We start from the raw sequence: 288358 nt of genomic DNA, 5'->3' as shown, positions 1-288358 counted from the left end.
TGAAATTACAAAGGAGATTCTGCCAAATGTAGCTCATGACCCTGGTCCACAGTGCTTAGAAAAACTTACTACAGGGAGCTGCTATCACATTGTGAATCTTCCTGCAGTCTCAGGATAAGAACTTGAAATGGATTCTATATGTTACATGCTGGATGGGGCTCATTCTTCATGAAGAGGTTGTTTGGGGTGACAGCCTCATGGCAATTGCTGCTGATGCTCTGCCTCTCAGACTGAAACAATCAGTACATTGAGGTGGGAAGATCTTAGCACAAAGAAAACTAGTTCTAGCCTAGCCTTCTTCCTGATGTGCCAGTTTCCTGTGTGAATGCTTTTTGTTTTTTTAAATGGAGAATATTGGGATTGAGATGAGCCCCCATCTCACTCACAACATTGAGATAAGCCCCCAACTGTAGGCTGAAGTGGTGCAGTTCAGACACAGATTTATCATTTCCCGGAGAACTAGGCCTAAGAAACACCACAGAACTCAGCCTGTTTTATTTATTGCATCACTGCTCACATTTGGATTCATTTTATTCAAACAAACTGGAATGCCAACAGTAAAAAGAGGTGGCTCAGCAATAAAGGCCAACTGCAAATTGTTTCAATTTGGTTGACTGAAATCAGCAAGTACAACTTGGCATGGATGTGTAATTGAAAACAATTGTGAGAGGGTTTGCTCTGGAAAGCCATGCCATCCTTGATTAAGCATTGCAACACATTTTGGGGGTATGTACTGCATATAAGCAGTGGAAACAATAGCTGGCTCAAAGACGTGTGTGAACTGTTGGATTGCCACAGTGCATGTAATTGTGTGGTTATGCTTTTGTGTTTTTCAATGCTGAGCTAATCCCTGAAAATGAGAGAAAGAGGCCAAGCAAAGTGGTGGGTCAACTTCTATTGACAAGAGACTGGGTGTAAGCTATCTTATTTCACAAAGCTCTTTTTATTGGTGTAGTCCAGTGTTTTTCATACTTTTCACCTTCAGGGGACACTTTCCAAATTATCTTGCCTACTGAGGAACCCCTGCAAATTTGCTATGGAACCTCCACACTGCAGATAATTGTGAGGCATGTTCTAGACTCTGCACAGTCTCATTTCACATGGGACATTGGCCAGGCCTTTTGGACTTCACAATTGGCCAGTTGAAAACATTCTGTGCTCCCTGCATCTGTACATTGCAAGGAACAGTTGGTGGTGAGGGCTGTCTTTCAGAGTAGCTTGTTTGCCATTACTGATCTCCTAATTCGACAACTCCTAAATGCTTTTAAGGAATTCAGGGGCTCCCTGCAAAAAAATTGTTTAAAACTACTGGCATAGGCATCTGTAAGTCTGAATACCTCATCAATGTAGTCAGTCCAATGAAACATGCCATCCTCCTTATTTCACTTTGCATATGATCAGTGGCATTCTCCTAGCCTACTAGTAGTAGAAACCTCATTAGAGCAATCCACGCATAGACCTAAAATATTTCCATATTTTACCAGTTATAAATTTGTACTGAGCTTGGCTGGAATTCAACCAGTCTTAGGGGAAAATGTTCATGACTCCTTCCACTCAGGATGGCCAGGCTACATCAGTGTTTCCCAGTATTCTGGTAGCTGGCAGAGTTTTTATCTGACTTAAAATTGGAGGCACACACACTTCACTGTTACATACATTTTAGAATATGTATGGATAAGAATGCTAAATCAATTTCTGGAGATAAATGACCTTGACACAGATGCATATGGTAACATCCAGATTTGACTATTGCAATGCACTCTACATTGGGCTGCCTTTGTATGTAGTCCAGAAACTGCAGCTGATACAGAATGCAGCAGCCAGGTTGGACTCTGGTGTTACCCAGTCATTTTACACCCATTTTGAAAGAACTACACTGCCTGCCTCTATTTTTCCAGGCAAAATACAAAGTGCTGGTTATTACCTATAAAGCCCTGAATGGCTTGGGTCTGAAGTATTTAAGAGAATGTCTTCTTCTTCTTCATGAACCCTGCCGCCTATTAAGACCATCAGATCCAGTTGCAGTTTCCACCAGCTCTGTTGGTGGCAGCTCAAAACAGTGCCTTTTTTAGGGTTGCTCTAGGACTTTGGAGTGTGCTTCCTAATGGAATTAGAGCCTCCTCCTTCTCTGGATGTTTTTAAGAAGGTTCTGAAGATATACCTGTGTAGTCAGTCTTTTAATTTATAGTTTTCAAGTTCTTAGAGTTTTTATCTGTGTTTTAATTTGTTTTAATTGTGTTAATGTTTTAAATGTATTTTTAGATTGTGAACCTCCAGAGACTTACATATGGGGTAGTGTAAAAATTTGCTGTCTAAATCAATAAAGACTCAGTTTCTCATCTGGTTATTGCCTAGTTTCTCATCTGGGCAATAGCACCCCATCAATGGGATCATACAGAGATTAAGGGGAGCAAGCAAGTGGATGCTGACCCTCCTGATCACTATCCTAGAAATTGTGCCACTCAGGGAGTTTGTAGAATTGAGGGACACAACACCTCTTGATTGGTTGTACACACAGCTCCAGACCCTTCTCAATTCAGCCTTCAGCAGTGGATCCAAAACTGAATCCCAGACTAGAAGATGAAGTTCCGATCTCATAGCATTTGGCTTGTTGGCACTGCTGAGTCCTACTTAGAAGCAGGAATAATGAACTGCTGCATGCACTGATTCAAACCCTGCTGGTACTCCAGGAAAGTATAGAGCAGCAGGGCCTGCTATAAAACAGCCCAGTTGTTGTCTAGCTGTTGCTAGTGCAACACCACGTCCTTTAAAGCTCCTGGTTTAGTGTAACTGCTTCGCTGGACAGCTCTCCTGCTTGCCCATAGACTAACTCCTTGACCTGCTGGACAGCTCCCTGGTCTTGTCAGGCATCAATGACACACTGCAGTAGTAGTGGACACAGGATAACAGACTGTTTTCAGGCCTTAGGAATCAGGAACTCGTCAAGTTAGCTGGCCAAACTTTTACAATCCAGGTAATTTCTGACACAATTATCCAGTCACACTCAATACAGAGACACTAGCAGAACTGGAAGGAGGCAAGACTAGAGAAGTCAATTGTGTTGAGACACAGTGGGCAAACTCCTCTGTAGGTAGGTACTTTTTGCTTACTAACTATTTAATTTAATCTATTTGCTGCAGAGTCCTAGCTCTATCTTGTAAACCGCCCAGAGGTGTATGTTTTGGGTGGTATAAAAATATCTTAAATAAATAAAGGAAGGAAGGAAGGAAGGAAGGCCAGGGCCTCCACAACCCCTGCCCTCCCCAATCCTCTTTGGTCTGTTCCTGGTGGTGTGATTGCCCAGCCAAGCTTAATTTGCAGGGGAGTGGAGCCTCCAAAAGCCTTTAGGTCCAGGTTCCAAAATTATCTAGGTGCACCTCTGTGCTCAGGAACACCCTTTGGGGACTCCTGGTTTGTTCTTTCCGCACAATAACCATGAGTCTCCAGGGGGTGAGGGAGGGAACTCTACTAGGATAGTGGTGGGCCCTTATGGGGTGAGGAAGGAAGAACTCCATGCCCCTTGTTGGGGTGGAGAGAGCCCCCCAAATCCTGCTGGGAAGGTCAGAGCCATAGGAGCCTGACTGGGATGGCATCTAGGGATGTGCGTTTTGTTTCGGATACAAAACATTTTGTGCACAAAACAGGCCGTTTCAGCTGTTTTGTAGCCAAAACAAAACACCCAATGCTTAAAACAGAAAATTTTGTGGCCAAAACAAAACGTCCCTGTTTCGGATACAAAACGTTTTGTTGTTTAGGCTGTTTTGGAACTCCATTTTGCAATCACAAAAAATCTTTCTCCAGTCTCCATTTTGAGTTTTGACATCTGTTTGAATTTCCGGCCCTTCCAGCCTGCAGATTGGCCAGCAGGGGAGCACGGGGTCTTGGGCTGGGGAGCGCAGCACGGGGTCTTGGGTTGGGGAGCACAGCGTGGGGTCTGGGGTGGCAGCAGGGGAGCGTGGGGCTTTGGGGTTGCAGCAGGGGAGCGTGGGGCTTTGGGGTTGCAGCAGTGGAGCACAGGGTCTGGGGTTACAGCAGTGGAGCATGGGCTTTGGGGTTGCAGCAGTGGAGCATGGGCTTTGGGGTTGCAACAATTGAATTTAAAAATTTATGTCTGGTGTTTTTTGTTGTTGTTTCACACTCTTGTGTGTGGATAAATTGCATTTCGGGGGGGGGGGAATGTGAATGTGCATGACCAAAACTTGTTCTTTGCAAAGCTCTGCGGGTATTGTAGATGTGTGATGTTGATGTTATTTTGGAGGGGGAAGAGTGGGTTGGGTGGTAGTGCCCCAATGGGTGCCTGCTACCACCTAGGTTTCAGAGTGATTGGGCAAAGGGCTCAATATTATTTGATTTTTGAAGTGAAGTTTACTCTTTTCCCCCATAGTGAAGAATGGAGGTTTCAGCAGCCCCAGAATTGCACATCTGGGGCACTTGGTTGGCCTAGAGAGAGTGGTGGCATAGTGAACATAGGGTGCCAACCACCCCCATGGCTTGATAACCCATGGTGTACTGGGTTCTGTTGTTTTGGAAGTGTTCTGAGTGTAGATTCTCTGGTTGCATATGAGATTTTCAATGAGAAACCATGAATCCACTCTCATTTGCTACTGCTAATAGCAAAAAATAAAATAAAATATTAAAGACACATAAACTTAAAAAAAAATTTAAATCAACCCTTTGCCCACTTTTTTTTTTGGAAATTGGGGTGGTAGCCTCCACCCATTAGGCACTACCACCCCACCCCACTCTTTTGACCCCATGACCCATTTTACGATCCAAATCGATTCGGATTCGGATTTGGATAAATTTGGATCCAAATCGAATCTGGGCTGATTTGGATGGGTCAGATTTGGACACAAATCGAAACGGGGGTGTTTCAATTTGGGTACAAATCGAATCACAAAAAATCATTTCGTGCACACCCCTAATGGCATCTCTTGGGGAGGAGGTCCTGGGGAGAAAAGTGAGGGTGGATGGGAGTGGGAAAAGTAGTGTACTTTCCACACCTCTGAGAGCACAAGCAGTGAAACTGGTCAGAGTCACATGGGAGCATTTTGTGTACTCCATTTAGAAAATGCATGCCATAGAATACATCTAAGATCATTGGCCAGGCCACATGGAGTGTGATGATTCATGTGCCCAGCCAAATATTAAATATAAAAGACATCAAATGATTGCAGCAAATAGCATTTTTAGGTTAGTCCTACCAAGCTGTTATGTTTACATTCACGTAATATTCAGTTCTGGCATATAGCTGATTTCCTTTTCCTTAGCCATTTCTTCATATCCTCCAGTATAAAGTTCCCATTCAGATTTCTAAGAAACTGAAGAATATAATGTTATGTGTCCACTCACCATTCCACTAAATGAGAACAAGTTTCAAGAGTGCAGTGCTTCTCAATTTCTGGGTTCCTTTGGAGGAGAGAAAACTACCCTACAAGACCCTTGGTGACTTTCCTTATCAAGTCACTTGAAAGCCATTAACACCCAATTCAGAACATCTTCTGGCTAATCTAATTAGTCTAATCACCAGCAATTTACTTAAGAAAAGAGTTGGCCGGCTAGTAGCAATCATCACAGCCACAAATTTATTACAAGAGGTACACATCATTGGTCTGTCTCCCCATCCCATCCCTTGACCTGTCCCTTGGCATTTCTTTAAAACAAATGTTATTATGAGATTTGCAAGGCATTCTGTGCCTCTTCCTCGGCACCAAATTGCTATGACAGTCGGGGACTCAAAGGTTTGTGTGTGCAAGAAGGTGGGGTATTCGGAGGCACATCCGCTGTAACATGGATAGTCCCTTCTTTAAAATGTTTAGATTTGATCATGTGTGGTTTATGGGTTGGCTCTATCTGCACTAGCCTGAAGCCACACTCCTGCTTAAATAATCTTGCAACCCTATTCTGCCATGCCTATCCGCTCTGTATATTTCCACAGCTCAAACAGAGTATTTATTATTTCTTTGAATGGTGAATAGCTGTGTCAGGTTTTCCTTTGTCCCTGTAGAACTGGGCATATCAGCTCATTCCCTTTTAAAAAGAGAAGCTTCAGCCACTAAATGGAATTTATTTTCTCCAGAAGCTGAAAATCAGGATTTTAGACACAACTGTACCAACAGTGTAAATTAACACTTGCCTGGAACAGAGTATCTATGAGACTCAACTCATTTGTGCTGAACACATCTGTGAATAAACAGTTATCAGAAAGACAATGTAAATTATGACTGAAGACTGAAAAAAATACAGGATGTTCATGTTCATAATGCTCCACATGTCTTCTTGCCTTGTACTGAACCACTTTGCTGCTTTATTATATTATATATAGTGATACTCAAAGCAACTTACAATACAATAAAATAGTATAATACAAATAATAATAATAAAACCATTTATACAATAAAACAACAGCAAATATGGTAGGAGACTGATGCAGACTGGAGAGGGACCCCCAGGATATTGAGAGGGAGGGGCAAGTAACAGATTTTATTTAAGGAACCTGTGACCTTTCATGTGAGAGAAAGACTACAAGTGCTCCTTCCCCCTAGGTAGTGGGATAGGCAGTCTTTGGCACTCCGGCTGTTGCTGACCTACAGCTCCCATCATTCCCAGCCATAGGAAATTGTGGCTGGAGCAATGGGAGTTGTAGTTTAACAGCAACTGGAGTGCCAAAGGTTGCCTATCTCGGACACAGGCCTTTCTGACAGAGCAGGATCCCATAGCAAAGACTGATGCAACACCTAAAAACAAGGTGCCGTTCTGCCTGCAAACTTAAAATCTAAATACCTGTACCTGTCTATTTGCTGCTGATTGTCCTATGCTCCAGCTTGGTCTTCCTCAGACCTTGCCTAGCATCCTGTGGGGTTTCAGTTGGAACAGGACAATATCATAAGATTTAGTTAGTATCAACGGTTTGAAGCAAACACAGAGAAAAGCACCCCACCAAAAGTAAAGATAAAGTAGTTGATGGGATAGCAGGAAGCTTTTCATCTAAGCTCTAAACTTGTGGGATAGCATGAAGCTTTTCATCTTTTCAACTAAAACTAAATTTTAACCAAAAATAGAATTTGAACAAGTTCTGTGACTCAAATGGCCCTAAAAGAACATCCCACTATACTTACAATGTGGAAGTGCTGCTCTATTAGGTATCTTCTGGTAAAAGGCACCTTTTGATGAGGCACCTTTTAATGTGGTGATTCTCTTTATTTAGGAGGGGGAGAGTAACTGGCCCAATCCACCTCCAGCACAGTACCTCCAGTGACTGTTGCTGGTGTGTATCTTATGTTTCTTTTTAGATTGTGAGCCCTTTGGGGACAGGGTTCCATCTTATGTATTTGTTTGTTATTTCTCTGTGTAAACCGCCCTGAGCCATTTTTGGAAGGGTGGTCTAGAAATTGAATTATTATTATTATTATTATTATTATTATTATTATTATTATTAATAATAACAATAATAATAATAATAATAATAATAATAATAATAATAATAATAATAATAATAATAATAATAAAAAAATAGGTCTCAACATGAATTAGGCCTCAACATGTTGCTGCTCTATAATGTTTCTCTACTCAAACACACAAGAGAACTTCCATTGTGAGAACAGCAAAGCTATAAGTGAGGAAGAGAGAGAAAAAGAAGTGAATGTGAGTGTGTATGTGTTGAAGAATCTTTTTTACAGTTGGAATTTCCTCATGTAAATGTTGATGCGCTTAAATGATGGAAATGGTGTGTGATTTCAGTGCTGTTCAAAAATCCTTTTCCAAGTGGTTGGCTGTGATCTTTCTGCAGATGACTGAAACACTTTCATAGCTATGAATCTGGAAACGAACCATGCAAAAAGAGATTACTGCTTCAGGATTCATCACATATGATGGATGAAAAATGAGACGACTGTGCATGTTAGAATTAAGCAAGAAAGGGGGAAACTAGGAACCATAGATTGGGGAAGCCGCAGTTTGGCTGGAGGGAGAAGATGCCATATCCAGATGCCAGCCCAGGATGCTGGGTAGAGTTACCAAACATTTAAAGTGAGAAGGCTCTCGAGTTTAATAGCCCTTAGTCACAGTCTTTCCCCTGCCTATGACCATATCATTTTCTCTACATTGATCTTGCTGGTTAAAGTTTTATATTTGTGTAAAAGATCTCTAAAGTCAGTCACTTTCTCAAATCTTAGCATTGACATCAATGGATTTTAGAACAAACAGTTTACTCTTTGCATTGAACGCTGCTCCCAGTCTTAAACCATTGTAAATCCCCAGTTCTAATCAGATTGGGCTGTTGTTGTGTATTATGAGCTGCCTCTTTAAGAAGCAAACCTAGAAGTCCTCAGGATGAGACAGTACACAACAGCTGTGTTTGTGTCTGACACTTTGGACTAACATCAATATATCTTCAATACCTTTTTGTGTTAATTTGTCATTGTAACTAAGCCGCCACCGCCACCGCATGCCGGAATTTACAGTCTTAACGGCTCCTGTTCTTATTAATTTCTGGCTGGTAGCCATATTAGTTCCAGTTTTGCTATATCTTCCCTTGGAACCAACGTGAGCTTTCCTCCCAGGAGGATATCAGCCTCATGGGCCCAATCCGCTGCTATCCCAGAGCTTTGGAATACGTTCCCTGGTGAAGTAAGAACCTCCCCATCTCTGATAGTTTTGAAGATGCTTAAAGCACATCTGTTCACCCTAGCTTTTACCTAGATTACAATGTGAATTTGTTTTATACTGTGTTCATGTTTTGTTGTTTTCATTATAATATGTTGTAAAAACAAAAACAAAAAAAACCTCCAGAGAAGCAAGTTTGGGATGGTATACAAATATACTAAATAAATAAATAATACAGAAATAAATAAATCTGGAACACGATTGTAGCAGCAGGAAAGTGTGGTCCCAATCTGATCTGGGCCCCCACAGCTGAAACATAACAAAAAAGAAAGCAAGCATGCAAGAGACATAATTATGTGTTTGATATAACATGCAGTTTCCTGCTTGCTACCTTGTTAGAATGGATCCATATTATAAGAGGAAACATTGCTTTACGTTCAGAAAAGAACTCTTTGTTTACAACGGCCAACATCTTGGTAAATGATGCACTTGCAGAAGGACGTTGCATTCACGCAAGGCTCCTGGGTGAGCTTCTTGCACTATGTCTGGAGCTTGCGTTCCAGACTAGTGTTACACTAGTCTCGTGTCACACTAGATGCTCAAGTGCAAGTGCTATGGCTGGTGTTACACTAGTGATAATGTTACAAAGTGGACTAGTCCAGTGTTACCCTGGGGTTCAAACTGTGGCACATCTCATATGTTTGAAGGGAATGTTTACACAAGAGCACAAGACCAGCATTTTAAAAAATCCCTGGGCCTTTGCCCAGTGGCATATTTTTTTCCTCTGCGAGCACAACTTGGCTTAATGAGCAATCATGGCAAGAGTTAGGATGTCAGACAACACCTTTATCCTACCCTCAAGGAAGTATACATGGTTCCTCACTTTAGAATATCTTTACTGCTTCACCTAAATGATCTCAGAAATATTTTCAACACGCCTGTGACTGTTTGGTATGATTAACTTGTAATGCAAATTGAGTGTGCAGGAGAGAGCCGAGGCCCCGAGAGGATGACTTGCCGAAGACCATCTTTGTGAGTTTCTGGCAGAGCCATGATTTTGACAGAGGACTTCTTGGTTTACCACTCAAGTCCCATAGCCATTAAGCTGCACCAGGTCTCCTGTGTATCAGCAGAAAAATATGTACAGTTATGTGGTCTTTCTTACAATATTTTCTACATATATATGAGAATTTCTTGTATACAAGATAACTGACAATTGGCTCTAAGATGCACTTAAACTTTATTCAGCTCTTAACATGCTGAGTCTAATCTCTAAAGGGGACTGATTACCTATACCAATTAATTCTCTTGGGAGACACACTCATATCTAAAGAGTCATAAAAAATGTAATGTAAGTATACTGCATACATCTGTCCCAGAAAATGGATATAGAGCAAACATCTAAAAAATGGCTTCTGAGGTAGCAGTGTCTCTGGAATGGATGTTGTAGTATTATAGCTTTGAAATTACATCTCCATAACAGCTTCGTTTGGGAAAGAGTGCCACTCTGGGGGATACTCTCATATTTCCCCAATGTAATGTGAAAGAAAGCTCTTTGAGATTTCATCTCCCCACAGCACATTATGGGCACGATCCATCTTTAGATAGGCCAAGCTTGCAACTCACAGTTTGCAAGTCACTCGACACTGTTCTCACTGGCTGACTTCCAGGAAACCACACACATAACCTATCTTTTTAGATGGGTCCATGAACTTGTGTAGGAGTTAGATTCCTGTGGTTTTAACTATTTGAGGTTTTAGTCTTCCCTTTCATTCTCTATTTGTGTTAATCATTTGCTTTAAAAAAATGATTTACATATATCCAAAGCTAAGCACTATGCACATTTTTAGAAATAATAAAATGCGCCTCCCTGTCATCTCTGATGTCGTGCAGAAATGACATAGGGATATGTATTATCCATATTTATACTGCAATAATGAATTGTTAGAATCAGCATGAACTGCTGTGGAAGATTCAAAAAGAATGGTTATATAACAAGGGAAAGTGTTGCACCTTCCAGTGCCAGATACACCTGATTTAGCTTTTGAGAGGAGAAGAAAAATACGCCAGACATTAAACCTCTTATCATCCTCCTGATAGAGAAATATTGGAAAAACCTGTTATTTGGCAGCAAATGGGTTTATTAACTTCTAAAGGGGACCGTGTGTTTGAATGTGATAGGGAAAGGAGCATTCGTCAGAGTGCTCATTGGATCAAAAGATGAATTAATCCTTTGAAGAAACCTAGCATTTCAAATCTGCAACTTTAAACAATCTACCAGGCTACAGACAGAGCCACGGAAATGCTGCCTAATCCCTTTCATCACACTGAAAGTTGATCTGCTGCTTTCGGTTCCAGGCCCAGAAAGTCGATCTGCCCCTTCTGTCTTGGGGAAATAAGTGCAATCCAGGACTCTTTGTAGATGGAGAATAGCTCTGTTGAAGATAGCAGAAATGTCTACAGCTGGCTGTGTGTGTAACAATGAAGAAGCGGCATGTTGCGATAGAATCAATCACAACACAAGTGTCATTAGACCTCACATTTCGAGGTTTGGGACTGTCTATAAAGTGTTATTATTTGAAACCCCTATAGCTTATCCACTTTTCTCCTTGTCTCAGTTTGAAACTGGAATATATTCAGACTCCCCACACACACTGAAAGGAACCACACACATACAAACACACAGCACAGCACACTTTTTGAATTTCTGTAATGTATAACGTTGTTTATTTTACATATGTCAAACAGGAGGTCATGTGAAAAGAGGAAGGACTGAAGTCTCCTCAGATGTCTCACTGATTTAAATAGGTCTTGCAAGCAAGCATTCATAGAATGGTGTTAGCCAACATGAACCTATTGGTGAATGCCACTACAAAATGGTATTGCTCAACTATATGACTATGTTGGGAAAGCCAGTTTTCCGTATGGCATCACTTTTCAACCAATACCACCTCCCCGCTTGTCACAGCTTCTGCTAGCACCCTTGATGTGAGATACATTTTATTAATGACTCCCATCATATCTCACATTTACCACATTGTTATCTGCTTCATAGGAATAGTTCAAGGTGTGAAGTTCAAGGGTATTAAATAAGTGCTTAAAATAATTTTCCCCCTTTTATTTAAATATTTCATTGCCAGTTAAACACACATTGCTATAAAGCAAGGAATGTCATCAAAATTCATATTCCTATAATTTACAAATATAAAATCCATTGTTACACAAAGTTCCACCTTCTCATTTATTTCAGAAAGTCTAAAATAAGTTAATTTTGTAAGTAAAATAATATCCCAAATATGTTTAAATCAATCTATTAACAAAGGGACATGAGGATAAATCAAGAAAATCAACTAAATATCATTTGTTAACAGCACACCTTTCACCTAATTAGCTTTGGGCTATATGGTAAAAATATAACCTGTAATTTCCTTTATATTATGCAGAACTTTAAACAAGAATCCCTTTAACATGGGACACAACCAAAATCAATAGTAAATCTCACACCTAAGGCTATAACATTTGCAACACTTTTCTAGACCATGTGATATGATACAGCTTAACAAGGGTTAAATACCAGCAGTATTATAATTTTTAGAAAACATTCCTTAATAACAACATTGCCTAAATATACCATGTCACATCCCTCCATAACGAGGAGCCGATTCATGCAATACATTACCAATCCACATGATGAGAAAGAGGGTGCTCTGAGACCCATCATGAAATCTTCTTTTTTTAAATAAAATATATTTTTTCCAATACAAAAATACTCAATACAAAATACCAAAAAAATTGATACAGCATATTTTCTGAACATGTTTTCTAAACAAACATATCCATATGAAAATTAGCACATTCATAATACCGGCTCAGTATAAACATTAAAATCTATAGAAAATTTTATCTTTCAAAATTTCAAAAGTGGACTCTACTGATTAGAAAAAGATGATCTTATTTGTTTTCCTTCTTTCAGTCTTATGAATTCTGATACTTTCATCATTTGAACCACCTCCTAAACCTTTTACCACCATTCAGTTACAGAGAGAGATTCAGGGTCCTTCCAGTGTCTTGCAATTATCATATGAGCAGCAGTCAAAAGGCCTGAAGTTAGAGTTTTCAATTTACAGGGGATATTTACAAAACATTTCAACAGAACCACTCAATTATTATTTTTGTTATTATTTCTAAATTATCTAATACCTCCTTCCAAAATTTCTGCACCATAAGGCAACAGCAACTCTGTAACATATGGAGAATGTCCGCATTTAAACCCCCACACTTATTAATTATTATTATTATTATTACGTTTATATACCGCTCTTCCTCCTAGCAGCCCAGAGCGGTGTACTACATACTTAAGTTTCTCTTTCACAACAACCATGTGAAGTATGTTAGGCTGAGAGAGAAGTGACTGGCCCAGAGTCACCCAGCTAGTATCATGGCTGAATGGGGATTTGAACTCGGGTCTCCCCGGTCCTAGTCCAGCACTCTAACCACTACACCACGCTGGCTCACTTCCAACACTTCCACTTCCAACACCTCACAGAGATCTTGTATACCTTACTAAGTTTTTAGGTGTTATCATGTACCATTGATAACAATACTTTCAGAATAATTTCTTTCATAGTAATACTTTCATATTAATGCTTTCATTGCTTGGCCACTGAAGAAATTGAGGTCATTCACACAATCAAAAGTTGTGTTCTACCTGGGTTTGGGAGCTGTGTGTGCTCCCAATTTTCAGTTGTGTGGAAGCAAGGTACGAGGAAAAGCTACCCAGGTTTCCCTCCTACCTTGCTTCCACACTACTGAAAATTGGGAGCATATACAGCTCCCAAATCCAGGTAGAATACAATGAATAGAATTTACATGCCTGTGCAAAACTGGGCTAAGGAAGCCCAGCCCAGTTTTGCACGCATCGTGTGTACCGCCAGAATCAGGTCTGATTCCGGTGGCACCATGGTGGCAAACCCGCCTATGGAGCCTCCCTTTAAAATGAGGTTAAGGGAGCAAGTGCTCCCTTAACCTCGTTTTTCGGATCATCTGTCCGCTGTGGCTGCAAACAGCCATGGCTAGCAGATTCGGGGAGGGGAGGGGATGGAGGATCCATGCTCATGCAGTGCATTAGTGGAGCTCCATGGGGGTGGGGAGATGTGGGGTGATGCGGGGCAATGCGTTCCTGCACCCAACCCTTGTAGCTATCAGCAATGCTTGTCAGGGCGGGTGATCCGCCCGGCCAAGGAGAGGGAACTGCTTGTATGCGGGGAGGTAAGCTCTTTGTGGCTTCCTTCCTGCTAGCCCTATTGCCTTTTCTCACTGGTCATGAGAAAGCGCTCAGTGTTTGATTGTGTGAATGACCTCATTATTTCACTCTTGTTCCATTATCTCTACTCCTAATAAGTTGACCCATCTAGTTTTGTAGAACTCACTGAGCCGGGTCTCACCATCAGTGAGACCCGGTTCTTGAGAGTGCGTGGGGAGAGCGAGCTAAGCTCGCTCTCCCCGCATACGAGCAGTATGTGCAGGGCATACTGGGGAGACCCCCGGAGCCGGGAGGCAGCTTTTTGCCTCCCCTCCTGGGGTCTACTCATGAGTAGCTATGGTGTGGAGCCACGCCACAGCTACTCACGATCGGAAGCCCGCTCGCTGTGCAAACCCGGGCTTTGGGGAGGGCTACAAAAGCAGCCTATCCGCTTGTAAGCCACCGGGCTCGCCTGCGAGCCCGGTGGTTTACACGATCAGCAAAGATCGGGCTAGGCCGATTTTTGCTGATTGTGAGAATAGCCCCACTATGTTGCATTTCATGGTCTTTTCAACCAGTACCACCTCCCCCACTCGTCACAGCTTTTACTAGCACCCTTGATGTGAGATACATTTTATGAATGACCCCATCATATCTCACATTTATCACACTGTTATCTGACTCACAGGAACAGTTTGAGTTATGAAGTTCAAGAGTATTGGATGACTGATCAAAATGAATACTAATTCTTGTGGGGTGACCTTTGGTTCTAGCATTAGTAATATAGTACCAAAAATGTATCCCCTATACTTTCCTTCCTAACTGTCAGTAATTTTATATATGGTCATATCCCCTCTTTATCACCAGAGATCAATATGGTGATGGTATAGTGATTGAAGTGTTGGACTAGGAGACCCAGGTTCAAATCCGCACTTGGCCATGAAGCTCATTGGTGACCTACCTTGAGTTACTCACTGAGGCTGTTCTCATGCCCTAGCAAAACTGGGCTAATGAAGCCAAGCCTGGTCTTGCCCATGCATGAGAACTGCTGGGATTGTGCCTGATTCTGGAGGCACATAAGAAGAGCCCCGCTGGATCAGGCCCAAGGCCCATCTAGTCCAGCATCCTGTTTCATACAGTGGCCCACCAGATGCCGCTGGAAGCGACAGGCAGGAGTTGAGGGCATGCCCTGTCTCCTGCTGTTACTCCCCTGCAACTGGTACTCAGAGGCATCCTGCCTTGGAGGCTGGAGGTGTCCCACAGCCCTCTGACTAGTAGCCATTGATAGACCTCTCCTCCATGAAGTCATCCAAACCCTTCTTAAGCCTTCCGGTTGTTGGCTGTCACCACCCTGTTTTGCTGATTGTCTGCCAGCCCTGGGAGACTGCAGGGCTCCTGGACAGCACTGGGAGGCTCCCCATAATGCACTGCACACTTGTGTGGTGCATTATGGGAATTCTGGGGGCATCCCGGCCCCCAAACCTTCAGGCAGCCAGTAGCAGCCAGCAGACATCTAGGCAAAGGATCCATTTGCCCAGCAAGGAGACCAGGATCATCTGTGGGGGGGACAGGTAAGCATTTTAAGGCTTCCTTCTCTGCAGCATGGAGCCCTTTCTCCGTGATTGTTGATCTCATAGCCTAACCTGCCTCATGATCATGATCTCATAGACTAACCTGCCTTACAGGGTTCTTGTGAGTATAAGATTAAGTGGGGGAGAAAGAACCCTGTGCACTGCTCTGAACCCCTAGGGGAGGGGGGCAGAGACAGGATAAGACTATAACTAACTAATAGTCATCTCCTTAAAGGAGAGGTGTTTGAATACTGTCGTCTTGTTTGTGCAAGCATTGTTGCTGTTATTAACTAATGCATACTGGCTTTCACACACACAAAGATGTCAAGGTTGTCTGGAGAGCAATACATACATCAAAACAATAATTCTGAACAGTTCGAACAAAAATCAAAATGGCTATGAAGACCATGTTGCCATCTAGTGACTGTAGATGCGGGTTGGATTTCTAGATGAATTCTCAGGTCTTCCAGACCATTCGCTGGATGGATGCCCTTTGCAAGTGTGCATGCAGGATTGGGGATTGTTTTCTTTCAGCCTAATTTTAACGTATGCTGTTTTTCAGCATGTTCTCAATGAAAAGGCCATTGGACCAGCAGCATTCAGGTAGGCAGCAATAGGGACTCTGCCAATCCCTTTTCTCCTCTCCCAATTCGCATCCAAGGGCTGTAATGGCACAGAGTAGCCTCATCATGAGCCACACTGTAGACTCCCTTAATGCAGTCCACTGTTTTGTCCCCAGAGGATGACACTGAGCGGACTGCAGGGACTGAGGGGCCCAGATACCCCCACATCATTTTCTGGAGGGCAGATTAGATGCTCTCCAAAGGTAGCAGCTAAAAATGATTTGTGATCTCGCCTGGATCAATGCTGCTGTTTTTAGCCTGCAGGCAGTCAATCCGCTTAAGTCTTTGATCCCCATGGCTTCATGTCATTGCACTTGCCCGGAGAAGAGGCTGTAGGAAACATAACCTTCCTGCCTCCCAGACAGACAGCTGTCACTCTGCTCAGCCAAGACTGCAGGACTCTGCAGAGGAGGATTTCCACTGAGGTTACAGGCATGATGAGTTGGCCAAAACCAACTGCATATCTTTAAGCCTAGAAAGAAAAGGAATTCTTCATTTTTGAGATGGCTATTTTGAGACCAAAGACGCCACCATGTCACTTTTTGCTATCCCAGCTTTTCACTTTGCATTCGGAGTACTTGTATGGGTCACAACAGGGCTTCTCTTAGGCTGGCTCTACACTTGCAGCAAAACGAGGCAGTAGAATGTACTGCCACTGTATCATTTCAGAGTGCAGAAAACCAGCACAACAGGCAATGAAATGGGACTTTTCTTCCTGCAGTACTAGTTTTTGGTTTGCAGGGATAGTTTTACAGGGAGGAACATTCAGGTCCAGAATCTCCCATCTGCAGTCCAGAGTATTTCAGCATATTTTACAACCTCAAGATGCAACAGCCTCATTTTCTTGCATGTGGAAACCAGCTCTTAAGAGGGAACAGGAGAGGGCATCATGCACCAGATTTGGGAACCGGGAAGGTGGATTTTGAGTCCCATGCACATTTTTGTTGCATGGGGAGGTGATGTTAGAGCAGGCTTGCACAACATCCAGAGGGCAGATCTGGCTAGTAGGGACTTCTTTTGCTGGCCTGCAGATAGGAATATCCTACAGCAACAGCACCCCAGAAAGGCAGAGGACCACTCTTTGGGTCAGTTCAAGGGGGTCATATTCTGCCCTCTGAAACTGCCCTACAGCACCATGCTATGCATGTTTACTCGGAAATAGTTCTACAGTGTTCCCAGTGAAGCTTACTTCTAAGTAAGTATACCTAGGATTGCAACCAGAATGCAACAGCGATTTAGGGAGAGGAGAGGACTTGACATTTGTTTGGAGCTGGCATGCACTAGGGATGTGCACAGAACCACACCGAGTAACTCGATGGTGGGGAGGAGTTGCATTTTAGGGGTAGGGGAGGGTGTACTTACCCCTTCCTCCACTTTTCCCCAGCCGGCGCCCGGTACTTCCCAAATCTGACGGGGTGGCAGCATACTTCCCTGCTGCCCGGTTAGCTCTTTGGCTGGAAGTGGCTGGAAGTAGCTGGTGTGTGTGTGACCAGTGGGCGCAAGCACATTACAAGTGCCCACGCACACACCCAATGTGCATGCTGGTGTTCATGACCTGTGCGCGCTCACAACTGCTGGGCACACATGCACCAGCTGCTTCCGGCCACTTCTGGCTGAAGAGCAAACAGGGCAGCAGGGAAGTACGCTGCTGCCCCGTCAGACTTGGGAAATACCGGGTGCCGGCGGGGGGGAAGCAGAGGGAGGGGTAAGTGCACTCTCCCCAGCCCTTAAAGTGCGACTCCCTCCTCCACCTTCGAACTTCAAACTGCCCGGTTCTCAAACCTGTTTGGAGGCCCATAAAGGGGCCTCTGAACAGGTTTGTGCACATCCCTAGCATGCACTTCAGGTGCCCCACTGACTGAGCAGGGACAGGGCCTGTTTTCTGACTGCTATTTTTGGTTAAAACTGTGGCTCCTTGGATGGGGGGTGGAATATCCACAAGTAGCTAATAATTGCTTTCATTAATATTAATTACTCCTAATGTAACAAAGTGCTGAAGATTGACCTTGGCCCCCAAACATGTTGTGGCTGGTTTTGGCCCCTTGGGGTCTTTGAGTTGTGTGGCCCTGCTTTAGAGCCTTTGGCCTAATCCTGGGCATATGTTTTATTTCCCCCACAAGCAGAAGGCCTCACAACATGCTCTCAATCCCCAGTCAGTATAGCTGGGGTCCTCTGTTCTGCTCAAGAACACAGATATGGGAATTCTAGAAGTCCTCAGATATGTTGACATGGCAAAGAAAGCAGACCAGAGATCAATGCTATGTGCCAAGAGAAAATCATGCAAGTACCACTCCTGCCAATCATCAATATTCAAGTAGCCTAAACAAGGTGCTCAAAAGAAACAAAACAAAAAGACAATCACTGTAGACTGAATCCATAAGGAATGAAACAGCTATATTGAAGAAAATGTACATTCTGTTCTTTATTGATCAGAATCTGTAAACGTTCTTCTCTGTACACTTTGTGATTTGCCCACTTTCCCCCACAAGGCAGAGGCCACACTCAAAGGTTCTTTGCATTTCAGGAGTGGCTTGTCAGGTGGTGTGTGAATTTGCATCTCAAGGGAGGAGCCAGATATCCAGTTTTGGACGTGAAGCTCTTTACACAATCCTTTGGCTCTGCATCCTTAGGATGTGAAGATATAAAGAGACCATACAATCCCAATCAAATTGGGAAAATCCTGAAATCCAGTGTGGAACAAATATTGGGAAAATTGGTAGCCTTTTTCAAAATTAAACCAGGACCTCCAACCAAGAGTCACAAAATTATCAAGTTTGGAATGTTAGCTCATAGAGGTTCTGATTTTTATTTGGTGCAGACCTTACTCTAACTGTCATGGCCTATTTGAATGAGTTTTCTAGTTAGACCACATCTGAAATAGGTTTAATCCTGCTCAAGAAGCAAGCTGGGGTTGAATATGATAACTAGTTTGCACAGGAGGCATGTTGGCCTTCTCCAGATTCTAATGGCTAGAAGGATTAAGCCACCCTGCTATTATAGTTCTATAAATGAATCATCTTCAGAAAGCTCATGGGAGAGATATACCCAGTAGACCAACAGCATTGCCTCTGTATCTCCCATGCAAAAACATGACAAAGATGAGTGTCCTAGCCCTGTCAAACCCTGTTTTGCAAATCCTTCTACCCCCAGAGATGCCTTTGATGCTCAGCAATTTGTTCCAACTTTTCAAGTCAGCACAGGATGGCTCTCTAATTAAATGTGACATCTCCCCCATTTTGCTTGGGCACGGGAGCTTTTAATTAATCATGTTCCACAGTTTGTATAATGATACAGTGTGGTGCATCTGTGATGGAATTCTCGCTGTAATGAACTTCCTTTTGTGTACCAAACATATTCAAGTACGAGTGGCTTATCTGCAATTGCCGCCTTATCAGTGCTCAAAGGAGTGCCTAGCAAGAGAATGGCATTGGTTTGGGTTAATTAGTGTTTGACAGGAGAGACAACTCACCAGGCAAAGCAGAAGTCGGAGGTTTCTGAGCTGTCTAGTATGAGGAATGGATCATTCTTAACTTCTAGTCAGCGAAAAAGCAAAAAGCTGCCACAATGGGTAGGCCATTTCCCCCACTGTGAGGTAACTTTGCACAGTCACTTCATGGTGGGGAGCCATGTGGAAGTGGCATCTAGTCTTGCAAGTTCAATATAGGTTTGATAGCCTTTTGACCAGCAGGAAGCACCTCAGCGAGAATGAGCCTTTCTCAAGGTAGGATTCTGCCTCAATTTCTAATTGCTCGCAAGTTACTATCCCATGGGAACCCTAGGCCTGGTTGGTAGAAACAGCAGATGAACTGGTAGAACTATTCCCGAATTGTCCCACTATAAGTAGGGGAATCCAATATTACATTATTGAAGGTTCCCAAAGACCCACGTGATGTTTTGTTTTGTTTTAAAATCCAATGGAAGTAGCACTGCACGACTGCTTGGAAGCTGTTTTACCTGCAAGAAGCTGCCTCATTGCACAACACACTGGGGCTGCCTGGGATTGCACAACACACAACACACTGGGGCTGCCTTTCCTATTGGGCAGCAACCCCAGCGGGTTCCTAATGCCAATGTTCCACCGCATGGAATGCTGGCCAGTATTTTTAAAATCCAAAGGTGACAACCACTTTGCCCCTCTGAAATGATAATGGCTCGACAGTTATACTGCTGTAAAATATAATTGTAAAACTAGCTTTACAAACGTACGATTGTAAGATTTGCTCTGTAGTTATTAAGTTGTACATATTAGGTAGGGCTGGAGACATAGTTCAAATCTTGTATTGTCCAGGATAAGGAGGACATTGAACTCTCTCTCCAGCCCTTCCTCACGTGTGTAATGCACAATTATAGGAGGTTGGAAGGTATGAGAGTTACCACCTCACTAGAAAATAGGACAGAGAGTAAAGGAAGAGTGCAAGTTTCCTTATGGAAGATCTGCAAGGCTCATTCACACAAACATCAGATCAAGTGATAAAACTCTTACTGGGCTCTGCTATTTCAGACACGTATGAGTATATGTAAGATCCAGAGGCACCATTAGGCCCAGATCTGGGGGCCCAGATTTGTGTGCCCACTCTCCTAGAAGACCCCATGATTCTCCCCAAGGAAAGAGGGTCCCTTTTATATTTCTGGAATGGCTTGGCCTAGAACTCTGAAATTTGGCAGAGATGTAGGAGGGGTTATCAGGACTCTTTGAGCTCTTTCTCAGGACCAATGAGTAAGGGCAATCGGGTTAGTGGAGAGGAAGCCCTGAAGAGCTTACCTACCTGCAAATGAGCAGTTTCCTTTCTTTGGTGGGCGGATCACCCACCCACACAAGCACTGGCTGCTGCTGGTAGTTCCAAGGGTTGGGGTGCTGGGATGCATTGACCAGCATCACCCCACTCCCCAGAGTTCCAATAATGCACCGTGCAAGTGTGTGGTGCATTTTGGTGATGCCCCCTCCTTGCGAGTGCCACAGTCTGCTAGCAACGGTTGCTTGCAGCTGCAGCTGAAAGATGATTTTTTTTTTAAGTTTAAGGGAGCACTTGTTCCCTTAACCCTGTTTTAGAGGCTCCAAAGGGGGGGGGGTTGCCACCATGGTGCTGCCAGGATCGGGCCCAATCCCAACAGTACACACACGTGTGCAAAACCAGGCTGGGCTTCCTTAGCCCGGTTTTGCTTGCTCATGTGAATAGCCTCGGTGTATTGATTTTGAAGCAAATCAGTCAATTTGTTGATTTTTAATTCTTTTTTTGAATTTTAAAAAAAACTTCAAAAAAGCCATATGTGGCTTGTTTCATGGCAGAAAATTACAAAAACGTCTGCAACTGAAGTTTGGTCTATGATTCCAGCCCCATGTGGAGGAATCTGCCCATTGCCTTCATCAAAAGCAATTAGAAAGGCATTAAAGGCAATGGAGAGCCAGCAAGGTGTAGTGGTTAGAGTGCTGGACTAGGATCGGGGAGACCCAAGTTCAAACCCCCATTCAGCCATGATACTTGCTGGGTGACTCTGGGCCAGTCACATCTCTCTCAGCCTAACCTACTTCACAGGGTTGCTGTGAGGAGAAACTTAAGTACACTGCTTAAGTACACTGCTCTGAGCTCCTTGGAGGAAGAGCAGGATATAAAATGTAAATAAATAAATAATAATAATAATTAAAGAGGGTAAACCTCCCACCCCCTTTTTAAATTTCCAGAATAGCTTGTCCTAGAGGTCTGAAATTAGGCTCAGATTTAAAATAGGTTATCAGGACTCTGTGCATTGATTTTGAAATTGATCAGTTAATCTTGATTTAAAATGATAATAAATAAAAGTAAATGAAAAGTCAAAGTCCTGTAAGTGGCTTGTTTCATGGCAGAAATTTACAAACATGTCTGGAATGGAAGCTCCCTCTAAGACAATCATACCACCCCCATGTGGAAGAATCTGCCCTTTGCCTTCCTAAAAAAGTGCAACATCCCAACCACCCACCACCTTTTGCCCAACCTTTTATGTTGCCAGAATGGCTGGGCTTAGAGTTCTGAAACTGGACACACCCACGTGTAGTCTAAGATAGCAGGACTCTGTGTATTTTTAATTCAAGGAAATTGGTCAATCCTGTAAATTTAATGAATTTTTCCCTACTGCAGTAAAACTGCCAGAAAGAGTTATCTCTATCCACAGAATACTTCACATCTAGTGAAAGTGGGACTACCTGTTGCATCTGAATAAACAATTTTTTTAAACAGATGCATAGTGGTCAAGTTGGTTTGTGATCCAAAAGGTCTGTATGAGAACTGTGAAGCAAGGGGCATGTGTTGTGGTTTTATTTTTTCCTTATGAATGCACTATATGTCCAAGCTGGTTTTGTGTTTGAACTGTGGAGCAAGGTACACTTGTTGTGTCCCAGTTAGTTTGTGAATGGTCAAGAAGCTATGTGAACCCATTAGGACTTATGTAGACTTTGGCGGGGTGGGGAATGCATCCTGACCCAGATCTGTAAGTTTGTGGAGAATGATCAAGAAGATGTATTGATGCTTTGGGGCTTGTGTAGTCCTGCACTCTGGTCCAGTCCTGTGGGTTTGTGGTGAAACGTATATATACACGGAGAGGATGCTTATTTTGGAGCGGGGGTGGGGTAGGTGGGGCGTTACCTCATTCAGTCCAGAGTCTAAAATTACCTAGCTGCACCTCTGGTAAGATCCTTACATACAGAGCATTAGCATAGCAGGGACAAGACTAGACTAAATGCTTTCTTTTGTTGTCTAGTTCTCTATGTTTGCTTCCATGCTATGCCTTTTTTTTCTGCAAAAAACCCCCAAAACTATTCTTTGTTCATTCACCTTTTACAGAGATCTTATACAACAATGTTGTCAAACGGTTGTAGTCCCATGTTTTGTGTGTTGTCCTCCCATATTTTTTCAGACCAGGTATGACAATTTTTAGTAGCAGAATGCAATTGCAACACCAGCCTGTCCAGTGTGGAAAGGCAAAGCTCTGTTAAAGCTTTTCATGGACCGTCCATCTTTACAAAACATAAGAACATAAGAGTAGTCCTGCTGGATCAGGTCCAAGACCTATCTTTTCCAGCATCCTGTTTCACACAGTGGCCCATCAGATGCCTCTGGAAAAGCCCACAGGTAAGAGGTGAGGGCATGCCTTCTTTCTTGCTGTTGCTCCCCTGCAACTGGTATTGAGAGGCATTTTGCCTCTGAGGCTGGAGGTGGCCTAGAACCACCAGACTAGTAGCCATTGATAGACCTGTCCTCCATGAATTTGTCTAAGCTGCTTTTAAAGCCATCCAAATTAGTGGCCATCACCACATCCCATGGCAAAGAATTCCATAGATTAAGAATTCCATAGATTAATTATGTGCTGTGTGAAAAAGTATTTCCTCTTGTCAGGCCTACATTTCCCGACCTTCAGTTTCAAGGAATGACCCTTGGTTCTAGAGTTGTGAGAGAGGGAGAAAAATTTCTGTCCACTTTCTCCACTCCATCCATAATTTTATGCACCTCAATCGTGTCTCCCCTTAGTCACCTCTTTTCCAAACTAATGAGCCCCAGATGCTGTAGCCTTGCCTCATAAGGAAGGTGCTCCAGGCTCGTCTTGGTTTCCCTCTTAGCACCATTTCCAGCTCTACAATATCTTTCTTAAGATACAGTGACCAGGACTGTATGCAGAACTCAAATGTGGTTGCACCATAGATTTGTATAAGGGCATTATCTATCTATCTATCTATCTATCTATTTGAAACATCTAATATACCGCCCACTCCGAAGACTCTGGGCAGTGTACAAAAACATGCAAAGCAAGACAGAATTAAAATTACATTCTAAATTAAAAACTAAAGTAACTATTATAATATTAGCATTTCCCCCTAATCCCTAATTTGCCTTTTTTTAAACTGCTGCTGCACACTGAGTCAACACTTTCAATGAGCTGTGCAACACAACCCCAAGATCTCTCTCCTGGCCAATCCCTGACAGCTCAGATCCCGTCAATGTGCATGTGATCTTTAGTTACATCTTTAACTCTCAACATATGCATATGAGAAAAAAGCACAAAGGCAAAATAGTGCCTACTAAAACATCTATTTGGGGGATTGAAAGGAATTTGCAAAAAAAAAGGAAAATAAAGGAAGCATTATTTATAGAGAAATTGAGAATAGACATTAATGTTCAGGAGGCACTGGCTGATGCTATTACGCTCATTATCCTTAGAGAAGAATCAGTTGATTCCCACCCACCCCATTATCTCTCCACCAGTCACGGAACAGATCGTTATCAGGTCTATGGAATTTAAAAGCTGGGGAATGGACGAGGGTTTTTATCTGTGTGCACCTGTTTATTTAACTGATGATGGCATGTTACACGAAAACATCTTTTTTTATATACCATCTTTAATTTCTTTTTGCGTAATAAAGGTATTTTGTTGAGAGTTATTATGCATATTGTATCACCAACATATCAATTTACATCTTTAATTAAAGATGTAAAACAAATTAACTTGTTTTTGCAAGTTCAGCCCATTTGATTGCTTCCAGTTGATCCTGATTGGATTAATGACCAAGAGCCTATTAATTACCCTCTGGATAGCCTCTCTTAATTGCCCCAATGTCAGTTTCTGTTTTCATGAGGGTTATGTATTTATTTACTGGTGTCTGAATCATCAATTATTTATTTATTTTGTATAGTGAACTAGCACTATTTCAAACTAAGAAATGAAAACTGAAAAACATCAAAAGGAAATCCTAGGCTGTTAAATGGGCAATCACTCACTAATCTCCAAGCCAGAATCAACACTAAGCAATACAATTGGCCGAACCTACATGTAATAAATGTTTTATTGAAATCCCAAGGACTAACCTCTGAGTAAACATTATAGGAGGCTTTTGGCCATGGAGAAGGGTATCAACAAAAATACAGGGCTTCATTAAAATGCTATGTATGTGGAACCTTTATTTAAATTTCGCTTGCAACCGATTTCAGAAAAGTCATGTTGCACCAGAAATAAAGGACTCCAGTGTGGAACCAATCTACAAGTTCAAGGAGAGAGGGTTTTTCCCTGTGTGAGGCCATACAATTATACAATTTCCTATCTTCAGACTGAAGTATATAGTCCAGGAATGTGTTGACCACAGAATATGCTGTTTGTGTAGACTACCCATAAAGTAAGGTAGTTTAGAACTCTTATCGTTATTTTCTATTATCCAGAATTATACATTACAGGCACACTTTGAAGTGTATCGTTTTTAGTTCTGCAATATTTTTCAACCCAGAGCCAGTGTTTCGAAGAAAACTACCTTAAAATAAACTCTGAATGGTTATAGATAGAAAATGAACATTTGATTTAAAATGAGATTATGTTTTGGTTACTGACTTTAATCCTGTTGACCTAATCCACTGTTGTGGCGAGGAAGAGATTCTACAAGGAAGGCCAGTTGCTTCTCTATCAGAAGCTAAATTGATCAAGGGAAATATTTCCACCTTTTTTCTTTTCATATAAAAATCTCAAGAGAGAGAGAGACAGAGAGTGAGCATGCCTGGATGGGAAATACACCCTAACAGATGTGTAATATCATTAAAGCTGGCTCTAATATAATCTAAGCCACAGTTTGGTGTATTAATGCTTTGTTTATCTTGAAGCACAGATGGATATTTTTATTAGCATTACTCTGTTGATGCAGCTTCAGGAAAGGTTAGTCCAGAGGGCAGATGTCTATGTTATGAGAGAACATTCACTCTGAAGCTGACTAGTAGGAAAGGTGAAGCCTTTCCATGAAATGTCAATTAGAGAATTAAACCTTGTAGACATTGGGGGCCAGGAATTGCAATGCAGACCTTAGAAGCAATTAAAACCAGCTAGTCTTTCTTAAAAACAAAACAAATCCTCTCTCTAATCACCCCCACCTCAGGAAATAGCAAAAAAAAAAAAAAAAAATCTGGAGGTTTTTCTGTTCTTTTCTGAGGTGATAATCTAAGACATATCTTTCTCTAAGAATAATTGGTACAGTAATTTATATCCCACTGAAGGGTCTACAGAAAATAGCTCCCTTAACTGGGATGCTATGGAATGGCAGGAATGTGTGTGTTGAATTTAGGATTACCATTAAAGCCCATTGTCAGTGGAAAGGGCACTTTTGTACAGCTTTTCTCATTCCTGACTTAGGGATAAGCACTGAGCCCATTGTTTAATACAGGAGAAGAAGTGTATTCGGGGAGTGGCAATCCACTGGGCTTAAGGTTTTTATGAAATTATTAGCATAGGAAAGAGTGAGTCAATCCATGCCTATGGCCAAATCTGATCTCTGAGGATGTGTCCAGTGCTGGTTTAAATATTCTGCCAGTGATTGGCAGTCTTTTCTTCACGTTCAGATTTGGATCCCTGTAATCAGTTACACTGAAATGTTTTCATAGGATCCGGTCCAGGTCCTTTGAATCATATGAGCAATATAAGCTTGAAAGTATCAAAAGGAATCGCAGCAAGTAGGCAATCTCACAGTCTCGTGTATTTTTGAATTCTTTGCATTTGTTAAATGATTTACAAGGAGCAGTAGTAGCATTGTCAAGAATTTGATTCCACTAATACAGAACAGATTTGACTGAAGGGTGACTACACATGTAGTTGTCAAATTCAGACTGTTCATTTTCAACATGTGTCTGATTTTTTCAAGTTACCTGAAACAAGGAGGCATGCATTTTTAAAAGGCATGCTTTTTGGTGGTAGTGGTGGGGGGAACTGTGTTGTTGAAATACTATTGGTCTGTTGTGTGGGACATGTGTCTCCTCCACGGGTCATTTTGTAAAAGAAATGTGTGATGTGACATGTTCAGCATTTCCTTGCCAGCACACCAAATCTTTGGCAGGGAAAATGCTGCAAAACATTGAAAGTCATCATGTAATTGCACATGTTCCTTTGAGTAGACATTACTGGGGGAGCAGCATGTGGCTGAGACGTGGGCTGCTGATAGCAACTCTCCACCATTCTGTGGCCCCCATAATGTCTAGCTAGACTGTATGAAAGATAGTTAATAGGTGTATTTTTTAATGTTCCAGAGTGCTGTCCCTGTCCCTAGCCACTAGGTATGTGATCATTTTAAGATTTGAAAAGTAATAGCTTAAACATGGATTCAGAATTTCATTTCCATTAAGGATGTGCATTTTGTTTTGGATACAAAACGTTTTGTGCACAAAACAGGCTATTTCAGCTGTTTTTTTGCCAAAACAAAACACCCAATGCTCAAAACAGAAAATTTTGTAGCCAAAACAAAACTTCCCTGTTTCGGATACAAAACGTTTTGTTGTTCCAGCTGTTTTGGAACTCCATTTTGCAATCGCGAAAAGTCTTTCTCCTTCAGTCTCTATTTTGAGTTTTGACATCTGTTTGAATTTCCAGCCCTTCCAGCCTGCAGATTGATCAGCGAAAGCATGGGCTGATCTGCTGCCAATTGCCTCCTTATTCCTTTTCAGGAATAAGATTTTCTACAACAAAGAATGTTTGTTTCTACAACAGATTTTCTACAACAAACCATGAATCCACTGTCATATGCTACCAGAGAATCTGCACTCAAAACATCTCAGAAACAACAGAACCCAGTACCCCATGGGTTAGCAACCCATGGGGGTGGTTGGCACTCTATGTGCTCTACACCACCACTCGCTCTGGGCCACCCCGGTGCCCCCCCAGTGCAGTTATGTGACTGCTGAAAGTTCCATCATTCCCTATGGGGAAGAACTTTAAAGACACGTAAACTCCATTAAATCTTTAAAAATCAGCCCTCTGCCCAATTCCTTTGAAATAATTCTGGCAGCTTCCTTGTCTCCACTTGGCACTACCACCCACCCAACTCTCCTCTGGGCCACCCCTTTCCTCCTGACATGAAGCTATACTTTTGCTGAAACCTTCATTCTTCCCTATGGGGAAAACCTTAAATCTCAAAAATTCACCAAAAATCAGCCCGTTGCCCAATTCCTCTGAAATGTGGGTGGTAGTTTCCACCCATTGGGCACTACCACCCCCACCCACTAGTTTTGCCCAGGGGCCATTTTTTAAAATCCAAAACGTTTCGGATTCGGATTTTGCAATTTTGAACAAAGAACAAAATTGGGGTGTTTCGGATTGGCTGATTTCAAACAAAGAACAAAATGTGGGTGTTTCGGATTCGGGCCAAAAACAAAACAGAAAAAAAAACCAAAATGCACAACCCTAATTTCCATTATTGACTTACATCTAGAGCAATGAACTACTAGTGGGGTGAGCATATTGGCAGTAGTGCAAAAGGTTAGCTTTGTTGCACTACAGAAACAGTGGTTTGCAGAACTGCTCTACAGCATTCCTGTGCAAATGTCCCCATTAAAACAATAGGGCATGCCACAGTTGTGCAACTAATGCACAAAAGCAAGCATGCTTGCAATAGCATAACACTATTTGGGAGTGCAGGCTCCACACTTGGTGTGACTAGCTAGCACAAGAGTGCTAACACAGTCTTGTGCTAGCATAATGTCCTTCCAGAAGTGATTGTGCTAGCACAATGTCAGGAATTGTGTAGAATTTTATGTTTCAGAACATTTAGGAAGCATACTCAGGGGTGTGCACAAAACTGGAAAACCGGGTTTGGCTCAAATTGAACCGGACTCCAAATGAGCTAGGTCTGGTCTGGTTTTGTGCACACTGGAACCAGGCCCAGTTTGGTTCAAACCAAGCCCAGTTTGAGAGGTGGGGTTCAAAGCTATCCGGTAAGGATTCCTTTATCAGTAGAGGGGAAGAGGGGACCACGGGGCTTAGCTAAAGAGATTTGAGGTGGGAGGCAAGTTAAATTTTACCTTAAAGTTGCCAGTGCCGTGGCTATGGCAGCCTAGGAGTGGGTGAGGGCAGTTCCAGGGACCCATCCTCACCCCTGCTGGAGCAGGCGGGCCCAGTTCGGGCTTCTGCATGTGTGTGGCAGTCAATAAAATGGCAATTGCATGGTCACGCAAATGGCCTCTGTGCAAATGGGGAGGCGATTTTATTGACCTCCACGCATGGGCAGAAGCCCAACCCAGGCCTGCCTGCTCCAGCGGGGCTGGGAAGGAATCCCCGCCGCCACCCCCAACCACCCCCATCACTGCTGCAGCTGCCACCAGCAGCAATTTTAAGGTAAAATTGAACTCCCCTCCCACCTCAACTCTCTTTAGCTAAGTCCTCTGGGGACCCCTTTACCAGTATCTTTACCAGATTTCCCTTTACCAGGATGTTCCTAGCCAGTTTGAGCCAAACTGGGCCTGGTTTAACATGAATTCAGGCCAAACTGGGACAGGTTTGGCTCAACCCAAACCCTGTTGAGCCGTTCACACATCCCTAAAGCAAATTTTCCTTGTGGCCCTAGCAGGAACATTTCCTTGTGGCTCTTGCAAGCCCTAGCCACTGTCCAAATAAATAAATAAATAAATAAATAAATAAATAAATAAATAAATAAATAAATAAATGAAGTCAAATAAATTGTCCCATTTCTCCAACAAACTGATATCAATGGGATGTTTTCAGTAGATGATGAATGTGATTCAGGGCTAAATTTTCTGACAGGTCCTGTGATATCCAAATACACAGGTTAACATAGGTCCAAACTGGTGGAAGAGGTCCAGCTTTGTATTAATTACTCGGGGGGGGGGGAATAATACAAAAGATGAATTCCCACTGCTATCTTTATGTACTATCAGACTGAATTGAAATGTTGTTAGTAATGGGGTTCAGATATGTAAGAAACATTGGTTGTGTGTTGTTTAAAATGGCATATATTGGTCCATATTTGTTGATTTTCCATAAAAAATATGATTTGATTTTAGTGTTCAGTATAGTGGCCAACATCTTGACTAATGCAGTGCTCATCCAGCAAAGGAAGTATGAGTGCGGGTGCTCCATTCTAGAGTAAAACAGCACAGTTGCTTGGATGTGGAAGGTGGCATGTTACAAAAACCAAAACCCAAAACCCAAAACCCTTCCCTTTGAAGCACTGTGTGTGATCCAAAAAATATCTTTATGAGGGCCGTGCACCCTGCATGATTGGCCACTTTGCTTTAGTATAGAATGCACTTCTGCTTTCTTATGCTACGCGTGTATCATCCTGCACTGCATCAGTCAGCCAGTAATTCTGTCACTTTGATCTGCCATGTCCTATGGTAAGTACAATAAAGTTCTGTCTGTCTATCACTTTGACATCAGTTGAGAGTCATTCACACAATCAAATAAGATATTTCACCATGTGACTGAAACTGGTTTTCAAGTACAGAAGCAATGAACAACCTAACTGACTGAATTATTGAATACCAAATGAACAACTGCTGAAATATTACACTAGAAAATACTGAGTTGAAAATAAAACTAAGCAAGGTCACTCTTGAACTTTATAATGGGATGAAGATGTAAATCAGATTATCCAATGCAATGTCAGGAAATGTATAAAAGAGAGAGCCTGTGTTGTCATTGGACGAGGGAGGCCCAGATTCAAATCCTCTCTCAGCCATTATGCTCAGTTGATGAACCTGGGCCAGTCACTCCCTCTCAGCCTAAATTACTTCACAAAGTTGTTATGAAGCTAAAATGAGGGGAGATAAGCTTGTATACTGCCCTAAAATTGTTAGTGGAAGGGTGAGATAAACATGTAATGAAAATATATTGAATCATGTGAAAAATAAGGCAAATGTCAACAGTACTAATGTCCTAAGAAACTGAAACAGTAACTCTGATAATTGAGAAGAAATGCCCCATCATTAATTTCACTTGGGCTGCTGACACAAAAACTTAAAAATGGCGATTCTGGATAGCAGAGTGCAATGTGGGTCAATTGATGCGACAATAAAATTGTGTTCCTGCAGTGCAGCATCAATTTTTATTTCATGGCTTTTCATTTGGATATGCTAGAGGAATGCCAGCTCCATTTATTTGTTCAAAACCAAAAGGTCATAGCGCTATAGAAAGAGCAACCTTCAGCACCAGGTTGTTCCAGGATGGATTCCTTTTATTCTGTCCTCACAGCTCACACCTCCATCCATGGCTATTTTTATTAATAGGTGGAGATTAGAGTTAGTTTTACTCATATGCTTTGGATCAATTTGGATCATCTACTTCAAAGCTATTACAAATGAATGTGCCATCCTTTGGTGACACTTTTCGTAATTAATAGCATAAATGGGAGGCAGCAGATTCCTTAATCTGAATAATGTGTTTGCAAACATCTGTTATGCTGGGAGGAGAAATGAGGGCGGGGGGAGGAAACCTCAGCAATGGAACAATCCCAGAAGTTTTTGGAAAGTCATTGAGGAACAGAAGGATGAGGGGGAGTTGTTTCGTAAAATACTCCTGGAGTATTCAACAAGATAAAACATTCTTCATACTTTCCCTTCATTATTCACATCAGGTGACTGCTAATTATATTTATGCCCTGATACAATTTGCTAGTTTTGTATGGATAGGTGAAGTCTGTGCTCTGTCATCTTGGCATTTTTTTTAAAGAAACGAATGAAAAATCATCAGGAGCATGGAGCCAGGAGCGAGAAAGATAAATAACGCCAGGAAGCTGATCGCTGCCCGTCTGTCATAAAATTTCATTAGTTCTGACAGCCTGTACAACATAAGCAATGAATGAATACTAACTATACTTCCTCCCTGTCTGCTTCCATATTTCACTCGTATCGCTTAGCCCACAGAAAGCACCAAGCTAGGCCGGCCTGGGAGGAAAGAGCTGCCAGAGCATTCACACACTAAATTACAGTCAACCCCATCAGAATTATCTAGGAAGAAGAAGGAAAATGGCTGGTGGAGCTTAGATTTAATATACAGACTTTCTCAAGCCTATGCTTTATGCACTGTGCAGCCAGAAACAAGAGGGGGTCCTGAAATATTATAAGGAGATAATCTGTCTGTCTGCATCTCTACAGAAATGTTTGCAATCATGTGGGAAATCGGAACAACAGTTGTACTCTTAACTATGGTAAGGCCTTTGATTTAGGTGTCTCACTGTCAGAAAACAATTAATAGTCGTTCCATCATGCTGCAAAAACCGTGGTTCTCTGAATTCAAGATGGGAGACCATTTTGTAGTACTTCAAAAAAACTTGTATGGCATGCCTCTGAAATTCCATCAGAGGGAAAAGAGGCTTCCAGGGAGTTGCAGTGGAAAAGCTGCAGAGAGAAGGATTGATACATACATGCATGATCGGCTGCGTGCGCGCGCACACACACACACACACACATACACACACACACACACTTCTCTATCTCTCGCAACACTAGAACCAGGGGTTATCCAATGAGATTGACTGAGCTTCAGGATGGACAAAAGGAAGTATTTCTGCTTACAGCACATACAGAACTTGCTGCCACAAGATGCGATGATGGCCACCAGCTAAGATGGCTTTAAAAGAGGCTTAGACACATTTGCAAAGGTCAAAACTATCAATAGCTACCAGTCATACAGTATATGCTACCATGAAGTTAAATCAGAGGCAGTATGTCTCTGAATACCAGTTGGAGGGGGAACAACATTGGGAGAGGAGACAGACCTCATCCCCTGTTTCTGGGCTTCCCAGAGGCATCTAGTTGACTCCTGTGGGAAAGAGAAATCTGGACAAGAGAAGAGCCTTGGTCTGATCCAGCCAGACTCTTGTTATTTATTTATTTCAAATTTTTAACAGTTTATTTATTTATTTACTTAATTTATATACTGCCTGATTCCAAAGGCTCTAGGCAGTTTACAAAAAATACAATAAAAACAGAATAAAACCAATTATTAAACAATTAACATTTAAAACATTCAAAGATTACCAAAATTGAACAGCAATTAAAAATTTAAAACATGCAGAAATTATTAAAAGCTTGGCTGGAAAAGTGTGTCTTAAGGGCTCTTCTAAAGGCTGGTAAAGATGTGTGGTCGCCAGGAGTCGATGCCAACTCAATGGCACCTTTTACCTTTAAAGATGTTAAGCTACAAATGTCTATAGGGACCGCATTCCACAGCCCAGGAGTGACGATAGAGAAGGCCCGCTCCCGAGTCACTGCCAGATGAGCTGGTGGTATACGGAGATGAACCTTTCTTGATGATCTTAATGTGTGGTGGGGATCATGCACAAGAAGGCACTCACTCGCCCAGGTAACACGGTCCTAAGCCGTTAATGCTGTTTGTTCCAAACTGTCCCTTCCTAAATCTGCTTTCCCCTAAAAGAAGCCCCCATTGTGCTTTGAATTTATTTCCCTGAAACATTTTGTTTTTCTCTTTTATTGCTTCTCTTTTTTAGAAGAGAGACTGAAACCCACTGGGGTCCCTGAATCACATTTTGATGTAGATCCTCTGGTGCTGCTCACCACCCCCACCATTTTCAGATTTAAGTAATGAGGATGAATGGCATGAAGTCTGTAATCACCACATAGGATGCGATGTTGTACGATTGTATTAATTGCTCAAGCTGCTGCTGCTGCAGTGGATCACAAATCAGCGTTTTCCCAAGACAGACTTTGCATTCCTCCCTTACACTTAGACATGTGACCTTCATAAGCATAGGAAACAAGGCCTGCAAGACAAATGAATGTGCTACAGTAGATGACAAGAAACTATTCATGTGTGAAAGGAAGTCTCTATTTCTCTCGTTTGTTCTTCTTCAGAAGTGACTCACTTGCATGTGGGATCTGGGAGTTTACTTCCAGTGTCATGGAGTGAGTGGCAAAAGGGGTCTCCACAATTGATTAGCAAAAAGAAACATCCTATGGGTGTCTGTGCTAAAAGAGGATATGAAACTTTTGTGTATCACTTAGCTCCGACTAGTAGATCAGCCTAAAACCGTGGATAATGAAACCACAAATAATGGGGATTAGTCCAGGAAAATGACCAAAACATCACTGAAAAGACAGGGTAAAAGCAGAAATAAGCATGGAGCACAGCACTGTGCCTTGGCCACCTCAGATCTTCCACTCTCTAGCTCCTCTCTAGCTCCTCCCGCAATGCATAAGCATGAGGTTTCCTCACCACACAGTTGAAGTCTAGCACTGAGCAGCACAAGCCCCTAGGCCTGACTGGTTGGTAGGCTGGCCAGAGGCGGCACAAAATTAAATCCTTTTCAAGTAAACACACACAGAGGAGTGTGTGAGAATCAAGGGGTGGGAGGAGAATCAATTTTCAGTGGGTAATTAAAATCAAATTTCAATTTCAATTTCAATTGAATTTTAATTATAATTTAAATTAAACACAGTACTGTATTTATCAAAATTTAAAAAATAGTTAAATTAAAAATAAAATTTCATCAAAATTAAATTTATCCAAGTGATAACTAGCATCTTACAAGGGCAGCCAATGCTGCAAGAAGCTCCAGAAAATGGTTCCAAGAAGCTCCACAGGAATGACTCAAAAAAGGCTCCCAATGGCTCCCTAAGGATACCCAAGGCTGCCAAATGCTACTGAAAATGGCTTTTAGAAGCACAAAAAACTCTAAACATGAAGACCCAGGCACCCCACCATCCTCCTCCAAGCATCTTCCTCCTCCTCCCCTCACCACCCATGAAAGGACAGAATCTGCCGAAAAGAGCAGATATATGAAACCACGTACCACAGATAACAAGGTCAGGTTTATATTGCCCAACTGCAGATATGTGAAACTGCAAGTGCTGAAACCATGGATAAGGAAGGCCACCTGTACAGATATAAATATCAGTTGGATCACAGTTTTCATGTTCAACAAGCTTCCTCAACAACCTTGCCTTATTTGCACACACAATGGTACACTTAGCAATATGGGACTCTCTCCTCTGTGGTGCAGTCAGACAACATCAGGGAGTGTCTATGAATTCCAACAGCTGCATGGAAGGGGCCAAGCATCATGTGCTTTTCCCCCAGCCAGGATCTACTGTGACAGCCATTATGGTTTTACATGGTCTATGGATACTGAAGTTCAGATGTTTGCTCATCCATGAAATTAACTGGATGAGCTTAGGCTAATTTAGCCTAACCTGCATCACAAGACTGTTGTGAGAAAAATGGGGAAAGCTCATGCACACCACCCTGCATTTTCTGCAGAAGGAAGGACACAATTGTAATAAATAAATACACTCTGTGAGGTGTGTCACCACTATTCCCATCTTACAGAAGAGAGACTGGGATGACACAATAGTATAGATAGATCCAGGATTTTCCAATTTCAGCTCCAAAGACCAAGGCCAATACTGCTATCCATGGGGATAACACTGGGTCTTACATAATACCACACTGAATACCACAAACACCACAACCAAACAGGCATGTGAGATATCCAGTGTTATAGTCTGGAAAAGTAGATACTTGGAGAGTTGTCTTATCAAAATAAAAGATGTATTGTACATCCACACAATTTTAGAAGCACAATAAACATACACACACACCCATATTGTTTAACATCTACATGAAACAACTGGGAGAGGTCATCCAGGGATTTGGACAGAGTTGTCAGCAATATGCAAATGACACTCAGCTCTATTTCTCCTTGTCACCTGATCCTAGGGAAGCGGTGAATGTCCTGAATTGGGAGTTGGAAGCCGTGATGGGTTGGACGTGGGATAATAAATGGAGATTGAATCTGGACAAGACGGAGGTAATGTTGGTCAGTAGAAGAGCCGATTGGATTGAGGAGACTCTATCAGCTCTGGATGGGGTTGCACTCCTCTTAAAGAGCAAGTACAGAGCTTGGGGGTATTGTTGGACCCGGCTCTCCTTTTGTAAGCTCAGGTGGAGGCGGTGGCCAGGGGTGCCTTTGCACGGCTCCGGCTAATTTGCTAGCTACACCCCTTTCTCAAAAGAGCAGATCTGGCCACAGTTACCCATGCCTTAGTCACGGCACAGCTGGATTACTGTAACATGCTCTATGTGGGAATGCCCTTGAAGAATATTCAGAAACTGCAGCTAATGCAAAATGTGGCAGTTAGGATTTTATCTAGAGCTCCCCGCTGGGATCACATCACACCCATTTTGAAAGAGCTGCACTGGCTGCCAATCTGTTTCTGGGTCCAATTCAAGGTGCTGGTTTTGACCTTTAAAGCCAGTTAAGGGTTTGGGCCCTGGATTCCTGAGGGACCACTTGCTCCCAAAGCTTGCTGCCACTTCTCTTTGTTGTATCCATCAATTTACTGTATCCACTGAACGCAGTGGATTCATGTAATGGATTGTTGCCAGTTCTACCTCTGTGAATGGGAGAAAGTAGCACAGGGGCCTTTTTTGTGTCAGCAACTGAGTGGGGTGGAATGCTGTTCCTAGTGAGTGGAAGCCCCATTTAAGATCAAAGTAATCTCTGGCTTTAACAACAAGAAGAAGAAAAGTATGATAAAGTTCCAGTCCCAAAATAGAAAGCTTAAGGAACCAACACTTCCACACTCTGCAGGCTTGTTCACGTGACCATTTGTGGGGTGGCTTGGAGAGCTCCTCCTCCATTTGCAGTACACAACCAAAACATCTGTTTGGGTCAGCAAACCCAGGAAACACATGATTAAGCTAGGCGCAGCATCCATTGTTGAAACTGGAAGCTGAAAGCACTGCCCGCCATTTTCATGACTTCCCAGCATGCTTTGCACTGCCAGCAGACTAGAAAGCTTCATGATATAACTGGTTGCCCTCTGACTGGCCACAAAGGAAAAGGAGGCAGAAGGAGCAGGAGGCTGAAGCAGCTCCAGCTTCAGGACCATAGAGTGTGCTTTGCAGAGTGTCACATCCATGGATGGCAGCCCTTGTAGCCCCAGCTATCTATTCTTTCCATTTAAGAGAGGGCTTGCTTGGTCCTGGTAGAAGAAGCAAGTGGATTCACTTATTCTGCTTTGAGCAACCTGAGCTGGAAATATTTTTGTGAGTTCACATGATCATGCAAGCAAATGTGGCTAGCCCAGCTTCTACTCTGATTTTGGTGATGGTATGAACCAGACCTGTTCCTATCCTACTTACCTTGACTGGAGTAAGGTTGATAGTCAGTGAATAAGGTTGATAGCCAGAGCTCTGGGTGGGTTGGAGGCAGCCATTACTATCTTTTTATATCCCCATTCCTGGCTGAGCTAGATGCGAGAGAAAGCTTGAGAGGAAATGGAATGCTTTCATCCCAGGAGTTCTGAGCTTCACAGCAAGCTTCCACTCTCTCTAGATGACAATAGGTAACTTGTCTATCAAATAACCCTGAAGTTTTCTCACATCTCTTCCCTCCTTCTTTGCCAGTGCTTCCCCATGATCCTATTCTGTTTGTTGCTGGACTGATTTTTGCTTGTGTAAGTTAGTATGAGGCCACCTAATGGCGCAGTGGGGAAGTAACTTGGCTAGGGAGCAAGAGGTTGTTGGTTCAAATCGCCCCGATATGTTTCCCAGACTACATATGGGCAGCAGTGATATAGGAAGATGCTGAAAGGCATAATCTCATACTGCGCAGGAGATGGCCATGGTAAACCGCTCCTGTGTTCTACCAAAGAAAACCACAGGGCTCTGTGGTTGCCAGGAGTCGACACTGACTTGTTGGCACAACTATAAGTTAGTATGAAGCGCATACTGACTCTCTCCTGCAAGAGTTGTAAGAGACAGAGGAAGTTGGGGTTGAGCAGAGCAGCTCTTGTGAGGAGCTACTGCACCCAACAGGATTTTTAGGGGCAGGATATAGTAATGGCTGCCACATCAACTAAAGTTAGCTGTGATTAAATTGGACTTAAGTTAGCTGCAATTATGTTGTTCCGTTGGTTTCTGTTGGGCTTAATCGTGGCTAACTTTACTTGGATGTGGGGTCTGTGTTTTAAGATGCAGATTGTATCTTAAAACTGATATTTCAAAGTGAAACTAAGGACCAAACTAGTGCATAATTAGAACAAATGTGCTCCCCGCCCCTAAACAAGACCCATGGCTGTCCCAGTCCAGATTGAAATGATGACATGGAGAGAGGGGGTCTTCTTTAACCATTTGCCCCGATGTGGTCCCAATCCAAACTGCCATCCAACCCCATGGCTGCTCTTTGCCTGGGATAAGAGCTCCTATGAGCATCAGTAAGAGGCAAATAACAGCCATAGGCGGATCAGACTGGGACCATAGAAGGCACAAAGGTGAAAAGACTCCTCTCCTCATAAGGTGGTATCAGTCTTGGCTGAGGTTTCCACAGGACCTATTTCTATATTTTAAAATGCACACCAGCGGTAATAACATGCTTAACATAATGTGTTGCTTGGCCCTCAAATGACACATATAGGAAAACAGCCATGCAGCTTTGAGCAGATACAATGGAATTTATGATCCTGAAAATATTACCGGTAAGTTATTAATAGGAATAGATTGGATATGGGCTTTCGGTCTTGCTATAAAAGCCCCCATTCAAGATGGACATATGTTTTAATTAATAAAATTCATATTTACCTGTCTTTCAGTCTGGTCCCAGCTCTGTGTTAGTTCAAACAATTCCTTCTGTTTTATTATTTTCATTAAGTACATGGAGTTTATTAACACAGTTATTAGATATGTTTCTGCAGCATTTCACTGGGATTTGCATTTGCTTGAAACAGAGATAGCTCTTGTGTGTCCCATACCGTGAGGTTGCTTGAGCGAAGGAATCTTGACACAACAAATCCATCCTTTGCAACACATACTGATCCAAAGCAAACCTTGGAGGCACACTCCCCCTCCAGGGTTTCTGGCCAACCAGCCAGGAATCTCACAAATAAATAGAATTGTGGCTCCATGGGTGAACTGAGAATAAATCTGTTTCATCCGAAATGAGATGGAAAGTAGAGGTCAAGCTTGCTTAGTAAATTGGTGGCCAAATGCCAAAACCAGTCACCCAAGGGCAGCATAAAATGATTCATTTGTTAGCCTGACCCAACAAATCTTGTAAAATAAGGTGGTACACCTCTCTCTTTGGAACCTCTGCTGAAGAAGTCAATTGCACCAATCTTTCTGAATGCATGCACGTGACCTTCAAATGATTAACATTAGCATTATTCATTTTATACCACTTTTAGCATGCAAAACATTTTTCAATGTGGACTTATTTATCCTTGGGACAACAGTTAGGTCATTATCAAAGTCATCTATATCTGTACAACCTAAATATTCTGACAGAGAATTTAACTTCAAAGAAACATCAAGTTTCCACTTGAAAACATGGTGCCATTAGGTGGCCTCATACTAACTTACATTTTCTAGCCCTCATGGTTGCTGACAGAAGTTTGGAAACATGTTAGGGATATCCGATGTTCTGAATTCACCTTTTCCATGGCACCTTCCAGTTTTAGGAAATCTATAACCTGTTCATTCTTTCTTACTAGACAGTCTGCAAATGTGTTCCAAATTATACAGAATCTGAAACAATAAAATCAGAATATAAAATTCTGGCACGGTTACCCATTCCTTAGTCACGCCACGGCTGAATTGCTGTAACACGCTCTACGTGGGGCTGCCCTTGAAGAATATTTGGAAACTGCAGCTAGTGCAAAATGCAGCAGCTAGGATTTTATCTGGAGCTGCCCGCTGGGATCACATCACACCCATTTTGAAAGAGCTGTACTGGCTGCCAGTTTGTTTCTGGGTTCAATTCAAGGTGTTGGTGTTGACCTTTAAAGCCCTTAACTGTTTGGGCCCTGTATACTTGAGGGACCACCTGCTCCCAAGGGTTGCTGCCCCCTTGATGAGGTCATCTGAGGGGGCTCTGCTACGGGTGCTCTCAATGAGGGTGGCTCAGTTGTTGTGAACTCAGGACAGGGCCTTCTCTGTTGCTGCCCCTAGACTCTCGAATGCTCTCCTAGTGGCTATTCTCTCCTCAGTCTTCATCACAGTTTTTAGAAAGCATGTTAAATTTTGGCTTTTTACCCAGGCTTTTATATGATTGTCTCCACTGCTGCTTCTTTGTATATGGTATTTTGTATGGTTATTTTATGCTTGTATTTTAAATCTTTTTAGTCAGATTCATGTTTTTATATTTTGGCTTAATATTTTAATTGTGTATTTTTATAGTCTTGTTTTACTTTTTCTCTGTGAACCACCTTGGGAATGTTTTAATGAAAGGCTGTATATACATTTAACAATTTAATTAATTAATTAATGCCAATTAAATAAAGCTATACAAAACTATTTAATTATGCTATACATTTTTGTGCTCTAGAATTTGAATGTACTTACTTATTCATTTAGTTTGTGTCCATTTTTAAACTGGATATAGAATACCCTGAACATCAGTACTAGATCATGTTCATCTAAATCTACTAACAGGTGTGGGAAATCTCCCCCCCCCCCTTTCCAGCAAGTCTCTGGACAAACTCCCCCATAACTCTAACTAACTTGGTCCCACCATGTTTTGGTCAGGTTGCATTTTCTGTCTATGGGCAGTGGTCTATGGATCCCTGGACCCTGCTAACAGGGTGACCTTTTAAAGTGATGGCTCTCTTTATCTTTCATAGTGGGAAATCAATTGTCCTTATTCATCTCAGTGTAGAATCCCTCCCAGTGGCTCTTGCTTGTGTTTCTGTTTAGACCAGGCCTGTTCAACTCCCCCCCCAGCTGTTTTTGAACTACAACTCCCATAATCCACAGGCACTGTGGCCAATAGAAAGGGATTATGGGAGTTGTAGGCCAACATCTGCAAAAGGGCCAAAGCTGAGCAGCCCTGATGTAGACTGAGCCCTCTGGGGACAGGAGACAGTTTTCTTATTCCTTTGACAGCTTTTCCGGTTTTGGTTTTTGAAAGAGAGTATATTACTAGAGGAGTAGGAGTAGGAAGAAGAAGGGTCCAGAGTAGGTTGAGTATGTTTCCTGTAGGACAGGAAAATAGTGTTGGAAACACAGATAAGTGCACCTCCTCTTTTCCATTTCCAATGGCTTTCTAATATGCATGGGTTCCAACTATGTTGGGAGTCACAGACAATGTGAGAAAAGGTGGCTTTGCATATTTCTGTGGGCTGGTTCAGATGAACAATGGCCACTTTAGCCCTGCAAGTGATAATGTCAGGGCTACTGGTACAAACGTGCCTGCCCCGATATAACTCAAGAATGTACCAACACTATCGTGGCACATCCTTTACTCATGTGAGGGGGTGATCATCTGAATTGCCTCCTCTACATGCACTACAAAACCCTGTTTAAACAGTATGGTTGGGTTCAGTGGTCACTCATTGGGATCCCATGCAATTGTCCACAAGAGGACACAGAGCCATCACAAGATTCACAACCCAACAAGAATTGAATGGTAGGTTCTCAACTAACCAGAATTTTATTAAGTTACCAAGTGTATGAACGTGTGTCTGCCACCGTATGGAAGATGAATTTTCAGAATCACTGTGATTCTTTGTTGAGCTGCTGCAAACATACAAATCTTGATAGCCATGCTTCCATCAAATATCTTATGTAAAGTTTCAGTAGGGGTCTGCACGGAACCAATTCAGGCAGTTTGGTTCAATTTCAAGCCAGATTTGAACTGGACCACCAGACTGCAAGCTGGTTCAAGTTGAACCAGTCCCTGATTTGTGCTTCCATATACAGTAATTCTGGCTGGTACTCATGCTTCCATATGATTCTGGCTGGTAGGGGTGTGCAGAAGCAGTTCTATTCAAAACTGGTTCAAATAGAACCACCCCAGTTCTACCGGTTTGGACTCGAACTGAACCCCCCCCAAAAGGGGTGCCATTCCAAGTTTGAGCCGAACCAGTACGGCAGTTTGAGGGGGCATGCTTGTAAAGAGGAATCCGGTGGAGCAAAGGGGGAGCCCTGCCTACTTAAAAGAAAAACCCTAATGGGGTGGGGAGAAGGCACCTGTACTCTGAGCTGACAGTGTGGTGGCAGCATCAGTGCAGCTCCTCTGGATTCTCCAGACGAGGCCCAGCACTCCCATGCGACCAAGTTCCAGCCTCACATATGTGCATGGAGACCGGAGCTGGGCTGTGCTGGAGTGCCGGACCCAGTCTAGAATTTGGAGGAGCTGCATCGCCAGCTCTGAGTACAGGTGCCCTCTTGCCACCCCTATTAGGGCTAGGCAGCCCCCCCCCAGCTTGTAAATGGGAATCCTTACCGGATTGTCATTTACAAGTATGCCCCCTCAAACTGCCAAACCATTTTGACACAGAACAAATCAGGGACTGGTTCAACTTGAACCAGCTTGCAGTCTGGTGGTCCAGTTCGAATCTGGCTTGAAATCGAACCAAACTGCCTGAATTGGTTCCCTGCAGACCCCTACTGGCTGGTCATAAGCTTTCCAGAAGCCTTGTGCACTTCTAGGAGTAACATACAGGGCCCCATGAACATCTGAGTGACACATACTAGGAAAAAATAACTTACAACCCGATTCTGTGCAGGTTTACTTGGAAGTAAGTCCCACTGAGTTCAGTACAACTTGTTTTCAAGAAAGTGTGCATTTGACAGCACACTTATTAGCCCTAATTATACTCACACAAGGTTGAGATCTAAATTGGCTACCACACAAGAGAGGTGTTGGAGTTGTCAATAGCTCCCTGAAAGCAGCAGCTCAATGTACTGCAACAGGTTTTTTTTAAATAAAGGGGGGAATGGTAAATGGTATGTAAATAAATGGTGTTATCCGCAACTCACATACTATCTACAGATTTGGTAATCCTGTCTCAGAAAGGGTAGAGTAATACTGGAAAAATACAGTGTATAGCAAGTAAAATAATCAGAGGTACAGAGTGTCTTCCATAGAAAGGGGGAAGAAACAGCAGGGAATGTGATCAAGGTAAACAGAAGTATGGATAGATATCTAAAAAGAGCTGTTTATCTCTTCAACTAGTTCTACAATTAGAGGGCCCTCCATAGTGGTGCCATGCAGCAAGTTTAAAATAAAACATTTTGCCCAGTTGCATTTTGAAGTTTTCTTCTATTAGAGGTTGTAAATGGTAATAGTATAATTGACTTACAAAATCAAGCGAATGTATAGAACATCAGCAGTTGAGCAGAATATTCAGGACATGCCACATTATCCATAGGACTTCCTCAAAATGCTAGAGGCTGGATGCAAATCACAAGGAATGGACAGAAAATTCACAAACACAAAAATCCAGATTAGCTCACCAAACCTTTTAAAAACAGTAACTGGGTGGCTGTCTCAAGGAACTCAGTCTGCCTCTGCACATGCCCCACCCCTGGTAATTTATGCAATGAATTTACCCAAGCTAACATCATGGTGCACATACAGCCACATGGGGAAGCTGTTGCCTGTAATGTCTGCCCACATGGCGGGGTGCCTTTTCCCACATCTCTGCTACTAACAATAATGCAGGAAAGTGGTGAGTGTGGTTAAATTCTTACCATGTGGGCAGATCTCCAGATGACTGGCTCCCTGTGTTCAACCGTTTACTGGTTAAACAGGAATTTCTATTCACTTGGGAACAGAATACCAGTTTGGATTAGTCACTGGAGGTTCTTTTCAGATGTATAATAAAGTGTAGCAAATCCATGGCTGATCTTACCATTTGCACCCCAGGCTCATTAACCCTGTGCAGACATTCTGAAACTGAGGTACCATCAAAACATGGGGAAGAGAACGAAATTGTTTCTACCTCCATATGTTGATAGAACCAAAGGCATGGAACCGATGGTGTGGAGAAAGCCCATGTGCAAACTTTCTGTACACAGATCCAATTGATATATGAAGTGGGGTGGGCCCTGCCGCCATGTTCCCAATGTCCCCTCAACACATTGATCGTACCTGGTTTCAGAACATCTGTACATTGTAGAGGACTAGAGTTTCCATTTTGATATTTTACCCACTAGATTGCACATTTAATAGCAATAGCAATAGCACTTACATTTATATACCGCTCTATAGCCGCAGCTCTCTAAGCGGTTTACAATGATTTTTAGCATATTGCCCCCAACATTCTGGGTACTCATTTTACCGACCTCGGAAGGATGGAAGGCTGAGTCAACCTTGAGCCCCTGGTCAGGATCGAACTTGTAACGTTCTGGTTACAGAAGGCAGCAGTTTTACCACTGTGCCACCAGGGGCTTTAATGCTGGTTACAAGCCAGCCTTTGTGTTTCCCAAGTGCTGACAGGACTGAGGCTGGGATCTTCACACCCACTGTATCTGCACATGCCTATTCATTTATGGTTTGTCAGACTTTCCGCCCATTATTTATGAACCTTTCATATTTGCATATTTTCATTTTCAGCACAACTAACATGCTGGCTGCCTCTTTCTCTCCTGCATTCAAGGTCCCATTATTAAGGTGTATCTGGAGTAGCATACCAGCCCCCACAGGAACAGAGGGACTATTAACTGCTGCTCACAAACAGCAAATGGACTGTCATAAAGCAAGCACTGAGAGGAAATTGCTTACAGAATCTCATGCCAAAATATTTCAGATCCAGTGCTTGAAAAAACACGCACATACACAAACACCAGGATGCCATCTCTGCCTGTAATTACTCTTTTACCATTGTCCTTGGGAGGGAACATCTGTTGCCTCTTTGCCAACAGTCTTCTCAGAGCTCTTACTTTTCTCCTGCGTGCCTTCGTTCGTTCTGCAGCAGCTGCTTTTGGTGCCTGCTGTGACTTGTGTGGCTAATAGTTGGGGTCTGCCATACTGGGATGAAGTCCTTTGCACTCTAAGCCATGGCCTTCAGCCATTACAGTCCTTTGCTGCTCAAATAACTCTTTGGTAAGGATTAGTAAGGATCCCAAGGAAGGTAGGAACATGACATCTTCACAGACCCCGTCTGTGAACTGAAATATCAGTTCAGAGTAAACTGAAACATCAGTTCAAATACCCCTACCTGGTAGACAACCTTTTTTATCCTTGCTTGGATAACAAAGATAAATCACAAAGAAGAATGATGCAATGCATGGATATGTTACAGAGTATAGTCTTTCAGAGACATGAAGCAGTATGACAATCATCCCTGTCTGTGGGTGCATTTTTTCTGACCCTTTGTGCTCTCTGTTCAGACATGGTTAGTAGTACTTCAAGTAGCTGTTGCACCTTCTTGACCAGAAATGAGAGGAACACAAGTATATATACATCTACAGGTGAAACTCGGAAAATTAGAATATCGTGCAAAAGTCCATTAATTTCAGTAATGCAAATTAAAAGGTGAAACTGATATATGAGACAGACGCATTACATGCAAAGCGAGATAAGTCAAGCCTTAATTTGTTATAATTGTGATGATCATGGTGTACAGCTCATGAAAACCCCAAATCCACAATCCAGAAAATTAGAATATTACATGGAACCAAGAAGACAAGGATTGTAGAATAGAACAATATCGGACCTCTGAAAAGTATACAGTGTACTGTGCTTGATTGGCCAGCAAACTCGCCTGACCTGACCCCATAGAGAATCTATGGGGCATTGCCAAGAGAAGGATGAGAGACATGAGACCAAACAATGCAGAATTGCTGAAGGCCGCTAATGAAGCATCCTGGTCTTCCATAACACCTCATCAGTGCCACAGGCTGATAGCATCCATGCCACGCCGCATTGAGGCAGTAATTGCTGCAAAAGGGGCCCAAACCAAGTACTGAATACATATGCATGCTTATACTTTTCACTTGGGAGAAGATCTGTGTTCCATGCTTAGGTCTCAATCCCTCAGGACTCCAATAAGATGGGATGTACTAAATGAGGGTGTTTCAAAACACCCCGTTGGAGCTGCACAGGAATTTTCTGTTTGGATGCTTTATCGGGTGACTAAAACTGTGGGAGAAGTTCTCCCCCTTAAGAAGAAGCTAAGTATGATAAGGCACAAGAGAACCTCACACTGGCATTACAAACTGGATTCTGCAGAGAGCAAGGCATATGCTGTTCCTGCTGTCAGGGAGATGAGGGATCAATGTAGTCTTTCTGTCTATATGTGTGTTTGTAGCTTGTCAAGATCAGATGAATGAAATAAGTGAGTAAATCTAATGCCTGTGCTACAGAGGTGTCCAACAGCAGTGACGGTATTTTCATAGTTTGTGCAAATGCATATAAGCTGCTGGTGCAAAAATTGAGCTATTTATCATTGCTACTCTTTTTTTAAAAATGCTATCGTTTCAGGAAGATTGCAAACATCTGGTGGAAGTTGGTGGCAAAAGGTATCAGACTTTGAAGTGCTTAAAAGCCCCAACAGTTTAGGTCCATGATAGATAGAACTATTTAAATACAGGTTGCCTTTCTACCTAGCGTCATTCTTTGTCAGTCTCCTTTTCCTGCTGGTGAATTTAACTTGTGCAGTGCTCGTGAGAAAAGATACTTCAGAAAGGAATACTATTGTATTGGTCAGGGTTGCTATTAATGACACATTGTTTTTGTTGTTCGCCATCTCATTCTCCATCTGTCTTTATAAGATTTCCAAGATGTCCTTTGCAAATATTTACTTGGAATCCAAGGGTTCATCTGTATGTCAGTTAACAACCATAGAAGTGACTGTTATACTACTTTATACATCAAAAGCCTGTTACAACCTGTTCATTTTATCACTTTCTCAAAACAAGACAGTAAAGTCTTTTGATTATGATTGGTACAATGTTTCAGATCAGGCAGATCTGAAATGCCAGTTGGGGGATGCTGGATATGTGGTATTTGGAATAATCCTCTTTGCGTGGGAGCTTCTACCCACTTCCTTAGTTGTAATCTTCTTCCGTGTTCGGGATCCTACAAAAGATCTAAGAAACCCAGGAATAGGACCAACTCGCGCATTCAGTCCAAGATCTTGTTTTTTGGACAGTCCTCACAGATATGATAGTGATGATGACTTGGCATGGAGCATTTCACCACACAGCATACATGGCAGTTTTTCTCCAGACTACAAGGCACACTAAGTTGTACTGTATATACTGAATATCTGAATCCTGGCTGACATGCTGCGGAATCCAACACTGGGGTTTCTGACCCTCTGGGGCTGCTGTGCACGAGAAGGGCAGTCTTTGTGGTGTTGCAGAGGCTCCGGTGGGCACAGTTGTAAAACAACCTGAAACATGGTGCAGGCACGTCTGCAGCCTTACTTCCATTGTTTCCCATGCAAGTACCATGATGCAGCTGAACTGCCCATGGGCTGCTTTAGGTCATTGCGCAGCTGCCCATCTCTGCAACACTGCTGGGGCTACCTTTCACACGTGTAGCAGCCCTGGTGGGCTGGAAACACCAGAGTTGGATTGAGCAGCATGTTGGCCACTGGGTGTTAAATTGTTCTTCAAAGCATTCTACAGCGGCTTCCATACTGCACAGTGTGCCCCCCAAGGAAGGGGGAAGCATGCACATGGTTGGTTTCTGCAGCAGCTGAGGGCCTCTACCTACTGCTAGCGGTGATAGGGCTGTTGCGTGTGCAGTAAGCCATGTGGCTTTGCTCTTACACTGCTCCTGTGATTATCTCCAATGGCAGGAGTGGCACAAGAGCAAAGATACACAGTTAATGCGCACACAGCAGCCTCCATCCCTGCAAGTAGTGGGGATGGGTTATTAGGTGCTGGTGCTACTACTACTAGATATTTATATACTGCTTTTCAACAGGTGCTGCAGAAACCATGTCCATGCATTCTCCTTCCATGGATGGCATGCTGTGTGCTATATGAACAGTAACTTCAAACTTGGTCAATACAACATGGAAACAATAAGGAAGTTCCTTGTGAAGGAAGATGATGACCAGTTTATGCATTTCCTGGATGGGAACATTTCAGGCTACAAGTGGAGGGATGGATGTTCAAATGCACCTCCATGAAAAACACTTCCTGCACATTTGAGATTAGTACATCAGATTCAGGGGAGAAGTGTTCAACATCTCTTTTTCCGTAACATGCTGTTTGCAATGTTCAGGAAGTTCCTTACAGGGGAGCGGAGCATTCAGACATGCAGCCCCTCTTATCTACAGCTAGAAGTGGCCCAGGAAGACATAACCCAGGAAAATCTTTAACTCTTGATTGTATTAACTGACCCCAACATCACTATCATGAGGGAAGATGTGGTAATGTTGAAAGCAGCCTGGGAAAGACTAATAGCAGGACTAGACTCAAGACACCGGCTAGACTCTAACATGGCTAGGCATTTACAGCATAGCTCAGTAACATCCCAGTATCTAGTGGGGCATTATTATCCACGGGCCACCAACATGGGATGAGAAAACTTCAGCCAGGACTTGCATGCCAGTGCAATGCTCAGGCTGTATCTGCACTGCTGCAGTTCTCTTTGGGGGGCAGAAGAGCTTCAGGTGGCTCTTTAGGGCCCACCATATTACAGGCTCTGCCAATATCTTCCCATGGAAGGAGACGCAGGGCTCAGTGGCAGGAAGCCTCCCCTCCCTCTGTTCAAATGAATATCCCACCCTACACCAGGCTTTCCTTTGCACTATGTTGCAGGTTTCCCTCTCAGACATAAATTATCTGCAGTGTTGTGCCATCTCTCAATGGGATTCGAGATTTCACAGATAAAGAAGATGGGAAAGCAGTGGCATGTACATGTAAATAGTTGCACAGAAGGAAGGAAGCAACGGCAAAGTCCATAATTTATTTATTTATCTATCTATCAAATTTGTACACCGCCTCAAACTTCTGTCTCTGGGTGGTTAACAATAGCATAAAACAAGTTAAAAACATATACAAAAACTAAAAACAATTTAACAATTTAAAAATAAACCAGAAATTAAAACCTAAAAATTTAGGAAGCTGAGAAAGCTTGGGCAAAAAGATTGGTTTTCAAGTGTTTTTTGAAAATTGCCAGAGTTGGGGAGGATTGTATCTCAGCAGGGGGCGCATTCCACAATCTCGGGGTAGCGACTGAGAAGGCCTGTCTCTGTGTAGACGGCCCAGTCTTGCTGCCTCTCTCACTTTAAAGCCATGTTTGGCTTTTGAGCAACATGCATCAATTCAGCCTTGCACTTTTCTTTCTAGGATTGAATGAGCTTTGTTTGCATTAGGCTGGTGTTTGTTTTCTCCCACAGAGTTCTCCAGTGGAGTTTTGCTGTGTCTCTCATGAGGGGTTGGCTTCTGCCTTTCTGTCCTCAATCAAGCATTTAATTCATACACTGAATATTCTAGAAAGGGTCACAGGGAGCCTCACAGCACACACGAATGGCATAAAGCCTGGGATGACCATTCAAAAGAGAGATAGCACATAAGTGAATCATAACAGAGCATCCTGACTGGTAGAGACACAGGCACACAGCAGTACTTGCTGTGTAAAATAATAATAATAATAATAAAGGAGCCCAGACAACCTCATGCTCATCTGCAGACATCATGGCACCTCAATTCCTTTATGGACTGATTTCAAAACTGACCTCAGCATCAAATCACTCCATAGACCTCTTCCAGCTGACATCCAAGAGCCAGAGTATAATTCTCATTTATGCTAAAGCTTTCCTAAGCCATTCAAAAACTTTAAAGGGGGGAGGGGGTGTAAATGTAATCCACAGCTCCCCAAAGGGGAGCACAAGCAGTCTGAAGGCATATAGTGATTCATTCATACAACAGATAATTTACTTTCCTTCTTTGCAGATGAAAGTGGCTATACAAAGAGTAAACGTTTTCAGCAAAAGTTGACATTGAATTAAAATCAGCAATGTATATTAATACCAAATTTGTAAATTAAAGTAGTAACAGGAAGAAAGGGATTTTTTTTTTTTTTGGCTAAAATGATTGCAATTATTCTTTTCATTAGCAGACACAAAATAAAACCAACAATCTGTTCTATAAAGCTATATTAAGGCTCTGTATGGTTTTAGAACTCAGTTGACACATCAGTCAATCAATCAGTAAAAAGTAAGAAATGGAAAAATGTTACTTGGTTGCAAACACCAAAGAAAAGGTTGAAATAAATAAATAATGGAATCATTTCAATTGACAAAGCATGTTACAGTTCTTATATATCATCACAACAGCCCTCTGAGGAAGGTTCAGATGAAAAATAGCAACTTTTTCAAACCCACCGAAAGAACCATAATGCCCCTACATGCTCTGTCTATAGTATCACACAGGTCTCCATCTTTACTCTGTAACATTGGTACATGATACATTTTGCCAGGGTCATCATGGGACTCATGGCCCACCTTTTGAATATAGGTGCACCTTGGGAAATGGCTTATTTCAAAGTAGACTTATTTGGAGCAATGCTCATATATCAGTGTAAGCAATGGGTGGAGCACACAAACTGTACACGTGTAGGCTTTGCACGTGTATGGGAAATATACAGTTTAGTAAGCATGCACAGTTTGAGGATGGGGCTTGTTCATGCAATTCCTTCCTTCCACCATGCACTGGGGTGTGCACAAAACCACCTGGTCTGGTTTGGTTCAAGTTCGAACTGGACCCAAACTGGATCAGTTTTGTTGTGCCCCCTTCAACCCCCCCCCCTCCTGTTTGGCGTGGGTTTGTCAGGACTATTATTTAAACTTACCCCCTGGTCTATTTACCTCCTGGTCTAATGGTCTATTTTTTAAGCTTACCCCTCTGGGGGCTTCTTCAAGGTGGTGGTGTGGTGTCTGTGGGGGTTCCCCCTCCCCCCAGACACACAGAGTCCACCTGCGCAGGGTCATGACCCAGCAGCACAGGGTCCAACTGCACAGGTGCAGCAGCCTCCAAAATGGACCAGCCTATTTTTTTTAAAATGAGGAATGTCAGCTGGGGAGGAGGAACCTCTGCAGACACTCCCCTCCACCTGCCACCTTGGAGAAGTCATCAGAGGGAGTAAGTTTAAAAGATAATTTTTAAAATTTTTATTTTTTACAAAAAGGCTTGATGAACCCCTGAACTAGGGAGGTGTTCGGTTCGGGGTAAAGCCGGTTCAATGTCTAACAGGTTTGGATTTGAGCCTGTTTGCACATCCCTACCATGCACATTCACAATATGTGCAATGATCATATAAATTGGGCTGTTGGCCTTGAGCTCCTCCTGTGTTAATGGAAAACCACCCTCAAGAATTCAGCTCTTGCCTGAAAGGTTTAGGATGTCCCAGGTGTTCTCCTAGCAGCATGACTCCTCTTTCCTGGGAGCTCCCTCCATATGGTCCCTCTGTCATCCCTTGCATAAAATATGATTCATTTTTTAAATCCTGAAACATTTTAATCCTTTAAGGATTTTATGCATGATCAAAGCTTTTTAATCAAATCTCTGCCTGAAGTGTCCCCCGCCCAAATTTGACATGTTGAAATTCATCTGACCCACATGCTAACTATACATTATTTAGCCTTACATGTTCTGCTTGTCCATTCTGTCCCAGCCCTGAATCCTGATGTGGTCAAGAGTTTAATACAAACTCTTGGCAATTCCTGAACCTTGACTGTGCAAATGCATGCCCAACTCCCAAATGAGTGTCACAACACTATATAATGGACACAGCTTTCTTTTTGGGAAAATTCTCCGCTCGTCTTGAGTGAGTTACTGCTTGCTGGTTTTCTCTCCTGCATCTCTTCATTAAATTCCAAATATCTCTGCTAAAATGCTGATGTTTACTCCAGCACTCTGAACATGTCACCGTTCTCTAGAATTCTAGACATTCTCTAGAATTATCCACTTGGTGAGGACAACTTTGCATATGGAGCCCCATGAGGGGAGTTTCTTGGGGTGATTTGGAGGAGAACATCAGCAGAGAAAATACTGTGCCCCCTCCATCCTCATGCCATTTCAAGTTGTCCCCTCCTGAAGCTGCTTGTCCTTAGAAAAACTGGTGACCACTGGGAATTTGTTACACATATTTGCATGTAACATTCATTCATTCATTCATTCCATTTCTATACCGCCCTTCCAAAAATGGCTCAGGGTGGTTTACACAGAGAAATAATAAATAAATAGGATGGATCTCTGTCCCCAAAGGGCTCAAAATCTAAAAAGAAACATAAGAGAGACACCAGCAACAGTCACTGGAAGTACTGTGCGGGGGGTGGATAGGGCCAGTTACTCTTCCCCTGCTAAATAAAGAGAATCACCACATTAAAAGGTGCCTCTTTGCCAACATGTAGTAGGGATGTGCACAAATCAATTTTTGATTCAATTTGTGCCCAAAACAAATCACCCCTGATTTGTCTTTTATCCAAATCTACCCCCACCCCCCAAATCACCCCAGATTCAATTTGTATTTGCTTTGATTCGATTTGGATTTGGACCAATTCAAACCACTTAACAAGGTCCTGGGAGCACCAAATTTAGCTGGTGGGTAGGTCCCCATGAGTTCTACCTACCATCCAAATTTAAAGGCAATGAGACACTTGGTTGATTTTTTAAATGATTTTATTTTAGTTTTTACTGATTTTGAACATTTCTGCCATAGAAAATAATTGGGATTCGAAGTTGCCATATCCTAACCCTAAAACAGATCCCCAGCTTTCATTTTTTAAAAAGCTAAGCTCTAGCCCTTGTAGAAGTGCAGTTATGGAGCAAAATGTGCAATCATTATTTTTCAAGTGTTTGGATTATTTGGTGTATAATAACTTTTCCTCATAATGAATCCCTAGGAGGATTCATTACACACCTTCATTTTGATTGTCTTTGGACAGTGCCAACTGTCAACTGCCATTTGCCAACTACACCCCTACCACCACCTGCAAGGCAGTGGAGTACTCATTTTAATTTTTAGGAATATTGAAATGTTTAAATTCTTTGGTGTCTAAAAACTTTTCCTCATAATGAATCCCTATTAGGGTTCATTATACGTCTTCATTTCTTCTGTTAATTTTGACTATCATTGGACAGTGCCAGCTGTCAACTACCATGTGTCAACTACCCCCACCCCCACCCCACACACACAGTACACTGGGGTACTCAGTTTTTTTTTTTTTTAAGGTATTTTTGAAGTGCTTAGATTCTTTGTTGTCTTCATTACATACCTTCATTTCTTCTGTTCATTTTGACCCACACTGCTTTGCAGATGGGGGTGGGTAATTAGTGGCAACTACCCGACAGCCCACAGCCCACAAGCCACTGGGTACTCAGTTTATATTTTAGGAATTTTTGAGGTGTTTAGTCTGGTGTGTAATGAATCCTTATAGGGATTCATTATGAGGAAAGAGCCTAAACACTTGGGGGGGAAATCCTAGAACATAAATATACTCTATTCTTGCTGAGTTTTTATTAAAAAAATATATGACATTCCAAGTAGGAGGAAAGAAATGAATGGTTGGTGTTTCATCTCCTGTAAGGTAATACAGAAAAGAGAATGAGAACCTCCATGAAGGAAGGAAAGAGGGAAACTCAGAGGTTGTTCACACAACTAAACAAGGAAGCACTTAGGGGAAGGCAGGATCCTACCTAGCTTCCTCCATGCGTTCAGCACCCTTTTGGTGCTCTGCTGCTCACATGTCCACAGGAATGGCGTGGTGGTGAATGCCTGAAGTGGGATCAGGAGGAGGAAGTCCTCCCGCATCCCACAATGCACAGTGCAGGCAGTGGAGAGGCAGCCCTTGCCAATGCAGCAGGACTTCTTTCCAAGTCCACGCTGCACTTAGAACTCTATAACTGCCACTCCCGGCAGCCATTTCCAGAACCCCAGTGCTACAGAGGAGCAGAAAGTGAGGTAGGACAGATTCCTTTCCCCTCCTACCTTGCGTTTTGCCCCAGTAGCAGATCTGGGCTACCTGGGTCTGTAGCAGCTACGTCAGGAGGCTTCTTAGTCTCCCAGATGACACGAACATTCCTTCTAACCTACCTTGTGGTAGTCAATTGAGTAGAAGGTTCACAGTTGCATCTTCTCTTGCTGTTTTTGACCTTCTAAAGGTACAGGCATGATCTTCAGTTTGACAACTGGCATCACAAATGGGAGAATGCAGTTTCCTCTCCAGCTGTCTTGGTGTAGACAGATGCAAGCAGTTCATGATCAGTCCCAGGCCCGTTTGGGCATGTGCCCAAAAGCATGAACTAGGAAAGTGAGTCATCAAAGTCATCATGTTTCAATTAATATGGGCTTTATAATTTGGCAGGGTCCTGAATGGGTGGTCATTGTTGAAAGCTCTGGTATCAAATTGACATAACTCTCCTTCTCCAAACTGTGATGTGAATTCATCAGAACGTAGGCCTTGACTTGAATAAACATGCTTCGGATCTCCTGATCTGCAAGCATAAATGATTGCTTGAGAGTGAACCACAGATCCTGTGACTAATGTAAGACTTGGTGTTACGTTTTGTACCAACAGCTTTGAAAGGGAAATTTGCAGCTGGGCTGATAGAAAGCTGCTTTATGCATCTGGGTCGGCCTCCTTGTTTTTCAGGTAGGTTATAGTAGACTCTATGTGTTATAAATGGCAGCAATGCCTTCTCATATAAAACCATATGAAAGCCCTTCACTGTTCCTGTGGATTTAATTTTCCCATTCAGAGCCTGCCGAGAACAAGCGCATGGAAATTTTTAATTAAACAGTGGAATGGATTCTTTTCTAATAGAGCCAAGAGGTTTGCTGGGTTGTTTGAGAAACACCGCACATACAGGACAGAAAGGTGAGCATGCCTGTGAACTTGGAGGTGCTGGTTTTAAAAGCGTGGGGGAATCGGCCCTTTGCAAGCTCTGCTGAAATGACTGGGAACAATCTTGAGGAGCTCCAATTCATTCCATTGTGGTCTGTGCAGGAAAACTCTCCAGGGGCCTAAAAGGTCCCCTTTCTTCTTGGCTCCCATCCCATATCCTCAGAGTAAAACATAGTAAGAAAAGCACTGTGGGGGCAACAGGGAAAACAGGACATCTGTTTCATCTCCTGACCAAAACACTCAAGACACAATCCTGTTAAAGTATATTTCTGGTTCACCTCACCCAGATCATTTTCAACAGGCTGCTGTGGTTGTTTTCTGCCAGAATACGATAGGCAACTTAGCAATTTTATAGAATACACCCATGCATATTAACTGTATTAATAACCTTATGGTAACCTAATGGCTACATTTGGCAGACCATTATCAATAGTGAGTTCATGCTAACTCACCTTACTGCTGCTGCTCCCAAAGGTGGGATAAGAAACTTGATTAGCACAATATTGGGCTGTATGAGCTACAGGAACTGAAGAATAGAAAATATCAATCTTTTTGTTTATAGCCTTACGGTGGATTTATATTGCATTTGATGTGGTTTGTATTATAAGAGCATTATGGGTACATTTTTGTAGATATACAAAATTCTGAAGGTCTGAAAAGAATAAGTGTGAATCATTGCTTGCATATAATGTATGTTACTGTTTTGTTTTACCATTGACACTGAGACCTAACCTTTTCTCTCACATGACTGAGTGATCCCTAAGAATGGTACAGCAATATGAATGAGGAAGGGTGGAAGGGAGGAGGATTTCTGTATGTTGCGGGGGGAGTGGATCTAGAAACTATACCAGGGTGAACACAACCAGGCAATGCTTTCAGGGAGATGACAAGAGCAGCAATATGAATTAATGCTCCCATAGGTATTAAGGAGGGCTTTTAGAAATATAGCAAAGAAGGGAAAATTGCAAGGCAGAAAGTGACTCTATCAATAAATAAAGAGCAGATTAGATGAATAGTGACTCTAGAATGACTGAACTGATGAAGTGCATTTAAAGAAATATTTTGTAACTAAGCAAAGTAAGGGCAGGAAAAGGTTCTGTAAAGACTCCCTTTTCAACTAGGGCTATGTCACTCATACTTATCACAAAGCACACTCACAAAGCATGTTGCTATTACAATGGCTTTACTCTTTATTGGGGATAGAATGCTGGTTATTACCTTTGGTTTGGGCTCAGGGTCTCTAAAGGACCTCTTGCTGCTCCATAAATCTACCCAACTGCTGAGATCATGGGGAGAGGCTCTTTGTCACCTCCCACCACTGCCTGAGATGAGTATATACTCTGCCAAAGCAAGCACTACTCTCTGAGATTAGACTGGTAGATGGAGATGCAGGATGGTGCCTCCCTGGTAGTGGCCCCAAGGCTCTGGAACTCCTGCCTTTGGGAGACCCATCTGTCCCTTTACGATCCCTTTTAAACAAGTTTTTAACGTTGCTTCACTGTTTCTCGACTGGTGTATTTCCGTATAGCTGTCTTTAGAAACTGATAGTTTTAATTTTACATTTTTGGTGTTGTTATGACCAAGCCACCTAATGGCACAGTGGGGAAGTAACTAGCCTAGGGAGCAAAAGGTTGCTGGTTCGAATCCCTCCTGGTATGTTTCCCAGACATTGGGCAGCAGCAATATAGGAAGATGCTGAAAGGCATCATGTTATACTGTGCGGGAGGAGACAACGGTAAACTCCTCCTGGATTCTACCAAAGACAACCACATGGCTCTGTGGTTGCCAGGAGTCGACACCGACTTGACAACACAACAACTTTTATTATTTATATAGCACACAACACTAACTGTTTGTAAGCCACTTTGAGGGCTTTTCTCAGGGCATAAAAGAAGCATTTAACTGCTACGATAAATAAAAGCTAAAGGTGTGATTTCCAAAGACATCACTGCTCGTGCCAATACTGCTCTTGAACTGGCAGTTACGGACTGTTCTGGGCCTTACTATGGCCGGGGGAGAACCTCCTAGCTTGTTAAGCTGCTGGATGACGCATGGAACGATCATGCTTATGCATGGAAATTTAGAAAGTGTCAAGAAAACCCCTTGCCTGTTGCAAAACAGTACTCCACATACAGCGCTGCAAGGAGAGAGGAAATGCATGGCTCTGTGTGCTACAGAAGAATCTTTGAATTATAAACTGGCAGGACTGTCAGCAAAGGAACTTCTCTCCCTGTCACTGAATTAAAGCATTCAGCTATTTTCAGCCTCTTACGTTTCTTACAAAAAGGTTGAGCCAAGGAAAGCCAGTGCTAATCGGTCAAAAGTACTGCAAATGTTTTGAAATGCCATGTGGATTCAGGGAAGGTCCAAATTTTGGGTAGACATGAATGATTGTGTGTAGATATAAATATTTTTTTCCCCAGCTCAGCTTCTGGCTCCCATCCAGCACACTACAAATTCATCAAAAAATGAATGGACTAGTGTGTTAACAAGAGCCTGATGGATGAAGAAAACTGCCCTAAAGGGGCACCCTTGAAAAATGGAACCTTCAGGAGGACTTGGGCTGTTCACAACAGGCTGCAAGAGTGCAAACAACAGAAATATGATGATTTATACTAAAGCTTTCTTATGCCATTCTGTTAGTGAGAGGGGCACTTGAGGGAGTGTTCACTAGTCCTCCTCCATTAACCTCCCCCCCCCCGCCCAGTCCTCCTCCATTTTGTGCAATGCATTTCTACCCAGAGAATTCACAGTATCTTTATTTTCTAGTATCTTTTCTTCCCTTGGCTTTTGCAAAAGAAATTACTACTTTTTTGGAAGATTCATAAGAAAGTCCGAGTGTAAGGAATTCATTCTCAGAATTCATTCTCAGATTCATTCTCTGCTGGTGGCAGAGGAAATGTGAAATGCTCCTGAGAAATGTCACTCATCTTACTGAAATCCCAAGATGCTTTCAAATTCACTTAAAATTCTACTGTAGTCAAAATCTAGTGACATCCTAAGGATCTTTGGAACCAGATCCTTGCTAGTTGCAGTGAAATTTATTTATTTATTACATTTATATCCTGCTCCTCCTGCAAGGGGCCCAGAGCGGTGTACATGGTTATGATGTTTATTCTCTCAACAACCTTATTAAGCGTCCCTCAAAAAATTCCCCAGATGTTTTGCCTGAAGGAAAACATCCAAATTTGTCCCACATATCATCTTAGGTGACACACCCTAGAGATGCACAAAATCACCCTGATAAATGTTGTTAGTCTTATTACAGACCTCAACACATTTTCTTTGGCTCTAGGAGCCAGTCTGGCATTTAGGTTCCAGACTGCCATCCATTCCACAGGGGGCAGGGCAGGCAGACTTGCCCCTGGCCTCCAGCAATGCCCTCCACTTCATGGGAGGGCAGACTCACCCCCAGCAATGCTCTCAGCTCCATGGGGGAGACTCACCATCTTGCTTGCTCACTTGTCCTCCTGGTTTGTTTGATTTATATACCGCTATTCCAAAAATGGCTCAGGGCTGGTTGCATCCTTGTGGCTCAGGCACACAACTAGGAGAAGGGAGCAAACTACCCATGATTTGCTTGACCACTCCTTCTGGTTGTGTCAGTCCATCAGCTGGCTCAGGTATACACTTGAATTTCCAGGCACTGTGGTGAGCTGGCGCACCTGAGGATTGTCCAGCTCTGTCTTACTGATGCTCTTTTGACGTAACTCAACGTTTCTTAAATGTTTTCATCTACAGCAAGGAGTCTTGTGGCACCACAAATTTGTTGTAGCACAAAGGACTCTTTGCTGTTTCCCCTGAACAGATTAACAAAGCTATCACACTGGAAGATGTCACCTGAGAAGAGGTTGCCCAACTTGCTTTGAATTTTACTTTATGCAACTGTATATTGATAGGCATAAGGCCTATCTAGTCCAGCATCATGTTTCCCACAGTGACCCACCTGATGCCTCTGGGGAGCCCAAAGGCAAGAGCATGCCCTCTTTCTTGCTGTTGCTCCCCTGCAACTGGTATTCAGAGACATCTTGCCTCTGAGGCTGGAGGTGGCCTATAGCCACCAGACTAGTAGCCACTGAAAGACCTGTCCTCCATGAATTTGTCTAAACCCCTTTTAAAGCCATCCAAGCTAGTGACTATCACTACATCCCATGGCAGAGAATTCTAACAATTTTTTAACCTTTTTCCAAAATCCCCCATATAATTTTATATGGTTAAAATTTTATTTAAAATTGCCCACTTGCCTAACCCTTTTAAAGCCATCCAAGCTAGTGACTATCACTACATCCCATGGCAGAGAATTCTAACAATTTTTTAACCTTTTTCCAAAATCCCCCATATAATTTTATATGGTTAAAATTTTATTTAAAATTGCCCACTTGCCCATTTCATTTGTGGGTTGGGTGGTAAGTAGCACCCATCTTGCCCTACCACACAACCTACTCTAGGAGCTAACCATGGGGAACAATGGGGTGTTTCATGTTTCCCCATTGTTCCCTACAACCAGAACAAGCTGCACTCACAGAGTGCATGCACACAAGTTTTGCAATGCATTTTGCAACATTGCCTTGAAAAACACTGCAGAAGAACACAGTAAAAGGGAATCTGTCCCTCCCAACAAAGAACACAAATTTCAAACACAGTTCAAAAATGGCAAAAAAAGAATCACTAACCCAGAATCCACTGCCAGCCATTGTGCCTACACTGCAATAACATCATTGGCACAAGTTGCTCTCTCTCACACACAATTATAACTCCATCCTGACTTTCCAGCATTGCAACAACTGCCACAGCAGCACCCTTAGCCATAAGCTCAACTAGAGCAACTTCATACACATTTTTTGACTGAGTACAACACTTTGCAATGCAGACTATCGAGCAGACTAGAGCAGTGAGGGAAGTACAAGTTATTCTCAAGGCCAGACATGGAGCTCATCACAGCAATTACCAAGAAATATCTCTCTCTCACACACACACAACCAGCCACTGTTCATTTTTCACCAGAACACTATCTCATGAAAAAAACAAACCAAAACTCAGGGAAGGCAGGCACCAAAGTTCTGCCTTTGTCAATGTGAGATCTAGCAAAACCAGATAATTATAGTAGCAATAGCACAGCATATTATACTCAGTGCTGAGAATAGAAAACCACAAAATCAAACCTTTTTTCCTCCTCTCCTGATGCATCCTCTTCTTCAAGAGAAGCACACTATAATGGCTCTTTCTGCCTCCCAGTTCCTTTGAATACATTCGAAATTCCCTCCTTTTGTGTTCCCCCTCCCTCCTCCCTTCCTACACCAATGGGGGCACAGTTGCCCATGACAACACTTTATTTGTATGATAAAAAGCCAACCAAGAAGCAAGGAGATCGCAAGCCAACCAGAAGCCAATACTAGAAGCCAATACCAGAAAACCAATCAGCAAGGGACATACAGACCTCCAAAATGGCACTTGGAACATCAAAACATTTCAACTGAAATGGGGTTCTGCTCCAAGCTTGAAACATGTCCTTTGTTTAAAGAGTGTTCTGTTCAAGCTCAAAATACTCAAAACAGCCCGTTTCGCATTGAAATGTTCTGCACATCCTACACTGTAGCCTTGCATTATAAGGAAGGTGCTCCAGGCCCCTGATCATCTTGGCTGTCCGCTTCTGCACCTTTTCCCGTTCTACAATGTCCTGAATGAAGGACTTTTTGAACAACAAAAAATATATATTTCTAAGGCAACACTATAGTTATTTCATTCATTATGCCAGTTGTCATAGCAATGGTTGTGTACAGATTCTACTGTCAAAACCTGCTTTTTAAATTGCAATCTTCCAACACTTTACTCTGGAATAGTCACATAGGTTTCAGTGGAAGCCTTTGGGAGCAAGTCACTGGCTTTTTCCCATGCTGAAAATGCCATTTTAGCAACCACTGTCTTTGAAAATATGCCTTCCTGAACTACAATAGACGTCTCAGCTGCCTGACACAACATGTGTTCCATTCTTTAGTCATAGTGTCTACAGAATAAGAGAGGCATTATTTATTATTATTTATGTATTACATTTATAAACCGCCCCATCCAAAGGCTCTGAGCAGTATACAACAACTTTTAAAAGACATAAAAACACACAGTTCAAAACACAGTGCTAAAAACAATATAAAAACAATTCAAAAACAATTAAAACCATTTAAAACCAATTAAAATACTTAAAAAAATATTTTACAAACCTTGGAAGACCAGGCCAAACAAGTAAGTTTTTAAGGCTCTCTTAAAGGCCGACAGTGATATAGGCATAATGAAGAAAGTGTGTGTGAATGATGTTCTTAGGGTCTCCCTTGGCTTGGTGTCATTTATTCATACTCCTTGACCAGAAAGCTTTACCTAATAGTTTCTTGCTTTCTTCTGTATTAACAGGCCTGTTTAATTATCTTCTGGGACCTTTGGTAGTGTTCCTATTACATCATGATTTAATCACCAAATCAAACATTAAATCATTTAGAGCACAACATTGGAGTGGGGAGGAGGGAGGGAGAAGCTACTCCATCCATAGTGATAGGAAAGTTGTAGGTTCTGGAGTTTGTCAAACTTTATCTGAAAGCAGTATTTCTTAGCACTGTGCATTGTGGGGGAGGAGCAGGAGGGTATAGCTTTAATATACTGCACAGAAAGAACGTCAGAAAGTCAACTGATGAAAAAACTAAGAGTCAGGTTGGTAAAAAATAATATCTGATTGACTTATCAGCATATAAATAGTCCTGTCCATAACACTGCATTCCAGCATTTTTTGTAACAAAACATTTGTGATTCAATTCCACCAATAGGAAATGGTGCCTCTTCAGTAAAATAGGTAAAGCAAACATTACAGCTTTCCTTAATCTGACCTTGTGTGTTCTGAGAACTATAATAAAGATTATTTATAGAATCAGGATTATTTATGGATCAGTGATATAACAGCACCACTGTACCTAATTACAAGGCTCTAGAGCAATATTACCCTTGTAAGTCAGTCAGTCATATACTTAACATTGTTTCTGTGGCTGGTATATCAACTTGAGGGATCAGTTGTGCCCAATATATATACTCTAATTGCAGAGGAAAGGCTTATTTTCTAAATGATGAAAATAATATGAGAGTGGGGGTGGGAAGGAGGCAGGGAGGGAGGTTATTTGAAATTTTGGGAAATTTTGATTTTGCTGCAAACACTGTACTAGCTGGGAAATCTGTTTGGGCAATGGATTGATTGTTTAAGAAGAGCTTAAGATACCCAGCTGCCTGAAGATATTTTAATAATAATAAATAATAAATAAATAAATAATAATACCAGGGGATAGCAGAATAGAAGAAAAAGAAATAGAAAAAATCTCCAGATACAAAGATCTACAAATTGAAATTGAAAGGCTGTGGCAGAAAAAGACCCAAATAATCCCAGTGGTCACTGGCGCCCTGGGTGCAGTTCCAAAAGACCTTGAAGAGCACCTCAACACCATAGGGGGCCACAGAAATCACCATCAGCCAATTACAAAAAGCAGCTTTACTGGGAACAGCCTATATTCTGCGACGATATCTATAACAATTGACAATAAAATTCAGCCATCCCAGGTCCTTGGGAAGGACTCGATGTCTGGATAAAACAAACCAGTCAATAACACCTGTCTGACTGTGTAAACAAGAAATAATAATAATAAAAAATCAGGGTTTCTGTTTTGGGAAGATAAAATAATGTCAGTTAAAAAAATTGAGAAATCCTCTTGGTACCTAGATGTCCTAAGCCACAATGGCACAGCAGGGAAATGCTTGACTAACAAGCAGAAGGTTGACGGTTCGAATCCCCACTGGTACCATATCGGGCAGCAGCGATATAGGAAGATGCTGAAAGGCATCATCTCACACTGCACAGGAGGAGGCAATGGTAAACCCTGCCTGTATTCTACCAAAATAAAACCACAGGGCTCTGTGGGCACCAGGAGTCGAAATCAACTTGATGGCACACTTTAATTTACCTTACCTAGATGTCCTAGAATGACAATGCAATTAGATTGGACACTTGCATGGATGGTTAGATAAATAAAAATAAGATTCATATGACATTTTTCATGTTATAACTTGGTTTGAAATCTCCACTGAAGATCACCTATCAGACAGAGTCTTCCCATCATATAAATTATGGAAACAGAATGCACACTGGGACATGATGAGCTTATCATGTGTTAGCAGCCACTCAGTTATTTGAGTTCATCCTAAAATGATGAATGTATGAAGGGATGTAGTTGGATGAATTGTTAAAAAGCAGGGAGGTTCAAAATTGAGGACATGAACTGTATTCAGACATCAATGGACTATATTTGGACAAGGATGGATAGGTATAGCATGCCCCTAGGAATACAGATGAAAGACATGCAGATGAAGATTAGCAGATGAATCAATGGATAATGTGTAGTAGATATGAAGGTATAATAGATGCATGCAGATAGAAATGGATAGATGGAATGACTACTTGGAGATCAAAATGGATAGACCAATAAGGTCTTTTCCAAACCATTTCCAGAAGTAGCCAAATTTGGAGCAACTTGCATGGATGTATTTTTTGGAAAAATATTAGCCCCACCTGAAGTAATCAGAAGGAGAAACTTGTCAACATTAGGAATAATTTAATTCTTGGTAGTGTGTCCAGAGTTTTTGTGGAACCACTGTCCTATTTCACAGGCCCTTTATATATTTCACGTTTGAACATCCCATTTCACATCACATGCTCGAGTTCATAGATACAGCTTTACTGAGTAGATAAAACTATTTACAAAAATTATATCCTGCCAATTTTCAATGTGAACTCATGGCAGCTTACAATAATAAACTAAAGCAGGGATTCTCATGTGGGTCCCCAGATGTAATTGGACTTCAACTCTCATAATTCCCAACCAAAGGCCACTGGGGCTGGGAATTATGGGAACTGAAGTCCAATAACATCTGGGGACCCACATGTTGAGAAACCCTGAACTAAAGTCACAATTAAAAAATACAAGAAGTTGCATTAGTAAGAACTAATCGGCCAAATTTCCTTTCTCTGTCTCTACAACTAGACTAAATTTGGTTCAAATTGAGGTCTACAAGCTAGATCTCTTGCACTTCAAATGTTCACGTGTCCACCATCTTGGATCGGAGTGGGTGACATCATTACAAACTACACCATTGAGGTGTCCCTGTGTGTCACTCACTACAACTGTACCAAATTTAGTCCAAGTCAGTTAGACAGTCCTCAAGTTAGTGCATTTGCGCTTAAAAAGTTCACACATCCACCATCTTGGACTGGGGTGGTTGACATCATCACAAACTATAGCACTGAGGTTTCCCCATGTGCCCCTACAGCTATAGCAAGTTTACATGTCTGCCATCTTGAATCAGGGTGAATGACAGCATCACAGGCTATGCCATTGAAGTGTCCCTGTGTGTCACTTACTGCAACTGTACCTAATTTGGTTCAAATTGGTCAGACAGTCCTCAAATTATCCCGCTTGAGCCTCAGATATTCATGTAGCTGCCATCTTGAATTGGAGTGGATGACATCATCACACACCACACCATTTGGGCACCCCTGGAGCAAACTTGGTTCAAATTGGTTAGGTGGTTCACAAGTTAGCCCAATTGCACCTCAAAGGTTTATGAGTCTTCCATCTTTAATTGGGGTGGATGACATCATCACAAACTACATAGTTGAGGTGTCCCTTTGTGTCCTTACAGCTGTATCAAATTTGGTTCAAATTGGTTACGTGTTTCATAAGTTAGCCCACTTGCAACTCAAAAGTTTACACGTCCACCATCTTGAATCAGGGTGGATAACATCATCACAAACTATGCCATTAAAGTGTGCCCTGTGCACCACTCGCTATGCCCTGTGCGCCACTCTCTACAACTGTATCTATTTGGTTCAAATCAGTTAGGCAGTCCACAAGTTAGCCCACTTGTGCCTCAAGCATTCACACATCCGTCATCTTCGTCTGGGGTAGATGACATCATCACAAACTATGCCATTGAAGTGTGCCCTGTGTGTCACTCACTACAACTGTATCTAATTTGGTTCAAATCGGCTAAGCAGTCAACAAGTTCTCTCACTTGTGCCTCAAACATTGACATGTCTGCCATCTTTGTTTGGGGTAGATGACATCATCACAAACTATGCCATTGAGTTTTCCCCATGTGCCCCTACAGCTGTAGCAAATTTGGTTCAAATCGGTTAGGCGGTTCACAAGTTAGCCCACTTGCACCTTGAAAGTTCACACATCCACCATCTTGGATCAGGGTGGATGACATCATCACAAACTACACTGTTGAGGTATCCCTATGTATCCCTACAGCTGTACCCAATTTGCTTCATATTGGTCCAGGCGTTGTGAAGTTGATGGGTGGGTGGGGCGGGGGGACATATGGACACACACAGAGAATGCCGGGTGATCTCATAAGCCTACTGGAAAGTATGCCAATAAAACAACAAAATAATGAATCATAGCCAGTGCAACCTTGAAAGGCAGCAGAAAACCAATTATAAAACCTCAAGGAAGGCTGACTGAAACAAAAAGGATTTCAGTTTCTAGGGGACAGGGAGTTCCAGAGAGAGAGTTGGAACCACCGTGGACAAGGCTTGCACATGTGTTACTGTCAGCCATGTCTCAAAAGGCATGCACAGGAGAGCCTCTCTATATGATCTTATGGGTTGAGCAGAACTATGTGGGAGCAGGTGATCCTGCAGATACCTCAACCCTAAGCCGTTGAGCGTTGGAAATAAGAACCAGTACCTTGGATCGTGCTTGGAAATACACAGTCAGCTAGTATAGATGCAGTAGTGAAGTGATGTGATGTGAGTGATCCAGGTGACTGCCAGAGCCCTCACTGCTGCATTATGCACCAGTAGTAATTTCCAAAGGGACTTCAAGGGCAGCCCCACGTAGAGCACATAGCAGTAAACTAAGTGCAAGAAGGGGAAGTTAGACATTGGCCAGGAACTGGCTAGCTGGCTATTTAATTTATTTATTTATAGCAAAGGGTGGACAACTGCCTGTCTAAGGCAAGATGGCATCACGTCCTCCATAAGGGATGTACTGGTTAGACTTGAGCGCTATTACATTGCTATATGAAATAGTACTAAGCTAAATATTTGTGAAATGATCTGCAGAGGGTTATTACAGTAAGTGCAGGTGTCTCCCTGCACCCCACCACCATTTACTTTGCACTAGGTCTTTCTAAACTCTGCATTGGAAAGTACACAAAGTCTCTGTGGGCTGATAACATCAATGACACTTCTATGAAGCAAGCAAAAATATAGTATTTTTACAGTACGTCTTTACATCATTTTCTGACAACAAATCAATCCAGTAAGGGGCTTTGCTGGTTTTTAATATCTCATGAGGAAGAGAAACTGGCTATGAGAGTAAAGTATAAGAACCATGCCTTCAAGAATGTGCCCTTTGTCATATGATGCCACTGCATTTGACTACAGAAATCTAATTAAGCCTCTCCAGTCATATGTCTGTACCTATAGGAAAGAGGACTGTGTAATGCTGTTAATATGTGGATATAATTAACATTAATCGGACTCCCACTGTTAAATGTTACACATTACCCTGAAACAATGTACAACGGGATGTATTGTTTATATAACAGCCAGTGAAACATGTGTAATAACAATTGCACATCAGAGCAATGCAGAAGGTAAAATATAGACAATTTTTTTTAAAAAAAGTTTGCTTTTAAAGTGTCTAACCTTGGATTGTATAGTACAACTTTAGTATTAAGCCATCAAAGCTAATCAGGAAATGGGAAATATATTACAGACCTTGCAAATTCAGAGGCAGCAATTGCTCTTTTGCAGCAATGCAAAGTCAGATAAAATAATGGCTCTCAACTGTATGAAATGGGAAAGAGTTGCTTTGACAAAGTGTACAATCTAGTGAAGAAACTCTCTGTAGTGTAGAAATAAAGGAGAGGGAAAATAAAAAGATATGCATCAGACAGAGTCCTAGCTACTGGTGGTGGGTGGGAAATAGGGGTGTTTGACAGGTTTGGGGTTGAACCAGATTGACATCGGCCGGTCTGAGTTTGAACCGAATCTGGTTCAACCTGAGCCAGCTCAGAGCTCTCCTTGTAAAGGGGCATCTGGTGAGGATTCCCCTTTACCAATAAAGGGGCAGGGGTATTTGCCTAAGCATATAGTGGGTGGGGGAGTAAGAGGTTACTAAAATGGTCTCTACACATGTGTAGAGGCCTGAACTGGGCCACCAGTGGCCCTACCTACTCTGGGGGAGGCTATTGGGGATGGGGGGGAGTTGCTGTCAACCCCCCCCCCCACATTGGCACACAACCCATTCTTTAGGATGAACTCAGACACTGCAAAAAAGAACCCTTCACAGATAAGACCAATATTTCTTTTTCTGCAGTAGGTCATCCTAAACCATGGGAAATGCCCGACCAGGAAAAAAGGGTCTCAGGAGGGCAGCGGATGTGCTACACAACTTGTGACAGTTCAATCAAATCAGTTCAATCACATTTTGCAAGGAGGTGATATTGAACAACGGCTAACAACTGGGAAAACTCATCTCATCATGAAAGACCCTGCAAAAGGTGCAGTTGCAAGTAATTATAGACCGATAACCTGTCTGCCAACCATGTTCAAATTATTAACTGGAATAATAGCAGATGAAGTGATGCAACACTTATTAACTAACAGCTTCCAGTTGAACAGAAAGGAAATTGCCCGAACACCAGAGGCACAAAAGACCAGCTGCTGATTGACAAAATGATTTTAGAAAATTGCAAGAGAAGAAAAACCAATCTAAGTGTTGCATGGATTGACTACAAGAAAGCCTTCGATTCATTGCCTCACACATGGATACTAAAATGTTTAGAAACAACTGGTGTCAGCAAAAACATTCAGATATTTATTTAAAAAGCAATGAGCATGTAGAGTACACAGTTAACAATCAATGGCGAGACACTTGGACAGGTTAGCATTAGAAGAGGCATTTTCCAAGGGGACTCACTATCCCCACTGTTGTTTGTAATCGCCATGACTCCACTTTCACAAATACTAAACAAAACAGGCCTCAGATACCAAACATCTAAAACATCCATTAAAATCAACCATCTGCTGTACATGGACGATCTGAAGTTGTATGGAAAGTCCCAGTCAGAAATCGAATCACTGCTAAACACTGTCCGTATATTCAGTAGCGATATAGCAATGGAGTTTGGACTAGACAAGTGTGCTGCATTAATAATGAACAGAGGGAAAATAAGAAAAACAGAAGGAATAGAACTGCCCAATGGAAGCAAGATCAAGAACCTGGAAGAGAAAGAACCTTACAAATACTTGGGCATTCTCCAGGCTGATAACATCGCACACACTGAAGTTAAAAGAAAAATGGGAAGTGAATACATCAGGAGAGTTAGAAAAATCCTCAAGTCCAAACTCAATGGCGGGAACACCATACAAGCCATAAACACCTGGGCTATACCTGTTATCAGATACACTGCAGGAATAACAGACTGGACCCAGGCAGAGCTAGAGACGCTAGATCGTAAGACCAGGAAAATAATGACCATCAATCATGCTCTGCACCCCCACAGTGATGTCGATAGGCTATACCTCCCTCGCAGCTCAGGTGGAAGAGGAATGCTGCAAGTCCATCAAACAGTAGAGGAGGAGAAAAGAGGCCTTGAAGAATATATCAAGGACAGTGAAGAAGATGCACTTAAAATGGTCAATAACGCGAAACTATTCAACACCAATGGAAAAAAGCAGGCCTACAAGAAGGAACAAGTCAAGAACCAAGCAGGAAAATGGAAAAATAAGCCACTGCATGGTCAATATTTGCACAATATAAGTGGAAAATCAGACATCACCAAGACCTGGCAATGGCTTAAGAATGGCAACTTGAAGAAAGAAACAGATGGTTTAATACTGGCTGCACAAGAACAGGCACTAAGAACAAATGCAATAAGAGCAAAAGTCGAAAAATCAACCACAAACAGCAAGTGCCGCCTTTGTAAAGAAGCAGATGAAACAGTGGCCCACCTAATCAGCTGTTGTAAAAAGATCGCACAGACTGACTACAAACAAAGGCATGACAAAGTAGCAGGGATGATACACTGGAACATCTGCAAAAAATACAAGCTACCTGTAGCCAAAAATTGGTGGGACCATAAAATTGAAAAAGTGGTAGAAAATGAAGATGTAAAAATATTATGGGACTTCCAACTACAAACAGACAAACATCTGCCACACAATACACCACATATAACTGTAGTGGAGAAGAAAGAAAAACAAGTCAAAATAATCGACATAGCAATACCAAGGGATAGCAGAATAGAAGAAAAAGAAATTTTTAAAAAATCTCCAAATACAAAGATCTCCAAATTGAAATTGAAAGGCTGTGGCAGAAGAAGACCCAAATAATCCCAGTGGTAATTGGCGCCCTGGGTGCAGTTCCAAAAGACCTTGAAGAGCACCTCAACACCATAGGGGCCACAGAAATCACCATCAGCCAAGTACAAAAAGCAGCTTTACTGGGAACAGCCTATATTCTGCATCGATATCTATAACAGCAGCAACAACATTGACAATAAAATTCTGGCATCCCAGGTCCTTAGGAAGGACTCGATGTCTGGATAAAACAAACCAGTCAATAACACCTGTCTGACTGTATAAATAAATAAATAAATAAATAAATAAATAAATATTATTTATTCGATTTCTATACTGCCCTTCCAAAAATGGCTCAGGGCAGTTTACACAGAGAAATAATAAACAAACAAACAAACAAACAAACAAATAAATAAATAAGATGGATCCCTGTCCCCAAAGGGCTCACAATCTAAAAAGAAACATAAAAAGACACCAGCAACAGTCACTGGAGGTACTGTGCTGAGGGTGGATAGGGCCAGTTACTCTCCCTCTGCTAAATAAAGAGAATCACCACTTTAAAAGGTGCCTCTTTTCCAAGTTAGCAGGGGTTAGAAGAGAAGCTTGTGAAAAAATAGAATTAGAAGCTGTGGCTCTAATGACTGACAAAGAGTTGTGAACTTTACGAAGTAGAAAATCACATCTTTTATCTTCAGGTACTTTCAGCTGCTCATCTCCATTCTTATTCATTAAGTGTTCCGGAAACCAGTTGTGCCAGCAGAGCATCTACAGTGGGGAAAACTAACAAAGCCATAACATCATCAGGAATAGTATAAAGTTTCTTTGTGATTTACTTCGTTGAGTTTCTGCAAGTATGTATGTTTACGTATGCATGTTTTATTATGCATTGGTCTATGGCCGCAATAAAGTATCTGTTTTGTTCTGTATAAAGTTTCTTAGTTCAGGGTAGAGCGGGCTTGGCCAAGAAGGGAACCTTTCATTCTGCCATCATAGTGTCCTTGAACAGAGGGGGGAAAGGTACGGCACAGGAAGGAGAGGGGAAGATTATCTGATCCAAACCAATCTGTTGGTGTAAGACTGCTTCAGGAGAGACATCCTTGATGGCTCCACTGCCAAGAATAGGCAAATTGAGTTTGGTGTTTGAGAAGAACAATTCTCTCTCCTCAGGCTTGGAAGATGATTGAGAAGAGCCAGAGGGGTGAGGTTCTGGAGCAGGCTTCTGAGAAACCAGTGGAGGTGGGAGAACAGGGAGGGGAATAGGTCTGAAGGATGAGTTAGAGGTGGGTTCGGAGGGGAAAGGATTTGGATGGGGGCGAGAAGGCCTCTTAGGAGGTGGGAAGTCCTCAGGAGATGAAGAGGAAGAAGAGGGAAGGTGTCTTTTGTTTCATTTATTCTTGAGATGTTTAGGTAAGAAACAGCCCCTTTCAGAGCCCCTGGTGGCACAGTGGTAAAACTGCCGCCCTGTAACCAGAAGGTTACAAGTTCGATCCTGACCAGGGGCTCAAGGTTGACTCAGCCTTCCATCCTTCCGAGGTCGGTAAAATGAGTACCCAGAATGTTGGGGGCAATATGCTAAATCATTGTAAACTGCTTAGAGAGCTCCGGCTATAGAGCGGTATATAAATGTAAGTGCTATTGCTATTAGAAGGAATTACCCCCCTGGGAGGACTAGGGCCTGGAAAAGAGGAAAGGAAAACTGGTTTGGCCTGGTGTTTGGAACGTTGAGGGATTGGGGCCACGTGGTGCTGTGGTGGAACTGGAGCTGGGTGAGGAGGAAGAGAGGGTACAGGGAAAGTCACTGCCATAACCTGATTTTGGATAAATTGTCTTAGCCAAAGCTCCATACTAGAAGTAAGAGTCTCATTAGGATTAGTGCTCCCCAAAGGGAGATTACTCACATTCCCTTCTGGTAACTGCGGGTGTACATAAAAAGGTGGATCAAGTAACGCGGGGACACTCTGCAGGTCTGCCTCCATTGGCATTGCTGGCTGGGATTCAGGGGGAATGCCTGGCAAACTGGGTTCCCCCTCTCCTGGGTGGCTGCCAGGAATCTTTGATGCAGGCGTGATTAAAGCGCCCGTCAAAACAGAAGTCGTGTCCATGCCTCCTTGTACTTGCAACATGGCGGGTGGCAGGCGTCTAGGTAAATGCTCCTGACACACAGCTTGAAGCAGCAGACACTCACTGAGTCTGGCCACAGGCAGTTTCATTCGTTTTCTTTTTGTTACATTTGGAGCATTCGTGTGGCTGCTTAGATTTTTTGGGAGGCTTACTGCTCTTCTCGGTGTGCTTTGTTTTCTTGGTGGCTGTCTTGGGGGATACAGGAGGCACCGGGACCAAAAGGGAGGAGGTAGGCTCCTTTAAGGGAGCTGAGGGGACAGGTGCAGAAGCCATGTCGGCACAGGAGGGAGAGCGAGAGCGCTTGAAACCACACATTGGAGGCAGGCAGTTTCTGAGGGAAATTGGTTTGCTCTCCGATTGGGAGAGCAAAATTTTCTCTCTGATTGGGGCCCTTCAGAAAGGGAACCTCTCAAAGGATCTCCAGTGTGGGAAGGCTCCCTCGGGAGTGGAATGGATACTGGAAAACAGAAAAAAGGCAAACTAAGGAAAACGGAGCCAATCAGACAAATCAGTAAAAAAATATTTTTTTTTTTAATGACCAGTCTTTTTCCTAGGTAAAGGAAATGTAAAACGGAGACTCTCCCTTCCCACCCTTGCACACTTGATACAGAAATAGGGAGGAAGCAAGGGCGGGGGAGACTAGCCTGAAGAAGATTGAGCTCTCTCCAAAGGGTGTTCACTGAGGCGAGACAGGAACAGAACTGGGGTTTTTTTGGCACCTCCTATCATCTACCGGATACAACATTTTGCTTTGAAAGTCTACTTCCTGTCTACTGAGGCATGATGGGCACACAACCTGTTGTTTAGGATGACCTCAGACAGCTGTGGAAAAATGTATTGGTCTTGCTCATTTGTAAGACTGCAAGCCTCTTCCCTAAATTTTCAGCATTTATTTTTTAATACATATAAGTTAATTCTAGCCAGTAAGCAAATCTCAAGAGTTCTTTCTCCTTTGCTGGGTAACATCAGCTGCTAAACTCTTTCTCTCTAACCTCCAGTTGAGCAGGTGGGGTATATTCGGCAGCTAGTAATCACCAGCCATCAAAAGCAATCAATGCTCATTTAAGCAAGTATCTTCTAACCATTAATGCCTATTTCAGAAACGCCGTTCATTATTGGCTAACAAAAGCTTTGAGAAAAGGTGATCTCACCACTTTGCACAGCTCTATTTGGATATATAAATACCATATGGAATTATAAAGCAAATATATTTTAATCATTTAATTCAGTTTAAATTTCAGACTTGGTCCATTCTAAAGATCCCAAACTGCTTAAAGAAATATTTACATTTTTCACATTTTTAAAAAAAGAAAAAAATGGCAAAGGAACTATCTTCCCAAACTTGGAGATATTAATGATGGAGAGCAACATCCCAACACCCTTTCTTTTGGCAAGTGATTAGGGCCAGATTGTCCTTCCCCTTACCTTTTATACAGCAGCTTTTACAGATCTGCATCATTTGTGCTCCACAAAGCCAAATTCAGTCCACCACTAATATGATGTGGCTTGCAGGTGCTCACTGTCCTTTTCTTCCCTATATATTTGTAGTTTCAGGGTCAAACTTTCAAGCATGTATTTTGTAAGCATATGTATGTGTAGTGACCAGCCAGGTTAAGCTCTGTCGATAAGAGGGGTGGTGGTGGCAGCATTTTGAACCTACCGATAATACAGAATAGTTTTAGGAGACACCTAGCCAGGCAGCTCAGCAGGAATGATTCAGCATTTCTTTCCCTCATGTGAGCTAGCTTTGAGACAAAGGCTTTAATCTGCTACAGTATGTATATATGTGTGCGTGCAAGTGTGTGTACATATATATACACACACACACACGTGTGTGTGTGTATAGAGAGAGTGAGCGTGCTGAATCAGGTCCTTAGTGGATTGGGGAGAGAGAGGTTTTAACCCTACTCCAGACTGCAGTCCTGACTAGAGTAGGATATGGAGTAGGCTTCCCACAGCTATTTGCAAGGGGAAACAGGCTCCGTTAATGCCCACAACAGTTTTTTTGTCCTTGGCAAATAGGAACCATGGAGGAAGACCTGATCCATATGCTGTGTGTGTGTGTGGGCGCAGGGGTGGTGGTGGTTAAGGGCTAAAGTCCCCCCCCCCCATATTCCAAATCCATAGGGGGCTCTTCCAGCTGCTATTGAACATTATAAAAACCCTGAAGCATGCACTTGGCAAAGCAATATAACATGCAGTTTGATCCTCAGAAAGGAAGCAAAAACAGATGGCTTATTCAGTCCCTGGTGTGCTGGTAAACATACTAGTGGTTTGTAACCCACCAAGCCAAATGCAAAATGGACAGACCTGTATTATTAGGGTATCCTACTAAAACCATAATTTTAGCTAAAAGTATTAATATTGGTATTACGTGTATTCTTTCTTATCTCTATAACAGTAAAAAAGTAACTTTCCAACAGCCTCTCAAGCGGGATTCCTCTCCTCGTTTAATTCTCTCAGCGAATGCAAGGAATGTCCAAATACAGACTCCAGCGTGGAAAGGTTATTCAAGGTTCCCAGCTTTTTGCTTCCCATTTTCTACTTGCAAGGCTGAAGAATCCCTAGGCCTGTTCAAAACTCTCCAGGGAAGATAAATAAAACACACAACCCCCAGTCTGTCTATGATTCTGAAACCAATACTAGATGCCTTGGGTGTCCAAAAGAAAGAAGCTTCTGAACATTCCCAGTCTCAGTTTCTTCAGGGAATTCCAGAGCTACATCTCACATCACAACCACCAACATAACATAAACATGCCAGCATCCAACAAAAATTTCAGTTTAGGTGTAAAAGAGGCACTGAGGGCCGAACTACATGTGACTGACAGTTTTGTGTAACTTTACCTTGTTTGCAGCTGCAGGAGGCTGCAACCTTCAGTGGAAAATTGATGGATGGGGAGAAAGTGCTTACCCCTTACCCCTCACTTTGCTGCTCAAATTTACCCTGTTAAAATTTCTTTTCTGTGAGGAAAAAAGATACAATGGCTTGGTTGACACCGTCATTTGAATCTAGGTTTAATGTTGGTTACCAACATTAGTATGATTTGGGAACCCACACTAAGACAGTTTATGGCCCAAGATGGATCTGAGATTCCTGCCTCAGATTCATCTTGGGTTTATACAATTACACGAATGTTGGTAACCTACATTAAAACTAGATTCAAATGATTGTGTGGACCATGCCAGTATTATTTCCCTGGCAGGGATAAACACAGCTGAAGTAGAGCAATTTTGACTGAAAAAATGGCCAGACAAAAAGGTTAAACTGTTGCTGCTTTGGGGGGGGGGGGGTACTGTTTTGACTTGTTTCATTGTTTTAGATGTTGATTAAATGTTAACTATGTTGAAACACCAAGTAGGAAGGTGTCTATAAATTCTTTTAAAAGTTCTTTAATAAATAAGTTCTTAAATAAGCATTCTCTGCTCAGCTGATGCTTTTTATAAAACAGTAGGCTCCCAAGGCTACTTTTTATTTTAAGAAGAAAGAACACTGCAAAGTTAAATGGAACTATAAGACCTAGGGCTGCAGAACTTTGTGTGTGTAACAGCAACACCCAAGACTGAGAAAGCTGACACACGAAAGAAAGACATAGTAAAGTTTGTGAAAAAATGCAACAGTGACGGCAGTTTGGCGCTACCAGCTTTATTCCCTTTCCCCATAGCTACTTATGTTATTATTCACTTGCCCATGCATCTGTTCTTTCACTCAGAGCTCCACGACATTAATTCAGGCTGGCAAATATCCCACAGAGCATTCAATCAGGCCCGATCGTCACATCATAACACATCCATGGCAAGAGCACCATGAAACCGTGAACCAGGAGTAGAAGCCCTGTGTTCAGATCCTCAGTCAGCAGTGCTGAAGCTGTGTGACCTTGGACCAAGCTCTTTCTCTTTACACCAGCGACCTGGGGCCGGGGAAAGGGATCATATACGCCACTCTGAGCTCCTAGGAGAAAGTGCCTTTTAGGAATGAATGGGTGCATGCGTGAGTGTGTCCGCGATTGGTTAAAGCCAGGAAAAGAGCTTCTTATATATGTTCTTGACAACACTGCGGCCAAGTCTGTCCTATGACGCCCCCTGTTCTGTAGCAGGCAAGTTACGTGTTCCTTTGTCATCAGATACATAAATTCAATAGGCGCAGCTTTGCTTTGCTGTCCCTCTCCCCAATGAAGACAAATCTTATGTCAAGCAGAAACAGTATGCCAGTCTTACGGCCAAAAGCGAAAGAAGGCGGCCAGCCTTGTTTAGCAGCAGCAGCAGCAGCAGCCTCCCACGCCTTCGCGCCAGTGCCGCGGCCGCACCAACCCCGCACCGAATCCCTACTCAGGTGCCAAGCAGAGCCCCAAACCCCCAACACCGCTCTCTACTCTCCCTCCCCGTCCCCAGCGCAGTCCGGAAGTCCCGCCCTGCTCTCCGGAAGGGAAGCCTGGCGTGGAGGTCAAGCCGGGCAAGATGGCGGCGCCCAGGGAGCGGTGCTGAGAGAACCAAAGGGCAGGGCGGGCACCGGGCCCTGGGCTCCAGCCCTTCCACGTCGTGCCCCGTCTTGTTCATCACAGGTACTAAAGGAACAGCGCGGAAGGAGAATGCCAATAATGGCTCGTGTGAGAACTGGGGGCTGAGTAGCCCGGTGGGGGAAGGAGGGTCAGTGCTGTCAGTCGCGTTTGTTTCTTTTTTCAGAGGATGTTGTAAGAATGGGGTTGGAGTTAGTGTCGAGGGACGACTGTGTGTCTGAACGATCGCGTTATTTGCGTGGGCAGGGTGGAGTTCTCTGCTGTTCGCTAAAGATCTAGATCCTCACGATGGGGAGAACGACTTTCTTTGGGGTGATGGTGGTATGAACTGTATAATTATGGAAAACACACAGGCTTCTTTCCCCCATACATACATCTGTATGCACACACCCCGCCCCCCGTTCTTTTCTATCTTTCTGTGTTGGCTAAAAGGTTTAGGGGAAATTGTTTGTTGCTCTGCAGTGACATTTTCTTCAGCACGATTGCTCCTTTACTCTGCTGTGTTGGTTGCTGGATTATTATTAATAATTTTAGTCCATTGTGCATGTTGCTATACAGAGTATGGAGTAAAAAGACAAGTCCCTATTCTGAATATTTGGCAGGGGTAATAGAAGGAAAGATGGAGATGGAAACAAGGGTATTGTGAGGAGGATAAGCTAAAACATATATATTCAATTAGTTGTGCACACATGTAGGCTTAGCTAAGTACAAGATGAGGACTACAGGGCAAAGTAAAAAATGTCATAGGAATGGTGAGTCTGGATGAATAATTTAAAGGAAAAAAGTGAAGCAATGTCACGTACTTGTTCTGGGAAGCAGTTTTGGGGAATAAAGGGCAATGAGAGGAAGGTGCTCTCATTAAGTAGATATGGTCAGGGATATTTTGGGATATGAGGTGGTGGCTTTGAAGACAAGGATAAATCAGTAGGAAGCAGACAGGAAGTTTGTGTATGGATTTTCCTTCAACCGCCTTGGGATGAAAGGCGGTATAAAAATAAAAATTTTATAAGGAAGGTAATGTGGCTAGAATGTCTAAAGACTTTGTCTGCAGCATTTTAGATAAAGGTGGCAATGGAAACCAAACATCAGAAAGTCGCAGTATTTAAGACTGAAACATAATGCAGAGTGAGGAGAGCTGGTCTTGTGGTAGCAAGCATGATTTTTCCCCTTAGCTAAGCAGGGTCCACCCTGGCTGCATATGAATGGGAGACTTGATGTGTGAGCACTGTAAGAGCACTTCCCTTAGGGGAAGAAGCCGCTCTGGGAAGAGCAGAAGGTTCCAAGTTTCCTCCTTGGCATCTCCAAGATAGGGCTGAGAGAGATTCCTGCCTGCAACCTTGGAGAAGTCGCTGCCAGTCTGTGTAGACAATACTGAGCTAGATGGACCAGTGGTCTGACTAACATTATGTTATCCTGAATATTCCCCTAGGATGCTGCTTGATTGGTTCCTACAAGGAAATAAATGAACTTTGATCAGCTGGATGCCTTTGGTAACAATGCAGGTTGGGGTGGAGACACTGCAAGGTGCTTTTTAAGTATACTGTCTTTTCTTTCACTTTATCACACACTGGTTCTGCAAATATACATGTTTTTGTAATAGATCAATTGCACAAAAAAATGCTCATATTTTCCTTAAACAAAGGCGTTAATAAACAAATGTAAATGCTAACAATAATATAACTTGTTAGTTTAATTTGAAATTTAAAGGATATTAGCAGCCTGGCTGATGTGGAGTTAGTGAAGTCATAAGGCTTGGTTGCACCTAACTCTGCATTGGAGCAGTCTAGGGATGTGCATGGAACCGGGTGGGGATGGCTCGAGGGGTCTCATTTTAAGGGTGGGGGAGGGTGCACTTACCCCCCGCCCCCCGGCTGCTGGCGTTCGGTTTTGGTAAAAGCCTTCGGGGCAGTAGTGTACCTCCCTGCCGCCCCTTCCTCCTCTTTGGCCGGAAGTATCAGCTGTGTGCACACGCGAATTGTGCATACGTGCCTGATACTTCCAGCCACTTCCAGCCAAAGAGGAGGAAGGGGTGGCAGGGTGGTACACTTCCACCCTGAAGGCTTTTACCAAAACTGAGCACCGGCGGGGGGAAAGTGGTGGGAGGGGTAAGTGTACACTTCCCCACCCTTAAAGTGAGACCTTCGAACCCACCCAGTGTCCTAACAGGTTCGTTCACATCCCTAGATCAGGCTGCTAGACCTAAGGATTGTGTGCCTTGGGAGAGAAAATTTTGTTCAGAATTCCAGTACACCACAAATTATATCTCATCTTTGCTAAAACTGTTATTCTGTAGCATTCCTCTGCCCTCCCCATATTGAGCAGGTCAACTCGTTTAAATATCTTGGAATTGTTTTCCAGTCTTCTGGCTCACAAAACACCAACTTAAATTTGTCCATACAAAATGCTCAAATTTCTACAAATAAAATAAAATCATTCCATTTTACGAGAGGAGCCTCATTTATCCCAGCGGTGATTAAGTTATTTGTTGCTAAAGTCTATCCCTTTTTTAAATTGTGCCCAATTGGGGCCTCTTAGTAATTTTGACCTGCTGGAAACTATAGAGTCTAAATTTATTAGAGCTATTCTTCAAGTTCCCCCCTGCGTTTCCAACTCTTACGAGATGAGAAGTAGGTCTCGCTAGGGTTGAATCAGGTTACTGGACTTTTATTATAAAGTTTTGGTCAAAACTGGTTTTTGCCAATGTAGGCCTGGCTTCCTTGGTAATGACTGATGACTTTAATTATAAGTGGAAGACCTTGGTTAAAAATAAACTTCTTCAATTTGGGTTCTCCCATGAGGAAATTTTTAGATTAGGACATGATCAGGCCTGACAGGTTATTAAGCAGTGTATTGCCGATACAGAATTACAAGTGGATACAGCCTGTCTAAGGAGTGGTATCTATCTGGGGAAACAACTTTTTAATTCCAAACCGGCAGCATATTTAGATAATATTCTTATCCCTAAATTTAGGTGCCCATTTACTCTTGCCCACCTAAATGGTATTCCGACAGCTGTTAGGGATGGTAGATACAAAGGGATTCCATTTAATTTAAGGATTTACCCCTGTGGAATGGGTGCCGTAGAAACTACTCCTCATGTTATTTTATACTGTAAATTTTATAGCGATGCTCGTTTAAAACTAATTTCTCCTCTTTGGGGGAAGTTTAGAGTTTTTGTTATCTAACTTTTGTAAAGAGATCACTTTCAATATGGCTAGTTTTTGCTACATTGTTTGTATTATACTCTCTAGTCTTATGTAATTTTTTTTGTTGTACAGTCTGTTCTACGATCGTAATAAAGTTCATCTATCTATCGATAGGCCTAGTTTGTTTTAAAAGACAATTTAATATGTCTTTCTTTTGCTCAACTGTAATCAGTGTGAGGACAGAAGGAGCTGACTTCAGGTCCGCGTATCAATTCATGCTTGCAGTCATTAAAATGATGCTGGGAAAGAGGCAATTTGAGCTAGTTTATTCAAACCCACATTTTAGGGATGTGCACGGAATGTGTGTGTGCCCGTGCTGGCGCGCACAGGTGCGTCAGCAACTTCTGGTCATATCCGAAAGACGAGGGCAATGGGGCAGCAGGGAGGTACACTGCTGCCCCGATGGGCTGTTAAGAAAAAATGACGCCAGTGGGGAAAAGCGGGGGTGGTGGTGTAAGTGCACCCTCCCCCTGCTCTTAAAGGGAGATCCCCGCCACCTTCGAACTGGTGAATCCGCCAGTTCCATGTACATCTCTAACCCACATACTCCTTAGCTAATGCTGCAGTTAGCTTCATACTGCCTTTTTGCTTTCTACTCCTGCTATCTCTTAAAGCACCTGACATCACACTTTGTACATAATTTTTTAGCTGAATTATGCCCCTTCTGTAGGAAGGAAGGAACGAACATTTTAACTGGCGTGTGGAAGAATTTAAGTCTTCTTAAAGTATCCTTCTTTGCTTTAAAAATATGTATATGGCAATGTTCTTTCCCTCTTCTCACCCTAGACTTGTTCTTACTAACTTTTTAGCTAAATGTTTGTGTCCTTTTAAGAGAATATTCATCAGTTATATAAAAGAGATTAATCCATATTCCTAGATCTCCTTTATCTGAGGAACTTATAGAATGATATGAAAAATGCCTCTTAAATACATGAAACTGCTTGTTTGAGGCACAGAAGCTACTTCTTGGTGAAGACTCGATAAAATGGTGGTGTATCAACATGAGCAACTGAAACACGTACAACAGGCTCATAAGCATTGCTTCAGTGTTTTCCTTTATTGTCATGAGACTTTTTACTGTGACAATTAAAAATGAAGTTTTATGGTTGTCTTATATCATAGCTAGTAGTTTTTAAGATCGGTAGTAAACATGTACATTTGCAGCTGGTGTAAAAAAGCCCTCCTGATGTGAATGTTCAATTCTGATGCTACTTTTATGGGCAATACCTACTTTTAAGTAAATATTCCATCCTGCTGATGCTTGTCTAGTTATAAACAGTTTTATAGCCAATGGCAGTAGCAGGAGTGGAAAAGATTAGCTTGATGGGTTGTTTGAAAGCAAACACTGAATGACTTCCCCTCAGATTTTTCAAACATAACGTTCACTTCCTTGTTGCCTCTCTCCCGCCCCGCCCCCCCCTGCTTTGCCCTCTTGTGCATATATCTCTTGCTGAGGAAACTAAAAGTGCAAGCCTAAACACACTGACCTGTGTTGAGACTACTCTTATTCCTAGCACAGTGCTGTTGAGACTAGCACAAGGACCTTGCACAAAGAAAGGAACGTCTGTTCCAGATTAGCCCTTGTGCTACTGGAAGGCAGTTAGTACAATGCAGTGTACAGCAGGTTGGCAGTTAGTACAATGCAGTGCACAGCAGGTTGTGCAGACCTTTATGTGTCTCAGAAAAGGTCTTCCACTAGTGGTTGAGCAATGTTACAGAGCAGCACAAGCTTCCTAACTATGCATAATTTCTCTCTAGTAATGTTACTAGTATAGCATTAGTCTGGATGTCAGCCATTTACTGGTGAAGAAGCTCCATTAGACATTGTGAGACTTTGGTTCAAGTAAACACGTGTAGGATTGATTTATAAGGGATGGTACTAGATTTGCTTCTAATCATTTCTATCAATAAACTCACCCATTGCTTTGTCTCTTTTACAGGAATGTTTTTGTAGAGCCTTCAAGAAAAAAGCCATGCAGCAAGTGCCGTGCAAGTTTGCGCGTTTCTACAGATTTACCAAAGAAAGGAGGGTTACATTTCAGCAGTTAAACTTCTTCATGCGAATGGTAAGTCAGTGAAATGCTATCTGTCCCATCAAAAGATAATGGCCAACTTCCTGACTAATGAAGCGCTTGTGGAAGGATGTTGTGATAGGGCAAAGCTGTTGTCTTGTGACACCATCTTGTTTTCCCCATGCTTTTTAGCATTTACATGAAACCACTGGAAGTGGTCGTCGGAAGGTTTGGACTGGGTTGTCATCAATAGAGCTGACCCAACACTGTCTTCTATCTAATTAATGTAGGGAAGCAGTGGAGATTCTGAATCAGTGTCTTAAATCAGTTATGGACTGGCTCAGTCCAATAAGACAGGTTATTTTGGTCAGTAGGAAAATAAATCTGGGATTACGTTTACAGCCTGTTCTGGATGGGATAACATGTCCCTGAAGGACTGGGTTTGCAGTCTGGGGTGCTTCAGGATCTGGCTTTGCTCCTAGATAGTCAGGAATGCCTTTGCACAGCTTTGATTGGTATACCAGTTATGCCCTGTCCTGAAGTGCAGATTTAGCCACTGTTCCCATTAGCTTGGTTGTATCCAGACTTAGCTATTGTAAGGTGTGTGGTGGCAAAGGCAGGGGCAGATCTGAAAAGTGTTCAGATCTGTAGCTGCCTCAGAATGCCACAACCAGACTGGTACTTGGAAGTAATTGGAAGTAGCAGCTGTGACTCTGCACGGTGGGGGCAAACGCGGCGTGGGGGCAAACGCGGCGTGGGGGCAAACGCGGCGTGGGGGCAAACGCGGCGTGGGGGCAAATGCACACTGTGAAAGCTACTACTTCCGGTTACTTCTGGATAATGTTGGAGTGGGGCGGTAGGGAGGTATACAGCTGCCCCGATGGGCCTTCAGGGAAATGTGTGCCAGCAAGGGAAATGCAGAGTGCTAGGGTGCAGGGGAGGAGTGTGCATCCTTCTCCAACCTTAAAGCCATCACCCCACCACCATCGAACCCTTGAGCCGGGCAAGGTTTGAACCAGTTCGTGCACATCCCTAGAACTGACTTGGACTACTTGGTTCTTTTCTCTCTGGGTTTTTCTGCTGCACTGTGTTTTAATCATGTGATTATTGTTTTGTTTGTAAGTAGCTTTCTGGGCCTGGTAAAGCAGAAAATTCGTTTATAAATACTTGATTGGGTGGATCCAGTCTAAAGTTGACCAAGAAGTCTGTCTTGATTACACTGTCATTAGGATATGTTTGGACAGCAAGGAAATATTGTAGGTATTTAGGCTAGCATTTGATGGTTGTTAAACTGGCACAGTTTAATTGGGAGGGGGGACAGAGCGAGCGTGGTGTAGTGGTTAGAGTGCTGGACTAGGACCGGGGAGACCTGGGTGACTCTGGGCCAGTCACTTCTCTCTCAGCCTAACCTACTTCACAGGGTTGTTGTGAAAGAGAAACTATGTAGTACACCGCTCTGGGCTCCTTGGAGGAAGAGCGGGATATAAATGTAGTAATAATAACAACAACAACAACCATGTTCAAATTATTAACTGGAATAATAGCAGATGAAATGATGCAACACTTATTAACTAACAAACAGCTTCCAGTTGAACAGAAAGGAAATTGCCCAAACACCAGAGGCCCAAAAGACCAGCTGCTGATTGACAAAATGATTTTAAAAAACTGCAGGAAAAGAAAAACAAATCTAAGTGTTGCATGGATTGACTCCAAGAAAGCCTACAATTCATTGCCTCACACATGGATACTAAAATGTTTAGAAACAACTGGTGTCAGCAAAAACATTCAGATATTTATAAAAAAAGCAATGAGCATGTGGAGTACACAGTTAACAATCAGTGGCGAGACACTTAGACAGGTTAGCATAAGAAGAGGCATTTTCCAAGGGGACTCACTATCCCCTCTGTTGTTTGTAATCACCATGACTCCACTTTCACAAATACTAAACAAAACAGGGCTCTGATACCAAGCATCTAAAACATCCAGTAAAATCAACCATCTGCTGTACATGGACGATCTGAAGTTGTATGCAGAGTCCCAGTCAGAAATCGAATCACTGCTAAACACTGTCCGTATATTCAGTAGCGATATAGCAATGGAGTTTGGACTAGACAAGTGTGCTGCATTAATAATGAACAGAGGGAAAATAAGAAAAACAGAAGGAATAGAACTGCCCAATGGAAGCAAGATCAAGAACCTGGAAGAGAAAGAACCTTACAAATACTTGGGCATTCTCCAGGCTGATAACATCGCACACACTGAAGTTAAAAGAAAAATTGGAAGTGAATACATCAGGAGAGTTAGAAAAATCCTCAAGTCCAAACTCAATGGCGGGAACACCATACAAGCCATAAACACCTGGGCTATACCTGTTATCAGATACACTGCAGGAATAACAGACTGGACCCAGGCAGAGCTAGAGACGCTAGATCGTAAGACCAGGAAAATAATGACCATCAATCATGCTCTGCACCCCCGCAGTGATGTAGGCTATACCTCCCTCGCAGCTCAGGTGGAAGAGGAATGCTGCAAGTCCATCAAACAGTAGAGGAGGAGAAAAGAGGCCTTGAAGAATATATCAAGGACAGTGAAGAAGATGCACTTAAAATGGTCAATAACGAGAAACTATTCAACACCAATGAAAGAAAGCAGGCCTACAAGAAAGAACAAGTCAAGAACCGAGCAGAAAAATGGAAAAATAAACCCCTGCATAGTCAATATTTGCACAATATAAGTGGAAAATCAGACATCACCCAGACCTGGCAATGGCTTAAGAATGGTTACTTGAAGAAACAAAGAGAGGGTTTAATACTGGCTGCGCAAGAACAGGCACTAAGAACAAATGCAATAAGAGCCAAAGTCGAAAAATCAACCACAAACAGCAAGTGCCGCCTTTGTAAAGAAGCAGATGAAACAGTGGACCACCTTATCAGCTGTTGTAAAAAGATCGCACAGACTGACTACAAACAAAGGCATGACAAGGTAGCAGGGATGATACACTAGAATATCTGCAAAAAATGCAAGCTACCTGTAGCCAAAAATTGGTGGGACCATAAAATTGAAAAAGTGGTAGAAAGTGAAGATGTAAAAATATTATGGGACTTCCGACTACAAACAGACAAACATCTGCCACACAATACACCAGATATAACTGTAGTCGAGAAGAAAGAAAAACAAGTCAAAATAATGGACATAGCAATACCAGGGGATAGCAGAATAGAAGAAAAAGAAATAGAAAGAAATCACAAAATACAAAGATCTCCAAATTGAAATTGAAAGGCTGTGGCAGAAAAAGACCCAAATAATCCCAGCGGTAATTGGCGCCCTGGGTGCAGTTCCAAAAGACCTTAAAGAGCACCTCAACACCATAGGGGCCACAGAAATCACCATCAGCCAATTACAAAAAGCAGTTTTACTGGGAACAGCCTATATTCTGTGACGATATCTATAACAGTTGACAATAAAATTCAGCCATCCCAGGTCCTTTGGAAGGACTCGATGTCTGGATAAAACAAACCAGTCAATAACACCTGTTTGACTGTGTAAACAAGAAATAATAATAATAATTATTATTTATGTTTGTTTATTTCTTTGTTATAGCTTTTAAAATGCTTACCTATCTCAAACACGGTAGAACAGAGTAGATTAGACTACACTAATCGTACTAGAAATACACGTGCTTTCAGAAAAGTAAAGTGTGCAGCTAAACTTTAATTAACTTAGTGATAGCATGATAAAGTATACTTTATACCTTCTAAAGTATAAAATCTAAAGTGAACATTTATCTCTAATTGAAGTATTATTAGTAGATAAATTGGGGAAAATCCACTGGGAAGTTCAGTGGAGCTTGATCATATCACCTTTATGTGAAATTTGAATAGCAAAGAAGCACTGATGATTTAGACCACCATTTGGTGCAAGTGGAATTTTTCTTCACCCAAGAATGGTGTGATCAAGCTCCACTGAAAAAAGGTGCTTGCTCAGCTTCGGTTTTGTAAGGCATTCACAGGAATTCTTGGTGGATGGAGCCTGTAAAAGCTATGCTTGGAAAGAGCTTAAATGTCTCCTAAATCATATTTATTATTTATTTTACAAAAGTCCTTTGTTTTTTAGTATGTCACACAGCACAACAAAGTGCTCTGTCAACGAGCAAAACTGAAGCCAGAATCACCTACCCCTCCTCTCCTTGAAGGACAGCATTTGAGAAGGGAAAAAACGGTTATCCATGAGGTGAGATCGGTTTCACCTCTTCTGCCACCTTTGTCTGAGAAACCTGTGATAAATGAATCTGAAGAGTGCAAGTCCATGGCAATTGCTGAGGGCTCAGAAACTGCCACGGGGACTGCATCCAAGGAAGAAAAACAGTGGAAAGAGATGAAACTACAGCTGGATGATTTACCAGGCATTTTGGCTCGTTTGTCCAAAATCAAACTTACAGGTATTATTTTATTATAAGTTTTTCCTTCTTGGGGCTATGTTTCAGCACACATTTCCTTCTTTGATGCTTCTGTTCTGTTTGCTGTTCCATACATTTACCTGTTCTTATTTGTGCAACCTGATCCTTATGCATGTTTATTCAGACCACTCAGTTCAGTTAAGCTACAATCCCAGTCAGGTCACCTTAAGTGGCGTAGCGGGGAAATACTTGACTAACAAGCAGAAGGTTACTGGTTCAAATCGCTGCTGGTACTATATCAGGCAGCAGTGATATAGGAAGATGCTGAAAGGCATCATCTCATATTGTGCAGGAGGAGGAAATGGTAAACCCCTCCTGTATTCTACCAAAAGAAAACCACAGGGCTCTGTGGGTACTAGGAGTTGAATTGACTTGACGGCACACTTTACCTTTACAATCCCAGTTATACAAGTGATTGTAGCCTTAGACTCCTTGCCAACTTCAGCCATTTTATGTAAGGAAATTAGAAATAGTAAAATATTGGTGCTTTTAGCTTGAAAATACAACACACATACGTGTCCACACAGCAGTCTTTCCCAGACATATCTGGAGATGCCAGGGATTGAATCTAGGGCCTTCTGCATGTGCTCTCTCACTGAGCTAATATCCCTCAGTATTCAAAAGAAATAAAGACACACTTCGACATATAAAGTGTATGTGGCTCTTTGGATCTTGTTTATGGTTATGACATTCATCTGTCCTTTCATGGGGACACATTTTTCATTGAAAAGGGTGGGGGTTTTAGCCTACTTTCCAGTAGGCTTATAAGATCACCTGGCTTTCCATGTGTGTTTCCCCACCATATCAACTTTGCAATGCCTGGACTAATATGAACCAAATTAGGTACAGTTGCAGGGACACCTCACCTCAATGGTGTATTTTGTGATGATGTCATCCACCCCAATTCAAGATGGTGGACGCCTAAGTGTTTGAGGCACAAGTGGGCTAACTTGTGGAACATCTAAACGATTTGAACCAAATTAGGTTCAGTTGTAGTGAGTGTCATACAGGAACACTTCAGTGGCATAGTCTGTGTTGATGTCATCCACCCCAACTCAAGTTGGTGGAAGTTATAGGGATGCCCCAGTGGTGTAGTTTGTGATGATGTCATCCACTCCAATCCAAGATGGCGGATGTGTGATGGCGGAACATTTTTTTTTCTTCAGTTGCAGGGGAGTAACAGCAGGAGAGAGGGCATGCCCCCAACTCCTGCCTGTGGCTTCCAGTGGCATCTGGTGGGCCACTGTGTGAAACAGGATGCTGGATTAGATGGGCCTTGGGCCTGATCCAGCAGGGCTGTTCTTATGTTCTTATGAACTATTGAGGCGCAAGTGTGCTAACTTGTGGACTGTCTAATCTATTTGAACCAAATTTGGTACAGTTGTAGTGAGTGACGCACAGGGACACTTCAAAGGTGTAGTTTGTAATGATATCATTCTCCCTGATCCAGGATGGTGGACACGTGAACATTTGAGGTGCAAGTGGTCTAACTTGTTGACCACAATTTGAACCACATTTAGTCCAATTGTAGGGATAGTGAAAGAGAAGTAGGCAGATTAGTTCTTACTAGAACAACTTGTTTATTTTAAAACAAGCCTGATAACTTCCCCTCTAAATTTTAGTGTCCATTTTCTGATCAGTTTTTGTCTTCAAGGCAACAGGAACGTAGTGTGGAGATGTTGCCCAAGTCATCAATAATCTCCTTGGAATAACGTGGACTTAACTTTTCTCAAGCGAAGAGAAAGTTAACTTGAAACAGTGGAACATTTCAGTGACAATGGAACATTTGGAGCTTTATCTGAACAGCATCAATGATGGCATGAGTTTTGATTGCCAGATCAGACAGAGAATGTTGTCAGCAATTTTGTACTAGCAGGACTCTAGTGCCTCTCAAAGCTGAATGACAGCGGAGGAGCAGGTGCAATTTCCCCTATCACTGCAACTGCGTGTTGAATATGGCTACATCTGTTACATAACTGTCTGTCAAGGAGCTTTTACAGTTACAGAAGCCCTATTTAAACAAGAGGATTGGCAACTCTGCATAGGAACAGCTGGATTCACCTAGGTTGTTGTTGTTGCTAGTTGTGTTGTAACTTTCTCTTATGGTCTGTGCTGAAGTGGAGAAAATGTCCCTACACCAGTTGGAGGGACATAGGGATCACAACAAATCGTGGTTAGCAGTTGCAGCTGATAGTGCTAGTTCCTAGATGTTCAATAGAAGTGGATGAGCGAGTGATTGAGCGTATAGTAAGTGCTAGCACACTGGAGTTTTTCCAGATATTGTACCTCATCCACCCTCCCCCACTGGTATCCACATTTGGACAGTCACCCATTGGGAAATATAATATAGCCGTTTTGACAATACTTGCCCAAACCATTTAGGGAATTGCAATGGGGATGTAGTTACTGTTTGTGCTGATTCATGTAGTTATGCTCTGATCTTGCAGCATAATGGGATCTTCAGTGTTTTGTCAGCAGTAACAGTGATTGTAGTGAAATATTCAGCATTCATCCACAAAGGTTCCTTTTTGCTCTCAGCAGTGCAAATGGGGTTTATGGTTATATTCTTGGCTCAGTGCATACTTATTCTGTATCCCTTAGGTGGAGACTATAGCCCTCTTTGGATGTTCAAGGGCATGCATAGCTCTCCTTAAACCCACTTGAGTTCTAGATAAAATTACCGCATCATCAGCATAAAGCAAAATGGACAAATGTCTTGTGCCTAACTTAGGTGGATGGTGATGCAGTTGATTCAAGTGAGCGATCAATGAATTAATATATAGGTTAAACAGCAAGGGAGCCAAAATGCATCCCTGTCTAACTCCTCTAGATACCAGTACTTCCTTAGTAAGATGCCCAACTCTAGAACAACGAACTCTAATCCGAGAATTATTATGAAGCTTGCGAATGAGGCATAGAAGATGACGATCAATTGTGGATTCAGACAGCTTAGACCATAATTTATCACGCGGGATCAGATCAAATGCAGCCCTAAAATCGATAAAGGCGGCAAAAAGAGCAGCCTTATGAGCAAGCACATATTTCCCAACAAGATGTTGAAGGATTAAAGCCGGATCCAAAACTGATCGATCCGCTCTAAATCCAAATTGCTCATCCGATAGAATGTTTTCTCTATCGCACCAATCCACCAATTTACCATACAGATGCCTAGCATAGAGTTTAGCAATAGTACTAAGTAAACTAATTGGGCGATAGTTCTCTGGGAGTCTCCTGTCTCCCTTTTTGTAGATAGGAATAATGATTGCTATGCCCCAATCACTCGGAATCTGAGTGGTTCGGTCTATAAAAGTGAATAGGGAAGCTAAAACAGGAGACCACCAAGCCATGTTACTCTTAAGTATCTCTGCGGTAATATGGTCAATACCTGGGGCTTTGCCTGATTTCAACTGGGTAATAAGAGCATTGATTTCACTGCATGACACCGGAGGCCAGTCTGATGATGGGGCCGAAATGTCTGTTAAATGGAAGACTAAATCGTCCTCCTTTTGGAATAACTTCGTGAAATGTTGCTCCCAAACTAATGGGGGGATTACATAATCAAAAAGAGTAGAATTGCATCGTAACTGACAGGTAATCAGTCTCCAAAAGACTGCAGAGTTTCTAGCTTTAGCTGCCATAATTAGTTGATTCCAGTCAGCCATAACTGCTTCGCTCTTTTTGCGCTTTATAGGAAGTTTATAAGCTTTCTTCCTATCCATCGCCTCAGCCAATGAGGTAGAGGTCAGAGTAGTTCTGTGGACCAAAAGGGCAGCAGTAAGTTGGTGTTTAGCTTTGTAACACTCCTCATCAAACCACCCATGGGAGCTTTTTGAGATCCCACCAGCTCCCCCAGGCTTTGGCCGAGTAAGAATAGGTTGTAGGGCCTGTATTATTTTGTCATAAGACCTTAAAAAGTCTGGCCCAAGTTCACAACCACCAGATAGTATAACTGAGCGAAGCATATCAATGTTACGAGAAGTCAGTAAGGAGTCCACCCTAGCACCCAAACTATCCGACCATCTCACCCGAGAGGGACAAACCTCCAGATCAGAAGTGGGGGTACAAATCACATCCAATTTAGGTAAAGTATCAAAATTTAGGAGTAATTCCCCCGGGAGGTGGTCACTCTCACACCGGATGACAATTCTAAAATTTACCAGCTGAGTAAAAAGCGAAGGCGAGATAGCCATATAATCAATTGTTGAAAAGCCAGCGCTAGACCAATATGTATATTCAGCCGGATAATCACCATACATTGCCCCATTAAGAATATGCAAATTTAGTTCATCAAAAGTTTGTAATAGGCATAGCCCAGCAAAATTTCCCTTGGAGTCCTTAAATTGACGAGTTAACAGTGGGTATTGAATTTCCCCATCAAATGAATAAGATTTAAACATAGCAAATAGTTTTTGATTATTATCAGCCAGCCTAGCATTGAAATCGCCGGCAATTATCAAATGCGCTTGAGGATACAAACATTGAAGACCTTCTATGTATAATTTCAGTTTAGACCATATTGACTTAATGCAAACAATCCAATTCAAAGGTGGAATGTATACATTAATGAGTAATAGGAGCAAGGCCTTAGCTTTAACAATAAGGGCCATAGCAAACTGGTCACAACTCGGTAGTAAAAGACATTCAAAATTAAGAGCAGTGTTAACTGATATGCAGAGACCACCAGTCGCTCTACCTCTATTCACTGGAGCAGTAGCTGCAAGTGAGAAGGTAACAAAACTATTCAAATACGGGTCTTCGGTCATCCAAGTTTCCTGCAGAAAAAGGAGGTCAGCGTCCACCAGAAATTTCCGAAATTCCAAATCCAGCAGTTTTGTCCTTAGTCCAGCCACATTCCACGAGAGACTTTTGAGAAAACGGCTCTTACAAAATTGTCAGTCAGAATGCTCAGTTACAATATTAGCATAATCCAAAAGTTGCCTGTGTTCCATATACGGACCAGTAAAATCAGCAAATGCCTGAAGATCCTCCATCTCGGGCTGAAATGACTGGTCTAGCAGAGAAGGAAGAAGAGCTGGAGAACCAGAATCTTGCAAATTCAGTAGGGCAGGCATAGGAGATAGTGCTGCCTTAGTTTGAATAGCTTCCTGCAAAGGTTGACGGGATGAACCTGTATTTAAAAGTAACATACATTGATCAAAATGTGGATCTGCAGAGAAAGGCAATACTTGACCCTCCAATACAGGGTCCCTCTTGTCTTGGGATGAACTGTCTAATAGGATTGGCAATTCTGGCAAAGTATCCGATTTAATACAGATCCTCTGACTAGACTCCAGTTCCTCCTGCATAACAATTAATTGTTCATCTGTTCCAGAGGTGGAAGGAGAAGAATGATCAGAAAAAGAATTGATCTCTGATAAGGTCAACAGCTGGCTACTATTCAATTCATCCGGAGAAATACTAAGATTGTTTCCAGAATTTCCAGAGTTATTAAAGGACTCGCAGTCCATCTTAACAGATAAAATTTGCAATTGATTCATAGCAGAATCAGCCAAGGGGGAAATGTCCTGAGCAATATCCTGAGGGAACACAGAGCATTTAACAGCCGAAGTGAAATTCCTATTTGACACTTCAGGAGAGCTCTTCCTTTTAAATGTTTTAGAATAAACATCAGCAAAAACTCTTTGAGGTTGGATATTGTAGATAGCCAAAAAATCATGCATACGTAGAAGAGAAAGTGGAATTAAGGATGACTTGAATATGAGGAGAAGCTTAAGAGTATTCGGTCTTCTGGTGGGTTGTATATCATATGACTGAAGATCAATAAAATTGATATGGAATGAAAGAAGTTGTGCAAGAGAGCGCTTAATTAAAAACCAACTAGACCATCGGCTTGAGTTCAAACGGTTCAAAGAGATTAAAAGAGAAACTTGCTTCAATTGTAAAACTTTACTAAGACAGCCTATAGGGGCTGCTTTTTCATTGGGAGTCTCCTTGCAATGAGTAGAGGCAAAATTAGAATTAACATTAGCCCAATCATCTGAGTTCTCTTGACAAATCTTTTGAGATCCTTCAGCAGAATATAAGTCAGACTTCTTGGTCTCATATTTGGAGGAAGTTGAAGTTGATACTGAAGATAGTTTATTGACTGCAACCTTAAGTTCATCAAGCTTAGCAACAATTGATGACATACGCTGAAATAAACAAATAAGCGTCTCTGATGTAAGAAGTGAGAGTTTAAGGCATGGATCACTAGCCGTGCTAGCCAAAGGGAAAAATGACTCTTTAGTTGGATCAGACAGATTCTGTGCTTGAGGAGAGTCTGTAAGCAGAAAGGGAGTAGGAGTGGATAAAGATAGAGACAAGGAAGAAGCAAAGTTCTCTCTAACTCCATCTCCTTTCTGCCTTCCAGTCACATCTAATTCAGAAGGGAGAGTCTCATTCCCCAAGAGCTTTAACTCTTGGCATAAAGTGACTTCATCATTACTATCACTTTTATGAGCATTCCGTTGTTTTGATAAGAAGGTATCCAATTTAGTCTGGACAAAGGCATGCTTTGGAGATCCAGAATTCAACCCTTGCTCTCGTGATTTAAATCTAGAAGATTTATTCTTAGTCATAACACCTCGAAGACCAGTCAGGAGATCTCTTTATAATAGAAAACAATCAGGTAGTCCTTGTTAATACTCAACGCTCAGTCTCCTTTCTGACGTAGTTTCTCAAATAGATATTAGCTCAAATAGAATAAAAACAAATTAAAACAAGCCAAACAGCAGCTGCTGTGCTTCAAGATTTTCCTCAAAGGCAGCTAGCCAAGTTGATAAAACGAAATAAACAAAGCTAAAAGATTAAAAGAGTAAGCTCACAAAAACGCTGTCCTCCCATCAGCGTCTTAACCGGAAGTCCGGACTAACTCCCATTACCGACTATAGCCCTCTTTGGATGTTATAAAGAAAGAAGCGATTCTGTATTACAGCATCCTGAGATAATGTCCTAGTGAGGTTGAGTTACATGAAGGTAGATTTTGGTTGAATGTTAGAAGACATTGCTTAATGGTAAAGAGCAGTTCAACCAGTTCCCTGGGGGTGGACAGATGCTCCTTCACTGGAGGTCTTCAGACAGAGGCTGGATAATCATCTGTTGTGCTGCTCTAGCTCTGGATTTCCTGGACTGAGAAGTGGCTTACAAGATCCCCTCTAACTCTATGAGGCGGGTCTCATGATCAGTGAGACCTGCTTTTGCCGATACTGCGGGGAGGGCAGGCTAAGCCCTCTCTCCCCACAGACGATTGTGGCAGGAGCCCTGGGCGGCCGGATCAGCTCTGTGATGGAGCTGGGGGGGCGCGGGGGCCAATTAGCCCCCGCAAGCCCCAGCATGCCCTGTGTGAGTGCGCAGGGCATGCTGGCGAGACCCCCGGAGCCGGGAGGCGGCTTTTTGCCTCCCCTTCAGGGGTCTCCTCATGAGTAGCCACACTGTGGCTACTCACGATCAGAAAGCCCGGGTTTGACGAGTGCTCGCTCCGCAAACTCGGGCTTTAGGGAGGGCTACTTGAGCAGGTTACCCGCTTGTAAGCCACCGGGCTTGCCTGCGAGTCCGGTGGTTTACACAATCATCAAAAATCTGGCTAGGCTCTCCTAGCCTGATTTTTGTTGATCGTGTGAATAGCCCCTATGATTCTTTCATCTATTAGTTCTGCCATAGTGAGATAATAGTGGAGATAAAAGCTATTTCCACCCCTGGTTTTGCAGTCATTTGAGAGAGAACTGCATAAATGGAACTCTTCCACTATCCAGGATAGTCCCTAGGACACACAGGAATTCACTAGGATGCTCATGAAGCTCTGGATCAGAGGCTCTGACAGCTGCTTTACTTCATATTAAAAATGCCTTAACTTTGATTCTATAAGCACAACCCAAATATCTAGTGATTTAGGAGGATGGTGTCTCGGTGTAAGTGATCTTTCAAGTCATCAGAGGAATAGAAAAGGGAACCTATATTTGCAAGGGTAGTGGTGGCAGTTGAATCTTGAACGATAAGCATAATTAGTGCATGTAATGAAGGAGACCATAATTCATGGGTAGAGTACACTCTTGAAATTAGTGAGCATACAAAAGGCATAGCCGTTTGAAGCTTTGGAACACTGTTGTGTGTGTTTACTTAGAAAACTGGATTATTTATACCAAGCACTGTAATGTCAAAAACTGTTTCTAGAGAACAACTTTATGCAGTGGATATTTTTGCGTCATTGTTAAAATGTTGCTTTTGTAGTCACTGAGAGCAGAGACTAGTCTTGAAGTTTTTTAAATCTTTTAGTCCTGCCAATTTAGAACTCATTCTGCTTTCTATCTTATTTGGATTGCTAATATTGTGTGCCAACTCTAATTTTATAGTTATTCTCCTATCAGAAGTACAGTTTTGTAATTCTAGAATGCAATGCACATTCCACCAAAGGCACCGCATTGGTTTTACAGATTCTGGATAGATTCTAAAGTTTTATATTAAATTATTTTTTTTTGTTGCAAAGATAGAGGCAAATAAAGAATTTGGACGGCAGTATCTCTTCCTCTGAGTGTTCAGTGATAAAACATATTATCACAATCTGCTTTATTTTTAGGACTGCCTTTTTGTTTCTGCAGCAATTCTTGCCAACATTTGTTTCAAATTACTCTCAAATGAAAAAGAGAATGATTTAAGAACCCAGCCTCCTTTTAGTGTTCATACTGTAACTTTTGAAAAGTACATGTAACTACTCTAAACATATCTAAGTTTACTAAGTAAACACATTGGTGAGTCTCCTACCACCGTGACGACTCTTATTTTTAGTGTTTCAATGAACAAAGTGTGAGAATGTAAGGAGAGAAACCTTGATACGAGTGTTCTAGAAAAATGCTAGGCTTCCTTGGGGATATATTAAAACTTTCAGTAATATGATCAAATTGCCCCCCAAATTATAGCAAACAAACACTTTCCCCCCTTGCTTCTACTATAGATTTAGAACAGTGGCTGTGATAGGTAGGATTTCTTAACAGAAGTATATAAAAATATCACATTAGAATATTTATGGGGGCATTTTTTACATGCATAAAGAGGTCGTCCCCCTCCCCCCACTGCATGTAACTTGGGTTGCCAATTTACAGTCTGGATGCCCCTCTTAAAAATGCAGAGTTATTTTTCCTCCTGCTCTTCTCATACACTGGTCTCTTTGCCTATATTCCTGTTCCTGCTGTAACAAGCAGGACTTTACTTTTGTCCCAGAACAGACAAGGGAATAGTTGAAGAACATAGTGAGAATCACAGCAGCTGCATGTGATTCTTTCCTGTTTTCTCCAAACTCTAAAAGGGTCGGGATCGGGAAGAATTCCTAAGTTTGATCTGGCAATCCTGTATGTGACCAAACTAGTCCTGGGTTTGGTCAGACCAGAGCCTCTTGGGGTAGTAGGGATATGCAGGGATTCAGTAAATGTGGGATGTGAATGAGTGGCTCTGGATTCTGAGCCTAATCCAAGCCAGTTTCGTCCTTCAAAAAATTCAAGGTCTTTACATAAATCTTTGGTTATCCTTATGGAGGAAATAATATGATTTCCTTTTCTGTGACTGTGTGGTTTTATGCTATGTGTTCTGTGTACATTTTTTCTCCCCGCAGCAGTTTTCCCCTCCCCTATTGTAAATTTAAGCACCCTTTTGGGTCCTGAAGGCATATACCTTCAGTGATGATAAATAAAACATTTTCATATAAAAAAGGAAAGTGAGCTTGTGAAAGCTATAGGTGCATTGTTGTTTAATTTCACCCATCTTTCCCAATATGCTTAGAGGGCTGTACAGTATATGGGGGAAATGTGGTGTTATAAAATAACTCCAATTAAAAAATATATTCATCTCCCACATTTTATTTAGCCATTGTCTCAAGAAAATGCTCAGGCTTTGAATCACTAAGATAAGAGAATTCCAGAAGTGGGAAAATGAGCACCAGAGAATATGTGAAATGCAGATGCCAGAATGTACATGCTCTCAATAATAATCTCTCATCCTGGCTCAGATCTCTGAATTCTGCAGCAGTTGTCACTCTGAACCCAGTGAAGGGAAGACTATGTTGGAGTCATTTACAGTACTGAGGTCTAAAAACTACAACAGTATGGTTGCTAGATCTGTGTCCAAGTATAAAAAGTACTTAAAGCATGGTTTACATACAATGCTGTGTTGATGCTCTTGACGGCAAGAACTTTGGTTTATTAGTGTGGGATACTGGGCAAGCTTACAGAAATATCCATTCCAGTTGGATAAATTGGAATGTACTTCAGCTGCTTTTAATGAGATCCTGATAAGTAGGAATGAAATGACTGGCTGAAATTAATCTGGAGAAATCAATGAAGACTTTAATTAGAACACTGGCTACAGTATGTTAGAATTTCTTTGAGGGTCATTATCATTACAATGTTATGCAGACTCTTCCTCGTCTCTCATATAAATAAGTTGGTGTTTTTCAGTAATAAATGGGTTTAAAGTAGTCTCTCTGATAAGTTTAATTAAAACTTCTAGTTGGAATGTAAAAGAATTCATTTGTTCTTGCTAATGGAAACCCAGACATTCTAACAAACTTAATAAAAATCAAGTAAGTAGACAGCAATTTATAAGTAGCAATTTATAAGTAGACAGCAAAATATGTAATTTGGTATTCCCATATGATGCTCCCATTGCCATTTTGCTCGGTCTCTAATTTTATTGGTGATTAGATTTGAAAGACTCCTCTTTCAGTACCTATTATGATGCTGTTGAGCTTCACAGAATTAGAAGGGAAAATAAGATAACTGGGCATGCACAGTTACCATTGTGCAACCCTCTGTAAGCACAGGGCAATGCTTTATAATAGCTGTTCATATGACTTTTAATGCTGCGGTAGTGAGGATGCACTTGGATGCCTGGAGGAGATTGTTATCTGCCCTGGCTGCACGTGAAGGCATATCTCTCTACACATGTGCATCCACCTTGGTCTCAATTTCTGTCGGGGAAGGAGGAGTTTCCCCCTCTCCATTTCCCCAGCTACTTCATATTTTAAGTGGAAGTTAGCACAGGTAGGGATCCTGCATCTCTGCTATTATGTCAGAAAAAGAATAGTACTGAGCTGTATAATACAGAGCTAGGTGTCCATGTCAAATGTTGTTTAATAATGTGATTGCCAGGTAGGGGTTACAACTGCAAAACCAGCAGTGGTTTATTTTGTTAGCTTGTTAGTGCTAAAGTGTTGTGTTTGTGTTGCAGCCCTGGTTGTAAGTACTGCCTCAGCTGGATTTGCAATGGCACCAATGCCCTTTGATCTAACGTGTTTCCTGCTTGCCTCCCTTGGAACTGGTCTCTCATCATGTGCAGCTAATTCCATCAATCAGGTTGGTGTTTCATCATTAACTTGTCTTGAAAGTTCAGTGCCATAAATACCTAGAAGATACCTTTGGGTGAAATTATGTACTTTTTGATTATGTATTTTTTGGATGAATCAAATATGCACACTTGGCATAGGATGTTTGCTTGAACAAATGATTTAAGATGCTTCAAACCTTGTGATAAAGGTGCTGTGCTTGATTGTATGAAGTTAGAAACAGGGTTAAACTGTGTGGTGGTCATACCAAAGTTGGATCTTCTAGACAGTGTGCACAAATTTGCTGTCATCTTGTGTCTGCATAAATTATGCTTTCACTGTGCAGTGTGACCATTACATGTCCATGGATTTCATTAGCTCTGGGGAAGGCTTAAAAATTGCCATATGTAAACCACTGTATACTGTATAAAAGATTGCATAATGTTATATATGTGCAAACCCAAATACAGAACCTGAGGTCCTTAATAGCTAGAGGTACACATTTATTTATTTATTTGATTGATTGATTTCTATACTGCCCTTCCAAAAATGGCCCAGGGAGGTTATGCAAGCTGCCCATGCTTCCTTGATATTTACATTGCCATTCTGATTGGATACTGTTATTAGAATGACCTTTGGGGAAGCATACATGGGTTGGGAAGGTCCTGAGCAATTTATTTTCTGAGCAATTTATTGCACATGCTGGCATGATGCTAAGGAAGTGCACATACCTGAATTTTTCTCAGTTAATCCTTTTGGAGGTGTCTTTCACAGATCCTAAACTCCTCCAAATTAAAAAAAAAAAGTTTGGAAGATAGGCAAAAAGGTTTCAAAGAGAAAATGAACCAGTGCACCCATGCCATCCCCCTCCCCTTTAAAATGTGTTGGTGCCCAACGAGCAAACTGGGTTTTCAACTTACAACCTTACAGAACTGTTGGAGCATTTTATGGGGGCACTATTTGAAATACGAAGGAAAATTCAGGTGCGTACATCATGCATTTGTGCCAATTGCTTTGGATTTTGGCAATAACTAGGGTTAAGTTCCCATTAATTATCTTGAGACGTTGCATCATAGTCAGGACTCTTTAGCGAGTTCTTTGCTAGGAAAAGAATGGAAAGGAGGTTGTAGAAGTGAAGTTTTCTGCGTTGTCCATTGCTGCTGTTGTTTCATTTTATATCCTGCTCTTCCTCCAAGGAGCTCAGAGCGGTGTACTACAAACTTAGGTTTCTCCTCCCAACAACCCTGTGAAGTAGGTTAGGCTGAGAGAGAAGTGACTGGCCCAGAATCACCCAGCTGGTATCATGGCTGAATGGGGATTTGAACTCGGGTCTCCCCGGTCCTAGTCCAGCACTCTAACCACTATGGACAACTAACCAAATGGCTATTTACATGGTGATGCTAATCCTGGCTGCAAGGAGGCATGCTGCAGCCCCACACGCCTCTTTTTGGAAGAGTACCGGTGGAGGGAAAGCAGCGGGGCAGGTACTGGCATGTAGGCAGTGTCTTCCTTGCCCCTTAAAGCAATCCCACCCCTTCCGAACCGGTTCGAACACTGGTTCCTATGTTCCCCCCACCCTCTCATAGGAACATAGGAAGCGGCCATAGGTCCATCTAGCTCAGTATTGTCTACACAGACTGGCTGCAGCTTCTTCAAGGTTGCAGGCAGGAATCTCTCTCAGCCCTATCTTGGAGAAGCCAGGGAGGGAACTTGGAACCTTCTGCTCTTCCCAGAGTGGCTTCATCCTCTGAGGGGAATATCTTACAGTGGTCACACATCAAGTGTCCCATTCGTATGCAACCAGGGCAGACTCTGTGTAGCTAAGGGGACAAGTCATAGGTAGACAACTACCAAAAGACCAGTTCCATGCACATCCCTCCAAGGTGTGTGTGTGTAAAATGTAGTAGTCCTTGAGAGCTTGGGATGGAGTGGGAAAGAAATCTTGATAACCTGCTCACTTCTGTACTATTGAAGCTAAAAGAAAACACATAGAAATGAATCTGGAAATCCCATACTATGAACTTTGTGTCTCCAGAACAGTTTTCTCCCTATCAATTACTTTTTCTAACCTGCTTTTAATTTAACTGTATACAGTACTCATTTTAGACTTGTAAACCTGTCCTCTGATCTCCATACGAAAATTGAAAATCAAGGTTTTTGTAGTGTAGTGTCAGATGCTTATGTGTAAAGAGTATCCATTTGTTAGAGCTCATAGATGTTAAACTCTGATTTATGGTACTGCCATGCAGATAAAGCATCTAGTGTTGTTCACAACAAAATCTGCAACATTGAAATGTTAAGAGAATGTGTGTACCTCTTAGAAGTCAAGTGCATTCTTTTGAGACTGTGGAATGGTTCAAAGTGGGGAAAGGTTGTAAAGATGAAAGCAGGATATTTAAAATGGTTTGAATGTAGTAGTTGAAAGATAAACTGCTATGCTTGGGGTTGACTGATAATAGCTTGAAAAGGAAACAGATGGAATTGCCTATCTTGTACTGAACATTTATCATTTACAATAGAAACTTAAAGAAAACATGGTTGCATAGGAAATGAGAACAAATAAAAAAGGGATTGATATGAATCCGGTGTGTGGTGGGGGTGAGGTGGTCTTATATGGGGTGCTTTATTGTTTGATTGCTTGATTTGATTCATTTGATTTGATTTATATACTACGTGATATAAAACATCTCCATGCAACTTATATAAAATTTTTAAAAGTTAAAAACAACCGATTATTAGAATATGTCTTTTTAGCCTGAAAAAACAGGTGTGTCTTAAGAGGGTTCTTGAAAGTACTTGGAGATGGGGAAGCTCTTATTTCTGACAGGGTTCCAAAGTCCTGGGGTGGCTATAGAGAAGGCTGGGTTCCGAGTTGCCACCAAATGAGCCAGTGGCAACTTCAACAAGACAGTTTCTGACATTCAACTTATATTGAACATCTGCAATAACTACCTTTAGCATTATTAAAGACTTGGTAATTTTTGATCATAGTATGAATATTGCTTGCCAATAATTTTTGAAAACCAACATCGGAAGATGAATGATTCTTGTGCTACCTATGGTCAATTGAGACTTTTCTGCTGGTTGGTGATCCCTGTGCTTGCATACGCATGAAAATGTGTATAATACCTCTTGTGTATCCAGTGATGAGATTTCAGACACAATGATTTTCTTCTAGTACAAATACACTTTATGCTTTATCCCAGCAGTTCAGAGCAAGGGTTTATTATAGGGGTTCTCATAGTCTGATGATGAGTCTTCCTTGGGTGTGATGAAAATTTTCTGGACTTCTCCAAAAGTAGCTTAGATAAAGTGAGGCTATTCAGCTAGTGGTGCTTGTTCTTGGTTTTGTCACTGGCCACCTGCCAGAACATAGAGAGAGATCAGAGTAATGTGGGCTTTCAGTGTGGTTTTGGTTTCCTGTAGGAAGGGTGCCAGCAAAGCAAGAAACCAATAAAAACTGAAGGGGTTTTCCTATTGGCCACAAGCTGTATTATTCAATAACATGCAAACTGGTGGAAAGTCCAGATAACACAGCAAAAGTATATTGCATTAATTAGGAGGGAATCGTTAATCAGTACTCTCTTTTCTGTCTGCAAGATGTCACGAGAGGGATTTGCTATTTACTGTCATTTGCCTGTGCCTCATTTCTGAAAGTTCATCTTGCACTTTTAAGAAGAATGATTTTAGGACAAGCTTAGGCAACCACAAACATTTGAATAATGAATTCATTTTAATCTCAAGAAACGTTTCAAGTTTTCCATTTATGGGAGTCTGAGCAGTATGTTATGATCTCCTGGAAGGAGTGCTTTTTTCCTGCATATGGCAGGGTGAGGCCACTTTTAGCCATTTTGAGTGCTTTGAAATGAACAGAAAATGGGAAGCCAATCTGACTTCTGTATAGCTCATTTGAGATTAACACCTGATGCATCTTTGTCTGCCTTTCTCTGAAGTTTCCTTTGTTTTGACTGAACAGACGGCCTGCAGCAGGCAGCTCTTCCTTTCATGTCCCTCTGATGATCAAAAGATTGTCAAGTAGTGGTTATTAAAACCTGGTGTTTAAGCTCTGGAGTACAAGGCTGTCAGTGTAGGAGGCAGCCGATGATGTAATTTACAGTACATAATAAATATATGGGAAGTGCAACACTGGAAGTCTATCTTTGTGCTCAAAAATGTTCTGATATATGTTGCTTTGATATTTTAACTGCTTGGCAACCTTCATTAGTGGTTACTGTGAGGATCATAAGTTATGGCTAGTCAGATGATTCATAATTGTAACTCTGCTAGATCAAGTGAGCCTGAAGAAATCCTCAATACTGAGGAGGAACGGTCAGCAAGTGATGGCATATTTCATGAGCAGCAAAAATGATGAGCACTTAGAGACCCAACCTCCACAAGAACAATAAATTTTAAATGCAGAGATCATCTTTCCAAAGCATAAATTATTTGACCTGTGGCTGAAACTTGATAAAGGATCTTGGGAAGAATGTTATAAATTAGTGTGTGCCATTGCTGGGAGAGCACTTCAGATTCTAAGCATATCCAGTGGTGAATATGGAGCATAAGGAAATCACAGTGGAAGAAAAAATAAGATTTTCCTAACACTTCAGCTGTGGTTTCTTCAATGTGTGTGAATTTCATTCTTAATAAAATAGGACTGATGAAGATAAAGAAATAACTGTACAAAGAGAACAGTGAAGGGTATGTGTTTTCCTTTTTAATTTTTTCATTCTCTGACTCCTTATTTATAAATGCTACTTATCCAATGTTAAAAATTTCTAAGCTGCCTTTAGCAAAAACATCCAGGGTAGCATACAGTCACAACAATAAAAACTGCATACAAAACAGTAGCAAAAGAACAGCAGCAAGTCATTCAAAATACTGGAGATTAGAACTAGTTTAGATGACATTCCTAAATGCCTGGGCACATAAAAAGGTCTTTACTTGGTGCTGAAAAGATACATAGTTGGCAATAGCTTAACATACCTGGGACGCTCATTCCAAAGTCTGGGTGTTGTGAAGGCCCCCTATATGGTAGACATGCCATAATCACATATGGTATTAGGGCACACCACCTAATCTCATATGGTTTGGTGACTCAGAGTACCTGCTCCCTAGGTCATTTAGAGCTTTGTTTGGGTAAGCTCCAGCACTTTGAATTGTGCTGTGAAGTGTGTCATTGTCCTGCATAGTTGTTTCAGAACTTCTGAGAAATATTCAGTATAACCTGTCCCAGTTGTCACTCATTGCAGCATTCTGTATTAACCTTAAACTTTTGAGAGTTGTTCCTTGGCAGGGCCATGTAGATGCATTGCAGTGGTCAATTTGCCAGTGAAGCTGCCAGTGTGTGGAAATAGTGGCTAAGCTATCTCAGTCCAGGAACTGTGGGTTATAGCTGACATACCTGCTGAAACTGGTGGAAGGCACTCTGAGCATTTGAATTACCACTGACAATGCTTGATCCAGTAGCATCTCAGGCTGTAACTAAATCTACTGATCCTTCAGGGGAAGTGTGAGCCCATCCAAAATTGGTTGAATGTTACTTTTTTGGCCAGATGAACCACTTGCACATATAGCCTCCATCTTATCTGATGGAGCTTCAGTTTACTGGGCCTCATCCAGTCCATTACTGATTCTAGGCACTGGTTAAGTACTTCCACCATTTAGCTGACTCAAAGGTAATTTTCTGAAGTCTGTCCGTCAGACTGAGGGGAGGAGCATGCTAAGCTTCAGCACATAGCCAGCCAATCAGGAGCAAGCTGAATATGTGCTTCACCTTCCTCCTTCCCCTTCTGAGGTGGATACATTACAGAGCATGAATCAGCTTCAAGTTGGCAATTCTCAGATAGGGAGCAAATAGTATGGCTGCAACATGGGGAAGCAGGAGGGTTCTAAGTACCCCAGGTTACTAGCACCCCCGTTGGGTACTAGTTGAGAAGCCCTGCTCTAGACCATGTTTCTGCTATTTTAGTATTTTTTATATCCCACTCTTCTTCCAAGGAGCCCAGAGTACTACATACTTAAGTACTACATACTTAAGTTTCTCCTCACAACAACCCTGTGAAGTAGGTTAGGCTGAGAGAGAAGTGACTGAGAGAGAAGTGACTGGCCCAGAGTCACTCAGCAAGTATCATGGCTGAATGGGGACTTGAACTTGGGTCTCCCCGGTCCTAGTCCAGCACTCTAACCATGCATCATGCTTGAATTCACAAAAAAGATCAAAACTGCTTTGGTATAATAATCAGAAAGCGTTCATTAAACAGCACCAGAATTGAGGTTACCTTTAAAGAAAGCAAATTCTTCTTCATTATGACCCCACCATCCATTAAGATCGTCTGGAGAGGTCGACTATCAGAGCTCAGTTGATGACCACATGGGGATGGGCCTTCTTGGTTGCTGCCCCAAGACTGTGGAATGCACTCCCTACTGAAATACGATCCTCCCATCTCAGACAATTTTTAAGAATTATTTGAAAACCCACCTCTTCACCCCAGCTTTTTCAGCTTTTTAAATTTTTAGGTTTTAATCTGTCTACATTGTTTTAAGTTTTTGTATATATTTTTAACTTGTTTTATGTTATTCTTAACCACCCAGAGACAAATGTTTGGGGCGGTGTACAAATTTGATAAATAAATAAAATAAAGTTGAAATTTGAGCAAATTCTTGCTGGACTGGTTCAGATCCAATAAACTGTTGGATAGCTGTCGGAGGCTGTACCTGCAAGTTCCCTCCTCTCCCTTTCATCGTCCTGTTGGATGGCCTGACTGCAAGGGAGGAATCCAAATTAGTTAAAACCATCTCTCTAGCCTTCTTCAGACATTATGTTTGGAGGCTGTACTTTTGTACAGTGTCCGACAATGTACCAGAAGTCCCTCCCCTCGTGTGTCACACGCTCAACCTCCCTGGCAGGCAGTCACTCTTACAGTGTTTGTCTGAAGTGGCGAACATTGTAAGCGTGGTGGCAGGTGCTTCCATGATCAGCAGGCTTTTATTCCTTCTGAGTGTAGAAAATACCCGTCAGTGAAGAAAAACACTTTGAAAAAGCCCTGACATAATGACCCAGTTTAGAGGGTTGTTATTACCCTGTTTAATGACCTTGTTGAACTGTAGTTTACAGACTGGTACATAAACAGATCCTGGCTTCATATCTTAGTTTGTAAATTGAGCCAGCGTGGTGTAGTGGTTAGAGTGTTGGACTAGGACCAGAGAGACCCAAGTTCAATTCCCCATTTAGCCATGATGCTTGCTGGGTGACTTGGGCCAGTCACTTCTCTCTTGGCCTAACCTACTTCACAAGATTGTTGTGAGGAGAAACTTAAGTATGTAGTACACCACTCTGGGCTCCTTGGAGGAAGAGCGGGATATAAAATGTAATAAACAAACAAACAAACTGAAGTTAAAACACCGGTCCCAGCTTCAGATGACACACAGGATGTTATGTCTTCAGACATGATGTTTGGAGGCTATACTTGCGTACAGCCTTTAGCAATGTGCCAGAAGTCCCTTGTGCATCACTCACAAGTATGAGCCAGCAGCTCACAGATTTCAGCTGCAAGCAACAACTTGAATGATATCTGAAGCTCTGTAACACTGTAGCTGAGGTCTGTAAGCTGCAGTAAACTGCACTGCTCATACAGGTTAATGATTCTTATGTGTGAAAAAAGCAACTTGAGGTAATTTGTGAACTAGATTGTTGTTCCAAACCCATCTCATACCAATACATATTTTGTTATGGTAGAGTATATCCTAAATTAGGTTTATGTCTAAGGTTAAACTATATTCATTCCAGATGTTTTGTTTTGTTTTGTTTTTTGATGCTGTGGGAAATTGTAGCATGTTATCAATTTACTCAACTCTTTTTGTGTTTAATTTGGTGGAGTTGGGGAGAGGGGAAACATCTTACCTTTTATGATTGATCCCCAGGAAAACTTCAGCTGGTGCTTCTTTTAGATGCAGTGCCAGATTTCCCTCGGAAGTATTGATAGTTGAAAGAACAAAGACTTATTAAAGTACTGCAGTGATGGAATGTAGAGATAGCATCAGACAAAGAAAAAAGTAAGCAGTTAATAAGATTTATCTTCCTGTGTAATCTGCAGTGGCAGTACATTCCAAAGACACACTTATCTCTTAAAACACAAGAATGATTAGGTTTTGTTCCCTAGTCGTGGGATCTAAAAAGCTGCTTAGATGGTTTGGGATTAAGGCAGTGTTTCTTGCATGGAAAGAAAAGGTTAAGGTTTAATTTTGTAGATTATGCAGTGATGAAAGAATTAGTACTAAGTGTACTTCTGAATTGTGTCAGATCTGGACTAGACCAATTTCTGTGCTTATTTGTAGGGGTTTGCGGACTGTGGTCTGAATTTCAGACTCGTCAGTGGTCCGGCGGACTGATCCAACCAAACCTTGAACCAGTCTGGCAGTTCTAGGCAGTGTCAGGTGGGGTGGTGAGTGACACCTTTAAAAGTAAAGACGGAGGTGCTTACCAGTGTGCCCACTGCTCCAGGCAGCTTCCTACATAAGAAGAGCCCTGCTGGATCAGGCCCAAGGCCTACCTAGTCCAGCATCCTGTTACACACAGAGGCCCACCAGTTTCCTCTGGGAAGCCCACAGGCAAGAGCTGAGGGCATACCCTCTCTTCTACTGCTACTCCCCTGCAACTGGTATTTAGAGGCATCTTGCCTCTGAGGCTGAAGGTGGCCTATGGCCCTCAGACTAGTAGCCATTGATATACCTGTCCTCCATGATTGTATCTAAACCCTTCTTAAAGCCATCCAAGATATACCTGTCCTCCATGAATGTATCTAAACCCTTCTTAAAGCCATCCAAGCTATTGGCTATCACCACATCTTGGTTGTCCTCTCCTGCACCTTCTCCAATTCCATAATGTTCTCTCTGAGGTATGGTGACCAGAACTATACACAGTACTCCATATTCTTTAGCCTTTGTTCCTGAGAAGCTCATTTCAGGCACAGATATCTTCCGCTGTGAAGACAGATCCAAAGAACTTGTTCAGCTTCTCTGCAAACTCTATATCCTCCTTAATGATCCTTTTCCCTCCCGCATCGTCTAATGGTCCAACTACCTCCCTGGCAGGTTTCCTGCCTCTGATGTATATAAATAAGTTTTTGTTATCCCCCTCGATGCTTTTAGCTAAATGTTCCTCAAACTCTTTTCACTTCCCTTATTGTCTCCTTGCATTTCTTCTGCCAGAGTTTGTGTTCCTTTCTGTTCTCTTCATTTGGGCAGTTTCTGAAGGAAGTCTTCTTCCCCTTTATAGCTTCCATGACTTTACCTGTTAGCCATGCTGGCATCTTCCGGGATTTGGTGGTATCTTTCCTCCTTTTTATTGTGCATTCTAACTGGGCTTCTATTATTGTGGCGTTAAATAAACTCCATGCATTCTGGACTTCCTTGGCCTTCCTTATATGCATTTTCTCCTTGCATATATGCTGAATTTTATCATGCATGGAGCATGCACAGAGGCCTGGTTGTGTGCAGGTTGCTGGGGGGCCACTGCAGCAGGAAGCTGCTTGGAGTGGAAGGCACGCTGGTAAGCACCTCCATTTTTATTTCAAAAGGTGCCATCCCCCCGCCCCCAGTGCCCCCTCAAATCTCTGGACCGATTTGAGGTCCAGCTGAACTGGACCGGACTGGTCCAAATTTGGACCATGGCTCAGACTGCAGTTCATGCACACACCTACCTATTTGCCTTTATTTTGTAACCTGTGTATTCCATGAATCCTTGAGATAGAGTGCATCTTTTTTTTCTTAAAGAAGAATGTAGCTGCTGCCCCAACTCATAAATTGTATTTGTATTAAAAACAACAATTTTCATTATGGTTAAATAATAGGTCCTTGCAAATCAAATAATGTTAACTGTTAGATGAAATCTGTTTGCCAGTAATATATTTGGTAGAGAAAACCTGTTTGGGTCAGTGGAAAGTCTTTACTGGAAAGCAGGCTTTACTGTGTTTTGCCTACCAGCTAAAATGTCTTGCAGTATTAGCATAACATTACCATTCAGTTGTCATTGCTGTCAGCATATGGTAAGGGGTGTGGGTGCTTTCTACAGGTGGAGTTACAGAAGTTGGTAATACCAAATGTTTCTGGTCTGTGGCTTGTGAAGTGGATCATGGAAATGTTTCCTCCTGAACTGTTGTCATTATAATCATGGTTAATATACTGTGGTGCTCAGTCAGGTAAACCTTGACAAGAGTTGAGAGCACTGGTGGTGTAGCCATCTCTCTATCAATAAAGTGAAAAAGCAATTATGTATATGTGGACTTCTGTTAGAGAGATAGCAATATAGCTACTCTCAGGTTGGACACTTAGTCACTATCATGAGGATAGCATATAAAATAATTAATGCCAGAGGTGCCAAGAGAGTATTTTTAATACACAGACATCATGGAGAAAAAGAGAGCACCAAAGTGAAATTTATTTCAGACCAAACAGTTTTCACACTATCCAGGTAGGGGTGTGTGTGTGTTTGTGTGAAATTAGTTTTAACTAGCCTATTCTCTGCTGGTGTAGGAGGTCACACATCATGGGTTATCCCCGCCCACATGCTCCAGAAGGCAGGACTATATAAATGAAGCCTCAGGTAGGCCCATGTTTGCGGTTCCTTCCAGTTCATTGTCCTGCCTTCGCTTCAGAGACCACAACTCACCCACAACTCCTTCTTTGGCCTGCTTTTTGCTGGCCAACTGACAAAACCTGATGAAACACCTAGGACTTGTTCAGTTCATACACCACCTACTTCAGATACAGGCCATAGAGGTGTTACACATCGCCCAGAAGGAAAAGGGAGTGTACTCCATCCTATTCACTGTTCCTAAGAAGGATGGGTCCCTGAGGGCGGTATTGGACCTGAAGGCTGTAAACAAGTTCATAGTGAACAAAAAGTTTCACATATAAACACTGTGATCGATTGCGGAGCCTCTTCAGAGCAGAGACTATTTAGCATCTATAGACCTGAAAGAAGCATACCTGCATATCCCGATTCATCCAGAGAGCAGACATCTTCTATGCTTTTGCTATCAAAACCAGCATTCTCAATACAAGGCCCTAACTGTTGACCTGTCTTCTGCCCTCAGAGGGTTTACAAAGCTCCTGATACCCATCATTGTTCACCTGAGGCTACAGGGAGTCCATTTATAATGTTATCTGGATGGCCTTTTGATATGGGCTAGGCCATTGAGGGAAGCAGGCCTGGCTCTCCAAAAGACACTGGCATGTCTACGGGAACATGGATTCTTGTGAATGGGGAGAAGAGTCATTTCCTCCCATGGCAATGGCTACTACACCTGGGGGTGATCATAGATAACACAGAGAACCGCCTATCCCACCCCCCGCTGAAAGAATGAAGGCCATCATGTCTCTATTGCTGGGAGTGATGAATAGCTCATCAGCAGACAACTTGCAGCTGGTCAGGCTACTGGATCTCATGGTGGTAGCGATGGATTCAGTCCCTGGGCCAAGTTCCATTTAAGGCCGCTCCAATGGACACTTCTATGATATCAATTACACATAAACTGCAAAAATAAATTGAACATTTGAATCATGGAGCATTTGAAGCAGTCACTGCATTGGTGGACAGTTCCTGCAAATCTGTCAAAGGGAAAACATTTCCTGGAACCCAACAGAATTGTAGTAACCATGGATGTGAGTTTGAGTGGCTGGGGGACCCACTGCCTCTCTTTCCATGCTCAGGGCAGGTAGACAAAGGCAGAACAATGCCACAGCATGAGCTGGTTATTGCTGAGACCGTTCTTTCTGGCTTTTTTGGCATTTCAGGGTGTCATTGCCAGCACCAATGTTCTTGTGCACACGGACAATGTTTCCACCAAGGCCCATATCAACCACCAAGCAGGGATGAAATCCAGATCTCTGCATCAACAGGCAACAGAACTCCTCCTGAGGGCAGAGGGTCACTTGGATTATTTGACTGAACATCACTTCAGTGGGGCAACTAATATACAGACAGATTGGCTGAGTCGCCAGGATGTCCACCCTGCGAATGGAGCCTGCGTCCTCCACACGTTCACCTGGATAACTTGGAAGTTGGAGTTACCGTAGATTGACTTGTTTGTTTCTACAGTGAATGCAAAACTACACAGATTCATTTCACATTCTCCAGCAAAGGGGGCGGAGGTGGTGGTCACTTGCTTGACACCATGGCCATTATATACATTCCCGCCAATTCTGTCATGGTGCCTATGGAAGCTCTGGAGATCTTCCTCAACACTGATCTTGATCGCCCCATATTGGCCCAGGAGGCCCTGGTTCTCAGACATTGTAGAACTGGCAGAAGGACCTCTATTTCTACCACTCAGGGAGGGTCTCCTGTCACAAGACCCAGTTTTTCACTCAGACCCATAGTGGCTAAAGTTGACTGTATGGAGCCTGAGAGAGACTTCCTGATGAAATGACAATTATCCCAGGATGTCATCACCACTATCTTAGCCCCCTGTTAAGACTCCATCAACAGTACTTATCAGACGATGTGGAGAAGTTTCCTTAGGTGAGCTGCCAGACAGTTGTTACTGGTCAACAAGTGCAAGCTGAAGGACCTACTTGCCTTTCTTCAGGAGGGTCTGTCTGTGGGGTTAAAGGCCAACACTTTGGGGAGACAAGCATCTTGCTTTAAACAGATGTTATTCCACCACAATAGGAGCATGATTACCCACTACCACAGAAATTCCTCAGGGCGGCTACGCTACTATCTCCACCAGTGTGCCATCACTTTCCAACATGGGACTTTCACATGGTGCTTCATGTACTCCACCAGCCTCCATTCAAACCCTGATGTAAGGCACCCCTTAGGGTACTTTGGTAGAAAAAAGGAAAAAAGGTAGAAGATATCAAAGATTTTTTGATAGAGAAAAAAAGTACCCACTTTTTTGGTGGCAGTTGCATCCACTCGCCGTGTCTCCAAAGTAGAGGCCCTTTTGGTGAAAAATAACTTCTGTATATTCTCAAAGGCTGCTGTCAGACTTCTTCCTGATCTTCATTTGTGCCAAAGATGGACTCAGTTTTCCACAAGTTGGAGGACATATACTTACCATTGTTGTGTCTGAATCGTGGACATGCTAAGGAAAAATAGTGGCGCAAGTTTTATGTACAAAGGGCTTTCTGTATGTCTATCTCAAGGATGGAGTTGTTTCACAGATCTGATTTTCCGTTTGTGACTTTTCAACCAACTACCATGGGTCAGAAGGTCTCAGCTGCTGCTATTGGTTGTTGGGTCAAGGTGTATATTACTTTCACATACGGGCTGCAACATTTATCTCAGCCAAAGCTGATTATGGCATATTCCGCAAGGTTGGGGGCTGCTTTGGTGGCTTTCTCCACCAATGCCTCTCTGAAAGAGATTTGTAGAACTTATACATTGAAGTCACCCTCTACGTTTTCAAGATAATATAAGTTGGATGTGTGCGCCTCTGCTAGGGTGGCATTTCGATGGAGGGTCCTACAACAGGTTCTCCCCAGGCAGTAGATCTGGCAGGGGATTTGTTCCCACCCTATGGTGTTGTGTGCTGTTGTGTGTTATGGGCATATTTCTTCAGATCAATCCTCCTTGCAGTCTGCCGCTTCTCTACTATATGTCTGGTGTTTCTGATGCCTCTATGGGCACTAGTACTTCCCCCCTCGAGTATATACTTTTTCTTCTACCTTTATATTGGGGCTGTTTCTTTTTCTGGGCTCGAGCTTTTCAATGGAACAGGAAGGAACTGCCCACATATTTGAAGTTTCTTGATTTACATAGACCTGCTTTCTGGAGCATGTGGGTGGGGATTCCCCACGATGGGTGACCTCCATTACACCAGCAAGAAGAAACCTTTATAGTGAGTACTAATTTTCCTTTCTGTTTTGCATTCATATAGCAATGCTCTATTTATCAGCCATGTAAATGGGTGTTTGTGTAGAAGTTACACAGTTAGTACTATACATCCTTGAAGTACCACAGGCGGAATGTCTGTCTGCTGTTTATCTTCTCTTCAGCATTTTGTGTCTTATTACCGTTGAGATTTATGCTGATCTTACCAACAGACACATCACAGCCCATTTCACTTTGCAGTTTTTTCAGAAAGATAACTGGATGGACTTGGTTTTAAGTGCTTCTTTTATTTTATTTTCAAATTAGATGCATCCCTCCCACCCCCGCCCCAGAGAGTGATCTTTTACAAGATACATCAGAAGCTTCAGAAATTAAGTCCTCTGTTTATTGCATAGTGCAGGAGACAAAACAGTTTCTTGGAAGTGCTTCCTTTTACAAAAATATTTGAGAAATGTTTTTACCCAGCCAGACTGAGTGTGTGTGTTTGTGTGGGGAGCGGGGGAGGTCTACATGAGCTAAGCATCTGCCCTATTTAACTTGGCACTTTGTGACAGTTACAGCATGACTCTTTGGTTGTTTCTGTTACAACCTCTGAAAAGTCTTAGGCAGTTGAAGTGTGATAGTTGAAGGGCAGCCTACTTAATCCTGGCTGTCTCCACTCTGACACTAAAGTTTCTCTTATGGTTAGCAAGCTACATGTTTCTTTATGGATAAGACAAGCAAGTTTGTCTTACCAGCACTTGTCAATAGTGTGCAGAAGTGCTACATTCCCTACACTTAGCTGAAGTCACGATTCTGCTGAAATTTATGAACAAGAACTTGTGTTGGTGTCTACCATTCTTCAACAGTTTATACTGATTCACTGAAGGGTAAAGACAAACCTAGCTGAAAATTGGTATATTGGCATAGAGAACGGGATGGCTTCACTGCTCCAAATGCATCATAATCATTGTATAATTTATGACCTGTAAATTCATCTGGGAACAAAAAAGCACCTTTTGAAAAAAAGTTGTTTTCCATTCCCCACTCCCCCTACAAGCATTATAAACAAACACCAATACATAAATGGGTAGAATTATCATGGCCTTGATTTGGCTACTTGGTATTTGCAAGCATAGCTTCAGAGCCCTTCCACACATGTTCTTCTTGCACACTTGTAAAATGCTGCATAAGTGTTTTGTTTTGTTTTGTTTTGTTGTGTATACTGTACATGGCTTTGAAAACTGATTCATGCAGTGTATGTTCTTGAGATCTTCAGACCTTCAGTCAGATTGTACACATCCATTTCAAATCAGTAATTCCTTTTTAAGTATGCACAGAGCTTCTGTGTGTACACACACACTTGGAATCGCTCTGTGCATACATCTTCTTATAAGTGCACTTGGATCATGATGATGGAGTATAGGTGCCAATTGTGAATCTTGTGCTGTATGCAGATTCTTGAGTGTGTTGCATTTCTGTGTTTTACACAAGTTTCTAATTCTCAGAATATGAGAGTTTTGAAAACGTGGGTACATGCTCCTAAATGGATTAAGGACCTGAGCGGTTCATGATGATTTCAGTGGCCCAAGTGCAGTACTCTTTGCAATTGTGATATTCTTCCAGCCTTAGGACTGCCAGCTTTTCACATAACACTGCCTGTGCTGCTTTGCTTGCCATAACATTTCCTTTGAAACTCAAAAATCTTTGAAAGTCCAGTATGTGGAGCAGGTATACAAATTAGATAAAGTGAACAAATCTGTTTAATTTTCAAAATGTATGAGTTCAGTCTGCAAAATTTGGGGTTTTTGAGAATAGAAGTCTGAACTTTCCTGAAGCTTCCTTCCCACTTCCTTTACTTATTTTCTTTAAATAAAAATTTCCTATTGATGGTAATTCTTAGCTCTTCTGTTCCATAATAGTACTTTTAAGTCCTTGGTTCAATTTTCAGGTCAATGAAAATTTAGAGGTAATTCACATGATCCTTAAAATGAATTTTAAATGTAGGTTGGTTGCATTGCATGTGGACTGAGTTCGATTACTTCACTATGTAACCAATGTAGGCTAAGGCTGACTTCTTGCTGTGACACTTCAGAGTTGGTCAGCTGTGATATAGCAAATTCAGTCCTTACTGAAGAATGATCATTTCAGGATTGCTCCACCACGTGTCCAAAGTCCATCTACTTCAATTCAATCCATTTTCAGTCACATGGATTGGACCACTATCTTGGACGACCACTATCTTGATTTATTCTTCTGTAATGAAATTTGAAGTGACAGTTTCAAAAGTTTTTCTGGCCCACCTAACCAGTCTCCTTGTTCTTTGACTGTCTACTACTGATTTCAGAGTATCCCATTATGAGTCATCTGACTATGTTTTTCTAATTTTGTCAAATTATTATAAGTTGCAAGTGCTTATTTACTGTTATTTGGTAGCTCTGAGAATTGGGTGTCCTATTTCATGCAGTGTCATGATCTGTGACAATATAACACACAGCTCGTCTTTGTGAAACTTAAGTCTGTTTGACACCAGCACCTTCAAAGACAATAAAAATTCCAGCCCACATTTATCTATTCCCATGTGAAGAATTACAGTAGCATATATTGTATCATTCCATGGGAAATTCTTTGGCTTAATAGTTTCATTTATACACAGTTGTCTGAGGTCAATTTTCTATTTTGCAGTTGTCAAACAGCTGCCAAATTAAGCAGCTATACCCCAAAGTTCATTTACATTTCATGCCATTCTTATGGTGTCTGCTTCATATCTTAATATAACTAATGATTTAGCTGCAAATCTCAGTCATCCTTCTTCACTTACTTCCCGCAGATGTTAGCACTCTTGTTCTTCGAGTGTTTAGAAAATAGCTTTGTTTCTCTTCCAAGTTTTTTTTAAAGGTTTAGTCATTTTAGAATAGAGTTTTATCTCTTTAACAGAAAACACAATTACTGGTAACTGTAGTTACTCTGCTAAATTTTGAGTTGATTTTTTAAAAATAAGAGCACTGAAATTCTCCTAGTTTTTTTTAGCTTGTCAGAGGAGGGAGGAGGAGGGAGGAATTAACATCTGTGAAAAACACGAAGTTCATTGTGTTTACTAATTGGTTGTTAGAATCATGTCTTATTATTTAGTCTTCCACTTTTTGATACTTTTGTGTGGTTCTTGTTGAATGGAAAATGCAAGCTGAAAGGAACTTTATTAAGAAAAGTGTCTGCAAATAAAGCCTTTATTTTTGTTAAATATCAAAGGATTCCACTTTAATAAGGGAACATAAGATAAAGTGGATCTCAATTGTGGTTTTGTAGCATTTTTCTTATTTAGTGTAAGTTTACATGTGTGGGTGAAATATTCAGGATTTTTTTTCCAAGTAGTAGAATGATCAAAGGAATATCTCTCTACATGCCATTGATGTCTTACTACAAAGTACTCAAATAGCCTGAAGTTACCATCTACTTTATAAAAATTCCTTAAAGACAGGTAGGACCCTTGGGTGTTAAATGGATACTTTAGAGTTTAGTACATTTTCTGTGGAGGGAGGAAGCATTTTCAAACACTGCCATTCAGCGTAGTGCTGAGCCTTAAAGAACTCTTTTTAAAAGGTAGCCCTAAATTACAGTCACTAGGGAAAGTTTGTCTACTATGTATCATGCCAAGAAATGCTTCTATAACATGCATTCTCTAACCGGGTCAAGGAGTGTAACTTGATTAACCCTTCCAAGGATTGTCTGTTGACAAGCTGTGATTAATAAAAGCTGCTTCTGAGAGTATAAAGAAGTGTTTTAAGAGAAGTATTTAAAATGCCCAATGATGATGCTGTGTACAAATCATTTAAACATACTGCATTTGCACTAGGTAAACCATATCCTTGCTAGTTACTACACTTTCTTCAGAAATGATTGGTGTTCTTGGTTGATGGGCTCGGCATTGGAATTGCAATAAAATGCAAGTCAAGGTGAAATTGGATGCGGACTGGGGTAGCAGATAAAATCAAGTGAAAATTAATGGCAGATGTAAAAGTGGTCGGGAATAACATAGTCATCTTTTAGCAGACTTTTAGTGAACGATATTTTTCCTTCACCAGATGTGTCATGGAACATCTTCAGCAGAAATCATCTGTTTGAGTTACATTTTACATATGAAAAATGGTAAAATTAGGGTGTCCCCAAATACTGCTTTGCAATGTTTAGGGAAATAAAATGAGTTGTCTTAATTTAGTCAGAACAATGACTGTTGCAACTGAATTTCAGCTAATGGAATGGTTTGAAATTGTTTGCTTTTAGGTGAAAAGGAGCACAAATATTCTGTCTATATCCACTTGCCTGTCCTATGGTTTACATCCCAGTACCTCACACAAATCTGTACCTCACAAAAATCACAAGATCTGAATGACTGGGTGGGATGTTCACAGCAACTGAAGCTGAACTGAACCACCCCGAGACCTTGGTTTGAGGCGGTATATAAATGTATTAAATAAATAAATGAATAAATAAACTATGGGAGTTTGGCTGCCCTGGGCTTGGCTGCCCATGAGAACCACCAGGATCCTCGTGGATCCCAGCGCTGCCATGGTGCTAAGCCTGGCTTTTAGCCAGGGTTAACTGAGCGAGTTCTCCGTTAACCCTGGCTCCAGGATCGTGTGTCATCATGAGTTGCTTGCAACCCACGCTGACAGAGATGGGCACCTAGAGCACCCGTACGCTGGAGGAAGGCCCCCCCCCCATTGCACCATACTCAGTGCATTGTGGGATACCTGGAGGCCAGGACGTGTCATCCTGACATCGAGAGATTGGGTCATGTTGGAACATAGTCAGCACTCCCAGCAGGGATCGTTTGCTCATCTGGGGGGAAGGTAAGGACTGTGCAGCCTTCCCCCCCCACCCCGCCTGCCCCCTCCCCCACCCACCCAGATGTGTGAATAGCTCCAATGTGTTCTTTCCTGGCAGGAAAAAGAGGGATTAAGAGGAGTCTTGAATTTTTAAAATATGTAAGTGCCAAGTCCTAACACTGACAGTAGCAGTTACCTGGCCTCTGTTTAAATAAGTAGCAATCTATCTCCTCAACTATTTTATATCTCTTGGATGTTGGATTCAGTCAAGAATAGCCACATTTTATTATTATTTGAGATCATGAAATTGATGCCACAACAAAGAGATGAAGAGGAAAAGCTTGTATCCCTAGCTTTCTGGCATCTCAGGTTGGTGGGGATATGAATAAATAGAAGAGCTCTTCTTTTTCTTAACTTTAGCACTGTCACCTTTAGAAAAACTGATAGGGAATGACCAAAAGTAACTAGAAGCCAAATCAAACTAGAGTTGTTTATATAGTATTGCCCTAATTATACGATTGGGTATAAGTCCATTGAATCTGCAGAACTTTGAGTAAACTGAAATAAGGTCTAGATGTAAGTCCCAATGAAACTTAGTTTCAACTAGCTTTACCTGGATTGGATTTTTATGGTGCAATTTTATGCATATTTACTCAGATGTCCCACTGTGTTCAAAGGGGATTATTTGCAAGTAACTGTGTGAAAGATTGCTCTGGAGTTTTTGTCCTGAGAAGCTTTTAGTGTTTCCCTGAACGAGCCTGTATTCAGTGACATTTGTTCCAAATGCAAGCCAAAATTCAAGGTGTTTTTTCAAAATTAAGAATTCCAATTCCTGCAAGTTCATCGTAAGAAAAACTGCATAATTTCTTTTGTGAATCTTGGATTATTTGATGTACTTCTTTAATGTTTTACTAGGTAAAAGGTCTGTGGTTAGTTTGAGACAGGATATGTTCTTATTTTCCATATATTCCATCATATATATTTTAAATCATGGTTTTGAATGTACCTTTTTAGTTGCCAATTTTGGTCCTTGCTAACTGCCTTAGGAGTTGGAGGTATTTCTCTCTCTCTCATATATATATATATCTATATATATATATCTATATATATATATCTATATATATATATATATATATATATATATATATATATATATATATATATATCTATACTGCCCAAAATTTGCGTCTAATTAAATCAATTAACAATTAAAATCATTTAAAACATTACAATATTTAAAACCCAACATTAAAGGTATTAAAACTATAAATCTAATTAAAAGCCTGCGTGAATAAATATGTCTTAAGTGCCTTTTTAAAAGTTGCCAGAGATGGGGAGGCTGTTATTTCTACAGGGAGCACATTCCAAAGTCCATGGGCAGCAACAGAGAAGGCCCGTTCCCGAGTAGCCACCAGATGATTTGGCGGCAACTGCAGATGAACCTCTCCAGATGATCTTAACAGATGGTGGGGCTCATGGCGAAGAAGACTTTTTCTTAAATACCCAGGGCCTAAGATTTAGGGCTTTGTAAATAATACCTTATATTTTGCCCAGAAATGTAAGTAATAACCAGCACCTTATATTTTGCCCAGAAATGTATCGGCAGTCAGTGTATTCTTTCAACACAGGAATAGTATGGTCTCTCCTAGATGACCCAGAGGCCAAGCTCGCTGCCGCATTCTGGACCAACTGCAGTTTCTGGACTGCATAAAAAGGCAGCCCCACATAGAGCACATTGCAGTAATCCAGCCTAGAGGTTACCAGCATATGTACCACTGTTTTGAGTTCATTCATCTCAAGAAACGGACGCAGCTGGCATATCAGCCGAAGCTGATAGAAGGCACTTCTGGCCACTGCCTCAACCTGGGATATCAAGGAGAGTTTTGTGTCCAAAAGCACCCCCAGAATGCATACCTGTTCCTTCTGGGGGAGCATGACTCCATCTAGAACTGGCAGATTCAAATAGTGTCCCGAGTTCTGACCCCACACAATAAATACCTCCATCTTATCTGGATTCAGCCTTAGTTTGTTATCCCTCATCCAGCCCATTACTGCCTCCAGGCAGGCATTTAGGGAGGTTATGCCTTCTCCTGATGATCTTGACATGTAGAAATAGATTTCGGTGTCATCAGCATACTGATAACACTCTTCACGAAAGCTCCTGATGATCTCTCTCAGAGGTTTCATGTAGATGTTAAACAACATTGGAGACAATATAGGGACACTATAGGAAAGTTCAGATTTTGAAGAACAACAGTCACCAAGAGCCACCATCTGGAATCTGCCCATGATGTAGGAGTGGAACCACTGCAAAGCAGTGCCTCCCACCCCCAGTACCCTCAGACATTCCAGAAGGATACTGTGATCCCTCTGTCAATTCCCAATGGGACATCATCCATGAGGCTGGCCAAGGCAGTCTCCACTCCATAGCCTGCCCAAAGGCCAGTGTGAAACGGGTCTAGATAATCAGTTTCCTCCAAGACCGCCTGGAGTTGGGAGGCCACCACATTTTCAATCACCTTGCCCAGCCATGGGAGGTTGGAGACAGTCCTTTAATTGCTTAACTTTGAGGGATCCAAGGCAGGCTTCTTCAGAAGGGGTCTAATGATTAGCAATAGCAATAGCACTTACATTTATATACCGCTCTATAGCCGGAGCTCTCTAAGCGGTTTACAATGATTTAGCATATTGCCCCCAACATTCTGGGTACTCATTTTACCGACCTCGGAAGGATGGAAGGCTGAGTCAACCTTGAGCCCCTTGGTCAGGATCGAACTTGCAACCTTCTGGTTACAGGGCAGCAGTTTTACTACTGCGCCACCAGGGGCTCAGTTTCAGTTCGTGAATCCTGAGGATGTGGACACGTTGCTTGGAATGGTGAGGCCTACCACCTGCTCTCTTGATCCTTGCCTCTTATACTATGTGGCAGGGAGACTGCTATAGAGCGCCTGGTAGAGATTATAAAGACATGCCTCCTTAAGACAAGGAGGCATCCTGCCCTCCTTCAGAGAAGCATTTATAATCTCTACCAGGCACTCTATAGCAGTCTCCCTGCCACATAGTATAAGAGGCAAGGATCAAGAGAGCAGGTGGTAGGCCTCACCATTCCAAGCAACGTGTCCACATCCTCAGGATTCACGAACTGAAACTGATCCAGGGTCACCATATAAGAGGAACTGCTGGACACCTCAGCATTGGACTCTGCAACAATTGTGGAGTTTGAATCCAGGTTGACCTGAATACGAGAGATTTTGTTCACCAAAAAATGATTAAAAACATCACAGCGAGTAAATTGTTGGTTCCAAATACTGATTCAAGGGGGAAGAGGTGCACATTAGCCCCTTCACAACCCTGAACAACTCCACCTTGAGGATATGGGAGGAAAAGAATTTCTTCTTGCTGTACGTATCGCATAGATCTTTAAATGCGCTGTATGTAAAAATTTGTCAGATTCGAGTAGAGTCTTTCTCCACTTGTGCTCTAGTTGCTACTTTGCCGCGTCAGCCCCCATAGTTCTTCTGTATACCAAGGGGCCAGTTTTGAAGTGGGTCAGAGAGGAAGCTTAGGCACAATTGTGTCCACTGCCCTGGTGAGTCGGTTATTCCAGTTCTCCACCAGTATGTCGACAGGGTCACCAGCAGAGCCAACACTAAATCCCCCCAAGGCTTCTTGGAATCCTATTGGATCAGGTAACCTTCTCGGGTGGACCATCCTAATGGGCCCTTCGCCCCTGCAGAGGTGGGAAGTGGTTGTGAATCCAACCTTAACCAGATGGTGGTTCGTCCATGACAATGGGGAAATCACAGGAGTCCCCACTCACAGAACATCGCACTGTTCAGAGCAAAAGACCAGATCAAGCGTGTGACCAGCAATATCCTTCAGTCCCGAGACCACTTGGGATAGGTCCATGGTTGTCATGGCCACAATGAACTCCTGAGCTGCCCCGGACAGATTGGTCCCAAAGTGAACACTGAAGTCCCCCACCACCACAGTTCCAATGCCAAACCCGAGACCAAGTCTGTCAGCTCAGTTAGAGATACTATTGGGCAGCAGGCGATCAGTACACCAACAGATCCCAGTCTATCCCTGGCCCCCAAATTTAGGTACACTCATTCAGTATGGTCAGACACTTCAGCAGGGATCCTGGCAAGGGAGATATTGTTCTTATAGACTACAGCCACTCCACCTCCTTTATAAGTATGGCATATAAAGGGTCAAAAAGACATCTTTTGGCTTTTGACTCTTTTTCATAATAAACCAGTATTGAAATAGTATTAAGGAAGAGGCAGAGTTCTCACTCTTATTGGCAGGAAGAAGGAGTTGGAATTACTGTGACCCATAGTTAGCAATAGGTACCTATGAAAAGCTAGCAGCATCTCATGGTAGCACTTGTATCTCTTCCCTCAATTTTACTAATTTTGGAGCCTTTAGCAGACACTTTTAATCTCTCTTTATAAGGTAGATGTGTGTGTGCGCGTGTGCGCACGTGCATGCACACTTATGCACGCATGCACCAACCTCCATCTCCAAGAAGACTGGGAGAATGCTGTCATGAGCAGCCATTGATACCAGTACAGGAGGACCTTGTTACTCATAGATCCGGCAACCGCAGTTTCACGTATTTGCAGTTGGGAATTGGCACCCAACTTCACTATGTACAAGAATAAAACAAGTTTAAAAGGGTTAAATCTGTGGATTGTGGGTGGCTGGAAATGACTCCCAAGGTCATTTCCAGCACCATTTCATGCTCAGAAGCCATTTTGTGGCTCCTTTTCAAAGAAAATACAAAAAACAACACCCCAACCTTGATTTTTATCCACCAAAAAATAATGGTGGTGGACTTGGAGTGCGTTGCTGGACTGCTGAGGACCAGCAGAGCACGGTTGGCCACTTTACCTTGTTTTTGTCTTTTCTTTGCTGTATTTTAGCTGGTTCCCCCCTTTAGGAACCTAACCCCTGGATTTCCATTGCCCCATGCCTTGGTATTAGCAGTTTCAGTATGCACGGCACTAGCAGAGAACAGAATCCACGTGAATACAGAGGTTTTCCTGTATTCAGTGAAAACAATGCAATTTAACAGGATTGTGCTATAGTAGAACCCCTTTATTTCCTGAATCGTATAGTAACTTACATCTAAAAACAAAAAAATCTTAGTCTCTGGCCTTTGTAGTTCCAAAAATTTAAGGAGGAATGTGCAAGTAGTATTCTGCTCAGTTCTGTAAGAATCCAATCTTCCTGCATTCAAATTGAGTCCCAACCATGGTTTTGCTTGAACTTCAAAATGTAGATGCACATAAGAGTTTAAGAGATTCAGGTCTTCTTTCATTTTTCCATTTCTTCCAGTTTCTATGAAACAGCTGCTCCATCAGGCAGAGCTACATCTATTAAATATGCCAGTTCAGACATCATGTCCAGCCATGGAGCAAACCATGGTTTCTGCTCCTCATCTGCTACCTGACAGCAACTTGTGGCTGCAAATTCAGTTTGAAAGGATATGTGCCATGAAGCTAAAAATACATCTCCCTACACTATATGGTTTCAGGAGGGAGAGAGGAATGCTTTTTTCCCTTTTCTGGACACTTTCTCTCTTTGCTCCCCCTCTGCCCATGGGCATAACTACTATTAGGCAAGGGGAGGCAGCTGCCTGGGGCCCCTCACGCCTTGAGGGGGCCCCCAGAGGCAAGTCACGTGACTATATATTGTGAAGTGTGTGTGTGTGTATCAGCGAGGGGCCCATTTTAAAATTTTGTCTCTGGGCCCACTCCAGCCTTGTTACACCGCCAGCCTCTGCCGCTTGTTATACTGCAACAAAGTGCTTAGCTTTGTTGCTAGTAGATAGCCTTGAATCTAAGCCCTTTAGCATTATGTAGCACAGAGTGAGGGAGGGTGATTATTCAGGAAGGTGGAAAGGAGAAAGGATATCTTCAAGACTTGTTTTCTAGGCTGGCTGGAGTCCTGAGCAGAAGCACTCCTGTTAAGGGCTGGTGATAAACAACATATGGTAGCATGTGCCAAGAACAAAGACAAAGTAAAAGGTCAAATAAATATGGTTTGTTTCATAATTAGCAAGCAATTTGCATATAATACAGATTATAATGTACGTAACTGGCATATGGCGCTCCTGTGCTACAGCCATTAGCTCTTTAAGGCGACCCTGTGTAAATCTAGGACAGCACTATGGTTTGCTGCTCAAAGACAGTTATTACGTCTGGGTTGCATCCTAACCTTTGGTGGAACAGTCCTCCATCACTGGAAGCCTCTTATTTTTCTTTTTTCTTTTTTAAATGAAGGGCCACTTGTATGAGCACAGTTCTCTTTAAACAATTCTAGTGTGGTAGATTTGGATGTGGAAGATGAAGATTAATCTCCCTTTCAACCACTGAGTCTTGAGCAACTTGCACATACTGTCAAATCTGAAGGTAGAAGCCTGTACACAAAGTTTTGGGTTCTTGATTCTCTCTTTTCCAGACCTTAAGATGCTTCCTCAGAGCCCCCCAATTACATGTCTTCACTGTGCATTGCCTTAAGCAATTGCCTTAAGCAGTGCATAGGTAGAATATACTGTATGCCTTAAGCCAAATGCACAGCTAGAAGTTAGGTAGAATAGCTTTCTCCCTATTCATCCTTCATATTTCTGTTTTTCACCCCCTTGCGAGTGTCTTAGGACCTCTTCCTAACCTTATATTTTTCAGTTTTAATTTGTTTAATTCCAGCCAAACTTAGATGTTTTCCATCATGCATAAGAAGCTTCATTGCAAACTGTTAGTTTCCTTAGCAGCTGAACATTCTGTGCCACCACAAGAGCTAACTTTATGCTATACATGCAATACATTAAAGACAATATACAGATCTTGTAAATAAAAGTAAAACCCAACCCTGGAACACTGTTGATAAGTTAAATGTAGAAGTGAATAAAGCAGTCTCTTCTTCTGTACTTTTTCCAGTTCTACAATGTACATTTTTAGATGTGGTGACCAGAATTGTATGCAGTATTCTAGGTGTGACTGCACCATAGTTTTGTATAAGGGCATTATAATATAAGCAGTTTTATTTTCAGTCCTCTTCCTAATGATCCCTAGCATGGAATTGGCCTCTTTCACAGCTGCCGCACATTGAGTCAACACTTTCAATGAGCTGTCCACCATGTCCCCAAGATCCCTCTCCTGGTCAGTCACCGACAGCTCAGATCCCATCAGCGTATACTTGAAGTCAGGATTTTTCGCCCCAATGTGTGTAACTTTACACTTGCCAACATTGAATCGCATTTGCCACTCTGTCGCCCACTCACCCAGTTTGGAGAGATCCTTTTGGATCTCCTTTTGGAGTTCCTCATAATCTGTTTTGGATTTCACTACCCGAAACAGCTTGGTATCATCTGCAAATTTGGCCACCTTGCTGCTTACCCCTACTTCTGGATCATTTATGAATAAATTAAAAAGCACCGGTCCCTGTACAGATCCCTGGGGGACCCCACTTCTTACTTCCCTCTATTGTGAAAACTCTCCATTTATATGTACCCTCTGTTTCCTGTCTTTCAACCAGTTAGCATTCCACACATGTACTTGTCCCCTTATCCCATGGGAAACTCCCACCCCAACTTGCTGCAACTCAGTGTTTCAGATTAGGTTCAGTCTTAATGAGGTTAAGTGCTATGGTATTTCATTCCACCCCTATAATATTTTAAAACTGGAGTTTGTACTTTGATGGATTGCATTGTATAGGAAACAAATTGCTATGCATGACCAGTGCTAGGAGTTAGACAACCCACAAAATGCTATTTTAAAAATTAATTACTCTTTATTCCTATAAAAGTAATCTGTTCTTTTCAGTTGTTTTGAGAAAGGACAACATTGCCATGAAAATATAGCGCACACGTGCTCTCTCTCTCAATCTCTCCCCCCCCCCACCACCAGTGGTGGTATTTTTGTACACTTCCTAGAACAATGGGAGAACCACTTCACAATGCTCTACAGTGAGACCTCCTTTTACTCACAACCGGATATTTCCCTGACCTCCTTACCTTATTGGTCCCCAGTAACAATTCAGGAAGTGAAATGCTTAATCGGCCAACTTAAAGAGGGATAAATCTCCAGGAAATGATTATATTCCTCCAGATTTCTTGATAGCAAACATAGATTGGTGGGCACCAATCTTAGCTGCACTTTTCAGCTATATAGACCAAACAACTCATATCCCCACTGATTGGGGCCTTGCAGTTGTCGTTCCAATATATAAAAAGGGAGCGCAGGATGACCCTTTGAATTATAGGCCGATAAGTCTCCTCAGTGTCATCAGCAAGTTGTACGCTAAGCATTTGTACCTCAAACTTTGTGAGTGGATGGACTGGGAGGACATTCTGGAACAAGAACAAGCAGGTTTTAGACCTGGGAGATCAGTGATGGATCACTGTATTGTGCTCCAATATCTAATAGAAAAATATGTTTATACTAAGAAAATCCCATTATATGCAGCTTTCATTGATTTTCAGATGGCGTTTGATTCCATCTCAAGAGGCATCCTCTGGTCTAAATTACTTAACACGTCAATTGATAGGCGACTATTACTACTAATTTATAGGCTTTATGAAAATTCGACTCTCTGCGTTCGTCTTACCCCTGCAGGTCATCTTTCAAAGAAGATTCCAACAAACAAGGGAGTCAGACAGGGCTGCATCTTAGCGCCGTTTTTATTTAACTTTTATGTGAATACTGTAACTTAATTCAGCATCTACAACAAACAGATATTCATGCACCCAAACTATCAGATAGACGCATACCAATCCTTATGTATGCTGATGACGCAGTGATTTTGTCTCAGAGTAGAATAGGCTTGAAGAAAGCCTTGGGTGTGTTGGTCGGTTTTTGCAAAGAAGAACAGGTAGTAATAAATTATACTAAAACGAAGATAGTTCGTTTTAGTAAGGAAAACCAAAATTATAATTGGTCAATCGACAGCCACAAAATAGATCAGGTTAAACAATTTAAATATTTAGGGATGACCTTCCAGTCCAATGGCTCCAAGAATGCTCACATTAGCTTCATGGCTGAAGTGACTAAACGTAATATTGCAGCAATACAGAGATTTTTTTGGTCTAAGCGGGGGTACTATATTCCAGCAGCAATCAAACTCTATAAGATCAAGTGGTTCCTCAATTACTATATGGAGCCCAATTGGGGATGTATGCAAAATTTGGCGAACTCGAAAAAATCCAAACGGGTTTCTTGAGGAAGCTATTTGGCACTCCCAACTGTGTGTCCAATGCAGTGATCCACTCAGAGGCAGGCATTCTTAAATTGGAGTCCAAGGCCTGGATGTTATCAATAAACTATTGGATAAAACTGCATCTTTTCCTAACAGGATTAATCCCCAAATTACTGGCAGCAGAACCACAAGCATCCTGGTGCAAGGAAATAATGCATAAGCTTTCCTGCTGCGGATTATCTCCCACTTTTTTGTTGGAGGCTGGTGTGACTACAGCACGCGAATTGGTGCAGCAAAGACTGGTCGATATAGAAATACAAAATGAGATGGCTATTTTGCCACAATTTTACAAATCTGTACAGTTTAAGACAGATTTAAATCCAGCTACTTATTTCTTTATGATTACTCATTGTAATCATAGATGGGCCTTCTCTAGGGCAAGGTTTAATGCCTTTCCATCAGCACTATTATACGGGAAGTATAACAAATTGCCCTATGAAAAGCACATATGTCCTTGCGCCCAGGAGATCGAGTCAGTGGCCCATATTCTTTTAAAGTGCCCACTTTACCAGGATGTAAGACAGCAATTAATTAATCCCCTGCTAAATAATCTGAAGGGAAAAACCAGGGATTTCCTCGTAAAGTATTTTTTAGCTGATGAAGATTCAGTAATTTCCAGAATAGTTGCTAAGTACTGTTATGCAGTTTTAAAAATAAGAGTCTCAAAGTTATGAGTGTATTTTAAAGTTGCCATTTTTAGATATATGTAAATGCTTATTTTAAGGATATTATGCTATTTTATGACATTTACCATTGTATATTTCTCTTTTGGTCATTGACCGTAAATAAAGTAATCTGAATCAGCACCAGTGGTTTCGGGGGTAAGTAATACCCCAAGGATTAAGTAATTCCTTTGAACAGCTGAACTGTAGCATCATGGGTTTTATTACTTAGAACTAACCTTGTGAGCAATTAAATGTTTTGTTTCTGTTTTGTTTTTTATCATAGCTGTTTTTAGAATTCATGTTGAACAGTGCTTACTAATTCTGTTTTTGGGATTTATTTTATACTTTAGACTTTATACTACTACTATATTTATATACTGCTTTTCAAAACTGCTCAAAAGTGGTTTTACATAGAAAAATAAAGAATTAAGATTTAATGGCACCTCTCAATCAAGAACCTTCAGGTGACCCTTGCAATTTGTTTAAGTAAATATTTATAAGTAAAGTGCCTAGATAAGGCTTGATTTCAGCTTTCAGTAGACCAATGAAGCCTAGACTAGAGAAAGAAACTACTTGATTAGACTGCATTGAAAGGGGCATGCCAGCTTATTCGAAGAAACAGAAACCAAAAGTTATTTCTTTAGAAAGTCACAAGTATAGGTGGCCTGGCTGCTTCTTCCACAGTCTTGCTGCTCTTGCATTTACACTTGGCTTTTGACAAGCACAATTAGTATGGCAAAACAGTTTGGCAGAGAAGATCTTCCCAAGATATTCTTGGAGGATAGCTCTGAATCAGATTTTGGTTGTTTAGTGATCTGATTGCATCAGAGGAATAGGGGAATAGGTTATCTGTCATCAGAAATCACACCACTGTACTTTTTTTCAGCTGTTCGTATGGCCAAGTCATGCAGTCGTGAAGTGTGATGATTGTTAAGATATGCAAGTCATAGGAACATAGGAAACTGCCATATACTGAGTCAGACCATTGGTCTATCTAGCTCAGTATTGTCTTCACAGACTGGCAGCGGCTTCTTCAAGGTTGCAGGCTGGAATCTCTCTCAGCCCTATCTTGGAGAAGCCAGGGAGGGAACTTGAAACCTTCTGCTCTTCCCAGAGTGGCTCCATCCCCTGAGGGGAATATCTTGCAGTGCTCACACATCAAGTCTCCCATTCAGATGCAGCCAGGGCAGACCCTGCTTAGCTACGGGAACAAGTCAGGCTTGCTACCACAAGACCAGCTCTCCTCTCCTAAAGTCATTTTAATCTTGTTATAGTGGATGATGTTACATCCACTATAAGACTTGCGTTTTGGGTGGTATATAGATGTTTTAAATAATTTTTTCACTGTGCCTTTGTATATCTTAAAAAATGACGAGTACAGTATATTATATCTTCCAAACCAGTTTTGTACTAGTTGTGAAATTAGCTCTGTTGGTTGACCCCAATGTCAATGTTGTTCTACTCCTTCACAGAAAAATATGAATAGTAAATTAAGTGTTGATTTTTTACATTGTAATTGGTGTCATACTTTATGCAATCTCTCAGGCTCTAATTTTTTTAAAATAACTTTGAGTATTTTTCTTTACCCCAACACCGGATTAAAACAGTACATTTGGTAACCATTCAAAGGTTAATTCAGTAATTTGACCTCTCAGAAAGCTGTGTGGGGTACAAATATTGGATTTATTAATGACTGAAATTAAGGCTAATAACAGGAATTTTCTCTTTTAATTCATACAGCTTTGGCCTCAGCAAGGCAGCAAACACATAAAGCAAACAAGAGGCTGATAAAACATTTTTACACAGATCATAAAGTTAATTGTACAAATTTGTAGTCAAGGGTTTGAATTAAGAAATGTTGTTTTTATGGTGTATTAGGTGGAATTATTTTAATGTAAATGGTTTACCCCAAGGAAACTGTGAAATTGATGCATAAATCTGCTCAGTTCCAGCACTAAGCATTTGAAATGCAATCCGTATGGGTAGAATGTCTGTAGGCCAGCGTGCTCATGTTTGCATTGAGGGCTAGGTGCTACTAATACTGGTGCAACAGGTGCATGTAATTTAACTGGAGAGCCAGTCAAAATATATTTAATCAGTCCATATTAAGCTGAACCATGTGGGTCCATGACTAGAATTTTCAGTTAAGTATCCCCACCCCGACCCCGCCACTTCCAGCATATATTCCTGCCAGTATCCTATTGGGAACCATGGAGAATAAGCATAATTATTGTATGTTTCTCTGCTTATGTATATGTGTTGCCTGCCCTTAAGGAAGCAACTTACTTGGATATTGTCAGGAGAGTAAATTCCTTTATCTTCCACTTTAATAGTCTAGGCTTAGTGAAATAGGTACAATGCAGAGTTAAAATAATTTGGTACTCGAGGGATAGAGCTTTTCTCCAGTGACTTCTTAGATCCCTGAATTATGTTATATTCCTCTCTTATTGTCCTGAGATAGTGGCTTCCTGTACTGGTCATATTGAAAGGCAAAATGAGGCATCATAAAAACACATGCAAATAGGATGTTCGAATGCTTTGAAGAATGCAGAAAAATACAGTACATTCCTGAAACCAGAGTAATGGGCCAGCCCTAGGCAACTCCCTCTCAACCTCCATCTTAGATTTTTTAAGCAGGAGGATGTTTTACCTTGACAGTTACCTTGAATAACTGTTGTCTTTTTGCCACTCATAAATTTATCTGGTCCTTTTTTATGAACTGAGGTTGGTATAATGGAAATGAAACTGGAATATATGGGTGTGGAATGTGGAGATCCCTGTTGTGCATTATAGTTGCTAGTCTGGAAATTGTCACCTTAATTCATACCAGCAGGTAAGTTGCTTTTTGTTTCCTAGTTGTGTGACCAGTCTTTGTTGCCAAGTAACTTAACAGTGGCTGGACTATTCAGGTTAAGGGTAAAGTTGGTAACAGCTGGCATTGATATGCTATGCTACTCAGTATGTTTGTGTTCCTTTCGGCTTGCAAAGGGCACAGATTCCAGCCTCAAATGGCCAACGATATTCAATATTCAACAGTCAATTTATCCTGCCACCAGCTCTTATTAGTTGACAAAGGGAGAAAATTGTTATTGCATGTGGCTGTCTAGCTGGGTGGTCTTCCAGGGACTATAATCAACACATAGAGTCTTTCTCATCAATGCGCAGCTCAGCACTACAAATTTATCTTATCGTGTGGTAACAGCAAGGCTTTACTCTAAGAATTGTGAGAAACCTTCTGCAAATGGTTTTTCAAAAGCAGGCAGAATGAATTGCATTTAGACTTGGGTTCCTTTGTGGCAAAGCAGCTGTGAAGATTTTTCCTCCTCTTTTGCCAAGTTTGCCAGTTAGTTGTGGTGTTGGGTTTTGTTTTGTTTTGTTGGTCTTGATGTGGAAAAATAAACAGGCAACAAATTTATTTCTCAGACATGAAGATTTTTGTTAGAATGAACTATAAAATCTAAACTGAAGATTTCAAGAAGTGAACAGCCATTTTAGCTGGTGTGGGTTTTCGGGGGGGTGCAACCAAAGGCACGTTAAACCATTGTCTTGATGGACATTTAAAATTAGTTTAGTGATAAGGCTATGAAACTGCTAAATACTGCTTAGGTGAATTGTAATAATGGTGCATATGCACTATTTAATCTGTTGCTTAAATAGTTCTGAAATTGTTCTGAGTGTCTAGCAACTGTGAATATTGTTACTGCTTTGGGACAAAAATGCATATTTGCAAAAGGAAGCTGAAAATTAATTTGTCAAATCAGACATAATATTCTAAATAATATTAACCTAATTATTAAGGAAGCTGCTTTCTAAGGTTTCATTATAGCAACATCCTGGAATATTAAACATGTATTGGATCGCGAGGGCGGTGGGTTTTATCCCCCGCCTTGTGAAAATGAAGCTAAATAACCCCAGACAGCACCAGTAGAGTGTTTGCATGTATATTGACCTGTTTCTTTTATGGCGCTTGTGAGAAGGCTCCGCTTCTAGTTTGCAGACACAGAGAAGACTTCAGAATTAATGTTCTGGGTATAAGAAGACATCCCACCCCACTTTCAGCTTTTAAAATACATGTCAACACTTAAGTTGGGTAGACAGCAGCACTAATCATATTAAGCACAGTCTCCAAACTCCCAGTGAATGCATAATTAATGCATTGTTTTAGAGGTGCCCATTTACTGGTCAAGGGCAATCAGTCCGTGCATAGCTCTCCATATGAGTAAAGAGAAGAGAGCCAGTGTGCTGTTCAGTGTGACACTGCCATTCCCTTTGCCCACTAAATCTTGTTTGTTACACCTCTACCATGAGCCAAAACCATCAAGCAGTTTCCATTAAAGTGTTTGCCACGTAGAGTGCTGTAGGGTAGTAAATGCTAATTCAGTGTCAATTAGAAAAATGCCTCTAATGGGGGGAGGGGGTGCAGTTAAAAAGAGGCACTTCTGTTGATTCATTGCTGGGTTTCAGTCTCTTTTTCTCTTCAACCCTCCCAGTCCTCAGTCCTACTGGCTTCTTTCAACACTTTCTGTTTGTTATTTTAAAGCAAGCTTAGCTTGGATGCACTTTGCTGTATCTTTTTTATTTTAAAAGTAATCCCAACATTTACTTCTATACTGGTCCCTTTAAAGCCATACTTCTTGACTGCATCATTAAATTCCTTGAGTCTTAGGAGTTGAAAGGTTCCGTATGAACTTGGACTGAATAGTGGTATTCAAAAAAGCAGTGGTCATCTGTGTTAATCCTGTTTAGATTTTTCCTCTGTGTTTTCGGGTGTGTGATAAGCATGTGCACAAAGTTGAAGTAATGTGTATATAATACCTGCTTATGTAAATATGTGTTTCATTAGTATGGCTGATCAAGTTCAGGATGTAAGGAGGTTTAGACTGACTTCATAACTTTTAAATAGGCATATGAGAAGTATTATGGATTGACCTTACTAATTCTAGTGACAGTCACAGTGAGTGCAGTCCTTCAAAAGCTTAGCACTTTTAGGTCCTAGTGATTTTAAATGGGGTTGGGAGTGGACTTCACCTTGCTTCATGTTGGAATTGCTTAGCTTTTTCTTTTTATGTTTGTAATGTTTTATGTCTCAGTTTTATGTAACATTACTAAAGCAGTTTTTCAATCTGAAATGCCATCACAATTTAAAATATTTTGAACTGCATAGAATTTTTTAAGCATCTTTATTCATCTATAAGAGAGCATAACTTATTTTTAAATTAAAATAGGATTTAAAGATTATTTTTTAAAAGTAGTACAAATAAACTGCTCATAATTACAGATAGAATAGGGCAGGCATTATGCATGAATAGCTGAGTAAAAGCCATGCTGGTCCTCCTATACAAACATGGACTTCTCTGTGGACTGCCTCTCTCTCTATAGAAAGTGCTAAGGTGATGCATGCTATGCTGGAGGTGCCTGGATTACTGTGCAGGTGTCAAGCCCAGTCAGAAGTGGCAGTGGTGGCAATGCCGCCGCCACTGCTCCAGGCAGAGGCGCCATTGGAGCTCCAATTGGGAGCTGATACAGACCTGTGAGGAGGGAGGAGGAGCAGGAGCAGAGGAATCTGGGGCTCACATGAGGGTGGGGAGGTCTCTGGGGTGAGGAGGCTGTGCCAGTGGGCAGGAAGAGCAAAACAGTACTAGCGCACAGATGCTCTGCACCGGTCAAGCTAGTTTATAATTGACATACTCAGCATTTATATAGCTCTGCATAGTGTTCAAGGCACTTCATACAGCTTTTCAGTTACCCTTTCATCAGCCATTTCAGTTAGCCCAATATAGTTCCCATATTGCAGAGAGAGGGCCAAGATTAAGATAGCAGCATGCCCAAGGTCACCTACTGTGAATGAGATAGGGATGTGCACGGAACCACAGAGGCGCGGTCCGGCACTGGGGGTGTGTGGCTTTAAGGGCAGGGGGGTAGTACTTACCGCTCCCGCCGTTCTTCTTCCTCCGGTGCTCGACTTTGCTGAAAAGTTTTTGGGGCGGCAGAGTTCCTCCCTGCCACCATCGTTGTCTGCAAGCGCCAACTTCTACTTGTTGCAGACAACGATGGCGGCAGGGAGGAACTCTGCCGCCCCAAAAACTTTTCAGCAAAGTCGAGCGCCAGAGGGAGAAGAACGGCGGGAGGAGTAAGTACTACCCCCCCTTAAAGCCACACTCCCCCCCACCCACTGGACTGGCCGAAGTCCGAACCGTTCCGTTCCTCTTGCATGGCCCCGGACCGGTTCGGGCACACTCCTAGAATGAGGTGAGATTTGAACTGGAGTTTCTTGGCTCATGGCTAATTATTATTCAGTACACTACACCAGGTCTCCCAATAACTGTTCATGCACAGATATATAATATGGCTTTTAATGTTTGGATACCACAGTCTCATGACAATAGTAATGACCAGACTGAATTAGGACTAAGTTCTATGTAACTTCTTCCTTAGTGCCATTTCAGTATATGAATGACTTATATAGGACCTGATATAGATTGCATTTGTTTCTCTTCTATTACTCAGTAGTGTGTTTTTCTTCCAGAATGTAAAGTGTGTGTGTGTGTGTGTGTGTGAGAGAGAGAGAGAGTGCCACATTAATGGAGTCCCCCCCCCCAATGTGTGTTTCATTTTAAAAAGTTAAATTTCTATTAGTGGTGTTGAGTCTTCACTGTGTGAGGTTTTAAATTATAGAAGCAAACCACAAAGATAGAGGGAAAGGCCATTGCCTGAACTTGGCAGTTACTGGATGCAAGTCTGTCTCTCCCCACCACCCAACCCACCACCCTGTTTTGGGTTTATGTGTATTGAATAAACTTCAAAGCTTAGAACTTAGATGGTGGCAATTTCATACTGAAAAAAACGATTGAGCTTCTCAGCTATGTTGTGCAGTACACTAACTGTGAAGTGTAATGGCCCACAGGACTTCAGCTGAGCAACACGTTCCGTGGGCAAGATACAACATGAAACCAACTTCTTCAAGTTTTCAATGTGTTAAATTGAAATAGTGAAATTTATTAACTAATTAATTTGGTTTGCAACACACAAGCAGCCTATACAGTTTTCTGTCACTGCAGCAAAGTGACGTCCTAAGTTCGATAGTAGCTAACTCTACCCCCACTTCTACTTGAAAGAGTTCTCAAGCACCCATGCCATCTTCTAAGCTGGGTACAAGTACAGAAAATGTGTGGCTGCTGTGGGTCATAGGACTGGGTCACATTAGAATGTGAGAACAGCTATCCACAAGATGCTGCAAACCCAATGTCGAGTATGGCATACATGTATATGTGTCTGAGAACTGTGGTCCTATTAGGATTCCCAGACTGGAATATTCAGTGCAACACAGCATACATACAGCAATCATGTTTGTTGTGTTATGTAGAAAATGCCCTCTAATAGTAGCTTTATTTTTAATGTTTGTGTTTAATAGCAACCATTCATGTATGTGAGAGAGTAAAGGGATGCATTTTAGCACCTTTGAGATGAAGAATAAACTTGTCCCTTCTGGCACCCCACTGCCCGAGGGTCAAGTTTTGCTGCTGCCTCAATTGTGCCCCATCTCTTAGCCTATTTGCTGGTTTTTAGAAGTCAATAGAAGCCATTAAGAAGTGAGCCACCCACAACGACATATCCCATTCCATTCCTTGGCCTGACACGTGTAATGTGACCCTGGGAATTGGCTTTTATGTATGTTGGGCTTAATATGCATTTACCGGAGAATATGCATAAAAAGCCATTGTGCACATTAACCTAAAGAATTTGCACATGTTAGCAGCACAAGTAATACGAACATTGTCTGATGAGTATGCATAACCTTCAGGTGAGAGTAGATGATTCCCATACTGACTAATATATAATTCTCAATTGGAAAATATGCTTAGTGACTTGTTAGTGTATGAAAAACTTTATTTACATTTCCAAGCTGTGCATATTCCTCAGCATTATTTGGCAACTATACACATTGACTGGGAAGTATATAAAAATTACTTTACTCTTTGAGGCTTGGGTAGCTTAAAGACTTACATGAGTGGAACTCTTCCAATTGTAGGGAGGGGTAATTTTAGCTATCTGCCCCCACCGCTTTTTCTGCAGATCTGTGTGCCTGCTTAAAAAAAAAAACTTCCCCTTAGGATTACCCAACTGTAGTATGGGCATTACAGTTGTCCAGTGTCCAGAGAATGTGCACAGTGACTGGTGATTATACACATTCTCCTTTCAACATTAACCGCATAATTTTATGAAGTACTCATTGACCTTGATGTAGGGTTTTCTTTAAATGGTTTTTCAATCAGTAATTAAGATGTTGCTATCTATAACAATACAGAATAGAGGAGAGGAATTATAACTACAATTTGAATACAAAGTTTTGAAACAAATATATTGCCCCTTTGGGAGCTTCATAACTGTTGGGGAAATAAGTGGCTTCTAATTAATTATGTTGTTGATTATTTTATTGATACAGCTATGATGCACACAGGAGATATAATATGCATCACACACCTGTTTACTCTAGGACTTCCCTGTTAACAACACCAGAGGGAGCAACTTTGGCATATAGAACTGCTTTCACCCATAAAATGAATAGGGAAGTCCATTCTCAAGGGAGCTGGAGTGTCCTAGAATTTTAGAGCAGGAAGAGTATCTTTAGCCTGTAAGCAGGTTAAAACAGTCTTCGTTTTCTTTTGACAGTATTGCTACCAGAATTTCAGATTTTGATTTGGAAGTAACAGATCTGCAGCATTCACCTTTTGGGGGTGGGGAGAGCAGGTTATCTCGTTTGGCTACCTTGTTTGCTTAAACTTCGGTAGTAGATTCTTTTGCCAACTGGAATAGCAGTTTGCTTACAATAGTACATGAACAATGTAAAGGCCTTAGAGATATTACAAAATAACCATTTGTTCTGTCCCTCAAAGACTGAGATGTGTTTCATACACAAGAATATGTGCATTTTGTACAATACATGAGTTCTCAAAAAAAGCCAGCAGCATCTAGGAAATACTATAATAATTTTGTCTAAACTTTCAGGATGCAGGGTGTCTTTGTTAGAAGTCTAATTTTGTTTTGTAGGTTACCCACAAGTCTGTCCCTTCAAAAAGAGATGACATTGTCCTAAAAGCCTTTCATGAGTAGTTATTGCAGAACGTGTGTTGGCGCCATGTATTGTTGAGGTGGTGGTGGGTGGGTTTTGAAATAGAGCAGCCGTATTGTCCTATTAGGTGGCAACTCTGTAACCAATCATGAGTGGTTTTTACATGACCTTCATGTTCTAAACAGAGTTTAGAATATGTTTTGAAGTGATCCTTCTGTTCCACACAAAGCATACTTATTTAGTCTATTGTCAATTAAGAAAAACAAAGTGTGCCTATTAAAGTTTACCTCCAGAAATCTTGGAAGCTTTGTCTAATGTTTGTGTTAGTTGCATAAAAGGGAAAGGTTTGAATTGCAAAGTGGAGGCTGACATTTTCTGCTGAAACAGTCAAAATATTCTAAATATTTAGAGTAATTCATTTTAGTGCTTAAACTGCATATACCTTTTTCAATAACAAAGGAAATATATACACCCAACTAATATGTTGTTGGTTATTTGACTCTTTTGAGGCATGTCTGTTGCTGTAGACTAAATCTACCGTTATCTCTATTCTGAAATTAATATATGGGCAATGTTAAACAGAGACGTTTGAATACTGTTTTAAAAATTCAGTTAACGGTCTCTAGAATCTTTTTGTAATAAACAGTCCTGTTGTGTTCTGTTTGAATTAGTATGGTTATTACTTTAAGAACTGAAAAGCTTTCTGAACATTTAAAAAAACCACTTGACTAATTGTCATTTTTAATATTTTATGCATTGATGTGCGGCTTTCTCTCATGGAATGATATTGCTTGTTACAATGGTGTCTCTCTGGGTTTCTTCTTTTAAAATGTTATATGGCAGACTTCTTTTGGTTAATGTTAGCATATAGCTCCTCTAATATTTGTAAAGTAAAATATACATGCAATACAGATAGACAATCTATATACTGTATCAAGCCTATCAGTACCTCACCTTTTTTTAACATGCCCATATCAATCATTTGTCAAATGTCAAGTTTGTTTGGTCTATATTTGTCTCACGTCTTAAATCCTCAGTATCTTTCTGCAACAAAGAAAATATAACATCATTTTCCTAAGATATCCAGTGCTGGCAATTTGGTTTTAATGTGAAGCTGCCTAGAATTTCAGTCTCCCCCCGCCCCCCATGCATCGTTTAAGTTTAAAAAATTAAAAATTCTTTGTCAATAATTTAATACAAAACATAGCTAGCATGCTGTCTACAACTAGTGCTTTTTGGAATGTTAGCTCTCTGTCCCCTGACACAACACAAATCTTAGAACATATTTTTACACTTTTTGTGTTGAATTGAAACCCATGATAAAGCAAAGGTCTAACGCTGTCAGATAGAAGTATGCTCTGTGAATAAACTTTCTGAAAGCATGCCTTGATGGCTACTCTACAGACACAGTCTATTTTACTTCCCTGGGGCTCGAGCCAGGGTAGGACTTTGAGAATATGACCGTTACTAACATAGACCCTGTTTCCAAAAGTGATTTAGAAAGTGATCCTACCATCATAGAGTTCAATAGGATTTTTTCCTATGACTTCAGTTAGTTCAAATTGCAGCCTTAGGCAAAGCTAAAAATATTAACGTGAGTGCCGTTTGAGAAATAAGGCCAAAGAGGTAGCTTGCTCATTCATTGATGAAGTGAACTGATCCAGCATGTGTACATATTATGGCTACTTATATATAATGTGTTGTGTGTGTGTGTGTGTGTGTGTGTGTGTGTGTGTGTGTGTGTGTGTGTGTGTGTGTGTGATGCATAGCAGAATTTTCCCCCTTTGTACTGCTGTTTGCTGATCAGCCTACTTCAGTACAGTTTTTGTAATAGTAATATATTCACACTTTTATATTTGCATCAGGGATATGCACAAAAAAGTACTGTAATATTTAAATGAAAAGACTACCATAAAAATAAAATGCCCACATTTAAACTGAAGGAAGGTGTTAAAACTTCTCTTCTTATTCCTGTTTTTGTGAAGCTAAGCCTCACTGTGGCAAATCTTGTAATGTTTACTCTCCAAGAATGTTCCAGAACTCTGATCTCACTTTTCCATAAGTTTGACAGTGGCAATTGCAACAGATCTTCATCTGTTACTTGTAGTGGGAATTAAAAAATGAATCTGACTTCTCCAAATACCAGTATGCAAGCCTGATCCTTGAATAATCTGAAATCATTTATACTGCAGCTTTTTTTATCATGGATTCCTTTGCCTGTTTCAGGCTATTCTGCATTAGTTCCATCTCATTTTAATGTGGGATGTACCACTGGTTAAATGCAAACCCTACTGTGGTTTTCCTTTCGAAAGGTCCTATTCAAAAGCAATCATAAAGCTAAACCCAGAGTTTGCTTTAATGCTTGGCACTGAATTGCAAAATTCCCATTGATTTTCAATCAGCACTTTTCTGAAAATTTCTGCTGCCTCTAACAATAAAAAAAAATAGACTCTTTAAAACTTTTTAAAATTCAGAAAAGCAAATACATTGTTGATTTGGACAGTACAAGGTTCTCTGGATGAAAAGCTTGTATTTATTAACTTGACAACATCAGTGTCAGTAAAATTGAACAAATAATTCCTTGCCATACCTTAAATGGAATTCAATCTCCCCTCCTTCCCTCCACACAATCCATTCCCCCCACCCACAATGATTTTTATAGCCATCAAGCTAACTTGTGTACATAATTAGAATGTTGTTTTAACTCTCTCAGTAACTCAGACCCCCATTTTTAGATAGTTAAATGAATTTGTTATTAAATGTTTAATAGAAATTCTGTGTGGTAGGAATAATAATTTTTAAATTAAGCTAAACAAAAGTGAAAAGTTCCCATGGAATGTTATAAAAGGGAGCAGTTGCTGGTACATATGTTATCTCCAAGAAGTAACAAATTGTCTTGTTTGGAAAAATACCTAGTAGCGTGTATGTGAATCATCATGCCATCTGTGAATACTGATGCCATCAATATAAACTTCATCTCATGTAAAACTGCTGGTGCTCAGGTGATCTATTCTCTTGCGTAATTGTGTTAATGCTGTTTAAGTAAGGACTTTCACTTTATTTTCAGTTGACATGCTTGCTAAAGTGATGAAAATCATCCCTAACATGCAAATTGTCATAATTTTAATCATTGATATGCTTGGTTTTTCTCTCCTAAAGGAAGATTTAGGGTGAGTGAAGTAAATGGACAGGATGCAGTGATGACTGGTCTCGCTAACACAATGTTTTAACTTTTACAGAAGTTTTAGTGCATAACATTCAGCCTGATACTAGCCATGCTTATGTGGAAGTACGCCCCACTGAATTTAATGGGAGTTACTAAGGCAACTGTTCTTGGGAATTGCAGCCGTTAGTTACAATGGAGAAAAATGTTGCAAGGAATTAACTAGAAAAAAATTAATATGCTTTCTTACATTGACTAAGATTAAAATTGATCAATTTTGTTTGTTTAGGAGAAAATATGGCACTTTGATGCATACCTCTCAATAGTAATGGCCCGCATTTTCAACAGAGCCTTCTCTCCCATTGGTTGAGCCTATTTATGAACACTTATAAGAGAGGTCAATTGCCCAGCTTTTAGATAGAAAACTAGATTTAAAAAAAAAAAAGTTTTAGATGTATTCAGATTACTCAGCTATTCATATCTAATGTGGCTGGTGTGAAAATGGGAAGCAATCTTAAAACCTGTATTAGTTTTATAGCGATTAGCCTTTTCCTGTATCATTCCTTTGTAAAACTTCTGCCTCAGTGGCAGCAGTGTGTGTGGTTGTATGGTTTTCCCCACCATGAGATAGTTCTGTCATCTGAGATGGCGAAGAAAGAAAAAATTAGTCTTGAAAATAAAACTAAAATTCTAAAACATAGTCAATTAGTAGTATGACTTCTACCAATATTTATATACCACTTGTCAACAAGTGTTCAAAGTGGTTTACACAGAAAAGCAAACAATAAATAAAATAAAACGATTCACTGTCCCCAAAGGGCTCACAATCTAAAAGGATATACAGATGCCAACAGTCACTGGATGCTCAACTGGTTTGGATGGGGCCAGTTGCTTTTCTTCTGTGTATAAGAGAATCACCACTTTGAAAGGTGCCTTTTCGCTCCGGTAGCAGGGGTAGCTGAGCAAAGAAGTGAAGTGCCTAGGACATATGATGATGATCTGTATTAAAAAATATGTTTTTAAAATGAGGACAACCCTCAGCTCTGGATATAGCGTTTGTAAAGTTAGTACACTGTAATTTGGCAAAGAGAAAAGTCACACATTTTACATAATCTATAACACTGGTTGATCAATATCAGTTCGTCAAGAATAAAAATGTAGTGGAAGCAAAATAAATGAAGTGCCGAAACAAAGTAGATTCTTAGCTACCAAAACCACATTTTTTAAAAAGGATGTAAACACTTTACAGTAGGCACTGTATCTTTTCTCCCCTCTCCCTTTTTTTGACAGGGGACAGGGCTAGTATGATAATTCTGTTAGTTAAAATGACATTATGCAGTTGCAAATTTTAAAAAAATGAACTGTGAGGAACGTTTTTATTACAACATCTCTTTATTTCAGTCAGCGACTAGCCTGAGATTAAAACAAATGTAGAAGAGAAGACAATCAAACGTCTACTACAAACAATAAAACCAAATTAATTTTAAAAAGTCCTCCTCAACATAGATCAAGGTACTGAAAATACTACTAAAAATACATAATAAGGAATAAAAGGAGGCAGCAGGATTTCATACTTATGAGACTATTACACACAAATCAAAACTCAAACAGTTACCTTCCTGACTCCTGAATCTGAGAGGGGTTAAAAATTTAGGAGCTTGAAAATTTTGTTGTTAGATTTAATAATGATATACAGGTGATCCCAATACCGGCGTGCCCACCTGCAGTTACCACATTGTAGCTACAAAAGTTGCTCTGGCCTTAAATCCATCACCTATTTTCTTGTTATTAAGCTCTTACGCAAATGGAGGGCTGTGCTACAAAATTTAGTTACCTGTCTGGTGGTGCTGGAATTACTTCCTTCTAACAGCCTGCCAATCATCTGAGGAGAATCAAGGCCTGGGCATTTAGCCATCAAAGGGTAAATGAGATCCCGACGCAGGTCTCTATAGAACAAACATTCCAATAGCACATGGGTGACTGCTTCTACTTTACACTCCCTACATGGGCAGAGCCTCTCCCCATAGGGAGTCCCTCTATATCTGCCCTCTAAGAGGACTGAAGGTAGGGCATTGCATCTTGCCAGGGTAAAAACTCTTCTAAGTGGGGGCACCTCCAAGATAGTGAGATAGGATGCTGGGGCCAAACTATACCTGACTGATTCTTGGCTCTGAAAGTCAAGTGCCCTTGCTAAATCTGTTTGTCTCTCAATATCCTCAATTCTGTTTTCCTCAATTCTCTGTTTAATGAGCTTCCTAGCTGTCTCCAAACTTTGCTTAAGCAAGGCAGACTGATCGAGGCCCAAAGCGGTCATCTTTTGGTTCAGAGCATACTTCCAGGTCGACTGATAGGAATCCTCTAATATAAGCGGCTCAGCCCTGTGTCCAAGGAAGAACTCTCAGCCAATAAAACAGTGCCATTTGCCAGCATCTGGCCTCAACTCTAATGAGACCCGCCTCCAATCTGAGCCTCGCATTAGAGGTGCACTTGGGTGTCTGAAATATTGCTCTCAAGAATTTAGACTGCACCACTTCTAGGGGGGACAGATCTTGGTAACGTTTTTATTATATTCTCCAAACTAGAGTTTAGACCCAGCTAATTTGGTCCTTGAAGACTATGACTGTTGATAGCCTTTTGGCTATTGTTTAGATTCATAGCGAGTCTGCTTAATAATGTCTCTGGAGTAATATCTGGAGTCTGCAGACCTGCTGAAGATAAGAGGGTCTGGTTCTGTTGTTAAATTAAAACAGACAATTATTTTTGAATTTGAAACAATTGGTTAAAGTCTGGGGATATGTAAACAATGTAAATGAAAACAGTTGCTTTTATTTATCTTTTTAAAATGATTGCATTGCCTATTGTAACTGGTGTAACAATATTATTGTCCAGAGGTTGCAGTTTTTCTTTCTTAAACCTATAAGAGTTTGTTTGGGGGAGGTATAAGGAAGCTGTTGCATTGAACCCACAACAATTTTGTTTTTAACAGATTAATAGGAAAACGTTATAGGATAGGATAACAAACTGAAACTGAATTTAGATGAGGAGGAAGTACTTATTGTGTGGGGTTGGAATATGGAAGATGGGTTTGATCTGCCAGTTCTGGTTCGGTCACACTTCCCCAGAAGGAACCGGTATGCAGTCTGTGGGTGATTCTGGATCCAAACCTCCCCTTAGTGTCTCAGGTTGAGGTTGTGGCCAGAGGTGCTTTCTATCAGCTTTGGCGCCAGCTGCATCTGTTTCTTGAGATAAGCTACCTCAGAACAGTGGTATAATTGCTGGTGACCTCCAGACTTGACTACTGCAATGTGCTCCATGTGGGGCTGCCTTTTTATGTAGTCCAGAAACTGCAGTCGGTACAGAATGCAGCAGCCAGGTTGGTTTCTGGGTCATCTTGAAGAGACCATATTATTCCAGTATTGAAAGAGCTATATTATTATTATTTATTTACACAGTCAGACAGGTGTTATTGACTGGTTTGTTTTATCCAGACATCGAGTCCTTCCCAAAAACCTGGGATGGCTGAATTTTATTGTCGGTGTTGTTGCTGTTGTTATAGATATTGTCGCAGAATATAGGCTGTTCCCAGTAAAGTTGCTTTTTGTAATTGGCTGATGGTGATTTCTGTGGCCCCTATGGTGTTGAGGTGCTCTTCAAGGTCTTTGGGAACTGCACGCAGGGCGCCAATTACCACTGGGATTATTTTGGTCTTCTTCTGCCACAGCCTTTCAATTTCAATTTGTAGATCTTTGTATTTTGTGATTTTTTCTATTTCTTTTTCTTCCATTCTGCTATCCCCTGGTATTGCTAATATATTGACTATGCAGTGGCTTATTTTTCCATTTTTCTGCTCGGTTCTTGAATAATAATAATAATAATAATAATAATAATAATTATTATTATTATTATTATTATTATTATTATTATTATTATTATTACATTTATATCCCGCTCTTCCTACAAGGAGCCCAGAGTGGTCTACTACATACTTGAGTTTCTCCTCCCAACAACCCTATGAAGTAGGTTAGGCTGAGAGAGAAGTGACTGGGTATTTAAGAGAACGTCATCTTTGCCATGAACACCACTACCCATTGAGATCACCAGGAAGGTTCATCTGCAGTTGCCACTGACTCATCTGGTGGTTACTCAGAGATGAGCCTTTTCTGTTGCTGCCCCAAGGCTTTGGAATGCACTGCATGTTGAAATAAGAGCCTCCCCATCTCTGACTACTTTTTAAAAGGCAGTTGAGACGCATCTGTTCACTCAGGCTTTTAATTAGATCAAATTTTATCCCCTTTTTACATAGTTTTAAATTTTAAATTATTGTAACATTTTTCACCTTTTGTTTGTTTGTTTTTGTATTGTTTTATTGTAAATTGCCCAGAGACATAAGTTTTGGGCAGTATGCAAGATGTCAAAAGGGATACTATGAAGGCATGTGGGGACATATGGAACTGTAGCTTCTCTCAGCTCTCCCCAAGCAGAAAGTGGTGGGAGCAACTACAGTTATCAGCTGTCACTTTTGCAGCCTGCTGGCATCCCCTTTCTGGCATCCACAGTCTCTTCTTCCAGTTAAAAGTCCACCCCACCCCACCACCAGTGCTGGCTGTGCCAGGAGTCTCTGCTGGGGGAATGCAGTGCCAGGGAATGGTATGTGTTTGTCAAAATTGGAGATTCCTTTGCACAGACCTAAATATATAATGCATATACTATATTATACTATACATATACATATACATATACATATACATATACATATACATATACATGCATAATGCATATAATATACTTCATGCAGTTCCTAATGGTATATCTGAGGAGACTAACATTATTTTCTTCAATATGTTCCTTTTTCTAAATCTATCTGATAATCATTTGTTTATAGTGCATTCTCCAACCCACAACACTGTCATTGTGTACTGTGGGAAAGAGGAGTGTGCCAAGGGGATTTACAGTTTACGGTTCCTATTTAATCTAAAATCTTTACTTTTCCAGTCATTTCTATTTGTACATAGCATATAAGAAGCGGAGAAACCCTGTTAAAAAGGTTAGTGGAAGTTTCAGAAAACTAGTTGACTACATGTGGTATAAAATTCCATGTCTTAGTGAGCTCTCATGTGTCTTGGAATTTGCCTGATATTTTCTGAATAGATTAAAATGCAAATTGGGGTCTAAAGAAGCAACTTGATACATACTAGAGCTTTTGGAACAAGTTGCATGTTACCCTTGCAAAATGGTTCACTGTGTTTTGGAAACTTTGCACATAATTTTCCACTGCAGCATTTGTGTGAATTGACTGTGTGTGAGTTGTGTTTGGCTCCTTTATTGCTCAGTTTAAGTAAGCACTGAAAACTGGTTTTAGTTGTAGTCTTTATCTTTGTTGTGCTATTATTGCTGCTACTGGGTAGCATCCACAGTGATGCTTATAGAAGAAGTTGTGGCAGTACTCTGCAATTCTACAATCCTCTCCTTCCCCTGGAAGTGCCCTATGTCACCTGTCCCAGTGAGTTGTACAGCCCTTAGCTGTGCAGCCATTTTGGGAGGTACAGAGCACTTTGAGGGGAAGGAGAGATGAAAATGCCCACTCGCATCAGTGTTCCCTCTAAGGCATGCACATGTGCGTGCGCTCATGTTTTTTGATATCCGCTCAGTTAATTTTAGATCCCATTCAGGTTGAATCAGGAAGGTCCCACTCTGAATGCATGTGCTCTCACACTGCCTTGACACTGCCACTCAGAAGAAAACACATTCCACAGATGGAGGAAAAAAGTAGAGAGAACACTGACTCCCGTGTATGTGATCAGTGCTGCAGAGCTGAAGAAGCTCTTGACAGCAGGGACACTTCTTCTGGTGTGTGGGCACACAATTAGACTGGATGTTGACCATTGATTTCATTGTAATGTGTTGTGTTGCTTCTATTTGTTAGATATAATTAATAGTTTGTTCTTATACAATCTTTTAAATCCCATTTTTCCTGTCAATTTTGTATTGTTTATGGAACTTTGTGTGGCATTTCATTTAGTGGCTTAGTTCTTCAAGAGATGCACATACATCCAACATCCACGGGAATTGATGGAATGATTGTTTCCCATTACTCACAGGAAGTAGGGTGTGCATGAATTGAATTTGAATCATAATTGGCCGACTTGATTTAAATTGAATTGGCCCCAAACAGGCTGATTCAAATTCAAATCGATTATAATTGAATTTGAATCAGTTTGGCCTATTCTGGGGCTTTTTGACTAATCAGGGTGCCTGAATAGTGTTTAAAAGGTGCCAAAAATGACCGTAAACTGTTGTCGAATCAGTTTGAATTTTAATCTGGCCAATTTGATTCAAATTGAATTACCCCTTTTTAGAGGTGATTTGAACCAAATCAATTCAAATTTGAATTGATTCGCACATCCCTAACAGAAAAATCCGTTCGATGAAAGAAGCTACTTCCATTAATGAAGCAAAAACTTTGGATCCATCGCACTGTGTTTTGCTGTATAAATTTGCTTCCTGTTGTTGTTGTTGTTGTTTACACAGTCAGACAGGTGTTATTGACTGGCTTGTTTTGTCCAGACATCGAGTCCTTCCCAAGGACCTGGGATGACTGAATTTTATTATCAATATTGTTGCTGCTGTTGTTATAGATATTGTCACAGAATATAGGCTGTTCCCAGTAGAGTTGGTATTTGTAATTGGCTGGTGGTGATTTCTGTGGTCCCTATGGTGTTGAGGTGCTTTTCAAGGTGTTTTGGAATTGCACCTAGGGCGCCAATTACCACTGGGATTATTTTGGTCTTCTTCTGCCACAGCCTTTCAATTTCAATTTGTAGATCTTTGTATTTTGTTGTTTTTTCTATTTCTTTTTCTTCTATTCTGCTATCCCTTGGTATTGCTATGTCGATTATTTTAACTTGTTTTTCTTTCTTCTCGACTACAGTTATACCTGGTGTATTGTGTGGCAGATGTTTGTCTGTTTGTAGTTGCAAGTCCCATAATACTTTTGCATTTTCATTTTCTACAACTTTTTCAGTTTTATGATCCCACCAATCTTTGGCTACAGGGAGCTTGTATTTTTTGCAGATGTCCAATTTTTTGCAGATGTGCCATCCCTGCTACCTTGTCGTGCCTTTGTTTGTAGTCAGTCTGTGTGATCTTTTTACAACAGATGATTAGGTGGTCCACTGTTTCATCTGCTTCTTTACAGAGGCGGCACTTGCTGTTTGTGGTTGACTTTTCAACTTTTGCTCTTATTGCATTTGTTCTTAGTGCCTGTTTTGTGCAGCCAGTATTAAACCCTCTGTTTCTTTCTTCAAGTTGCCAGTCTTAAGCCACTGCCAGGTCTTGGTGATGTTTGATTTTTCCAGTTCTATTGTGCAAATATTGAGCATGCAGTGGCTTATTTTTCCATCTTTCTGCTTGGTTCTTGACTTGTTCTTTCTTGTAGGCCTGCTTTGTTTCATTGGTGTTGAATAGTTTCTCATTATTGACCATTTGAAGTGCATCTTCTTCACTGTCCTTGATATATTCTTCAAGGCCTCTTTTCTCCTCCTCAACTGTTTGATAGACTTGCAGCATTCCTCTTCCACCTGAGCTGCGAGGGAGATATAGCCTGTCTACATCACTGCGGGGGTGAAGAGCATTTTTGATGGTCATTATTTTCCTGGTCTTACGATCTAGCGTCTCTAGCTCTGCCTGGGTCCAGTCTATTATTCCTGCAGTGTATCTAATAATAGGTATAGCCCAGGTGTTTATGGCTTGTGTGGTGTTCCTGTCATTGAGTTTGGACATTTGGATTTTTCTAACTCTTCTGATGTATTCACTTCCAATTTTTCTTTTAACTTCAGTGTGTGTGATGTTATCAGCCTGGAGAATGCCCAAGTATTTGTAATGTCTTTTCTCATCCAGTTTCTTGATCTTGCTTCCATTGGGCAGTTCTGTTCCTTCTGTTTTTGTTGTTTTTCCTCTGTTCATTATTAGTGCGGCACATTTGTCTAGTCTAAACTCCATTGCTATATCGCTACTGAATATACGGACAGTGTTTAGCAGTGATTCAATTTCTGATTGGGACTTTCCATACAACTTCAAATCATCTATGTAGAACTGATGGTTTATTTTACTTGATGATGATTATGATTACTACATTTATATGAATCTCTTGGAACTTTTCATAATAATTATAGTTGTAATGCTTAAAGAAAGCTAAAGTACACACAACTCCCACATTCAGTAAAATGAAGAAAATATGTATTTACTAATTTTTATTTATTTGGCACATTTCTATTCCACCCCATATGCAAATCTCGGGGCAATACATAATCTAAAAACACAGCATTTAAACCAATTAACACAATTAAAACAACTTAAAATATAGATAATAGCTCTAAAACTTAAAATTGGGAATTAAAGCCTGATTAAACAGGTATGTTTTCAGACTTCTCTTTAAAAGATCCGGAGAAGGGGAGGCTCTATTTTTGTTAGGAAGTGTGTTCCAAGGTCCTGGGGCACACCTAGATACCCAGTTTTGAGTCACTGCCAACCAAACTGGTGACACTCACAACCAAACCTACCCCGGTGATCTTAATAGGTGGCAGCGTTCATGAAGAAGAAGGCATTCTCTTAACATATATTTTGGGGAGACAACATGTGAAAGTTTGTGCATATAAAGCTGTCATATATGGAATAAGACCATTGGCTCATCTAACTGAGCACTGTCTGCACTAGGTGTTAGTGGCTCTCCAGGGTTTGTCAGAAGTATTTTCCAGTCCTACCTGGAGATGACAGAGACTGAACCTGGATCTTTCTGAATGCAATGCATGTGGTCTTCCACTAAGCTATGGCTCCACCACCACTGCCCCCCCCCCGCCCTGCCCAGTTTTTAAAGTGCAAACTTAACATATGAAGCTGCATGAAATTGAATCAAACAATTGTTCCATCTAATTCAGTTCTCTGCAGCAGCATTTCTTCAGGGCCTCAGAAGGAATAAATTTACCTGTTCTGGACAGGGTTACATCCTCCTGCAAAGAACAAGTGTGCATTTGGGTAGTTTTCATGAATCCAGATCTCTCTCTGGTACCTTAGGCTGAAGCGATGGCCAGGAGTGCTTTTATCAGCTTTGGCAGAAACACCATCCAACTGCATACTTTTCTATTAGAAAGTGACCTTAAAACAGTGATGTGCATGCTGATAATCTCCAGTAGGGATGTTCATGGAACCAGTTCGGAGGTCCATGTGGTGGGGGTCTCCCTTTAAGGGCGGGAGCGGGAGAAGGGTGCACTTACACCTCCCGCTGCTTCCCCCCCGCCAGTGTCAGGGTTTTTTTTAACAGCCCATCGGGCGGCAGCATATCTCCCTGCCGCCCCGTTACCCTCATCTTCCGGATATGACCAGAAGTTGTTGACGCACATGTGCATGCCAGCATGGGCCTATGAGCATAATGTGTGCGCCTGTGCTGGCGTGCTCAGGTGCGTCAGCAACTTCCGGTCATATCTGGAAGACGGTCAACAGGGTGGCAGGGAGGTACGCTGCCGCCCCGATGGGCTGTTAAAAAACCCGACGCTGGCGGGGGGAAAGTGGCGGGAGGGGTAAGTGCACCCTCCCCTGTGCTCTCTCTTTTTTTTCCCCCGATTTGCTTTTGGTTTATTCAGAAAATTTTAAGTGAATTGAAGAAGCATCTGAAGATTCCAGATCATGATGAAAAAGGATTATTATTTGTAAAAGCGATGGCATTTGAAGCCAGTATTTGATATGTATCTGCAGGATGAAGATCAGTAGAAGGAAACTGCAACCAATCAGCAGCTTATGCCATCATGGTTTCCTCAAAGTTTCAGTGGTAATTCTGCACACTTTGCCACAGTAGTTTGTATAATTTGGGCATTTGCTTCTACAGTAGCCCTTGGAAGCTTACTTATGCATTGCTTCAGCTCAGAAGCAGCCTGCTTCAGTTCATCAGTGAGTGCAAAAGGAGCAATTGTCTCCATGTAGTCCTCATGTGAAGCAAGGAGAAACTTGGTGAGAGTATTAAGAAGAAGAGGGCATCTCAACAGTGGCAGCTTTGTTTCTCTCTTCTTGCTTCTTGTTCTGCAGGTTTGATAGCTGGCGTGCTGGCCTTGCAAGAATGAAGGGACATCTGAGGGTTTTCATCAATCTCTTGAGAATCCCTACGAGATTCAGTTATTTTTTCACCCTCTATTTTCTCAGTAGCAGTGTCACAGCTCACATGCCCAGAAGCAGGTGATGACTCCTGGACTTTTTTCTTCTTTGACTGAGTCTTGCTGATAGAATCATTCTTTCTCTTCGGCAACTCAGTGAGCATCTCTTATTCAGAGAGGCTTGAGTAGACATGGAGCTCCTGCCCATTAGACTTTGCCTTACAGAACGACAGCTTGCTTTTGGAGCTGTGGGAGTCTGTGGATTCTCAGACTTGCTTCCTTGATTCTCAAAGTTTCTTCCACTTTGGGAGACTGCCTCTTCTCTTGTTGTGGAGCAGGTAATTTCTCCTCTGGAGTGCCAGATGTTTCATTTTCGGTGAGCTTGGCAATGGCTATATTTGCTGTTTTCAGCTTGCAGGCCTCTCGCCCGCCTTTTGGTATTTTTGCTTTGGGGTGTCTGGAACCACAAGTAAAGAAGGTTTAGACAAGGGTTATGATTTCTTATTCGGTGACTCATCAGACGGCAATGCAGGGGTAAAAGCAACTTTCTGTGTCTGGGGTGCTGCTTTTTTCATAAGAAGTTCTGCACTCCATCTCTCATTAGCATTGATCTCTACTAGTGGTATTTGCCCTTTGGCTAAGTCAATAGTTGGAATCTTAAGAGCAGGATTTGGGAACCTGGTAGACATGGCAGACTGAGATCTAGTCACACGATAAGGGGAGATGTTCTCTTTGTCAGCTTTTCCAATTTCCAAATCCTTTTTGTGTTGAAGTCTTTGGGGACTGCGTTTGGAAGTCGGTGACTGGTTACTACACCTTTTTTTAGAATCTCTTAACAGAAGAATGCTGCTTCTTTTTCTGGCGATTCTTCTGTGATGGAGTTTTTGGCATCAGTTCTGGTTCTCGATCAGATCTACCACTGAACATCTTGAAAGCCTCTACTTTAATTTCTTCCAGCTACACATGGTCTGTCTTGTCCATGTTGTGCAAAAACAAGACTTTCTTGTTGCAGAGCACTTCCAAGCTTAACGTGTCCAATATCTTCAGGATGGCCTGGCTTTTACTGTACACCTCCCCTTGCTCCATCATTTCTACAGCACAGCTAACAGTCGGATTAGGGGAATACAGTTTTTGCTGCACGTTCAAAACCTCACCAGATTCAGCATTCCATATCAAAGGCCCGTGTTTGCTGATCTCATCATCCAGAAATACTTCCATAGAACTGCAGCAGCTTTCTTGACTAGAAGCAGATGAGGAGTCCTCAGCTGCTTTTTTCTTGGCAATGGTCCTGCTGATTGATTTCCGAATCATGCTTTTCCTTTTATGGGTTAGCCAGTACCTCTTCACGAGTGACATCCTCCTGTACCTATGGGATCTACTTGCAGAGGGATGGCCCAGTTGGGAACCTCCAGAGATTTCAGTGGTCTCTTTTAAGTCATGGGAGAACTCTCCTTCTTGTACCAAACTGTTATCTGGTTTTGGGGTGGACGTTCCTCTCCTCCACATGTGGATTTCCCATCTAAAAACGCTTATATAGTGGATGTATTCGTTAATCTGGAGGCATCCCAGTCTCTCTCAGTCTTTGTTGGGCCAACAATGTCTGGCAGCAGCAGTTCAGAACCATTAGCTCTACCTGCAGTGTCTGTATCCCCAGCCCCATCAACAGAGCACACAGTGAAGATTTCAGGGATTCTACTCATCCTTTTCATCTTTAATTCAATATTTTGGCTACAATCGGTACCCAATACACCTCCTGGTGCAGGAAGCACAGCTGTCTTGTCACATTGTGTTCTTGATCCTTCTTCAACAAGAGGGTTTGGTTTTAAATCAGATGCTGCTACCCAAACATCAAGGTTTTTCAGTCCTTCTTTGCTTTGGGAAAGCCTCTGGAAGGATGCTGGCTTTACATGACTTTGTCTTCCTGAGAGTTCGCCACAGAGGCCTCTCGAAACGGTCTCCAGCTCGTCCAGTGGGTCTACTCTAGGCCATTTTATAACTCTCCGGGACCGAGGCTTGAACAAAAAAGTGCGTAATCTCCTTCCCCTACATCTGGATGATATTGAAAGGGCCCTTCCCCTGCTCTTAAAGGGAGACCCCCACCACGGTTCTGTGCACATCCCTAATCTCCAGGCTTGCCTGTTTCAATATGCTGTATGTTGGGCTGCCTTTGTACATAGTCCAGAAACTACAATTGATGCAAAATGGAGCAGCCAAGTTGGTTTCTGGGGTAACGCGAAAAGACCATATTATTCCTGTCTTAAAAGAACTACACTAGCTACTGACATGTTTCTGGGCAAAATACAAAGTAGTTATAAAACCATTTAATGACTTGGGCCCAGAGTATTTAAGAGAATGCCTTCTTTATCATGAATTCCACTGCCAATTAAAATCAGAGGAGGAGGTTCATCTGTGGTTACCACTGGCTCATCTGGTGGTGACTCAGCAGTGAGCCTTTTCTGTAGTTGCCCTGGAGCCATGGAACGCACCCATCTGGGTTATAGCTGCATCATCTCTGATGGCTTTTAGAAGAGCACTGAAAAACCACCTGTTCAATCGGGCTTCTAAATGAATTTTAATTTTTTAATTTTTAAAAATTAATCTGTTATAATTGTTGGGTTTTTTGTTTATGGTGGTTTTTAACCAATTGCAAAGAGACATTTTTGTTTGGCGGTATATAAATGCACTAAATAAATAAATACCCACTCAGGGGCGTAACAAGGTTGGAGTGGGCGCTGAGACAAGATTCTTAAATCCCCCCCCCCCCCGCCATCACCGCTTACCTCTCCTTCCTCTGGCCTGATGTCTCTGCTAACTATCCCAGCTAGTTGCAAGGTATAGATAACACGAAAGCAGAACCAACTAATACAACAGAACAAGAACTTTAATCATTGCACATATCCCAGTTACAAGGTGTGCATAACAGACCCAACTTAAAACAGTATCAATTTAAGAACAGTAAACATTGCACACATCCCAACAAAAGTTTAAGGGTATGAATAACAGAAACGGGAACTTCTCCATTTTGGATTTCAGAGCTTTGGCTTCTGTGATTTCCTCTTTTTTTCTTGCTTAGGAGAATTATTTCAGTAAGCACTTTGAGAATATCTATGAAATGGCACTGAATTGCTACTAGAGCCTCATGACGTGAAGACCATCTGGTTGGACAAAGTTTCTTCAGTGTTGTTTTTGATTGAGATGTTAAGAGAGATAGTGTGTGCCAGCGTTTAATGCTGTGTGCAAAAAAGATGTAGATTCTTTCCACAACTCCAAATAAGTTCCTTACCTCTGGAACATTGGACATAGCATCATGCAGAACTAGCTTCAAGTTGTGAGCAGCACAATGAACATAAGTTGCCATTGGTTGTAAAGCATGAATTCTAGCTTGCACACCACTGTAGCCACCACTCATGGTTGCAGCTCCATCGTAACCTTGGCCTCGCAATTTTAGGATGCCCAATTTATTGCTTTCCATAGCCTTCAGAATACTTTGCGTGAAGGCAGATGCGGTCTGATCCTCCACCACCAGAAAGCCCAAGAATGATTCATGTATTTTTATTTCAACTGGCTGATCCTTTTCGTTGGTCTCAACAGAAACGAAGCGGACTACCTGGCTGAGCTGATCTGTCTTGCCAGCATCCTGCGTTGTGTCTATGATGACAGAGAAAAATGCAGCTGTGTTGGCATCCTTTATGATTTCTTCCTTGACGCTTTGTGAGAGTATATTAATCAGTTCATTTTGAACAGCAGGACTCAGGTACTTTATGTGTCGCTCTGGAATATTTAGCAACTGTTGCAATACAGGATCATATTTTGCAATTATTGTGATGATGGAGAGCAAGTTTCCACGGTTTCCACCTGAGATCACATCTTCCCTGTGACCAATAAATGCCAGGTTGGACATAGCCAGGGTCAGTGTGACACTGATGATTCTATCAAGTACTTGCCTCCAGAAGTTTGCCTCTTTCATAATAGCAGCTTCTGCTTCTGCTGACACTGTTTTTTTCAGCCGCCAGTGATCCAGAACAGTGCTACACTCCTGATGGCCAACACCACCTTCATGAAGTTCTATCTTCCTACCTAGATTATGCCAATCACAAACTCCTTTCACCCATGCTCCCTCTCTGTCCTGAGAAAAAAGCCAGCATGGTTGACAGTAGGCTTTGTCTGACGTTGGCGAGTAGCACAGCCATTTCCGCTGCAGTTTTAAGCCACTTTTACTCAATCCTGAATAAAAAAACTTTTGAGAAACGTCTGTTTGTCTGGCTATGCCATGGAAATGGACCTGGTGGTTGGCATGGCCCATTTGAAATAATAAAGCTCTTTTCATCTGTAGTAAGGGGTTCACTGGAGAGTTCTTTGTCAGTAGGAAATTCTTTGGAGATCAAATCTACATTGAATTTCTTGCCAACACATTCTCTTGTCTCTCCTTCACGTCCTCTCATTTGAATGTCTTCACCTTGCTCAGTAGGTAGTGACTGCTGTGCTGTCACATCTGCTGCAAGTTCACTTTGTTCCTTCTCTACAGGACTTGAGCCAGTTCAGATTACACTCACTGTTGCTGTTTCTGCAGTCTGAGTCACCTTATCTTCCTCCATTGAAGTGCCTTGGCTGGTCTTCGTGAAAAATGATGTGATCTTGGGTAGCTTGGCCTCCTCTGCTAGCCTTGCTTTCTTCAACCCGCGTTTTTGAGCACCACTTATCTTTTTTTTGTTTAAGACTGGAATGGGCCTGGCTGGCACTTGGAATTTCCATTTCTAGTGTAAGTAAAATAGGAAGAATCACTAGCCTACTCAGCAATATCCCACCAGAGACCAGCCTTTGCAACACAACTGCAGTGCAGAACAGCATCATAGGTTACATGAGCCATCGGCAGTGCCACATACATTTCTTCCCCCAGGCCCAAAGAAGCAGATAAGGGAGACACTTAACAGAGGCAAGCAACAGAGACATGCAAAGTCAACCCTGCACCAGAGACCATCCTTTGCAACACAACTGCAGTGCATAACAGCATCATAGGTTACATGAGCTACATACATTTCTTCCCCCAGGCCGAAAGAAGCAGATAAGGGAGACACTTAACAGACATCCAAAGCCAACCCTGCACCAGTGACCAGCCTTTGCAACACAAAGTGGGGACCATGCGGGCGGGGAGAAGAGGGGACTTGGCTGGGGACCATGTGGGTGGGGGAGGGGGAAGAAGACCAGAGGACCATGCGGGTGGGTGGGCAGAGAACAGGCTGGGGGGGGGGACCTCAACTGCATTGCATTAGCCCCACTGCGCACATTTCCCCTCGCCCTCTTCACTGTGTGCTCCTAACTAACCTGAGGACTGCTCCTGCTCCTGCCGCTCCTTATCCATGTCTAGTTAGGACTGTTGTTGTTGTTGTTGACCACTGTTTCTGACTCCGAGAGTCCTCCTCCGAGCTGTTTGTTTGCAGGCTGCAATGGGGTGTTCTCCACTTGCTTGCTCAGCCCGCTGAGCTGATAATCATGTGACTCTCTTCACGTGACCACCACAGCCAGCCAATGGATGGGGATTTGGGGAAGGAGGAGGAGCCCCCACGAGGCAAAGGGTGGACTCGCGGTGGAGACAAAGAACAAGGAAATAGCAGGCAGCGCCAGAACAAGGAGGAGAAAAACATTTTAAAAGGATTTCACAAGGAAGCTCGGGTAGGTGCTGGGTGTGGGAGAGCCTCTGAGGGGCCCCCCCAAGGCGGGACCCCCCGAGACAACGGCCTCCCCCTGCCTAATTGTAGTTATGCCCCTGTACCCACTTTCCTGAGCAGTGAACCATTCCAGGGGTAGTTGGGTCAGAGTTGGTTACCATTGAATGTGAAGACACTGGCAACTTAAACACAAACAAAATGTATTGGAAGTACTCGCTGACGTTATGCTGTTGGAAGTGTAGGCACTCCAAGAACATAGCTTGAAATCCTGTCTTAGGTCCTCAAAGAAAGCATAAACTCTCCAAAGATGATTCAGCCAGCACACAGCTTTCTCTGTGTAAATTCAGATTGCAAGAAAATGTTCCCTTTTCACTCACATACTGCCCTCACCCCAACACATACTGTATAAACAATGTTGTTCTCATACTCCATCTCTGTAGGACACTTGCCCATTCAGAATATTGTGCACAGAAAAATTATGCACAAAAAATATTTACATTATTTTGTCATATCCATTCACAGCAATCAAGTTTGTCACATTCTGCAATTTTTGTAGAGTTTCTGTTTAGGTATTGTGTAGTGCAATCCTAAGTGTGTCTACTAAGAAACACACTTAGTATTGTCTGAATACTAATAATAATTGTGTCTAAATAGAAACACACTATTTAGTGAAATAAATAGGACTTACACTAGGATGGCAGCCTTAGTTCACTTTGGTTCTTTGGTTATAGGTTAATATTTGAAAATGGAGAAATGTGTGTGAGCTCTGTTCCCATGTCTGGTTTATGATAGTTCATAAACTATTTAATTTTTGCTAGGAATGTGGAGAAACCATCTTGAGAAAAATCTCCAATATCTCTTCTTGGAAACCCTGAAATTATCATTGGAATTAGAAGAAATTTCAGTTCTAACCCTAGTTTACTTTGAAAAAAGAGAGAACAACAAGTGTGTGTTTGAGCTACGTGTTCTCCCTTTATATACTGCACTTCATATTTGTGTCACTCTTCAAAGTGATAGTATATGATCTAATATTTCAGATTACCATAGCTATTGTTATGTTGCATGCCCTGGGATTTCACTAGGGTATGTGTATCTGTGATTGTGTCTATGTAGGACTTTTAAAAACACTATGGAAGTTATATATTTCCTATTGGGATCCTGTGAAAATATTTAATAATCCAGCTATTGTGCCTGGTAGAATATTTTGTGCGGTATGTGCTGAAGATTGAGGGGGCGGGGGGAATCAAACAGTTTCAGACCTTTCAACAGCCCTTTCTCTGGTTCAACACATCTTCATCTAACATGTGAACTAACAAGCCTATCCTATGGTGTGTTCATTTGATATGGATAGAAAGTGACAGGCAGGGGAATGGAGGTGAATTCAGCAGTTGTCAGGATCAGAGGCAAATGCTGAGACCACAGGTACAGCTGTCGAAAGCTGTCAGATTCTTGCCTGGTTTCTTACTTAGATGATCATCCATGGTGATCTCCCTTCATAGCTGGAGACCTTTCTGAGTCTCAACATGTGTTCTCCTACAGTTCCTGAGCAGAGTCACGTAGCGTTTTCCCTGGAAGTGTGGCCAAGATTTTCATATTTTTTTCATGTCACAAGCAAACACCTGTCCTTCCCTTCTTACAATGCTCTCTAACTTTGTTCAGTCTGTGTCTCTAATGTGTTTTAGGCATAGTTTCCTAGTTGTTTCCTTTGTGGGCTCCTTTTGCTTGCAAAATATCTTTTCTTCCTAGTAAATAGCACCTATTTTTCATTCCAAAACACACATTTTGTGTCCAATATTATAATATACATTTGTGTAAAGGTAAAGTGTGCCATTGAGTCAGTGTTGACTCCTGGTGACCACAGAGCCCTGTACTTGACTTTGGCAGAATACTATGTATTTGTATACTTCAAAAAAGAATTTTAGCAGAAGTCTCATCTCATGCTCCATAAGAAGTTCTGACTTGGACTGTAAGCTTGTAGCTAAATGCTCCTCTGAGAAACCACCACATTACACAAGATTCGGGTTCACGTAGGTTTGCTTGCATCATAAATTGTAGTTTTCCCAGTACTCTTTTGGTGCAGAATTTCCACAGAACAAGACACTGAAACCTTCCTTATTCACTTCATTAGAGATCTGTACGCACATCAGGGATATGTATTCAGGGCCATCCTTGGCACTGAAGTGAGTGAAGCATTCCTTGCTCATACTGTGCACCATATGTGCATGGGAACCCCATGGAGCTTGGGATTTCAATGGCTATTTCTTATTCTAAACACTCACAATCTAAGATAAACAGTACAAGATAATAAAGGAGGACTGAGTGAAAGAAAACATGATTGACCTGACCTGACTTGACCTTACTCTGCACTCCAAATGTTTCCAATAGTCCCCTCCCTTCTACCAACCCAACCCAACCCAACCACTTGTAACCTCTCTCACTGATAGTGGCCTTGCTTAGCTGAATCCCATGTGTTTTTCCAAATCTATGTTCATTTCTATAATATAGGAGCTTTGTTGCTCCATCTCCAGTTAACTGCTCAAGGAAGCACCTTTTAAAGTGATGACTCCCTTATATATTATATTATACTAGGTGGTATATAAATTAAATTAAATTAAATCAATCAATCAATCAATATTTACCAGAGGAGAGCAACGTACTCAGTCATTATGTTATTTAGCCATAGGCCATCGTAATACTTTTGGCCATTGTAGTAACAACCTATTCAACCACAGCACAGTCTCTGTCCAATAGTTGATGCTGGTGTCTAACTTGTGGTTCTTTTTAGACTGTGAGCCTCTTTGGGACAGGGAACTGTTTTCTTATTCCTTGTGCTATGTAAACTGCTTTTGGGAATGCTTTTTGTTGAAAAGCAATATATAAATATTAATGATAATATAACATCTTTCAGCCAACCACCCCCCTAGCTCTTGTGCTGGTTTTTTTTTTTTAAAGTACTTCTCCTCTGCTTTGCCCTAGTACAAGCCTAACACTCTAATTCCTTTTGCCAGCCTGGCACTGCTGACCTTCAGCAGGTAGAAAGTTCTAGGTCTAGCTAGAATTGACTGTTCCTCATCCCTTGTAGTCTCAAGTGCCTCTCTATCTTTATAGAGAGGCCTCTCTCTTTCCCCCGCTTCCTCACCTTCAAATTTTCATTTGTGATACATTCAGAAAGAGGGGATGGCCTAGTTCCATTTGTCTTCAACCAATGCTATTGGTATTGCCAGAACAGTTTGCATGCCTACAATGGATAGTGTCCCTCTTATTCTTCGTCATCTCTAGCAGAGTAGGTGTGTGGACAGATAAGTTGAAACACTTATACTCACTAAGCAAAAGAAGAATGCTAGAAATTTTATTCAGCAACAGCTTTTTCTCTTGCTGCTTTTCCTTATCCACACACTTCATTTACTATGTGAACCTTACACAGTGTAACAATGGCAGAATTCTCTTCTGAATATGTATGCTTCATTTCACCACTGTTCTGCAGATGTTTAGACCAGAGTTTGTGCTTGAAGGATGTATCTGCACAATCTTGGTTATAAATGTAACTAGGAGAGGGAGAGTACAGCCTGAAGTGCAAATACTAGAACTACATTTTGAGGTGTTCAGTTCACATATTTTTGGGGTGCACAGGAAATTGAAATATAGAAAAGTTCAAGCTCCTGCAATACTTCTTCTCACAAGCAATTTCCACAACACACTAAATTCCCATTAAGCACATCCCAATTGCCTCTCTTGCCTTCTCTGGAGGTGGGCAAGCTTTTCTAATATAGTGTTTTGCTTCCCTCTGTGCCACAAAGTGGTAATATATTTGTTGATGACAAAACCAACAGGTGCCAGGGCTGTTGGGTACTGAAGCTATTTGGCTCACTGCCTGCAGTCATACAGTGGATATATTGTATGTCTATACGTTTTTGTGTGTTTCTATGTCCTTTGGAGGGATGGGATAACCCAGTTGAAATACATACTTAAACTCCTGGGAGATTAGATGTGTTTCCTTTGCTTTACAGTTAAAAATTTTTACAGTTTCTTTGTTTGGGGGGTTCTCAGATTGCTTAATGATTTGTTTCCCCCTCCCTGTTTTTGCCCAGATGTGTATAATAGCCGCATTTGAACCTTACTAGGTTTGCCAATTTTATTACTCAACATATGGTGTATCCCTTTATTTTTGTCTGCTATGTCATTCCTTTGCTTTAGGGGCCCTGTACAACATGTTGGGGTTTTTGCTTTAACAATTGGTTTTATAGAAACTGACATTTAATCTTTTTGATGCAAGATGGCAAAAATTGAGATTCATTTTTGTGATGAATGAAAAAGTTGTATCTTTTCACATTCATCGTGATTGTGGGATGGCTACTAACACAACATTTTCCTCACTTGTTCTGATTTTTGAGAGGGGAGGGGGGGGAGAAACCATTGCCAAGACATGTAGGTAACCTGTATATATATCAATAAAAAAATTGAGGCCCTTGTTCATTAACATTAAGGTACTTTTCACAACACATAGTGTAGTACCCCAAGTATTATAAACACCGGAGACAACCTGTTCTTTCTTGAAATAGGGGTCATGAAGTGTACCTTATAACATTGGTAGGCACATAAGCAAATGTTAGCACACTTGAAACAGCTTTTGACTGGGAGAAGGGATGTTCAGTGACATCGAAGAGTATACACTTGAAAATAGAACCAGCCATACAGATGTGGGACTAGCCCTCCATATTATATATGGAGGAGGGGTTGCCATTCTGTCTGCTCACTGCCACCCCTCATTACTGACACTGAACTTGTAAAGTAAAGTGTGCTGTCAAGCCGATTTCGGCTCCTGGTGCCCACAGAGCCCGATGGTTTTCTTTTGGTAGAATACAGGAAGGGTTTACCATTGCCATCTCCCACGCAGTATGAGATGATGCCTTTCAGCATCTTCCTATATTGCTGCTGCCCGATATCATACCAGCAGGGATTTGAACCGGCAACCTTCTGCTTGTTATTCAAGCATTTCCCCACTGCACCACTTAAGATGACTACTCTGAACCTATACAGCAGCAGGTATATTTTCCATATCATACAGATCCTCGCTCTGTCAGCATTCCCCAAGGCAAGGAATAATGACTCATGAATCTAGGTTCCCCAAGTTGCTTGGATTTATGTAAGTTTCTAATTACTTATTTCCAAGCAAGTTGCATAAATACACACATATAAGCTTTTATAACCAGGTCTGGACTGTTAGAAACAAAGTTTGCATTTTTAAGTTTGTCAGCTTGAATTCTACATTTTGAGAGGAAAATAATCTCAAATATGAAAATTATTTATTTATTTATTTTATATCCTCCTTTATCCAGAGTAAATTACAGTATTTTTTCTTAACTGTAATTTCTTCCTCCCCATCAACCCCCCCCCCCCGTTCAGTTTGGTTGTGGGGGGGGGGGGCGTTGCAAATGTTTTTTTAAAAAATTATTCCCTCTGGGGAATAATCCCCCCTGGGGGGGGCTTCTCTGAGGCCACGGGGGGTGTCTGAGAGGGGAAATCCCCCCCACAGCCTCTGTTATGCAGTAAATCACCTGTTAAGGCATTCTTTGGCCATTTTCAGGCTTCTGCATGGCCTGGTTCATGATTAAAACAAAAACAAAAAACCAACATTCACAAACACCGCGAACGGCCAGGAGAAGGGGCCTCGTTCTAGAGACGGACTGAACGGGGGTGGGGTTGGTTTGACCCCCGAACTGTAGAATCAAACTTGTTCTATGTCGAACCGGCTCAATATCAAACTGGTTTGCACATCTCTAGTGGTGAACAGTTACATATGAATACTAATACAAGTTTAGCATTAGAGCTTGTGAAATTATCTTTTTGCATTTTGCTCTATAGTAATAGCTAAGAAATATTTCTGTTAGGGTTGGTGAAATCTGTCCCTCCACTCTGACCCCCAGAAAGTGAAATCTCTTTAAAATAAAGGGCAACCTTTCTTTCTTTCTTTCTTTCTTTCTTTCTTTCTTTCTTTCTTTCTTTCTTTCTTTTTTTCTTTCTTTTAAAAAATATATACCACCCCAAAACTTATGTCTCTGGTTGGTTTACAACAGAATAAAAACAAAGTAAAACATTAGTTAAGACAAAAATGAAAAATTTAACACATTACAATATAAAAATTTTTAAAGAATATTTTAAAACAACATTAAAACCATTAAAACAATATTAATTAAAACCCTGAGTGAAGAGATGTGTCTTTAAAGACTTTTTAAAAGCTGTCAGAGATGGGACGGCTCTTATTTCACAAGGGAGTGCATTCCAGAGGCTCGGGGCGGCAGCGGAGAAGGCCCGTTCCTGAGTGTCCACCAGACAAGCCAGTGGCAACTGCAGATGGACCTCTCCAGCAGATCTCAGTGGGCGGTGGAGTTCATGATGAAGAAGGCGTTCTCTTAAATACCCAGGGCCCAAACTGTTTAGGGCATTATGCCTGAAGCTCTCCAGCTTGATTGAGAGTTTATTAAGCTCCGCCTCCCCACACACAAGCAAAGCTTTTGTGAAGTCTCCAGATGTGCCAGCTTTAAGAAGCTTGATTGAGTTGTCAACAGCTTGTCTCCTAATAAACACAACTCTTTCTCTAGCAAGAGGGTATGGGGAAGGCATCTGGAAATATGGAAATTAAATAAGTACTACTGGTGGGATCCAACAGGGGAAGAGCAGCTGAGATCTAGTGAAGCTGGGGTTCACCAGCCAGTTTTACTCATCAACTGGTTCCTCAAGCTATGTTGGTACATTATGGCAGGATCTTTTAAAATGGCAAAAACCCTATGATTTTTGATGAATTCTTGACTCTTGGGGGGCGTCCTTGGATTCCTAAAGGACAATGGAGCATGGCAGGGCACTTTATTTGGTCCATTTAAATAATGTGGGTGATTTTTGGTGATTTTTTGGTAGTCTGGGAACCTCCCCCCCCCGTGATTCCTATAGCCCTAATGCTCCATTATCCACAAATTAACTATCTGTGCCCACCCCTGTGGAACAGAACCCCCGTGAATAACGGGGTTCTCCTGTAAATAGTTCTCATTTTTAATTTGTTTTATGTTGTAAACCACCCAGAGTTGGTGCCACAGAAGTTTGTGGCAGTCTACAAATTTGACTAAATAAATTAAAGTTCTGTATGGCCTATGGCTGTAATAAATTGATTGATACTTGAATAAAAGTAGACTTGTGGATTTCTTGAGCCCTTCTCCCATGTATAACAATGTATCCAACAAATATGTAATTGGTATTACGGGAAGCCCTCAGTTATTGCAGGGGTTACATTCCATGATACCAAGAGAACTGCCAGAACCATGATAATTGAAACCTCGTGCTCATGAGAATGATGGGGTTAGGTTCCTCGGTACATAAAAAGCTGAAATGCATCATCTCATACTTCGTGGGAGGAGGCAATGGTAAATTTTTCCTGTATTCTACCAAAAGAAAATGACAGGCCTCTGTGGGCACCAGGAGTCGAAAACAGCTTGATGGCACACTTTACTTAATTCACTTTAATGCAACCATAGTATTTATTTATATGCTGCTAGGGGTGTGCTGAACCAGTTCAAATCGAACCAGAGTTGATTTGTCCAGCCTGATTCAAACTGGAACTGATCTGGCCTCAAAAAAGGCGGCCAGTCAGAGTTTGAACTGAACCGGTCCCAGTCCAAGGGGGCTGTGCTTGTAAAGGGGAATCCAGTGCGGATTCCCCTTTACAAGCTAAGGGGAATTCTGCCTTTAAAAGGGTTCTACTAAGGGCTGCCAGGGGTGGTGGTGAGAGGGCACCTTACTGGCAGTGGCTCAGTGGCTTCTCTAAACTCTGCTGGCGCTCTCTGCCCCTAGCAGCACAGGCCACATTGCTGTGGGGAGGAGCACCGGTGGGATTTAGAGGGACCCGTGCCGCCACCGGTAAGGTGCCACCCTTAGCCAGGATTCCTATTTGCTTATAAAGGGGAATCCTCAACTAATTCCTTGTACAGGCATAGTCCCTCAAACCAGTCCAACTGAGTGGAACGGACTGGTAGTCGGTTTGACGAAGCCAGTTTGTGAACCGGCAGTTCAGTTCGAGTTTGGTTCAAATTCGAACCAAATGACCCAAAACAGTCCCATACATATCCTGTCTTTAGTGTAAAATAAAGAAATCCAAGAATTATAAATATTCAGTTACAACTGATTATTGTACTTGAAAATGCTCTGGAGTTTGGAAAACTAATTGTAAAACACCCCCACCATTTATTTCCTATTGAACATGAAACATTCACATTGCTATCTTCCAAAAGCCTCAAGCAAACTACATTTCTGTTGAGGCTGTTTCAGTTTTGCCTTTTTAAAAGCAATTTTCTTTTTGTGCCTTTTAATTGTCAGAAGTAGCTTCCTTTTTCCTCATACTCTACAAAAACACACACTCTGATTTATGCAGATAATAAAAATTCTGGGCAACTTCCCAGAAAAAAATAACTTTTTTCTAATTGAAGCGCACTGTACTTCTGCAATTAATTTTTATAGTGTATGCAGCATGTAAGTAACTTCGTAAAATCTGTGTTACAGGAATCTTTAAGATTCAAGTTATTTTTAAATATTACATGAGATTATGGAAATAGGTTTAGAGACTGTTGTTTGTGAAGATTAAGTCTGTGTGTGTGTGTGTGTGTGTGTGTGTAAATCAAATGTTTGATTTATATTACTGAGTTCCAGTCCATGACATTTTGCTGTGTGAAACAGAGCACCAAATGGTACTCCCTCCTTTCCCTCCCCTGTCTTTCTTCTATTAAAACCACACACCCACTTTCTCCCTTAAATCTCTCTTTCTTGGTTACGTTTCTGCTGGGAAGGAAAAAGGGAAAGGAAGATGGTGCTATTTTGCCTTCCTTCCCCTACAAGTGATTCATGGGGGTGGGTGCTGGGTGGGCTGCTGTGCTGCTTCTGAGAACTGGCAAACAATCTGCCTGGAGTGGGCTGGGGCTGGTTACTGTATTGGAGCAATGTTGGCTTGTAATGTGTTTTTACAGCGCTAAAAATATAATTAGATGGGTTTCCATTAGAAATGGTAGCAGCCAAGGCACTGAAAAATACCACACACACAATGTCATTTGGAGCAGCTTTGTATATTACTTTTTTTTGATGTGAAATTTCTTGTTTATTAAAAGTCTTATATATGAAGTAGAATGCAAGAGTTTGTAGTTTTAGTGTGGACATGTATTGGGCAGCCAATATATGCAGTGGTTTCCTATTATTGTGCCTGAGGAAAAAATCTTGAGTAGCGATGTGCACGAAGTGTTTCGTTGCCTCTAATTTGAGCTACCCCAGCCGAATTGTTTCAGTGGGCAGCAAGGAGGTGCTTTAAAAGGAGGAAGGCAGATCTTACCTGCTTCTCTGCCTCTATTCTGCTGCCACACCTCACCACAGCACTGTTGGTATGTGCTGTGGTGCACACTGTGCTGCATGGTTGCAGTGGTGCTCCTAGCAGCCCGTGTGTGGTGTCGACACATAAATGGCATCTGCGCATGCATGGACATGCATTTCATTTTAGAATTTGAGCCCTTTGGGGACAGGGAGCCATCTTATTTATTTGTTATTTCTCTGCTTAAACCGCCCTGAGCCATTTTTGGAAGGGCGGTATAGAAATCGGGGGGGGGGGATAATAATAGTAGTAGTAGTAGTAGTAGTAGTAGTAGTAGCAGAAACAGAGGGTTTAATACTGGCTGCACAAGAACAGGCACTAAGAACAAATGCAATAAGAGCAAAAGTCAAAAAATCCACCACAAACAGCAAGTGCCGCCTTTGTAAAGAAGCAGATGAAACCGTGGACCACCTAATCAGCTGTTGTAAAAAGATTGCACAGACTGACTACAAACAAAGGCATGACAAGGTAGCAGAGATGATACACTGGGACATCTGCAAAAAATACAAACTACCTGTAGCCAAAGATTGGTGGGACCATAAAATTGAAAAAGCTGTAGAAAATGAAGATGCAAAAATATTATGGGACTTCCGACTACAAACAGACAAACATCTGCTACACAATACACCAGATATAACGGTAGTCGAGAAGAAAGAAAAACAAGTCAAAATAATGGACATAGCAATACCAGGGGATAGCAGAATAGAAGAAAAAGAAATAGAAAGAAATCACAAAATACAAAGATCTACAAATTGAAATTGAAAGGCTGTGGCAGAAGAAGACCAAAATAATCCCAGTGGTAATTGGCGCCCTGGGTGCAGTTCCAAAAGACCTTGAAGAGCACCTCAACACCATAGGGACCACAGAAATCACCATCAGCCAAGTACAAAAAGCAACTTTACTGGGAACAGCCTATATTCTGCGACGATATCTATAACAATTGACAATAAAATTCTGGCATCCCAGGTCCTTGGGAAGGGCTCGATGTCTGGCTAAAACAAACCAGTCAATAACACAGCTTTTAGATAGCTTTTAAAGACTTGGCTTTTTACCCAGGCTTTTACATAATCGTTTTTACTGCTGCTTCTGGTTGTTTCTATCTGTTGTCTTGTTTTTATGCTTGTTTTATATGTTTTTAGCTTGATGTTTTTATTGCCTGATGTGTTTATTGCTTTTATTGTATGTTTTAATTTTTGTAAACCGCCTTGGGGTTTTCTTTTAATGAAAGGTGGTATAGAAATGTAAAAATAAATAAATAACACCTGTCTGACTGTGTAAACAAGAAATAATAATGGACACCTTTTGTGTGGTCAGCATGGGGGTTGGCAGAATAGCGATGGAGAAGCAGGTAAGACCTGCCATTCTCCTTTTAATGTGTCTGCTCTCCACCTAACCCCTCCCCCCAGATGTGCATGAAATGCTTCATGCACATCCCTGTTCTTGAGATTTTCCAAACAGTGATTGAACACAGATTTGCTGCACTTAGGCTGGGTGTGGAGGAGTTCATACGAGGGGACCATTTCCAGCAACGTCAGGATAGTGAAAGAAAGTGCCATTCATATGGCCAATGGCATTATTCAGGTTTGCTTCACAGTTTCACAGTTAAAGCACTTTATATGCATCCTAAAAAAGTTGCATATTTATGCAGTTTTCAGAACGGCTTAACTTCAGGCACTTGCTGCTGCAGTGAAGCCGCCCATCTGGGAAAGCCCCTTGCAAGTCATATGTGGCAGTGTATATACCTTTTCCTGTATAGACTTTAATCTCCTGTAAAAAAACATCATGTATGAAGAACATTCAAAGGGCCCCTAAAAGCTCAATTATAGATCAATAAATGGAGGATTTTTCAAGGTATGAGGAATGGAAGGGTAAAAGTATATGTAAGCAAAAAGATGTAGGAAAATATAAGTGTGCCATTTCTAAGTTTAATGTAGAAAATGAGCACATCTTGCTACTTGTGAGTTTACTTTAATTGCAAATAGCAAGTAGAACTTCAGTTCTGCCAGCTGCAGCTAGCTATATACATAAACAACCTACAAGAGAACCTTGTTAATAGTGGACTCGGCATACACGGCTTCATGTATCTGCGGTTGGGTAATTGACCCCCCTACCTCTGTATACATGCAGGGTGGAAACGGCAATGAAAAGGTTAAGACTTGTGTATGCATGATTGGGGATGGGCAGAAATGACCTCTGAGGTAGTTTCCGCCTACCATTTTGTGGCTCATTTTGTGAAACAAAGAAAAAACTGATTTTTCTCCCCCAAAAAAGATGGTGTTTGTTTGTTTTTTACTTTTGGGGGACATTGCTGGACAGCTGGGGGGGGACAGAGAGCATGGTAGCCCCCCCCCCATTTCCCCCAGGCCTTTCAGTCCTTTTGTCCTGTTTTCATCCATTTTGTCGAATTTTTCACTGGAAAAGGAACCTAAACCCACCCCCCACCCCCATTCTCGTTGCCCTAGTTCCCCATTATCTGCAGTTGTACTTTCTTTCACTTCATATTTAAGTATAATAATTGCAAGGCAGATATAAAAAACAAGGCAGATGCAAAGCTGAAGGATTTCCAATATCATGGATTGAATGTTTATCTTCCATACAGCTATTAATGTACAAAATGTTTGCATGGGATGTTCCCTGGGGTTCTTTAACATCCCATTAAGGACCTACAGCCACATAACTCTCCAAGCCAGGTATACTATGCTAATGGCACACACACTCACTCCCCGCCTTTTGTCCCCACTGTTCTATTAATTCCTTTTAGTATATTATATATAAATGAGCCATTTCTAAAATGGTTTATTCAAGGTGCATATCTTCTTATGAGTCCCATGAAGCTTCTGGCTATTGTAAAGAGGATTTCCCACAGGGCAGTGTGTTTATTGAGAATATAGGGACTAAACAAAAGTTTTCTGAAGAGCATGACTCTCATTCCTGTAGCATATGTGACCATATACATTTGAGCAATCAACTTGGTGTTGGACAATAAATATATTACAGCTTCAAGGTAATCATTTCACAATATGCACAGCTTATTTAACCATTATTTGCTTATTTTGTTTTATGAAAGTATTAAAAATCTATCTTTTGCACGTACACAATGCTAAAACCAAATATAGCAATTAAAATATTAACCAAAATAGTCAAAAATGCAGCAGGATGGTACTAAAACCAGAGGTGGGGAGGTGAGACAGGGCTCAATATAGCAGGCAGGGAACATTAATTTCCACCGGGGCGTAGCTATAATTGAGCAAAAAGGTTCAAAGAACACGGGCCCCCAGCTCCTGAGGGCCCTCCAGATCCACCCCTCCCTATTTTCTGCATTATCTCCCTCAGTCTGGGGGGCCACCAGATAGAGTGCTGAACATGGGCCCCCTCTCCCCTAGCTACGCCCCTGATTTCCACACTCCAAATGCCTGCTGAAACCACACAGTCTCTATTTTGTGTTGAAAAAGGTTAGTCAGGCTCAGCAGCAGCACATACTCGCTTCAAGAATTGTAGAAGAAATGAAATCTTTATCAATTGCCCCTCGCTAGCAAAATATAAATGCAGGGCTCAAAAGAGAGAAATAGTCTTTCTTTGCCTCTTCCCCCTTGCTGAAAAATTCTGCCAGAATGTATGTTGTAGAATAGCTTTTAAAGAGTCACATGCACGAAGAAAATAAAAGCAAAGGGCAGAGCAGGCAAGTTTCCCCTTACCTTCCCCGCACCATTTCAGTTTTAAATGCAGGGCTCGCAACTTAAAAAGAGAAATAATGTTTCTTCTCTGTTGCCCCACTTGCTGAAAATTTCTGCCAAAACATGTATTGGCTTTTAAGAATGGCTCTCCTGCCCTGCACCACTTTAACCTCTGATTTTCCTTTTTTATTTTATTTTGTTTTGTTTTGTTTATTAGATTTATATACCGCCCTTCCAAAATGGCTCAGGGCAGTTCACAACATGATAAAAACAATTAAAACAAATTAACAATTAAAATCAAACTATTAAAACACAATAAAACCAATACAACAGCTAAAAGCCCTGAAAATCAGGGCAACATTTTAAAACAGTTTAAAACAATTAATCATTTAAAAACTCTGGAAGGCCAGGCCAAATAAGTACGTTTTAAGGGCTCTCTTGAAGGACAGCAATGATCTCAGATTACAAATTTCTGCTGGCAGTGCATTCCATAGCCCAGGAGCAGCGACAGAGAAGGTCCGCCTCTGCGTCGCCACCAGACGAACTGGTGGCAACTGGAGACGGACCTCCTCAGATGACCTTAACGTGCAGTGGGGATCATGTAAAAGAAGGCGCTCTATTAGATAACTCGGACCTAAGCCATTCAGGGCTTTAAAGGTAATAACCAGCACTTTGTATTTTGCCCAGAAACATATCGGCAGCCAGTGTAGCTGTTTCAAAACAGGCATAATATGGTCTCTCCGGGTTGCCCCAGAGACCAATCTGGCTGCCGCATTCTGTACTAACTGAAGTTTCCGGACTACGTACAAAGGCAGCCCCATGTATAGCGCATTGCAGTAGTCAAACCGGGAGGTTACCATCTGATGCACCACTGTTTTGAGGTCATCCTCTCCGAGGAATGGACGCAGCTGTCGAATCAGCTGAAGCTGATAGAAAACACTCCTGGCCACAGCCTCCACCTGAGAAACCAGGGTGAGGCCTGGGTCCAGGAGTACTCCCAAGCTGCGTACCTGTTCCTTCTGGGGGAGTGTAACCCCACCCAGCACAGGGAGATCTAACTCATCCCTCATTCCTTACCTCTGATTTCTGGGCCCCCCCCATCACCTGAGAGAGGCTGCAGTTGTTATTCCCTCAGCTGCTTTTCCCTCCCTCACTGCCTTTCCCCTGGCGCTCGGCTTGACACTTAAGTTGGTATTCCCTCGGCTGCAGCTGCTCCCCCCTCCCACCACTTTTCTCTCATCGTCTGCCAGACTTAGTATTTCTCCTTGGCCCCCAGTTGTTACCCTCTCCCCCACTCCGCCTCCCCCCCCTCGCCACTTGGGCTCTTATGCGGCATGATGGGGGAATCGGCTCCAGTACTCATCACCTGCCTGTTCGCTCCTGATGCCGCTGCCACCACCACCACGACAAGATCAATCAGATCCCATGTGGTGGAGGCAGCGGCAGCAAACAGGTGATGGGACTCAGAGCCATTTCCCCCAAGTGGTAGCCCAAGTGGTGGGGAAAGGGGAGGGGGAGCGGAACAATTGGAATTGGAGGAAGCATACTGAGTTTGACAGGTGACGGGAAAAGGCAACAGGTGGTGGGGAGGGGGAGCAGCAGCCGCAGAGGAAGTGGTTCTTTCTGAGAGGATCAGGGGAGCAGCAGGCGGTGGCAGCAAGAGGGCAAGTGAGCGGCTCTTTGGGCTCGCTGCATGAGGGGCTTGAAGTGTGTGTACGCTCACGCTCTGCCACACAGCTTAGAGGGAACAGTTGGTAGGATGTCTAGCACACACCTCCTACCTCACTCGCTGGGTGCATTGTGGGATACCTGACAGCCCAGCTTCCTTCCTTCCCTGATAGCTGCTCAGCTCACTGTGGTGTCGCTCATGTGGGTGCATGGGTGCTGGAACCCTGATTGGGCCATGATTGTCTTGGGGAAGGCAGGTAGGCTCCCTTCTCCCCTCCCAGCCCACTCCCTTGTGGTCATGTGAGTCACCTCAGTATGATATTCTTATTCATATATAGTAGTGGCTTTCAAATGTTCCACCTTCAGGGAACACTGTACACATTTGCTGTTTCATTTATTAATATTGAAATCTGTTATAAACCACCTTGAGATTGAAAGGCAAGGTATAAATCTAAAAAGCATAATTCTGTATTTGGTTTTTTTAAACCTCCCTTGCCAAGTGGAAGGGAGGGATAGAAATCTTAAATACATAAATGGCTGCAAGGTCTGTGTTAGCCCATTGATCCCCCCCTCCCGTTTTGTACGGCTGACCACCTATGCCATGTTACAAACTTTCTGAAATTTCTCAAAGGCCGTATACTATGGCCATTTGGGGCTTAGAGAAATCATTTCATGGTTATTTGGATTCTAACGAAAAACTTCTATCTTACCACCAATCCCACTTCTCAAGTTTAGGATTTAAATATTATGGAATGGTGTCTGACATTCTGTGCAGCCTTACAAGGGCAGAGCAAGAGCTCCCACCTCTCAAGGAGTCACTAAACTAATTTCAGGCAAGGCTTGGTTCACAGGCGGGGAGGACGAAGCAATTTTTGCTTCTCTTCCCTTTCTGCAAAATCTGCTTTTCATGTCCAGGAATATGTCCATGAAGGCATATTCACAGACATATTCCTGAATGTGAAAAGGACTTTTGTGGGGAGAAGAGAGAATCCAAAATATCCTTTCCTTCTGCTTGTGCTGTGCTGTGAGCCAAGGCTTGCCCACAGTTACTTTAGTGGCTCCTTGCGAGGATGGAGTTCTTGTTCTGTCCTCATAAGGGTGCACAAAATGTCAGACACTCTTTAACACATGCCCATCCACTTGAAGTCTTCTGCAGCAATTGATATCCTCCACTTGAAGTTGGCCTTCCCTATCTGCTTCAGATTGTACCTTTCTCTCCTAAAAATCTTGGGAAAACTCCCCCTAATAATAATCTATATCGTGTTTTTGAGAGTTCTTGATTAGTTTGGTGATCCTTACACAGCTCTGTAAGAATGGTCAGTGTTTCTTATCTAAGGCCACTTAGTGTGTTTCTGGCTGAAGTGTGACTTTTATCGGGGATTTCCTGGAGCACAGCTCATACACTTTGTCAGTATACTGCCTAAGGTCCATATGGAATCAAGGCAGACATTTCTGGTGTGTTCCATTATTTTGGGGTTGGAAGATGGCCATCTAATTCAAGATGATATTCTTGCAAGAGATAACTTCAGCCCCATGCTTGCTTCGAGTTCAGATTTCTCCTCCATCTCAACACTCCTTTTGATTAAAATCCTGTTCACATTTTGCTGACTCCAAGCAGTTTTAAAGTAATTTTAAAGATTCTGTCTTGCAGTGCATTTATGTAGCAGGAATGTATGCCAGTGCATGATGACTAATTAGTTATCCTAAGTGGTTTCTAAGGAGAAAATAATGGTTTGTGGAATCTTGTGCTTGGAAACATAGACTTGGTGATATTTATTTGTCAACCTGCATTTTAACTCTTCTCTGAGATTGATGGGCATCTTATCTAGTCATTTTATCTTGGGGATTGGGAGACTCAAGCAGTATTGGAATTACAAACACTTCTTGGCAGCTTTTTGAAGACTGATGACTCAGTGCCCTGACAACAGGTTTGCATGCTTGTGTTAACTAATGAGTCTCTATGAAGCTGTCAACTGGCTTTTCTGTTGTGATGAAGGAGGTGGAAAGGTGAGACTTGTTTGTATGATTCAGTTGTCTTCATATTGACTTGTGACTGTACAGCCTAGTTACCTACTATTTAATCGAACAGTATAGAACACCAGAACAGTTAAATAGGTTGTATAGACACAATATAGAGGGCATACTTGATGAAATAGTAGATGGCTATTCAGTTTTTCATTGTTGATCCATTGGCATACATTTTATGTGTGCTTAAGATTGCTAAAATTCCATTGCCATGGTTGACAAATTTATTCATAAAAGTACAGATGATTGGGAAGAAAAATGTATCTTATAAGAAAATCTAATAAGGAAGAGAGGTACAAAAATCTATAGCAATTTAGCAGTAGTCTGTAGAAATGAAAATCGTGGAAATATTTCCTATTTTGATATGTATCAATATTACTGAGTCAAAGTCAGTAAGAGAGACCAAACAGCTTGTGCTTTTATTCACTCCTGACATCTGTGTTTCAAAGAAAACAATCTGATGCACTTTCTGCAAACATTTAAAACTAATTAAAATTGTCTACTGGTTCTCTTTAAAAGAAAAAATGAGATGTTTCTCTTTTTATATTATGGATGGATAGATTTTTTAAAAAGATTAAGGTGCCATTGATGATGATATCATTTTCCAAACATTATAGCTTCTTGGATTATAAGATCTTAAAACATCTTGATTCTAAGAACTGTAAATGCCTGAGGAAGAGAATGTGAAACCATTTAGAGCTTGCTTTATGGTAGAAATGGGGAAAGCCCATTCAAAAATACACATCATTTTTTCAAAGCCATCTGAAAAATACAGGGAAAGTTGTTAAAATAATATCATCCATTAAACTATGTATTGCAGATGATAGTTTCCCCCAAGTTTCCCATATGTTAAAAATGTGATTTGAGACTCTCCTAATGATATCAGCTATTAAATATTTTAAAGGGAGAGGCCTTGCAGTCTGCTTTTATTATTATTTTTAAGAGGTAGAGATCGCTGTAAATCAAGTTTATTTTTCCTGCTACATTCTGCCTTGAAACTGTTGGACCATATTTCCGCTCTGTGCTTGCTTTGAGGTGCACTAAATATTAATAAATGCCAGTGTCGCTTTACACCTTGGTTTATGTTTCAGGCTTTTTATTGGTTGAATTACAGTAATCTCTGAGGGAGTATGTAGCTTTTCATTACCTGCTTTTCAGCAGTTAACATGTTGCTTAGCAGATAAAAAGGCTGCATTAATGTTCAATTGCTTCAATTGCTTAATTTGAAAAATTGGATGAGCAGATGTATCTATTGTCCAGCACAGATTAATAGAACCACTTTCATATGACCATTGATTTCAACCCAACTAAATTCATTGTCTAATTTCAGCACCCCAAAAGTATATATTTTGTAAATATGCAAATTGATTACTAAGTGAATATATTCAGGAAGTGTGAAATTAAAATATTCTTTAACTATCTAGATAGTGGACTTCAGGCTATTCAGTCTGAAAACTCAAATAATGTTCCTGGTCAAAGGTAGTTAGCTCCAAATATTAAAGTAGCAGAATGTATCAACTCCAAACAGATGCAGTAAAGGTACATTTGCATATTAATACAGTTGAGTGCTTTGTGCTGACTGGAACTGATAGGAAATAAGCTGTGATGAACTAATGTTCTCTGTAATTCTTTAATTGTATAATGTGATAGGAAGCTGGATGAATGAACCAAATGATGAACCAGATCCTAAAGTGGAATATGTGGGGGAAGGATAATTTAACTCTTCTTGCCTGGCAGTGGGGAGCCGTTTATAAGGCAGGGATACAACTGTACAAGAGTAGTGGCTGACATCCAGACGAACTTTGCCCATGTGCAGTGGGCAGAGGGATGGTTTCCGCCAATCTCACCTTCCCACTGCAGTTGCCTGTGCTTCCAGAAAATATGTTCTGGGATCCCACAATCCTCAGGGACATATTTTCTGGAGGGAAAGTAGACTGAGGACAAAGGCAGAAATTGCCCTTCCCTCATGGTGCATGCAAAACATTTTCCAGCACATTTAATGTTAGTCTAGATGTCAGCCATTATCTAGGATCTGTAAATATCCCTTCGTTTATTTCTGTGTGAGGTCTCTGTCTTCTAGTAGCTAATTTTTCCTCTCATAGAAAATTTCTTGGAATGCTGAGAATCCATGCAGAAAGTTTAATGCACTTACATAAAGCAGCTCTTGTGTTAAGTGTGAGTTTTTGTCATGTTTTATAGGAAAATTATCTAGACTTATCTAGACCCATTTCAAACTCTCTTTCAAGTGGGCTTGGGGTTAAGACTGCCCTGGTCAGCCTGATGGATGATCTCCAGTTGGGTAGAGTCAGACTCCTTTGTCACAAACCCTCCCACCTATTTAGGTCATCCTGGGAGGTCCAGTTATTTGCCATTGACTCCTCTGGTGGCAACTTGGACCAGGCCTTCTCTGTGGCAGCCCCAGGGCTTTAGAATACACTCCCTGTCAAAAGAAGAGTTTCTCCATCACTGAATGCTTTTAAAAAGACCCTCATGACACACCTGTTTTCTCAGGCTTTTAATAAACTCTCTAATTGTTTTGTGGAATTGTTTTGTTTTTATGCTGTGAAAGTGTTTCAATTGTGGTTTGTTCTGTTATATTGTATTTTGGATTATGTACATCACCTAGAGATACATACATCTTGTATATACATATAAATATGATGAATGAATGGTTTTTAGTCATTAAGACCTCAAATAACCTTGACTGTCTAGAACTTATTTTTTTTCATATTCGTTTTAATTCAATTTTAACTTAACTTAATGCCTTTGTACTTCACTTCTCAAACTTAAAACAACAAACAACCTATGGAGGAGAGTGTGCATTCGTTTTAAGCAAAACAGGTTACTGCTACCTTACTGTAGAAAGTGGCTATAAGTGTTGGGGTTTGGGGGTGGGAAGTAGCATTACCTATTTGTGTACCTCTTTGTGTTCAACTACATCCCCAGATACGTAGGAGTATTAAAGCATGCCCTTGAACAGCAATCCTCTTTTTAGGCTCAGATCTTCAGGCAGATTTGAATTTAGAGTTCAAATTATACACAATAGTGTCTCTTTGAAGGAGTTCTTCGGCAAGACTACCAGCCTTACCATTTATTCATTCATTCATTCATTCAATTTCTTCACCGCCCTTCCAAAAATGGCTCAGGGCGGTTTACACAGAGAAATAATAAATGAATAAGATGGATCCCTGTCCCCAAAGGGTCGCTGTCTCCAAAGCTAACAATCTAAAAGAAACATAAGCTAGACACCCGCAACAGTCACTGGAGGTACTGTGCTGGGCGTAGATAGGGCCAGTTACTTCTTCCCTGCTAAATAAAGAGAATCACCGGGTTAAAAGGTGCCTCTTTCTTATCACAAAGAAAAGAAAACAAGTCTTATTTAATTACTCTTACTTAAAATAGTTCTATGGAGATCCAGGTAAGAAATGCAATATCCTGTTGCCATTTTTTCTTTTAAAGAGGTGTGTGTGTGTGTGTGTGTGTGTGTGTGTGTGTGTGTGTGTGTGTGTGTGTGTGAACATTAACAGTAGTGGAGGTATGTGCTCCAGAACTATAAAGCTAATTAAAGATTTCTGTTGGTCCCCTTTTAAAGTGAAGATGGGATGTATCTCATAAATTACTCTGAAGCTTGTCTGTGAAAATTGCCATTCACTATGTGCCACTTTTATCCAGTCTGGTGAAGTGCTTCCTTGACAGTAGTAGTTGCCACGGTGTTGAAAGGCACACAGAAGGAATGAGCAGCACAGCAGCACTCTGGCTTTTTCCCCCTCTAGTGCAGAAAGAAGATGTGGCATAGGCTCAAGAACCTACCCTCTTGTCATATCTGCTCCTGATTAGATATGGTGGGCTGTCTTTCAGATTTATTTATTTTAAAAGATGAAAGGATATTTTAAAACACCTTATAATTGTTCAGGGAAAGAACATGTGTAGTAAATTTTTAAATTGTTGTAATGTTTCAACCTTTTTACTTGTTTTTCTTGTTTTGATATAAACCACCCAGAGACTTGCATTTGGGGTGATATACAAATTTGTGTAAGTAAGTAAAATCAGAACAATATCATAGGCACCATCCAATTGGCCATAATACTCCTGCAGCCACTATCCACAGTGCACTCCTTATTCCAATATAAGCATTTCCTGAGAAAGAAACCATGCTTTCCCAGCAACTCAGAATTGCCATTTGAGTTGCAACTAGCACAAAAATAAGACATGAAAAAAGGGACTGTTGTCTGGGTGCAACAAGCAAGTAACCAGTGTGTCCTCCTTGTTTACTCCCCAGCTCCCTCAGTTAGAAAAACCTTAAGATCCATGGGACTTTCCTTGATTATTAGGAAACTATTTTCCTCCCCACCCCCTTCAACACACTCACACACACTCCACTTTAAAAAATAATCCATAGATTATCCCAGTGCATGCATTAATCCGTTCATCTCAGTTTTTATGAGTGCCACAACTGTGTGTAAATGTGCCATATCTGTGACTCCTTGGCCTTGCATCTTACTGAGCTTCTGTGGGATCATTCATAAATTATGTCACACATCAGGGATGAGAGGGAGCAGCAAAGCTTGACATTTTGTGACAAGGGAAGAATGGGTATTGGTCAAAAGGTTCTGTTCACACTCCTGCATTTGCCTCTCTAGCACAGTCATCTATTACACTATTAGATAATGTCAACAGATAAAAATTCCTTACTTTCTTGTCAGCTTCCATTTGACCTTTTTTTTTTTTTTGGCCTATTCTACTTCATCTTCCCCTTCTGCACATTTAAAAAAAATGTTTGCTGCCCATTTTGAGGTTACTTTCTACTTCCGTGAAAAGGCATCCCTTATAAGCTTCAAAAATGTATTGTGTGACCTACTACTTTGGGTAGTGAACCTGTACAAGAGTGACTGTTTGTTTGTTTGTTTGTTTTCATTTATATCCTGCTCTTCCTCCAAGGAGCCCAGAGCAGTGTACTACATACTTAGGTTTCTCCTCACAACAACTCTGTGGGGTAGGTTAGACTGAGAGAGAAGTGACTGGCCCAGAGTCACCCAGTATCATGGCTGAATGGGGATTTGAACTCAGGTCTCCCTGGTCCTAGTCTAGCATTCTAACCACTACACAACGCTGGCTTGTGGTGTATTTATATCATTATTATATCATGGTGATGGCATTATAACAGTTTTTGAGCAGTCCCTGTTTTGTTTCTGTCATGAACATTAGTCAAAAGGCCCTGTTGTGAATTCCAACCATATCACTTTGACATTTCAGAGTTGTTCAAAATAATCACCAACTTGTCTGCACTCTTTTTGGTTTGATATGGTTCTGATAGTTGCAAGATGTTTATAGTGCATGGTGAAAGCACTGCCACAGAGACAGTTAAGCAAAAAGAGTCTGAATTGGTTGCATCTGTCTTGTTGGCTTGGAAGGAAACTGTTTCCAGAGATGTTGTATTTGTTGTGTTCATTGTATTTGCATAAAGCTGAGGTTTTGCTTTTCTCAATTTACTGCTGCCCTGTGCAATTAAAATATATTTAGTACATCATCTTATTAATTAAGCACATGGGTGGAAGCCAGAATAAGGCTCTGTTTCCCTACCAGAGGAAAAAATGTGTGTCTTCACTTCCACCCTTTTGTAAAGAGAAATCTGTCACCCAGCTTAATTTGTGGTAGTCATGGTCCCTTACTGAAAAATCTTACTTGCACGCACATCCCTACCTACCTTATTTCACAACCTTACTTCAGGCCTTATTGTCCTTTTAATCTGAGAACTAAAGATGGAGCAAAGTCATAGTACAGGAGAATCTCCTTAATTGCAAACCCAACATCCATGGTTGGGTAATTGGCACCTGAACAGTAAAACAGTTAATTTTTGCATGCCTGTGGGTCGGATTTCCATTTTGTGTAAGGGAGCCATTTTCTGGCTCATTTCTGTTTTTAAAAATGAAGGTTTTTGTTTTTGAGGGTGGTTTTTGTTTTTGAGGGTGGAAACACAATTTTTTGATGGAAAAAATGTAAATTGCAGCATTTTGGGAGTGTTGCTGGACAGCTGGGGATGGACTGAACATGGTAGGGCACTTTCCCCATGATTTTAGAGCAATTTAAACAGTGTTTGGCCCTTTTTAAAAAAACCTCCAGGAACCTAACCCCTGCGATCCCATAGATACAGTTATTCGGTATTCGTGGTTTCCTTATCTACGGTAATTGTGGAGAACAGAACAGGTGTTCTGGAGAACAGAACACCTGTTCTGTTCTCCACAATTACCGTAGATAAGGAAACCATGAATACCGAATAACTGTATCTATGGGATCGCAGGGGTTAGGTTCCTGGAGGTTTTTTTTAAAGGGCCAAACACTGTTTAAATTGCTCTAAAATCATGGGGAAAGTGCCCTACCATGCTCAGTTCTCCAGTATATTAAGTTCTCCAGTATATGATGTTTTAAGTGTGTATGGTGTTTTTAGATTTGTGTTGTTTGTGATGTTCAATCCTGTTCACAAAATAATATGCAGTTTCTTGGACTTTATAAAAGCTTATACCACAGTGAATACCATTATGCTTCCAGGACAGAGAGAGTGTTAATTAAAGATTGTGGATCTTTTGGTGTTCAATACATGGGAGTATTTCCTTTTGAGTATTAACACTTTTTGTAGCTAATATTGTCATCAGGATGTGATGGTTTGGCTTTTTAGTTCAAATGAAGGGCCTTAAACACAAGTTATCAATGTGGCATTTTGTTATGGTATAACATGGTTTAGATATGTGTTGATCTTGTTTTTAGTTTGACACTAATTTGAAGTGGAATATTATAAAGGGATCTGTAGCTAGCAAATGAGAACCATGGGGCAAGACATTTTTCAGCTGCCTGCAAGTTTCCAAAAGAACAGCTTCTAATCCTATTTGTTCTGCTTTATGTTCACATCTTCAAGACAGGCAGGTGTTGTGTGCCTTTTCTGATATCAAAAGGTCCCCTCCCCCTCCCCCACAAAAGGCTCCAAAGCTTTTCCTTTATTGAAATTTGTGTGGGATTGTTTCTAGTCTTGCTCTGGTTCTGCTCTCTAGGAGTAGGAAAGATTGGCTCATAGTGGTCGACAGAGCCAAGCTCGCCACACTGGATTGATAGTTTTGCTCATTGTAGAAATTTATTTCTATCAAAGAGCGAGGATAGAGAGAGAGACTCATCGGGAGCAACTGAGTTCAAAACTAAGGGTTCTGTTTTCATAAATTTGTGGATTGAACTGTAATTATTTTGGTAGATTCTCTTTTTTTACATCATTAAAATAAACAAATTTGTACCTTGGTGAAGTAAGGCTGTTTACATGGACATAGGTAAATTTGTACCTTGGTGAAGTAAGGCTGTTTACATGGACAAGGAAAGGGAGGTGTACTTTCAAAGAACTATATGTATTTTAAAAAACTGCAATATAAAACATTCTGTTCAGCAATAATCAGTATTGTTCAACAATAATGAACAGAGTCATCATCAAAGTCTTCCGAGCTAGGATTATAAAGCAGAATATAAGAACATTTTCTGTTGATTTCAGGAAATATAAAACTGATTTAATGCTGGTTTTAAGTTTATCAGTGTCCCATTTACCATCTATTTTTATGAACAATTTTCTAATCAAAGCTGAGTTTCCAGCAAGAACTACTTTGGAAAACTGCATGTTGTCATTCTCACTCTGCTGCATATTAGATATTATCACATAATATACTCTTTTGCAGTTGTGCATTGAGAACCTCTGAGTTGAGGTGAACTAAATTTGTCTTTTAATATAGAAGGGTTGTTTTTCTGCCTCTGTTCTCACTGGATTAGTGGACCTAATTTAAAAATGTTACATTAAACCGTGAGACATAGTTTGTACATTCCTGTCCACCCCACTGACGCGTTTGCTTATAACAGATTAGAAGAAGTATTTAGATTGGTATTTTTGGATGTCCTCTTTGTCATATGCATAGATTCCTAAGGAGTCCACTGGGTATACATGTAAATGCATAAATATTTCATGTTAAGATAAAAGAGAGATCAACAAAACTCATTCGTAAGATATTGTTGATTGCTTTGAACAAGAATGCTAGGAGAGTTTGAAATAATTCCATTTTAAATGTTTAATCTCTAGAAATGACAGTTCTTCAGCAGGGATTTCTCCTCACACGTGCTGTTGTGTTTTACTGATAGCTATTACTCACTTTATTTCCTAACAACTGCAATTTATTTATCATTACTATACTACTATATAGGAAGCATCTTTTTTGAAGTTAGCCAGAAATGAAAATAAGTAGTAGGGCTTCCGCCCTTTGGATTCCTAGAACAGAATAATTGCCAACTTTGTGCAACAGTATGAACAAACAATGTACTAATGCAGAGCTTTGTTGACCTTGGGTTGTTCTGATTAAAGTTATAAGCTTCCCTGTGAATTTACATTATCACCACCAGTTCATGCTTAGAGTGTTCTGGGAACAGATTTCCAAGGACAACCACCACCTGTATCCCTTCGCCCTCCTTTCTCTCTGGACAGTTTCACTTTTTTAACATGAAAAGCACATGTTCTTTTAGTGTACACACTCTGAGAAGCCATAACTGATCAGATTTCCTGCACATGTAGACATACATAGGTGTTACTCACAGTTATCTCTATGAGGATTTAACTTTGCCATCTCTTTTGCTGCACGGTTGTGCTTTTCCTCTTATATTCCTTCTTCTCTCCTATGGGCTACAAGTTTAACTTCATACCTAATTGTTAATTGCTTAGCTTGAAGTTATTTCATTCCAAAATCAGAGCTTTCCTAAAAAGGGCTACCCTGAGTTATCAGGCCAGTTTATCCTACCTGCCAGCCAGCAAATGCAGCATTTATAAATCTTTTTACTCTGATAGGATAAGCATATTTTTACCAGCTATTTTACAACTGGAATGTTGTTAGAAAAAAATGATTGGTGCGCTTGACCTTTAAACTGCAAGAAAAAAACCAGAAAAGAGGCACCTTTTTAAAGTGGTGGCTCTCTTATATTTAGTAGAAGGAAAGCAACGGACCCTATTCTACCCCAGCACCACAGGGAATAATCTCCTTCCTTTCCCTGTTCTATAAAGGACAGTTTTTTAAATCACAAAATACTGTACAACCCTCGGGGACATATTCCTGGGAGCTAAAGAGCACTTTGGAGGAAGTGGAGAGCAATGAAAATTGCTCCCCCTGTGTATGCACTCTGCTGCTTCAGCTGAGCTTGGAGCAGCTCTCACTGCAAGGGTGCATCACCTGCTCTGACCTCCTAATTCTGTGTTCTGGATGTCAGCCAGTATTTTTATGTTGTATTTTGACTGTTGTAAACTTCCTTGGGGAGGGGGGGGGCTTTGTTAGGGATGAAAGGAAGAGTATTATTTTGTAAAGGCTGATGTGATTAAAAAGAGAGAAAAAACAGATGGGAAGAGAAATCAGAAAAATGAATGGATATTGTATAATAATAATAAAAATAAATAAATAATAGCTTAACCCGTGCAGAGCATCTGCACACTAGTATTTGATTGCTCCCCTCACCCCCTACCACAGCCCCCCTCACCTCAGATATCTCTTCACCCTCACCTAAGCCACACTCCTGCTCCTCTTCCTCCATCCCGTTGCTTCCTTCCCCCTCACCCCTCTTGGTCACTCCTCCATCCCCTCACCCCTCTTTGCCACGGCTGCAGTATTGCTGGTGCCTATCAGCCAAGCTGTAGCCCCCTATCTCCACACACCTGAGCCCTGCTCCTGCTCCTCCCCACAGGAGCAGCAGCAACAGGCCCTTCCTCACTGCTGCCACCAACACCATTCCCCTCAGGCTGCTAACAGGCCCGAGCCTGCCTCCCTCTGCCAATGGCCTTGGTAGCCCTAAGCAGCAAACACTGGTTTGTTTCTTGTTGCCAGATAGGCACTGCCATGGCCTCTCATTCCCCTCAGGCCTCTGACAGCTCAGGCCCATCCCTCACCCTTCCTTCTTTCTCTCTTCCCCTCCCTTCTTTTTCTCTCTTTCTCTCTCCTCCACTCGCTCTTCCCATCTGTCTTTCTTCCCCCCTCCCTCCCTCCCTCTCTCTTCACAGACCCCTGCCCTATACATACACACACACACACATATATATATATTTGTGTGTGTGTGTGTGTGTCCTCTACAATCAAGAACATCATGTAACAATTGCATTCCAACTGACCTTAACCATTACAGCCTCCTCCTCCCTATCTGCATATGGAATCCCCACTGCCCAGTCACCATGGTGTCACAGGCTCCTCCTCCCTATCTGCATATGGAATCTGCATAGCTCAATCACCATGGTGTATCTGCTCTCACAGGCTCCTCCTCCCTATCTGCATGTGGAATCTCCAATTACCACAGTGCTTCTGCTCACAAACTCTCACGAGAGCTGCCACACACAGGATTAGCCACGGGTATGCCTTAGAGAATTATATACAGAGAGATTATTTTTATAATACATAATGAAAATGGAAGAAATAAATGTTAATTGTTGGCTGGAGTTAGAGGTTGGTCTCGAGTCTAAAAAAGATTGAAGATGACTGGTAAGGTTGGTACAGAGGACCTGCCTCCTTTCTATAAGTAGGTTTTCCTCTATTTCTAAATCTCATTTTCAAACAATCTAAATGCTTTAGTAAACATAACAAGTGAAGGCCAGTGCAAAGAAAACTGATGGGAAACATCTGATTGTACATAACACTAAACAGTAATATGACAGTTGATCTCACACTTTTAGGACCACAGAATGTAATTACTTTGTCAATTCGATGAAAGCTATGCAAGGGAATGATCTGTAGCAGAAATCAACCACAAAGTCCTATTTAATGTGGTTTTTCTCAACATAATGTTTTAAATATTTATCTCTACTGCTTTAAAATGCTATGTATGGTCTCAAAATCACTGCCAAGTTATGTCACTTGATGGTGTTCTGTTGCTGTAGATTTAACCCTGTGCCTCTCCTCCTGACATCTAGATTGCCAAAAATGTAGGGAAGACAATATCCTCAGCCAAATGAAGTGATGCATTCAGACTTCCTGAGGAAATGGCCTCTTGTGAGCAGCTAAAATATTTATTTATCCAGGTTTTGTCTTACTGAATTTGTTGTTTGCTAAAACAAGCAAAACTCTGCAGGCTGTAATGAGATAATCTAAAATTGAGTCTTACCCCCTGCTTGGATCTGCAGATGAATGGTATATGAGAGACTTTTTATTTTTTCTTTTAAGGGAAATGAGCTTTCCCCCTCCCTCCACCCTGAACATCTGGGGGGGGAATGTGGGAAATTCTTGATAACTGATGTCTTTCCGGCATGTATTTGCATCTAAAATGTTGTGTTAACTATTTTATGATCTATTTATAAATTTATTTAGAGTATAATAAAATTGTAATTTAAATAAGAAAACAAGTTGAGAACTATGAAGTTGATGCCTCTGCAGTTCTTCTGGTCTATATGTACACCAGTTTTTCCATCTATTTCAGCTTCAGGTTCTCCAGTCATCTAGAGTAAATACAACCGTGACATTAAAGAGTCCCAAGGTATATGTTACACTTAATCCCTGTAGTGCTCAGGACGACAATATTCTGAAAAGACCAAATTTCATATACAGCATTAAATCACTTAAATTAGTAGGAAATTTGTTTTACATCTTTATATGCTTCCCAACAAAAGCGAAAGGTGCAGTTTTTTCTCCCTCAACCAACTGTTCTCCAGCCCAGTAACTCACTGCTCTGCCTATCCCATTAGCCTAACATCACAACTGCTTCCCTTCTCCCAGCCACTTTTTCTTGTTCTAATGTCACCTTCAGCTGGATCCTGTTCAACTAGTCTCCTTAGGAAAGTATGTATTATTATTATTTATTCGATTTCTATATCGCCTTTCCAAAAATGGCTCAGGGCGGTTGACACAGAGAAATAACAAATAAATAAGATGGATCCCTGTCCCCAAAGGGCTCACAATCTAGATCTTAGAAAGATGTAGATCTTTCTGTTGAGCTCTAGTCATTGAGCATATGAATAATTTTTTCTTCTAATTTCATGTGTTTTCACCTCTTTTTACTCTTCCTAAGAGTGACAGATTACTTACAAACTAGAGTTGGCCACTTTTGTTAAACTATAATTTATAAGAAGTTGCTTGTTCCTCACTAACTCCTTCAACCCCAACAGTTTGACAGAGAGGTATCAAGCTTGTTAAGATACTTCCAAACAAAAGCAGCTAGCATTCCAGTAGAGGCTCCTACCAAGTCTGCCAACTCTTACTGAAGTTGTCTCTGGTGTTTCCCTCCACCTCCCACTCCAATATTTTTTTCAATATCAAACCATTAAAATTAGGGGTGTTCACAAACTGTTCAACGCTAAACCAGTTTGTTTGAATCAGGCTAATTTGGCAGCTCGGTCGCCAACCAAACTTGGATGGTTCGGTGCATGATAGAATCGAATCATGGCTGGTTCATGCGGAACAGTTCGGCGTTGAATGGCTGGCAGGGGGACCGCAGCAAGAGAGGTAGTTAAAGTGTATCCCTCCTCACCTCAGTGCAGCCCATAGCCAAGCACACACCACAATGCCTCTACAGAGCCACCTGAGCGGTGGCGGTAGCGCAGTTCCAGGCAGCACAGAGGCCAGAACTGCGCCACTGCCATGTGGGCAGCTTTGTAAAGGAGGCATTGCAGCACACACTTGGCTTTGAGCTGTATGGTGACATCAGCTGTGCCAGCCAGGTAAGAGACACTTTAACTACCTCGCTTGCCGCTGCCCCTGCCACACCCTACAGCCTCTCAGGACCCCCACCTCTTTACTTGTAAAAGGGAATTAGGAGCATAGGAACATAGGAAACTGCCATGTACTGAGTCAGACCATTGGTCTATCTAGCTCAGTATTGTCTTCACAGACTGGCAGCGGCTTCTCCAAGGTTGCAGGCACAAACCTCTCTCAGCCCTATCTTGGAGAAGCCAGGGAGGGAACTTGAAACTTTCTGCTCTTCCCAGAGCGGCTTCATCCCTTGAGGGGAAGATCTTGCAGTTCTCACACATCAAGTCTCCCATTCAGATGCAACCAGGGCAGACCCTGCTTAACTACGGGGACAAGTCAAGGTGGACCTCGTTATCCGCAGATTCGCGTATCCACGGTCGGGAAAAAGACACCCAACCTCAGCATACACAAAAAAAGAAGAGGGACATGCTGATCTTGCATATCCGTGGGTGAGAGGTGGCCAGAAATAACTACGGAGGTCATTTCTGCCTGCCATTTTATTTACTTATTTATTTATCATATTTTTATACCACCTGATATGCATATCTCTAGGTGGTGTACACAATTTAAAACATTTAAAAGTCACAAATTAAAATACATTTTCTTTGATGGAGCCACAAAATGGCTCCCTTTGTTTAAAATTAGAAGAAAAAATACTGGTTTTCAGCAAATTTGGGGGCACCGAATGACTCACGGAGCAGCAGAGCACGATAAGCTCCCCCCCCGAAAATCAGCCGATTTTTGGATAACCGGAAACCTAACCCCCACAATTCCATAGCCCCCAATGACTCTGTATTCACGGTTTCCATATCTGTTGCTGCAGCCCAGAACAGAACCCCCATGAATATCGAGGTTCTCCTGTATAGCCATGCTCAAACTGCTGAACCAGTTCAGTCAAATGGACCAGACCGGCAGGTCGGTTTGACTGAACTGGTTCAGCAACATGCAGTTCAGTTCAAATTTGATTCTAATTTGAACTGAACCACACATTTTGGTTTGTGCACACCCCCAATTAAAATCTGTGTGATTACGTTCAGTAGTTGCCTGGAGATTGATGCCAATTCCTGGAGACTACAGACCAATCCTGAAAGGTTGACAACCTTACAGGCAAGTCAAACATGCAATGGAATGAAGTGGTGTGCAAGTTCTGTCTTCACAAACTTGAACTAGCCTTGGCTTGGGGAATGGGAGAATGTGCAGTGACAGCCAGGAATGTAAGTCTGAAAAGAGGCCAGGCTCTTTTGTGATGATGGAGGGTTTAGGAACTCCCCCCGCCGCCCCGCCCCCCGCCCCCCCCCCCACACACACTTATGAACAATCTTAGGTGTGGTGAACAAGGATGGCCAGTGTATCCAGGCATATCATTTCTCCATGCCTGCAAAATGCAATCTGAACCTATTGGGCCAATATAAGCTAGTTATGCTATGCATCTTTAAAGAAAATGTCATCAGTGTATGTGCACATGCATTAAAATATTTTTGACAGAAATTAGAAACATCTGTGTGTTTTGGAGTCCTAGATAAGAATTTTGTGTCTAGTTATGCATTCATACCAAGCAGTCTCCTCTTGTTTATGCCAGCTTTGGGGCTCGGTGTGCCACAGTCATTCTTTCCTATAGACAAACTTGCAATGTTTGCTTTAAAAAAATTAATTGAATTAGCTTTCTAAAAGCATAAGTGATCCAGTAATATTTTTAATCATATTTATGGTACACAACTGTGTGCATAAATCTCATTATTATTTTTGTTTTGTATTAAGCTAAGAAATATTCTCTAACATGACTTGGCATTTTCCATTTTATAAAGCTAATGTTATTTTTGTGTGAATGATCTTGTTTGCTTTATTTCCAAACTGTAGTGATGTGAAATACAGGAGGCTCTCATTATTTGTGGGGGTTCCGTTGTTGCCTACAATCATTGATATGGAAACTGCAGATAATGAAACCTTAACTTTATGGGAATCTGGGGGTTAGGTTCCTGCACACACAAAAATTGCCAAAAATCATTTAAAAAGAAAGAAAGAGGGTAGCAGAAATAATATTAATACAGCACAGTACCTTACTTTCCAGTTCTCCAGCAATGCCCCCCTTCATGATTGTTTTGCTGATTTTTGCAGGTTTTGTTTGTTTGTTTGTTTTGTAAACACGAGCCACAAAATGGCCTCGCACTCCCTCCGGATAGGAAGTGACACCAGAAGTCACTTCTGGTGGCCTGGGTGAAAATGGCATATTTTTAATACCGGGGATAATGAAACTGGGTCTCTAACACCCATCTGTGGATACACGGAAGCACGGTTGCCAAAACCATGGATAATGAAGTCCACCTGTACTAGTTACCATTGCAGTTACTGCCTTCAACCGGGAATGAGATCAGAAATATTTTTCAATTTAAGTATCACTAACTGAGAATGCAAAAGTCAAGTACTGTATTGACATTTAAATAATTCTGATATGAAGGGGGTTCGGGGGAGACACAACTAAGGAGGTAATTTACCTACCGCTTCAAATGGTAAGGTGGTATTGATTTTTACTTATTACTTAATGCCAATTAAAGCATTGCCCAATTAGACAGATGATGTTACATGTTATGTGTTGCTTCCCTTAAAAAAACTAATGTTCTTTCTTGGAAAGGGTATTATTTTCTGTTTTATTTCACGTCATCATTGCTTACAAATACTAGACACCATTCTGTCTATTGCAGAATTTCTGCCTTCTGCCTTTGACGTTTTGAGTTCTTGCACCAACCACTGCACTCCATGTCTAGCCCCACCCTTTTCCCTTGCCTGATGCCCCACATCCTGCTGGAGCACAGTTAACATGGCTGTCACAATTCCTGCACCCAGTTGCCCTGCTGTCCCAGTTAATACTTCATAACTGTGTATTGTGCATAGAAAAAACAGTTTGATGCTAGTGACCAGCAGCATGGCACAAAGTAGGCAATCTCACTGTACTATTTGCTGCTGTCTGCTGGGCTGACAGCCACCTACTGTGATAGTTGGCGCTGCCTTCTGCTGGATTCAGACTTTTTTTTTCTCTCCCCCCCCCTTTTTTTAAAAAAACATTTATATCCCGCTCTTCTTCCAAGGAGCCCAGAGCGGTGTACTACATACTTGAGTTTCTCTTTCACAACAACCCTGTGAAGTAGGATAGGCTGAGAAATGACTGGCCCAGAGTCACCCAGCTAGTATCATGGCTGAATGAGGATTTGAACTCGGGTCTCCCCGGTCCTAGTCCAGCACTCTAGCCACTACACCACGCTGGCCCTCATTCATAAAAAAAGAATGTCATTTTACTTCTTGTTTTGGATCCTCTATTCTAGAGTTGGAAGTCACACTAGAAGCTCATAAGAGGTTGATATTCATTTAGTTTGGTGATTGCAGAGTCATTGAAAGTGTTGCTGACTGCCTTGTAATTTGCATATTTAAACTAATATGTGTAAAGTGAGTTCTGCTTGTGGCTGGGGGGGCGGGGGCGGGGAGGGATTGTAAAACATTGGGGGCAGGAGTTCACAGCATGACCAAACTCTTCTCATGAGCAGTTGAGTGAGTTGCCATATGAAATAATTCCACATGGTTTCTTTATTAATGGCAGTAAGTGCTCCACTTTGAATAGAATTGCAGTTGCACCTGCCAGCATTGCTTGATACTTGGGTGGTTGGTTCATAGGTTTCTGAAGTTGGGTGATCTTGAGAACTTTTACAGTGTTCATCTTTAAAACTGGTTGTGTGTGATTAGCAAAGATAGTTTGTGTGGTGTTTGCCAAATCTGGGAACAGAAAGAAGAATGACGTTGCTTTTAAAGTGCACTCATATCTGAAAAGCCCTGCCAAACTTGACATGTTTGAAACTTGAATAGGGAGCAGGGGGGTATTTCAAATGATTAACTGTAATGGGCTTGTTTAAAATTATTTTTGTCCTACGGGTAGTGTGTTTTCTTCTTTTAAGGAATTGCCAAAAGTCTGAATGAAGCCTTTCAAAGCGAATGTAAAATATAGTTTGCTATTTCAGTTGTTCTTTGGAATCTTCTGAAATGAAGACCAAAGCACCTGCAAAAACAGTCAATCTGTTCTATGGTTCGGATGGTCTCTGGCATCCCTTAAAGTCTTTCTTTTCTTTCCTCCCCCCCCCCTTTTCTGTAGTTCTTTGAGGTTCCATTTGACTCAAATATGAACAGGACAAAAAACAGACCCCTGGTGCGAGGACAGATCAGGTAAGGCTGCGCACACCTGCTACCCAGAATGAGTAATGAATCTCATTGTTCCTCTTCTATATTTCCCCAGTCTTTTGCCTTTCCTTGTGTTTAGATAAGCAAATATGTCGACTTAAAGAACAAAAGACCTGGAAAGAGACACCATTTTTTGTGCTTTGATGATTTTGAAAGCTTATAAAGCCACATGGAAAACATATTGGCTTGCCCTCTCTTCATGTTCAGTTGATATTGTACAAGGGCTTTTAGAGATACTGAAATTGAGAGTTACATTTTTCCAGGTGTTCCTATGTAATCTCTTATACAAAATTAAACAATGTACTGTATTCAGTTTTCAAAACATGCAACTGGGCCTAACTGTGTTGCCAAGAAATAAGTATGGATCTCCCATGATCATTCTTAAAAGGAACAAAAATTAAATATTGCATGTCTCTAAAGGTCCCTGTTAGCCTTCTATCGCTGGCCTACTTCTTTGTGTCAGTGGGAGAAGATGGAACTTGTGAGCTTGACATGCGTGGGTGCTGGCCACTCCTCCATCATGTAGTGGATAAGTGACTGCAAATAATTTACTGCGCTTTGTAGGCCTGCTCCATAATTATTCTAATCCCCCCACAACCACATTTCTTGCCAAAAATTCCATATTCTATATTCATATTGTAATCAGAATAAATTACACAAATTAAATGTGTGTGTTCTTTTCTGGCTTGTTTAATCTGTTTCAAATTTTTAAAAAAGCGGTGTTTCCTTAATGCTGAATTTGGGTTTCGTCTGGACTTGCCTGGGTGGGGAAGAGGGTACGTGGCAACTCTCACATGTTTGTCCTTCTGAATTTAAAGTTCACTTCTGAAGGTCAGCATTTTGTTTTTAAGTGGTAAAGTCATACTTTCCTAGTTACATAACTCTTCAGACAGAATGGAAATGAAGGCCATATTTCTGTTGGTAGAGCAAAATGGTTTACTACATCTATTTTTAGCTTACTTTCCTTAAGGACAGTAACCTCATGGGATCACCTGGCTCTGTGTGTGTGCATGTGTGTCCCCACCCCTTATCGACTTCTCAAAGTTTTTAAAACTTGTTTTTAAATTGTTCTGATTATTTAATTGTTGTTTTATGATGTTTTTAATTGTTAATCATTGTTTTATGCTTTATAATTTTTGTTTTTTATTAACTGATTTTAATGGTGTTTTAATGTAAACCGCCCTGAGCCTTTTGGAAGGGCAGTATAAAAGTTTTAATAATAAATAATAATAAGATAAATGCCTGGACCCATATGAACCAAATTGGGTACAATTGTAGGGACACACAGGGAAACCTCAACAGCATAGTTTGTAATGATGTCATCCACCCTGATTCAAGATGGCAGACTCATAAGCATTTGAGGTACAAGTGGACTAACTTGTGCACCACCTAACCAGTTTGAAACAAATTTGCTAGAGCTGTAGTGACACATAGGGATGCCTCAGTGGCATCATTTGTGAAGCAATCCACCTCAATTCAAGATGGCAGACGCGTAAATGGTTGAGGTTCACAAAAGGGCGAACTTGTGGACCGCCTAACCAATTTGAACCAAATTTGGTAAACACATTTACAAACTGCTCAACAAACATTGGTAAACACATAGGGACATCTCAGCGGCGGCATTTGTGATGATGTCATCCACCCCAATTCAAGTTTATGTACATGTGAATGCTTAAGACTGAAGTGGGCTAATTTGTGAGGATGGTAATAATCAATTAAGATTATAGTGAAAGAAAAATAGGCAGACTAGTTCTTACCAGAACACTTGTTGATCACTTCAGGATAGATAACCGTCTAATAAAACAATATCCATGCAGTTACCATTAACAATCCAGGAATCCTAGCAGATTCTTATGAGTGTTATATTAAGTAGAATGCCATAAATCCATAGGGTGACCTTTTGGGTTCTGAATTTTACATACATCTTCATTCAGATGGGAATAGCTTGACCATGAGACATACTTCAGGAACAGGAAATAGATTTGGGATTCAGCTCAGCAGCTCCTTGACTACGTTTCCTAACTATTTATTTGGAGCGAGTGGATTCCTGCTCTTAGCCTGCTAATTTTTGCAACTGCTGCACTGGAGTGGGACAATGCTAAGTAAGTAAAGTGTCCATAAGAGAGGGTGCCATGTCCCTTCTGACATAAACATAGCTTAAATCTGACATATCACCTTGTGGGCCAGACTGTACTATATTTATTATCAACCCTTAGTTTGTCACTGTGAAATTCTCTCTAAATCTCTTTAGACACTGTACATAGCTTTCTTCCTGTTGTTAATTCCGACTATATGTTTAATAGTCAGTGGGCAGGATCCATACTAAGTTGGTCATGATTAAACACTATTGAAATAAATAAGATGTGTGTCCAGACGAATTTCAAGTGGACTTTGTTATGAAAAACTTAGTCTAGAATCCATTATACAATGGATCTATTCACAGTAGGATTATTTATACCAAGAGATGTTAATACTCCCAAGGAGGAGCATATGATAGCTGTGGTATATTATTATTATTATTTATTTATTCAATTTCTATACCGCTCTTCCAAAAATGGCTCAGGACGGTTTACACAGAGGAATAATAAATAAATAAGATGGATCTATTGGAAGCTATTACTTCCAATAACTATTGGAAGCTATTACTGAATCACATACATGTCGTTAAGAGCCACTATCCAAAAGGCAGGCATCCTTTGAAAGATCTGGTATCCCAGAATGTTCCAGGGCAAAGAAGCCATTTCAGCCACTTAGCATGTCTCATAAAGAGAAGCCAAAAGATGCTCATATGGCACTGCTGGGGATGTTTAGGAAAATTCCCCTTCTTAGCCACTGCTGGAACAGGATGTTGCCCCCTTTTCTTCACTCTCCTTCCAAATTTTACAGTTTGCTTTATTAATAGTGCCACTTATCACACTGCAATGGAGCTCCTTTTTATCTCTCTGCCTTATATATTACATTACTCTAGTCTGAGTGTAGCTTTTGACCATTGTATATTCTGAAAATAATTAGATGATTGGATTTGCAGCATGGTTGCTATTTTTTATTAGGTGGCCCACAGAGTGTAGTGCTAAACATTACACATCTGAAATGCTTATCCTTTCATTCTATAGAAATCATTGCCAGCTCATCTCCCTCCCCCCTCTATCTACACACACACACACACACAGAGAGAGGAATCTGCCATATACTCAGTCAGACCACTGCTCTATCTAACTAAGTATTGTCTTCACAGACTGGCAGCGGCTTCTCCAAGGTTGCAGGCAGGAGTCTCTCTCAGCCCTATCTTGGAGAAGCCAGGAAGGGAACTTGGAACCTTCTGCATGCAAGCATGCAGGTTCTCTTCCCTGAGTGGCTCCATTCCCTGAGGGGAATTTCTTACAATGCTCAGTCTTCTATTCATATGCAACCAGGGTGGACCCTGCTTAGCTAAGGGGACAAGTCATGCTTGCTACCACAAGACTAGCTCTGCTCTCTTATATAGATTATTATTATTTATTATTTATTTATTCAATTTCTATACTGCCCTTCCAAAAATGACTCAGAGAGGTTTACACAGAGAAATAATAAATAAATAAGATGGATACCTGTCCCCAAAGGGCTCACAATCTAAAAAGAAACATAAGATAGACACCAGCAACAGTCACTGGAGATACTGTGCTGGGGGTGGATAGGGCCAGTTACTCTCTCCCTGCTAAATAAAGAGAATCACCACGTTAAAATGTGCCTCTTTGCCAAGTTAGCAGGGGTTATATGTGAATGATAAATCATAAAGTGAAAATCAATCCTCTTCTGGTGATGTTTTACCAAAAGAATTCTTAAACATGTGTCACCTTTTGTGTGCTCTCTCTGCTGCATGTGTACATACAAATTAAAAGCCAGCATCCCATGGGGCTCCTGTTTGAAAAGAAACTTAAGGCAACCTTGATTTCTGTTTGTACGTCTGTTCAGTTTCTTAAAGGATTGGGTTCCAGCGTATGTTGGGAGAGGGGTAGTGCTACACCTTATTTGCAAATTTTAAACTAAAGCCCTTATTCATAAACTATTCAACAAACAATTTTCAGATATCATTTCCATGATTTGTGCCAAGGATTATTTATAACAAAATTATGCTTTCCCTTAGGCATCTGTGAACAGTTGGTCCTATTTATTTCTGCATTTTATCCATCATCTTTTAGAGGACTGAAAAAAGTGATGGATGAAATTACATGAACATTGAAACAAAATAGTAAAGCAGGCCCTGGGGGTAAACTCTCTCTCATTGTAAATAGAGTACTTTGATAAACTTGTTCCGATTTGTTCTGTAAGATGGTGCTAATTACAGATTTCTACGTTGAGTTAATTTTATTTTTAAAACATCATGGGAAATATTCTAATGAGGGCATCTGTTGAGCACACACATAGCCAAAAACCAGCCAATCAAAATTCAGTAAAATAGAGGTACACTCTTCATGCTGATCTCGAATTTGGTTAGAGCAGTGTGTTTAAATTTTAAATTCTTCCTCCCTATTTCTCATCTCCAAATAAAATGAAAGTTTTTTCTCCTATCTGGACTATGTTCAGGGAAGCTCCACAGGAAATCCAGCTGCATGCTGAGTATACTACAGTGTTTCCCAAGCAAATATATAAAGGCCGTAAAAGGTACAGGATTACTGTGGACATCTTTCTGGAATCCTGACTGGACCAAGTTTTTCTTAGTCACAAGTATGTTTGTGTTACTTACGTATGTTGTGTATACTACTTAGTTGCCCACACTTATTTCCCATATAAAGTGTAGAGCTGCCATCAGAGTTTGTCTCATCTTTAACAATTATGTACCACTAACATGGCGGTGGGGAGGGGGGAAAGCAACAAATGATTAGTACTAAACAAAATTCAGAAGCTTAACATGTGTCACTTCCTCTCCTCTAAAGGTATTCATTTGGCCAAAACCATTTTTGCCAAACCGGAAACCTTGTTATACTCAGTTCTTGTTCTTCTTCTCCCTACCCTTCACCACATGGTGGTTATTGTGGGGTCCCTAGATCAGTCACTCTTTAATCTATCTGGCTGTCAACAGCTAATTTAATGTTCTTTAAAATGTCACTTAACCTTGAATGATGTTGGCCTGAGTCATCACAGACTTCAAGCTAGCCATCAGTTGGCATTATTTCTTCAGCTGGCCAAAATAACACACTGCAAGAGATGCAAGCTTTTGCTGCAAGTTTTCCATAGTGTTGTTTGAACCTTTCTCTTCTGGTTAAATAAATATATTGCATGGTTATACTGAAGGCTAGTCAAAACGGCATAGAGATGGGTAAATTGTGTCTAAAAGTTGGTATCTTACATTCTGGGAATCATTCCAAAAAATGTTCGGGGTGTGCACAAAGAATTCTGTGTGTCCTCAAAACATTGCTGGGTTTTTTTTTACTATGTTTGACAGTCACCATATTTCCTTCTGGTCTAATCTGTTCATGTCCTTTTAGTTTAACTTGTTGGTGCAGTAAATCTAAGGACACGTACACATTAAGGAAATGTTCTTTGATACTCTACTAATTTTACACAGACTGCTGAGCTGGGAAAGGCATTGCCAGAAAAACTGGTAACCAAAAGCTCATGGATACCTGAAGGACCCTGTGTGGCTCCCTTTTCATGTATATTTTGCTGAAGAGTTTATCAGTGTTTGATTAGTTCTTTGCTGCCATGGGTTTCTCACTGTGGAGTTCATTCCCTCCAGATATTCATCTTTTCCTTCCTCATCCCATCTAAAATGTGCCTGGAGCCTGTTTAGTACCAGATGTTTTCTAAGGCTCTCCCGTTGACTCTTCTTTTAGAGTATTTCCAGTTCTCTCCCCCTTTTCTCTATTTATTTATTTATTCATTCATTCATTCATTCATTCATTCATTCAGTTTCTATACCGCCCTTCCAAAAATGGCTCAGGGCGGTTCACACAGAGAAATAACAAGTAAATAAGATAGATTGGATCCCTGTCCCCAAAGGGCTCACAATCTAAAAAGAAACATAAAAGACACCAGCAACAGCCACTGGAGGTACTGTGCTGGGGGTGAATAGGGCCAGTTACTCTCCCCCTGCTAAATAAAGAGAATCACCACATTAAAAGGTGCCTCTTTGCCAAGCTAGCAGGGGTAATGCCCAGTTAGCAGGGGTAACTTGGCATTCAGCCATCCCAGGTCCTTGGGATGGACTCGATGTCTGTTCTGTGGGATGTGTATAGAATTGTATTGGCACCATGTGCTCATGTGTACTTGCTTTCTATGTGGAGTTACTCCAGAGAAGGACATATCAACCTAAAGGCTGAATTAGCCAATCCTGACGTTACTTTGTTGTGATACCTTCTGAAGCCTTCCAGCTGCTGTGTCAGTGAGAGAGAGCCCAACAGAGATGCACATAGTTTAGATGTTGCATGGAAAGCTATGAGAATGAGAGGTTAAGATGAAGAGCCATATAAAGACAGGCTAAATGTTGAGGAGCTGGGAATGTTTAGAGTTAAGGTGTTAAGTGTATATAAGTGCTCAGGGGATAGACAGGGCTTGTCTGTGACAAGTGAAAAATGATGCCTGACAAGTAATGTACCAATATAGCTTGACAAATAATTTTTTTTTGTCTGGCTGGTGAGCAGAGCCAACATTTCTTGACCCTTATCTATGCTACGGATTTAAGCTGATTTCTCCTCGGAGCTGTATTATTATTATGTGTATTATTATTGTTTACACAGTCAGGCAGGTGTTATTGACTGGTTTGTTTTATCCAGACATCGAGTCCTTCCCAAAGACCTGGGATGGCTGAATTTTATTGTCACTGTTGTTGCTGTTGTTATAGATATCGTCGCAGAATATAGGCTGTTCCCAGTAAAGTTGCTTTTTGTAATTGGCTGATGGTGATTTCTGTGGCCCCTATGATGTTGAGGTGCTCTTCAAGGTCTTTTGGAACTGCATCCAGGGCGCCAATTACCACTGGGATTATTTTGGTCTTCTTCTGCCACAGCCTTTCAATTTCAATTTGTAGATCTTTGTATTTTGTGATTTTTTTTCTATTTCTTTTCTTCCATTCTGCTATCCCCTGGTATTGCTATGTCGATTATTTTGACTTGTTTTTCTTTCTTCTCCACTACAGTTATATGTGGTGTATTGTGTGGCAGATGTTTGTCTGTTTGTAGTCAGAAGTCCCATAGTATTTTTGCATCTTCATTTTCGACAACGTTTTCAATTTTAGGGTCCCACCAATCTTTGGCTACAAGTAGCTTGTATTTTTTGCAGATGTTCCAGTGTATCATCCCTGCAACCTTGTCATGCCTTTGTTTGTAGTCAGTCTGTGCGATCTTTTTACAACAGCTGATTAGGTGGGCCACTGTTTCATCTGCTTCTTTACAAAGGCGGCACTTGCTGTTTGTGGTTGATTTTTCGACTTTTGCTCTTATTGCATTTGTTCTTAGTGCCTGTTCTTGTGCAGCCAGTATTAAACCCTCTGTTTCTTTCTTCAAGTTGCCATTCTTAAGCCATTGCCAGGTCTTGGTGATGTCTGATTTTCCACTTATATTGTGCAAATATTGACCATGCAGGGGCTTATTTCTCCATTTTTCTGCTTGTTTCTTGACTTGTTCTTTCTTGTAGGCCTGCTTTGTTTCATTGGTGTTGAATAGTTTCGCGTTATTGACCATTTGAAGTGCATCTTCTTCACTGTCCCTTATATATTCTTCAAGGCCTCTTTTCTCCTCCTCTACTGTTTGATGGACTTGCAGCATTCCTCTTCCACCTGAGCTGCGAGGGAGGCATAGCCTATCTACATCACTGCGGGGGTGCAGAGCATAATGGATGGTCATTATTTTCCTGGTCTTACGATCTAGCGTCTCTAGCTCTGCCTGGGTCCAGTCTATTATTCCTGCAGTGTATCTAATAATAGGTATAGCCCAGGTGTTTATGGCTTGTGTGGTGTTCCTGTCATTGAGTTTGGACATTTGGATTTTTCTAACTCTTCTGATGTATTCACTTCCAATTTTTTTTTTTAAACTTCAGTGTGTGCGATGTTATCAGCCTGGAGAATGCCCAAGTATTTTCACACTGATCTTTCACACTGATCTTTCACACTGATCGTGTGTAGAGCCTCGTTGCATTTTGATTGATGCACAGTTATGTTGTAGTTCAACAATACCTTTTATTTTTAGTGTGCAGTTTAGTACTGAGGGGTTCAAACTACATTCGTTACATGACATTTTATTCTATTACAATCCTAGCTCTCAATATTTTGGTTTAGTTTCTTTCTCTTTGCAAGACCAGACACTTAAAACATTTTATTTTGAAGATTATTGTCTTACATTGACTTTGATTGGAGAAACTATAATCAGGAGACACAGATGGGTTTAAATGGGGTGCAGGCAAAAGCCCTGCCCAATTTTTATTAAAATTAATAAGAATGTTAAAGCCCGCATCAGTTGCCAAAGGAACCTGGAGAGCCGCATCCTAGGATTTCACACCCCAATAGAGGCCATCTCACCTATCGCGCAGTGCAAAGTCATTGCCCTGCTGGGAGCACAATTAGGGCAACTGTGGGAAATCAGCACAAAGCATGTCTCCTGACTTCAGTCATCCAGACTTCAAGCTGGGGCTGGAATCAAAGAGATCATGCCTGGTTCTAGAACCCTGTCCAGCCCCAAAGGCAAAGAAGCTGGCCTTTTGATGAACACGGAGCCACATGTTCCCAGTGCTACAACCTTCTCCATGCTCTCCAGCTTCCACTGCTACAGGCAGGTACGCAGACCATTGAGCATGGAGCCATCGGTAGATCCCACTTAGGCCCTGAGAGCCCATGGAGGGCCTAGAACAAGAAACAGTCCTAGGAGATGTTCATCACAGATGAAAGTCCAGAACCCAAAGACCTAATCTGGAACTGTGATTGCTGCTACAATCAGGAACTATCTTAAAACAACCAAGAGGAAAGAAAATAAAAGAAATGGCTTACTAGCACCCCATACCTGGTCAGCCGAAATCCAATGGAAGAAAAGGAGAGCAGCACCTGTACGCTGCCGACAACAAGAAGAGGATTGGGGGGCACAGGGGCCCATGCCTCCATGGGAGAGACACATCCTTTTAAAAGATGCTTCATAAGAGAAGCATGGCCAACCCCTGGGCTTCCCATGGACAATGCGGGCACAAAATGCTGCCTCCACAGCAACAAAACAGTGGGATTCCATATCCCAATGCACACAACTGACACAGAGTGATGACTATCCGATCAGCATCCACCACAAATGCCAATGCAGTTGGGCCAGCATGCTAGCCCCCTACCAGTTCAAAGTACATATAGGTGCCATAGGGACATGGGAAGCTGCCAGATACCGAGTCAGACCATTGGTCTATCTAGCTCAGTATTGTCTACACAGACTGGCAGTGGGTTCTTCAAGGTTGCAGGCAGGAATCTCTCTCAGCCCTATCTGGAGAAGCCAGGGAGAGAACTTGCTTAGCTAAGGGGACAAGATATGCTTGCTACCACAAGGTCAAAACTGCATTTATTCAGGATCGCCGACCACTTGTCCCGGAATTCATTATCTTGTCTAAACAAGGTCGGAGGTTTTTTAATTCGGAGCCCTCTAGGTATCCTTTTAACTTCAAAATATTTTTTCAAATAAGTGGTTTTAATTAATTTAATTTTTTTCAAATAAGAGTTTTAATTAGTTTCTTCTTGATATCAAGAAGATCCGCCAATTCAGGTGTCACTAGTCTAGGCTACAATCAAAGCAAGCTCTCCCCAGGACATTGTCCCAATATAGCTGCAATTTCTTCCTCTGAATAAGCAAAGGTATCCGCACATGATGCCATACCTAGGCCACAACCCGAACAAAAAACACAACCAAAGAAAACGGGGATCACGAACCAATATGAAACTACAAAAAAAAACCCATGATCAAAAAGGACCAATCTCAATTGGAACTAAACTAATAAAAAATGAAAAAATGTGAAGGTGGAACCAATATTGTTTCCACCTTCACATTTTTTCATTTTTTATTAGTTTAGTTCCAATTGAGATTGGTCCTTTTTGATCACGGTTTTCTCCAAGGTTGCAGGCAGGAACCTTTCTCAGCCCTATCTTGGAGAAGCCAGGGAGGGAACTTGGAACCTCCTGCTCTTCCCAGAGCAGCTCCATCCCCTGAGGGGAATATTTTACAGTGCTCACATGTGGTCTCCCATTCAAATGCAACCAGGGCAGACCCTGCTTAGCTAAGGGGACAAGGCATGCTTGCTACCACAAGACCAGCTCTTCTTTCCTCCACCACCCAAGGAGTAGTGGAAGAAGGGAAAACTCCCACCTGGGTCCCTACTACCTATTTGCCTAACCCAGCCAACCACCCAGGAAAGGGAAACCCTGAGGAACGGAGGGACAGGCTGAAGGCTAATTGCCTAACTACCGGGGTACTCCATATTTATCTATTTGTTTACTTATTTATTTATTCAGATTTATATGTCGCCCTACTCCCATAGGACTCAGGGCAGCTTACAAGCAATAACATACAAAGCAACACAGTTCTATAAAAATACAACATACGTAACATCATAACCACAACCCCATACAGTACTCATTACAAGACATGATAACTATGGATTACCAGACCTCTCTACGACCAGCTATCTCAGCAACTGAACACCCGATGGAGCATTTCCGTCTTGCATGCCTTACGGAATGCCAACAAATCATGGAAAGCTCTGCTATTATCCGGGAAACCATTCCATAGAGCCGGGGCCACCGGCTCAGTCTCTAGTGCCCCTCATGCCCATAGAGAGTGTCGTGACATGATTCTCATGGACCTCACCAGTTCCTCCGCTGCTGGCAAATACCACTGCCAAGCCATCTCTTCAAAGGCCATGAGGAGGAAACGAGGCCATGCTGGAAGTGACCATCCCTGTGCAGCCCAGATGACTCCATGGAACCCAAGTCCAATGTCATGGCAAGGCTGGCCTGGAAGATATGGTGACCTGGATGCTGAACAGCAGCTGTCCACACTCCAACACAGAAGGCAATTGAACCCCGTGTACATGGACCTCACGTTCTAACCTCCAGATAAAGGGAATCCACCCTTGCGGTCGCTCACCTAACTTCTACTCGCTCGTCACTGATCCAGGTGATGTGCCAATTGGTGTCCTGGATGGACCCTCATCCTCCTGGTGCATGGGCTCAAAGAGATTGCCATCCACACTGTGACCGGGCTTATCTCCTTCACAAAAGGTCACTCTTTCAAATAGCTCCATGATTGAACAGTGAATCCCAATCCCAAAAACTTGCCAGTATGAGAAATGCACTAAAACAAGTGTGCAGTTCCCACCCAAACCTCTATATAAATATGCCCCACCACCAAAAAAACAACAACCCACCCCTCAAGAAAGCGTGGGAAGCAGGATATCGCTTTCCTACCCATCATCAACCCACTGCCCACCTCATTCAAGACAGGAGTGTGCCATTCTTACTATGAGAACTGTTGTTGTGATGCTTTTAAATACTTTTCATTAACTTAATTACAGTCTCATTTGTTTATTAAGCACTTATTAAAAGATCATAGTGGTATACCAACACAATTTAACAGGAAAATAAAAAAATTAGTTGTACTCTCCCCCAGTTTCCTTGTTGAGAAACTGCCTGTGTGTATAATCCAGGTCACCGCTAATTTAATATTAAAGGCAGGAGAAGTGAAGTGATTGGATGTACAGGATAGGTAGGTGGAATATATTCTTCACTCTTTTCCCCTTATCCCAGCTTTGCCTTGTTCTTCCCCTGGTGGAGCTCCAAGACTGAAAGCAATCTAGAGGAGAGCTGGTCTTGTGTTAGCAAGCATGACTTGTCCCCTTAGCTCAGGGGTGGGGAACCTTGGCCCTCCAGCTGTTTTTGAACTACAACTCCCATCATCCCCAGCCACAATCCAGCCATAAAACAGCTGGAGGGCTAAGGTTCCCCACCCCTGCCTTAGCTAAACAAGGTCTGCCCTAGTTGCATATGAATGGGAGACTAGAATTCCACGCGAGCCAGCATGGTGTAGTGGTTAGTATGTAGTACACCGCTCTAGGCTCCTTGGAGGAAGAGCGGGATATAAAATGTAAAATAATAATTATTATTATTATTAATATAGTGTGAGCACTATAAGATATTCCCCTCGGGGGTGGAGCCGCTCAGGGAAGAGCAGAAGGTTCCAAGTTCCCTCCCTGGCATCTCCAAGATAGGGCTGAGAGAGATTCCTGCCTGCAACCTTGGAGAAGCCACTGCCAGTCTGTAAAGACAATATTGAGCTAGCTAGATAGAGCAATTGTCTGACTCAGTATATGGCAGCTTCCTGTGTTCCTAATCTTTTGCTGGAAGAAAAACAGCTAGAGTAAAGCAATTTTAATTGGGAAAGGGAGCACAGATGAGCAGAAATTTCAATTCTTCCCTCCTGCTCACCTGTCCTGCCCTTTAAGTTTCCTACCCCAACTCACAGCTTTGTATTTGATTGTGTTAGATCCTCCTGCCATAGAGTTTAGTTGCATTGTTATGTGTAATGTTCCAGGTTTTTACAGCTTTACATCAGCACATTCTGGAGACCTATTGCTGGTAGTCTTTTCTAGACTTTTATGTTTATAGTACCTGCTCTAGCAGTATTGATACTTGGCCGGTTTTTCATTCTAATTCTACTAAGATTATTAGCTATATTCACTGGGTTAGAAAGTTCAATCCAGATAATTTTGCACACAGTGGCCGACACCCTGAAAAATGCAATATGCATGCAGCAAAGGAAGCATGTGTGCAGTTGCTGCATCCCAGAAGAAAGCAGTGTGGTTGCTCATGGGGGGGAGGGCTAGGAGGCGAGTTTCCAACCATCTCCCTTTCACTCTGAACCACTCTGTGCTACCCCAAAATATCTCTTTGAGGCAATGTAGACCTGTGGATGTAGAAATATGGCTTTCCCTAACCATGTTGAACCCTGAGAGGTTCTTTTATCTCCCATCTGTTTGTGTATTATTTTGCTAAAAGGTAGTGATGTGTTGTGGGGGGCAAGAGGGATTCTATTTAGTCATATTATTTTCTTTAGGAAGACAGAACAAAATAGTTCTGACTGAGAGCATCTGCACTATCTTCTATGTACACTTCACACGATACTTAACTCTGGATGTTCTAGAACTATTTTAGGAACTTCTAGTTGAATTCTAAAGTGTATGCATACACTTAATGACTGAGCTGCCACTTGTATTTTGACAATTGCTAGTGACCTTGGACCACTGAAAGTCAAAAGCCAAAATGCGTCAAAGTGAAATTCTAACAGAATATTATGAGTTGTATCAAAAGAAAGTTAGTCTTCACTAAGCCCACTTAAAGTAATTATTTTTAAATTAGCCACATCTACCATCTCATTAATTTCAATGATAGTTAAGCATGATTCCCTTAAAAGTATAGACTTCAGTACTGATTTAATTGGACACAACATTGTTCAGCATCAGCAAAAGCGGTAAATACTTCTGAGACAGTGCACCTTTCCCACCCTTCTCTTCAAAATACACTGCATTTTCTTATATATGAAGACTAAAAGTCTTGGGAATCTGGTTATATTGGTCTCTGCCTCAAAGGAAGCCACGTGAACGTACCTGTGCAATATGTTAAGGCCCCAATTATGATTGGATGCAAAACATTTATGTTTACCACTTGTTTCCTCCAATACGTTTTCATAAGCAAATTGTCCAGGTGGTTCAAAAAAAGAAACCGTAGGAGGTGATATTCACCCAGAGTTCCTGTCTGATTGTCTGATTCCTGAACAGAGGCTCATGTACACAGCAACGCCAGTGGAAGAAGAGAGTTAATTCAAGCAATGCTTGGCACTGCTACAGTCCCTGAAGCCTGCTGAAAAGGTGTCGGCGAGGGGCTTCAGCAGCAACATGCGTTGCATCACAGATGCAGCAGGAGCACAGAATGCCCAGAAATGAGGCAGAGAGTGGCATCTTCCAATAGCAGAGCTCCAGCCAGTTTCCAGGCTGTTCCCACTTCCCCTGCAGCCACCTGTGAAGCAGCTGACATCTTTGCAGAGGGTCTGTCAGCCGCAGTGCCTTTTTGGCATGCTCAGGACTGCAGTGGTACCAAGAGTTGTTTGCATTAGCTTGCTGCTTCCACTGACATCACTCTGTATGTAAGCCAGAATTAATTATTTTGTTGTAGAAGTTATAATTGCATCTTGTGTGTAAAGCAAAGTTCCCAGGGTTTGTTTTGGTTTGTTTCTCTGTGTGTTATCTTTATGCTTCTCACAGTTGTTAGTGACTCTTGATGTCATTACTAAATCCAGGACATTTCCACAATGGTGGAATTCTAATTTCCTGGTGAAATTAGAATTTCACTTTGAGGCATTTTAGTTTTTGACTTTCCGTAGTCCAAGTTTCCCATAGTCTGTGAAACATACCAGCAGGGATTTGAACAGGCAACCTCTAGCTTGCTAATCAGGTCATTTCCCCCCTGCACTATTATGTGTCTCACTGACTATATGCAACCCCTAAATTCCGAAGGAGTATACCTCTGGATGCTCACTGCAGGGGAGCAATGACGGGAGAGAGGTATGCCTTCCCAAGGCTTCCCAGAACCATCTGGTTGATCACTCTACACTAGATAGACTTTTGGTCTGATCCAGCAGGGCTGTTGGAGTTGCATGACCCAAAAGCTCTAACTAAACATCTCTTCAATTTTTGAACCTGCAAAAGAAGTTGCTTGCCTATTTCAAACATTTGTTTCTCAGTTCTGAGATATCAAAACTTGATTTTTAATCAAACTGTTAGTTTTCTGTCTCAAACAGATTCTTTACTGTGCAGTACTGGGGTTTGCTAGTACATTGCCTCAAAAGATATTCCCATGCCTTTAATAACTACATGGCATGGTCGGAGCAGTGACCTGTATTGGTTGCAGCGATATGCAGAGAGGAGCCATAACTGCTGAACTTTACCTTGTTAGGAGTTACAGGCACTGAGATACTCCTGAGCTTCTGACTTGAGAAACATTTAATCCACACAAGATTTTCAAATGCCACAGACCAGCCTCTTACATGTCTGTTGCTAGATTACTAGTTTAAAACTGAAGCTGCAAATACTTTTCTTCAATGTGAAGTTAATTGTGAGTATTTGTGGGGAGAGGTTTCTTTGAAAACAGCTTAGTTCTAAAGAGACCCCACAGCAGTATTCTTTTCAAATGTTTATACTGGAGGTATACAACTTTTAAAATAATTGTATGAAAACAAGTATGTCTGTTCTTTCCTGCTGGGTTTCTTTTCTTCCACACTTTCCCTCTGAAGAGAGGGAAGCTGGCTGTGCCTGAGCATTGTAAACAAGAAATTTTAATAAGGCAGCTTTATATTTTGACATGTCCAATTACTCATGAAAATGTTGCTCTTGCATTTTAAGCAGCAGGACAGTTATTCATGCCTATGCTTCAGATATCCACATTACAGACAATGAAGGAAAAAATCCTTAGGGCTTGAACATAGTTTAGTGAGAATAAAACCCACATCAATGGGTTGACTAATGGAATGATATATTGTTTACTATCTTGCTTTCCCAAAGGGGACAGGAACAGCAGTAGTGACATATCCACCACACACATTCAGATGCATGGCTAAGCCATGGTTTTAGCACTGCATGAATGACCCTAAGGGAGCAGTGGGCTCATGCACTTATCCTCTTGTGCAAGAGAAGGAGAATGAAACCTTTTGCTTTTACTTTAAAATAAACCACTATTCCACATTACATGCAAACTTGCAAAGTTTGTTGAATTATTAGACAGGAATATCAAATTGTGGTTTGATCCTAGCTTGATCGCCTGGCTTGTACTTAATTGCAGTTTCCATAACTATATGCACGTATGCGCATGCACACATGCCACAGTTGTGTGAGGATTTGTGATATGTGCATATTGCTTTGATTCTTAATTGCATGATGCAGCCAGTTACTTCAGTTTAAATGGAAACTGCAGAAGTCACCAGGCTAATTCTGTCCACTGTTTCAATTGGCTGTGCAATTTGAAAAAACTCTGCAGCAACTCATAGAGACATTCCTTTATAAGCAGTTCTGTTTGTTAAATAGAAATCTTACGGAAACATTTGACCCCTCACGCCTTGCAGCTTTTCAGTTCTGCTGTGAGGCCTTTGTCGTGGATTTATTTATCAGGGCCTTTAATTGCGTGTGGGACAGTTGATAAATTTGAGAGCATTGTGTATCACATCACGTTAGGAAACATCCCAGATGCTCATGTATAAGCCAGGAGTCATGGTGCATTTGAGTAAATAGCCCTCCATCTGCTTCTGAGGACCACTGCTGCGTAGCGATATGCACTCTAATGGAATCGTCTTAGCCTCTTGTGTCAGCTGCACAGTAGGGGGCAGGGCCTCGCTTATTTGAAGAAGTGCAACAATTGTATACTATAATCCTTCTGCTTATGACCTCCAATATGAACGGATCTTTTGGGATGCTCCATCTATGCCAATTCCATTTCATTTCAAAGAAATAATGGCAGACAACTGCCTTTTCTTCAGAACTAGCCATGGGGAAGTAGATTTGTAGACTCATCTACTGGGACACCAAACTAAAATAATTAGTTACTAAGCGGACATGCAAATACTCAGTTGTCTTGTTACCCACACTATTTGAAAGTTGTATCTGGGTGACGTGTAAAGGAGCAAAGAGGCACAGAGTACTGGTAAAAATAAATATTTTTTATGAAGCATAGAGTTATGCAGTAAAGATTCAGTCATTTTTGTTACTGAAAAAATACTCAAAATTATTCAGGTTTTTTTTAAGTCAAGTCCTAACAACTGCAGAGGATTGTACTGGCATTATTGCTCTGTGTTTTGAGTAACCTTAAACGCACTGTGTAGCAAATCATCACAAGACGATACTCCTAACTTTAGTGAAACATTCTCTGTACTGAGCAGTCTGCATTTCAGATCTCAAAAGAACTTTACATTACAAGAAAATGAGCTACCTAAAATGGCCAGGATATGTGCCATAAGTGACTTCTTTGAGCTTCCAGGGGGTTCTAGAGGCCACGAACAACAGAAGGGAAATTTTGGAAGCAACTGGGGCAGAAATAGACAACAGGATTTAGAGAAGAATGTAGCTGGAATGGTGCTGTAGCTGGAAGCAGGGTGTAACTGGTATTAGCAAGAACAAGCTAACAGTAGTATTTTCTAGCATGTGAAAGTATCCAGGAAGCATGGCTATAAGACTGATTGATTTAAAATAGCTGACATGATCCCCTGTCCTCCAGCAATGGAAGGAAGGCTGCAGATTCACAAGTAAACTTCATTGTTGCTGCATGGAAGGCTGCTCTGCACAGTGGATTGGGGACGGAGAGGGGAGTGATTTTTGTGTCTCTCCCCTCCCTCCAAAATTCCTTTCTACATGTATAAATCTGTTCCTGAGGACTATGCAACCTTCAGGAACAGATTTATACAAGTGGAAAGGGTGGGGTTGGAGGGATTCAGGAGTCACAAAAATCGCTTCCCCCTCTGTGCCTGGTCCGTTGCACAAGAAGCCTTCAGCACAGGGACAAGAAAGGCTTCTTGTGAGCTTCCAGCCCCACTTCCATCTCTGGAGTAGAGATGTGCATGGGCCAGTCCAGAGGCCATTCTAAAGGCCTCCGGACCAGTCCGGACACAGGGCCGATTTGGCGCCGGGGGGTGGACCTTTAAGGGCGGGAAAAGGTGTACTTATCCCTCCCGCTGCTTTTCCCCCGCCAACACGCCTGTTTTGTAAAGCATTTGGGGCAACAGGGTACCTCCCTGCCACCCCTTCCCCAATTACTCGGCAAAAGGCTTCAGAAAGCCTGACTGTGCGTGCACACGTGAGTCACGTCTGTGCATTGTGTGCATATGTCAGATGTGTACACACACACGAGACATATGCATGCACACAACGCGCAGACACCCTCCCCTGCCCTTAAAGAGCCCCCCTCCCCAATGCTGGACTGCAGAGGTGCGGTTCCGTGCACACCTCTACTCTGGAGGATTGTGGATCATATCGGCCACCATTTCTATCCCACTCTTCCTCAGTTGCTAACAGTAAATAATAAAAACCAAGCATGAAACAGCAGCATGATATAATGGCAGATAGAACTAAAACTGACTGAAGCCAGAAACATAGTTAAAACTCATTTTAAAATGGTTCTTTAAAAAGGACTGTCTTCAGATTCTCTTTACAATTAATCAAGGAGGGAGACTGACAATGCATTTCTGCGAAGGTGTTCCATATTCAGGGGGCCACTATGGAGAAAGCTCTGTCCCTGTTCCACGCCAATCAAATCTGCATTAGTGGCAGGGCAAAAGCAGGGCCTAAGATGAAGATCTCAGAACTCTGGCAGATTAATGTGGGCGAATGTGGTCCATGTAGATCTTTGAAGGTCAAGACCAGCACTTTGAATCTGGCCTGGAAGCAAAGATGCACCCTTTGAAGTTGCAGCAAGTTAGGTATAATGTTTCTGTAGCAACTAAAGTCCCCAAGCATCCATTGGGCATCATTCTGAACCAGAATGAAACTTCCATACCATCTTCAAAGTCAACCCTACATAGAGTGCATTGCAGTAATCCAATCTCAATGTTATCAGTGCATGGGTAAGAAAGGATCAAATTTCTCTAGATAGGATCATGGCTGGCATACCAACTGAAGCTGGTGAAAGGCACATCTGGACATTGCTGCTGCCTGGAGCTCCAGGAACAGTGTCTAGTCGAGGGGGACCCACAAGCTATGAACTTGATCTTTCAGGGAGTGTGACCCAGCTAAGATCAGATTTACGTCACTGCTTGGATTACTAGTTTTATTGACCCAGAGCACCTTGGTCTTATCTGGATTAAGTTAATGTTTTAATTGGTTTTATATTGTGAACTGCTTAGGGACTTTTTTGTATGGAATGGTATATAAATGTAAAGTTGCTGTCGAGTCGGTGTTGATTCCTGGCGACCACAGAGCCCTGTGGTTATTCTTTGGTAGAATACAGGAGGGATTTACTATTGCCATCTCCTGATATAAATGTACTAAATAAATAATAAATAAGTTTAAGTTGTTGCCCCATTCAAAATGATCTCCAGATACCAGGTCAGGAGATCAGCTACCCTCCCTAGTATCAGCAGATTTAAATGATCAGTAGATCTAGCTGTCATCAGCATACTAATTATGCTGCAGCCGATACCTCTGGAGCCACCATAATCCAGAGATAAAACTATGGATGCGCACGGAACTGGCATGGGCTGGTTTGAAGGCAAGGGTGGGATAGATTTAAGGGTGGAAGTAGCGCGCACCTGCTACTTCCGGTCCAAGGAGCAGATGGGGTGGGAGGGAGATATGCTGCCGTCCTGCCGGACCGGTTTTTAAGCGAGTGCCAGCGGGGGAGGGTAAGTGCACCCTCTCCCACCCTTAAAGTTATCCTTCCTCTGCCTTCGAACAGGTCCCTAGAGAAACACCGCCTTCGAACACATCCCTGCATAAAACCAAAAGATATCATTGTTAATGGCATTGAGAACTACTCAGAGACATGGGAAAATCTACAGGATCACACTTCCCCTGTCTTTTCCACATTGTAAGTAATCAGTTTCATCCAGGATTTACCTGGAGATGCAACACCACCACACCCTTCCAACACCATGCCCAGAAATGACTGCAGGGTCCAAGGATATTTTGTTCCTTGGACAAATGCTTTAGGAAGCATTTAGTCCTGGCTCTGCAAAAATCTTAGCATCCAAGTCTCTCTAGGCATGAGCAATTTTTATCTGTAAAATGTAAAGCAAATTTATCATAGCATCTTGGAGAGGATTTGATCTCATGGTCTCTGGGGCCCTCATTCAGGGGCTACCTAGCCACTTGAAACTCTGCTGGATGACATTGGGTAGACATAGTGGTGGCAGAGAAATAAGGTATTTTGTTGTTGTTGCCACCATTACCACCACAGAGTACGTTCTGATGTGGGCCCCTGCCTGTGTTTGATCATATTTGCTTTGCATTTTCTGCCAACAGTGCTCAAGCTGTCTAACAGCCTACTTCATTGCCTGTAGTTCCCTTGTATGCCAGGGAGTTACCTTGACTCAACAGTTAATAGAGGGCATTTAGGCATCACTGTGTCCATAGCCCAGCCTCATTCCAAAGAGAGACTCGAGGGCATTGACAAGATTCTCTGCTCTGTTGGCAAGAAAATCCTCCAGACCCATCAGGACTCCATTGGATTCCACCACTCCTGCAGAGGTATACTATATCACCCTCAGACCAGTCTTCACCAGAGAGTGATCCATCCATGACAAAACGGCCTCCTGGACAACCCATTGAGCACTGCTATCCAACAATGACCAAAAGACCAAATTGATTGTGTGGCTACAATATGTATGCAACTAGAAATCAACTGAGATAAGTCTAAGTTTGTTATGGAGGGCATGAAGTCCTGAGCCAAGCCAGAAAAGGCAATCCTTAAGTGGTGGGGTTTTTTTTGTTTAGTTTTGTTGGTTTTGTGGGAAGGGTGGGGATTTAAGCATTTGTTCATTCTGTTGTAAAGTAGCAGCAATACATCTTGTTTCTGGGATAAGCCAGACATTTTCTTTGTGCTTTGCCCCTGTGGATTCTGTCATTTTATTCAGATATGCATTGGTAAATTTTTGTCTTAAGACAATCCAACTCCTTGGCACTCAGTTCTGTTTTTAACAGTGTGGGCCCTTATCTTACTTAACTGCAGCAGCCCGTTATTCAACATGTGCCAAGTAGTTTCAGAAATGACACCACTCAGCAAGTCCATTACTGAACTGCCTGGGATAGTAAATGGTTGCACCTTGAGTTCTGTTTACAGTAAGTCACGTAAAAAGTGCATTTCTTCTATAAATGACTGAGTTTATGAGGCCTTTAAACAAGGGACAGCTTACACATTATCAACTTGGCAAGTCAGATACCGGAGCTTACACTTTAATTAGGCATTGCTAGCGTAGTCGTTGCCGCAGAGTTTGCATTCCGGAGGCTAAGATACACAAAGAGCCCTCTCACACATTTTATTGGAGTCTACTTGATAAAGTCACAGTGAATATTGTGCTATAAATCCTGCTGAAAGTGGACTTAGGCCTTTTCCTGTCCATGCTGTGGAATTTGGATATCCATTTATTTGCTAGTTTGACTTCATTTTCCATTTTTAATGGCCTGGTCGGCTCAAGGTTTTCTGCACAACTGCTTAGGAGGGTATGCCGCAGCACCACCACTTTCACCCTTGCAACCTAAATCTAATGCTGTGCCAGCCAGCATCAGTCCTTCTCTTTGTAAAGTTAGGGTGCTTCAGACAAGCATCCTTGATGTCTCAATTGGAGGAAAACAGCACAAGAGAACATCTCTAAACCTCTGAACTTCTGCAGGAAAAAATGGAGGGTGGGGGTGTTTTTGAAGCAATTGCCCTAATAGAAGGGTTTTAATGCTTGTGTTTTAATTTAAAAAATAATAATCAGATTTGTTTTTATACTTTTTAGCTCAATATTTTAATGTGTCTATTTTTATATTCGTGTTTTTAAGTTTTATTGTGAGCTGCCTTGGGATTTTCTTAATGAAAGGCAGAGTATAAATTTAACAATAAATAAAGGGTTGTATATGCACATTACCTTCATGGAGTGTTCATGCAGCAGACAGCAACATGCAGGTGTAAGCCCTCAGCCAGCTAGAGCTGGGAGCAGGGCTGGTGTCATTGAGGACCCAGAACTGTCCCTCAGACCACCTCTGTCTCCCTAGCCTTGTGTGATGGTGGAGTTATTCTTCCAGGACCCACCTAGGTAGGATGGGCCACATGGAAGGCAGTTTGCCAAGGGTCCCTGAAACCTAGAGCTGTCCCTGGCTAGGAGTTCAATAGTATAAAGGAAACAAACTTGATTGCTTTCTATTGGCCTTGAGCGCAAAGGCAGGGGAGTTGTATTGGGAAAGCACATGCCTTCAGAAGTGTGTGAAGTCTGTGTCTGTGAAGACAATACTGAGCTAGATGGACCAAGGGTCTGACTCAGTATATGGCAGCTTCCTATGTTCCTATGTCCTCGTAATCAATTTCCCAACATGCAAAGAATCCTTTTCGTGGCAAGGAGAACTTTCTTTGGGGAGAACCTTCAGACCCACTCAGATTTTATTTCACTCCATCAGTACAATTCAAACACAGTTTAATGTGATGGCTAATCTTAGCCTTGGTTGATACATTCAGCCAGGGCCTGCACAGAAGTTAACCACAGTGAGCCCCTCTCCTTCTCTGTGCAGATAGCCTGTAGAATGAATTGAGGCTTTGACATGAACTGCCAGTCATGATACTTTTTCTTTTTAAAAAAAAATGAACCAGGTTTCTCTGCAATTGGTTCATGGAGGGCTTGATTCAAACTGGAGAGAAAATATCCTCATGAGGAGGGAGGGGCTTGAATGCAAGCATGCTATTTTAGCATGTGCACACCTCAGCTGAATGTATAAAATTGCAGTAAACAGAACAAAGCTCTTCAGGTTGGAAGTATAATTCCATCTGTTTGTCATTCCTTTTTATAATTTACTTTTAAGGAGCAGTACCTTATGCTCAGCCACCTAATGGCGCAGCATGGAAGTAACTTGCCTAGCAAGCAAGAGGTTGCTGGTTTGAATTTCCACTGGTATGTTTCCCAGACTTTGGGAAACACCTATATCAGGCAGCGGTGATAAAGGAAGATGCTGAAAGGCATCATTTCATACTGCGCGGGAGGAGGCAATGGTAAACCCCTCCTGTATTCTACCAAAGACAACCACAGGGCTCTGTGGTCGCCAGGAGTCGACACTGGCTTGACAGCGCAATTTTACTTTACCTTATGCTCTGTCACTGCCTTCGTGAAAATGTGAAAGAAAATGCATCAGTCTACAGCTGAACTGTGTAAGCAGGGAAAAGAGACACATGCCAATTTTCAGGGAACAAAGTGACTGCTTTAAACTAGGCCTATTTGTTTATAGTCTTGCAAAAGTTACTTTATTCTGGCAAAAGGAGGTGGACCATCTGCAACTCAGATTGGTTAGGATCTAGGGAAGCTAATTGTCTCCAGTTTGGTTAAACTACAGTGTCAATTACATTTTCAAACAGCTATATACTCTCCTGACACCAAAGCTTGGGATGCAAAGCATTGAACTATTTTCTTACTCGGAAAGAAATGAATTCATGCAGCTACATGATATTTCACCACAACCAATATTCATTTACAAATAAGTAGACTTTCTGGCAACGATGCTAGATTAAAACTAGAGCATGACTTGGAATAGAAATGCCTCCAACAAATACTTTGTTTCCCCCAGACTTTCTTCTAGGTTTCAGGATGGATTGAAGTAAATCAAGATCACTTAAATAACTGATTTAAATCAAAGTTCCCCATAGTTTGAGGGATTTTCTTGCCTTCATTGCTGGGTTAATATGAGTGAAGGAGTAAGGTTCACATATTGCTCTCCCTTCCACTGCCCTGCCTCTGCTGCAGCCTCCTTATTTTGTTATTACCATTTGACAAGAGGCAAGGAATTTATTGTCATGGATAACAACTATCTGTATTCTATTAGGGGGGAAATCCTGCATATTGGGAAAGAGAGTTTTTTCCTATTCACAAAGTGAAACAAAATGTTTTATGGTAGGCAGAATATAGGTTTTTGCTATTGTATATCGGGATGGTAGTTTGTGGGGAAACGTAAGGTCCAAAATAGACATGCTGTGGGGGATACTTGATGGCTTTTGTCCTTCCTTTTAGTGATAACTATAGGGGGCTCTGAGTTTGAGCACAGTTGCGATTGGGGTCAGTGTATGCTTAATTCTTTCCCTGTAAGACATTAGTCTGCTAACAACTGCCCTTTCAGTTGCTTTTTTCACAAGAGAAAAGGTAACTGGGGGTGGGGGGAGATTTTCATCAGCATTATGGCCCACTGGGAAGAAGTAGAGTGTGCCTATATGTGTGCACACATAAGGCACTCTGTTCCAGTTTGAGTCCAGATTCCAAAGCTGCATTCGCGTAAAAAACAAAACTCAACAAGAGATGCTTCACATGTCTAGTCCAGACCTCTCAGTGGCTCCTCAGACTGCTGTGTGTGACATTTTTTGCATATGTGTATTAATCTGTATGGAAACTTCCATGGAGATTTTCCCCCTCTCTAGTATCCAAGTGTCATTCGAGATCAGTATATATAACCAAGGGGGCTTAAAGTATGGAACCACAGATTTTTTGCCACCCATACTGCACATAAGTGATGATTGTCTGAAGGAGCTCAGAGTAACTTCTCCTCAAGTGTTTGTGCAATTAACAAGGAAAATACCACAATCAACTGGGATATTTGACCTTCAGTGTCCATTCTTCAACTTCATTGCACAATCTAAGTATAAATCAAGACCACCTTCAAGTTAATGCTGATGAGTCTAGGTTACCATGTAGACGATAGAAGGTATTAGCAGCTCAAGAGTGCTCCCTTTCTAAGCCTTGCACTTCAAAGAAGTCTCTGCTTTTCAGACAATTGTGGTTAAACTCCTTTAATGGCAGATAAAATACTATGATGACCATCAACATTCCTTACTTAAGTGCTTTAAAGGATAGACCCAATTACCACCTCCCTATGAGATTTTAGGAGATTCACTTTTTGCGCACTTTCTAGAATCAGTCTTCTTGGCCTCAAATATTTCCCCCCTCTTTATTTCTTGACTTTAAAGGTGTATGTCATTATCTATATCTTCAATACTTTTTTGTACTTTTTAGCCACTATTTTATTTATTTATTTATTTATTTTTAAGATATTCAGACCCCAGCCCACCCTTCCAGTACACTACTGCTCAAGGCAGCTCACAACAATAAAATAGATACAATATACAATAAAAGTAATAAAATTAACCAAATTCAAGTCAGGTTAAAAACCACAAACCGTATTAAGTTTCAAATTAAAAGTTATTTTAGAACTAAAAATGGAGAATTATAAGAACTAAAGAACCTACCGGATGTAACCAAAGATGGAGCATTTAAAAGCCTCTTTAAAAAGATGTGTTTTTAGTTATTTTTTAAAAGCACTGAGGAGGGGGGAGCATGGCATTGCTCTTCAGGGAGGGTATTCCAAAGCCGAGGGGCCACAACCAAAAAGACCCTGTCTCTAGTCCCCACGAACCAGTTCTCTGTTAGTGGCGGGGCCATAAGCAGGGCCTGAGATGATGAATGGAGGGCCCTGGCAGGTTCATCTGAGTGAATGCAGTCCAACAGGCACCCTGGCCCCAAGCCATGTAGAGCTTTAAAGGTCAAGACCAGCACTTTGAATCTAGCCATGAAGTTGTCCAGTAACCAGTGAAGCTGCTGCAGGATGGGTGTGATACTCATGAAGCGACTTGTACCCACAAGCATCCTTGCAGCAGCATTCTGGACCACGGAAGCTTCTAAACAAACTTCAAGGGCAGCCCCACATAGAGCACGTTGCAGTAGTCCACTACAAACCAAACCAAACCAAATTCAGCTTTGAATTTTTAGCAAAACACAGACATTTGCAGAAAGTGAAGACCATGGAGTTCTAGTGCTTAAGAGTTACTTAATGTCAGATTCTCTACCCCGCCCACCCTGAAGCTTTTAAAAATTATTCCAAGTTTTAAAACCATTCCATTGGATATTTCAGCCAGCTAACCTTGCCACCATATAAAGGCTCACTGTAAAGGTAAAGTGTGGCGTCAAGTCGATTTCGCTCCTGGCACCCACAGAGCCCTGTGGTTTTCTTTTGGTAGAATACAGGAGGGGCAGGTTACCATTGCCTCCTTCCACGCAGTATGAGATGATGCCTTTCAGCATCTTCCTATATTGCTGCTGCCCGATATAGGTGTTTCCCATAGTCTGCAAAACATGCCAGAGGGGATTCGAACCGGCAACCTTCTGCTTGTTAGTCAAGCATTTCCCCGCTGCACCACTTAAGGTGACTAAAGGCTCACTGTACTTTGATCCAAAATCATTTCCAAGCTCTGCACTAAGGAAACTTGAATTCTTTGCACACAGTGTTGAATACTTGCAGAAAGTATTTTATCCTTGGATCAAAGTGAACTGGGTGGTGGTAAAGAACCAGCAAAGAAGGGACTAGGAATCAAAGGGTGGGCAGCAGGGAGAGAAGAAAGAGCTCAGAAAATGTTCCTTCTAGCTGTATGCCAATAGTCACATGCGTTCTGCTGTTGCGGTTTATGCCCTAAAGGGGACTGTGAGTGCTTTAGTTACTGCTCAGAATGTTTCTGTTGTTGTGGGCTAGTCATGCTTGTATCATGTTGGCATGCCATCTTTTATTATTTATTTTTACTGTTTTTCAACATTTTTAAAATAACATTCACTAGAGGAAATTAAAAAGCAACATTTGCTTTCCCATTTCTTGTCAGGTGGTATCTTAGGACCAGTACATACAATATACAGTAGTTGCCATGTAGAACCTTAGACGACAGCTGGCTTACTGCTCAGACACAACCACCATTCAAAGTGGTTTCTACATGGCAACTGTTTTGTGGGCAACACTCCTTTCTGTTGCTGCAGCTACTCCTGTGGCCAACACTATTATGTGTTAGAAAATTCTCAAGAAATTGTAACTGCTGGTATACGATAGTTTGTCTGACTTGCACATACATATAGATGCCAGGCCAAAGCTGCTTAATGTATTTTCTATGTTCTGTTATGTCATACAATCTACAGACCTTATGCATTTTTTAGATTTCTGTGTCAGCAAAAATAGATCTGCAACTCATTTGGAAGAGATGTCATGAGCCAGTTCAACTGAGTTGGATGGCCAAGGATCCTGATATTGCTGCATCCACGCGGCCAAACATGTATTTGGAGATTGTCAAAGTTTACAAATTATGACACTTGACAGCAAATTTCAGGTTGCTTACAGTTTCTCTGCCTTTAGAAGAACATAGATGTTTACAGATGCTTAGTGATCTAATAAGAGCTTGCCTAAAGGGCCTCCAACTGCATCTTGTCTTCCCTTGCCTGGCACCAACTCCTGTGTTAAGAAAAGTAGTGAAAAATCTAATTGAGTGGAGATGCCACTGATTTTAAAAAGAAAATGTGAAGAGGAAGTTAAATAATTCATGGGAAGGGGCTTGACAGGCTTTCTTGCTTCTGTCCTCCCTAAAAGGACAGCACCATCTCTCAGGCTTCAGGCATGAGTGACAGAGAGGAACCCCATTTCCCGATGTCCTGGATTGATGGAAGGAGGCTGAGTTCTCAATTAAAACTGTAATTTAGTTTTGCATTTCAATTTTAAAACCAAACAGTCTCCAGTCCTTTTCATGAGTCATGAACCTTTTTGCATGAACGAGTGAGGGAATAAGTGAATATGCATATTAGTGTTTTTTCCTTCCTCCTCCAGTAATGCCCACTTTGTTTGGTTAAATGACTGCCCTTTTACTTCATTACACTTTTGGTTAATGTAATTCTGTATCTTTGCAAGAGCAGATCCCATCATCAGCTTTCCAGATTGTTCATAAGCGCTTGGACATTATGACAAGATGGTGGCAAAAAGTGCAAGACCAGCTTTTCTGCTTTTAAGGGTTGTAATTAATATTGCCTCAGTGTGTCACCATCAAGGAAGAAGAGGTGGCTCTGTCTATAAATCTGTAATGCTCGTGCTTAACACTGTGTTTTTCTTTTAATTAGAAGATATATCTCATTAGACATGAAGGAAATTTCTGATTAAAACCAGTAATTGAATATAAAAACATATTTGCTCCTTTCTGTGTTTAAGCATTTTGTAGGTCACAAATGCCACAAATAACTTCATTAAACGAAGGACATAATGTGTAATTTTATAACTGCTTTGATTGAAAGCTTTAGGTTTGGGTGTGAAGGGCTATATGTCACACCCGGATGAACTGTAGATCTCTTATCATTCTGACATTACATGCTTCTAAGGAAAGAATTTGTGGATTTGGGGTGGGGAGGTTGTTTAGTTTTATTTAGTTTTAAAGAATAATAACCTTCCATGAAACAGCTACTACTGTGGGGAATGTGATTGGTTCACTTTTATTATTGCTCTTACTGCATTATTTTATCCATCTGAAAATACCGGTAAATGTGGTTTGCATTATTCTAGATATAAATATGACTGCCTAAAAAGATTTGTGGAACAAGTTAATGTGTGTTTTCAGCACTGGGGAGCGGCCAGAATTTGGTGGTTGTGGCATTTTAACATTTGTTATAAATGCTGCTTTCATTATCTTGAAGGTCTCAAGTTAGTTCAAGCAGATTCCTCTGTCTGAGAGTAGTTTGCATGGAACTGAGCACACAGCTCTGTGTTACAGGATAGCTGTATGCAGCTATTTATTGAGGTAAATTGCTCTCACTGTAGAAAGGTGAATCCTATCTCACCTCCTTCCTTTCCAGACAGGACTTTTGAGGATGCTTGATGCTTCCTTAGGCATGTCCACATACCTAAATGGTTTTTATTATCCTGATTTATCCTAGAAGATCTAGGGGAAATCTAGAATAAAATCTTCTGTAGGGCATTTTGGAGCAAGATGCAGCATGAAAAGCACTTACTACAAGGCCAACTCAGCTCTTCTTTTAACAAGAGTAAATGCTACAAATATGCTGCAGCAGAATATGAGAAGGTTCAGTAGTTAAGTCAGCAAACTGTTAATGCATCCTAAGTGGATATCCATATTCTGCATGAATACTGGATTTTCAGACAATCGGGTTCTTTTTGCCAAACAGATTTGGGGGCAGGGACAATGCAGTTGTGAGCCATTCATGGAAATCCTTTAGCATGAGATTGTGGATCCTAGTCTGTACAGTAAGGGTGGCGAGAGCAGAAATAGGAGAGGGTAGGAAAGTGTTCCAAGCCAGGGTTGCACAACTTCAGCCCTCCAGCTGTTGTTGGACTACAGCGTCCATCATCCCCCAGCCACAGTGGCCAAGCCAGGGATGATGAGAGTTATAATGCAACATTTGTAGAAGGGCCAAAGTTGTACAGCCCTGTAATCTAAGCAATTTCTCTATGTTGGTGCATTACTTACTGGGTGCTAAAAGCCTTGTGTACCAATTCAGTGTTACTTTCATATCTACAGAGCCAACAACCGCCCATGTAAATGAATAGCCTTGGGTACGCTTGATCCATTGCTGTAATTAGATTTTCAGGCTGAGGTAGTAGTCGGGGATGTTATTCATTAGCATGGCTATGTAATTGATAATACGGTTGCAACTTTTTAAATCAAGCTTGTGCTTAGCAACCAATATTCATGCCTTTGTACGGTATAAGAACAGACTTTCTTTGTATAAGAAAGTGTGTTAAGATGTAACGCACTTTCTTGCCACATTACACAGTACTTACAGGAGCAACAGGCTTCTTGTTGCCTTCCATGTTCAGCTGAAGTTACTGGTTTTTATAACTATCATGCTTTTGTTGAAATAAACGCATAAAAGCAAGAATGTTAAAATATTAGCAAACTGTCTTACACACTGCTCTTTATTCATCTGAGTCTGTTCAGACATAATGTTCCAAATCCCTCAAACCATTGTTTGGACAATTGAGAATACTAGCCTACCACGCACAGAGCATCTGTGCAGCGCTTTGGGGCCAGCTGTTTCCCCCTCCTTCTTCTTCCTGCCCTGGTCTCTCCTCTCTTCCCTCCAGCCCTGTGCTCTCTAGCCCTTCTCCCCTCCCATTCCTCCCACCACACAGAGCCTCAGTGGGTGGCCAAAAACAGCCCCGCCACCCACCTGCCGCCGCCATTTTTTTCTCCCTCCCTTCCACCTGCCGCGGCGGCTTTTCTCCCCCCCGCCCGCCTGCCGCTGCTTTTCTCTCCCGCCTTCACCCACCCGCCCACCACCACTTTTCTCTCCCTTGCCCGCCTGCTGCCGCAGCCACTTTTCTCCCCCGCCTGCCACCGCTGCTTTTCTCACCCACCTGCCGTCGCCGCTGCTTTTCTCCACCCCCACTCTGGCCGGCCGCCGACGTCAGCACTTTCTTCCCCTTCTCCTCCTTCCTCCTCACTCTGCCGGGCCTCTCGCCGGATCTCGCAGCATGTCGCGAGAGTTCCGCCGCCAAATCCTGGACACGCATGCCGGCTAAGAGAATTAATTATATAGATATTGCAGTATTTTGCTTTCCCTTGTGGAGAACACAAACCCTAGTTTTCTATTACATTCAAAGTGGAAAACTGAAGTTTGTACTTTCGCTCCAAACGAGAACTGCAAGCTGTCATCAAACCATAGTGGTGCAATACTGGTTTGGAGAACAAATTCAACCCATAGACCCAGTTCAGATGCAACACTGAACTATTATTTAACATTATGTGCACAAGAAGGTGTGAGCCTCAGGCTTGTGCACAGTTGCTCTTCATCCCTTCTGTTCATGGTTTAGAACAAACCACAGTGTTCCATTTTGTCCAAATATGTGAAACTGTGGTCTCCAACCACAGTTGGTTGACAAAACAGAATATCAATTCAGGATTAATGTTATTCCTGAATTAGCACATAGTCTGCAACATTACATCAGAACCAGCAAACTATGGTAGAGACTATGTGAGCTTGAGATTCGCTCATTTAACTCCAGGCCATGATTTGGTATTGCCTATGAACTGAGCTTGTATGTTCAAGAGTGACCCTTCCCTTGTGATGAACTATTCTTAGGTTGTGAATACTTTTTTCTTTCTCCTTAGACTGTGGCCAGGTGTTGATTACACCTGCTCTATGGGAAGGGATGCTTTTAAGTAAAGGATGTCTCCTGACTCTTCAGGAGATGTTGCATGTCTTGCTGGTGTGTTCCAAATGGCTCAGGTGACAAAAGGCTTAATGTTCCTAACCCTAAATGTGCAAGGTCAGGAGTAGTTGAGAGATGTGAATCTCTGATTCACTTGTGCTCATTTATATTTCTGTTTATGTCTCTGAGTAGCCTTCCTCGACCATGAGGTCAAGCGCTGGCTTAAAAACAAAAATTTTTGAAAGGGAGTTAAAATGTTTGTTTACAAAACACCCATAAATCACGTGCTGCCCATATTTAAACTATGGTTGGCTTGTTTGTTTTACCCAGAAGAGTGGACAGGTTTAAAATTTTATAATGTAGCATTTCCAAAGCATTAAAATGTAGCTTTCCCACCTTTCTCCTTCCTGCAGCAGCTCCCTGCACCACCTGGAAAGCAACTCCTCAGGGTTAGGAATCCTCCTTGAATGTGGGGGCGGGGGGATGTTGATGTGAAGAACTGTAGCAGAAAAGGGTAATCCTGAAAATGTGGGCCTCACTGCCTTGTGAGAATGAAAGTACCAAAAATGCAAAAGCTTTGGCTGACACACCAGATTCGTCCATTTCTGGAGACAAATGACCTTAAAAACAGTGGTACATATGCTGGTAGCCTCTAGGCTTGACTACTGTTATGCACTCTACATGGGGCTGCATTTGTGCTTAGTTCGGAAACTACAGTTGCTACAGAATGTGGCAGCTAGATTGGTCTCTGGGTTTACCCAAAAGGATCATATAACACCGATTTTGAAAGAACTGCACTGGTTGCCGATATGTTTCCGAATGAAATACCAAGTGTGTTACTACCTATAAAGTCCTCAACAGCTTGGGTCCAGGGTACTTAAGAGAGTGCCTTCTCTGTCATGAACTCTGTTGCCTATTAAGATCATCTGGAGAGGTCTGGTTACAGTTGCCACTGACTCGTTTGGTGGTGACGGGACCAGGCCTTCTCCGTGGCTGCCCCGGGGCTTTGGAATATACTCTGTGCTGAAATAAGAGCATCTCCTTCTCTGTTTTTTAGGAGGACCCTGCAGATGTACTTGTTTTCCTAAGCTTTTAATTGAAATTGAAATTTTAATATATTTGTATTCATTGAGTTTTTTTACCTGTTTTATGAATTTTAACTGTTTTATATTGTTTTTATATTTGTTATGTTTTAACTTGTACACCATCTGGAGATTTCTGTATCAGGTGGTATGGATAGATTAGATAGATTGTATAGATAATAGATGGATAAAAGGATTCCCATGGAGTGTAGTTCTAAAATAATTCCCAAACAACCCGCAGAAATACTTGGCATGATTTACCATTGTGAATGTCCCTGGAACTGTAGGAGGTACCCAGCCTTTCAAGTCTGAACAGCATTTTCAGAACAGCATGCAGCAAGAAAAGAAACTAGGTTTGTGGTAGTTGTAGTGCTTGAGTTATCAGTAATTGAAGGTTATATGCTTATTGCCTTCGTCTCACAAACTCTAATACATAAGTGTGTCATTCAAATAAAACATAAAAACTGCAAACCTTTCAAGTGTCATTAAGGGCTCTGTCTTTCTGTTTTATTTTCCTAACAGCTTGCTTGGAGGTTCTGCCGTATCAGATCAGTTGGTGTTGATTTTTTTAAAAAAAACTAAACACCATGGCTCTTTTTATTACAATAAATTGTTTTGACCATGTTCTATGCAGATGAAAATCTTGTCTCGAGGAGCAATATTGAGATTAATCTAGGACATCAGTCTCACCTTTATTGTCGTGCAATCATTTACCTGTCACTGCCGAACATTATGAAGGCAATGATCATTTAACATTGTTCCTGTGGGCAGCAGCAGCAGCAAATAATTCCAACTCTAGGGAGAATAAGGGTAGCATCGCAGATGTACCTGTAGCACAGGAAAGAAAGCAGATGAGGCTGAATGGAAGTAAGTTTCTACCCTTATATGACCAGCTGCTGAAGGGCATTTAACTACACTCTCAAAGGTGGTGAGACTGGGGCTCAGATAGTCTCATACTGGATGGCTGCCACCAATCATGTATTAAGGATATGCCATGGAGCATTGCACCTCTGTTATTGTGGCATATGGATCCAGGGTTTTGGGTTGTTTTCTTTCTCATACTGTGGTTTGTCTTGCCTTTTAGAATTCTGGATCAAGAACAGTTTTTAGACTGTAGTTGTTTATTATTATTATTATTATATTTATTTACACAGTCAGACAGGTGTTATTGACTGGTTTGTTTTATCCAGACATCAAGTCCTTCCCAAGGACCTGGGATGGCTGAATTTTATTGTCAATGTTGTTGCTGCTGTTATAGATATCGTCGCAGAATATAGGCTGTTCCCAGTAATGTTGCTTTTTGTAATTGGCTGATGGTGATTTCTGTGGCCCCTATGGTGTTGAGGTGCGCTTCAAGGTCTTTTGGAACTGCACCCAGGGCGCCAATTACCACTGGGATTATTTTCGTCTTTTTCTGCCACAGCCTTTCAATTTCAATTTGTAGATCTTTGTATTTGGTGATTTTTTTCTATTTCTTTTTCTTCTATTCTGCTATCCCCTGGTATTGCTATGTCGATTATTTTGACTTGTTTTTCTTTCTTCTCGACTACAGTAATATCTGGTGTATTGTGTGGCAGATGTTTGTCTGTTGTCGGAAGTCCCATAATATTTTTACATCTTCATTTTCGACAACTTTTTCAATTTTATTGTCCCACCAATCTTTGGCTACAGGTAGCTTGTATTTTTTGCAGATGTCCCAGTGTATCATCCCTGCTACCTTGTCATGCCTTTGTTTGTAGTCAGTCTGTGCGATCTTTTGACAACAGCTGATTAGGTGGTCCACTGTTTCATCTGCTTCTTTACAAAGGCGGCACTTGCTGTTTGTTGTTGACTTTTCAACTTTTGCTCTTATTGCATTCAATAGTGGGGCTTCTGTTCAATCAGTTTTAAGTTGTGCTGAGGTTGGGTTGAAGTTGTAATGTGTGTGGGTTTGTCTGGAGATGGGGAACCAGGGAGTGCCTTCATTGAAGGTGGGGCAGCTATTCCTGTGGTGGTGGGGAATAGAAGAAGAAACGCTGGCAGGTCAGCAGGCTGCTCCAGGGGAAGGGTGGTCAGAAATCTAATAGCTGTCCCCCTTTCCGGCTGTCCTGCCAGCTCTTTGACCTCGGGGAGCACTGCCAATATCCCACATAACCTTACCTTGCTCCTCTGCAATGCCAGGTCAGTCCAAAATAAATCAGAACTCATCCATGATTTGATCATGGATGAAGGGGCCGACCTGAATTTGTATTACTGAGACTTGGTTGGGGGAGGCTAGTGGTCCAGTTTGGTCCCAGCTTCTCCCGCCAGGATATTCTGTAGAGGAGCAGGTGAGGGGACATGGGCGGGGAAGTGGAGTGGCTGTGGTCTATAAGGATAACATCTCCCTTACCAGGGTCCCTGTTAGGGTATTGGACCATATTGAATGTGTGTACTTGAGTTTGGGGACCAGTGATAGATTGGGACTTCTGCTGCTGTACCGATCACCCCGCTGCCCAGCGGAATCCCTTACTGAGCTCACAGACTTGGTCGCAGAACTTGCGTTGGAGTCTCCCAGACTTTTGGTGCTGGGGGACTTCAATGTTCATTTTGGGACCAGTTTGTCCGGGGCAGCTCAGGAGCTCATAGCGGCCATGACGACAATGGGCCTATCCCAAGCGGTCTCTGGATCGACGCATATTGCAGGTCACACGCTTGATTTGCTCTTTTATTCTGATCAGGGTGGTGTTCTGTGGGTGGGGACTCCTACGATTTCCCTGTTGTCATGGACGGACCACCATCTGGTTAAGGTTGGACTTACAACCACTTCCCACCTCTGCAGGGGTGAGGGGCCTATTAGAATGGTCCGCCCGAAGAGGTTACTGGATCCGGTAGGATTCCAAGACGCCTTGGAGGGATTTAATGTTGGCTCTGCTGGTGATCCTGTTGATGCCCTGGTTGAGAACTGGAACAACTTGCTCACCAGGGCAGTAGACACGATTGCTCCTAAGTTTCCCCTCCGACCTGCTTCAAAATTGGCCCCTTGGTATACGGAAGATCTACGGGGGCTGAAGCAGCAAGGTAAGGCGACTGGAGCGCAAGTAGAGAAAAACTCGACTCGAGTCCGACAGATTACGACATGGAGCACAATTAAAGATCTATGCTCAGGCGATACATGCGGCAAAGAAGCGGTTCGTTTCTGCCCATATTGCCTCTGCGAGTTCACGTCCAGCGGAGTTGTTCAGGGTTGTGAGGGGACTAGTATCTGCTCCCTCTCCCTTGAACCAGAATTTGGAGGCATCAGTTACCCGCTGTAGTGTGTTTAATGAATTTTTCGCAGAAAAAATCTCTCGGATTCGGGCCGACCTAGATGGAGACTCCACAATTAATTTGATGTCTGAACTGGAGGTGTCCGACAACTCCTCTTATACGATTCGACTGGATCAATTTCAGTTTGTGACTCCTGATGATGTGGACAAGCTGCTTGGAGCAGTGAGGCCTACCACTTGTCCTCTTGATCCTTGTCCAACATGGCTTGTTCTATCTAGCAGGGAGGCTGTTGTAAGTGGCCTGGTAGAAATCATAAATGCTTCTCTGAGGGAGGGCAGGATGCCTCCTTGTCTTAAGGAGGCAATTATTAGACCTCTTCTAAAGAAGCCTGCGTTAGATCCCTCAGAGTTGAGCAATTATAGGCCAGTTTCCAACCTCCCATGGCTGGGCAAGGTAATTGAGAGGGTGGTGGCCCCTCAGCTCCAGGTGGTCTTGGAGGAAACTGATTATCTAGACCCATTTCAAACTGGTTTTCGGGCGGGCTATGGGGTGGAGACTGCCTTGGTCGGCCTGATGGATGATCTCCAATTGGCAATGGACAAAGGAAGTGTGACTCTGTTGGTCCTCTTGGATCTCTCGGTGGCTTTCGATACTATCGACCATAGTATCCTTCTGGAACGTCTGAGGGGGCTGGGGGTGGGAGGCACTGTTTTACAGTGGTTCCACTCCTACCTCTCGGACAGATTCCAGATGGCGTCGATTGGAGATTGTTGCTCTTCAAAAATCTGAGCTTAAGTATGGTGTCCCTCAAGGCTCCATACTCTCTCCAATGCTTTTTAACATCTACATGAAACCTCTGGGAGAGATCATCAGGGGATTTGGAGCTGGGTGTTACCAGTATGCTGATGACACCCAGATCTACTTCTCCATGTCAACTTCTTCAGGAGCTGGCATATCCTCCATAAATGCCTGCCTGGAAGCAGTAATGGTCTGGATGAGGGAGAATAAACTGAAGCTGAATCCAGATAAGACGGAGGTACTTATTGTGCGGGGTCGGAACTCTAGAGACGATGTTGATCTGCCTGTTCTAGACGGGGTCACACTTCCCCAAAAGGAACAGGTTCTCAGTCTGGGAGTACTTCTGGATCAACGTCTCTCCTTGGTTTCTCAGGTTGAGGCGGTGGCCAAGGGTGCTTTCTATCAGCTCCCGCTGATACGCCAGCTGCGCCCGTTTCTTGAGATCAATGACCTCAAAACAGTGGTACATTTGTTGGTAACCTCCAGACTGGACTTCTGTAATGCGCTCTACGTGGGGCTGCCTTTGTACGTAGTCCGGAAACTTCAGTTGGTTCAGAATGCGGCAGCCAGGTTGGTCTCTGGGTCATCTCGAAGAGACCACATTACTCCTTTGTTGACGGAGTTACACTGGCTGCCAATAGGTTTCCGGGCAAAATACAAAGTGCTAGTTATAACTTATAAAGCCCTAAACGGCTTAGGCCCTGGGTATTTAAGAGAGCGTCTTCTTCGCTATGAGCCCCACCGGCCGTTGAGGTCACTTGAGGAGGTCCGTCTCCAGTTGCCACCAACTCGTTTGGTGGCTACACAGAGACGGGCCTTCTCAGCTGCTGCCCCGAGATTGTGGAATGCGCTCCCTGCTGAGATACGATCCTCCCCATCTCTCGCAATTTTCAGAAAACACCTGAAAACACACCTCTTCAACCAGGCTTTTTCAGCTTTTTAAAACTTGTTTTTAAATAGTTCTGAATATTTAATTGTTGTTTTATGATGTTTTTAATTGTTAATTATTGTTTTATGTTTTATAATTTTTGTTTTAACGATTAATTGATTTTAATGGTGTTTTAATGTAAACCGCCCTGAGCCTTTTGGAAGGGCGGTATAAAAGTTTTCATCATCATCATCATCAGTTCTTAGTGCCTGTTCTTGTTCAGCCAGTATTAAATCCTCTGTTTCTTTCTTCAAGTTGCCATTCTTAAGCCATTGCCAAGTCTAGGTGATGTCTGATTTTCCACTTATATTGTGCAAATATTGACCATGCAGAGGCTTATTTTTCCATTTTTCTGCTTGGTTCTTGACTTGTTCTTTCTTGTAGGCCTGCTTTGTTTCATTGGTGTTGAATAGTTTCGCGTTATTGACCATTTTAAGTGCATCTTCTTCACTGTCCTTTATATATTCTGCAAAGCCTCTTTTCTCCTCCTCAGCTGTTTGATGGACTTACAGCATTCCTCTTCCCCCTGAGTTGCGTGGGAGGTATAACCTATCTACATCTCTATGGGGGTGCAGAGCATATATTGATGGGCATTATTTTTCTGGTCTTATGATCTAGCGTCTCTTGCTCTGCCTGGGTCCAGTCTATTATTCCTGCAGTGTATCTGATAATAGGTATAGCCCAGGTGTTTATGGCTTGTATGGTGTTCCCGCGATTTGAGTTTGGACTTTAGGATTTTTCTAACTCTTCTGATGTATTCACTTCCAATTTTTCTTTTAACTTCAGTGTGTGCGATGTTATCAGCCTGGAGAATGCCCAAGTATTTGTAATGTTCTTTCTCTTCCAGGTTCTTGATCTTGCTTCCATTGGGCAGTTCTATTCCTTCTGTTTGTGTTGTTTCCCCCCTGTTCATTATTAATGCAGCACACTTGTCTAGTCCAAACTCCGTTGCTGTATCGCTACTGAATATACAGACAGTGTTTAGCAGTGATTCGATTTCTGATTGGGACTTTCCATACAACTTCAAATCATCTATGTAGAACAGATGGTTTGTTTTACTTGATGTTTTAGAAGTTTGGTATCCGAGGCCTTTTTTGTTTAGTATTTGTGAAAGTGGGGTCATGGCGATTACAAACAACAGAGGGGATAGTGAGTCCCCTTGGAAAATGCCTCTTCTAATGCTAACCTGTCCAAGTGTCTCGCCATTAATTGTTAACTGTGTACTCCACATGCTCATTGCTTTTTTAAATAAATATCTGAATGTTTTTGCTGACACCAGTTGTTTCTAAACATTTTAGAATCCATGTGTGAGGCAATGAATCAAAGGCTTTCTTGTAGTCAATCCATGCAACACTTAAATTGGTTTTTCTTCTCTTGCAATTTTCTAAAATCATTTTGTCAATCATCAGCTGGTCTTTTGTGCCTCTGGTGTTCGGGCAATTTCCTTTCTGTTCAACTGGAAGCTGTTTGTTAGTTAATAAGTGTTGCATGACTTCATCTGTTATTATTCCAGTTAATAATTTGAACATGGTTAGCAGGCAGGTTATCGGTCTATAATTACTTGGAACTGCACCTTTTGCTGGGTCTTTCATTATGCGATGAGTTTTCCCAGTTGTTAGCCATTGTTCAATATCACCTCCTTGCAAAATGTGATTGAACTGTTTTGATAGTTGTTTATGAAGGCTTGTTAGGTGTTTAAGCCAAAAGCCATGCAGTTCATCGTCGCCTTGCGCAGTCCAATTTTTAATTTTCTTTGCTCTTTCACTTATTAATTCTGGTGTTATTATTAGATCTTGCATTTGTTGGTTACATTTTTTGACCTCTTTCATCCAGCCTGCTTTTTTATTATAATCTACTGGATTGTCCCATAATTTCCCCCAGAATTGCACTGTTTCTTCTTTATTTGGTGTTTCTAGGTTTCTTGCAGTTTCTCCTTCTATGCTTTGGTAGAAACGTCTCTGATTCAACTGGAATTGGAGATTCTGCCTGTGTTGTGTAATTCTGGCTTCATATCTGCTAATCTTCTTTGACACTGCTGTTATTTGCTGCTTTATTATTTCCAGGACTTCTCTAATTCTCCTTGAATCTAGGTGGTATTTTTGGATCAGATACTGTTCTTGTCTTTCATATCTTTCAGTTTACTAGCATCTGATCTAAGCCTGGAGATTTTATTTTCTAATCTAATCTTCCATTTAGGTGATGTACTGCTTTCTTTTTTTACAGGTCCACTGATCTTATATCCGAGCTCTTGTGTTGTTGTTGTTGCTGCACTGTACATTAGTTGGTTTGTTTCTTGCAAATTACTGGTTGTTATTTCTGCAAGTGCAGCATTGACATCTTTTAATGCCTGAGCAAGTTGTTTTTTGTCAACTGTTTTTAGAGCTGGAAGTCGAACCCTGGTGGTTGTTTGGTTCATGTGCTCAGTTATTTTTTGCTTTAGTTCTTGTTGCTTTTCTGTTAAATGGCATTCGGGTTTTTGAGGTGAAGGCAAAGGAGAGGTTGCCTGGTTTTGATTTTGAAACAGTTCAGCAACAGTGGCATCCTCTATTTCCAACACCTCCTCCACCTGCGCCTGAGCAACTGCTTCAGTTGGTGGTAATTCTTCTTCCATATCTTGAGCCTGTGTTGCTCTTTGCAGTTCTTCCAGCTCAACTCCTGTGAATACTTTATTTCTTATTATGAATCTTATCTTGTCTGCTAGCCTTTGTTCTGTTATTTCTGTGTCTGGATGCTTCTCTTTCCAAATTTGTTACATTCTTTTTAAATAACCTCTTCTAGTTGGACTAGACTTGTAATAGCAGATCATTATTTCCTTGTTGGCATTTTTCGTATATATTTTTTCGGTTAAGCAACGTTTCTTCCAGTAACTTTGGAGTCTCCAGCCCTGGTTGCTCAACTAAAGATCCTGAGTCCTGTTGCCCACTTGCCACCAGATGTCCAGGGACTTCAGCACCTGGCGCGGTCCTTGTTGACCCGGGCGACGACCGATCCGTTATAGATTTATTAAAGTTACGTCTCACCATATTGTTGATGGGAGAGACACTCTTTGTCTGGCTCCTCTGGTGAGACCTGTCCAGTATGGTTGGACTTCTGGCATAGCTCTCACCTTCCTCAGAGCGCACAAGCCCCACAACCACACCAAGGTAGTCCTTCACTGGGGGATGATGATGATGATGATGATTTTACATTTATATCCCACTCTTCCTCCAAGGAGCCCAGAGCAGTGTACTATCTACTTAAGTTTTTCCTCACAACAACCCTGTGAAATAGGTTAGGCTGAAAGAGAAGTGACTGGCCCAGAGTCACCCAGCAAGTATCATGACTGAATGGGGATTTGAACTCGGGTCTCCCTGGTCCTAGTCCAGCATTCTAACCACTGCACCATGCTGGCTCACTCGTGCTGGTATGTTTACCCATGTAACATACCTGTATTGATGTTTTACATATATTTTGATGGAAGGTGCTTTGACGAGTTATAAGAGTGGTAATTAAATATATGCAACTAGAGTTTTACAAGTGTATTAAATATAGTTTATATAGTCAGGAATGCAGAGCGGGTTTGTTTGCATGATTGTTTGCTAAGCCTGGTTATTTTCGATAAGCCCCTTATTGGAACCTGGCTTTCTGTTATGGGCACTGTCTAATGTTGCAGTGCACACTTGTGAATTGGGGGGCCTGCCCAAATTTGCCTTTTAGAAAGTGTGTATATGCTCAGTTATCCCAAAACGAGTCCCTGAATGTCTGAAGTGGCTCTTCCTTCACTTTAAATTTGCTTCAGTCTTATATAATATCCCTTGGTCATAGAAATGTCTAATAGTTGAGTATCAAAGGAGTTGTTATCTTGGAACAAGGGCTTCTGCAAATAACTTGCTCTGTGGGCATATATGGTGCTTTATACAGCATATGTTTCTTCCAGTTGCAGACTCAAAGCTTCTTTTGGATCATAAATTAAAAACAGTGATCAGGCAGAAGGTTTTTATGCTTTTTCTCTGACAAATGGGCCTCTATTGCTATCATGCAGACTCCCATGCAAACCGAGACTTGGTAGTGCGTTTCCTAATTAGACAGAGATATCCTTTTCATAATATTTGCAGTCTGTGTTGTGCATAACAGCTCCTCAAATAAATACCCTCCAAGAGTTCAGCTTCCATGTGTGCATGATGCTTGCATCTCAGTGTGTGTGATGAGGAAAACATAGTAAAGGCTGAGAAGTTTATCAGTGCCTGTTTCTAGATTTGAATTTACTGGCGCCCAAGCTATAGTTCTTTTCCTAATTTATTTGTTAATTGAGTTTGTAAAATATGGTAGAAGTCTGTCTTCACGGAGTGTGTTGTCTTCAGGGGTTTTTTTGTGGGTTTTTTTTAAGCATTTTTCCTTGTGCTGCTGTGAGAGCAGTTAAGCAATATCTAATGCAGAGCATTCAGAAAGTCAGAGCATGCTGCTGCTATTCAGTGGTGGAAGAGAGTCCTCACCCCTCTCAAAATATAAAATATAAACACAGAGCTTCAGAAGTTTTTTGGAACAAATAAGGCCTTGATTCAAAGAATGTATGTGAATTAGGTGCCCAAAAGCCTTGGACTTTATTGTTTTAATATAACCACTGTCCACTGCAGAGTTCCATAAGAACACATAGCAATTGTATAGGGCATGGATGCTTGATTTTTGCTCACAGGGGACTGCCTGCCCACCAAAGCTATCGTTGAATGGTTCTTCTCCAGCCTGACAGACCATTTTTGGAAACCCTGCTGTGTCAGTGGCAGCTTGAACTAAATGAGCAGGAAACCAGCCCTTTTATTCTGCTGTCTTGAGGATCTTGTTGATGGCATGAGGTTAGAGGTGTTTTGCCCCAGCTAAGCACTACTGGAGACAAATGTCAGTGAGCTTTGGACTGAGAAAGCTCTTTGATTATTCACTCCATTCAGGCGTATCTTCCCCCAGTTAGCTTTTAGTCACTCCCAATGCATATGAGATGTATTCTTTGCATAGCCACGGGAAGCCATGGCTCATTTTGCATTTATCTTAATGTTGCATAAAGTAAGTAAAGGTAAAGTGTGCCATCAAGTCGATTTCGACTCCTTGTTCCCACAGATCCCTGTGGTTTTCTTTGGTAGATTACAGGAGGGGTTTACCATTGCCTCCTCCCACGCAGTATGAGATGATGCCTTTCAGCATCTTCCTATATCACTGCTGCCTGATATAGTATCAGCAGGGATATGAACTGGCAACCTTCTGCACAAGGTACCAAATACTTAAGTATTGCAGAAGGCAAAACTTGGGTTTTCTTGACATGGATTAACCTTTTTTGCTGTAATGTGGTGGTGATGATAATAAAAGCAACATCTTTTTGAGCAAATCTGACTGTGGGGAGAGCAGAGGCATAAGTAGATGAAGAAGAGTCAGCCCCATAATTCAGTGTTGGTTTGCTATACTTGTGTGCAGAAGGGTTCCAGTTTAACTCAGCATCTCCAGTGAACAGGTTCTTGGGTAGAAGGGCCAAGAAAGAGTTTTGCTTAAGACTTTGGAGAGCCACTACCAAACAATGCCAGAATAGGTAGACAACTGGTCTGACTTGATATAGGAAACCTATATTATTTATTATTTATTTACTACGTTTATAAACTGCCCTATCCAAAGGCTCTGGGTGGTGTACAACTAATTTAAAAAGACATAAAAACGCACACCATTTAAGACACAGTGCTAAAAACAATTCAGAAATAATTAAAAAACATTTACAACCAATTAAAATACTTTAAAAAACAATTTAAAAACCTTGGAAGGCCAGGCCAAACAATTAAGTTTTTAGGGCTCTCTTAAAGCCCGACAGCAAGCCTAAACTGCGGATATCTGCCGGGAGTGCGTTCCATAGGCGAGGAGCAGCTACAGAAAAGGCCCGGTTCCGAGTCACTACGAGACGTACTGGTGGTTGAGACAGACCTCTCCAGATTACCTCAACGTGTGGTGAGGATCATACAGAAGAAGGTAATCTCTAAGGTAGAAACATAGGAAGCTGCCATATACTGAGTCAGACCATTGGTCTATCTAGCTCAGTATTGTCTTCACAGACCTGCAGTGACTTCTCCAAGGTTTCAGGCAGACCAAAGCCATTCAGAGCGTTAAGGTAATAACGAGCACTTTGTATTTCGCCCGGAAACATATCGGCAGCCAGTGTAACTGTTCTAAAGCAGGCATAATATGGTCTCTCTGGGTTACTCCAGAGACTAGTCTGGTGGCTGCATTTTGAACTAACTGAAGTTTCTGAACTATGTACAAAGGCAGCCCCACATAGAGTGCACTGCAATAGTTGAGCCTGGAGGTTACCAGCTGATGCACCACTGTTTTGAAGTCCTCCTCTTCAAGGAATTGACGCAGCTGTCAAATCAGCCGAAATTGATAGAAAGCACTCTCGGCCATGGCCTCCACCTGATATACCAGGGAGCCTGAATCAAACTCCTCACAACCTGGGACAGTTCTGCGGGATGCGAACCTGCAGAAGTAATGCACACAGACCAGAATTGTATTTTTGCCATACGCACCACTTCCTTATAAACCTTCAAATGGTCTCTATGCTGTGTCCTGTCAATTTCCAGCTGAGTTCCAGATCCAATTTGTGAAATTCTAATTCTAATCTAATATCAGAGATCGTGTATTTCTATTGTATAGGCATTGCAGGGCAGTAGAAAACAGCTCTAAAACAAACCACTGGGTATTCGTGCGGCCTTAGTGGATATACTTCAATATATCTTAAATATATCCACTATACTTTAGTGTCGGCCTGCAGGGACTATTTTATTGGCTCCCAGGTATCCTGCAGCCACACAGGAGCTGGAAACCCTCTTACAGTGCCATCATGTGCATGCTTTCTCAGAAATATGTCCCATGGTGTATCCAGTGAGGCTTAATCCCATGTAAACATGCCTAGGATTGCAGCCTGAATGCAACGGCAATTTAGGGAGAGAAGAGGGCTTGGCATTTGTTTGGGACTGGCATGCACTCCAGAGGCCCCACTGATTGAGCAGGGACAGGACCTATTTTCTGGCCACTATCCTTGGTTAAATCTATGGGTCCCTTGACAGGGGGAATAGATCCACAAGTAACTAATAATATTTTTTATTTTAATGTAATAATGAGCTAAAAGCTTACCTTGGCCCCTGCATGCTGTAGTGAATGGTTCTAGCCTACCAGGGCATTTTAGTTGTGCAACCCTGCTTTCCTGGACAAACTTAGTATACTTTGTTCAGCTGTTCTCCCTACTTGGTGCTAATTGGTTGTCCAGCCCTGGAAGTGGGGGTCACTAGGAGTTAGGATTTCTGGAGAGAAGAGAGACTTGGTTGAGGGGATTGGAAGACACCTCTCCCTTCCTTCATACTACCATCCTTTCTGGTTTGGATACAGGTTCTTGTTCTATTCTTCTTTGAGTAGAACAGAAGAAAGATTTAAGATAAAAGAATTAAAAATACAGAAAGAAGAAGATGAAGATTCACAGTTTTCAAAATTATGTGCAGCTGACTATTTGCTCTGCTTCTTCTTTTGAAGTGTAGGCATGTAGGATAGCAGATGCTATGCCTTGACTAGTATTGTAGTTAAAATAATCTGCTTTTTGAAATAAGTTTACTCTCTGCCTTTTAAAGGAACCAGTTGTGTGCCCTTGGGCATTCCAGGGTGAGTGGAGATGGTTCAGAGGAGTGCTATAGATAGGCAGCTGTGTGTTTGCATGAAATTTACTTGCTTATGGATATGAGCTGGCATTTATTCCCTTTTTGCCTTACAGGGTAGTATGGCAAGTAGTCAGAGTATATCCTGTTCATGCCTCGTCACCTAGCTCCTGATTACACCTTTGCTATAACTGATAATGTTAGAAATGGAGAGAACACACCAGCTGGATCATCAGGTCCCAGGCTATGTCTGCAAACAGAAAGATTGGCTTGTGACTTGTCAACAGAGCAGATGTTTCACTTGGGGAAATGGAACATATTGTACCCTGTGGGGTCTTTCACTTGTCACACAGATACTCTTCAGAGTGTGACTTCATGAAAAGTGCACTTTTATTTTCTTACTGTTGATTTTGATCACTAGTTAACTCTGTCATTCTAGAATTAAATTATGTGGTATCAACATTGTCCTCAACAAAGTAACTTTCCCACCTTCAAGATGCAAATATCTATTCCACATGGAATGCACTTTTGAGTTTATAGCTTCCCAGCAGAAATGGCTTTTAATATTAGGCGTTCAGCCATAAATCACTTTGCGATAATAAGCGATATTTGCACATGATGGCTTCTGGGGTCAAATTAGTCATTTGGAGAACTGGTAAATATCAGCCAGCAGGAAGACAGACAAATAGTTGTGTTAGATTCAGAAAGATCTCCAATCATACCGTAGTTTTATAATATCAGCTTCTACATGGTATGTAATCAACTCCTTGCTGAACTGATTTTGCAAGTGTGAAAATACAATTGAATTCTTTTTGTTCCAGATGCAATGGTGCAAACCTGTTTGGGTCTATATAGCAGTTCTATATAGCTGTAAGCACTACATTGCCATCTATAGATTCAATATAAACCGCTGACTTTAGGGGCTGACTCTAGTGTAACTCACCACCACCACCTTTCTATCATAAAAATACCTATGGAAGAATACACATTTTGAAGGGAAGGTTCTTCAGAATGTAAATCGCTGTAAATAATATCCATGATGTTTGCAAGGAGGCTCTGCATTTAGATTCTTGCACAACACTGTTCACAGATTGTTTTCCATTAGGATATAATGTGTTTCATGTATGCTTCAGAGGTTCCGCCCCCCCCCCCCCAGTTGCGGGGAAGTGCTACAACAGAATCAGGCCTTGAAAAAGCATGTTGTGATACTCATCAAGTGCATTGTACACAAACATAGACTTCTTTCCTTCACCATCTTGCAGAGTGGAAAAGATTTTCATGTTCTTGTTTGTTTTTATTGGAAGAGTTGAGTAGATACTGCTATATTAGTAGTGTTGCAAGTAGCCTGAAGGAAGCTACTCTCAGTTTAAATTAAGGCTGTCAGATTTTTAACCACACACTAATTGCTTGTGTTTTATAAAACACATTAGGCAAGCAGGCTTGTAGGGCCTCATTAAGTGTCTAGCTGTGTGGGTATCCAGTCTAATCACTATGGTTCATTAGCCAGTTGTTACCAAGATCTGAAGGAAGTCTCTGGAGTAGTGCACTACCACATTCTAGGAGAAATATTGATATTTGCCTGTTAGCAGACAATGCCACGTACATGCACTCTTGCTCTTTCTTTCAGTCTCATGGCAGCTCTGAGGGGGAGATACTTTTTATATGCAACATTGCTATCAGTAGGCACTACAACACTGTTCACATTATTGGACTAAGCCAAGAGTCTCCATCTCTTCCAGTTGGTCTGCATCAAAAATTAGCCTTTTCTTCCTTTTACAGTAATTTAAGACAAATGCAAATGAGCAAAGCTAAAGGGATCTCCAAGTTGCTGGTGTTGATTTGTAATTTTTTTGTCTATTACTGTATATTTGAATTGTACTGTTCCTCCTAGGAGCTCAGAACAACATACATGGAGTTATCTCCTGTTTTCCGCACAACACTCCCAAAGCTTCATGTTTGAGTTGGACTTGAACTCACCTCTTTCCTTTGCTCAAATCCGAACACCATCCATTGTATGTTGAAATACCACAAAGGTTCTAGTCATCTTAGTGTAGATCTCCCAACAGTCCAAACTTAATTAGGATTCTTCATCTTTCACTTTTGAGATCTACTGTCTGAAATTGCAAGTCTGTCTTTGCAGAGGGCAGAGAAAGGCTATAACTAAAGACAATTCAGTAGCCTCAGTGGAGCACTACACAAATGCAAAAATAAAAATCTGCTTGTTGAAAAAAATGCAGGTGTAACACTTTATTCAGCCCACCTGGGTAATGTGCACATAAATATGAATACCAGCAGAAGTATGAACTGCTACTACATCTTCTCAGGATCTGACTTCTGTCATTTCTGGAATGTGAGTAAGCCTGGAAGGAGATAGATTAGTTTTATAGGTAGATTAGTTTTATATGTGGTCTCATACATACTTCACGGAAACTGTCTCACCTAATGTTTCCTACCACCAAGTTCATCAGCGAGAGATCTTTTTTTTTCAAGTGTGGGGAGCAACAAGAAAGGGTGAGTCCTTTTTCACTGCACTTGGTGGGTCCAGTTGACTGTCAACACCCAGCACAGAGACCTTGTAAGTACTTGAGACAGATGGCTACAGCCGCCATCATTGCAAAAGTGCCTGACAAAATGGATCACTGAGTGAGAGAGCTCGTGGAGCACTTTGCATCCAAAAATGTTGACTGTCCTTGATAGCCAGCCATTATTTGCGGTTCCCACTTGCTTGCCCTGCATCCTCTAGCATACACATAAGATTTGTCGAAGGTGCTGTGTCAGTCTTTTGCTTTGTGCCAGGTTTTGAAGATCATCAGAAGCAGCAAAAGAGGTTTTTACTGCTTTGGGGTGTTTCTGAATGCCAGTGTGGTGAGACTGACCCCTCCCACAAGTTTTCTTTGTATGCCAAAGAACTTAGGGAAGGAGTGTGCTCTGTTTCACCCACCAAGCATGCAACAAAAATCCCTACAGTATACAGAGAACATCCAGGACAGGCAGTTGCCAGAAAGGGATTTATAGTCACAGCTGGCCACCTGGCAACTGCATTTATGCATCCCTGTTTCTGCATAATCAACATTTTTATCTGTAAATAAATAGAAATATTTGTTGGTTTTGATTAGCTGTAGTGCCTGACATGCTCCGCAGTGTAACACAGGCAGTGCAGACATGCCCAGGTCACTGCAGGACTCTAAATCACCCAACGATGCTGCTGTGTAAAAGGGCATAACCAGTACTGCTGACTCTTGCATGATGGCACACCATGCACTTTTTCCATGGGGAAAAATGAAAGTCGTATATGACGTGTGATCGCACAAGAGTCCACAGTACCAGTACTGCCCTCTTGTGCAACTGTGCTGCTAGGTGGTTTAGAGCCCCACAGTGGTGCAGGTCCATCTGCACTGCGCATGTTATGCTGCAGGACATGTCAGCCATTGTAGATAGTGGTCTTCATAAATTTCAAGGCAAGATCTTTTATTTTTAAAAGCGTGTTGTTCTATCCTGAATGTAGTCTGGTGACCTAAACCAATAATGTTTTGCTGTACTGAGTGGTATACCAGCACACAGGTCAGGACATTATTCCAGTGATACGAGAGATGATACTACTGCAGATGTTGTTTGAACTGGAGTAGATTTTATAAGTCCCATGATTTCAGGATGTAGTAAACTCTGATGGGAACATGTGATGGTGCTTTGTTACAGTGCTTTGCCAGGGTTCATTGCAAGCTGCATACAGTCAATAGAACAACTTTTCTTGGCTCAGGGTCTTCTGAGAAAAATGTGATAAACATTGCATTCCACTAAATTAAATCCACAAAATCCACAATTGAGTTTGTAAAGCTGGTAAAATCATGTTCCAGCTTATCAAATTGTTGGCTTGGTCCATTTAATTAAAAGTTAAATTGAAGGCAGACATTTATTCCTCCTCAGCATTCTGACTTGAGATCATGCACATCCACACTTAGGCTTATTTTGCAATTCTGTATAAAGTGCAATGAGGTGACTGGTCTGTGTGGGGCTATAAAAGTCCACACCAAAGATTGAAATGCTTTATTAAAAATAGTTTCTTCCCCACTGTCAAGGGTTGATGTAGCCATGGCTGGAACATTAGTAGAATGCATAGCTAAAGCTTATGGATTTGGGGTAAATTGATTCTGTTAAATCAAGGCACTACGTTCTGATATCTGTTGAAAGCCTTACATTGTATAATTAAAAACTTGATTAACAGATTATGTTTCTTATACCAATAATAAATGGGTTGTGAGAAATATGTTATATGTGACTGTTTTCTCATTGAATGTTCAGTTCTGCATATTTAATGGTACGTTGCACATGCTTCCAGCTGCCTTGTCCAATCAGTTTCTGTTCAGGTACCTCAGACTCCACTCCTCTCTTCCCTCTCCCATTGTGACTGGAGCAAGGAGGCAGCACTCAAGTGTGGCCAGTCTGCAATGGGGCTATCACCTAATCTGCTGGTTACTCTCTATCCCCAGATGAAGTTTTATGCTCCCATAGATACAGGCTGAATGAACTTTTGCTCTATTGCCATTTTTACCTGGCTTAAGGTGACCTTTTATACTTCTCAGGGAAGCATTACAGAAAAAGACAACTGGCCTCAAGGCCCTTTGCTCATGTCCTCATGTTTTCTGGTTTTTGTTTTCTTTTTTTTTACAGCCCTCTGCTTGCCGTCTCTTTCGCTGTCTCTTGTGCAGTTCCAGGAATTGCCCTGCTGACCCTGGGAGTAAATCCTCTTACTGGGGCCCTTGGAGCCTTCAACATTATCCTGTATACATGCTGTTACACACCACTGAAAAGACTTAGCATTGTCAATACATGGGTAGGAGCTGTGGTTGGTGCCATTCCCCCCATCATGGGCTGGACAGCAGCAACTGGCAGTCTGGATGCAGGTGAGTGTAACATGCTAATCCATTGAACTGGTGTGTGTGAGAGAGGGGGTGTAGGGGGGGAAGAGGGAGGATGATCTAGGGTCTTTTGTTTTGGGACCTGTTGAACATTGGTACACTGTGAAAACGAATACTACTACTTTCCCCTTTAGACTTCCTTGAAATTCGAAAGATCTCTTTTTAATCAATACATACCATATGGCTAAACTGTCTAAGATCTTCCAGATGGTGTTGCATGCCTATTAATGTCCTAGTCTTGACTACAGTAGTATTTCCATTTCAGGACCTCTGAATCTCAAACCAGTTATCTTTTCTTGTCCTATGCTCAGTTCCTACTTCCAAGCTATCTCTTGACACTTTAGGATCCTTTTGTTTTTCCCACTTCTAGCTGTTCCTGCTTCCCAGTCTTACATAGGAAGCTGCCATATGCGGAGTCAAACCTTTGGTCTATCTAGCTCAGTATTGTCTATACAGACTGGCAGTGATTTCTCCAAGGCTGCAGGCAGGAGTCTCTCTCAGCCTATCTGGAGATCCCAGTGAGGGAACTTGAAATTTTCTGCATGCAGATGTTCTTCTCAGAGCGACCCCATCTCCTAAGAGGAATATCTTACCGTGCTTAGCAAAGGGGACAATTCATGCTTGCTACCACAAGACCAGCTCTCCTCCCATTTATGTTGTTCACTTCAACTCCAAGCAGTTGTACTTCCCATATTAAGATCTGACATTTTATGGCCTTCTTGTTGTACTGCTGTATTGAACCTGGTTGCAGTAGCTATGTTTGTAAATTATTGTTCAAGGCCATGCTTTGGCCATGCTTATTGTTCAAGGCCATGCAATCTGTTTCTCCATGTCAATCTATTTCTCCATGTCAACTTCATCAGGAGAAGGCATATCCTCCCTGAATGCCTGCCTGGAGGCAGTAATGGGCTGGATGACGGATAACAAACTGAGACTGAATCCAGACAAGACGGAAGTACTTGTTGTGCGGGGTCATTACTCGGGAAACGATATTGACCTGCCTGTTCTAGATGGGGTCACACTTCCTCAGAAGGAACAAGTACGCAGTCTGGGAGTGCTTCTGGATTCACGCCTCTCCCTGGTTTCTCAGGTTGAGGCAGTGGCCAGAAGTGCTTTTTATCAGCTTCGGTTGATACGCCAGCTGTGTCCATTTCTTGAGATTGATGACCTCAGAACAGTAGTACATTTGCTGGCTACCTCCAAACTTGATTACTGCAATGCGCTCTGTGTGGGGCTGCCTTTGTACATAGTCCGGAAACTACAATTAGTACAGAACGCGGCGGCCAGGTTGGTCTCCAAGTCATCTAAAAGAGACCACAGTGCTCCTATATTACAGGAGTTACACTGGCTGCCAATAGGTTTCCGGGCAAAATACAAAGTGCTGGTTATAACCTATAAAGCCCTAAACAGCTTAGGCCCACGGTATTTAAGAGAATGTCTTCTTCTGCATGATCCCCATCGTCCACTGCATTCATCGGGGAGGCCCGTCTCTGGCTACCTTCAAGTCGGTTGGTGACCACTCAGGGATGGGCCTTCTCAGTTGTTGCTCTGAGACTTTGGAATGCGCTTCCCGCTGACATAAGACTCTCCCCATCCCTAGCGGTTTTTAAAAGAGCTCTGAAGACCCATTTTTTTAACCAGGCCTTTTAACTTTTTAACTTTAATTTTTGTAATTTTAAATACTGTAAATTGTTTTTGTCCTTAGGCTGCTTTTCGGCATTTTAATTGATTTTAATGTTTTGTGTTTTTGTATTGTTTTATTATTGTGAACCGCCCCAAGACTTTGGTTTGGGGCAGTATAGAAATGTATTAATTAATTAATTAATTTAAAATAAAATAAAATAAAATAAAATAAAATAAAATAATGCTTTGGAGATATGTTATCAGGTCATCGTCTCCAAATCAGTGTATGTATATGTATGTGTGTCCCTAATAATATTTGTGCTTATTTTAAAGCACATGAGGTTTTAGGGACCATGATGGGAGTGTTTTTATTTCAATCTGCCATCTTGGTTCAAGGTTGTTCAAGGTGGCAGCAATTCAAAGAATAAGCACCACTCCTTTAGAACTCATTAGTTTACAGTCTGATATAAACCTTTCATAGCACATAGGAGGGGGTCCTAGGATATCCTGATTTGGGTTTGTTTGTTTTTAATTACATCCCCCCATCTTGAAAATAGTCACATAAATTACCTCCCCTTTAAAATTGAATTTGGTTTCCTAGAACAATAGTTAAATACGATTGAATGGATGTCATTCAGAATTCTTACTGTGATTTGGATTGGATTAGAGGTGTGCACAGAATGCATTTTGAGCGCTTGGAATGGGGTTGAACGCTTGGAATGGGGTCAGAACATTCCACCTCAGAATGTGTTCATTCTGTTCCGAGCTTGGAACCGGCCCCCATTTTTAGGGCTGTTTTGTTCCAAGGTTGGAACACTCAAAACCGCCCGTTCCAAGGCTGAACGTTCCAACCTCAGAACGTTTTGCACATCCTTAACTTGGATATTAAAAGAAGCTGAAAGTAAGTTCCAGTCATTCTACTTGCAACTACTTGGTTTTTTTCTCTACAACTCTGTTGGCTTGAAATCCTTTTGAACATTGAAAGGAGAGATTCTCACCATTCTAACATACATACAAGTTGTTCAGATGGGATGGTGGGCGTGGAGTTGGAAGTTTGGGGCTTTTTTTCTTTGCCCAAATTACCATTTTGATGTGGCCAATGTAATCTAGTGCCTGAGACATATGTAGATAGAAACCTTCATTCTGTTTTCCTTTCAGTCCATTACTACATGTTCCTTGTTTCTACAGGAGCTGTATGTTACTAAATGGGTAGAAGCCAACAGAGATTACATGAATCTTCCTTTTTTGTGTGGAGTAGCAAACATAAGTTCCGGTTTTGCAGCAGTCTTGTGACTCTTTATATCTTGTATGTATGTGCTGCTTTTCTTCCTAAAGGCCTCCAAAGTAGTAAAGATCACAATAAAAACAGAATTTAAAAATCTAGATGTTATATCTAGAATATAATTACAATGAAAACCATAGGATCTCAGATTCATACAGTGGGCTTGGGAAATCTCTGTGACCCTGAGGGGCATGCTGCACATAGATGTGCAGTTGGCTACAGAGCCAAGGCTGAATAGATGGATTTTTTGGTTCTTCCAGGTAGATCAGTTCTGAAGCTTCCTGAGGTGGCCAGCTTGCTGCAAGGAATCTAGACTGTGTGGAATTGTAGTTCCTCCTTAGAATTGTAATACTCTTGGAATTCTGGTATTAGGTAATCAGTACTGGAGGAGAGGGCTAGGACAAACTGATGCTATATGGTCCCTCAAATTAGAATGAAAATGCAAGAACTCCCTAACTGTAGCACTGGTGATGGAGGCAATTGTTGTTTTAATGAAAAGGGGATATTCTCAGGATTCTAACATATATACATGTTGTCTCACTGTTGGAAGTAGCAAACATTGTGAATTAAAGATAGGCAATATTAATCATATATATAGATCATTCTGTACCTAGGGAACCTAAATTCCACATTCAGATCTTGAATTTTATTTTGGTTTTTGGCACAGAATGCTTCAGCTCTGTCTATCTCTCTCCATGTGCCAGAAAGTAGCACAGAATGTACTGGTAGACTGCTTAATTGCCTGCTTTTAAAGATGTAAATGCTTTTTTTCCCCTCTTGGGCAGACAGTAGAAATTTCTTTTTTTAGTAACTATGAACCATTTTTATTGCATGTATAACATTCAGATCTGTTAAACAGCTACATTTTGAGGCCACTGGAGCTCACTTTATTTTCTAGCTAGGAATTTACAAGCAGTAGGTAGCAATCTACATACTTTCTTCCTGCCAAGTCTCAATTGAAATGAATGGAGATTGCACAAGACAAATATTTAGTGAGCTGTGCAGGGGCGGAGCTATCATTGGGTGAACGGGTTCAAAGAACTCGGGCCACACCCAATCAGGGGCCGCACTTCGCGGCCCCAACACACACACACCCATGTCTGACATCAGACACGGGGGGGCTAGTTTAGCTCCCAAGTAGGGGCCATGCGGCCCCTTTGGGAGCTAAACTAAGGCTGGCACTGCGAACTGCTAAGGCAGGGAAGAGCTGCTTCTGGTTGCACTGCAAACGCAGCACCAGCCTAAGTAGCTCCTGAAGGGGCCACGTGGCCCCTTCAGGAGTTAAAAGGCTGCTGCTGCGTTCGCAGGAAGAGCCACTCCTGGCTGTGCTGCGAAAGTAGCAGCAGCATTAGTTATCTCCCGAAGGGGCCACGCAGCCCCTTCGGGAGTTAAACTCCAACTCCAAACAGAGCCTCAAGGCTCCGTTCAGGAGCCAGACCCCGCCTCTGATGTCAGGCGCAGGGGGCGGGGTTAGCGGGGCGGCCTCTGGAGCTGTGCATTTCAATATGAGTAACCCGCACTTACACAGTTTCAGTATGTATAACCCACAGATATGTGGGATGTAAACAGATGACCACGTTCTGAGGCTGTTCACACGAGGGTAGAGTTGCTTATGTGGAGCGCTGGGATCAGGGCCAATCCCAGCACTGCCTTGCCAGGCAGCCCAAGGTTTTCCCCCAGGCTGTTACCTAGATAGAAAGATGCAAGTGTGCTCTTCTACCTAGACTCCATTCGTGTACCTAGGTAATACCTAGAGCACCTGGCTTGCATGGGAATTCTCCAGTGCACTGCACTTATCATATGGTGCATAGTGGGATGCGGAAGCCACAGCCTGCTTTCCTCCCTCTCCCTTGCTGCCTTTGGAGCTGCCGCATGCCGGTCGTGCGAGCTCATGGCACTGGCAAGCACAAGAGCAGCTTGAATCACATGGGGGAAGACAGCACAGCTCCTGCCTTTCCCCCAGCCTTCCCCAAGCCTGGTAATCATAGGGCATGTGAACGACCTTATTGTGTGATTACTACTTTAAATGTCCCCCATGGTGACTAAAACATGGGCAAGTGGTCCTCTTTAGGCTCCAGTCAATACGCTGAACCAAGCAATGCCTTCAACCCGCACACTTTCCTTATCATTATGGGAGGAATGCAGTGATTAGTCAGTGCCCATGGATGACAGACACACCACACAGTTGGAGCCCCATATAGAGTGTTAGCACCCCTACAAAATGACGATCTTCATGTTTTTACATATGAACGTGGCTATGGCATTGTGAGCCAGGTAGCCGTCTACCTACACATGGCACACTTGAAGCATTCTATCGAAAAAGCTATCATCAGTCTTCTAAACCTATATGTATAGAACTAATTCCAGGCATGTATCTTTTCACTCTTCCTGTTGAATGTGTATTCATTCTGGAAATACTACTGAAGTGCTGCTTTTTGTCATTCAGTCTGTTTTGTACATTTTCTGCAGTGGAGCTGAAAGTTTTGATTGCATGCTAATACAAACATTCTCTTTCCCTTTTGTTCACTCATTGGCATGTTAATATTCGTTTGCTCATTCCAATTGTTGGAACATCTGTCAGAACCTTTTGGCATTGTCATATCTAAATCAGATTATTTCATCAATTGCACATAATTTAGAATTATGATTATTTAATCTACAGTTGTGACATCTTCATCCCATGTATTCTTGTAATTCCAAGCATCTAGATTTTCTCATCCCTTTCCTTCTCAAATACCTCACCCACACTTATTCATAAAGAAAGGTACCCAAGCACAGGAAATTAATCATAGCCAAATCTCCATTCCTGCAATTTGTTGATCAATTTCTGGAGAAGTCAAGAACACCCTCAGTATTGACCAGCGGTTCCCAACCTGTGGTACTCCAGATGTTGCTGAACTACACTCCCATCGTCTCCAGCTACAATTTATTGTGGCTATGGATGATGGGAGTTGTAGTTCAGTAACATCTGGAGTACCACAGGTTGGGAACTCCTGGTACAGGCAATGGAGTATTCCAACTGCATATGAACAGGCTCCCAGGAACATGCTTATGGAGCCCATTAAAGTTTTGCAATTAACTAGAAGATGTAACCTGACTTTAGGTAGAAGCATGGAAATGCATTTGCACCTTGTTAAAAGAGAGAGTTAGACACTACCCTGCTGAACAGCTACAAGGAATGTGAAGCACAGGAGACCGAAATGTTAAGGCGGCTGCCCAAGGTTGACTATATTTTACATTTTATTGGAGAGTTTCTCCTCAAAAGGTAGTCTGGCTTTTTTCCTGGTGTTTATGGCTAAATTATTTCTGGCTAATAATTTGGGGTATATCGTCTTTTCATTCTTTCATTGAGCAACATTTCACTGTCTCCTGCTTCCGCAGCAGAGTCTAGTGAATGCCAGTGTCACTGGAACATGTTCACATGATCAGCATTTACCACAATGAAAAACATTTTGTAACAGTAGTTCTGAAAGTAATTCTGACTGGTGAAATAAAACATGAACTCTTTTTGTATATTAGTGGTGCTCTAAGGCAATCGGTTAGGTTCCAAAGAAACTCAAAGGCATCATTTTTATTATTATCGGTAGCTATAGGGATCACAGAAGCAACGCCCTGTAAGGTTAGATGATCATGGATATGGCAAAGTTTGTCATTCCAGTTAATGTGCTGACACCTGAATCCAGTGTTCCATCTCAGCAGTTTCAAAGCCTATGGCGTTGTGTGTGTTTTCCGTGGAGGTGGCAGAAAGCTTCCTTTCTCAAATGTAGTTTGTATATATTCTTAGCAGATCATATTTTTTGCTTTGATCTCCCTCCCACTCAAATCTGCCAGTGTTTCAGGGACATGCGTCCTCCCAACTAAATGTGGCAGCAATATAATTGGATAATTTCCTCTTGTCAAAAAGTTCTAAGGAAATTTAATGTTAAAATGGAAGCTGCCTCAAGCTGTTGAGAGATTTGGAGGCTATCGTAAATTTCTAGTTTGAGATGTGCTGAGATAAGGAACCAAAAGTACAAGTTGCACTCAGCTTGTAATCATTTAGAATTTACTGTCATGTAATCAAATTTTACATGTTGTATAGTTCTTCTTGTCTTAGCTGCATTCAGAACTGTCAAGGTTCTGGGTATCTAATATCAAGTAATATCTGGATTTCTAATTTCAAGTAATTCTAGTCCCACTCAATTTTTTTTGTATCTTCCTTTTTGAAAGGTGTATCTTGATAGGAAATGAGGGACCAGCTGAAAATGCTAAAATAGGAATACAGTTTTCCATTCTCAAAGTAAGATTCAAATTAAATACATCTTTTGCTGGCAGTATTCAACTCTTCGTTCATCTATGTAGATGTCTCAAGCCCAAAAAAACAATAGGCATTTATGTAGTACATGTAAAATGTTCCTAACATTTCACATATATTATCATAGTAAGCCTTAAAATAACCCTGTAAAGCTAGGCCAATATTATTACTCCATATTGGACAGTGGGAGAAGTGCTGAGGAGATGATAGCTTGCCTAAGGTCACATAGGGCAGCTTCACATGACACGGGAAACGATGAACCACTGGTTTCAGGAGCACACCTGCAAACCCATCTTTCAGTGTTGGGACAACTCTGCCAACACTGGCTGTGTCATCCGAACCCTCCAATGTTGGGATAATTCACCCTACTTGTGGTTCTGAACCCAACATCTGCAAGTAGGGAGCATATACCCATATTGTGTCATTGTAGCCTTCTGTAATAATCACTCCCATGTATTCAAGTCCTTTTGGTCAAACTAGACATTACTTTAATCACATGATGGGCATAAAGGAGGAGTAGTTAGTAGTCGTAGTCATAGTAGTAGTATGGTTATTCAGTAAATAGTAATCAGATCACATCCCCCACCACCACATGAATTGAGATCATGGACTTCAGAGAGAGGCTTTAACACTCCATCTCACCACAATACCAATGTGTACTTCTTGTTTGTCCTGGGGTGGGGGGAGCTCTCAGTGCTGCCAGTGTGAGCTTTTTTACCGAGGGCAAATACCTGAGGGGTGGGGGGCAGCCCAGATCAATATCCTAGCAAGAACAGAGGGTTGAAGTGCTTCTCCTCCCATGCTGTGCTCCTGATCCACTGGGGGGCCATTCAGACTATTCACTGAATAAAAACCAAGCATGCTAGTCTCAATCATCATGTGCTTAAAATGTCATCTAGTTTGACCCTTCTTTACACCCAACTGCCCACTCTAGGTAATTCAGAATAATAATAATTATTTATTCGATTTCTATACCGCCCTTCCACAAATGGCTCAGGGTGGTTTACACAGAGAAATAATAAATAAATAAATAAATAAATAAATAAATAAGGTGGATCCCTGTCCCCAAAGGGCTCACAATCTATAAAGAAACATAAGATAGACACCGGCAACAGTCACTGGAGGTACTGTGCTGGGGGTGGATAGGGCCAATTACACTCCCCCTGCTAAATAAAGAGAATCACCACATTAAAAGGTGCCTCTTTGCCAAGTTAGCAGTTAGCTGTTGACATTAATGAGGTTAATACTGTAAAGGAAAAATTGTTCCGACAGGGGTGGCCCGAGCTATTGCAGTACTGGAGGCAAGGTATCAAATGCTGCCTTGTCCCACAACCCCAGTGGGGGCTAGTTGCTTTTCAGACCTTAACCTTGCATGTTTGAAAGTACAGTAGCACGGAAAGGGAGCAGAGAAGAAAGAAGGTTGCCAGGAACCTCTTCTTGATTTCCGTGTGCTCCTTGCAAAGCTTTCATAGGCCATGCCAGTCCAAGGACAGCAGTGAGGGGCATCTTGCTGCCCTGCTGGTGCCCCAGTCATTCACTGCCTGAGGCAACCTTGCCTCCTGAAAGGGCTGCCCTTGGGTTCCAAATACAGCCTTCGTTGCCACCTACAGTCCAAGACTCACTCACAGTGCCAGATTTTCCCAGGCTCTAGGGAGGTTATCCTTAACGATGGGTTAATGTCCTTCACACGCTCTGAGACAGAGCCAATTAAATTTCAGATAGGCTAGTCACCCAGCATGCAGCTGGCCCTCAAGCTCCAGTTCCAGTCCTGTCTTGCTCCAGAGGCAGTGTTTGAAACTAGAGCTCCTGCTCAGCTATTTGACAGATTATAGTTAAAGGCTAGTCCTTCCTTTTCTATTCTCCTTTCCTTTCCTTTCTCCTGTGTGCCAGGGTGGGAAGGGAGTCATTTTTTCATTATCATATTGAAGTTTTTCTGTTAAATTTGACCGTTTCATTTGCTTACCATTTCCCCCTTTGTTTTTACTGCTTGACTGCCATCCACGTCATGGAGACTTCCCACTTGGGGGACATGCTAGTGGGTTACCTCTCTGAGGGACTCGTGTACAAGTCCAGGGGTAGAAACTCTGTTAAAGGCCACCCCCCCAAGAGCGAAAAAGACCGCGATTGGCTTCATCACAGCAAGAGAAAGACATCCCCTTGCAGCCCGCGTGGGCGGACACTTCGATCTGTTGGTTTCTCCCATCGTTTCTGCCAAGCTGCATAAGAAAGCAGCAAAGAAAACTAAACATTTAAAAGAGGCTGTGGCTGAAAAGAAAAAGAAAAAAAGAGGGAGAAATTTGCCACCTCAGATGTCAGGCTTAGCGAGCAGTTCCTTATCCAGGCTGTTTGCAAGCACCACAAGCCTTCCCACTGGTCACCATTTTAAATGCCTCTAAGTTAACGGGTCTGATGGAGGAGGGCTCCCGATTTGAGCCAGAAATACCAGATTAGGGGTCTAGCTTGCTAGCCCCTGATGTGGTTGAGACAGCAGCAACGCCACCTGGGGACTCGATCCTGCCCACCGAGACACCCAGGGGCCTGATCCTGCCTGCCATGACAGCCGGGGGCCCGATCCTGCCTGCAGCACCTCAAGCCCCCGTGTTGCCTTTGGTGCCCGCTTCAATGCTACCTGGTGCGCCAGCCCTGCTGGGCATACCAACTGAGATTCCACAGGTGCCAGCCATTCCAGTGGATGTTTCTAAGTGGCTACAAGACTTCATCACAAGGCAATGTATGGCAGTTGTGTCTCCCCTTTTGGCTCCTACCCCAAATGTTCATTGGTCTGATCCATTGACTGATCCATTGCCCTTGCCCCCTGCTTTGCCAGGCTCTTCCATTCCTCCACCCATTCCCACTCCCTCTTCCAAGTGTCCTCCCCTCCTGATCTCTTTCTTTCCTGACTCCAGCCCTTCCAGAAATGCAATTCCCATGGGCGAGAGAGGACGATTTATTTCTAGGTCAAGGAGAAGGCTGGCACATAAGAGATGGATGTCACCATCTACATCCCCGTGCTCTTCTGAGGAGCCAAGGCCCACTAAACAGATGGCTACAATTACCAAGCCATGGCCTCCACTAGAAGTTCCTGCTCTCCTGTTGCCTCCTCCTGTTGCTGTGTTTCCTCCGCCTGCTGCACCTCCAGCACGTACTTTTCTATCTGGTGTGGTTCCACGTCATGAACCCGTATCTTCGGATTCTGAGTCATCTCGATCAGGTAAGAAGGAGAGACAGCTTTCCAGTGAACAGGTCACACCTGAGTTGCCTAATTCATCGCGCCTTTTCATCACCTCTGATTTTGAGGTTCTGTTGTCTAAGTCAAAGAGGGCCATCAAGGATGTGACTAAAGATCCAGACACGTAGGCAACTTCAGGTTTGGATAAAGAGGTCTTCCCATCCACAGTTGCAGCATTGACTACAGTGCCCTTCCCCTTGCTGTTTAAGGACATTATGTTAGCTGAATGTAGGACTCCTGTGGCTTTGAAACCAGATATGCCTTTCCCAAAGGAACTGTATAACCTCCCTGCTGACATCACGTTGCTTTTAACTGTTCCTTTGGTAGATGCGACGGTAGCCCATCTCATATCGGGGGCTCTGACGAATGGGGCAAACAGCTTAAATCCCCAGAGGACAAGAATGCGGATCATCTTCTTTAAAAGGTCCATGATGCTTGAGCTACTGTCATCAGAGCTACAGTGATAAACTCTGTTTTCACAAGGGTGTCTCTACTCTGGGCCAAGGAGCTGGTCCAGTTCAGCCCACCAGAAAACATGAAGTTCCTCCAGGGCATAAACAAGTTAGTTAAGGTGGTTGCTTCTATGGCCGATTCCAGCCTGGACTGTCTACAGCATGCTTCCAGGGCTATGGCCTCTGGAGCTGCCATGTGCAAGGGGCTCTGGTTAAAAAATTGGCAGGTCAACTCTAACTCAAATATTACTCTAGTGCCACTCCCTCCCTGGGAGCTAAATTATTTGGAGAGCCCTTGGATCCAGTATTAGTTGAGACCAAGGTTAAAAAGAAGGCAATGCCATGAAAATGTAAGGGCCTTCATAGGCCTTTTCGAGGTTCCTCTTCTTTCTCATTTTCCTTTCATCCCTACAGGGCCTTCAACTGATCTGCAGGAAATCAATTTCGAGACAATCTGTACAGGGACAACCGTTCCTCCTTCTTCTGTCCAAATTGGTGACAGTCCTGGAACTCGAGAGGCAGAGGTGCCTCTAGAACCCAGCAGGGACAACAGTTTCCTCCTTCTGTCTCCCTACCAAACCATAAGCAATGACACTTCTCCAGTTGGGGCCAGGCTTCTCCTGTTTTCACAAGTCTGGTCCAACACCACCGTGGACAGGTGGGTAGTGGCGGGTAAAGGCAGGTGCTCAATAGATTTCACATCCCCTCCCCCAGGTTTTTTTCCTTGCAAACTCCTGAATCCAGAGACCAATCAAAGAGAGCGCTGATGGGTCAAATTTTCTACATCTGTTGAAAATCCAGGCGATAGAACCAGTGCCCTTGACCACCTTATGTCATGGCGTTTATTCCTTTTTATTTCTAGTCCCCAAGAAGGACAGGTCATGTAGAGCTATTCTAGATTTAAAGCGTCTCAACCTTTCGTTTCTTCGTATGAAAAAAGATGTTTCAGATGGAGTCTTTGAGGTCAATCAAGGAGGCTGTCCAGCGCAAGGAGTTCCTAGACTCCATTGACCTGTCCAAAGCCTACCTTCATGTTCCCATATACCCCACTTCCTGCAGATTCCTGAGGTTTACCTACTGCCGTTGCCATTACTAGTACAGGGCTCTGCCCTTCGGTCTCTCGTCAGCACCAAGAGTTTTCACCAAACTGATGGTGGCTTCGATCGCCCACGTTCAGCTCCAGGGCATTCATGTCCACCCCTTCTTTGGATGATCTTCTCATTTAATCGTCCTCAAGCCACCAAGTATGCCCAGAAGACCGTTCACATTATTCAGGATCATGGCTTCATGATCAATTTTCAGAAGAGCCACCTACGTCCTTCACAAATGCTTCAACACCTGAGCACTTACTTCAACACACTGGAGGCTTCAGTGTCTCTTCTGTTGGAGCTCAGACAAAAGCTCAATCTCCTGATGTCTCCTCTTATTTCTAAATTCAGGGCAGACCTTATGGCCCAGATCCTGGGGTCAATGATAGCTTGCAAAGTGTGCACCCCTTGGACGCATTGGCACTTAAGGGTCCTGCAGTGGCATATTCTTTCCTTCCAAGAAGACATCATGGAACAAAGACATGTACAGGTCTCTCTGCCACACAAGGTTTGGACATCTTTTCTGTGGTGGTTGTCCCCAGCCACGGAGGTAGGGGAGTCTCCCCCTCGAGATCCCAGACAGGATAGTGGTGACCACTGATGCAAGTCTGTCCGGATTGCCAGGGTCAGTATGCACAGGGCAGATGGGAGAAAACTGACCTAAAACACATCAGCTATCTTGAGCTGAAGGCTGTGCTGCTCGCTCTGTTACAGTTCCATGTTCTGTGGCTTTTTCAGCTAATGCCCTCCTTTCTGAGATTTGCAGGGGAGCTACTTGGTAATCCATTACTCCATTCATAAATCACTACAAGATTCCATTTTCCCATGCCGCCTAGGCAGTTCTGGGTTGTACGGTCCTGCAGCAGATGGTCTAGGTCATCCACTCCCTCCCCTTTCCTTCTGTTTTCCACTTGGGTATGCCCCATCATTCAGGATAACCTCCCTATAGCCTGGGAAAAGAAACATTGGACCATCCATGAAGGGTTCTTTTTCATCTATGGGGAGGTCATCTGACCCACCCGCATATGGGAAGGGGTTGCCAGTTGGGGTTGATGGTTTTCAACTCCCAGGGAATCTAGTTTTTAATCTGTTTTTTAGTTCTGTTCTTTCATTAATGCTCATCTCTCTAAGTCTTTCTCCTCTCAACAGTCCCAGAACTAGGGCTTGAGGGCCAGCTGCATGCTGGGTGACAAACCTATCTGAAATTTAATTGACCCCGTCTCAGAGCATGTGAGGATATTAACCCATCATTGAGGATGACCTCCCTCTAGCTAAAAAAAGAACCCTTCGCAGTAGGTCTAATGTTTCTTTGGAAGGTAATAGAGCCTTCTATCTTTGCAAAATATTGGCTAGTTCCCAACCTCTGAAGTGTGCTCTAGGGACTATATAGAACATAGCAACTCCATGCCATGAGAATATCATCTAGTACTAAACCACCCAGTTTGCTAGCTGTGACAAGCAGGGATCTTTGCCATAATGTGTATTATCAGTTAAGGGGATTTTCTCCGGGTAGGTGGTGGTGGCAGAGCAGATAACAGCCTTGCAAATGTAGCAGACATTAGAGACCCACAGTGGCCTGGAGCCATTGGTATTACTGCTCCCAAGAATGTTTATCTCAAGAGACTATTTAGTTTATCTCAGATGCCCCACTTCTGCCTTCTGTTTTCCTGAAAGACATCTTGTCTTGATTTTCATTCATTTTCTGAAAATTTAAATAATTCCTGGGGCTATGGAATTTATATACTGCCTGTGTGTGTACCAATGGTAATCATGCAGAGGCTGGTTTTCAAATTGACTTGACTTTGTAATTCAAATTGGGTCGTGGGGTAGACATTAATTATGTCAGCCAACATCTATTTACAAATGGGGATTTTAAACTGGGCAGTTCTTATCTGCAACTGACATTTGGCAGATGGATGGGTTTAGTAACAAAACAGCAAGAGGAGAGGAAAAGGACAATTGTATATGGCCCTTCCTCATTTGTATGGTCCTTGTCTGCCTGGAAGGAGAGTAGCAAAGAGAAGACCTCACTTTGTTCAGAATAAATGATATTGATCTTTGTTCCTATTTCCTTCAAATTATTTTTTTATTAACTAGATTGTTTTTTCAACAGCCTTCCACCAAAAATGTGTAACCGAGCGACTTCAGAGAAAAGGGCAGATCCTCTTTGCCTAGAGCAAAGTTATCTGCCTATGGAGAGATGCATAGAAATGAGGCCTAGGATGAAGCCTAGCCAAAGGCCTGAGAGTTTTCCTCCTCTTCAAAAAGATGATGACCCAAAAAGCCTCTCCTTCAGTTTGAAGACGGAGAGACCATCATTGACACACTAGCACAGGATACACAAAGACTGAGGACTGTTGCTCCATGTTGTAAATATGGAGACAGATGGACAGTGCTAGTAGGCAGCTGTTTTAAATTTAATAAGACAAAAGTCAGTCTATTATTCCCTCTCCCCTCTCCCTGGTTTTCGTTTGCAGACACAAAAGCAATAGTGACTCTGCCATTGGGACACCTGAGGGACTGATGCAATCAAAGTCCAAGCCCAATCAATAAATTCATTGTCATCTAGACACTGTACACAGCTGTGTTAAGTTCCTAGTGCTTTCATCTTACAAATAAAGAATATTCAACTGTCCATGTGGGACAGCTGCTCCATTTTATCCCCTCTCCCAAATCTGTGCTGCCAACTAGCCAGGAGGGGGCACCAGAGTAGTAGCAGGAGAGGTGAGGTGGCTTAAGAAAGGGCAGCATAATGAGGTTAAAGATACAAACCTTAATGTTCATTCGAGGCATTAAGCAGAAGCAGGTTACAGTATCATACTGCAAGCAAGCTGTATACATCTTTGAACTCTTCCTGTACAAAGTTCCAAAAGCACATTCCTTCCTCTCCCCCCTTGGAGAAAATGTTGATTTACACTCTTAAAATCTCCTTCCTTTTCCTCTCTGGTGGTCTGTTGTCATTGCTTAGCCCTCTTGCCTAACCAGAACTCTGTTGCCAGAATCATTCTTTGTGTTCTCTTTGGAATCGCATTGATGAGATCTATACCTGTGTAGAGTAACTTTGGAAAATTCTTCAGCTTGTGCTCACCTCATCCTCCCAGAAAGGAGAAGAACCCATTCTTAAAGAGTGAGATATGCTCCTTCCCACTCTGTCTTTTCTGACTGCCGTGTGAGCAAAAACTTGTTACTTGAGCCATATGACACTCTTTAAATCCCTTTATTAGCTTTCTATCCATTCCTGGATCCAATGCACATTCCTCATCCTTAACATCAAAGCTCTCTATGCCCTTAGTAAAGTAAAGTGTGCCGTTGAGTCGATGTCGGCTCCTGGCGACCACAGAGCCATGTGGTTTTCTTTGGTAGAATACAGGAGGGGGTTACCATTGCCTTCCTTTACTGTCTATTCCTGCCTGTAACCTTCACTCCTCCATCTCTTATTTCCAGACATTCAAAGGTCTTCTTCTACCTTAAAGCACCCCAGCATTTCTCCCTTGCTGTCTGGAACTGGCTCCTAGAACACCTACATGACACCATCTCTTCTCCTTCAGATTCCTTTAAAAAAAAAACAACCCTCTTTTCTCTGAAGTCTTAGTTGTCTTCATCCACTATAACTAAACCTTAAGTGCATGTCACTGAAGTGAGTGCACTTTGCTTTGCTTTAAAACAAAGCGAAAACAGCTATTGAAAACAGCTGAGATTTGCAGTGATCAGATCATGGACTTCGTATAAGTTTTGACAATGTCATACTGTCTGCTGTACCACTTTCAATAAGGATGATGGCAGACATACCGCGCAAGGCAACGTGGAGCACTTATGGAGCGCTGCTGCTCTGCAGCACAGCCCCACTGATGGTGTCTACACATGCACAGGGACATGGGCAATGCTCAAGTAGCTCATGTTCCCTTGCCCAGTATGTCAGCCAATAATAATAATAACCACTATTGTGTGCAGATTTTTTTGCTACCTATAGACATGTGCATGGCAAGGGAACAATATAATATATGTATGCTGGAGTAAGCGCGGGGGATGCAAGAGGAGCGTGAAAACAGTATGTAGGCAATGTTGCCTAAAAAGCCAGAGGCCAGAAAAGCGTTGTGCAGTCTTCTAAACTTTTAAACATTTCCTCCTTTTCATCATGACCCCTACTGTATATGCTTATTGCACCCAGAGTGTCTCAATATAAATATAACATCCTGCTTTCTAGTTCATATATTTCCTGAACAACCATGCATTCTAATTGGTTGCTATAACAAACACCATATATCTGTTTTCAACTAAACAGAGCCTTTACTATTGCCCAGGAGAATAATCCAAAACCATTACCATGCAGCCCACATGCCTTTTTTACTACAAGATATATATCTGCTTAGAAGAGCTGTTGTGAAATTAAGGATTTCTATTTAGGCTCTCTCACATGTCAAGACACTAAATAGCATCTTTTAATTGAAGATTAAGTTCCCAGCATTTTCAGGAAGGAAGATCTGGCAGTTAGGGGCTGAACAAAGTCCATCACTTGGAAATGTTCATATTGTTTCACAGAGTCTAAATATTCATAAATTCAACAGTAGTAAACTACAATACATAATCTGTTTATTTAAAATATTTACATCCCACACCTCCAATGCAACACTGCAACCTATTGTGTCATCTATTTGACCTCAGAAGTCACATTCATGCCTTGGTTCATTCCTTTACATATAAAAAAGGCTTCATAATGACTATAAAATGAATCAGTGACCCTTTTATCAAACCCAGTGGACATGATCCAGTCAGAGATGGTCACTTTAAAGCCCCATTGGTTTCAGTCGGAGAGAGAAGCACATGTTTATATATCTCCCATTGGAATTAATAGGACTTAGAAATGCTCAACTATGGCTGGATCATGTCCAATATGTTTGATAAAAGGGTTCAGTTTGAAGTGATCAAATATGCACTTCAATATTTGATTATTATATTATAGTATTTTAAATTAAGTTGTTTTTAGAAAACACTCAATATAACAATTAGTTTTCATCCACCTTGATTGCATCTCCATATCCCATGGATCTCTTCCCTTCTGCCATCACAAACCTTTCTATCATAGTGAGTTTTATGCAAGATACATCTTGTCAAATTGGTTTCTGGAAGTACAGAAATCATTGCTGAAATTGGGCTTCCTAACCATATAATTTGGAGTTTTATCCTATCTCTACACCCATCACATCTATACTTTGTTTAATTCAGTGTAGACAGGTAATATGTTGTTTTTGCTGGACCAACTTTTGTTGATGGGCACATTCAGATGATGGAAATTGAAAACACTTTCAGCAGAGATAAGGTTCAATTCTACTTGGTCTCATTTTCCAGGTTGAACATAGAACAGCTTCAGCTGCACAACTGCCAGTAGTGTTTATCCATAAGCAAATAGGTACAGCTGCATTTGCTCTTGTTTTCCAGCTCTAATCTCCCTCATCTGAGCGAAGAAGTAATTTGTTTCAGCATTTTTGTTTTAAGCCAAAAGGAGCTAGTTTGTTACCATACCAAGACACGAAAACAACCACACACAGTTCTAAGTATAGGCCATTAATGGCTAAACTTAGACTTCAATATCCCTAAAACTTCTTATATAAACGTTAGTTTGTTTCCTAGAGGCACAAGAAGCTGCTGCTTCCCCCTTCCACCTCCCCCTAGTGTGTCAGTCAGCTACCAGAATCTGGAAATAATTTTAAAATTCCTTTATATTATTCAAGGCAGAAGTATTACCAAAATTGTGCTTTAAGCAAAACAGAATTCTTAGGTTGCCAAGGCAGTAAACAATGGCTTTAGGAAATGCAATAAGACTTCAACATCTGTTTTGGAGCTGATATTTTAGCCATTCTGTGTTTGTTTTTACATGCCTGGTTGGCCATCTTTCAGTCATACACATGTGAAGCCAAAAACCAAGACAATGAAAGAGGTAGCAAGTTGGTTTGGAACTCCAACTTTCTGTGCCCAGTTTTTAACATAAAGTGCCTTTGGCCTTCGTCTGAGTTTGTGAATGATAACACAGTTGAGCAAATCATGCTACCATTGCAAGACTTTTTACATACACCAAGGGAAGTCATGAGTGGAAAATAACTTTATTATGATCTTAGTGCATATAGGAAAACATAATCTCCCGTCTCCTAAAGTTTGCTTTTACTCTGTATTCCGAAAAGCCAGATGTGGCTTCATTTACATGGCAACAAATAGAGGTTCACGCCACTGCTCTTCACACAACCGAGGTTCACATTTCACATGGTAAGTGGGACAGCGTTGTCCAGCTCTGCTCCAGTTGCCACTGAAAGATGAGCGCAAAATTATGCCTATGCAGGGGGTGCACGGTCAATCTGGATCCCATGCAATGAGGACTGTTAGCTGCTGCTACCCAAGTTAAGGCCCTTGCACTGCTCCAGCAGTTGATAGAAGCTCACAGAAGAGGAACACCAGTGGCTACTGCTGTGCCAGTGCTGGGGGTGAAGTTGTGGCTCACCACCACTGCAAGGTTGCCCTCACCTGAGATAGAAACTTAAAAAATAAAAAGTTGGCTTTCTCAGGATTCAGTGGCATTGAAAAGCCATATTCTGTATTTCATTGGCAAGAAATGATGTCTTGTGTTGGTAGACCCCCCTGACAATTAGGTGTCTAAGGGGGTTTTTTGGTACCTGCTAGAAAACAGTCTGAATTCAGATCAAGCTATTCACTTTGTAAACACAATCTGGCCAACAGTTGTGCAGTCTGTGCCTGGGTGTTACCATTGCCTCTGAAAAGCAGATTGTTTTGGATAAGTTGTGATGCTTTTAGGCTACATTACGCACCTGCACTTCTTGTTCCTCCTAACATCCTTTCCTATGTGGACAAACAGACTTTGCTTCATCGGTATGAACAAGCCATGGTGGCCATGTACGTAATAACACAGCCCGTTCAAAAACTGGGTCTGTGAAAAACAATGAGTCTATAGTGTCACCCTTGCTAACTTGGCAAAAGACACCTTTCAATAGCCTTTGTTTAGCAGGGGGATAACAGCTGTCTCTCCCACTGGCTGTTGCTGAGTTAATGATCTTATATATACTTTTTGCTATGTAAACGACTTTGAGAACAAACGTTGTTGAAAAGCAGCATATAAATATTCTAAATAATCCCTGGTGGAAAAGAACAAAGTGTTCTGAAGAGCCTAATTGCCATCTGTGATCAATTGCAGTGGAACAGGATCCAATCTTGTAGCATAAGACTTTGAAAGGGAGTAGTATAGACTAGAATTACAAGGAAATATTTCATAATTATCTTGGCAACTATGCTGCCCGGGTCTGTAGGCTCTTATGTTTGTTATTTTTCCTTTTCTTCTTGATTTTGCATCAAGTTTTAGGAAGTGTTCAGGGCAGGTAACTTGCAGATAGAACAAATAGTCTATGGATGTTAAATAATTGAAAAACGTTTTTCACCCTACACCATCATATCTTTGCCTTTTAACTTGAACATTCATGGGCCAGTTGTAGGCTGTCTTTCTAAATGCTAAAATATGTGTAACATAAGAACAGCCCTGCAGGATCAGGCCCAAGGCCCATCTAGTCCAGCATCCTGTTTCACACAGTGGCCCACCAGATGCCACTAGGAGCCCACAGGCAGGAGTTGAGGGCATGCCCTCTCTCCTGCTGTTTTCCCCCTGCAACTGGTACTCAGAGGCATCATGCCTTTGAGGCTGGAGGTGGCCTATAGCCCTCCGACTAGTAGCCGTTGATAGACCTCTCCTCCATGAAGTTATCCAAACCCCTCTTAAAGCCATCCAGGTTGTTGGCTGTCACCACATCTCGTGGCAGAGAATTCCACAAGATGATTATGTGTTGTGTGAAAAAGTACTTCCGTTTGCTGGTCCTAGATTTCCTGGCAATCAATTTCATTGGGATGACCCCTGATTCTAGTGTTTTGTGAGAGGGAGAAGAATTTCTCTCCATCCACTTTCTCCACACCATGCATGATTTTATAGACCTCTATCATGTCTCCCTGCAGTCGTCTTTTTTCTAAACTAAATAGCCCCAGATGTTGTAGCCTTGCCTCATAAGAAAGGTGCTCTAGGCCCTGATCATCTCGGTTGCCCTCTTCTGCACCCACACTACTCCCAGTTCTTAGAGGAAAAGTAAAAGGAATATTTTATTTCTTTAAGACGCATGCTGAAGAAAGCAAGACAGCTCTTTTCATGCTTCCTCTAAAGCGAAAATCACACTCTGCAGCCTGTTCCCTCCCCACCCAACCCATTGCAAGCACTGTTCTCCATTCTGGGATGTAGATTTGTAAAGTGGGAGGTGGAGAAAGGGGAGGTGGTAGTGGGGAGATGGCGCAGCAAGATGGAGGCAGAGGAGGAGAGGGCTGCGAGGGGGGAGGTCCAATCCAGCTGTCGGCATTCTGTCCTACAATTCCTGACAGAGGGCAAATCAGGTCTGATGGCTCTCTCAGACCCAACATGAATGCAGCTCTAGTGGCTTGAGCTTACCCAGTGAGCTTTGGGTCTCCTCCCTGCTAGTCCAACAATTTTAACTTTGTCTCAACGCTCTCTAAGATACAATGCTCAGATGGTAAGTGGTGAAAACTCTATGGAAAAATTTTCAAGAGCAAACATTGCACACTTCTTCTATCCAGTAATCAGCTTCAAATGTTTAAGGAATATGTATTACCTCTATGCTTTTCTACAGCAAATGGGGGAAAGGATTTCCTTAAGGTGGGGATTAAGGGCTTGATCTATATCATTAATAAATGTATGAATAGCTAAAAGGCATACTTGCAGTGCAGGAGCAGAGATGATGGTTCTGGAAGTCCAAGTAAATGGGTCCTAGCTGGGATCATCTCCCAAAATTATCATCCTTTTATTTATTCTGAATGAGGCCCCAAGCAATTTGAGTCCCTTCTGAAGACCAGGAGTTCTTGCCTTCTGCAACTACAAAATTCTGTGACCAGGATTCTGAAAATTTAAATTTATTTATTAGCTCAGAGCAGTATACATGCTTATTTTTATCCTCACAACAACCCTGTGAGGTAGGTTAGGCTGAGAGGTACATGACTGGCCCAGAGTCATCCAGTGAGTTTCATGGTTGAATTGGGATTTGAACTTGGGTCTTCCCAGTCCTAGTCCAACAATACTTCTGTGCAAAAAAAGTAGATAAGGGAATGCTGTTAAATGTCTGCGGGCTTGTCAGAAAGGGGATTGTACAGAGTGCAGAAATGTCCCTGCCATGACCTGAACCCTTACTTATACAATTTCACTTCTAAATTTTTGCAAATGTTGCCTACAGATTTTCTTACTCCTAAACAGAGTGCTAGAAACATTCAGAACAAAACTTGTTACCAGATTCTGCAGTTGACAGCTAGATTGCATACTGTATAACACAAACAGTCTGGCATTATGTAACTTCCGTATCTAAAGCAGGTATTTGGAGTTTGTATGGCAAACCAGCACTATCGTGTAGACCTTTCACTGCCTCGGGTCAAGCTGATTATATTAATGAGATTTCTGCACCTGTAAGTGATTTATGAGGTGTACAAAATGAACAAGGAGAAACCTCAGCCAAATGAAATAACTTTCCATTTTAGTGGTCCTAGAGAGCATTCTAATGCCTTCATTTTTCTTCTTCTGCAGGAGCATTGCTGCTGGGAGGGATTCTTTACTCCTGGCAGTTCCCTCATTTCAATGCACTGAGTTGGGGCCTCCGCGAAGATTACTCACGAGGTGGCTACTGCATGATGTCTGTCACTCATCCTGCAATGTGCCGACGCGTAGCTCTGCGTCATTGTCTTGCCTTGATTGGACTTTCATCAGTGGCTCCTGTCCTTGACGTCACCACGTGGACCTTCCCCATAATTTCACTCCCCATCAACCTATACATTTCCTACCTTGGTTTTCGTTTCTACAGAGATGCTGACCGTAGCAGCTCCCGAAAGCTATTCTTCTGCAGCTTGTGGCACTTGCCACTGCTCCTCTTGCTCATGCTAACATGCAAGAAATCGTTATATGAAAAGGACAGCAAAAAAGAATCCATCAACTGAGATCACAACACTGTGTTGTAAAAGGAACATTCCTTTGAGATATCCGGGATTTCAGAAGCTCCCAATCCAAAGGGTGTATTTCAGTGATCATGCAAAGAGGGGATATTTTTGTTGATGTGTTCAGAGAGAATATTTCATGTCCAGTGAACAATCTGTTTTCAAATTAAATTATTTCTTTTGGGGCACACACATGGCTCTTGGGTTTGATTAATGTAATACAAGATCGTTATGTTACAGGTGACCTTATTAAGACCCATGATGTACTTGAATGGCTTGGTGGCTGAACAGGTAGTCTATATATACACCGGGACATGAGGGACATCTAACAGTGGCAGTACAGGTCATAGCCAAAGGTGTTTGGCCATAGTCCTCGGGGTACATTCGCATCTCAACTCTGTCCATACCTGATTGTGACTTTCAGTATTTGAAGCTAGTAATTTTCTCAGGGATGCTCATTGTATTGTTCTTTATTGAAATATGTGTATTCTGCCTTTTGGGCTCAAGGAAACAAATAACAATCAAATCAAGATACAATCAATCAATAAATAAATAAATCAGATATACAGTAAAAATAAACATAACAATAAACCAAGGATCAATCCACAGAACATGAAACCACCAAAGGGCAAATCAAACCAACCTCAAAGCACAGCTTGGGGATTATCCATAGCTTAATGGTAGAGCACATGATTTGCATGCAATGTCCCAGGCTCAATCCCTGGCATCTCCAGGAAGGGCTGGGGAATACTCCACTATGAAACCCTGGAGAGCTGCTGCCAGTCACTGTAAACAATATAGTCCTAGGTGGACCAAGGTTCTGACTCTGTTTAAGGCAGTGTTGTTTGTTTATAATGTTCAGTGTTCACAACAAAACAAACATCTTAGCAATCTACCAAGATGCCAATGAAGAGGTAACTGGACTTCCCTAAAGTAAGGTGTTCCACAACCTATTCTATGTGAGGATGCCCAATTTTACACCATTATTTAATCTTCCTGTTAAAACTGTATTCAGTTATTTCAGATCCAGCACCCCATTCTTAATCACAACCTACAGTAAGAGAGCTGCTTTTTTTAACCGTGTACATCCACCTTTCTGCTTGTTTTCAAGATCTAGGATGACCGCATAAAAATGACCTTTATTGTACAAATGAAGGACTTTTAACCAGTGAAGCATGTCAGGCAGGGATGAGAAGTATATGCTGCATTTCTCTCTTCTCCACAATTCACAGTAAGGCAGCACTGCCCCCCCCCTTTCTCTTTTTTTACATTTGGCCCCTCATGCTCCCCGTTTCTCTCCGTTTTCCTCTGCCTTCCTCTTACAAAAATCTCCTTCAAAATGGTGGCAACAACACTAGTACTGCCTACTTCTGACTCATCAATTGAAGACCAGTTTCTTAAATAATATTTGTGCCTTTCCTGGTTGCAGACAAATCCCTGTGCTGCACTCCCATGAACGAGGCCCTTTGCTAACATAGTCTTTCAACAAATCAATGGCATTCTACTGATGGAGAAATCAGAACACTTAGAAAGTAGCTGACCTTGCTGAAGTTGATTCCAATAGCTTCTGTATAACTGAAAAGAGAAAAGGACCATTGTGTCCAACAATCAGTATGAAATAATCAGATGCTTGAATAACCATAATTTGAATAGCCAAAAATGTCGTCATACTTTTCAGGGATATAACATAAGTGGAAGAGAAGCGGAAAGTACATACTATATTCATCTTTTTAAATGGTCTTCCATTTGTCCATGACTCACTTCCATGCATTTAAAGATAATTTCTAACATCAAGCCTTCGATCCAGAAACAGAATTCCTGGCTGTCAGGAATAGGCAGACAAGAATTACTACCAGTGTTGGGACAAGCTCCATTATTGGGTGAGGGAGAGAAGACCATTCTGGGGCAAGTGTTTTCTAGGATTGAAGTTGGTAGCTTCAGGAGCCTATTTAGATCAGGGTACGGGGCTTTGACTGTCAAATCTACCCTTAGAACATGGTTGAACAACTTTGGCCCCTCTGCTGCTGTTGTATTACAACTCCCATCATCCCTGATTATTGACCAATGATTGGGAATGATGGGAGTTGTAATACAACATCAGCAGAGGGGCCAAAGTTGTATAGCCTGTCAATTGACAGCTTATGGGCTATATCTGTGCCTGAGATTATTTTATCCACCCCTTAAGAAACACAGTTCTGTGCCATAGTTGTGAGCAGTAGATGCTGTCCTCACATTTGAGAAGCCACTTGTCTGTGCAACGATGCTTGTCCTAGACTGGAGTGGTTCCCCTGCATTTCCTGCCTATCAGTCCTAGACTCTTAAAAAGGGAATTATCCCAATTGTCTTGACACTACAACAGTTCTCCCTTGTGAATTGAATGAATGAACTGGGAGCTGTTCCAGAGCTTAAGAGGTTGGTCATCTGCTTAAGAATGTGGTGGTGTAAAACCCCTGATCTTCATAGGACTTAACTCTTATTTTGAAAAGGTACAGTACTACAATCTGTTTTCCCACATACCTGAAAAAGTCATTTTTTGTTGCATTAAGATGGCCTGTTGTAGGGCATTTGTAAGCCAAGTGCAACTCCTCAAGGTGTTTGGGCCTGTTTCATTTTTTGTTACTAATAAAATTTCTAAGTGTACCAACATCACGTTGTGTGCAGCATGATTTCCATAAGCTGAAAAGCAATTTGATCGTCTTCCTCTGCCTGCCCCCCACCCCACAAAAAAGTTCCAGCAATAATGGTACATATTATCATATTCTGCTAAATGTATGAAAAACGTAGTGAATGAAATTTTAATTTCATAGAAATATGTATATCCCACCTTTAGGTGCCCAATAGGATCCTCAGGGAAGCTAACAATGATCATTTATTTATTTTTCATCATATTTGTACACCATCCCAAGCTTCCTTCTCTGGGCAGTTTACAACAATATAAAACAAATGAAAACAGAAATGAAAACCTTAAAACCATTTAAAATGATAAGCTTAGTTAAAATGTGTGGGTGAAAAAAATGGTTCTTAAGAGACTTCTTAAAAGTTGTCAGAGATGTGGAGGCTCTTATTACAGCAAGGAATGCATTCCAAAGTCTCAGGGCAGCAACAGGGCGTCCCTGTGTAGCCACCAGACGAGCTGGTGGCAATTTCATATGAACCTCTCTGGATGAACTCAATGGGCAAAGGTGCTTATAGTGAAGATGTTCTCTTAAATAACCTGGGCCTAAGCTGTTTAGGGCTTTATAGGCTATGGCCAGCACCTTGTATATTGCCCGGAAACCTCTTGGTAGCCAGTATAGTTCTTTTAAAATAGGAGTAATATGACCTCTTTGAGATGACCTGGAGACCAACCTGGCTGCTGCATTCTGTACAAACTGCAGTTTCCAGATTACATACAAAGGCAGCCCCACATAGAGTGCATTGCCGTAGTCAAGTCTCGAGGTTACCAGCATATGTATGACTTTTGAGGTCGTTTATTTCAAGAAACGGATGCAGCTGGCTTATCAGCTGAAGCTCATAGAAAGCACTTCTGGTTACTGCCTCAAACTGAGACACCAGGGAGAGGTTTGGATCCAGAAGTACTCCCAGAGTGTGTACCTGTTCCTTCTGGGGAAGTGTGACCCCATCCAGAACCAGCAGATCAAAACTGTCTCCTGAGTTGCGACCCCGGTAAAAGTTGTGCCATTGAGTCAGTGTTGACTCCTGGCAACCACAGAGCCATATGGTTTTCTTCGGTAGAATACAGGAGGGGTTCCTCTGACTTATTTGTATTCAGTCTCAGTTTATCTCTCATCCAGACCATCACTGCCTCCAGGCAGGCATTTAGGGTGGTTATGCCTTCTCCTGATGATGTTGACATGGAGAAATTGATCTGGGTGTCATCAGCATACTAATAACACCCTACACCAAATCTCCTGATGATCTCTCCCAGCCATTTCATATAGATGTTAAAAAGCATTAGAGACAGTATGGAGCCCTGGGAGGTGCTATACAAAAGTTCATGTTTTCAAGAACAACAGTTTCCATGTGACACCATATGGAATCTGCCCAAGAGGTAGGAGCAGAACCACTGAAAAGCAGACAGTCTTTCTGGACCCTCTCAGCCGGTCCAGAAGGATACTATGGTCGCTGAGAGATCCAAAAGGACCAACAGAGTAACACTCGTTCTGGCAACTCCCTGTTGAAGATCATGCACCAGCCCGACCAAGGCAGTCTCCACCCCATAGCCCGCCTGAAAACCAGTTTGAAATTGATCTAGATAATCAGTTTCCTCCATGACTGGAGATGTGAGGCCACCACCCGTTCAACCATGGAAGGTTGAAGTCAGGCCTATAGTTGCTTAACTTTTAGGGATCCAATGCAGGTTCTTTAGAAGTGGTCTAATAATTGTCTCCTTAAGACAGGAAGCTTCCTCAGATAAGCATTTATGATCTCTACCAGGCCTTCTACAATGACCCCCCCCCACCAGATAGTATAAGCCATGTCAGATAAGGGTCAAGAGAACAGGTGGTGAGCTGCACCATTCCAATGGTAGGCTGCACCATTCTTGATGTGGACAAGCAGCTTGTCCACATCAAGAGTCACAAACTGAAACTGATCCAGCCTAACCACATAAGAGGAGTTGCTCTACACATCCAAATTTGAGTCTAAGTTGGCCCAAATACAAGAAATTTTATCTGCAAACTCATTAAAAATGTCAAGCCAAGAAAGCAACATTTTAAAACAGCAACACTAAAAAGGAGCAGCAATATCCAAATTAGCAACAGCAGATAAAGAAATTCAACTTTCCTCAGGGACAGCAAAGTTTTCTCCTGACTTGTACAAACAGAAAAATCAGCTGGGTTTCCTGGACCAAGGAGTTCCACAGCCTATGTACCACCACTGCAATGTTAGAGTTCAGAGTTTGGGGCCCAACATTGTCATCAAATTGGATTCCATACCCTGGGAGAGGGTTATATTAAGCAAAGAGCTGTGTTGGTAAGGAGGAGGAGGAGGAGGAACAGGCAGCACAAGAAATGGTTAACAATCCAGTTGAAGCCAAAGAATAATCTCTTACCCTCTGCCAGAATGTCCAGGGGTGTTGCTAAAACTGAACAAGTGAGGACAAATATTCCTGGGCCCCTGAGGGAGAGGGAGCCCATCAGCCAGGGGTGGCTCTTGTGTGGTGACAAAGTGGGCATAGCCCCCTTAAAGATCTCCACTTGCAGCGGCCATTTTACTTAACTATAAGTTGCAGGCACCCTTTGAATTCAGTTATTTTCTCCTTTATTCAATTTATATGCTGAACATATACTGAGAGAAGCTGGACTGGAAGAAGATGAGCATGGGTTTAAAGCTGGAGGAAGAAACATCAGTAACCTGCGCTACACTGATGACGCCGCTCTGATAGCTGAGAATGTGGATGATCACAAGTTCTAGTAATGAAAGGCAAGGAGCACAGTGAAAAAATGGGACTACGACTAAGTGTAAAGAAGACTAAACTAATGACAACAGGTACAGCAACCAGCCTCAGAATTGACAATGAAGATATTGAAGTGGTGGATCGCTTCTGCCTTTTAGGATTGATCGTCAAAGTAAAGGATCCAGCAGTCAAGAAATACGCCGCAGACTAGCACTTGGTAGGGTTGAAATGAAAGCCTTGGAAAAGATATTTAGATGCTGTGACGTGTCGACACCTACAAAGATTAGAATAGTTCGGACCATGGTTTTTCATGTGACACTCTATAGATGTGAAAGCTGGACTTTGAATAAGCAAGATAGAAAAAGCATTGATGCTTTTGAACTTTGGTGCTTGAGAAGACTTTTGAGGATACCATGGACAGCCAGGAAAACAAACAAATGGATCATAGAACAAATCAATCCAGAATTTTCACTTGAGGCACAAATGACCACGCTCAAACTATCATACTTCGGACACATTATGCGAAGATCTAGCTCCCTTGAGAAGTCCATAATGCTGGGGAAAATTAAAGGAAAGAGAAGAAGAGAATGACCAACAGCAAGGTGGATGGACTCGATTACAACAGCAATGAATGCACCACTGAGAGACCTTCAAGGTCAAGTTGAAGACAGGTCATCCTGGAGAGAATCTACCTGTGTGGTTGCTAAGAGTCGATACCGACTTGACAGCACTTAATAAATCAATCAACATATGCATTCTCTCTATCTCTCAAGACTGTACTGCTCCAGGACCCACAGAGTGTGTGGTTATGATGGGTTCCAGGCAATGATGGACAACATCATCTTGATGGACATCAGCATAAAAATTTCCTCCACAATGTTAATATTGAAAAGCCTCTTAGCTATAATTAGCATTTTTGTTTGTTGTCAAAAAGTGGGCTGGTCCTCCAGGAGCCTCAGCCAATACAGGAAGACTCAGCTATGATTGATTTACCTGACCACCAATCAAGAGCACCTGGAGGAAGGCACACTTTTTGATTGGGACTGGAAGGGAGCAGCAAGCCCCATTCTTATTAGAAAGAGTACATTGTGTGGTGTTCCATCATTTGTGAAACGTGGTCTTAGAGGAGAGCTTCAAGATCCGCCCAAGCAACCGAGCTCCAGTAAGCAATATTCTGATGATGATGACTTGATGACCTTGATTTTTCACATAATGTTTATTTTTGTTTTAATTGGAAGGGGGGGTTGATTGGAGGCAGAGGATTATCAAATTCTGTGTTCTGGAGAAAAGGTTTTTCTTTTCTTTTTTTACTTTTTCTTTTTAAGCTGTTGCCCGCCTTAATTTCACCTGCCTCACAAAACGACAGGACAGGTGCTGTAGTTGCCTGCTGCTGCTTTCCTAGAGCTCTGTGCTCCTTGCAAATTGCCTTGGCCCACTGGCCAGCCTTCATCCTTCTCTCTTGTGAGATAGAAGAGAGGAAGGAAGGCGGGTGCCTCCCAGGGTTAGCGCCCCCATCCCCAGTCCCAGGAGCCACTAAGCACCCCTGCCATCAGCTGAGTGACAGATTGCTCTTCATTGTCTCCCACCATCATCTCCGAAGAAGGGAGTTGGCGGGGAGGGACAGAGCCCATCTTAAATTTTGTTCACTCCAACCTTGCTATGTCCCTACTCCAGTGTTAGAAGAGCCCTCCTGGATCATACCCAAGGTCACCACAGTACCAGCATCCTGTTTCCAACACTGGCCAACAAGATGCTTCCAGAAAGGCATGGCTGCAATATTCCTAATGAGTTACCCTATCGAATAGAATAAAGCTTGTGGCCATACAGACAATTCAGCATTTCTATTGCATTGTTAATGTACAAGTGCTTACAATCTCCAACTAAGACTGAGAGAAAGTAACTTTTGACCAAGACAGCTCAGCTAGTTTATGACTCGGTGGAAATTCAAACCTGAATTAAGTATAAAGGTAAAGTTGTGCCCTCGAGTCAGTGTCGACTCCTGGTGACCACAGAGCCATGTAGTTGTCATTGGTAGAATACAGGAGGGGTTTACCATTGCCTCCTCCTGCGCAGTGTAATGATGCCTTTCAGCATTTTCCTATATTGCTGATGCCCGATATAGGTGTTTCCCATATTCTGGGATAACCTTGTCTAAACATGAGGTGGTTAAGCCATGGTGCACCTTTGAGCCACCTTCCAATAGTAAATGCAGTACATTGGGTCAAGCCAATGCAAAGGGCTTGAACAAGCAAGCTATATGATAAAGAGTACAGGGGAAATCCCTGTAAGAGATTGTTCCTAAATGCTAATATAATGGTGTTTGGGGGTTTTTTTGTTGTTTTTTTTAAAGCAAAACCAAGTATCCCATCCTGGCCATCCTCAGGAATGTGCTTATGTGTGTGTGCAGATGAATTAACTCATGAAAAAGATAACTGTAGATATCGCAGGACACTATCTGCACAATCACAGCAGTACTTCTGCAGTACACACTGTTATGAGCATTGCTGCTGGCTGCAGTGCCTGTTGAGACGTTGCCTACAGCAATTAGTATGCAGGAGTGGTTGGGCTAGTTTGTAGAAGAAATTAGCTTGTTAATTTGGTCTCAGTATGTGAGCATCAAGTCTTCTGAAAGAAAACTGTCCTTGTTTTTCAAATAAGTAAAATATCTCCTCTCTTGCAACTTTGGAGGAGAGGAGATCTGCGACTGAGAGGAGAGCTGGTCTTGTGGTAGCAAGCATGACTTGTCCCCATAGCTAAGCAGGGTCTGCCCTGGTTGCATCTGAATGGGAGACTTGATGTGTGAGCACTGCAAGATATTCCCCTCAGGGGATGAAGCCACTCTGGGAAGAGCAGAAGGCTCCCAAGTTCCCTCCCTAGCATCTCCAAGACAGGGCTGAGAGAGATTCCTGCCTGCAACCTTGGAAAAGCCGCTGCCAGTCTGTGAAGACAATACTGAGCTAGATAGACCAATGGTCTGACTCAGTATATGGCAGTTTCCTATGTTTCCTATGGAGGAAGGACCAGTGGTCAGAATCTTATGGCTGGTTCACACCAGTGTGGAAGCCTTTTTGTCATTGTAGATGGAAACATTCATGAGGGAAATGGGTGCCTTTCCACAACTCATCTTCCACTTTAGTACTATGGACAATGGCTGATATCCAGACTAATACAGCACTGATGCTTGAATGCTGTCCTAGAGGGAGGGGTGGTTTTTCTCAATATCTCCTTGGTGCTGAAGCCCACTGCCTGCCAAAATTTGTCCCTGAGTGTCACACAGCAGCACAAGCTCTGCGTTAGTCTGGATGTCAGCCCTTGATTTCACTCCTATGGAAAAAATACAGTGCTTCATGAACTGGCACACTAATGGCAGGAGCAAATCTTCCCATCCCTGAAAGTGGGAAATGGGGGCATAAGAACAGCCTTGCTGGTTCAGGCCCAAGGCCTCTCTGGTCCAGCATCCTGTTTCACACAGTGACCCACCAGATGCTTCTGAGAAGCCTACAGGCAAGAGCTGAGGGCATGCCCTCCCTCTTGCTGTTGCTCCCCTGTATTTGGAGGCATTTTGCCTCTGATAGACTTGTTCTCCATGAATTTGTCTAAGCCACTTTTAAAGCCATCCAAGCTAGTGGCCATCACCACGTTCCGTGGCAGAGAATTCCATAGATTGCTAAGCACTGTGTGAAAAAGTACTTCCTTTTAGAGGTCCTAATATTCCCGACCTTCACTTTCAGGGGATTGTGTTGGGGGGACACACACCCCACAACATGAAACCCAGAATACCAACCCAGAATTGTGTAGGATTCAGGCCTGTGTTTGATTCCATTTTATTAAGAGTTCAATTAAATGCCTGAACTCAAGGTGAACTGACACCCAGATCTCAGGACTGCCTCAGCTAACTGCTCTGTGAAGGAAGAGGCAATCCAGCATTGTATTGTGAAATGGGCACTCACAGAAACACAAGGACTAGGCCTGAGCTATCATGCTAAAATGTAACTCACTATCAGATAATGTCTGTGGAAGAGGCCAGAGGCTGATCCCCCTTTCCTGTTGCAAGAAGTCTATGTTAATCTTTGTCAATGATTGCTCTGCTATGCCCAAAGGGGATACTCAGTTGCTGTCTATAGAAATTCCACTCTAGGAAAACACCTGTAGATTTAGTCTTCTACTAACACTTTTTAACATCTGGGACCAGGCCGGGAAATCTGGGGACAAGGGAAGATACCCATTTGCAGCTCAGACATGCAGATTTGCTTTGGGCAAAATAGAACATCCCCTCCCCAAGATAACAGATAACAGAAGATGGGGTTAAAATCTCCCTGGACTGCCTGAATAATTAAAAGACAAAATCCAGAAGGAAACAGCAGATTATCACCTTTCTGGGGACCCAGGAAGGATGATGATATTTTGAATAGACTCTATGGGAATCAAAGGAAGATACAACTATAAAGAATGAGGCTTACTGGACAGAGAGCTAGCAGTCTTTTGCCTAAAAGCAATCTTTTGCCTACAAGCAAGACTTGCTCATGCACAATCCAAGGGTTTGCTGCCCAAGCCATGGGGCTAGAGGCAGGAACTCTTTCCAGGGAGAAGAGACTGTCTGCACAGTGAGAAGTCAAGACTCCCCAGCCATGATACTCCCTAGCAATCTTGCCTAACAAGCATACTTGCTCAAGAGCCATCCCAGAGTTTGCAGCTAAACCGTGGAGCAACAAGCAGGAACTCTGTCCACGGACAGGAACTGTCTGTGACTTCTGCTGCACAGTGAAAAGTCAAGACTTCCCCAGCCATGGTGCTTTCACTCTTAGCCTCGCTTTGAGCAAACTGCCTGCTTGACTGCTAGAAGATTGCATCGCTCTCAAGCTCCTGTCTCCAGCTACAGCCTCTCTCCTTCAGCTGAAAGCCCCACCACTCTCAAGCCTGTGACTCTGGTAATATGCTGCTCCACAAGCCTTGGATCCCTCCATCCTTTCCCCTCCTCCCTTCCCCTCTTCCCTCTACTAATTCCTGATCTCCCCAAACCATGCCAGTCCTCAACCTTCCTTACCCCTCCCCCTTTCCGCCTATATCTGAATTATAATAGGCTCCAGGAAGGTTTAATACACATAAGGTTTAGGAACACTGGGTGAATGTTATTGCTGGCTAGGGTTGAAATATTATTAGTAATACTGATAGATTGTTCTGTTTTCTGCTCAGTTAGATTGATGTTGTTATTCTTTTATACTCAATAAAGCCCATTGAATCATTTAGGATTGCTTTGATCTCCTTTCTTCCTTGCGCCCGGATCCCACATGGTCACCATATAAAAGAACTGGTCACTTTGTGACACTGATGAAACAGGCCTAATTTTGTATGCTAGCTCATAAGCATATTTAGTATACAAATCAGGCCTGGTTCACAATAATTGCCCCTGGTTCTAGTGTTGTGAGAGAGGGTGAAACATTTCTCTCTGTCTACTTTCTGTATTCCATGCATAATTGTATACACCTCTATCATATCCCCCTGGAGGGGAGGGGAAGGATGGTAGCCTCCACTTAGAGTGAGTATAGGCAACTTTGACTCACCAGCTGTTGTTGAACTACAACTCCCATCACCTCCAGCCACAATAAATTGATTGTGGCGCTCCTTCCAAGAAGGTTCACACTAAGAGCCAGACTGAATTACACACGAGTAGCTCCATTCAAATCAAGTGAACAAGTTAGTCATGATGTGTGAGTTATAGGGGAAGGGAATTTAGACATTTAATTGTTATTGCCCCTTCCAGCAGGCCTACTACCTCTTTGACCTTGGAGAGCAATGCCAGCCACTCACCTTATTACTCTGTAATGCCAGGTCGGTTCACAATAAATCTGAAGAAATGCATGACTTGATCATGGATGAAGGAGCTGACTTGATATATATTACTGAGACCGGTTTAGTCTGGCTGCCAGTCAGTGTTTCCCTTTCCTCACACTACTTCAGTTTATTTTTCCTATAGCACATCATCAGGCACTTTGATATAAATGGATGCAGAGCTGAAGGCATCAGCTGACTTTTGAACCAATCTGAAATCAGGAACTAATGTCAGGGTGCAACGACTATGATTGAATGGCCACAGAAAGAGAAGCTTGCTTGCTTTTTATATGCCAGCCTTGTTTATGGCTTCAAGATTCTAGCTCAAGTAATAGAAAACATACTTTTAACTGATGCTTTCATATAATAAAATTTCATGTCTCCACCACTACTTATGGGCTTTTAAAAAGAATGATTCAATTTTTAACTCAGTTTAATCCTCTCATCATCAGTATTGTTGGCCAACATTCTGGGCAATATAACCTCAGTGTGCTGCTCATGTTAAAGGCAGCCCTGGGGCTGTTGCGAAACTCCTTAAAACAGCTCACAGGCACATGCTTTGCACTCAAGGGTGGCCCCTTGGAAAAGCTGTTGCCCCCTAACTGCCCCCCCCTTTTGTTTCAGAAGGAACATGCAAGTGTGAATAAGGTGTAATTCTGAAGCTGAGAGCTACTTGCTAGTCCAAGCTGCTATGGAATCCAGGTGTCCCACTTTGTAATCAATAATCAGCCACTGGATCATGGACTGAGTAGCTGCTGGATCGAGTTCTACAATATCTCTAAACATGTGTACAAAGTTCCTATGTTTATTGTGGAAGTTTCTTGTGAACCTCCACTAGTTGAATGTACCACAGATTGGTCCTGAAAAGCAAGACAGGTTGACAAGGCAAAGCAATCTGCTTGATGGGTTTGCACATGAATAAAGAATGGAGAAGAGACAGGGCCCTTTCAAATACCATCCCCTCTCCTTTCCCCCCCTTCTGGGCTTCATTTTTCCAATATGGATTATTCTTGCTTCCTGTATCATTCTCAGACCTAATGTGTCCCAACAGACTAATGTGCTCACATACATCTGACTGCAAAACAGCTTTCCTTGGTCTAGTCATTGTCTTCTGAGGCGTACAAGTGTCCTTGTGTTCTTCGATTCCCATGAGATCAAGGCCTGGGAATATCATGGCTGATCAAAACCTCATGTTATCCACCTTGGAACTACAAAGTATCTCTTTCTCCCTCCCTTTAAAGTGTAGCCTTAGGGTGCTTTGTGACTTGTTTCTCCATCATCCCTTTTAATCCGGAGTGATTTTTATGACCCTGAAAAGAGCAGGTGGGATGGCGGGCAATTGTGTCACCAACCTTAGTTCAGCAAACTACTTAAGATTACCACCTGGCCAGTTTCCCTGTCATTTTATTGTTGGGTTGTGTGTGTGTGTGTGTGTGTGTGTATGTGTGTGTTTTAAATTCTGAATCAATGTCCATCAATAGAGAGCTTTTAAATTTGCATACATGTATATGAATCAAGTACCACAACACACCAGTGGCTATTATTTTCTTTTCCTTGGGGGGTAGTGGTGGGCCTCTGATCACACGATTAGGAAATAGGAGCCTATTGATTTGCCACACCACAGATTGAAGGTCTGTGGTCATTCATATTGGTTTTTGATACTCAAAGTGTCCTGAGGGGTCTCCTGAGAGGGGGAGGTTATATGGTCTGAAGAAAACACAGCAATGTTTCTTATTCTGTTTTAGTTAGGCCTCGGTTCTCAGCAATTATTCTTTGTGTGTCTAAGCTGAAAATGTATCACATTATACTGAAATTCTCCATGAAACAAAGTTTGCATTTAAAAGAACAAGGATAGGTCAAAATTGCTAGTTTTGATATTTTAGTTCCTATAATCCACTCTTTGCACATGCTTGAGAACTGAGAAGTCAATAGCATTAGGCTCATAGAGGGTTCAGTGTAAATTATTTCCAGACTAGGGCAAGTTTTAAGAAAGAATGTAAGCAGAGAACTTGGGAGCATAAAGTTTTCATTGCTGTGATCAGTTTATTTAGTGTATTGGCTAATGGAAATGCTGAACAAATTAATTGAGAGGCACAAAAGGGGCAAAGTGTATTTTTGAGGGATGCGCTTTACCCCTTCTTTGAAAGAGAAATATTTGTGTATTTCACTTAAATGCTCCCATCCACAATGTGTTTTTTCCTGAAGTAAGTCCTATAGATTGTGATCAAGTTAACTTTCAAGTAATCATGAAAAGGATTGCAACTTTATTTTAATTTCTAGTTAATGATGCAGCAGTGGGCGGGTAGGAGGGGCAAGCATCTTTTCTGGTGGGCACTTGCACTCCCTCTAGTGTCATTTATGGATGCTGCCTCTTTTGACAATCTCCCTTTCCTGACTGGAAACACACAAATCAAGTGTTGAGAAGCTTTTGCTAAGTGCCTATAAGCTTGACATCTCTCTAAAACAACAACAACTTTCAAGAACAAAACAGTTGCATCTACTTGATATGTCCCTTCAATGAATTATGGAGCCTAGTTTATGACAGTCAGATCCATGGAGCTGTAAAATAGTGCACATTATGCAATATGTGCACCATTTTACACCTCCATGGATCTGACTGTCATATTTGGCTCCAAGATACACCCACACCTTTTTCACACACACACCCATCCTTCCCTTTCCTTATTTTTTTTTTTAAGATGAAAAAACTGAAGAGTCCAGCACACTGTTTCTTATACTGAATGGAATTATCTGGCCCCTGCTGCCCATAGTCTCTACATGGTACATGCTCGCAAAGTGGACAATTAGAAAAGGGCTGCCATTGCTGTTCCCTCTAAGGCATGTGCACGGTCACAAGTTTTCTGATGTCCGCTCAGTTACTTTAGATCCCGCTCAGGTTGAATTAGGAAGTCCCCATTCTGAATGCACATGTGCACACAGTGCCTTGATATTGCTGCCCAGAACAAAACTCATTCTGCACAGAAATGAAAAAAATTAGAAGGACCACGGGGTGCCATCATTCAACTTATGTGGAAAGAAGAGGAAAGCTCCTACTTCACCCTTCTATTCTCCCATGTACCCTATAAATCATCCAGATAGGTAATCGGGCAAGAAAAACGAAAGCTATACACAGAGGTGCATCTAGGTAATTTTGGAGCCTGGACCTAGAGGCCTTGGAGCCCCCTTGCACCTGAAGAACGTAAGAGTATATTTATATTATATTTATATTTATAAATATAAATATAATCTACAGGTATATTTATGCAAATATGCACTAGCAGAAACATTTCAAACACACAACTTAACATATTCCCCTCCCACATGTTTCTTTCCCCACTCCCTCTAAAGCAGAGGTCACACTCAGCCACCTGGCACACTGGCAGGCCAGCACCACCTAGGACAGAATAAGGAGGATTTGGAGCTCTCCCCCCACCGCCCCGGGAGTGTTTGGAGGCCCTGGACTTTGTCCCAGAAGTCCAGGGGTAAGAGCACCTCTGGCCCTACTTTTGGAATCTTCAGCGACACAGCCTGAACACCAAGCGCTGAGGCTTGCAAGAGAAAAAGAATGTGCTAGACTCCTCTGTTTCCCCATCCTTAAAAAAAAACAAAAAAAAAACTTCAAAACAAGGAAAGGGAAGGATGGGTGTGGAAAGGGCATAACATGGAGCAAAAGAATCCAAAATCTTAATGAGCCCATGATCTGAGCATCTCATCTGATTATGTGCATGATTATACACCTTCATGGATTTGATTGTCATAAAAGATGGCCCATTGTTCATTTGAATGATGTACCTTATGTCTTCCATAAGATATAAAATCATACGATGTTCTTCATATAGGATATATGGAGGACATATTTCCTTCGGACACCATCTAGAGATGCACATAGCAAGCAGTATATAAATATTGTAAATAAATAATACATAAATATAAGGTAGATGAGCCTCTTGATAAAGATGGCTCTCCTGCTTGTTTTGTTTTGGAAGGTGTTTTTAAAGAGGTCACTGAGCAAAAGCTACTCAATACTTGATTTTAGTGTTTGGGGAGGCTTAGGCGGAGGGGTTGCATTGGCTTATTTATTGGAAGTATATGCCACCTTTTGCAATAGCTGCAACGCAGTTTGCAACAAAAATGTATAACAAAATATGAAAACACTAACAAACAATAAAACAGAGGAATAAAACAGCAGATTAAAAACCCACAAAAACAATATGGCTTCAGAAAAAGTCTCAGTAAAAAGAACAGATCAGGCGGGAGACAGACATCATAAAAAGTTATTAATGAACAGGATGGACTTTGCCTAACACCTAAAATAGTACAGAAGGTGCTGGATGAACATGCCTTGGGAGAGAATCGCATAATATGGGCAACACCACAGAAAAGGCCCTCATTCCCATTAGGGCACATACTTGGAGAAGGGCTTCGAAAGAACTCAGCTAGTGGGCAGGTTCATGTGGGACAGGGCAAGGCAATCCTTTAGATAACCCGTTTCCAGATTTTCAAGACCAGACTTAAAGATTTTGATTTATCTGAAGGATTGTGTGTTATTCAGCAGAACATGAAAATCTGAAAGCAAACAAGGCAAGGTCCTGTTGCTTCCAGCTAGGAGACCAGAATGCATTCAAAGCAGAGGAAATTCAGTAATCCTTTGGTCTGAGCTGAGAGTTAAGATGCTTTATATCAGGGATTCTCAACGTTGGGTCCACAGATGTTATTAGACTTCTACTCCTGTAATCCCCAGCCCCAATAGCCTTTGGTTGGGGATTATGGGAGTTGAAGTCCAACAACATCTGGGGACCCAAGGCTGAGAACCCCTACTTTACATTTCAACTCATGCTCTAAAATGAATGGAAATTGCAAGTTAAGGTCCCCATCTTAATTTCCGCACCATATAAGCTGTAAAGACTTTGTACAGTCTGGTATATGATGACAGCTTTAGAAATGAGGTTCCGTGCATCCACACTTTGCCTTGATCAGAGATGCATCAGGGAGAAATTCATCAGGGCATCTCTAGGAAGTTATTGGAGAAGCTGCACCAGTTAAATGTCTACCTGGATTTTATTTATTTGTTTATTTGTTTATTTATTATTTAAAATATTTCTATACCACCCGAAACCTGCATCTCTGGGCAGTTTACAGTTAAAATCATTCAAAACTTTAAATCAATTAACAATTAAAATAATTTAAACAATTAAAAACATTTAAAACCCAGTAGTGATGTGCCTGGACCGGTTCGGAGGCCATTCTACAGGCCTCCGAACTGGTCCGGACAGGGGGCGGTCTGGTTCGAAACAATTGGGTTGGGGGGGTTTACTTACCCCTCCCGCGCTTTTCCCACTCCGGCGCCATATTTCCTTTACAAATCGGGCGGCAGGATACCTCCCTGCCGCCCCTTTCCCCGCTGGGCTCATTTCCAAAGTCAGGCGGCAGGATACCTCCCTGCCGCCCCTTTCCCTGCTTGGCTGCAAAAGGCTTTAAGAAGCCTTTTGCAGCCAAGCCAGGAAAGGGGCGGCAGGGAGGTATCCTGCTGCCCGATTTTGAACAGAACATGGAGCCAGCAGGGAAAGGGGCGGCAGGGAGGTATCCTGCCGCCCGATTTGTAAAGGAAATACGGCGCCGGAGTGGGGAAAGCGCGGGAGGGGTAAGTAAACCCTCCCCCACCCTTAATGAAACCCCCCACCCCAGTGTCCGACCGCAGCTCCGCGGTTCCGTGCACACCCCTAAAACCCAGTATTAAAATTATTTAAAACTATAGATCTAATTAAAAGCCTGGGTGAATAAATGTGTCTTCAGTGCCTTTTTAAAAGCTGCCAGAGATGGGGAGGCTCTTTTTTCAACATCTGTCCCCAGCCCAGTGTCCAAATGAATGACCAAGGCAAAGCCTTGGTGCTAGAACCTGGTGCTAGAACTTGCCCTTCCCAAATTTGGCTTCAGAACTCTCAGTGGGCAGACTGAGTTATGCTCTTAGCTAACTTTCCCTTAGTCCCCCCACCCACCCTCTTTTATTATGGGGATTTCAAACAGTAATTACTCAAAATTACAAGATTGATGTTTTTCAAACCAGCAAAAGGCACCAGTTCCATGTGGACCTGAATTTTGGGGGAATGCTAAAAAGACATCAAACATTTAAAAATATACAGTGGTGAAAAAAGTCACCAAAACTTTGAAATCACTTTTTAGGAGCTAAAAACCTAAACTGCTGCATCTCAGCCATTTTGCAATGGATTTGCACCAAATATGGAGGGCTGGTATCTCTTGCCACCTAGTTGATGTGTGCACGTTTTCAAAGGGAATGAGTGGATCTGGTTGACTTTATAAGTAATAGAATGTTCAGGGCTTATAATGGCAGAATGTTGAAAACACTCCTCATCTTAACTACACTGGCCCGATTGTGCCAATATAACTATCGAAAGAGAAGAGCAAACATAATGATCTAGATTTATTTAAATTAATTTGGAAGCAATAGGGCTTTATGTGTTTGAACTAGAAAATTAATAGCATGAGCTTCAACAAAGAAAAACATTGAGTATGGCACATTGGAAAGAAGGACTAAATGTGTAATTATGGAACTGGAGAGACTACTAGCTGGGCTCTAGCATTACTGAAAAGGAAGTAGGAGTCACAGATTCTATCTGAAGTTGAGCCAGCTATGTAACATTCTTTCAGTACAGTAGACACTACTTGACGTTGCATTAATGGCATCCTTGGTTGCCAGACAGGAGGGGGCAAGTGTACTGTTTTATTTGGCACTGGTTTGGTCTCAAGTGCAATATGGTGTCCAGTTGTGGTCACTGCTTTTTAAGAAGAATCAAACTAAGCTGAAAAGAATTCTGGAAGAGAGAAACAACAAAGCATGTCACAGAAGGAAAACCAACGATACTTGTCTTCTAGGTGAGCCTAGAAGAAAGAAGGGAAGTTGGAGAGAGATGATCACAGTTCTCCAGTACCTAGAAGAAGATGGGGGGAAACAACAAGGAATAGTTGCTCGCTCAGACTGATTTCTTACTGAGGGGTTAAGCCTGTGCCAGGTGGGGGGGACTCACTTTAAATGTCCCTCTATATAAAAACTGTTCTCCACATAGAAAATGTAAGGCAGATTCAGATATTGTATGGAGCCTCCATTGCAGCCCAACTCTATACAACCTCCCTCTCCTGGGAGCACGCACTCCCCCCTCCCATCCCTGGGCCAGTGTCTACATCCTTTCTTGGTTTGGATAGGCTGGTCACAACATTCCAACCCACCAATCTTGGTTTCTCCTAACTTACTTGTTCCAGAAAACCCAGCCCCAAAACTCACTTGAACCACTTTAAATATCAGGAGACGGGCTCCAGCTCAGCCTTCTCCCTGACATGCTAATTGCTGCATGTATAGAAATATTTGTTTCTTCATGAGGGAGCATTGTACCAAGTGAGCCCTCGTCTACAGCCAGAAGTGATACAATCAAATCAGGGTTTTATCTCTCAGTGAGAAATAGGTCATAGGGAACCAAAACAATTGTGGATTCTTCTTTCAGCAGATTAGATATAGAGGCTGTTCACACAAACAGCCCTACCTAGGCTTAGGCACCCCCACCTGGGTAGAACTGCTCTTGTGAAATGTTGGGATTGAGGCCGATACTGGCGCTGCCTCCCCAGGTAGCCTGGGAATATAATTCAACCTTTTACCTGGTGCCCTTTACCCAGGTACAGGGTTATGTGAATGCTTAGGCTGCATGCAGACACAGAGCCAGGTGCCTAGAGCACCTGACTCATGGGGGAATTCCTCAATGCACCGTGCTGATTGCATGGTGCACTGTGGGATAGCTGGAGGCCAGGACACATTTTCCAGGCCTCCAGAATGCCATGCAGCTCGTGGCAGTGCCAGTAATGTGAGTGTACACACCACATGGCTAGGATCGATGCTGGATCATATGGGGGATAAGGTAGATGCTCTACTGCCTTCCCCAGCACAGCAGAAGGTTGCGTATAGATGAGGCTGTGGAAATGCTTCCTAACTGTCAGAGGAGTTAGGCAATAAAACAAGTTGCTCATGAAAGTTCTGAAATCTCAGTTTTGACTTTTGTGAAACAGGAGGAGTCTAGATAAAATCAACTCTGTGGTTCTGTGCGCTGGCAGCTAGGTTTTATGGATCCCGTGGGGGAAAGGATATGTTTGATAGGCATTTAAATCAGGTGCACATACAGTGTCATTGGTTTTTAATTGCCACCCAAATATGGTTTGATAAAGCTTTTGTTTGCTAGACACAGATTTAAATGTTTAGTAAGAGGGAGGGACACTTTTTTTTAAAAAAAAAAAGCCCCTTAACAGGAAAACACTAGCCTAGCAGACAGGGCTTTTAAAGGAAACATTTAAGCAAGCAAGTTCCATTCAGAGGAGGTCTGTGAATGGATTCCCTGGCCCACTTCAAAAGACTATGGCAGTGTGTCCGCTGGAGTACGACTCATTCAGGGACACTACAGGAGATGTGAAAACATCTGCTGAAGTCAGGCCAGAGCTTTTCAGTACCATTTCCCCCTTGCTAATAATTGTCTGTGTTCTGTCATCTAGAAAGGGGACTTTGTATGTTGTCTCCCAGGTATTCTAATGCTAATTTGTTTAGTTAAAAAGAGAGGAGGCTAAACAGATGTGAGCCATTTGGTTAGGTTGTAGTTCATTTGTTAGGAAGTGCAAAGGCTTCTTGGGGAGGATATTAAATATTACCTTAGCTATTCATGAACACTTCATATTTCAAGAGAGGAAGGGCGGCAGAGATTGCACTCCATAAATCAAGCTTTTTAAGGAGACAGAAAAAGGCAAACATTTGATAAATCTCTGTCATTATGCCTGCAGATCAAAGGGCTTTACATATGTATTTATGCAAGTGGCAACCTAGGAGACAATAATAACAAACATAGATCTCCGGCTGCTTTGCAAAAATAAAAATTAGCCTGTTCTAATCTGTAATTATCTGGGAAATGTGCAAAGCAGGAGGTTGCTGGCGGTGGAGCATTTAAACTTGGTGATGCCAATGAGATGAAGCTGTGTTCGTTTGTTCACTGCTGGCAAATTCCAAAGCCAAGACAGACTGAAACTGGCAAACATTGCGACAAAAAGGGCACGCAGCGTTGGCCTGTTATATGCTTATTAAAACATTGTATTAGTATCAGGCAAAATATGAATAGGGGTGGTGAATGAATAGAAAATCGTTCAGTTCATCATGTGCTGCTAGGACATCTTCATATATATCATGTTCAGGATACAATCCTATGCACACTTACCTGAGGCTAACAGTGCTATCCAAGCAAGTTTATTCAGAAGTAAGTCCCACTGCATTCATTGGGGCTTATTCCCAGGTAAGTGTGCATAGGAATGCATTCTTAGTTCTACAGATGAAGTCAGTGGCTGATATCCTAATGCAGTGCGCATGTAACAAAGGAAATGTGTGCAGAGGCGCTCTTACCCCTGGACTTCTGGGCCAAAGTCCAGGGCCTCCACAGCCCCTGGGGCCCCGTAAATCCTCTTTAGTCTGTCTTGGGTGGTGTGGTCACCCAGCTGAGCATGATGATGCTTAATTTGCAGGGGAGCGGGGCCCTCCAAAGGCCTTTAGGTCCAGGCTCCAAAATTACCTAGGTGCACCTTTGAGTGTGTGTGAGGTGCCTGCATTTCATACTAAAGCAGCATAAGTGCTTATGTGACAGCAATTTTTGCCAATCTTCCTTTCCCTCTGAAGTGCTCTGTGCCACCCATAAATATATTCCTGAGTGACAGAAATTGGAGAATTATTTTAAAATCAAAAGTACATTATGGACAGTATTTGCATACCAGACATTTAAGCAAACACTGTTTTAGCCTTGTGTGAAACCATGCACGCCACACAATCCTGTATAAGTGGACTCAAAAGTTAGCTGTACCAATGAGATTCGTTTCCAAGTAAGTGTGCATAGGACTGCAGCCTTAGATTATGCCTATGGACCAAAACAAACAACAACAAAAAGGACAGCAATACTTTCCTGAATTAATCCTATTATTCTTTGCATGTTCACTTCAAAGCCAGTCCCACAAAATTTAATTTAGACTTACGCCCAAGGAAGTGTGCATAGGGATGGCAGCCTAGCAGTTTGACTCTATGCATATTTACTTCAAAATAAGTTCCTTTTCAATGGGACTTACTCTCTAATGATGACATTTGTTCTTATTTCACTTTGGATATGCAATGGACTACAAACCTTGGGTACAGTTCTGAAGAAGTCCCATTCATTGTGCTGTATCTGCTTCTCCCAATAAGTGGTTTCTAAATATATCACCAGTTCAATTAAAGATTGAAGATCACCAATTCAATTAAACCAATCTCCACAAAAGGTTTATTTTAAAATGTTCCTTTTGACTCTGAAATGTGAACACCAAGCTTTTGTGCTCGAAAAAGGGAGATGGAAATTAAAGACAGGAATATTTTTACTATCAAGTTAAGTCTTCCTTCTTTGACTGACTACAATTGTTCTGTGTCCTTCTGTTCTCCGGGGCTGTTTTAAATATTCCAGCCATTTGATTTCTACCCCTTCCCTTGGGCAACGTCCACACTCTATCCATCTCACTAAAAAACTTCCTTTGACATCCAGCCCACATTTTTTCTTTACTCGGCTCTATCACGTCACTCCTACTCATCTCTCCTTAGAGTGCTTGAAAACACTCTTCCCCATTCAGGACAAATGGCTTTGAGCCAGCAAAGAACAGTGTTTGCAGAAAGGGGTATTAAAATTTGAGGGTCGGGGGGGGGCGGGATTCCTAATGACTTCCGGTTTCTTGGGAGAAGAGATGGAACTGACTTGGTGTTTATGATAAAGAATAAGAACACACACCCCAACCGAATCAGCCAATGAAATGCAGAGAAAGGAGTTGTGTTACAACATTAGAAGGATTCACTTTGGCTGGACATGGCAATATTTCAAAATTGATTTACACATTCCAGCCAGCCAATGAAGGCTGCTTTAAATTGCTCTACAAAGTGACTCTTGCAACCATAGAGCTAAGAAAGATATTAAGTGACACATAGCCTGAACTTCTGGTATGGAACTAAAAGCTGTCATTGGCTTGGAATAGCCATGAAGACTGTGAGCCATCCACTCTAGCTCTGCATCTCTGGAATGGTCACCAAGTATAATTCAAGTGGATCACATTCAGTTTGATGCTGAAACTGCCAGTCAAGTTGCATTGAAACTGGGAGCCTTTGGTAACAATGTAAACAGTTTACAAAGTACACAATATTTGTATACAGTTTTCACACAGCAGCACAAACATCCCAAAACAGAAGTTGCAATTATATCATGGAACTTGGCCACTGTTTGCAAACAATTCCATTATTGCTGATGGCTTTAAGTCTTTATTCTTACTATAAGCATTATCTGCTTTCAAACTATTATTTTCTTATTACAACCAGAAAACCACCAGACAACTAAGCAGAACTAATGGAGCCTACTTTTCATTTATTTCAACATCTAAATCAATTAAAGGTTTAGAATGAAATCCATTTGATAACATTTGATTATCATTCCTGGAAATTTGATTGTTTTGCCCACTGTTTTCCACCGGATATGATTTTAAAAGGGAGGTACTTACAATATGCATGACTCCTGTTTTCAAAATGAGGATTTGTAATGAAAATATCCCTGTCAATATACTCAAGACCTCCTTCCTATGTGCTGTGGATTTGGTTTGGATCAGAATATAAACACATTTGTTGGTGTTTATAATCTGAGTGGCCACCATATTGTTTCAAGATGGCAGACAGAGAAAAATGCCCACTAGGATTGTCTAGGACACCTTCCTGTGTGCTGCAAATTTGGTTTGTATTGGACTGTAAACATGAGTTCTTAAGGGGTACATATTCTTTGAGTAGTCGCCATTTTAAAACAGGGTGGTGAATTGAAATGAAAATATCTTACTCAAGACACCCTCCCAGATCGTGTCAGATTATAAACACATGAGTTCTAAAGGTATGATGTTGCCAGCTTTGCTCTAAAGTGTGGTAGTTACAACCCTATGTGACTGTGTTTTGGCTCAATGTGGGGAAGTTACCTCAAACTGGTGCAAACCTGCATGCAGTCAAATTATAAACCAAGGTATTGGGAAAGATGACTGTGGAGAGGACACACCTGTGTTAGGACATTCAGAAAGGCACAACAGAGTTCAGACACATTTTTGCAAGCACAGCTGAGTTTTATTGAAGAAAAGAGATTTACAAGTGAAAAGCAGTAGTTAGTTCACCTTGGCAGAGTTTGTTTATTTGTTTGTTTAGATTTATATGTTGCCCTACTCCCATAGGACTCAGGGAGGCTTACAAGCAAACATATACAACACCACAAATTCATAAACATATATCTTACATAACCTCATAAACCACAATCCCATTCCACATGACATTCCTCATAAACCACAATCTCATTCCTCATAAACCACAATCTCATTCCAAATGACATAATAACCGAGGATTGCAAGATCACTCTATGACCAGCTATCTCAGTGACCGCACACCCAGCAGAACATTTCAGTCTTACATACCTTACAAAAGGCCAACAGATCATGGAGAGCTCTGATATTATCCAGGAGACCGTTCCATAGAGTTGGGGCCACCACTGAGAAGGTTCTGGCTCTCACTGACTGCAATTTAATATCCCTAGAACCCGGGATCACCAAGGCATTACTTGTGGCTGATCTCAGGACCCGGCGAGGGACATATCGAACCATGCAGTCTTGGAGATATGGAGGGCCAGTACCGTGTAGGGCTTTAAATGTTAATGTTAATACCTCAAACTTAACCTGGGACTCAACCGGCAACCAGTGCAACTGAGCGAGCAAAGGTGTCACATGTGCTCGCCAAGGTGCCTTAGTAAGGACCTTGGCCGCTGCATTCTGCACCAGTTGCAATCTCCAAGTTAGGCACAGTGGCAGCCCCACATTGAAATGTGAGTTGAAATAATCTAACCTGGAAGTGACCGATGCATGGATCACAGTGGCCAAGTCCGGAGAGCACAGATAGGGGGCCAGCCGCCGTATTTGGCGTAACTGAAAGAAGGCCTTTCGAGTGACCTCCATGACCTGAGCCTCCATATTCAAAGAGGCATCAAGAATCATGCCCAGGCTCTTCACTGTAGGCTGAGGTATCAAACAAGCACTATCAAGGGTCAGTAACTGAAAACTCCCCCTTGACCTCTTCGGGCCCAGCCACAGAACTTCAGTCTTATCTGGATTAAGCCGTAGACGACTTTGCCTCAGCCAGTCTGCGACCACCTCCAAATACCTGGTCAGCTGGGCTATGATGTCCTCAGCCCTGCCATCCATCAGCAGAAAAAGCTGGGTGTCATCCACATATTGGTGGCACCCTAGCCCAAAACTCTTCACCAGCTTTGCTAGTGGCCGCATATAAATATTGAACAGCAAGGGCGAGAGAATAGCCCTTGCAGTCTCTTGAGAATTACAAGAGAGTTGCTTGTAATGCTCTTCTCTTAAGGGTTTAATGCTCTGAGAATGGTAGAGAGTTGCCTCTAATACACGCGCTGTGGTGGAGGGGATAGAGTTGTGTGCAATAGGAAGGGAGAGGGAGAGAGAAAGTGGGATTGGGGACAGATCAGAACATAAGAACAGCCCTGCTGGATCAGGCCCAAGGCCCATCTAGACCAGTATCCTGTTTCACACAGTGGCCCACCAGATGCCACTGGAAGCCACAGGCAGGAGTTGAGGGCATGCCCTCTCTCCTGCTGTTACTCCCCTGCAACTGGTTCTCAGAGGCATCCTGCCTTTGAGGCTGGAGGTGGCCTATAGCCCTCCAACTAGTAGCCGATGATAGACCTCTCCTCCATGAAGTTATCCAAACCCTTCTTAAGCCTTCCAGGTTGTTGGCTGTCACCACATGTTGTGTCAGAAAATTCCACAAGTTGATTATGTGTTGTGTGAAAAAGTATTTCCGTTTGTTGGTCCTAGATTTCCTGGCAATCAATTTCATGGGATGACCCCTGGTTCTAGTGTTATGAGAGAGGGAGAAGAATTTCTCTCCATCCACTTTCTCCACACCATGCATGATTGTATAGACCTCTATCATGTTTCCCTGCAGTCATCTTTTTTCTAAACTAAATAGCCCCAGGTGGTTTAGCCTTGCCTCCTAAGAAAGGTGCTCTAGGCCCCTGATCATCTTGGTTGCCCTCTTCTGCACCTTTTCCAGTTCTACAATGTCCTTCTTTAGATGTGGTGACCAGAATTATACACAGTACTCCAGGTGTGGCCGCATCATAGTTTTGTATAAGGGTGTTATACTGTTAGCAGTTTTATTTTCAACCCCCTTCCTAATGATCCCCAGCATGGAATTGACCTTTTTCACAGCTGCTGCACATTGAGTCGACACTTTCAATGAGCTGTCCACCACGACCCCAAGATCCCTCTCCTGGTCCGTCACCGGCAGCTTGGATCCCATCAGCATATACTTGAAGTTGGGGTTCTTCATCCCAATGTGCATCTCTTTACACTTGCCAACATTGAACCGCATTTGCCACTTTGTCGCCCACTCACCCATTTTGGAGAGATCCTTTTGGAGCTCCTCACAATCCGTTTTAGATTTCACTACCCGAAAGAGTTTGGTATCATCTGCAGATCTTGACATCTTGCTGCTTACCCCTGCTTCTAGATCATTTATGAATAAATTAAAAAGCACCGGTCCCAGTACAGATCCCTGGGGGACCCCACTTCTTACTTCCCTCCATTGTGAAAACTCTCCATTTATACCTACCCTCTGTTTCCTGTCTTTCAACCAGTTAGCAATCCACACATGTACTTGCCCTCTTATCCCATGACTTCTAAGTTTCCTCAGGCGTCTTTGATGAGGAACTTTGTCAAAAGCTTTTTGGAAGTCCAGGTATATTATGTCAACTGGATCACCTTGATCCACACACTTGTTGACACTCTCAAAGAACTCCAAAAGGTTTGTGAGGCAAGATTTACCTTTGCAGAAGGCATGCTGGTTCACTCCCCGCAGGGCATGTTCTTCTATGTGATTTACCATTTTATCCTTTCCATCAATTTGCCTGGAACGGATGTTAAGCTAACCAGCCTGTACTTTCCCAGATCACCCCTGGATCCCTTTTTGAAAAATGGTGTTGCATTTGCTACTTTCCAGTCCTCCGGTACAGAGCCCGATTGCAGGGATAAATTATATATTTTAGCAAGGAGGTCGGCAATTTCACATTTGAGTTCTTTGAGGACTCTTGGATGGATGATTTGTTTGTTTTTAGTTTTTCCAGACAGTTTAGAACATCATCATCATCATCATCATCATCATCATCATCAACATCATCATCTATTCGATTTCTATACCGCCCTTCCAAAAACGGCTCAGGGTGGTTTACACAGAGAAATAATAAAAAAAATAAGATGGATCCCTGTCCCCAGAGGGCTCACAATCTAAAAACATCATCTCTTGTCACTTCTATCTGACTCAGTTCTTTAGCCTCCATCCCTGAAAAGCCTGTTTCAGGAACAGGTATATGCTCAGTATCCTCTGCTGTGAAGACGGATGCAAAGAACTCGTTTAGCTTCTTTGTGACCTCCATATCCTCTTTAATAATCCCTTTCACTGCCTCATTGTCTAAGGGTCCAACCTCCTCCCTGGCAGGTTTCCTGCTTCTGATATATTTAAATAATCTGGACACCTTTTGATATTCCCTTGATATTTTTTGATATTCCCTTGATACCTTTTGATATTCCCTTGATACTTCTAGCTAAGTGTTCCTCAAACTCTCTTTTTGCCTCCCTTATTGTCACCTTGCATTTCTTTTGCCAGAGTTTGTGTTCCTTTCTGTTCTCTTCATTTGGACATGCCTTCCAATTTTGGAAGGAGGTCTTCTTCCCTTTTATGACTTCCTTTGATGGTACCTGTTAGCCATGCTGGCATCCTCCTGGGCTTAGTGGTACCTTTCCTCCTTTTGGGTATACAATCTAACTGGGCTTCTAGTATTGCTGTTCTGAGTAAACTCCATGCATTCTGGAGCAAAGTGACTCTCCTGATTTTCCCTTTCAGCTTTATTTTCACCATACTCCTCATTTTGGAGAAGTTTCCTCTTCTGAAATGCAAAATGGCTGTGTTAGACGTCCTTGGTGATTCTCTCCCCGCATGTATGCTGAATTTGATCGCACTGTGGTCACTGTTCCCTAAAGAGTCGATGACACTGACATCATGCACCAGGTCCTGGGTGCCACTCAGAATTAGGTCCAAGGTCACCTTCTCTCTGGTTGGTTCCCAGACCAACTGTTCTAGGGTACAGTCATTCAGCGTATCTAGAAATTTGACCTTTCTGTCATTACCTTACTGTGAATTTACCCAATCTATGTGTGGGTAATTGAAGTCACCCATTATCACAGCCCTGCCTCTCCTTGACGCCTCCCTGATTTCCTGCTGCAACTCCCAGTCACTGTCAGCGTTTTGATGAAGAGGGCGATAGCACGTCCCCACTAGCACGTTCCCTTTCAGGCCTTATATTGTCACCCACAGGGTTTCTGTAGAGGACTTCGGTCCACTAGCTTTTCTACTTTGTTAGATTCTATGCCTTCTTTAACATACAGTGCTACTTCACCTCCAAGGCACCCCTCCCTGTCCTTTCTATAGAGTTTATATCCAGGGATAATTGTGTTCCACTGGTTCTCACAGTCCCACCATGTTTCTGTTATGCCCACTATGTCTGTTCCTGCGTTAGCAACCAAGCACTGCAGCTCACCCATCTTGGCTTGGAGGCTTCTGGCATTCGCATATAAGCACCTATATGCTGAATCTCTCACCTGGTGACTGCTGTCTTTCTTTTTATCTATACTTGCCTGTTCATAGGTCAATGAAATGGGTTCCATAGGTTGCAGCTGCAGGCTTCCTTTGTGGAAGGAGGGGGCTGAGCAGAGAGACTCTGGGCCACAGGACAAGGCAGTGTGCCTCACAAGGACTGAGCTCTGGTTTCTGTGTGTGTGTGTGTGTGTACGTACACACGTACGCACACGTACACACTCCAAAGGTTCTCCCAGGGAAGAGGGAAAGAGAAAAAGCTAAAAATGCCCCAGTGCAAGAGAACAAACCTTTATGTGCACTGGCAAAAGATGAGATGCCTTTGGGATGGTGGCAACAGCAGAATAAGCAGTGTGCTTTTCTCCAAAATCTTCAATATACCTTTTCCCTCCAAGTTGCACGTCCCCATCCCCTCCAATGTGCGGTGGCAAGAGAGGGTCTTTATAGCTTCAAAGTAGCTCAAAGGAAATTGAAGAGCGATATAAGAAATGTGGAGGGAGGCACAAATTTCAGTATGACTCATGCCAATCAACCCTAAAGTTCTTATCGGAGGGAGAGTGCTTTACCTTAGTTTATTGGCTTATCTATGAGCTTGCTTGTTAAGAGAAATAGGCTGCATTCCAATCTTAATATGACTGAGCTCTGTTTTAATTAGCATATGCTTCACCTGTTCTGATGCACTCTGTGTATACTCAGGGGCAGTGCCTCACAGAGCAGTATTTCCTAGTCCCTTGTGATTGGACTAATGACCAGGGGGCACCAAGAATGCCTTGTCAGAATTTTCCATCTCTTCTTTCTTTAATTGGAGGATTGTAATCAGGCGAGGGTCAACCAGCAGCAGAAACAATAATACAGTTACTGTGAAAAGCCTGTATTTGATGAGGGGTGCAATCAAGACAGGTGAACATGGCAACAATGGCACTTATATCTTTGTGTCTGCCATTCAGAACCAAGATGGCAGACAGAAATAAAAATATCCCATCAGGATCCCCTAGGCTTCCACTCCCATATACTATAAATTTGGTTTGTATTGGTCTATAAACACAGACTTTATAAGAAACACACACATAGACTCAGATACATGAACATGGTGCTCTCATAAGCATTCCTTCCTTTGGAAAGTAAGCTAAACATGTCATCCATAGAGGTATGTATGTATGTATGGATTTGATTTGATTTGATTTCTATACTGCCCTTCCAAAAATGGCCCAGGGCGTTACATTAAGGTTGGCAATCATTTTTATAATAGGACCTGACTTATTTCCATCACCCTTGTCCTCTCTAAAATATCAAAGCATTGGTTTGGGCCTAACAATAGCACTGGTTGGGAAATCTATACAGAACAATAACTGATATCTTAACTAAGGAAGCATTAATGCAAGGGGAAAACATACCCTTGCTGCAGAGAGGTGTGCAACATGGAGAGAGAGTGTGTGTGTGATTTTCTCCTATCTCTACTTCCTTCAGAAATGCCCCACACCACCAGATGTATGTCCCCAGGGGCTGCATGATCTTCAGGGACATGTTACTTGGAGTCACAATCAGTTTCTGAGGGAACAGGAGATCAACGAAAATCACACCTCCCCATAGCACCATCACACCATCACTGTACCAGCACTTTGTTAGTCTGGATGTGGCTGGTAAGAAAAGCTTGACAATGAAACCATTAACAAGTGAGTTCTGTCTACAAGCAGAAGTTGGACAGCCATCTATTGGTGCTAAATTTCCTGCACTGAGTTGACTTATGGACTAGAGGAGCGAAGACAGTCACACTTGTCCCGTCACAACACTGTGAACCAACACAACATTTGAGCATTTAGGGTGGGGTGAGGGACATTTTGCAGCAGCATCCGTGGTTGGGTTTTGTTTTTGTTTTTTGGTAGCAGCCATGTTTTTTCCTCACATTGCCCCAGACCAATTCAACATTTGAGGCCTTCTGGGGAAAACCATGGCTGCCACTGAAGGCAGCCACCAAAAAGAGCTCTACTGCTCCTTTTCAACTTTAAATCATTAAGAAAGTGTGTGTGTTGCGGGGGGGGGGGAGAGAAAAGTGCTTATCACATGCTACAAGGTAAGTTCCTTCCTCCCAAATGAACAGGGAATGAAAAATGGCCATTTGTCACAGAATGAATGGGGGCTGCAGTAAAATGACGTTGACAAGAGCAAAATAGCAAAGAACAAAAATGAAAATAGCAACAATATCAAATCTTGCACACTCTTTATAGTATACCTCCAGCAAACACAATGACTGCATAAAGTCTGGTGCTGCTCTGTCCACTTTGCTTCTCAAGTCATCAAGCAGAGCTGGTAAATAACCAATTTGTAGCACGCTCCCTAGGCATCTTTACTCAGAAACAAATCCCACTTAGACTTCATT

General features: G+C 42.0%; 2 protein-coding genes and 1 long non-coding RNA gene across 6 annotated transcripts; all 3 read left to right on the top strand.

The window, feature by feature from the left end:
• The first annotated feature begins 38233 nt into the window (after positions 1–38233).
• Positions 38234–46754, top strand: LOC128344022 (integral membrane protein GPR137B-like). Its single transcript, XM_053293458.1, has 3 exons — positions 38234–38263; positions 46080–46323; positions 46468–46754. Exons 1-3 carry the CDS (start codon positions 38234–38236, stop codon positions 46752–46754), a joined length of 561 nt encoding a protein of 186 aa, XP_053149433.1.
• Positions 46755–53372: 6618 nt separating this feature from the next.
• Positions 53373–54417, top strand: LOC128347935 (uncharacterized). Its single transcript, XR_008317842.1, has 4 exons — positions 53373–53430; positions 53631–53779; positions 54047–54121; positions 54228–54417. It is a non-coding gene; the product is annotated as an uncharacterized LOC128347935 (long non-coding RNA).
• Positions 54418–75079: 20662 nt separating this feature from the next.
• Positions 75080–258155, top strand: LOC128346871 (protoheme IX farnesyltransferase, mitochondrial). Of its 4 annotated transcripts, none has more exons than XM_053300628.1 (8): positions 75316–75451; positions 76836–76930; positions 80553–80678; positions 84738–85062; positions 96295–96419; positions 186622–186692; positions 235721–235953; positions 257562–258155. In XM_053300628.1, exons 3-8 carry the CDS (start codon positions 80586–80588, stop codon positions 257966–257968), a joined length of 1254 nt encoding a protein of 417 aa, XP_053156603.1. In that variant the 5' UTR covers positions 75316–75451; positions 76836–76930; positions 80553–80585; the 3' UTR covers positions 257969–258155. The 4 variants fall into 4 exon arrangements, with proteins under 4 accessions (XP_053156602.1, XP_053156603.1, XP_053156604.1 ...); XM_053300629.1 differs by lacking the exon at positions 75316–75451 and adding an exon at positions 75498–75536; XM_053300630.1 differs by lacking the exon at positions 75316–75451 and adding an exon at positions 75709–75727.
• Positions 258156–288358: the final 30203 nt, after the last annotated feature.

Source organism: Hemicordylus capensis, chromosome 2, assembly GCF_027244095.1.
Source record: "Hemicordylus capensis ecotype Gifberg chromosome 2, rHemCap1.1.pri, whole genome shotgun sequence".
Classification (NCBI taxonomy): Eukaryota; Metazoa; Chordata; class Lepidosauria; order Squamata; family Cordylidae; genus Hemicordylus; species Hemicordylus capensis.
This window is presented reverse-complemented; position numbering and strand designations above follow the sequence as displayed.

Coding starts and splice junctions, on each gene's coding strand:
- LOC128344022 (XM_053293458.1), top strand. CDS start 38,234: ATGGAATTTATGATCCTGAAAATATTACCG. Junction 38,264..46,079: donor TGATCCTGAAAATATTACCG/GTAAGTTATTAA, acceptor GGTCCATGATAG/ATAGAACTATTTAAATACAG. Junction 46,324..46,467: donor TATTTACTTGGAATCCAAGG/GTTCATCTGTAT, acceptor ACAATGTTTCAG/ATCAGGCAGATCTGAAATGC.
- LOC128346871 (XM_053300627.1), top strand. CDS start 75,095: ATGCCAGTCTTACGGCCAAAAGCGAAAGAAGGCGGCCAGCCTTGTTTA. Junction 75,452..80,552: donor CCCCGTCTTGTTCATCACAG/GTACTAAAGGAA, acceptor TCTCTTTTACAG/GAATGTTTTTGTAGAGCCTT. Junction 80,679..84,737: donor TAAACTTCTTCATGCGAATG/GTAAGTCAGTGA, acceptor TTTGTTTTTTAG/TATGTCACACAGCACAACAA.